We start from the raw sequence: 250,923 nt of genomic DNA, 5'->3' as shown, positions 1-250,923 counted from the left end.
TTACCCTAAGCCCATAACTGCAGTCAGCGCGCTGTCTGGCCTTCTCTTTCCCACATAGGTGAATGGCTACACTGAGGGAAAGCAGTGGCAGAAAGCGAGTAACTGGGCTTGCCAAATATCCCACGCTGAGTTGTATAACAAAACCATTTGTACAAATGCGATTGTACGACAGAAGATACTTGTTGCAACTGAAGGGAGCTTTTTTGACAGTTGGGCCCTGCGTTTCTCGCAGTGTAGGCTATTGCTCTCGCCAGCGATCTATGCCTGGCATACAAAATGCATCTAATTTTGGGCCTAACGACAACTTGTCGCTTGTCATGGCCTCCTGGCCCGAGTCGCGTTGTTGTAGTTGTCGTCGTTGCTGTGGCTGCAGTTGTTGCGGTGTTATTGTTGTTGATGCCGCTGCCTCATCATCATTTGCAACTGCTGGCCTGGCAGCCACGGAGTAGAAATCCGCAGCAGCTGCCTCACTTGGGGATCAACTTGAGCAGATCGCCGCGCTTTATTTGTGCAGCTTTTAGCTGCGCCTCGTAATCGCAGCTCATAGATCAAAACAGGCGAGCGAAACGCGTGCTAGCTGCCTCTCTTTCTGTCTGCACGGCGAGAAAACGCTGATCACTTCGCAAAACACTTACAACGCGCTTAGGATAGCATAAGTTCTGTGTCAACTTTTAACGGGTATATTTCGCATAAATCAAACACGTTTAAGCCGGTGTAAATATCAGTCTGCTAAGGGGAACTTTAGAACTTTTTCCATAGCGTATTCCAATAGCCAGTGGCATTCTTTCAAAAACCAGGCGAAATCTTAGGACATATTCCAAAAACGATGTATATTTTTGACAACCCATCCATCTTGTGCCCGACTATGTTTCATAAAACCTAGGATACTTTCATACACTGCACTAGATCTCTTTAAACTGAGGGGCAATTTTGCATGGCATGGTCAGCGACTTCTTTTGCTTATGTGAACCAAGTTCAGTTCCCATCGAGTTAGGATCAAGGAGGCGGGAAAGAGACGGGACGCATTCGGACGCACAGCTGCTGTCTCTGTCGCCCACCCACGCCAAAAAGTTTTCCCACTGACCGAAATGACAGGAACTGCAATTCCCACAGTCGGCATTTTCCATTTTCCAGCCAAATTCCGATTCCGGCACACTCAAATTAGCCATCTCATTTTCGCTCTGATTAAAGGTAATTTTCAAATTTTCCCAACAACCCTGCGACACCAGCAACAACAACTTGCCACCAGTGATGCGCAGGATTCAGGTACAAGTCGAAAGTTCGGTACCCAGGTATATTTTTTGGTCCCGCCATATAAATAAAGTAAAGTAATTGAAGAGTTAGCAAAAATCAGATCAATAATTCTATTCGTAGTTACCAGAACAAATACTTTTAATATACTTCAACTTAATGATACCCACTGCAGTGCACATTTTTCGTTATCCATCAATTAGCGGATAATTTATTATTATTTAAATGAGTTAGGCTGTATACAGTCTTGAAATATTTTCATACATTTTTATTGGCTAATTAGTATGCAAATTATGAAACATGTGTGTGCAACTTCTGAAATTGAGCATCTCAGGGCTGCAAAGCAGATACTAATGTGTAATAAAATTAAGTATTGAGAGGTTTTGTTTTAAAAGCTTGGACAATGAGCCCGATTCACATGCTAATATCAAATAAGTTTAGTAAAGTTATCTTCCCGTGTATTTGTACTACTTAAAGTAAGTACCTAGATAAGAAAAGTATCTTGGCATCTCTGTTTTCGGAAAACAGCAACTGGCGCAACAGCAGGCGGCAACTTTGGCACTGCAATTTCGATTTCGCCTGTCGTCTATTTAATGATTCCGAATCGGAGCAGACCCAACTACTTCCCCTCCAGCGTCCCCCTCCCTTGATGTTCCCACCAAGTTTCTTGACCATTTTCTGCAGCTGTGTCTGCGGGAAAAAAGGAGAAGAAAATTGCCGAATCTAAAACCAGAACGCGTGCGCATTGAATTATGCAGAAATTTAAACCATTTGCCGCCAATCAATTTGTTTTCCTTGCCATCTGGCTGGATATGCACTTCCGTAACTAAAACAATGCGCCGATGGAATGCAGATCGCATTAGCAATATGATTATATATAACACGAAAAATATGCAACTTTGTTGGAGCTCGTTAGCCATTCGTTACTTGGATTTTATACGAAAGTATTGTAGTTATGAAATTACTTGCCTACTGAAAACACATTCATGACTATGCATTCCTAAGTCAGTAAAATCATTAACATTCAAGCGAAAGCCAAATTCAAACCGAAACTTATATTTATTGTAAACCTAATCACATTTTATTTCGCTGCTGCATGATGTATTGTATATTACGCTAATATTATTTTATGATATTTTATGATATATGATATAACAAATTATTTTGAGAAATGTACATATATTAAGTAAAGTATTAGAGAAGTCGAATTTAGTACAGAATCTCGGCTAGCTTAATTCTGAATTTTAAAATATACATACTTTGCATATGTTAATCTTATAGACAGGAATTTAATTAAAATTGTTAATCTTATAGACAGGAACTTCTACAGCCTAAAATTTAGGATGTGTCTTTCTTTCCAAAATGCGTGCCCTCTGCTATGTTGAAATTGGTGAATATTATTTTCCCGCACTTAAAAAATAGTTTTAATCATAAGTGAATAATTGCGCCAAGTATCGTCTACTTGACGAATTCGCGGAATTCCTTCCCAACCGCTGATCAAAGAAAAGCCGATTCGCCGTGCCAGACTTAATTAAGTACAAATTTCAATTGAAGCTTCGCCTGGGACTTATCAGCGCTCAAGGTGTCTCATAAGTATATGTGTGGCCGGCAAACAGGAAGCGTCATCATTAAAAATACCCCTTTTCCGCACATACATGTATTATGTACTCGAGCGGAACTTGGGCAGCAGGGAAAAAGAGTTTTGTGCCGGAATTTATTTGATTCTCGCCTGCCAGCCTGGCGGAGTGCAGAAATTTCAGCAAACCTGCAAAATTTATGCATGACAAAGTCATTGAAGCGTTTAGCGGCGGAAAGAGACGGATAGCAGGGCGGCGAAAGAGATGGGTAGCGCCGACTCAAGGGAACTCTCTCACACTTGCCGAACCCCCATCCATTGTAATGTGTTGTAATTTCTTGCTGTTGCTGTTGTTAGTGCTTCCTCTTTGGCATACTTAGTGCTAAAAGAAAAAAGTTAATTATCTTTTTTTACCTCGCTTAGCCTTTATTTTTGTATCTGTATGTATCTTTTTCTTTTTTTTTTTTTTTTTTTCGTAGCGATGGCATGCCCAACAGCTCCATTGGGCTATTATCCATGGGCTTTGTGCTATTCTTCGGGAGATTGGTACTTTGTGAGTTCGTTTCTTCTTCCATCCGCTGGGCTGGAACTTCAAGGGACTGCCAAGAATCGGCGGCAACCTGGTTCATTGAACTGTTAATTGTGGGTAAAAAAAGACAAAAAAAAAAGAGTTTACAAAAAATAGGAGAACCGGGAACTCTGGGCGGTGTGAAAGGTGATTTTTCAAGGCTGCCACCATGTCCGGCCCCATAAACTCTCCATTGCCGCGATCGGCTCCACTCACTTCTCAGCTTTTTTTTACATTTTTGGAAAGGTTTTCCCTGCCTTTAGATTGGAAATTTATGAATTAGATTGTGAATTAGATTTGGGGCTGACTCTGCGCCTGGAGGTGCTAATTAGGCCGCTCTAATTATTAATTTACTTTCATAACAGAAAGAACTGATTTCTTTTGAGCTACCGCTTCAATGCAGTTCACATTAGCACATTTTTAACTTTGATTGCTTTGGATTTCGTTTCATTCGGATGTTTTATTCTCGCACCATAGATGCCACTAAGAGATCACGGGTTGTATCAAAAGTACCCCGTGAATTCTTCCAGTGCCATTAACTGTGCCGAGATCTATACACCATCAGATGGCATATTTACTTTTTTTGTTGTATCACTTTTAATTGGTAAACTCACCTGCATGCATGGGATGCCCTTCAAATCTTCAGTTTCCAAAATTCTAGAAACGAAATCAATAAAAAACGAGTTCATGGTTATATGAATCCGTCAGCAGCGCAGCATAATCTTCCATCAGCCTCCACTTCCGTCATTCTGAGTCTCTAAATTCTCATCAAGACTAGCTGTTCCCATAGAGCGAACCAAAACCTGAACACCCAGCAGATACTCTTCCTGATAAGATGGCTCGGATCTATCCCACGATTTAATCAAAAACGCAAATTTCGTTTCTTCTTTTTCTGCGGCAGGTTAAAGTCGCGGAAGTCGCTTCTGCGCTATAGATACATCTGTATATATGTAGGTATCTGTTGTAGATTCATTCATTGGGGGCATGCGTGGGAAATCCATGTTGCATGTTCCACGGCTACGACTGCGGTTGGCCGCATAATTTGCTGTGAAAATCACTTTGCGGCTGCGTGTTGCATAAAATTACAATTGAAATTTTCCCATTTTCCATCTTGTTTGCGGCGGCCAGAGTCAATTAAAAATTATAATGGTGTAAAAACTAATTAGTAGCGGGCAGATTAAGAGCATTTCCATGCTCTGCTTGGTAATTGGGCGTAGGTGTGTTTTAAAAAATGTTAATTCCATCATGCATGGAGATGGATGGGAAAGAAGTGAAGCCCAGTTTTAAAATATAAATTTCTTGAAACGCCTTGTAAGCTGGATGGCTGCTTGATTCTGCCGAGGGCGTGTAACCCCAAATTGACTTGTCGTTGGCCAAACAAATCGCAACATCCAATTGCTCTGGACATCTGTGACCCCTGGGTTCACTTCACTCATTATAGAGGACTTCTCGGCTGGCAGCGCTGGGAAAACGTCGCCAGTCACGAAGAAAGCTCCGATTTCAGCTCCGATTTGCCCCCTCTCGGTTCGTTTCATTTGGCTGATATTTACCCCCGATTTTGTCTGGGTTTTCGGTTTTTTTTGTTTTAGGCCAATTTATGCAAATGCCAAATGCTGCTCCACTTGAGGTAATTGCCACTCGTTTTTTGGGCTCTGTTAGTTGGCTTATCAGGCAACGGTAAATCAGTACGTCAGTTGGCATAGACATGCCGCGCATGCGCCGTGAGGCGACAGCCATCAATCAAATCGAGCGGTTGGCAATCAAAACACGAGAAACGCGCTCGAATCGAAATGAAACAGTTGAAAATCAGCAGCTGCCTGTGTTTGGAATTTTTTTGGAAATTGTGTTACCTCCTTTTCTCTTGTGCAATCGCGTGTGTCTCTGTGGCCGATCTCAAACATGATTTTTAACGACAAATTTACGCGCTTAATCTCGACAACAAAATATGCAAATGTAAGCGGGACGCGGCGGCAGAAGTGGCAGGTAAAAAAAGGAGCATCTCGGTGTTGGCCTTTACGATTGGCCATGTTCATTAGCGCCAACACTTGAGTGGCAAACGGCGGGCAACAAAACACTTTGCTGTTTAAGTGCGTTTCATTAATTGAAATGGTCAATTTGTTGCCAGCGATAAGAGAGGAAGTTACAGACGTTGTAAATGACAAAAACAAGAAGCTCTCCATCGCAGATTGCTCTTGCCAGATGCTACTTCATTGCCACTGGAGTCTGAGGTCCAGTCGATCAAGTTGCCCTACATGGCCAGCCATCCGCTGGAGTTTGATAGTTCTGCTGCTCCCGGTGGCTCCCGGTGGCGCCAGCAGACTCCATTCATCAGCCAACTGCGACAGCACGCCATCGAGTGACTTTACGACATGCATATTTATGGGGTGCCAGATAGCCGAATGGCAGACACTCTATAAAGCTGTACTTTCATCTGGGCTACGAAACACCACTAGCTATAATTACACATGTGTTTACGAATGAATATATTGAACTAAAATGCAGATGGTGTTAAATTTGATATCCGATTTATTGTTCGTTGAAACAGTACAAAGCACAATACCCCAATCAGCGGCAAGCTAGATAGTATCGAACTGAAGTGGGTAATGCGACTCCCGCTGCCGTTACGTTACGAATCCCGTCAAGAAATCGTGGTAGCCCTCGTCAGAGCGTGTGACCCACATACGGACACCACAAGTCATGGTCATGGCGACAAAACCTCTCCCAACGGTAAGTGGACAACGGAAACCCGACCGCCGCCGCCAGCCAGCCGCCCCTTTTGGCCATGGCTCTAACTGTTTATCTAGCGGATTGATTTTACCCTCTTCCTCTGAGATACTGGCCAAAGATCTGGCTGTCAGACGCCATCCTACATCCTCCCACTTTGCTGTTCTTGGTCGTAGGTTAGGTTAAGCTAGGTACCTCAAAAAGAAATGTATCTTTGGGATCTCTGCTGCTTCTAATTGTCCAAGATGACAATGCAGATTGGTTTGGTAACGGTAACAGCACGCACACTCCAACCAGAAACAGAGTGAGAGAAACGGAAAGCAGAGGAGCGAACCGCGTCCAACTGGAAACCAATTGGCATTTCAATCACGCATCAATCTGGCACGTTTTTATGATGCAGATCACAAGGCGAAGCGAACGAGGCTAAAACAGCAACATTGGCCACATCATGATCATGTTTCTGGCATTTTTCCCCTGTATTTTTGCTGATCTTTTTTTTCCAGCTTTTTGCAGAACGAGGATGACGAACTGCAGTCAGTTGAAGCTGAGTGCTCCCTTTTGAAAAATTAAATTCTCACTGGTCGGTTAAGTTTTCGTTACATTTCGTGGATTGTTATAAATTTCATTGATAATTGCCATATATTGATGGCATGATTATGTGCATGATTGTCTGATTGTTACTGTTTCGTTTGCTTTTGGTTTGGTTTCTACGTGCGTGGCATATGATGCACGGCGAAAATTTCTCATTTTCTGCGCTGATCTTTTCCCCCCGCCGTTTTCGTTACGTTTCGTTTCATGCTCTGAAAATTGTTTTCGACGAAAATTGTTGCACGAACCGAAATGCAGCAGTGGTGGAGATATCAATATGGATATCTGTAAATCTGTATGGGCTGCCACCAGCATTCCTACATACATTTGCTGCCATGTACGTTGGTTCTTATTAGCCATATATAGGTCAGCAGCCTCTGTTGCATGCCACTTGATTGAGTTGCAAGAAATGAATTTCATCTGGAGATAATTCGCATTTTTATGATGAAATTAAGTCCGCTCTTGCCATTGTTATTTCAATTGCAACTGCCAAACCATAAATAAGAAATATATCTTGTACTCCTATTTATTTATACTTCAATAGCTAGCTAAAGAGCTTTAAACATTTCGCTTCACCAATCCAAGGTTCCCATGCCTATCCACTTCATGTTAATCATTCCGTCGATCTTTCTGTGTCTCTTTGGCTCATAAATTCCGGCAGAAAAAAAGAAAATAATTCCCATAGGGAACAGCTGTCAGGGGACAGTGTTTGGAGAGTCGAGCTCCACAAAACTAGCCTCCGAAAATGGCTTAATAGTTAAATTTAATGCTCGGCCATAACTAAAAGCTCAGGCTCAAGACAAACTGCCGTTCAATATGCAAATTTGGCCAAAACGGAGAGAGGCAGTAGCTGGATCTACAGCCGAGATCCGATGCGGTCCTCTATTCCCCACCTTTTCAATGTACGGATTTCCTGGGATTGTTAAACAAGTCTGGTGCTAGTCGCAAGTTCTTATCAGCTGCCTCAGCTGGGGCTATCAAAAATAATTGACAACTAAATGGACCATACAAAAGTCAATGGATGGCGTGAAAAAGAGGCATTCAATGGGGCCGAGAAAATTGTCATTTGACAAAATCGTTAGCCCTGATAAGATACCACTCAACTGGCCTTTCTGTGTGGGTCTCTCTTCATTTATTTTTCAGTTTTTCTACCTTTCTGTGTGGGTTGCTGGTCTGCCTGATTTGGACATAAGTGCTCGCTGCTCGAATCTGGCCGAGTTGAGTTCGAGTTCGCGTTCGCGTTCGAGTTCGTTGCCTGAGTCTTTTGTTTCGACGCATTTCGTGTGCGCCGGGCCGTGATTCATTGACCGGGCTGAGAGAGGCGACTGGCACGACCACCGCAATTACATCCGGTAATTTAATGTAATTTTATATTTCGTTTCAATCGCATGCGAGGCACAGCGACTAAATATAAAAGCAAACCTGAATTAACTTGTTCGAGCAACTACTACAGGTTGTGAGATTTTTGTCAACATTCTCGACTAACGTGATTTCGTTAATTAGGCATTAGCATTTAAATAATGGCCGCGACGTGCATCATCAGTTGATAAGACTTGATTTGGATAACTAACTAAACAGACCTTTCGAAGGCCAATTCGTTTTGGCGGCTTCGTTTGATGGCCCATGATTGATTACTCAATTTTCCTGTCAATCTGCCGGCAACTCACAAATTTGTCAACACACTCAAGTTCACTTTGCCCAAAAATCTCCACCATCTGTGAGATCATGGGCTCTGGGGCTATGATTGATTACACTTTCGGCGGGTTGGAATGCCTAGACAGTGCAAGCAAAAGGCCGAAAATATTTCATTAATTAGAATTTCGTTTGTGAGACCATTAACGGAGCCGCGATTAATAAGCGGCAATTAACCAAAGGAAAAATTCAAAGTATACAAAACGCCAAGAAAACTCTCAACATAATTTAAAACTGTTAGAAATAGGCGTTGCGCAGCGGTTTAAAAACGCATTTGGGTATCTACCTGCTTAACTCTTTTCGCTTTTAGCTTGATTTAATTATGCGCAGAGTTATTTCAGTTTTTCTAGCCATTTTGATAAATTAGTCGCCGCCGTCAGCTTTGAGGTCACCACAGGTCGGGGTCGTGTGCTTTCGGTATTCAGTCTTCAGTCTTCAGTCTGTCGTGTGGCTAATTAAGTTAGAGCCTAGTCCGGGTATTAACTTACCAACTTACCCGAAACAGGAAACGCTCGCCGGTCATCCTTGGCCATTTCCAGTTCTTGGCCCCGACTCGATCCCAATTGATTGACAAGACGAGACCAAATTGTAACCGAGTCCATGGCATTTGTCTGCAAAGAGGCGAACGGAGAATGGTAATTGACATAAGTATCAATGGATGCGAAGCGAGGGCAGATTGGTTAGTATTGGACTTAAATTATAGCTCAACTATAAGTAAGCAGTATGGAAACCTATACTTTTCCTATGTTTCATTGATTACTATTGTAGTTAAAGCTTTCCAATGATAAAATGTGTTTCACATGATTTGACTGGTATAATATTGTGTGAATTTCTGAGCAACCCTCGCATCCTATCCGCTTACAACTTGCAGCTCCTATAACGACAGGATGCAGGAGCAACAAAAACTTGCCTCAATAAGTTGCAACAGTTGCGTTACCCCTTTTTGCCCCCAAGCTATGAGCTTTAAAACTTATAGCTGCGGCTGGAACCTGATATATCAACTAGCTGTACATTTAATTGAAATAAAAAAGGTTAATTGAACTACTCATACATAATGTTTATAGATTATGCTTTTTTAATTAGGTTTTAGTGAAGAATCCTTTTGGGAACCATTTAATTTCTCTGTACTTTACTATTAAACAAGTTGAAAATATAGAATTTCTTCCTGTGCATTTCTTGTAGGGTGGTGCAATTGACAATTGCTCTGCTACACTTCGCTTGGTTGGCTCAATGGAATGCAGTTTGTATGCAGTTTGCAGCTGCAGCGCTGTGGCAGCCACATGGCAGTAATGAAATGGCTGGCATTTAGTCCGTTTCCATCAGCTACAGCTACCCAACTGCCAACTCCAAGCCGCCAGCTCCCAATTGGTGGCAACTAAGTTGGCTACTTATTAAGTGTCATCTCCATGTCGCCAAAGGCGCCGCAATGCAAATGATAAACTGACAGCCTTATGACAGCATTAAGCAAATTGCTCACTGCTCGCCAGACGATCAGCAGACAGACATCCGCGGACTTGGGGATGCACATTTCGCGGGGACAGCGCTGAAGATGCAGATGAAGATGCAGATGCAGATGCAGATGCACCGCCAACTGGACCCAACGATTGGCTTAATAAAATGAAATATTAAATGCGATTAAAAACGCGACTGCGACGACAACAACGGCAGCTAACCAGAGCAGCCACGTCGCAGGCGACGAGGCAATAAATATATTGGAACAGGCCGGACAGCTACCGGGCTACACCGCCGATCCCCCAGATTCCTCGCGGATCGGCAATGCCCCTCCTCCAATTGGACATGATAAAAATGTGAAATGCATGCGTTCATTAAATTAATGCGCATGGGGCATGTGGAGACGGGCAGATAATTAAATGCGTGTTTGTGGCATGGGCGCTACGCGCTGGGCGCTCGTAAGAGGTGCCCGTAATGACATTAAATATGTTTAAACATGCATAAATAAAAACAGACTTTCATGGGATAAGCAGAGGAGTCGAGTGGCAGGGGCAGGGGCAGGGGCAGGGGCAGGGGTGCGACTGGCGGAACAACTTTACTCCCAGCTCGGCCTGATGTTTTAATCAGGGCGATTCTTAGAGAGCGCCTCGAACCTGACCCAATGGCTGAGCCAAGCTTGTTGCAACAACTGGTTAAATTAATGACGCAACATGAGCCGGGGCACCAGTTCTTAGCACACGGATAGCAGCCGCACCGAGATTTACGACGATTCAAATTGCTGGGCGATAAATTGTAAAGTTAATCGCTTGTCAAAGTTTTCGCGGTCGCATTTATCTTCGACTTCTGGCCGGTAGCAGCTGCATCGATGGCATTAGATAGCTGATAGCAGATAGCTGATAAAGATATGGCCACGATTTATGTTCCAGCAGGCATAGTAATGCTTAGGGTTACGATTTTGTTTTGATTAGGGCCAATGTAAAAGGTGCACGCTTCAGGAAGTCGTCGAACTATTTATTTATGAATTTAGCATAGATCAATTTGCCACATGCTGCTTAGCCTGAGTGCCTTCTACGCATGTAGATTGTAGGTAAATATATCTTGTTTGTCCAATATGGATTAATAGCAATATAGTTAAAGGTCAACTCGCTTGTAAGCCCAACTCTCCTGTATCAGAACTTTTTGAAAAATGCCTTTCATTAGCAAAAGGCTGAAAGTCACAGCAATTGACTCATCCAACTGCAATTTGCTGTCTGATAAGACCGACTTGTGCAACTCCAACTTCAACTTGGGCAGTCTTATCGCAGTCGGAGTAATTACAGTTGTCGACTGCTACCGTTGCCGCTGCTGATGGCCAATATTGTTACCTGTTTCTGTGGGCCCCGTGCAATTGAGTCAACGTAGCGAGACAACAATTGTCCATTTCATGAATTGAAAGCGTCCACTCAAGTGGTTCGCTGTTTGTCCATTGTTTGGATTTCATTTGGGTGGCATCCACTTTTGGTGGGGGGAAATTGGTTTGGAAAATGTCATTCAAGTTGCCAGGCAAGTTGACAAATTTGTCAACTGATATGGAAGCGCACCGGGCTCAGAAAACAGCCTCAAATCGAGTGGCTAAGCCCATGTAAACATGTGTAGATTTATGGGTTAAGCTGGGCGATTGTTGTGCCAGCGGCTTTTGTTGTGTCCTCTGTTTTTCTTAAATGTGTTTTTCTGTTTGTTGTCTGGCCCGGTTTGCATATGCATGAAAATGGGCTTCGTTTCTGGGAGACGAGCATGTGAGCTGCGTGAGTCATCTGATTTCTGGTCAAAAGCTTGGCTCAGTAAAGCAATTATATTTGGACTCTGTTTAAATCAAAGGTACGCAAGTTAAACCTGTTTATGGGCCAGCTCCAAAACTATTTTGAAGTGAATTGGTACTCCCAAGTCTTCAGTTTAGATAACCTGTTTATATTTCACTTCTTTGTGGTAGAATGCCAAACTATTTCTCGGCCCAACAATTTGTTCTCTCTACGTATTTGTCACTCGTTATCTATTGCTCCACTTGTTTCCCAGTGGAAAACCTCTTGTTTATTTGCGGTTTCAGTTTAATTTATATAGCTCGCCACTATTTGGTCTAGGCGGTATATCTTCGGCTGTGCCACGTCTCAAGTTCAGTTCACACGCTTTCACTGGTCGCCCCGCAACGCTTTGATAGATAAGGCTGCAAGTAAGACCCCGAGAAACCGAGAAACCCCATGAGCCCCTCCAGTACACATGCAAAATTAGCAGGGAACTGGAACTCCGGCTGAGACTCCGGTGCCAGCTTATCCACTGCCAGCTATTGGATACCGAGTATCGAATACTGAATAGTGGATAGTGGGTTATCTGGGGACCGCGTGGCTTCCGTGAAAAAGTCATCGATTTGACGGCGGCATGCCCAACAAATTGCCGCTAATGAGGCGCACCAATGTTGCCCCCGTTTAATTAAAACCATAAACAGCATCTCCCGGGCTGACTTACCTTGTGGCAGACTTCAGGCTTCAGCGGGGGGGCTTTGAATTTCTGTAATGATGTACTCAGTAGAGCGGTTCCGCTGAAAGGACTCCTGGGAACCGCAGGCGCGCTCCTTCCTTTGATGATGTTGTTATGGAGTGCCAGGAATTTTGCTGCAAGCGAAATGGAGTTTTTGTTTGAATACGGCGTGTAAAATTGGCTAAAGTAGCTAGATAACGTTTTAAATTAAAACAAATATTACAAAATCTCCTAAACTGTGTGCGCAAAATATATTGTCAAACAATTTTATGGAAAATGCGACATAGCATTCCCACAAAATGCCATATTTATGTGCACTCTGTCAACTTGACGCCCAATGAGTTGCCAAATATTTCGCCACTCAATCTTATCAAACAGCAATGGTCGGCAACAAATTCTCGTTGCATTTTGCCGCAGGTTCAGATAAATGTCATTCGCAGGCAAAATGCCAAAAGCAATCGCAGCATGGGCTTGTCAACAACTTTTTACTTAAGTTTTTCATTTTTTGCACATAGCCCACAATGAGTCGTAAATCAACGAAAGGTGTTTCCTTTTTTTCGCCCCCCTTTCCTTTCAGTGTGTTCTAGGCGGACGGCTGGCTGGCTCATAAAACATTGAAAATTATGATTTAACGCAAATTTTTGTAATTAATCTTGACAAATAAAGCGGCTTGCGGGCGGGCAGAGGCAAGGCTGAGCTTGTTGCAAGTGGCAAGTGGCAAGTGGCATCTTCATCTTCATCTGCAGCTTGTGCGGATGCCCGGCTCCTTTTGGCCCGGTCTGGGGCATAAATCTTTTCTCCACTTCCAGCTGGCACTGAGGCTTTGAATCTCGGATCTTGAAGATCTCGGCTGGACTGCGCATCGTCATCATCATCATCATTATCCTTCATTACGGCGACGTAACCGGTTTGAGGTTGCTTCTTTTTGGAGTTTTTGCAAAAATATTTCATAATTGTGCCAAGCTATGCTGTTTTATCTTCTCTTTCTCTTTTTGGTTAATATACGGCCTTTTAGGAGGCGAGTGGCAGCAAAACGAGCAGAGAGAGTGACCTTTTTGGAGACTTCAGCCTGAGACTCCAACGGGAATCCAGCTCAATCTTAATTATATGTTTGCGCTGAGCTCACGACAAGCCCGATGACGACCAGTAGCAATTATTGCCTGCAACTCAACACTCATCATTCACACAGGCAGCGCAACCACAACAACAAATGCGAATGATATACGAGCGTATTGCGTATACGCCACTTGGGACGGACACTGCGCGAGATCGGGGCAACTAATTGCAGCAGGGGCAGATACAAGTGCAGCCCGAAGCTGTCATTAAATCGAATGCAACATCATAATCCCGTAGCCACCCGAATAGCTGCCACTTCCTACTTGGCCCAGCCATCAGTCATACATGTATCTACTACTGCTTTTCCCTTCTAATCAGATCGGATTTTATGCCTCTTCACGTTGGCTACCATTTTTTACTGGTTGTTTTTTCGTGATATTTATGATTTGTTTGGTGGCACGATGCGTCAACTTTGGGCGCGAGCGCTGCCCGATTTTCGACTCTGTTGCCTTCTTTTTTGGCCAGTACTTTTCTTGTTTTGTCAGCAAAGTAAATAAATGAAATAAAAAACGTGACTGTTACGAAAAAGTCGTGTATGTGATTTTTGTTGGCCCTGTTATATGGTTTTTTTTCTTGATTTTTTTTTATTTTTTTTGCCTTTCTGGTTTCAAGTAGTTGACAGTGAGAGAGCAACCGAGGCACATTGTATAGTCATCCGAACAATGCGCACAATTTTCAATGCGTTGGCCAAGCAGCTTGGCACGGTTATAGCCATTGTCTGGCTGGCTCTAATTTTTTTCCAGCCCATCTAGCCGATTTTTTGTGTCCAGCTTTTCTGTATCTGTTTTGAGCGGCGCTGTGTCGTGTCGGATTTGTTGAAATTTTTATTAATTACCAAGGCACACAAGTCACAAAAACAGTCATCCCGCTTGTGGGCCATTCTGAACTTCATTAGCGACTGCGAATCAACAAAGCTGATGAGCAGCTTAGGGCCCACAGAGCGCCTATATGCTATATGGCAACTATACCATTATGGGCGAAAACAAAGACATTTCATAGTTACGTGGTGGCTGGCACGATCTTCACAAGTTAATCGAATCGAAACGGAACTTGCCACTCACCAGAGCGTTCTAAGTCGTATCTGTTCATTATGCCACTCTCATAAAACGCTGATGGCTTACATAGTTTAAGCCACTTTTATCTGCGAGATCTGCCATTCTGTGGCTCAATACATACATAGCACAATAGATCGATCAGCTAGTAACATTCTCTTTTTTCAAGCGCCTAGTTTTAGGGCTAGGTCTTAACTATTTCACCATCTGAGCTTTGCCCTCCGATTTTGGGATTGCCCTAAAATTTGGCAGCTTTAAGCTAGCAAATAATACTTTCTCAATGGCCAATTTAGAATTTAATTGACTGAATATGCATTATTTTCGATGTAATCCTTTTCACGACACACTCTCGATTTATGCTGCTTACAATCCCTCGCCTTATAGGGCTTCCCTACCATTAGCAACCAGTTTCTGGGCAAAAATCTATCCGAAAATAATATTTCACCGCCGAAGAGGAACAATCAGGCGGCTGAGGATCGGCGTCCGCTTCTGCTTTCTGCGCAGCTCACTGACTCCCCGAAAACCAGTGGACCAGTCCCATGCCTGGTTACTCCTCCACAGCGATCGCAATGACCAGGTTCGGTGTTGCGGCCCCTCGAAATTTCAGGCCGCCCATGTCCATATTTAGACAGCGCACAACCCAGCGATCTCGACTAGCCTGGATTGTGGTTTTTTTCGAAACGAAACGAAACTCTTGCGTGGGTGCAGCCGGCCCATGCTCCTCGGGAAAAAATGAAAAAAATGGTTAAAAAACATTGAAAATCCTAAAGAGTGAGGAGAGAGCAACAGAGCAATTTATATGCGCTGGCTTTTAAGGCAGGGCCTTTAAGCCAGGCCGACCGAGCAGATCGATCTTTGGCCGAACCTGTACCTGTGCCCCTCTTCAGTGGTCCGTTCGATAGTTAATCAATTAACTAACATAATTTCGTGCAAAACTAATTAACTACCACTGTGGCGGACAAATGTTTGCTGTCAAGAGCGTTTAGTGTCATTCATTTTGCGTCCAAGCGGCGCCCACTTGTGGCAAAACCCGTTTCCACGTTTCCACTTCCAACTCTTACACATCCATCGATAGACGTTCAATGGGCCGATTGCGACTAAGCCCCGGATTTTAATTTGTTTGAATTTAATAAGTTTTCGTGTACGGGGCGGGCACTGCAGCAGCAGCAAGAAAACAGCACTACAAAAAAAAATGCAGGAGAAGAAACTTCCGCTTTTAGGCAGAAATCAAAAATCAATACATAATTCTTTTGACATGCCAATCGCACATTTGTGGCATGCAACCAGCAACAACAACATGTTGTTCGCTCAACTCATTGAGATAAAACTGCAACGTGCAACGTGCAACGTGCAATGTGCAGAGATCCTGGAATGCGGGGAGGCATGGCTACAAAACGACGACAAGGCAGGCTCAGATGTTGCAACCGTTCGAGCTGCACCTTCCACACACACGCGGCCAACTAAGCAAAACGCGGAGAAGAGCTGCAAAAAAATAAAAAATAAGAAATAAAACCGAAAAAACTGACATCCCAACTTTGAGCCGGGCCAAGGAAAAAGTGAAATCTGCTAGAATTGATCTTGTGGGGAGTCGAAGTCATCGTCTTGGTCCTCGGCTGTGGTTGCGCCGCATCGCTCGATTCGAATGGGCAGCCAAAAAACTGGTTTGCCCATCTGGCAGGGAAGTTGGCCCAAAGGCAGAGCAGCTTGGCCAGGAACAGTGTCCTGGGGAAACGAAGCTATAAAATCACTGGACTGCAAGCCTAGAACATGCGAATATTAAAAAGCCAATTTCCAGCTCCATCAAATCCTATTTTATGAACTCTTTTTAGGAGCGTTTGCAGTGCTAACAAATATGCAGCAAATCTAGAATTTATTGGATGATAAATGGAACGAAGCGAGGCTTTTAATAAAATCTATTAAAGCTGTTAGATCGCGTGCCACATGGCTCAATAAGTAGGCCAATAAGCAGAAATACTCTAAAAAGTATTTATGTTCTCAAAACCAAAATTGTGGATTCTGATTCTAAATATGATTCTATAGATTAAGATCTAGATAAAATGCGGAAAAGCTGTCCATCAGATACTGGGATACTTTGAAGAATCCTATAGATAAACATGTGATTTCCCAATCGCTTTTCAACCACTGTGCCCAGGGCTGCACTGTTCTGGCCATGGTCCCAGTTGCAGACTCTCAGCCACAGCCTTTCATTCGCTGTCAGCATCAATTGAGCCAGCTCCACACCGCAAAAGCCGAGCCCCGATGGCTCCCAAGATCTGCGGGATCTGCGCTCCTCCGGTGAGCCATTCAGGCCCAAGATATATGAGCCAGTGCTATGTTGTGACTGCTGCCCGCTGTGCACCTGTGCACCCAGGGATGTGGATGTGGATGTGGATGTGGATGCGGATGTGGATGTGGATGTGAATGTGGACGAGGCTGCAGATGAGCCCGGCTGAAGCCGAGCAGATGAGCAGGCGAAATGGACTTTTAAATGTTGCCATTTGTTGCGTGAAAACGCAACCGGTAGCCAAAAAACGTTCAGCATTGCGATTCTTCGGCTGAGGAGGGTTTGCAATTGCTATGTTCCTGGGATTGGGTCTGTGGACTCCTCTCAGCTACTAGGAAACTCAGCCAGCTCATCCTGGTCGCATGCCCAAAGGCGATCATTAACGCCAACGGTTTCTGCGGCGCTTTGAACAACATTTTACAACTTCGCCCGAAAAGAGCAGCCGGCAACCGCAGCAGCTAAGAAACCTCTACAAAAAGGTCAGCTACCGTCAGCCCAAGAAAAACATATATTGTACATACATATATAGGGGGGGAAGGAAAAAAAAAAAAACATAAAATAAGACGGGGACTGGCGGAGAGATTGTCTGAGCTGGGGCCATTCCAGGAAACCCGACAACTTTTTTAGAAGTGCCCAACAAAACAGAAAACAGAACAACAAGTGACAAGCCACTTGAATGGGAACCTTTGGCCAGTCAGCCTAATAAAAATGTTGTAGCTGCTGTTGGTTGGGAACTCTTATATGATCTCCATATGGGGCGGGCAGCGATTTAAGCGGAAGCACAGCCACTATTCTGGTTTCTGCTGTTCATATTTTTTTTGTATTTCTCATTTCCCAAAATCTCCGACAGGCGATTAGCTTGAAAATAATGATGTAAGCGAATCAAAGCTCCAATCTTTCATTTGTCAACTGGGACACAAAAGATACTTCCAACAGGTTACACTCGAAAATAGTCACATACATGCGAAGACTCAAACTTTCAACTCTGAGGTCGTAGGGTCACTATTCAGCTTTTGTTTGATTAACAAGACAGTAAGTAGACCTATGCAACCTAATACAAAGCATTTCTAAAGTAATACTCGAAACTATTTAAGTTTTGACCTTATCTGGGCTGCTTAAGTGGAATCTATGTCAGCCACTTGGCACATTCTAATCTTCTCCAGGCCAGTACGCCTGTGAGTAGAATCTATGTCGGATTTGGGCACTGAAGGCTCGGCTAAGCGCTCTTCAGCAGCTCAAGTTATCTGTGGATGTTGCAGCAGTAAGTGTGGCTGCTGCTGCTGCTGCTGCTGCTGCCTGACCCCCTGGCAATTATCGCCGGCTGACAGGTGGCAAATTCTCACGGAGCCCGGGACGTGAACCCTGAAAGCCTCTCACTACCAACTTGACTGCAATTAGACATGCGCAACTGCTGTTGCCGGGCTAAGAGGAGCACTCAGGGGTCAACAGACCTCCGGCAAACTGTCGGCCCTGACTGCCCTGATGGATTGCCAGGGACTCGACTCGACTCGACTGACTGGAGAGCTGGGAGCTGGAGAGCTGGAAGCTGGAGGATCCGAGATCCGAGTCTTCTGCTCTCTGGTGGTTTGGCACATCACACAAATCACGCACTTTTTATTTGCCCGAGCGGATGAGGCGGCCTTTTAAGGCTGCATCATGAGTTTGCAAATTGTTGCTGCCGCTGCTGCCGCTGCTGCCGCTGCTGCCGGTTTAACTCGGTTTCCTGCTGCAGCTTTATGGCAATGGGTATTGGTTCTTATTTTAGCAGCGGTGCGGGCAGCACTGCTGGTACTGGTCGTGGCGATAGCTCTGGGTCATTTTCCGAGAGGATGCAGTCAAGGCAAATGCAACATGAAACCTCTGAGCACGAGGAGCACAAGGTGTCCCAGCGACAGCCACTGCCAAGTTGAGGGGCTAACTGGTCGACCTTCCGGTGCTCTAACAGCAAAGTGGAGGCTCAACCAGTTGGAGGGCTCTGTGACAGGATCACAGGAATGGAGATCAGTACAAGTGTTGTAAATTCATATGGGACAGCAGGGAATATGATTGATGGGCTTCATGTTTAATGGTGTTTGCCCATCCACCTCTAATGTGATTTAGCACAGAACCGTTGGCAGCCAAATAAGCAAGAAACTGGAACCAGAACCCAATAGATCCAGCCAACACTTCCGAGAAGTGTGTAATAAATTTAATCATATTCAGCAGCGCACAATTAGCCTTTCAATGTAGCCGATGTACCCTGGCATTATCTACCCTCACCAAAACCAGTTACTGCTCACTGCCTACTGCTCCTGTGGCATGCTGTAATTGATATTGCAACTGTGTGTGTGTGTGTGTGTCGGTGTGTGTGTGTGTGTGTGCGAGTGAGAAGGCAGAATGGCCACGATCGTGGGTTCTTTCGCTGGCCATTCTTCCAGCACTCGTCTTCTCCGGCGTCTTCGATCCGGCCGAGACACACACGTGTTGCTAATGAGACATAACTCAGGCATCAAGATCGACTTTAGCTGCTCGGTGGCTCTGATAACCTAATAAAGTCATAGCAATTAAAGCACTCGGAGATATATGTATACCATACACAATATACAATATACAATATACAGCGTACAACTTGTTTGGCAAGAGATATTGCCCGAAAGCCGCTCGCCGACACTCGAAATATTATGAAAAGCGAAATATAAAAGTTGCCCAAAAATGATGTCACTCGATGGCCCAAAAGTCGAGCTCGCAATTATAGCCAACACTCTGAGCACTGAGCTCACTGAGTTTGCCTTTTATTATATCGCTTGTGTTGGTTATAAACATTTTCGTGCCTTTTTCTTTTTTCGGACTGCTTTTGTAATGTACATACGCATGCATAGTCGAGTGTGTGTGTGTGTGTGTGTGTAGGGGGGTGGGGAGGGGGGATCTCGACTTCTTTTGGGGGGTTTTGAAAAATCATTATTTTAATCGTTTATTGACTTGTTTAAAGCGCCGCTAAATGTTTTCTATGCCATTCGAATGCTGTGCTACAAATTATGTGAAATGATTGAGCACAAAACCGACGGATTTTTTCCCTCCATTCCCATTTTTCGATTCTTCTGACAGCTCGAATTATGGCCCCAAAAATTATTAAGCTAAGCCATGGTTGTGAGTTTACAGCAGAATAAAATAGGTTCTCTATAAATGGAATTGGTTGCCCACAGATGTTGCTCGAGGAAGTTTATTTGTAAAGTAAAGTTTAAGCCCTCTTCAGTTTATGAATTTAAGTTCAGAAACCCTATAGGGCCACAACTCCCATTAGAAAGCCCTCTATTGCCCTGGAAACCATTCATCCAGACCCGGCCAATGAATGGAATCTACTGTGCTCAGGTCAATTAGTTTTCAATTTTTCTCAGCGAACAATCGCCATCAATAGATTTTCCTCGCTTGGACCCGAGATCCATTAGGTTTTCCAGCCCGGGGCCGATCCGCTCCATAGCGGTGATTAATGATGATGCACTCAATAATCATAAAAAGCAAAAAGTACACCACCTGGATATATAAAAATTTGTTAATTTTGAACTCACCTGCCCTTTTACAGGCCAAGGACATGTCTCGTCTGGGTTTTTGTGGCGTTTTTTCTGTATTTTTCAGTTTCAGATTTTCTCGGTTTTTTTTTTTTTTTGCTTTCTCGCTTCGAACATTTGTTGATGTGGTTTTTACGATCATGGCTTTTGGGTCTCGCCGAGGTGTATACGGGCATTTTGACTCGTATACACGCGCTTCTATTAGACCTTTTGACTGTTGGCCACGCTAATTTCTGTCTTTAGTCTCCTCTCTCTGTCTCTCGGGATTTGTTTTTTTTTTTTGGTTCGTTGAAATTTGCAAGTGCTTACTAATAGAACGTTTTGAGTTGTGTTAATGAATTCGAGAGTTTTATTGACACTTTGCCGCTGACTCGTTTTTGTTTTACTTGGTTTATTGTCTTTACTGTTGTTGTTTTTGCGCCAGCATTTTGGCCGTTTTTTGTGAGTGAGTGAGTGAGTGTTTTTTAGTTAATAGAGTTAACGCCACGTTAGTGCTTTTCTCGGCTCCGTAGTATTATCAGTTTATCTCTAACACTTCGCTTGATAGTAGACAGTGGTGCTCGTTTCCCATTCTGCTTGATTGTGTGTGGTGGTGCGGTGTGTGCGCGTCGCTGGCTGACGGTGCACTGATCGGATCGCCACAAACGTGGCCAACACGACAGGTAAGTTGGTCGGCTGGTCGGTTGGTTGCTTGTCGGTAGGTGGGTGAGTACAGGGCCCTCTCTCTATATGTGTGCAATGAAAAAAAGTGACTGGCACCGCGTTTCCACTGTTTTCCACTGACTTTCTTAGCTCGTTCGCCGCTGCGTTCCACTTTGCGACTTGCCAGCTATCGTCGATGGCACGGGGTTTTTGTAACCTCGCGGCGGTACGAACTCTCCAAAACTGCGCACAGCTGGCCGTCTCGCTCTGTCGCAGGCAAAGCAGCGAACCGTATTAGCACAGGTGTAATTACCAGGTGCGCGAGCTATAGCCGTCCCGCTCGTGCTCTCCCTCCCTCTCTCTCTCGCTCTCTCTCTCTCTCTCTCTCTCTCTCTCTCTCTCTCTCTCTCTCTGCGGCCCGCTCTCTTACCTGTCTTTCCTCTCGCTTGCACTGGCGCAAGAGAGCCGCGCTCTTCGGTCGCAATGATCATTAGGCACCTGAGTTCGGAATCAAGCCGTTCCTCAACGAACTCTTCCGATGTATCCGATCTCGGCACTGCGCACAGGAACGGAAAGATCTATTATAATATCACAATGATATACTTAAGTTTGCCTTATTAATGTAGCGTTTCTATGATTTAGGTTGAATTCTTAAGATCCAAGTCTCGGTTTGTAGCTGTAAGATATTTCCATTGCACGCAGTTCTTATCTACATTGCACAGTTTCAAAGTTCGTCTTCAATATGTAATATACGTTTCAAACTATTTAAAGATTATTAGTAGCAAGATTATTAGACTGTGAGATAGTAGGAACTCTAACGAAAAGCATTTACTACTGTTGATTACTCATTGGTAAAGTTAAACACATTTAGGTTACAAGTTCATAGCTATAAAACATACGTTTTCGAGTCTGTATAAGAATTTCTCGCCGTGTGCTGCGTCGATGACATTTTCGCTGGCCAAGACTTCCGCTGGACGATCAAACATAATTTGTTTGGCCATTACCAAACCGTTTAGAGCAATCTTCTTAGCAGCCTCCACACGCACTCCTTATCATTATGGGCCATACCGAGCGGAACTAGCTTCCTTTGGGCGCATCGGAAGTCGCAGCACGCGGCCTTAATCGATCCCTATTACCATTAAGGAAGGTTCGAGCCGAGGTTGTTACATTGTAATAAGTTCACGCTTCCGCTCGCAACTGCATGGAAAACCCTAAGGCAACAAAAATAGAGACTTGCTGCACAAAATGTATTAAAAATATTATAAATTTACGCAGATGAGTGTTATTTGTAGCATATAAACAGTTGAAACCGCAAAGAGCTATTTACTGTGTAACAATTTATCCTAAGACTGACAGATATTTACCATAAACATTATATAACCTTCCGCTCAGTAAAGTAAATCAAGTTGGAGGATGTAGAAAAGGAAAATGGTTAAATCGCAGCTCCAATCACTGGTAACTTTTGGTGATTTATTTATTTTGTGCGCACTGGAGTGGAGATTTTGGCGCTACTGTTAGTTCTTAACGGGTAGTTCGACGCCTTGATTTCGTAGCAAATAACAGAACAACAGCGTCGGAAAGTGCAGAGAAATAAAGAAAAACTTCATTTGTCGTTTTTCATGCTGCTTAACGGAAGCGGTCGCCACCGTTAGACGCTGGATCCAAAGCTATATGCAGCTATATGCAGCTATAGCTGCATCTGAATCCCAGCTCTGGCCGGCGATCCCGGCCAAATGCAATTAGTTGCAGCAACAAACTGCAGCTGCTGCTCTGGCTGCTGCTGCTGCTGCTGCTGCAGTTGCCGCGGATCGAGGATGCAACATTTGCCAGAAGCCCGGCGGTCCGCTTTCCATTTGGCTAAGCAGCAGCCCAAATACAAGCGTTCTGCAAATGATCTGTGGCAAAATATAATAAAGGAAGTTGGCGAAACACATTTATCCATCTAATGATGTGATTCCACCCAGCTGTCGGCAAAAAATGGGATTAAGTGCATCTGTGATTTATATATGTATGAGCTAGAACGACTTCTTGGAAAATTGCTTTAATTTGTCATTAAATTGGTAAAGTATCTGTTTATACCTATCAGTTTCTTTGTAAATGGATATAAAATAGATCACAGACGATCTCAGCGACTGCAGTGACTTCTATGCTCTACTAAAAACTATATAGTAAATAGCACACCCATGAGGCCTATTGCGATTATTTTTCTGGAACCCATTTATAGTTATTTCTAGAAACACGTTAAATAGACAGCTAGCGTGGTGAACGAACGCAGCTATCATTTCGGCCAGAAAACAGCCCACAAAACTCGGGCCGTTCATGTGTTTCATTTGAAATGCTCTTTTTTTATTATTTTCCTTACTTTTTTTACATTGTCATCGAACCGTGACGATGCGTTGCCGCTGTTGTTGTTGCGATGTACCTGTACCTACATACGAATACTATATACGTATGCCATATAGACAGGCAGTATAACCCCGCAGAAGCCGATGATGATCTAAGTGTAGAACATGCGATAATGTTTATGGCCGTCGGTGCTCGGTTCGCATTTGGTACCAAGACCCGATTATATGGGGGTGAACCATCGGAACCCTCGATGCCAACTGGTAACTGGTGGATATGAGCGCCTGCATGACATCGAGGTTGTATCGGAACGGTAGCCCCGAAAAGCAGGGATAATTAATTATGCCGGCAGTCGGCTGCTGCTGGTGACATTATTCTTTTCACCTAGCGATAAGGAAATGACGAGGCGCAAAAAACGCAGAAAATTTTCATGGGTTCCTTCATACAAACTAACACTTTATACCTTAAACGGAGGTAGTATCTCGCCTGCGGAAGTTCCAGTTTAGAAAAGAACAAAATTTCCGCTTATGATATTGTTTTCCCATTTCTGTTGTCTAAGCATATATGTATGTATATACGGGGTGTCTGTGCCGCAGATGATATAGTTTTTCCATGAAAATGAGTCAGCTGAGCTCGATTGCTTTCGGCCAATTGTGCAATTTTTGTGATTTCGTTATTGTTTTTGGCTGGCTTTCGTTGCCGCTTGTGTTGCAATCATTGGCAAAGACATTTGGCAAATTGCATTTGGTTTCCCAAATGCTTTTTTTGTGTACCGTGTACATACAATATCGGCAAACTTTCACCTCATGGAGCCCAATCAGTCAATCCTGCAATGCAGTTCTCTGCGCGCCATCACTCCTCACTGCTGCAATTAACAGTCTTATGAACTTTCACCGAAATTTACCAAACAGGAAAATTCATTTCCAGAACCTAACGGATGTGCAAAGTGGGGGAAACTGGGGTCCGGGTCAAAAGCAATTGGCCGCCCAGCGAGAACGGCCAACACGAGAAAAGGGCCAAGTGCTTAATTCCATATCAACACGGCACTGAAAAGAACAGCAGTCGGGTTAAGGTTCCACTGACCAGTTGAGGGGTCAACAAGAGTCAGGTTTGGACTTGGCCATACCCTGTTGGGCCTGGCAATATTATGCGCTTATAAAATGGTAGAACACAATGAAGAACTGCGTTGTAGTTGTCAAACTTCCAATATACTTAAGTATTTTACTAAGCTATTTTGTTAAATCAAGCACATCTGCTATCGAAAACAACCCTTTAAGCCCATCTTTGTTGGGTAACACGCCGCCCTGTAGAACCTTCATTTATTTTCGTAGGGCAAAACAGCCTACTTGTGTTACCAAAATGCTAGAAACAATAATAATAACCCACATGTACCGGTATGTAACTCCATTTGACTGTAAGTGAAGTCATCAAAATTCTGTGAAACTTTTGCCACAGCCCCGGACATAAAACCCAAAAACCCAAAAAAAAAAAAAAAAAAATAATAAAATAAAAAATATATTACGGAAAGAGGGAGAGAAACTGAACCGTAAAGAGGATTTCTTAATTACTCTAAAAAAGAAAAAGGGGGCGGAGAAGCGGCGGGGAGACAACAACAATCGCCGAGTTTAGGGTCGTTTCTTGTATTGGCCTCATCATAATTACAGAGCACTTCTTCTGTTTCTGTTTCGGTTTCAGTTGCCGATCCCAGGTCCAAGTCCACATCCACGTCCATGTCCACGTCCGCGTCCAAGTCCAACTCCAAGTCCGTTCATCGGGCAATGATATGTGTCGCGCTCTATCGCAGCTCTACTAGTCGCTAATTATTTCACGACCTATGTAACTGAACCCAGAATAACCAGCTCAAAAACCATTCAGGGTTCTCTTTCAAACGGACACGCAGAAAAATTCCAGCCAGCAAATAAGTAAGGCTTATGAAATCGACTGAGGAAGTAGCATTACTTTCTACCAAAACCTTTTTATTAAAAGCCAAGAATTATTGGTATACGAAACTACAATCATTGCACTGCTGCAATGTACTCATAATTCATAGAAAACCTATCCAAAAATCCCATCTAGTGTCATTAAATTTAGGGGCACTAAAATATCAATATCAAAAACCCCCTAATTTCCACTATTTCCAACCGTTCACTTTCACATGAAATTCTGGTTACGGACGGCTGCCTTTGACAGATCTACGATAGCGAAATGAGAAAAGAGCATTTTTCGACCATTTTCAGGCCGAGCCAAGTGTCGCACGTGTTTTCCTTCAGGGTGTTTGCCGCAAGCACTCGCAAGTCGTTATAGTTTTCCACATTTTCATGGGGGACCCAGCCACTGGCCAACCTCGGGGGGTACAGTTGAGTTTGGCGGAGGATGCAAGCGGTGCCACCGAATGTGCCGTGCAACATATCAAGCCCAGCGGAGCAGAAAATCAAAAAAGTGCAAAAGGCAGAACACATCAACAGGTTGCCAAAGTCGGAGTGGGTGCAAGCGAGATGGCCGCACCGAGCGAAAGAGGCCACAAGATAGTGCTGGCGACCCTACGAGTATGATAATAATTTAGACTGTTATCTCCGGCTGAAGCCATCCAACATGCAATGTGGCACGGATCTAGGTACAACTTGGTTGTAAAATGCAAACAGTTTTCCGCTGCTGTGAGTGGAAAGCCGAGCAAAAATGATGCGCTAAACACGCAGGCTGAGTGAGTACAGTTAGCACAAGCTATAAAGCACATTCCCGTCTACACTGTGCAACAAAATGCCTATCAAATGCCGATAGGTTAACTTAATAAACCAAGTATAAATCTTAGAAATCTGCACAATTAAGTTTAATCAACCTACTGCCCAAAAGTCATTGTAATTTTTTAGCTCTACCAACTTGGCAAACCACACCACACATTTATATAAAAATAGCCAACGTTTAAGCTACTAACCTTTAGCATATGTTTATTAATTTAACCCCGCTTAAGTTGCTTGCAAATTATTCTATATACTTACATAAGTAATTTGTTTTAACAATGTTTGAGAGTATTACAAACCCAACTCGGCTTATATACAATCAACAATTGGGCATAGGTAGGTATTTCAATCAAATATTACCCATTCCCCCGGAATTTGCGAGACTTGCAGCCAGGTGTTAGGACCTGCCGATGGCGCCACAGACATAACTTCAATTAAAGTGCAATAACAACTCTATTATTGGCCAATGGTCGTATCAATAAGCGAGTATCCACTCCCCGCGATGACGTGAGATATGAAGCGCTCTGAAACAATAAAAATCTGAAATCAATTTCCACAAAGTCCGACTCTCCTCGAGATGCGGCATTGATGCGTAAACGTGCTGAGGTGGATGCCAATGGAGGGACCTGGGCTACCGGTTGATGCTGAAGTTGAAGTTAAAGAACCCAAGTCGCAGTAGATGTCGATGTGGATGTCGATGTGGCTGTGGATTCATGCCCCATCCTAGCCCGATCACACCTTAAATGGCGACTGGTAACTCGAGAGCCTGTGATTACCTGAGAAAGAAGCGAGAAATATTTATGAACCGATGGCCCCAGCTCAGATCCTCATCAATGGAAGCTGCTGGCTGGCTGGCCAGCTGAATGGACTATCGCGGGGCCATCTAGGGGAGTTCCTCTCACTCTATCGGCACTCCATCTCCGAAAGGCCACGGAGCAGCACTGATGTGCATTGCACTCAAAAAAGCAGCTTTAAATTCGGGATGACAGAGTGCTAAAACTGAACCTATGAGTTATGTAAAAAGATATATATCTAAAAATACATTTATTTTGACAGTTATATATGTAGTTCAATAAAGTCTTTTATTATTTTTCATCCATTAAGGAACGATTTTCCTGAGTACATCATTGCGTAGCAGGAAGCACGCTCCAAGTAACTTATGAAAATGTAAAAAAGAAATGAAAAAAGCGGGCAGAGTTATAAAGCCAAGAAGTTGGAAATCTTGGGAGGGGTGTTCGGTGACCGAGCAGCAACAGGTGTAATAATTGAAATCTGTTTTTCCACAAAACCCTAATCACGCTGAGTGAGCGCGCGAGCCAAGAAATATATATTCTTCCTCGGATTCTTCAGGTTTTTGGCCTGCGGTTACGGTTGGCCGCTGTCTAAGCATTAAACCAACCAGCAGCTGTAAAATTACGGCAAATGTTTAACCAACCCCGCTGCGGGCCAAAAATTGGGGAGGTGGGGCGAACCCCACTCTCGCGAGCATTGCGCATACGCCACTTGGTCAGTGGTGTCCTCCAGGCAACAGGAATGCCCTGCGAGACCTTTCCCACGATCCTGACCTGCCTTAATTAGGCGGCCAGCCAAGCGTCACCACATGTCGCACCCATTTGAAGTTGCAGTTGCATTTGCAGCTCTTCTCGCTTTTTGTGCATTTTTGTCCACTTTGGTGGATGACTTACGCATTGCAAATGAAGCAACTGAACATTTACATATCAATCCCCGAAACCTGCGCCTCATGCTGATAATTATCTTCGCACACCATGGTGCCCTCTCTCTCGCATTTCTCCACCTGTCTCTCTCTGTTCCCCCGGCGGCTTGTAATTGAATTGGAGTGCAGCCGCGAAAAGGTCACACACACTGCACATGGCAGGCGCATCCAGCGAAAATGCAACACCCAGCTGCAAAATATGCACAAAGAGTCGTTTTTTTTGTTCAAAAATATTAACATTAATATTAATAATAATTTTAATATTTCTAAAAAATATTAAAACATTAAGTTATGATTGATAATCTAAGTATAAAATCTTATTATACAATCTCAAATAAAAAAATTATAGTTTACAGTATGATAATATCATGTTCAGTTCTTCAACTATCTGTCTAAAGTTAGTTTTTTGTGGGTCCCAAAACCAACCAAATGCTGTAACATTTTATTATTATTATTATACCACACAAATGTTATCTATAACATATTCCGAACATGTCCCTTCTGTTTAGTGTAATTAAATCGAGTGCCCAACGCGTGAGATCATCCATGAATGAGGCAGAACCCACAGCCATAGCCATGGATGTTGGACCTCCACCTCGGATGCGGGGAACAGCCACCTGGGCGCACAAAATAATGCAAATTATCAGCTAGAAATTGCAGCAGTGGTCAGGTGCATAATGAAGCACCAGAAGCACCAGAAGCGGCAGAAGCAGCTGGTGAGGATGAGCCAGAAGTCGCTGCTCGTCCATAATTGAGTTGCAAATGCTCGGTGGGGTTGGCTGTTGGCTGTTGGCTGCGAGGTCTTTTGGGCCACGGGTTCCCAGGCCGGTGGAAAACGTTTTAAACACTCCGTTTCATAGATAATCATCATAATTATCTGGCAAACAATAAATATAATATCTAGCCAAATTACAACAATTAGGCAGCTCCCGGCTCACAGTTGGAAAACACCCAAAAACCCAACAAAAACAATTGGGCTCAAAAACCAGAAGAAAACCAAAAAACAAAACCATGCCAGGGGAAAGCACATGATTGCTGGCTGCCTGTAGTAATGTGTCCCTCCGCTTGCCACATTGTACATTGTATTTGTGTGGAACACAATGGCTGGGTGGCCGCACAATAAACATGATTTTCACACGCGTTTCATTTTTAGGTGGGGGGGAGCACCCCATCCCACCTGCTCACAAATTAGGCAGAAAAACATTTGGGCCCTAAAAACATATAAAAAGCCACCAATAGTTTGGGTCACCGCGGGCTGGCGAGGGGTGGGGGCAGAAACATTTGAAAAGTTCAAAATTATTTCGTAATTCTGCTGCGATTAGAAAGCGGTGTGAAGAATTAGCCGGGTAGTTCACAAATATATAGTTTAATACCTTTCAAAACTCAGGAAAATGTATGCATGCCCATCAAAAGAATTATTACACTGTTAGTTTGGGCAAAGAATTAAATATCTAACTAAAATACTTGTATAAATTAAAATACCGTCTTAAGATATTTGGGTAATTGCTCTTTGGGTCTTATTCCAACAGCCCATTACTTTATTCTACTATTATTTATTTATTATTATCTATTCTATTTACTTTATTCTTTATTATCTACATATTTTTGTGCTTCATAACCCTAATGTCATAAATAATGTGGAATATTACTTTCATCTGCGAGCCAGGCCCTTTCCAATATATCGCCCCATTTATAAACCAAATCGAGTTGGCTAACTACACTGTACATTGTTTTTGCTACTTTTGGGCATCGCATGGCATTTTAGCCATTGGATGGCGACCACTAAGCCCAATGCCTCCAAAAGCGGAAACTCATTGGCAACGCTTCGTTGCGTAAAATTCTCGACTCGACTCTTTGGCCAACAGGTTGGCAAAAAAAAAAAAAAGCAAAAACTACGGGAGAACAACAAATAACACTTCAAATAAAACAAGAAGAAAGAAAACAAAAATCTGACGCCAAACCAAACCAAAACCGCCAGCAAAATGGCCGACAGTAACAAAAGGAAATCAACAACATAACTAAAACTAAACTAAACTAAAAAAAAGCGGAAAAATTTGTTTTAATATTTCAGTATTTCAGTTACGCTCCGGCAAGCGACAACATCGCGATAGAGCCGCGACTTTGACTTCTTGAAAAGTACCATATGCACATACTCGTATGTATCTACGTACGTACGTAGATACATATATGTAGATACATACGTGGCGGGGGATGATACAGTGAAATGGGGTACATCACTGGGGGGCAGCCCCACACACTCGCCGATGGGGATCTCGTGCCAACCCAAACCACAGCCGTGGAAGACTCCGCCAAGTGAGCCAACTGGCTGGGGAACGAACACCTGAGCATTTCTTTATGCATCTTGAGCAGAAAACCTACGCGGCGTAACGCCATTAAAATTAGTGCCGAGCTCGGCTGAGCCGAACTTCAAGTTTCGGAGAGAGAACTGTAGCACGGCAAGATTCAGATAAAGGCACAGATACGGGTGCACTTCAGAAAAATGCCGACATGCCGTATAAGCCAATAATGTTATTGTGCATTGGAGGAGCAAAATCAATAGAATTTGCATGATATGATACCTAAGTATAAGTATACAAAATGGATATCTACTAAGCACTAAATAGTTGATCAAATAGAAAAGATCTTATAGAAAAGTTTTTGAAATACGAGGCGCAACGTAATTATTTCCAGTGTGCGAATGAAGACATATCTGTACACGTATGCACCTAGGGGTAGAGCCATCACATGGGGTTCCAGTCACGAACGCATATCGGTTATAGGCAGTCTGTTCCTGGCCTGGTTACGCTTCGTTGTCAGATATCTAAGATGGCGTTGAACACATCGGATCTATATGGATCCATCCAACCAGATGTAAAGCTCTGCAAGGGAGCACAGCCCACTTCCGATGTGGGAAAGGGCAGACGTTGACTCCCAGGTAATTAGAGTCGACAACAAAGACCATAATTACCTTGTAACCAGGAATTATGAAAATATCATAAAAAGAACGAGACAGAAAAGATGGTGAAAAAAATGTAGTCTAGGGCCACCCAGCAGCCACCGAGTTCAGACCTTAGCCACCTGACAGTAGTCAATCTTTAATGACTTTTATTCCCATTTGGTGTTTGAGTTTTTCCTATGCATTAGACATGAGATTTCCCATGATTGTCCTCCTCTCAGCACTCGCAGCTTCTCTTTGGGTCAGGTCTAATCTGCGTCTTGATAATCTCGGATGCCCATCCAAGTCGATTTCTGGTCTTGAATCTACCCATTCAGATCTCCAAGTGCGATGCGACAAAAAGGCAGGTTCTTTAATGTACAGCTCTGTCCGTATTTTAGTTTTTTATTATCGTCAAGTGCTTGGGAAGAATGCCAATTGCCTTTGGACATGGAACACTATTATGGGAATTGCGGCAAAAGATATTCAGATCAATGCCGAAGGGCAACCTTCTTAATATATTATATTTGCTGCATTTCATGAGCACTTTTCCTATCAGTTTTCCTATTTCTTAGTCACAGCTAATAAGGCAGTTGAACGTAATGGGTTCATCAACAGAAGTTTAATGTATTGTTTATTGAACTTATCAGTAAGAAACACTATTTATTGCTGAAGTAGAAATGAACTAGAAGAATTTGGATAAAACTATAAAATGTAAATGAAGGTTTAGTTCCCAAGGTACCTTTTTTTGCACCCATTTTACTATGGGTAATATTCCTTTGTAATATTTTATTAATCACATATTTAAGTGGATTTCGATTGCAATATATGAGCTGATAAGAGTAGGGAAAGCACCGATAGTGCTCATTAATAGGAAAAGTGACTTCAATTCAGACGATTGTAGAAATCAGCTCATGCCACCCCGCAAAGATTAAATCTAATACATATATTATCAGCGTTCTTATCGAATTCATGGAAACTGCAACCAGCTGAGGAAAGAAACGAATTCAGTATAGTTAGGAACTCCCTGCTAAGTAGATCGCGAAAACATGCTGAGGAGTATTGCTTTTATCGGTTTAATAGCGCTTCTGCAAAGTTGCTGGGCGGAAACGCCGGAATCGTATCTTCTGAAAACCCATAGGTAATATTGAAAATCTAAGGAAAATGGTACTATAGCAATATAATATAATATTAGTATGTAAAATTAATAAGTGACTAGTTAGCTCTTGTCAAAATAAGTATGACTTTATGAGGAATACCACTTTTATCTGTTATCTGCATATATTTGAGCAGTTAAGACCAAGAATATGTAGTTTATACAGTCAAAAACAATTGCCTAAACGTAATATAATATATAATAATAAATTATCATTGCCCTGCAGTCCGCCCTCGGACCTGAATTTTATGCCCACCCTGGGCAATGGCCACGTGGGATACACGGTCTTCGGAGATGCGATCTTCATGAACGGAGTCTACAACGGAGCCGGCGGAAACAGCAAGCGGGCTCGCATTCCCAACTGGATGAATATCAGCACGGAAGCTTGTGATCGCTTCGGTTGTGCCACTGGCAGCGATGTGGTAAATGGAACCAGCTACGAGATGGATCTCCGAGATGGCTGCTTCCGCGTTCTCACAACGTACAGAAGTCTAGGGATTTCCGTGGAACAGAGAACCTATCCGCACAAGTTCTACAATCGTGCGCTGGTCTATGAAGTGGTGGCTAATAGACTTGCCAACCGAAACTCAAGGATTAACTGTAAGCTTAGTTATATGATTTTTTTATAATAATTACAATTGTCCATATGTGCAGCTCCGAAGTACCTGAGGCTCACCCAGTTCGCCGGTAACTCCAGTGATGCTTTTGACTTCGTCGTTGTCAACAATGGCAGTTCATCCAGCGGGGATTACCGCACACTGCGAGGACGAACAAAGGTGGTCGAGAACGAGAAGTTCCAACCAGATCCTCAGGAGATCTTTGTTCTATTCAGTGAATCCTTGGAGCAACCCCTCGAACTGCAGTGGCCCACCTGGCAGGATCAATTGAGCCATAGAGTTATCCTTACCATAGACAGAGATGAAAGTGTAGCACGAAAGGAACTGCAGGATGTGCTTCAGCTGAGCTCCAGAAATCTTCTCCAGAATCACACCCAGGCGTGGAACAGTTTTTGGGACAATGAATTTTCCATTGAAATCAAGGGTGATGCTCTGGAACTGTCGCAGATTGTGAATGCTGGTATATTCTATATCGTAAGTTCGCTTCCGTCACTCAAAAGCAACCAGAAAAACGAACCCTTCTTTGGACTAAGTCCTACTGGCTTGGGGCGTGGTGATCTGGAGTCGGATTACCAGGGGCACAACTTCTGGGACACGGAGATCTGGATGCTGCCCGTAGTCACTCTATTCGGCTTGGATTATGCAAAGGAGCTGCTGGGCTATCGCAGCAGAAAGCTGGAGGCGGCTAAGTACCATGCCAATGCCACTGGTTACAAGGGAGCTAGGTGAGCCATTCAGTGGATGCCATTCAGATAATTAGCTGAACACATCTTGAACATTGAAGATTTCCCTGGGAGAGTGCGTACACTGGAGCAGAGGTCACCAATCCCTGTTGTCCCGAGGTGGCCGAGCAGGAGATTCATATATCCCCCGATATATCCTTTGCCCTGCAGAGATTTTTCGCCCAATCAAACGATAGCGAGTGGACCTGTGAGACGGCATGGCCCATAACCGCTGAAGTGGCCGATTTCCTGGTGAGCCGGGCCACCTGCGATGATTCCTCAAGCACATGCCACTTGCTGAACGTAATGGGGCCCGATGAGGATCATCCGAATGTTAACGATAATGTGTACACCAATGCGGTGGCAAAAATAGCACTGAATTTCGCCGAGTGGTTGGCCAAACATTGTGGTAATGCCAGCACCGAGCGCACTGAAAAATGGCGCGTAGTCAGCGATGGTTTGGTGATTCTACACGATGAGGGCCTAAACTATCATCCCGAGTATGAGGGCTATGTGCGGAACACTATTATCAAGCAGGCAGACGCCATTCTACTCGGATATCCTTTGAACTTCGATACAAGGTGAGGCTTAGAGTTGATGCCTGATATAGAAAGTATCCATTTAATAACCGCACTCCTTCTTGCTAAAGCTCCGCACACATTAATGATCTTCGGTTTTACGCAAACGTGACCCGTGAATCAGGTCCTGCAATGACGTGGTCCATGTTCGCAGCCAATTATATCCGAAACTACCAGCTTACCCTGGCGAATGAGTATTTCGAGCGTGGCTACAGGAGCTACGTTCGACCCGAGTTTAAGGTGTGGAGTGAAACCCCCATGGGTTACGATGGGTCGGCGAACTTCCTCACCGGCATTGGTGGTTTCCTGCAAGCTCTGATCTTCGGCTACGGTGGCGTGGATTTCGGGCGAACTGGCGACGACCAGTTTTTGATGATTTTGGGTGTATCTCTGACGCCGCCAAATGTTGAGGAAGTCTTTATCAACTCTATTCCATACGGGAAAGCAAAGTGTACCCTTAGATTCAAAAGCAGGTCCTCTGAAATTGGGTGTTATGACAGGATTGGTAAGGGCTTTCAGATGGCTCAAGGCCCGAAGAGGACAATTCTTGGCAGATCCTTTAACTGTAAGTACACATTGTGACACTGCTGCATACCTGTTCTATTTTTTTTTACTTCTCAGTGACCCGTCGGAATGAAGATCCTCCCATCGAGATCAGCCTTTTAAGATGAATCCAAAGTGTATTTGAATAAATATGAAGAGAATTACATATTTGGGCCGGATACATATGTGGGAGTAGTAAACTTAAGTATTTAGTACGCGGATTAGGAAGTGTCTATTGCATTTGGTTATGGATACTTGGTAATTAAATCGCTTGCCTTTCCTGCACCCTTCTCTACTTGAATTTGGCTATTGCGGAGCCACTGACACCTGGCACGTTTTTGTTGCTGCCACTGAGCACCACGTAAGCGGTCTTCGTCTCCTTCTGCTTCTGCTGCAACATGGTCAGAGTTCCCAAGGGTGTATCTGTCGAACTCATGGTTTTCATTAGCTGCAAGAAACAAATTTACCACTTTATTTATACCCATAATCTTTGATTAATGATAAACTTACCCCATCCTGCTCCATTTTCTTGAGACGCTTCTCAATCTTGTTCTTGCCCGGTCCCTTGCCATGGAACTTGTGTGACAAGTACCGGAAAGCCTCTTTGAGGTTCAATATGCGGCCGTTGTCATCGATATAATCCAACTTGACATTGGGCTTGAAGGTCTCCTTGTCCTTAAAGTCAGTAATCGGTCCAAAGTGGAAGCGATCACGACGGCCAACCTTGTCGTCCTCACTGAAAAGATATCACATTAACATAAGATGGCTTGTTTAGGATGTATAACCACTAACCCAGCCGCTTTATCCTCAATGGAATAGTTCTTGGCCTGCAGATGGGCCATTTTTGTGTTGCTAGGTCTGTTCTTTTCCTCCTTTTCAAGGTATCCCTTAGACAGCGCCAGTCGCAAAGCATTCGCTACACCTGCTCCCACGTCGGGTTCCTCGTCTAGAATGGCACGATCTTCCAGGTCTTCACCCAGATTATCCAAATCGGCGGGTTGCATAATTTCATCGGGATTGACCGAATTCCAGGTGCCGTGACTTAGGGCAGGCTCATCGGTATGTGTTTCCGTGTGCTCCTCCGGCTGTTCGGTCTTGTCAAAGTCCATCATGTCGTTGGAGTCCTCATTACGGTTACCCGCCATACCGTACGTGGGTATGTCGCCCAGAGTGCGGCAAAACTCAGCTGTGGCGTTCAATACAATGTTGCCATCGACGCCGGTAAGGACCACACCTGAAGCGGTGTCCTCCACAGGTTCGGGTTTTATCTCCCGCTGAATACTTTCGAAGTCAACGGGCAAAGGCTTCTTGATGATATTCTCCTTTTGTTTTAGTTTGCGAGCCTTGGCAAGAACGCGTTCCAAATCATCATCCTCTACTTCTATTTTAACTTGAGGTTTACTCTCTTCCATTTCCACATCCTCGTGATCGCGATAACGTCCTCCTCGACTACCAAAGTTTGAAGAACCTGATGTACCGCCTTCCGCCAAAGGCTCAAGATCCTCGGCTTTTAGTTTCTGTCGAAGTTTCTTAACCTTCTTCTTTGGCTTCTTAAATCTGGAAATAAATAAAAGTATTTGCATTAAAACTATACTTCATTGTGCGATTTAAAACATACTTGGCCAACTCTTCTGCACTGTAGGTGTCCGATGCCAGCTGCAGATTGGTGTCCTCCAAGGTTTCCAAACGCTTGCCGGCTAATTTCGTCTTGATCTCCAGGAGCTTGCGCCTGTGCTCTCGCTCCTCATCCATATTCTCACCAATAACAAAGTTCTTGCGCTTTTTCGGCTGGCCCTCCATTTCATCATCGTACTTTTCCAGCACCGACCGCTCAATGGGATTGCCCAATTCATCATATTGCTCCTCGTATACGTTATAACCATAACTGAGCGGATTCTGCTTCTTGTTGGCCACATTCTTCTTGTAGCGCTCCTCGTCGACCATGTTAACATTGACTAGAGTGTCGCCTTCCTCCTCGTTGAGCACATCTTGATCCTTAAGAGTTAGAATAACAGTGCGCCCTTCGCCGAAATCATCCATATCATGATCCACACGCAGGCCCTTTAGATTGCTATCGCCATATGCTCGCTGACGGGCTTTGGTTTTCTCTTTCTCGAGCATCTCCGAAACACCAAAGGCCTCATCTAATTCCTCCAACTCTTTGGCCTAGGAATGGAAAGGTTTATTACAACAACTTCAAAGGTGGAATACTAATTACATACCTTACGCTTCGCCTCTTCGCGTTCGTTGACGACCCGCTTGTTCTTGTCCACCCACTTGGACACATTGTCAGTTTCCTCATCAGACTCTCCCAGTGTCTTAATGCGAGCCAGGCGCTCCTCTAAGAAACGCTTCTCCTTGCGCTGTTTGAGTTTCTCGCGCAGCTTCTCTGCTTCCTTTTTTTCCTTCAGGTTGTCGGCCGGCTTGTGCAAGAACTCGCCCCACTCATCCTTGTACGAGGATAGATCGGCCTCGCCAGGCGGTTTCTTGCTTTCCCCTTTACTACTGCTTCCAGCAGGAGGCCCTACCTTACTCGGACCACTATCAACTTCGAGTGGTTTCAGACCCAGCTTGGCGCGAAGCTTGTTTGTCTCCGTAATGGACAGGACATCGCCGGCACCGTTTTCCGGTATGGGCGAGAAGGAACGAGAGGAGGGCTCGCGTTCCCTGGTGGCTGGCTTACGCGACGCCGAGGGTGGCGACTGGGATCGGGAGCGTTCACGATTGCGTTCACGTTCACGTTCTCTGCCTGATCGCTTGCGGGCGTCCCGCTCCCGTTCGATCTCGCGCTCTCGCCTAGACTCATATTCGGCATGCTTGGAGATTTGGGGTGGTGGTGGAGCTGTGAGCTCCCGTTCTCGTTCCCGTTCCCTTTCACGCTCCCTAAGGCGTTCTTTCTCGCGTTCTTTGAGACGTTCCTTCTCACGCTCTCTTTCGCGTTCCTCCCGCTCTCTAAGACGCTCCTTCTCGCGTTCCCTTTCGCGCTCCTTTTCCCGATCCCTATCCCGTTCGCGCTCACGATCCCGCTCACGTTCCCGCTCACGTTCTCGCTCCTTTTCTCTAAGGAGTTCACGCTCGCGTCCAGAATCCCGCTCCTTGTCACGATTGGATGATTCTCTGGCGTCCCTCACCTTGGCCTGCTCCTGCGCCTGCACCGGCACCTCCACGCAATCGGAACCTGGAAATAGGGAACACCGGTTAGAACTGTCTAATCATCACAGCAGGCGAAACGTTTCAACCACATCCGCTTTCCCACTCACAATCTGCTCCAGCAGCGGGACACCTGCAAGAAAAGGAGAAACGTGGAGAAACGCAACGATGGGTTTAGTACGTTCGGAAAAGGAAAAGTGCAGCACCAAGACAATTGCCGGGCAATGGGTGGTCCGTCAATCAGAATATCGCTTTTCCGTCGGATCCCCCGCCTACGGCAATCGCCCTTGAGCCTGGCCTGCACTTTGTGTGAAATAGCGGGCAAACACTTACTATCCGAGTCCGATTCCTCCAGCGAGATGACCTCGTTCGGACGCTCCCGCTCCTTCTGTTTGTGGTGCTTGTGGCGATGCTCTTTGTGCTTCTTGTGCTTGTGGTGTCTGTGCCGCGACGAGGAGTCGTCGGTGAGGTCCAGAGTAACATCCTCGTCCTCTGTTGCGCGCCGCTGACGCTCCGACGATCGCGAGCGATGGCGATTTTTCTTATCCTTCTTGTGCTTCTTTCCAGACGACGAAGAACCCATACTTTATATTATTTTTTCAACAAAATACAGAAAATTTCACAAGTAAACGACGCCGGTGTGACCGCAATCAGCAGGCGGAAATATACCAAGTGTGCCTAAAATACCGAGTGAAATTGAATACCACTCTCCAGACTGTCATTTACAGTTATGTGCGCACATTAGCACCGAAAAATGTATAAAATATTAAAATCTAATGTAATTATTAATTTGGCATGAAACATTTCAAAATAAAATGTATTATTTCGAATTTCTCATGTACAAAATTTTTATTATTTTTTACGTTTTTAAGTGCTACAGTTTTTACCGCCACAACTCTTCCCCTGCCATTTTTTGCCATTCACCACGCACATAATAACAAACTAACACGCGGAGCTCTCGACATAAGCAATGGAAATTAAAGTAGGTAAACAAAATTATTTACTAACTAAAACTCATTTCATCCTGAGCTCCATAGAAGTCCAAGAAATCGAAGCACGACAAGAAGTCCAAGGCGCCCAAGGAATCGTCTGTTTCGCTTAAACTGACCGCTTTGCATAGGAAGCAAAAGGAAGTCTCCCGCGTGCTCACCCTAAAACAGGATATATTGGTTAAATCGGCAGTATCCTATCTGGAATATCAGGAGATTCGGGCTGAAATCGAGCGACTCAACGGCTTAAAGGAGTTGTTCTCGCGTCGCGCTGATAAACTGAAACAGCAGGACAAATAGCTTAGTCGATTTACTTAAGGGGATATTTAAGTGTAATGAAGTCTTTCATAAAATGTGGCAGTCATACCATTATTGAAAATGTTTTGTGCATTCATACATTTTTTGTATGAATATATCATACATTAACTTTTATTGATTTATGAATATAGTCTAATCTGATCCATAACTAAATGCACCTTGAAGTCATTTCATTTTGCAAAATTAGTCAACACATTCAATGTGATGTTAAATTTCACAATATTATACTGATAATAGAACAACTTATTTTGGTACTGCGTTTTTGCGTGAAGATCATAATTGCCTTACAGAGTATTAGTTTAATAGGAGGCACTTACAAAATAAAAACTAACTATTTGGTATATTGAGAAACTTACAGGTAGTTTGGCACAAAGTTGCTGTCATACTTTAAAACTATTGATTTCTATTTGTGCTGTATTAGGCTCTCCCCGGTCTTCTCAAAAGCCTTCCACATCCGATTGAATTCCGCCTGAAACATGGCTGTAAGCTTCTCGTCCGCGGTGATAATGCAGTTCTCCCAATTGCCTCCCAGGCCCTGACGCGTCCAGTTGACGGAGCCGCTGACTACGATGCTATAGCACGGACGCATCCACTTGCGCTTCCTAAGCAGACGGATTTCCTCAACGCGCTCCACACCGTCGATTACGCAGAACTTGTTGTGCATCATGTACGTGGTAATGGGCACTCGGACCGGAACTCCCAAGCGCGCCAGCACAGTAGTTTGAGAACCACTGGAGTAGACCATCTCACCGTCGCTGATGATTCGGATACTCACGTCGCGCTGCAGGGCCCGCTTAAGTGCGTCCGCCAAAAGAAACGAGGAGAAGGTGTAGATGGCCAGATCAATGGAGTACACAGCCCGGTCGATCTGCTCCGCAATCTTGCCCACGTTTCGCAGCGTGCAATGCGTGTTCCAGCAGTGGGACACCTTCGGCTCCTGGGATCCTGGCCTGGTGCTCCGCAGGTGCTGCGCCGCACATATTTCGCCCAGTTCATTGAAGACGACCACTTCGTGCACGCGGTTCGCGCGCTCTCGTTTGCTCCGAAAGTACTGGACCACCTTCCATATTACTTCGGATGCCAGGACAGTGCTGACTCCTATGCTAATAGTGGCCACGATGGGATGGTATCGCATCTGTTCCATAATTATTTGGGTATTCAACATTTTTAAGCTAAGATCGTTTTTCTAGCGCTACGCTTTGAATAATGATTTTAGGGTGACCATTATGAGAATATTATATCGTTAGTGGCTATTGGTCACACTTTTTCTCAGTTGCGTTGCCGTATCGCAGCCATGTGCGCTTGCCCATTCGAATTTAACTATCAATTTTCGGGTCAATTTAAGCATTTTGCCTCCTAAATGGATGATCCATCCGCCACTCTTTTGCCCGGAGAACCGAAAGATTTGTTGGAGACGCGCGATGCGGAGCTGAAGAGGGTGCTCAAGCTTAAGCTAATGCTGGCCGAGCTGCGACGCCTGGATGTGGGGCCAAATCCGAGTGCTGAAATCAAAAGGGCCCTCAAATCGGTTTCCATTGGAAGCTATGTGCGACTGGGCGAAACCGAGGTAGCTGGTCAGGAGCAAGTGCTTGGTAGGAGATCTCCAGTTTTATCCCAAAAGCGTTGAATAATCTTTAGTAATCCAAAAGGCCTTCAGAGCGGCAGCAGTTATCCGCCCTTGAATTATACGGATCACAAGATGTTGCGCACCAAATTATCCGCTCAGTTACGTGCAAATCTGCAACCCATTGCCGAATTGTGCGACAGGATACGCGAGGAGTTTCCGGATGCCCTCGGCCAGGAGGCGGACCTAAGCTGCGAGCAAAAGGAGATCCTGCGCCTGGAGGAAGAGCATCGCAGCGCCGTGGAGAAATTGGTTGGGCTCCTCACCCGTAAGTGCACCCTTCTCAAGGAGACCGCCGAAATGAAATTGGGACCGCAATTGGCCAATGAACTGAAATTGCAACAGGCGCAGGCGCAACTCGTTCAAACAAAAGCAGAACTACTGCGAAATTTTTTTGTACATGAGGCGGCCTCTCGCACCGAAAATAGTGTTAAGGCACACAAGGAGGTGGAGGCGCACCTGGACGAGCTGCTCGCCGCCAAGAAGTAGATTAATCAAACTATAACTATGTAAATTAGATTTAAATACATTACAATTGTAATTTAAACGGGGTTGTTTTGGTGTTTTGCGCCAGAATGGCAACGCTGTTTTACATGGTAGTATTTGTAAACGGTCACTCTAGTGGAAAACCAATTTGTAAACAAAAGAAGCTTTAAAGTTTGCCGGAGTAAACCAGACATGACAGAAACGAGTCCCTGTGAAATAGTTTCCCCTAGCGAAGAGCCACCCACGGAGGTGGACGAATTTACTAACCAATCGCCGCCTGAGGCAGTGCTGAGCAATAATTCCTCGAGTGTCTGCAATGTTGTTGAGCCGGATGATGAGCACGAAGTCAATTCCGTGGATCGGGAGGACACCGCCAGTTTGTTCAGCACCACTACAACCACCACCAGGAGCAAATCGCCGAACACACGGAAATTGAACCGCCTGTGTCGGCGGGTTAAAGCGCCAAAAATGGTTCAGCCTTTGTACAAATATAGGTGCGTTTTACTATGCACCGCATAATGCACATAGATTATTACCCGGATGCATTGCAGCTCCCATGTCCGCGAGGACCACAACCACCAGATCTTTGGGGTGCAGTTCAATCCGTACCTGGACAGAAGCCAGCCGCAGGTGTTCGCCACCGTTGGAAAGGATCGCGTTTCCATTTATGAGTGCGAGAGGAGCACCGGCCAGGAGTCCTGCGAAGGCATTCGACTGCTGCAGGTCTACGCAGACCCAGATGTAAGTACTCATCATACACTTTTACTTACATACAAATGTACATCATTTGCCTCGTTAGACCGATGAAAGTTTCTACACATGCGCTTGGTCCTACGACTCTGTGACCGGCGATCCTGTCCTGGCCGCGGCTGGTTACCGCGGCGTCATTCGCATTTTCAACCCGGTGAAGCACCAGTGCAGCAAAAACTACATTGGTCACGGGCACGCCATTAATGAGCTAAAGTTTCATCCAACTAGGCCGCAGTTACTTCTGTCCGGCAGCAAGGATCACTCCCTGCGCCTTTGGAACATTCAGTCGGACGTATGTGTGGCAGTTTTCGGCGGCGTGGAAGGACACCGCGACGAAGTGTTGTCAGTTGACTTCGATTTGCGCGGTGATCGCATCATGTCCAGTGGAATGGATCATTCATTGAAGCTCTGGCGACTGGATAAGCCGGATATAAAAGAGGCCATCGAGCTGAGCTCTGGTTTTAGTCCCAACAAGAATACGGGTCCGTTTCCCACAATCAAGGAGCACTTTCCTGACTTCTCTACGAGGGACATACACCGTAATTATGTGGATTGCGTTCAGTGGTTTGGCGACTTTGTCTTTTCGAAATCCTGCGAGAACTCAATTGTGTGTTGGAAGCCGGGCAAACTTTCTGTCCCATGGCACGAGATTAAGCCACAGGAGTCGGCCACCACGGTGCTGCATCACTTTGACTATAAGATGTGCGAGATCTGGTTCGTCCGATTCGCCTTCAACGCCTGGCAAAAGATTCTAGCCTTGGGCAACCAACTGGGCACAACCTTCGTTTGGGAACTGGACTGTAATGATCCCAATTTGACAAAATGTAGCCAGCTGGTTCATCCCAAGAGCAACTCCACCATCCGACAGACTTCCTTCTCCAAAGACGGTTCCATTTTGGTATGCGTGTGCGACGACAGCACAGTGTGGCGATGGGATCGCGCTAATTAACTTTAGGCTAAAAGATTTCCTTTAAAAGAAAATATTTAAATCAGCTACAATATTTATTGAACCAAGAGTTCTCCTCAGTGTAATGTTTACCTTCAATATTATTAGCTTATGCTAATATCATCTATGTGTAGCATTAATATACAATACTCATTGTATTGACAATTTTTGTTAAATTTAAATTAAGTACTTTCATTTATGAGTTATATAATTTAACATTAACCAAGAGATGTATTCTATTCTATTTTTTTATATAGTTCTATCTTTAAATTGTGTGAATGGTGTGGGCTGAATTATTTATTTTTATATTTTAATTATGTAACTTATACACAATAAAAAATTTGTAAACAAATAAAATTAAATTTGTTTCCTTTCAAGAGCCCATCAAAAATAGCGGTTTACTTATACCAAATGGTTCTGGTATTTTCAGCAGTGTCCTGTACGGTCACTCGAAACAGCTGCATCCATTTGTTTTCATTGCAAACATTTGTATATTCCTGTTTAATAGATATTGCCAATCCCAAAATGCTTACCGACAGAGTTCTTGCCACCAAGGAGGCGCTAGTGGTGGCTCTGGGCGACAACTGGGAGCGTTATCGGGCCAATATGAAGAACTGGTTCCGCAGCCGTTGGTCCAAGGAGGAATTCGATGCGGAGTCGCGAAAAATCCTAACACCGGACAAACTGCACCTGCACAATCAGTTCCTGCTTGCGCTGCTCAACAAGATCGACGCATTCGCTCCGCTGGAGAATCCTCCTGCTGTCCAAACCAGCAGCAGTAGTGGAAACCGAAGCAAACGGCGCAAGAAAAGTTCCCGCACCTTCGCCGAGCGCCTTAACTTTGAGCTCTGCGACGTCCTGGAGTTTGTCGCCGAGGACAATATGCAAATCATCCGTCCGCCGTCCACAATCGGGGCACCATCGGACCAGCAGCAGCAGCTCCAGTCGCAGCGCTACTGCGCCCAAGAACTTTTCCTGCCCGACGCGGGATTCATTATGGGACGATTTCTGATCGGCGCCTGGGAAATCGGACTAGTCTCCGTGGACGACAATGTCGCCGAGTACGTTGCCATGGCCGTGCAAGTTCTGCTAAAAGATCTGCTATCGGCCATCATCAAGAAGCGAAAGCACTACAAGACCAGCGGCGAGGGAAACTTTTACTACGATGTAGGTGCGCAACTCCGTGATCCTTCGCTACGCAACACCGTCACCCGTCAGAAGGTGGACGATACGCCGCTGGAACTGGACAAGGAACTAAATACGGCCAACTTTATGCGGCGACAGAACGACGATGTCACCTTCCTCTCCGCCTGCGAAGAAGTGTAAGCATTTAATTCATGATGAAGAATGCCGTCGTGCTTAAGTTATGTTTCTTTCAGTCAACCCACCGAACGCACAGTAATCACTCTCAAGGACTGCCAACTGGCCTTCCGGGATCGCAACCTGATCGGCTCCCATGCCGTCTACTCTATTAACATGGAACGACTCAATATGATGATGCATTAGTATTTTAGTTGTAACTATTTTATATCAGCCCCTGTTAAAATATATACATTATAGGCCAATTTGCCATAAAGTTTTTGGTTCAGCAAAGATCCCGTGGCGGTGGTTTGAATGGCAAGGCACATGGTAGAAATTGATCCGCCTTGAATGCTTCTATTTCCTGTTCGTTGAGATCTTCCATTCGACTGTAAACTGACAATTGGATTTCCTTAGTCGCTTGAGCTTGCTGTTGCTGCTGCAACATTTGTTGTTGCTGCATCATTTGCTGTTGCTGTTGCATTTGAAACTGTTGCTGCTGCTGTTGCTGTTGTTGCATTTGTTGTTGCTGCTGCTGCATTTGTTGCTGTTGCATCTGTTGCTGCTGCTGCATTTGTTGCTGCATCTGTTGTTGATTCGGGAATGCGGATGCTGCTGCTTGAGCAAATAATCCGGAGGGAGGTGGCTGCGGCTGCTGTTGTTGTTGTTGTTGTTGAGCTGCCTGAGCAAACATTCCGCCCATATTGGTATTTGTGGCTTGGCCAAAGATTCCCGCTGCCTGCGGTTGCTGCTGCTGTTGGAAGCCACCGAACGGATTGGGATTCACTGCCTGAGCTTGCACCTGCACCTGCGCCTGGCCGAATATATTGCCCCCTTGGAAGGCTGGAGCAGCAGGTTGCTGCTGTTGCTGCTGTGGCTGTCCAAAGACACTTGTTGCTGCTGTTGCCGCAGCTCCTCCACCAAAAATGCTATTCCCTGCATTGGCATTAGCCATAGTTCCGCCGAAAATGCTGGTGGTGTTGCTGGCTTGGCTTGTGGAATTTCCAAATATATTTCCCGCACTCAGCGTGGGCTTTCCAAAAATGGATGCGGATGTATTGGATGCCGGAGCGGCTGCAGCGAAGGGATTACTGGGCTGCTGAGGGGCAGCCGACACAGTGCCGCCCTCCGGCGTCTCGTGGATCTTGATCATCGTGTCCAGGACCTGTGGCGACATCTGAAGCATGGTCTTCATCTTGTTGGTAGCCTCTAGGACCTCGCGGTTAAACTGTTGGCTGAATTGTTCGAATTGGTTTTGTCGCTTGGCCTCGTAGCACATGAATCGGACCTCCTCGAAGGATTGATCCTCGATGAAGTTGGGAAAATTCGCCTTGTCTTTGAAGGGTCCGTAGACGGAGAAAGGCCACATCTTGCCATTGAGGCTGGACTCCATGTCGGCTTTGAGATATTGTCTAAAATATGTGCATATATAAAAAAATGATTTCATCATGAGTTAGTTTTAATATCTATGCGCTCACTTGACATCGAAGTGCTCGTTGTTGCACTTTGTGCCATAGCGGCAGGATCCTTGTTGAAAGAACCGGCAGACAACCATATCCGGATTTATTTTCTATCTTTTGGATTTATTTTCTATCTGAATGCTTTAAAAACAACAGGCGCACTGTGCCGGTAAAATATCAAAAGTAAGTATAGGGTATTTTATACTTTACTTGCAAAAATATACCGTGCCTATGCAGGCAATTTCACGAACTCCGCGCTTTAGTTCGTGATATGACTGAAATAAAATGTTGAGGTAGTATATTTAAAAATGTATCTTTATTAGTTCTTTGTAAATTTTACTTTGAATGCAAATAATTTGTCGAAATATCGGTTTCTTGCAATAAGAGTATTAATCTATACAAATTTATAAACTTGCTTCTGCATAATCGAACCAAATGATTTTAAAGTGTATACCCGAGTCCTTTGGTATATTTTGAGCCGCTCAGTACGGTCCCACTGATTGTGAAATCCGCTTTGATAACGAATTTTAACACCAGAATTTCTAGGATTCCATCACAATGCAAAAAGTGCTGGGACGTATCCAGACGCAGGTCATCCGCTCCCGGGCGACGAATGCGGTGGCCAATGTAGTGAGACACGAGGCCACCTCGGCAAAACCAGCCGCCACATCCAAAGGTAAGCGGTTCCACCAACATGCACAATAGCCGCTTACCAACATCGGATTTCCACAGAATTTAGGGAGAGACAGGTGCGATTCAACATAAAGAACGAACAGACCGAGGGTAGACCACTTTACCTGGATGCCCAGGCCACCACTCCAATGGACCCACGTGTATTGGACGCCATGCTCCCCTATCTGACCAACTTCTACGGAAATCCCCACTCCCGTACCCACGCATACGGCTGGGAAACAGAAACGGCGGTAGAGAAAGCTCGCGAGCAGGTGGCCACCTTGATTGGCGCCGATCCCAAGGAGATCATCTTCACATCCGGCGCCACTGAATCGAATAATATAGCAGTAAAAGGGGTTGCCCGTTTCTACGGCACTAAGAAGCGGCACGTGATCACCACCCAGACGGAGCACAAGTGCGTGCTAGACTCTTGCCGTGCTTTGGAAAACGAGGGCTTTAAAGTCACCTACTTGCCAGTGCTGGCCAACGGACTCATCGACCTCCAGCAACTGGAGGAAACCATCACAACGGAAACCTCGCTGGTTTCCATTATGACGGTTAACAACGAAATCGGAGTCCGGCAGCCAATCGATGAGATTGGCAAACTGTGCCGGTCTCGCCGAGTATTCTTTCACACGGATGCCGCCCAGGCGGTGGGAAAGATCCCGCTGGACGTTAACGCCATGAACATTGATCTAATGTCCATATCGGGCCACAAAATCTACGGCCCGAAGGGTGTAGGAGCCCTTTATGTTCGACGAAGGCCGAGGGTTCGTCTGGAGCCCATCCAAAGTGGAGGCGGTCAGGAGCGTGGCTTAAGGAGTGGAACGGTTCCAGCCCCGCTGGCGGTGGGATTGGGAGCTGCTGCAGAACTGGCCCTGCGGGAGATGGACTACGACAAGAACTGGGTGGACTTTTTATCCAATCGCCTGCTGGACAGGATTTCAAGTGCCTTGCCGCATGTCATTAGGAATGGTGATGCCAAAGCCACATACAATGGATGCCTGAACTTGTCTTTTGCCTATGTCGAGGGCGAGTCCCTTCTGATGGCCCTTAAGGATGTGGCCCTCAGCAGTGGTTCCGCCTGCACCTCCGCCTCCCTGGAGCCATCATACGTTCTGCGTGCTATCGGCACCGACGAGGATCTCGCCCATAGCTCCATACGCTTTGGCATCGGACGCTTCACCACCGTCGAGGAGGTGGACTACACCGCCGACAAGTGCATCAAGCATGTGGAGCGACTGCGCGAGATGTCGCCGCTGTGGGAGATGGTCCAGGAGGGCATCGACCTAAAGACCATCCAATGGTCGCAGCATTAATGTACTAATATTTAAGCCGTTACTGTTACACCACACGTTAAAAGCGGAGGGAAAATAAATTAGTTGGAAAGAGTATCTAGGTTTATTTGTACACAAAACCACTTATAACTAAGCTTAGTCCGAACGAATGTGCTTGTGTAAGAGGTGAGGCAAGAGAGACCCCAAAAAGCGAAAACGACTCCAAAGTGCGACGGCCAAAGATATGCAAATGATGCAATATTTTGCATTCGCCGCTGGTCAAGGTTCAGTTGGCCTTCTTCTGGGTCGCACCACTGGCTCCACCGCCCAGGATCTTGCGGCGCTGGGCGAACATGTGCAGATAGAGTTGCGGGAAGATGGGGATGTAGCCTAGCATGACGATCCACAGGAATCCGAAGTATGAGAAGGTGGCGTTCCACTTGTTGGGCATCACCACACTCCAAACGCTGTTTTCACTGGCATAGCTCTGGGCCCACCAGAAGCACAGCAGCTCCCCGGTCACGCCGATGGGATACAGGGCAATGAAGGTAGTGTACCGCAGGAACACCACGAAATGGGGCACAACCTTGACGATGTTCAGGGCGTAGTATCCATACCGGATGATCTCAGTGATGGCCCAGGCCAGCAGGGCGATGGGTAGACCGGGTGAAACCTTTCCAGTTGGCGTGGCCATCACCACGCCGACGACCACCATCATGCGGCTGAACACCTGGAAGCCAGTGACCACAGGGTTCGATTTGACCAAGCCAAAAGAAGCATTGAGGATCTCCACGAATGCGGCGTTCTGAAAGATGATCACGGCCAGCCGTGTGTACTCCCATAGCGTGACTTTCGCACGGAACTCTGGACCCTGCAATAGGTAGTAGTTGACCAGCTGCCACAGGATGTAGCTCCATCCGACCACCTGACCGGCGTTATACGCAAACAGGTACAACTTAGTGACCGCTGACGGCTCCTTGGAGGCGCCTGGTTTGCTGGACTTGACTGCTTTTGCTGACATCTTGGAGCGGAGCTGTGTGAACTTTCACCTCGACGATCGCCGCTGGTTAACTAATCAGTCGTCAGACTTATCGCCCTGTAGCGCGATAATTCCGAAGTCGCTTTCACCTGATTGGGTCAGTATGACCGCACGGCGAACACACAAAAAATACCAAGGTTTTAAAGGGCTTGAAATGAAACGAGCATCAAATACCCTCGCCCATATAAAACATATTCATAAATAAAATAAATACAACATTTTCCTATTGTTATAATTGTATAATCCGCTATTTAAATTTTTCAAATACACTTATAAGTCGCCTTGAAAGATGAATTAAAAAAAAAAAAATATATATTATATAATAATTTATAAAATATATTATTACTATCCTAATATGTTTTGGCTCATCTATTAAATTCAGTCAAGATTCATAAGATTTTTACCATACATTTTCGAATGAGCTATAAACCAAGATTTGGGAACATATAAAACATGAACTTATTTTTTGTTGGTAGTCCATTAGTTTTCCCTTTCAAAGTCCTCGGGTACAAAAATCCACAGATCGCAAGTCAAACTAAGTATATGCACCTAATACTACAACAATTAGGTATGCCTTTTTATGTACAAAAGTTATTTCACCTTTTAAAGCGCCTAAGTTAAATTGAGCAAGGTAACAACATTAAATGATAATTAAATATAATTATATAATTAATTGACAATTAGACGCATGTACATTTACGCGTACCATTTTGAACTACATTTCCCCTGCAGCAGCCCACTGTAGGCGGCAGCTGATGTTTCCCAGCGAACGTCGGCCGTTTGAGCGATGAGCCAGCATGGCAGCTAGATTTGCTGATCGCCTGGTGGAAACCGAACCGAAAACCGAACGTGTCTGAAAAAGTCCGCCACCACCACGGACCGGTGCACGTCCCCACCTGCCAAGTCGCGTGTGTGTGGTGTTGTCTGTGGGGCGATGCCATGCGATGCCAAGCGATTCCGTTCCCCAGCTATCCATTGCATGGGCAGCCGCCAGCCGGAGCGAATCGCTTGTCGCCGTTGTCGAATTTCGCAGCTCGTTGTTCGGTGACTGCGATTCGCAATCGGAATTGGAACTTTTGTTCCGAAAGCAAAAGGCCGCTGGGCCGGAGGACGGCACGTGCTGCACACAGTTTGTTGTATGTGGGCGGGCGGAGGCCCGCAACCACGCCTACCGTGCGAATTAATTTGCTGCTGCTTCTGCTGTTGCTGCCCATTTAACGCAAATTGCTAACTACTCCCCTAAAAAAGCCGACGCCTTATCATCAACAGCAATAGCCAACATGCCCGCCCGCCTTATCAGCCATCATCCGCCTGTGTACGGGACTCATTCCGTTCAACGGGCGGAGCGGCAATTCCGACAGAGCAGCGCCCACAAAGGCCGATTGGACAAAATTGGAAAAACGAGAACCCCGCCAAAAGTGAATTCCCTCTTTTTCACCAGGCGCCCAGAACGAGCGGGGCAACGAAATGCCACCAAATGTGTGTAAAACGGCATTTGGCCGGGTGCAAGCGAGACGACGATAGTGTCGCAATGGCAGGGGTTTTCAATGTGACTGGTCGCCGGTGTGTGCGTTTGTGTGTGTGGGCAATGAAATTGCCAAAGCTGACAAATTGCGGCAGTTTAAGGCAAATGCTAGTGATAATCGAAACTCTTTAAGCCGAGCAAACAAATTCATCGCTCTCTTTCGCTCCAAAGTGCACGTTTACTTTCTTGTTTCAAGCAAGGGTAATCAAAGCAAATTGACTGGTTCGCCGAGCGGCCAACAGAGGGCGCCACCTACCTGGTGAGGGGTTCATATAAAAACCCAGGGCGAAAATGTCATGAAAACCCATTGCTCTGCTCTATACACGCCCACAAATGCGAGCTCTGCGCGCCCCTCTTGCCATCTCGCTCTCGTTTCTACTGTGCAACAAGCCAGGCAATTGAAGAAGAACAAGAAAAACAAAAACAAGAAAAAAATACAAGTAAATATTGTTTGTTTGAACACCGCAATTTCTAATGCAAACACTCGCGCCCCTGCAAACGCTTGAACATTTTGCTCAATTTTGAGCAGTCATTTTGTTTGCTCACATCACAGGCCAACAGAAAACGGAAAATTGCCCCCAAACGCTACGCCTTGTGTTCTACGACTATGCCACTATGTATGCCATGGGGTACATGGTATGGCATGGTATAGTTTGGTATGGTATGGTATGGTATGGTATGGTATGGCACATACGCGATAAGATGGCGATGTCGATGTCGATGCCGCTGGTGCGGTAATAGAGAACTGCATGATGGCGCCCGCGGCGGAAGTTGCGGGCGCCCACTCCGGCCGGACATTTTGTTTTGTGCCCGTCATTTTGCTTATTGCACAAATTTCTACTCGGCCCGCAGCAAAAATCACAGCTTGCCATTTATGCGCCAAAAAACTATCGCCTAACACCGCCACGCCGTCGACTAACTAACAGCCGCGCCAAAGAAGCGGCGACTAAAAGCGTCCATTATTGTGGGCGTTCAACGTTTTCCCACATGAATCATAACAGGCAAGCAGCAGCCACAAGCCACAAAAAGAGCGTATCCCCCCAACTGAACAAAAAAAGGGGGGCAAAAAGCGAAGCCAACTATTTGCCTCGCGTGTGTGAGTGCGCCCCCAAGGCAAAATACAAAAAGAAGAAGCAGCATTCGATTCGACGGGGGAAACCAGTTTGTTGGCGCTGCTCCAAGAGTCCGCCGGCTATTCTGCCGGCGTTGGCCCCAAATGGCCAGTGGAGCTGTTGACCAGCGTATGGTCAGCCATTGATGTTTGCCCTGGCCTTCTTCACCGCCAGCAACCCTACTGCTCCAATCGGGAGCTGCTTAACAGGCGCAGATTAAGTGCTCCACCAATTAGCGCGATGAATGTGTACATTTTATACGAGTGGTGCTACAAAGTATTGGGGTGTTCAATTAAAATAAACTAATTCATTATTAATTTCAGCTGCTCTTATTATAGTATTAACTGTTTTAGTACCAATTTCACATTCATCTGCCTGTTTTAACGTTTTAAAACAACAGTTTCTAAAATATAACAATTTAACAAAGTGCAGCGGAACATTGCTCTCAGTTTACCCATACATAGACTTGTGTAATTAACATTTTTCCAAGTTTAATACCTTGAACTTGATGGAGCTCATGGCTGCGGGCCATGAGAACAGCCTTGAACCAAATACGCTCCAAGCGAAAGGGCCAGTTAAGGTCAAAGTGACCCTGGCACTGGCTACGCTCTAAAATACTTCATGCCCGGCATTTCTGGACGAGTGCCAAGTTGAGTTAACGACTTGGGGCAGCCCCCTACCCCTGGCTTGCCCCCCATAGTACGGCCCCATCACAGCCCATTCCCCTGTGGAGAGCCACTGGCCAGTCGACTGGCAGACCACGCCCTGGCCAAGCACAAATGGGGGAACTTGGGGAACTTGGCGTGAATGTGATTTGCGCCGCTGCCGCCCATCCACTTGTTGCGCGATCGTGTGCGCCTGTTACCCAAACTGGATTTTGGGGCCTGACTGACCGCACTATCGAATACCGGGACGGACAAGCGAGGCGTTGACACTTGCCAACGTACCAATCAACCATCGAACCGGCCGGGAACCACCGAACCGCACCATCGCACCATCGCACCAACGTACCATTGCACCACCGCACAACCACCGACCGCGCTACAGCGGGCCACACCCATTCGGGTGGGTGGGCTGTGGTTGACTGTGGGGCAATTAGCGAGTAACCTTAACCTTAGCTTCCAAAAAAGCTCAAATCGAAACCTGTGCTATGAGGCGCCCAAAAGTGTTTAGCTGGTGGCCGGGCCACCCGAAAAACCAGCGTCGAGGAAAACCCGGCGAGAGTTCATTTAACTCGCCACGCATCGAGTGAATATATTTGAGCCCCCATCCCCCCTCACCAAATCCATACAGAAAAAAAAAAAAAACTCGGAACTTGTTTCGACGCATCTCAATGCCACTTGGAGATTACATATATGAGCTGCTTATGTCATCGACAGTCGAGCAAAAACCCCCAATATATTTATGTGCCCCCCACATTGCCCTGCTCGTCCCCAAAAGTTTGCCAAAATTCGCTTTGACCTACTGATTGCCGAAAAAGTTTGCGAAATTTCGCAAAACTCGCAAAATCCTTGAGTTTCAAGGTGCGTCCTTCACTTGGCAATGGGAACGGCCCCCAAATTCCGGTCAAGGCGAGTGCTCCACCAGCCGAAGGTTAATGCTAGCGGGCGAGGCCAGCGAGAACGAGAATGAGAATGCCAGAGCGGGATGGCGGCTGTGTCAGCAGGGGTCTCGCTCACGCAATGCCCTGCAATTTGAGGCGTATTAGTATAACGATATTAAGGGAGAATGATAACTACATGAAAAGAATTAGTAAGTAAAAACTTCTTGTCGGTAACTGCCTACTCCGAGTCTTATGTATGAAGAGGAATTTCATAAATTCATAAATTTCATAAAATTTCATAAAATTTCATAAAATCAATTTAATCGGATGGGGAAATTTCCCTGTTAAAAAGGGATTAGTTGTATGACTCAATATAACTCATATTGTACAAATAAAATAATGAAGTATAAAATATAAAAATTTAAAGGACTTAACTAATTTATTTTTAATGTAGAGCATTAATGTAAAGCACGCTCAATCAACATTATTGTCAATATTTTTAGATGAATACTGTAAAACATTTTTATTTCAGAAAATGGAAACCATATCCAGAGAATGTTTACAAGAGCAGGGTGCACAGAGAGCCGCCTATTCGCGAACTGTTCTCGCTGCATGAGGGGTACCGTACAATGAACACGATATCCGCCTCGCAACAAAGGCGGAGCGAATCAAGTGTGGCCCTTTGTTGTTGCTATTGCTCCTTGTTTTTGTTGCCAGTGTTTAGCGGAGGATTTCGAGTTGCCGTGTTGTTTCTGGCGGCGATGTGATGTTGTTGCTGAGCTGTCGGCTGTGTTCTTGTCGTCATGTGTACGATATTTTCTGGCCGCCTAATGAAAATGTTGCTGTTTTTGTTTTTTGTTGTTGATATAATAAAACACGGCCGACGTTGCCGTGCCGGTGGTGCTGTTCAAACAAACATTGACTCAGGCGTCCGCAGGCAGCCCAGCCGCCGCCCCAAGCCGCAAGAACAGCAAACCGCACAAATCGCGCGAGGCGAAGCGACGTGTCGCGACGCGTTTTTTGCCGTCGCTGTCAGTCGTGAAGGTGGGTCATTGTGAAATGACAGCGCCGAACCAACCAGGCGCGCAGAATGCGCCCAACAGCATGCTCTCTCTGTGGCCGCCAGAGCGAGATAGCTCTCTGCTCGGTTGCTGCAAGGCAGCACCGTAGTGCCATCCCTGTTTGACGGCCGTCTCTGCATGCTGGGCGCCGGTGCTCATTTTTGCGTCTGAAAGAAACAGGTCGAAGTCGGGCCAAAACCCGCGGAAACGGAGATTAATGCGAATGTCGCTGCTCGAGGCGAATGCCGCATGCGGTCGGCTGGTCAATTCTGTGCTCCTGCTCCTCGATGTCGGAAAATGTCGTGCAAGTGTTCGCTCGCACTCGCATTTGTCGCTGCAAGCGCCAGAAAGAGACGTTACATTTCGAATTTGACTTGTTTCCGCCTGCGGTGGTCGTACCGCTAAGCGGGAATTCGAATCGTGCAGTCGCATGTGAGTTGATTGTTTAGTTGAATGTTGAGTTGAATGCGTTGAAATCTGACTGGGGGAAATTTATCCGTTGGAGCAGCCCTTATGGGCCATTAGTGAGCACCTCTTTTTACTGGTGCTGAAATATTAGTTAGTATACAAAATGGGAACAATGAGAAAATAAGATTGAAATTCCCTTAAGTAAATGTTCGCTTAGGTAATTTAACTATTTAATTGAATGCTTAAAATTAAATTTATTGATTTTTTATATTGTTAGAGCCCCAAAAAATAGTTATATTTTTAGTAATTACATATGTAGTAATGTATATAAAATGTATCTTAATGTATCTAAATGAACTTATTTATCTATTTACTTAGCTAACAATTTTTGTGTATCAAATTTCTGTGTTCTTGTACCGTTTAAAATAAGCAATAAAATGAAAAAATCTGTGAAATATATAAAATAAAAACGTATGTTTCTATCGAATGTATCTTTACTTTACTTCACGCTGACAGTCGTAACTTGACCGCCTCAAGAATGCTAAGCTGCGGCTAAGACGTTGGGATTATCCTTGCAGGTATGCACACGCACCCCAAGGTCGAATGGGCACCTCTTAATCCGCCTTAATTAGATTCTTTGGCGGGCTATAAAAGCGTTTTGACGGCACTTGCCCCAGGCCAAAGGTGACTCAAGTCGGAGGCCGGAATGTCGGGCTGCAAAGGAAACTAGATTTTGGAGCGGATCAAGCAGTATGCACCTCAACGGCCCAAGTGGGCCGCAGGCCTATGTGAACGATAGCTCCGGAGATGGCGGCGTCTTCCCCATGGGGCATGGATATCCGGCGGAGTACCAGCACATGGTGCACGCCCACTGGCGGGGATTCCGAGAGGCTCCCATTTACTACCACGCCGCCATCTACATCGCCTTTATCGCCCTCATGCTGTCGAATATCTTCGGAAATGGATTGGTCATCTGGATATTCTCCACGTAAGTAGAACATGCTAACACAAAAATCCACCTTTTACCCACCAAAATCCATCTTCTTTCAGCTCGAAGTCCCTGCGAACTCCCTCTAACCTATTGATCCTCAACCTGGCCGTTTTCGATCTGTTCATGTGCACCAACATGCCGCATTATCTCCTTAACGCCACAGTTGGCTACATAGTGGGCGGAGATCTGGGCTGCGATATATACGCTTTGAACGGAGGCATCTCCGGGATGGGAGCCTCCATAACGAATGCCTTCATTGCATTCGATCGGTACAAGACCATATCCAATCCGATTGACGGACGATTGAGCTACGGACAAATTGTGCTGCTAATACTCTTCACCTGGCTGTGGGCCGCTCCGTTCTCCGTGCTGCCATTGTTCCAGATCTGGGGACGTTACCAGCCGGGTAAGAAGTGGATACATCAGGATTCCATTGGTTTGCTGAACTGACTAAACATTCTTTGCAGAGGGCTTCCTGACCACCTGCTCCTTTGATTACCTGACCAACACGGAAGAAAATCGTCTGTTTGTGCGCACGATCTTCGTGTGGTCCTACGTGATACCGATGGCCATGATCCTGGTGTCCTACTACAAGCTCTTCACCCACGTACGCGTTCACGAGAAGATGCTGGCGGAGCAGGCCAAGAAGATGAACGTGAAGTCGCTGTCGGCCAATGCCAATGCGGATAACATGAGTGTGGAGCTCCGGATCGCCAAGGCGGCCCTCATAATATACATGCTGTTTATCCTGGCCTGGACACCCTACTCGGTGGTGTCCCTCATCGGATGCTTCGGGGAGCAGCAGCTAATCACGCCCTTTGTCTCGATGCTTCCGTGCCTGGCCTGCAAGTCGGTGTCCTGTCTGGATCCCTGGGTCTATGCCACCAGTCATCCCAAGTACCGGCTGGAGCTGGAGCGCCGCCTGCCGTGGCTGGGCATCCGCGAGAAGCATGCCACATCCGCAACCTCCGGCGGCCCGGAGAGTGTGGCCAGTGTCAGCGGCGATACCTTGGCACTCAGCGTGCAAAACTAATGGTGCAACTGTCTGATTAACGAGCTGAAATCTTGCTGAAGAACATATTAAGCTAATTAGTTAATAGTTGTAAGGCGTGCAATGAACTGAAAGAGTTCCAAAAAATACAAACCAAAAAAAGTTGGCATTGAAAAACTAGTGTTTCTTGTTAAATGATTAAAGAATTGAGTTAAGTCCTGGCATTTGCAGCTTTGATGAAAATTAACAAGTAACAAGTGGCATTCTTAAACACTTCATTTTTCTGTGACCGTTTAGGTCATTAAATCTATTTAGTTATTTTACTAACTGAACATTAAACAGTTTTGGCATTTATTCCTATTGAGTATATCGCTTTAAATTTACCATATCTGAACCGCTTGCTTACATGCAGAAATGTCTTTAAAAAACGTAAAATAATGAGAATTATAATTTAAAACTTCTACAGTTTGTTCTCAACATCTAATCATGTGAGAAGCGTTTAGACTTTGGGTATATTTTCCTTCCATATTCAGGGATCATATCCTCCTAGTAATAGGAAGATTAAAGATTCGATTATATCCCATTTTTAAGAGCATTTCAATCGCATCCTATCTAAAACGGCAAAAGTTAATCGAAACACTTTCGCTCGACTGGCGCCTCGTAGGGCGCACACTCGGAAACAGAAACTGAAACGGGGAACCGTAAAATGAAAGCGGCGGCGGCGGCGGCAACGGCGATTTCAATAGGTGGTGGCGGTCCGGGCGGGCAGTCCAACCACCGGCGAGGTTGAAGAAGTTGTGCTTCTTTGTTGCTTGCGCACATCCAACCAATCCGAATACGAAAAGCGGCGTTTCAATTCAGCGAATGTTCCACACGATACCAGGTGAACAGAGCCGCTAGCGACGGTTTACAACATTTGGACGCGCTCGTTGGAAGCGTGATTGGCTGGCCGAGTGGGTGTGGTGGTGGGCAGATCGAGACCGGATACCTCCGGAGCGAGGAGCATGGCAACAATGTTGCAGTTGTTCGTGCTGGTGCTGGGTGCTTGTGCTCGCACTCCAGTGCAATGGAAGCATGTGGATGCGTGTGTGCACATAGGTATAGGTACAGATACACATATGGCATGGCATATAGACCAGTCGAGTCAGTCGGATGTGCGAGCGAGTGGCGCAAAGTGGGGCTTCTTCTTGCTCTTTAAGAAACAACAAACATTTTTACTAGGTATGCAGCAGATTTAGCAGCATGCCGCCCGGCTAGCGAGCGATTAGATTTCCAATGGAAACTCAATAGAAACGCCGTTAGAAGCCGCGCACGCAGGTGCGAGCGAGACGAGCGTAGGGATTAGAGAGATGCACAGATGTGCTAGTGCACTCATCAGCATCTGAATGCTAAACGGTAAGTGGCAAATGGCTTGGGGTGGGGTATTGGGGTACTCTATAGCCCACTCGATTCAATTCTCCGGATAATCCAATTTGTCGATTCAATTCGCTTGCCTCTTCAGCGGCCCAACTTTTTCTTTCCGCTGTGCGCGGTGTGGTGTGTCGTTTTCGACATTCCTCTTATTGTGTGTGCCCGCCCGACTTGTTGCATGTAATAATAATAATAACGAACGAAACGGTATCGTAGCTGTTTAGTGGATGATTAAACTGAATTTAATCGTTTGCGAACAGGCGCTCAGCGTCGCACAGGCGGTCGTTCGGCCATTATGGCCGCTGCGTTTCTCGCATTGAAATTCATACACCGAGTTTAAATTGCCCACCGAATGGGCGGCGCTCTACGGTCGTCTCGCTCCCACACTCGTTCGGCGAGCACCTTGAGCCCCAGTGGCGAATTTGCTGCCTAGAACCGTTCTGACTCAATTATTCGGTGAAACACATTGCTGTAATCAAAGTGCATACGCAATTAATAAGTGCTCACGCTAGATAAATAAAGAATAATAAAAATGGCTGGGTGAATAAAATAAAGGAAATAAAAAATACAAAATAATAAATACAATAAAAAATTATGCATCACAATATTTAGTAAATAAAGATTGCTGATGACAACTCCATTAGTTACTTATTCTGTAAATATAAGTTATGAATTGGTGTATTCTAAAGGAAATTATTTATTATGGAACTGCATTGCCGGGTAAGCATCGGATTTTCCACAGGGCACTCACATTACCCGTTTGCCATCTCGCTTGCTCCCGCAGCACACAGGGCACTTCCGAGAGTCGACCATATGCCATCTCCGTCGCGCGACATTAATCGTCTTTCTATGATTTTGGCAATCCTAATAATGCCAATTCATGGGGTGGGCGCCTGTTAACTAGCAGCAGGCTTACAGCATTAACATGACGGAAATCGATAGCAGATGATGATGGCACTTCGGCTTCTGGATGGCACCCACTGGCCATCCTATCCTGCGGCTCTGTTAACATTTCAACGTTAAAAATTCGATTTTATAGAATTCCAGCAACGCCCCGAAGAGCGAGAAAAGAGTTCGCCCAGATACATGTACATATGTATATGTACATATAATCGTAATTACAGAGTCGAGACCAAACAAAAGGCCCCCTTGGCATTGGAAACGCTCTAACAGCCAAGAAGCCACTTTCTACGCATTCTGCGCGCCTCTTAGTTATTATGTCAGATCTGCAATGTGCGACTATAAAATACGTATGCGGCCGGCGAGAATTTATTGACTCGACGCCCCCAGTTGGGGGTGTGAGTTATAAAATTGATGGCATAAACTGTCTGGTGAATTTATAAACCACACACCACCCATTTCACATTTGCATTTCCTGCCCTCCCAGGCGTTTTTTCGAGTGTATGGTAACATTTAGTAGCCATTTTATGCGCCACCGCGTGAGCAATGAACTTTTCAGCCTGCCAACCACGAGCTGCCCACTTCTGGGGGCCTGGTAAAAATTTTCGGTTGTATGTTGGTAACATTTTGTGGTCCCAAAAAATGTTTGAGCCCGCCAGCGGAAGCGGCGGCAGCTCTGGCAACGCTTCTTGCCTTAAATCCCCCATCCCGCCTGCTCGGTTCCTGCATCGTTGGAATTTTTTGGGGCGGCATTCCATTCCCCCGAACGACCGCATACCTTGAATCGCGTCGAGAGCCAGGGTAGCCAGGCCAGCGCACGGGATCGAGGCGCAACAGGTGGCCGCCGCACCGACGGCCGCACGGCAACCCTGGTCGGGCGTTCCACGGCCCAATGGCATTCCTAACATAACGAGCCGTCTGCTTTTTGCGCTGCTTGCCTGTTCGGGCAGCTGAGTGAAATTTCATGCAGCGCGATTCTCACAAATTTCGAATTCCCCACATAGTTTCGTGGCGTGCCGCTGGCATTTGTGTTACTTTTGCCTCCGTTCTCCTCTACTCGTGATTATGACGTTATGGCTGGTGGCTTATGTTATGGTCATATGTATGGTGTATGGCTTATAAGCAGGGTGGCTGGCTTTCCGCTCGCAGTGTTTTTTTTGTACATACATATGGCGCATCGCGACCTTCAGTGGGCGGGTCAATGGACTAGCTGAATGGCAATTGTTTATACTTTATTTATAAGTTAGAGGACACAACGACTGAGTTTGATATTCGAGACCTTGAGTGGCCTCTAAATGACCCACATAGAACCATTAATTGAAAATCATTATCTACGCATATAAGAATAAATACTTCTATGTACCATATGTAACATGAGGTATACATTAAAACTTGGCCAATAAACAAAGAGTAAAAAATAGTATTTTATATTCATAATCTTTATCTAGTTGTCATTGTATCAATCAACTGGGCAGAAACAAAATATTATTACTAAGTATCAAAGTTATACCTAATATAAAAAAGTATTACTTATTACTAAGTGTATACATATGTATCTAGATACCTTGATGAGGTAAAATCTGAGTACGAAATGGGCAAGGACTGTGGGTATACGCACACTGAAAATAATTTCTTAGTAGCTTGCCAACCTAAAGTGCATTACTTGAGCACAGTCTTGCAGTGAGAAAGACCTGCTGGGCAACATATGGCGAACCACTACCAACTGCCCAACTAGTTGGTTCCATCGAGTGCAGGAGTGAAGGAGATGCTTTGGTGGGGAGGAGGGCTCAATAACCCCTCTCCAGATTACGCACTCCATCGATGCGACTCCTTAAATTCAAGGTTACACCGCTCGACTGGAAGACCCCAATCTCGTCCAGCTTCGTAAGACGGAGCCAACTTGCCGTGAGTGTTCCACTCCCACTGGCCGAAAGTGGGTGGCAGTGGAGCTGCTGGAGTTAGACGCACTATTGTCCTCTGTAAATCCTCATTGTAACAAGCGCCCAGAATCATTGCCTCACGCACAAGTCGCCCTGACTCCAGACTTCGCAAAAGTGCAGCGACAACAGCAGCAGCACAACAGAATGCCAATGCAAAAAAGTTGCCATAAAGAGACGTCGACGACGACGACGTCCCCATCTCCGCATCACCATCGCCATCGCCGTCGCCCAAAAATAAATGCAACGCCTTCGAATGGACGATCTCCCAGATACTCCCGCTGGCCCTCCATCCCGTCCAGGCCCTGGAGATCTCAACCCGTCGGATGCAATGTCCGCTGTTGCTGGGATGTTGCTGCGTTTGCTGCTGCTCCCAGCAGGTTCATTGGCCCAGCTCAAGGCGATGCGAAGGCAAGGAAATCGAGTGGAGAAGCACAGCGAAAATTGAACGAGCAAATCATTCAGATTGCGTCCCGCAAACTGGTTTCAGGGTTACGACTGCGAAGTACGGTCGTTATCGGCTATAAACTCTTCCCGATGCATTCAATCATCTTGGCATTCTTGGCAAAGTGCTTCCGTTCAGTAATACTTAAACTTGGGAAGGTCCTATGCTCTGCAGAGATATAATATAATATTTGACTTATGAAATACGAAATAACGTATCCTAAAACTACGAAATACTAATGAACCCATTTGGCTTTTACATTTTTATTGTTTTCCTGTATCTCTATATAAATATTTTACCTCTTTCCGCTTAAGTAGTTACTTGTAAATACAATTTTGTCTTCTATTGTATGGGCATAGATATAAATATATATAAACTGTGGACCTGGAATGCTTTTACACGGCATAATTTCAGCTTTGAGTATGAGAAGAAAGTAGCTACTGCCTGTGCGATCGTTAGTATAATAAATATATAGCAATGCAAACGCTACCTCGATACATAAATTCATTGGCTTAGGCGGGGTAGGTTTCTTAGCGACGTCCAACCGCGTTAGTTGCATTAAAATAATATTTGGTGCCGTGGAATATAAAATAAACTAGACTAAAATATCAAAGTATGGTACAATGGTATGATGCCAACATTCTAGCAGAGCAGGGCAATGTTTCCGCTCTCGTTGCCAGCGAGGAAGGCTCGGTTCAGGGGCAACACGGCCAGCGAGGTGAGCACACCGCGGAATGTCTCCGAGCGAAGCTTGGTGATGGTGCTGAAGGCGTGGGAGTGGGCCACATCTGCATAGACGCCCACACGGTTGCCAGTGGTGGCATAGACCAACGACGGGCCAACACTCTGCAGGAAATGGGCGGGTTCCGGGGGAGGTCTAAAAGGAACCATGATATTAGTAACTTAATATGATTGATACGTCTCTGTGCATCACTCACTTGAGTTGGTAGTGCATGATGCCATCCAGGGCATGCCAGACGGCCAGGCTATGATCCAAGGCGGAGCTCACCAGGAACTGATCACTCGGAGCGGCCAGCTGCAGCAGATCACATTCCATTGGTCGCCACGAGTTCAGCACCATGCCAGTGCGCGTGTCCAGCTGGACGATGCATCCGGACGAGAGTCCTGCTGCCAGCCAGTTGCCGGAAGGGGCCACAGCCAGGCATCGGACGGTAGCATTGGGCAGAGAAGCATTGCACACCCGCCACTCGTTCACGTACTCACAGCTGCGGGCATCCACCATCTTGACAGTGGACTCCGCTGTTCCGGCAATGACCAGCGGTGAATGGGAGGGCAAACACTTGACTACTGTGACAGCACTATGACGAGGAGCATCCAGAATGCCAAGCGGTCTTCCTATAAACGGATCCCACAGGTGAATGCCCGAATCACAGGACACCACATATCGCAAGGACTCCAGGAAGCCAAGTGAGTTAATGGACTTCTTGTGCGCCGTGTAAGTGAACTGGCAGGCGCTCGTCTTGCGGCCATCTCCTTCGCTGCGAAGGGACCACAGCTTCACCGTCTTGTCCTTGGAGGCGGAAATGAAACTGTTCTCATTGTCCAGGGCATATATAGCTCTCACAGAGTTGGTGTGTCCTACAAACGACTGCAGGCGTATTTGCTTGAGATTAAGAGTCTGATTGTCCTTCTCATTGCGCGTCGTCTCGTTGCGCCAGTAGGCCAACCAGTTGCCTTTTAGGTGACGAGTCTTGGGCATCTGGTCCAGTTTGTACGCAACCATGTCGATGAGTTCCACATTGTTTCTGGCCACTTGCAGGCGGTTTCCCACGATCTGAGTGCCAAAGCTGTTGGCGGCCAGTTCGCAGGTGGCATCTACTGAGTCCACATCTTGTCCAGAACTCACACTGGTCGCTAGTTGAGTTTTGCTTTGTCCATTGGGCTGCTCGTGCTCGTGGCACAAGGTCAGCACGAAATCCAGGTTGCTCAGCGTCCTCTTCATGTTGGCCTCGCCCAGGAAGCGCAGGAATGTTAGATAAGCGGTATGTGCCAGCTCCGGTCCAAAGACATCCCTCAACTCCTCCAGCGCACGCTCCGGCTGCGATGCGCCACCAACGAGCGAAAGATTAGCGAGATCGCAGGCAAAGTCATTTGGCAATCCAAAGGCCTTGTTGAAGATCAGGAAAAAGGGATTGAGCAGCGGCTGACAAAGGTGTTCCCGGGTCATATCCGAGCCCAAGCGAACGCTCAAAGAGTAGATCGCATCCAGAAACTTCCGCGCCAACAGCGAGCGTCCCAGATAACCGCTGGGCATCACAAGGTTTGTGGAGCTCAAAAGACGCAGAATGGGCAGAAGGATTGCATCTAGCATTATGTGCTGAAGGTGCTCCATGATACTGGCATCGGTTAGACATGGAACCATGTACTTAAGCAGCTGTAGGGAACTGATTATGGCTCCCTCGAGGCTGCCAGTTATTCGCTTGGAGCACAGACTAATGAGTTCGCTGATGTGGGGGAAGTACTGCAGCAGCAAAAAGTTTTCCCCATAGAGAGCTATAAAGGACACGGACAAATGATGATTTTTCAATGTGATTAGAAGATCTATAGCTTAGCTCACCCGCAATGGACATGAGGCACTCCAGGACTCGAGCTGCACTTCGGTCGCCCACGACCCTCGCGTTGGCAATGCTGAAGTAATTGAGGTTGGCTGCATCGGGACTGGAACTGAAACTGGAACCACCATCGTCCACCTCCGGAAGCAGGTTCTCTTGACCCACGTAGCACAGGGAGAGCAGTTTCAGAAGGTTCCTGGTGATGAACCGAGAGGTGAGCACCGGACCCAGCCGATGCGACAGCCACACCAAACTCTCGGCACTCATCTCACTGATGCGGTTGTTCTGCACGGCCTTGGCTTCCGATAAGCGAGAGATGACCGATGCCTGCAGGGAGTCCGATGCCTCCGCTTCCGTCTCCTCCGCCGGTGGAGGCAGCTGCTCCGCCGCCTGGCTGATCAGCTCAAAGCTGTCCACACTCTTTCGGGAACCAATATCGCAGTCGATGGCGCTCAGCTGAAAACTACGACGAATGCCGCCGGCAGTGGGACACATGGGAATCTCAATGGTGGGCGATCGCGGTCCTAGGGGAGGTGGAACCAATACAGGCGGCGTTTGACCCTCTCTTAAAGACAGTTTATCTGGCGAAATTCTTTCTCCATAGATGAGTTCGTTGATCACCAGTTTATCCGGGGAACCATCCGATTCTCGGGCTTCCTCCGCACTGGCAGCACTGGTGCTGGGACGCATGTCAAAGGAGTCAATCGACTTGCTGTCCTGAGTGGACGCCCTGTCCTGGTCGTCCTCGAAGGTGAACAGCTCCTCAATGTCAGGTTTCACTTCTGGTGCAACTGTCTGATGAGTTTCGTTTTCTGAGGCGTAGTTGAGATTTTTACTCGTCCTTCTGCTTCCGCCACTGTGATAGTGGTAGCCATTGCCCTGCTCCGGTTCCTTGTAGCCGCCAACTGCTTCAATGAGCGGCGCTATGAAGTGATGAAGAAAACAGCGGAGTCCGAAACGAACAATTAGTCGAAGCAGGAAACTGTGGTGATAAAGCTTCACCGATTTCCGGGACTTGAACGAACTGCTGGCCGAGAAGCGGAGATGGCCACCACTGTTTGTGGAGCCATTGGAGCCGCCGTCGTCCGGGGAACTAACGCTCTCCACATCGTACAGCTTGAGCAGTGGTTGCAGCAGATGCTGTTGGGTTTGGGACACTCCCAGTGCCTGTGCAATCGGATCGAACAAGTTCCAGGCAGTCAAAATCGATGTGCGTTCATCTCTTAAAAGGTCTATAATGTGCGGAAGCAGCAACTCAACCGGAGTAAATTGCTCATAGGCAAAGGCCATGGGCTCAAGAAGCCTCTTTACATGTGCACAGCATGACATCACCTTGCACTCGGCGATCTTACGTTCAAACAGCACTCTCTGACGATCCATCTCCGTGTATCTGTCACATTCCCTGCCTCCTTTGCAACTGAAGTGAGTGTGCAGCTCCAGTAGCACTGCATTAGCCTCAAATGCATGTAGAGATCTGACAAGTGCATAGACGGCCATGTAGTGGCTAGGAAATGGAAGCAACAAGTTGCTGAACATGGGCTCCAACAGCTGGGCAGGATTTGGCGGCTGTGGCAAGCCTTGATCCTCCTCTCCGGGCTCCTCCAATTGAAGCAGCAGGCGCACTACGCGGCGCACTGGCTTTGGAAGTTCCTGACGATGCAGCTGTGCCACCGTCCGGCAGGCGGAGAGTCGAGCCTCAAAGGTTGCAGCCAAACCATTTCCCATCAGAAGTGGTCGCAAACGTTGCATGGCGAAGAGTTCAATGATGAGACATCCCAAGACGTGCAAATCCCGCTCTTTCCTGGCATTCAACAGATGCTGCAGACAATTCCTTTTTTCTCTCAAGAGATTCTTAGACTTTGGGGGCATCTCACCACCACTGGCAAACAGTTGATTCGTGAACGAATGTTCCGCTGAGTTCTGCTCGAACATCAGATCACTGCTGATCATCTTCTCTTCGGGATTGGCAGATGCCCGTTGTTGTGGGAAAGTGCGTGCGTAAAACGCCTCAAGAGCTTCCAGATTGTGTAGCAAAAGCGCTGGATTATAGTTTTCCGGCAGTTCAATGAAATTTGTGATTGCATAGAAATTGGAAGCTGATGCGGATGCAGAGCTGCTGTGAACAGAGCCGTTTGAACCATCGTCACCAAGACGCAGAGATAGGTGGGATGATCCGGTTCCACTCTCAGCATGCAGGTTTTCCGTACTTTTGGCTAGGCGCTTCGAGGGACTGGCGTACAGCTGGCTTAGCCTGGGTGCAGTTTTACTAAACCAGGGCGTCGCATATCGACGTGGAGGATGTGCGCTTGCAAAGAGCTGGACGATGCCGCGCTGGCTGAGATTCCTGTGCTGGTCCACAAGGGTAAGACAAACATTCTTTGATTTGACAGCCGCTTTGCCACTCAGTTTGTATCTAGCATGGAATAACAAAATTAATAAGGATCAATTAAGTGAACTTAGTTCAAAGAAAATTCACCCGAAGTTGAGATCAATCCAGTGATGCAGTCGTTCGCTTACGTACTGCGACTCCAAGGCCTCGCGGTGCTTGCAGATGAAATCCTCCGGACAGGTGGCCCAAGCAGGCAGCTCGAGATCCGGCAGGTCTTCGTGAATGCTCTTGAATATCATGGGATCTGAGTAGAACTCGGGGATGCACTCGTCCGGCGTCCATTCCTGGAGTCGCTGTATGGACACAGGATACTCGGCGGGCACCCAGATGGGACGCACATGTGCGCAGAGGATGGCCTGGGGCGTTCTCCTCGCCATATATACAAAGTAGGTGATCTCGGAAAGAAAGTCGGAGACGTGGTGAGGCGCCTGATCGCCGATTGCTTGATAACTACCGTCTGCGCTTCCATGCTGGCTTGCATGGGCGTACATGAGATCCAAATGGACATCGCCCTTGTTCAGACGATACTTGCTTTTCGTCAAATCCCGCCATGCGCCTCCTCCGCGTCCACTAAAGTCAGTGACCCAGGGCATAATGTGGTGATAGGCGGCATTGGTCAGACTCCTGCCACACGCATTGTTCAGGATAGTAAGATAGTCAAAATTGGACAACTGGCCATTGCACCACATCTCGGCATACTCGCGCAAGTTGAAGTGGGCGGGATCGTAGGCGAATCGCAGGTCGAACATGGTGCTGCTGGGTGGAATCGGTTGCTGCGACTCCCTCGCCTCTCCCAAATCCTCGCTGGCCAGTGGCGTAAGGGGCGACATGTCCTCCCCAGCCAGATCGCCGTCCAGCAGATTATACTGCAGACGAGGAAGGACTTGCAGCCACAGATTCTCCCGCAGCACAATATCCTGCAGACGCAGATCGCCCAGAAAAAGTCCCTGTCCTTGGAGATGCTTCGCTAGCTGCACGATCTGGTAGATCACAAAAAGTGTCTTGTTGTAGTTCTTTCCCAACAGAGCCGGACTGAAGGTGATGCAGTCAAACAGGCTGCATTCCAAAGCTGGAGGATAAAAGAAGACGCTGATGTGCGTGGAGGACTCAATGGCCACCAGAGCAGGCAAAACGTTGGCATGACAGCTGCCAGGGGCACACGAAGTAGCATTGGATGAGTCACTACCTCCGTCACGATCTAGCTGACAGTGTAGCACGGGACATTGATACACCCGCTGGATGAGCTCTTTGAGCACTACATCGTGCGGTTGTAGCTGGCCCTGGCCACTTGGTGGCTTCGACGAGGGAGCTGCAGGGCTTGATCGGCACATTTTAACATGGGCGCCATTGTACTTCCTGTAAGCCTCCTCCCAAAGCTGCTTGAAGTTGCTATGGGCCACAAAGGATACTGCCTGCGAGTAGGAGAGCGGCAGTTCGGATGAAGGGGCATCTCCAGAGATTCTAGGCAGCGGGTACACCCTTGACTGCGGCTGCTTCCTATAGGTTTGCACCAAAATCCTTGTCCACGGGTGCTCCAACGGCCCAGCGGGATAGGACCTGCGATCCAGCAGTGGCCAACTGGGAAATTGAGTCAATCGCCTGTTCCGCTCCAGCGACTGCAGCCACGCCTTGTCGCAGATCAATTGGAATCTACCATCGCCGCCCGCCTCGCAAACATGTTGCGGATCCACTCCGATTTCTGGCCAAATCTGCTCACTGTCGCTCATTTTCATAGGGTGGGTGCTCCAATTGCCAATCCTGCGATTTCAATTCGCTGCTGCCTGCCACCGCGGTTCGATCACATTTTTCGACTGGGCGAGGTTCGATCTAGTTCCGCCATAGACTTTTTGCCTTAAGCTCTTCGATTTGTTGGGTGTTTCGAGGATTTTCTGTTATCTTATCAAAGAACGCTGCTATTTTTTTTCGCGAACTTAGGAAGTCAGCTGTTCATCAATGTGACCAGTCGCAGCGCCCAGCACTTGGAAATTGTACAAAAAATACCGAGTGGTATTTTAGATCCGTTTACTTTTAGAACACTAGGCGCGAAAATTTAAATTTGGCTATAACCGAAATTAATTCGGTTTCATAAGCACGAAAACTATGAAGCACTAAGAAAAAGAGCTATTCATTTGCTTATTGGTGAATTATTATGAATAGACAGGAAAAATGCGACGATTCGTTTGAACGACGAACAGATAAATCTTGCTATAAAGTGCGATTTTGTATGTTGCGCAAATAAATGTAAGAAAATTAAATAAACCTTAATTTCAATCGCTTACAGTACTCACATCTTTGAATACTTATTTCTTAGTATTAGAATAATATTCAAATATTGTTAAGAAAACATTCGAGCAATACGCCAAGTCCACAGAAACTCGTATTTGTGTTCGGCCTGCTGATCACACATGTTCATTTTCAGCCGAAGTCAACAACTTCCATGTAAGCTCGGCATGCGACGCATGTGGGAAGCACTTCACCGATAATAAACGCAAAGTAATCAAAGGACGTGCTATCAGCAGTCAACTTTTGGAATCCGAAGAGCCAAATATGCACAAATATATTGATTAAGTCGGCACGGAACGAACTGCTAAACAAACTTTCAGCGCCTGATTATTTTCATCGGTGTCAAAAAAAATATTTTTTTTTTTCGTTTTAATTATCTTGAGGCACCAATTTATTTTTTAAGGCGTCAACTAAGGGCTTACACCTAGTTATTAGCTGTAGGCAAGCGAATAACAAAGGTAATTTGCCTAAAGCTCATTGGTTAATCTTTGGTGTTTGCTGCCCTCGTGGAAATTCCCACGCTCCCCTAGCCAAATACACCGCATTCTCATCCGAAATTCTAATCTTATCAGTTGGTCGGTTTCGTATGTTGCCGCCCTCTGCAGACCGACTTTCCCCATCTCGCGCTGCTCTTCCTGTTTGCGAACGGCACTTGAAAGAGCAAGTTTAAGGTCAAAATGCTTGGTTTTCACATGCATATATTTTAGATTACCCTGTTGACTCGCAAGCGGCATACAGCAGCAGTTTCATGTTGTCTGCCCCCAAAAAATTCACCATGCGTTGCACGGACTCACTTCCGTTTCGCACAAACTGGAGGTCATAAACATGGCATATAAATATCCGAATCACGTGTTAAAGGCTTGTCTTCGGTTCCAGCTGTCCAGATGTGGTTAGGAAGCTCAGTGGAGCTGGGTACTTGCAAAGTGCCACAATTAAATGATGTGCATGTGTTTGCCTGCTAAAAGTTCTGACCACTTTTCACACTTCAAACGAGTTGTGCAAACAAGTAAAAGGTTACTTTTTACAGGGGCTGCATCTTGACTGTATATTAAATCATGTATCAGGGCAGAATGCCAGTCAGTCCCCCGTTTGGGGAAAAACGGAATTTTAGCAGTACGAAAATAACCCGTATACGACACGAGTGCTGCAATTGCTTTTGGCTTATAAACTTTCCCTTAGCTTATAAAGCGGCGCACACGACAGGCGATCAAAGTGAGATATGGCCAATTAAGTTATTAAGCCCCTTGAGAATGACGCACCCATGCGATTTGCAGCTCTCGAAGTCGTGCTCCACTCCAGCCCACAAATCGGTATCAATGGGAGCCGCAGGTGGGGGATGCATCATATATGTCACATGCGCAGATTTGGGAGCTATGTGAACCATGTGTCCCTGGCTGAGGCGCGGAGATTCCCGCCTGCGCTCTCGCGACCAATCTTATCTTTTGCCTGAAGCCTTGGTACAAAAGTCGCACTATAAAGTCACTGTCGGCTATAAAGATTGGTGCCGATATTATGGTTAGTAGCATTGTAAAAGGCACCTTTAAGATAGCCAACTCTGGCCGACCCGTTACGCCCGTTCCTTTATAGTTTTTATGATCGCCTCGAATATGGCCATATTAGAACAGTACGAAACGTACCCAGAACTTACTGGCCCATGGTCCATAGCCGTAGCCCCATGACCCCGTGACCCCATGGACTTCAGCCTTCGAGCAGTTAACCCCACACCACTCTGCCCGATCTACAATCGACTCCATGCAATCCAATCCATTCCACTCCAATTTGGCCAAGTAATTCGAGTCTCGTGACGTTTTGCGGTCTGGGCTTTATTTCAGTGAGCTCGAGTGTTTTCTCAGCATCGCCGATGACCCTCGAAATGTCAATAGAGCGGCCATTTGCTTGACTCGACTATTTGTTGGCTGTTTTAATTACTTAAGTGCTTACTTGCTGCATTTTACTCGAACGATTCCCACTATTCCGGCCAACCGATGTCGATCACCCGTTGAGATTTCGCTCGAATGATTTATGTTGTTACAAACTCGTTAGAGGCATGTGTCTAAAAGTGCTCTCATTCGATGACTGGCTAACACGAATATAGTTGCGGAAATACAATTGTCCTTTTAGGACTAGAAAACACTTCATTCTATATCATGAGCTTGGCATTTTAAGCACAGTTTAGGCAGCGTGATCAGCTGCAGATAAAGGATATCTTATCGCGACGGATATAACTTGATATACTCTTAGATTATATCATCATTACCGCTGATCCCTGCCATAAAGATAGCATATGCTGATGCTGCTATCTGTTGCCAAAGAAATTCTCTAGAGCACTATTATTCGTTCAACCAGCTTCAATTGCCTGCCACTCAAGTGGCCGTTCATAAAGGCAGCTAAAAATATTTGCGCAACTATTAGTTTTCTCCCCCTTTATATGGTGATGATGATTGATACCTCCTCACCACTCAGAGTTCCTGACTTATGTCCTTATACCCTCTGCAATCTGGAGGTCTGTTTCTGTCTGGAATTCATAGATGAAATTTTCACTTGATTTGCAGGCTTTAATTGGCACAGACATGACCGATCAAGTTGACTAGAAAATTCTGGAGCATTTCAAGGCGCACTCGCAAATTTCCTTGAAGCGTTGAAAATACGATCCTTATCTGTTAAACGCATCGTTTCATCGTGTTTTTCACGTTGTTTCTGTGAAATCTCTGGATCAATCCGATTCTATTTACCGCTTAGTTAATACGTAATAAAACACATATTTTGAGATTCCCCTGCTATCATGTCACTCGAAAAGAGTGTGTAATTTTGCGTTGATATATGTACATAATGTTTGGCGGCGCCCGTCGCATTCCATTAAACGACTTTCTGGCCGCTTCAATTCATTCGCAGTATAGTATAGTATACATATAACGCAAAATATTTGGTATGCGAGTTAAATATTGAGTGCTATATTGGTCGTCTGCGGCGAAGTCGGTCCATCCGTCCAACCGTCCAACCGTCCAAACTACCAGTTCAAGCTGGTTGGGTTTTCGGTCATGGACGTTTGGAGCCAGTTTAAGCTGGATTCTAGAGTCCGTCGAACATGTATTACCATCCATTACCATATCGACGGCTACATTCAGAATATTCGTATAATTTATGTGGACAAACATCTCAATTGCAGAGTAGCATCATTTTGCGCAGCATGCTTCGCTGACTTAATAAAGCCAACACGAGATGATCGAGTTTGAAGATCAGCATATCGCATATCAGATATCGTGGATCATGGATCATGGATGGTGGATGGTGGATGGTGGATGGTTCCAAGCGGATCGGATGCGATGTGCGTGCGGCTAATTGATGGGGTGCACATCAATTGAAGTTTGTCACTTTTCATTAAAAAGCCAAAGGCGGAATATTCCCAGTCCATGTTCATGTCCAAGTCCATGTCGCTGTCAAGCTGGAATTCACAGCGAACGCCGCTTATCTAGCCCAGTTGTCACCTGGATGATCTCGAGTCTGGACAAAGTGTGCCATCGATAAGGCCGGCAAAGTTTAACTGATAAACATGGGGTACACTTCGCTCTGGCTTTACATGGAGAGCACTCGGCAATGGATTATATTTCCGGCGATAATGACGGAGACAATGCATGTGCCAAACCTTAGCGGACGCACAATAATCCCGCCCTAAGTACAATTCATTGAGACACCTTTTCGAGTACTTCCTCGGGACACCGAAACGGATCGCAAAATATTCCACAAGTCACAAGGCAAACCCATGAAATGTATACGAGTATATCGGCAGATATATGCGAATATATAAGCGAAACAACGAATGCTTATTAATAACCCAGCTAAGCTGCATTGAACCGCATCTGTAACTGGTTAAGCCTTCAGTTTGCGAGTGCGCTCCGACTTATGCAGATACAGATACACCCGTATAGTATAGCAATTCATCCGAATTCGACTGAAATCGAAACTGAGCCCGTAATGAATTCGGAATAGCGAGCGTACCATTGAGGTGTCAGGGGCGGTTTGAGGTGGTTCACCCGGCTAGAAGCCCATTCTCGCGACCACCCACCGCCCACCGCCCACTACCACCCCCTCTTTTCCAGCTAGTTGCATTGCATAAAGTCGCAACCCGCCTCTAACCGGTGAAAGCAGCCGACTAACTAATACAGCCAAACTGCATCTAAACTAATTCCAAACTAAAGCAATACCCTACGCTGCAGCCAGCCGGGTAGCTAGGCTGTGGCATAAGGAATTGTGCTTCCGCTATCACTCTGCGGCCATCGATGTCCCATTTTATACATGTTCATTTAATATGTGGCTCGGTTGGATGGCTGAACAAAGAAATGTGCTGCTGCTGTGACATACTTGTGGGATTTAAAGTATATATAGGCATATAGTTTTATATCCAGACGAGATACCTTGCCGCGTGTATAAAAAATGTAAATGTTCTTGAAATGTTATTTTTAAAAAATGTGTGCAAAGCGAGAATAGTTTATTACCGCACGTTTTACTGGGCTCCTATTGTTATGCCGAACTTTAATCGGGGTTGTGTCTTGTATCTTTGAACTGATTACTTAGTTATAAGTACGATTAATCAGTGGGAATACGATTATTCAGTTCTATAAATAAGATAATATCAATGGCAAGATAAGCCTCTTCCGTAGGACTAAGTGCTTTCATTTTCAACACTCAACACCCCATTCTATGGAAATTCTATATTAAGACAAGGCAATAATTCCCAACTCGCATTTTGTGAATACATATGTAACTACTTGCAAGGGTAGGGTATGCTTGGGGGAAAGTTCTGGGTAAGAAGCCCGTGGACCACGATAGTTTCATTGGGGAAATCGGCAATGGACAGACGCGTATTTCGCTGGGTGCATCTGGGTGCAGCTACCTTCCAGTCTGGGCCATTCTTTTGGCCAATGTTTCGGTTTCGGGCATTCCGGTTCCGCGAGTTCTGAACTGAAACTGGCTGCACACATGCATGTACATACATAGTAAGGTGCGTTTTTCGATTCGCGATCCAATAGCTTATAGAGCGACACAAAGAGAGCGCGTGCAGGTGAGGAAACCCGTTGAGGTATTCAGCGCAGAATCGATTGCCCGCTGATACCAACTGAAATCGAAATCGAAATCGGGCTTCAATTGGCCAATAGCTGTGCGTAGTTGTGGCATGTGGCGGCCCGATGGCTGATAGAATGCGATTGGATCGCCGATCGACCCTGCCAAGATAGCGACTGCGTTTATGAGGTGCTACAAGGCATGCACAGAGAGAAAAGCCGTCAGCTTTTCAACTAGCAAGATTTTAAAATATTTTCAAAAGCCAAATTTATACAGTCATCTGTAATGATAGTTATACGCTCCTTGCATTCCTAACCACAGATTACAAAGAATAATTTCATTTTGTTTTACTACGTATAAAGAAAAGAAGTAATAGAGTAAGTGTTGGTGAGCTTAAAAGTTAGAAAGCAATCAGATTAAAATAATATTCCACACAGTGTTTTGCATTTCGAGCTTAAACTAGTTATAGTTATAAAATATTTACACAAATTTTAGTTGTAATATTTCACTATGGATATTAAGATTTGTATATATTATGCAAACTTTGTATATCAAATGGATAGGTAAGTAAATAAAGTGATGCATTGGGTTTTGTGACTAAATATTTACGTACAAGCTATTTTTTGAGATAAAAATACTTACTGCTTGGCATCCCCAAAAGTGAAATTCATGATCAAACTGTATTGGTGCACGTATTTGTTCGCAGTGCTCAATTGTGGCAGCATGTACAGCAAGTCTTACGAGTCAACTCCTTGTCAATGTAGCGATACACGTTCGTTGGCCGGCAACCAATAAAACCAACAACAGCGAGCGAAAAAAAGAGAAAAACATAAAATAAAATAATATGAAAAAACTCCCGCTGCCGCAGAGACGCCGGCTGCGCAGCAGCAGCGGAGCGACGCTTATCTGCTCTCATATAAATATAAACTAAAGTCAGCGGGAATAATTTCTCATTTGTAATTTGGCTGGCGGCGTGCGCGGATCGGTTTGGAATTCGAGTTCGAATTCGTTTAGGATTTCGATTTGGAGACTTAGAACCCAGCCCAGTTTGCGAGTTCGACTTCGAGTGCGAGATCGAGTTCGAAAATCACTACTGACCCAACAGTAACAGTAAACCAACCAATTCACATTCCCCTCTGCATCTTCGCCTTCGCAATTGCGCGTGCGCCAAGGAAAACTGCAGAGCCGATACAGAAACCGCCGATAGCCGAAAGAGCGGTAAAAAGCGTAGAGCCGAGTGCGCGTTTGTTGGTATTAAGGATCCGCCGTTGTCCTTAAACCCGTAACCGTGGCGAAGGAACTGGCCAGCTTGTTGACGCAGCCACAAAACAGTCCCGAGATGACGCAACAGCCGCAGTGGGGCATAAGCCTCTCGAGGTGTAAGTGTGCCACATCCCAGTGCTATCACCCCACCACCATCGTCACTCCATCATCATCGCCATCATCATCACCATCACGATCACCATCATCATCAAATGGCCATAAGGAAGTGCCGCGTGCGCCGCGTGCGGAGTATTCAGAATGCGGATTGTGTGGATCGTTGAACCTGCGATCGTGAGGGGCCTTTTCGAGTGGTAGTGCTCGCCTAAAGTTAACCGACATTGACCAAACAAACAGATATAAAAAACAGACATAAAACCCATATGAATTGTGCATAAATGAAAACAATGACAAACGCCTCTGCCACTTCCGATTTGTTTCAAATCTTCTGCGCCTCGCGTCTCGCATTTCACGTTTGTTTGGGTGTCTACAAATTGAAATTCCCGGCATGCGTTCACATAATATTGGTAAATATTTTGCATACGATTTGCATGTGACTTGCTGCTTACCAGCCAACCAGCGCAGCGCCAAAGTAAAGGGTATCATCTCGCACGGCAGGTGGTACCTTCGCGTAGGATTATGGTTCTCGAGCGGCTCGATTACGACCATTGAAGGGCTAACAGTTATTAGGGGCTTGTGGAACCGATTATGGACCTGCCCATGCCCATAGACATATATGTATACCCTCCCACACCATTTCCTCGCCCCATCTTTCTTTCTGTTCTGTTCTTTTTTGGGCAAGGTCAATGCAATAAAGAATTCTTTCGTCCGATTGGGCAACCACTACATACAGACATACGAGTATGTCAGCCGTAAGAGCTTTACGAAAATAAAATGTTGTGGTAGAAATCACGTAAGCCGACGAAGATATTCGTATCATGGTATCTGCATTAAGCCTAAACCGCAACAAAAGCAATTATTGAACTAATTAGCTTTTGGGCAGTACTAGCTCTACCTAACAAGATATGATATATGGCTCGGTTTCCCAACGAGTTATATGGCTCCGTTGTGAATGTTTCCCAACAAAGGGCTGAAATGTTAAATGATGCCTAACTGCTTTTTTGCCACAAGTTCTAGCCTAATGAACTAACAAATTTACAATTTTGCCATAAATTAGCCGATTGGCATTGGGGCAGCATGGGGCATTAGTTTTGAGCTACGGCAATCAGCCCGACTAATCGCTTGTGGCCCGTCCCAGTTACACCAAGACTCATTATCATATGGAAAGGGTCCGGCATGGGTAGCAGTACTATCTGCTATATACATATGCTCTTATGCGGCAATCGGACTCCAGAGACGACCCTCTGGCCCCCAGGCCCATTGACATAATTTTCGCAAGACCGCGGAAATGCAAGCAAAAGAAATGAGGGTTATTCATTCGAGGCTATCTCTTAGACATTCTCGATCGCCGGACAAAGAGCCACGGACCCAGAAATGTCAGCAGAATCTGAGTACGGACGGACAGATGGAATTGTTTTCGTTTTCTCATTAATGCAACGGATACGAGTGACCATCGCCATCACATTAAAAAACCAAAAGTCATTTTCCTCATATAGAATTAACTATTAGCCGAGCTTTAAGGTAATAAAGTGAGCTATTACTGAGCTGGAAGGGAATCACATTCGCTATTGAGGGAATTAGTTTGATGAGATGTGCATTTAATTGTTATTAACATATTTGTTATTTAAAATAGACATATGTACTTAGTTTTTTTGGAATTCCAACAGAGCTCCCACGATTGAAACTAGTTCAATTGTATTGCCTGGCTAATTGGAAAGTTTCTCTGAGCTTCAGAGATAATTTATTCTTGTGATTGTGAAACCTATTTCTAATCAGTAGAGTAATCAGTGTAGCAAGGGTCAGCTTTACAAGCTCGTTGTATTTGCAAGAAGTGAGTGTATGTAGAAGGGGTTAGCTAATGCGATTAAATCTAGTTAGAAGTGAGTGCCCGCTCTCCCACTCACATGCGCGATAAGGTCGCGTTACTAAACTCTGATTAAATCTGAACTCTTAACTGGCTTATCGTGGGTGGTGGTTCTTAGATGGAGAGGGGTCATATATTAACGCCATCATCAAGTGGATTGGTGGGCTGAAAATATTGGCATACTTGACGGGCGGCGATATGATTAGCACCCATTTACATACACGGCCTTATCAACTTATCACTTGGTAATCATATTTTATTTCTTGATTTTATTTTTCATTTGACACTCGTGGAGTGAGCGCCAATAAATGTTTGTGTCGAATTTGGTTAAGTAACCTGTCAAATACAGACACATTGTTAATTTGACCAGTTACGGTGGCTTAATGCAATTTGCGGCCAGCAAAGATATATTGATGTTAATTTATAGGCAAAATAAACTTGTTAGTGGGTGACGTCGATGGGCTTTTTTGCGAAACAATTTCTCATAAACTAAGGGAGTTTTGAATGCCATTAAAAAGGCAAACATGAATGTTTAACTTTTACTGGCGGGCGGCTTTCTTGACAATATGTATAAAGATTTCTGACGTAGGTGGGGAATCGTGGCTCACAAAAGTGTCAACAAAACAACAGAAGTCGGCGGCTGTGGGGGTGATCTAATAATATTGTCATGAATTGGATTCTGATTGTGTTTACCCAAGAGGCCAGCCTGTTTGTTTACTCGCAATCCAGAGATCCAAGTGCTTTGCGTGCTGTTCTTGTTAGATCGCAGATCGTTTATTTCTATGCCATCTGAATGGAATTGGTCAATGTTAACCAAGCGTGTCCAGGAACTTAATCAATTCAACCTTCGACATCCATTATTGAAGCCCATCTATTATTGAAGCCGCATGAATTTATGCCCAAAATTACTTAATTGGCACCGCCATTGGTTTATGGTTATGGTCATTGTGCTCGGTTAGCGATTTCGCATACTTCACGGTGTACTCCAAATGTTTATCGCAGATCTACCGCACTCCGCCTTATCAGGGCGTAATTCCGCTTAACAATTTGATTGCGATATGGCCATCGCATAAACTACGTCTGTTGGTGATTAAAATAGAGGGACACGAGTGCCTAGCGCCGTTTATATAGACCCCAATCTTTCAAGCCATATACCTCACGAGACAGGAAGTTCCTCAAATTCCTTTGAATAACTACATGAACAATAAAGCAACTCGTGCTGGAAGTCTATAAATAAGAGCATAAAAATTAGGAGTATACGAACCCCGTATATCAGCAAGTGATTTATTGAATATTTAATCGTAATAAGTTCTTTATTGCCGCCTATGAAGAGTATTTATTTATTGAGTTTGATTATTTGGCTGGTTTATCGTAGATCACTTGATGATACTTTTGGAATCGGAGTTTTGGGAGTTCTTAAATTAAAATGTTTAAATATAATATATACCATTTCACATCAATTCATGTCTAGTGAAAGCACAAATGGGGTTAAAAATCGGAACAGGCCTAGTATATTCTATAATTTTATACGATTATTTCTCTGAGTCGCAGTTGCTTACGCATAATTTCTCTATCTTTCAAATTGTAAACTGGTTTCAAATGTATCTCTCGTGAGCATTAAAAAATACACTTTGGTGTCATCATGCTTGTTTAAATATCTACTTAGTATCTGCGCGGCCAATAATTTGTTTAAGCTTTAAAAACTGAAACTCTTGGTCAATTCATTAACTTACCTAGTTTTCCGCATTGAACAACTAGCTCTTTATGTATTATATTTAATTTAGTAAGCTTTTTTCAAACCTTTCCCAATCGCTTGTATTGAAAAGTTACTCAAATCGCCAGTTCAGCAGTTCCGCCAATTGATATAGTGCCACAGCAATCAAGTGCAATTTGAAGTTTATCAGCGCAAATTGATTTGTACCCAATTGAGTCACCCGTCAAACTATTTATTCGCACGCTAACCGAATTAAATAAGTTAATTGCTTGAACAATATATGTGCATATACATATGGGAGACGCAAATCCGTTTGGCTCGTAAAATGTTTGACGCAGTGTTTGGTCAAATGTTGCCCAGCAGGTTAATTAGTGTACGCTGTACACCAAGACATCCACTGACGTCAATACCGATCTCCATTCTCTCGCCCGCAGATTTCGTGATACCCCAGCGAGTGATCCTGGCCATCATGGGCTTCCTGGCCATCCTGAATGCCTACACGATGCGCGTCTGTCTTTCGCAGGCCATCACCGTACTGGTGGTCAAGAAGAACTCCTCGGACGACGATTCTGAAGCGATCTGCCCAGCCGATGACCTCGACGTGGGATCCGCTGTGAGTAGCGCCGAAGACCATTATCAGAATGGATCCTATTACGTAAATATATTACCTAAAACGTAAATCATTTATTTTCCAGCCTGGTGGCAACTTTGAATGGTCCGAGGAGCTGCAAGGCTTGATCCTGTCCTCCTTCTACATCGGTTACATTGTCACCCACATTCCCGGCGGCCTGCTGGCCGAGAAGTTCGGTGGCAAATGGACTCTGGGTCTTGGCATTCTGTCCACCGCCGTGTTCACCCTCCTGACGCCCTTGGCCATCCACAAGGGTGATTCCGACTGGCTGATTGTGACCCGAGTTCTGATGGGTCTGGGCGAGGGAACCACCTTTCCCGCTTTGAGTGTCCTGCTGGCTGCTTGGGTTCCGGCCAACGAACGTGGAAAGCTGGGTGCTCTGGTGCTGGGTGGTGGTCAAGTGGGCACTATCATGGGCAACATGTTGTCGGGAGTCTTTATAGACGCCTATGGTTGGGAGTTTGTGTTCTACTTCTTCGGCGGCCTAGGTGTTGTCTGGTTTGCCATCTTTGTAAGTAAAGCTTAAAAGCACTTCCCCACTCAATAATTGTACTAAACCCAACTATTGTTGCTCGTAGATCTTCCTCTGCTACAGCGATCCCACTTCGCATCCCTTCATCAAGCCCAGCGAGCGCGAGTATCTGGTCAAGGAGATCGGCACCATTAGCCGCAACGAGGACCTGCCCCCCACTCCCTGGAAGGCGATCCTCACCAACCTGCCCATGTTTGCCCTGGTGGCAGCCCAGATTGGTCACGATTGGGGCTTCTACATCATGGTGACGGATCTGCCCAAGTACATGGCCGACGTGCTCCAGTTCTCGATCAAGGCCAACGGTCTGTACTCCTCGCTGCCCTACATCATGATGTGGATCGTGTCCGTGGGCAGTGGCTTTGTGGCCGATTGGATGATCCGCTCTGGCCTGATGAGCACCACGAACACTCGCAAGGTGATGACGGGTCTGGCCGCCTTCGGACCCGCCATCTTCATGGTGGGCGCCTCCTACGCCGGCTGCGATCGAGTCCTCGTCGTGGTGCTCTTCACCATCTGCATGGGCCTGATGGGCGCCTACTATGCGGGCATGAAGCTGAGTCCCCTGGACATGAGTCCGAACTACGCCGGAACGCTCATGGCCATCACAAACGGAATTGGAGCAATCACCGGAGTGATTACGCCGTACCTGGTGGGCGTGATGACACCAAATGTGAGTATCAGTAGGAAGTAGGAGGAATAGATCAATGACCTTTGCTTTGATTACCTAAACCTGATCTGAAGAGTGAAAAGTGATGTTGTGGACCTCTAGCTAATCAGTTGGTTCTTCCCTTACAGGCCTCGTTGCTGGAGTGGCGTCTTGTGTTCTGGGTGGCCTTCGGTGTGCTGTGCATCACTGCCGTGATCTACTGCATCTGGGCATCCGGAGAGGTGCAGCCGTTCAACAACGCCCCCATCCAGCCGCGTTCCGTGGACTTTGAGGCACAGGAGCGCAAGGTGGATGGTGAAAAGTCGAAGGGTCTGGAGCAGAGCTCCTAAGGCGGATCGCCCAAACAAGTGCCATACATATATGTATACATTGTAATCTAGTTAAAGCGCTGTCTACGCGGACTCGTGACTCGTGTTTCGTGATCCGTGAGCTGGGAACCACTCGGAGTTCCCAAGAGCAGTGTCATGCCGTACACGCAGTGGCTGTTGTTCAAATTGCTAGTTTTATAGTATTCCCGATCTGGCCGATCCCTGGCCCAAGCGCCAACTAACTAATTTAAGCGAATTTACTTACACTCCCGAACGTGCGCAGTGTACCATGTGTATCCCTTTCTTTTAGCTAGGATAGCCCTTAGCCTAATCCATATCCCAATCCTAATTCAAGACTATCCCCCTTCGCCGCGCACGCAACGTACTCTCTTAATTATTATTTAGTTTTTAAATAAACAGCGATTTCACATTAAGGATTTCGTGTAACAGAGCTCGTATTGCCGTATTGTAAATCAAATGATGAAATTTGTACATTTTATATTGTTGATCAATGTGTAAAGTGAAGCGTGTTTTTAGCTGTTCTGTTAAGACATTACTGTTTTTATGATGTTAGTCAAATAAAGTGTATAAAGCAAATTAAAACTATAATCCTGAAAAGTATGAGTATGAAATATAATGGGTATAAAATAGTCTGGGGAACATCTTTCAGTAGGCTTGTCCAATTCCTATAAAACATAAAGTTACCGAAATGCTGCCCGTCGTTGAGCAAAAGTTAAGCGATTTCTTTATATGTATGTGAGCATAATCCAGGGAACTCACGTGGCATCCATTATCTAACCCATTCCACAGATCTGGAGGTGCGACAGCGCTTGGTGCTCTGCTGCTTCACATTTTTGGCGATCATCAATGCCTACACAATGCGCTTGTGCTTGGACTTTTCGCTTAACCGGATCGTCTTGGAATGTGGTGGCCATAGGGTGGACCACGGTCCTCAGGTACTGAATCCGAAGGCGCTGCCCAACTGGCGCTTTGAACTGGCCATGGCACTGAATCAGACGGAATATCAACTGAGAAGCAGGCTGAGAGCGGGAAAGGAGCAGCCAGATCCCAACCAGAAGGGCCACAAGGGACCGCAGAGTGGAGGGCCTGTGCGCAGGAATCATCCTGTTCAAGAGGACCCTCAAGAACGAATAAGCTGCTCCCAGCTGTGGCCTCGTCAAACCCAATCCCTTGTTGTGATGGCCTTCTACGCCGGCTACGTGCTCACCCATGTTCCGGGCGGACGTCTGGCGGAGAGGTATGGCGGAAAGTGGGTCCTCGGTGTGGCCATACTCACATCGGCGGTGCTGACCCTGCTAACTCCCACTGCAGTGCGCCAGGGCGGTCCGTATGCCCTTGTTGCTGTCCGTCTGTTGATCGGAATTTGTGAAGGCCCCTGCTTTCCGGCCGTGTGTGCACTCCTGGCTCAGTGGGTGCCCGAACAAGAGCGCGGAATGCTGGCCGGCTGCGTCCTCAGTGCCGGTGAGATCGGCATCTCGATGGTCCAGTTGGTCAGCGGCTTGGTTATGGCGCAGCAGGACTGGCCCGTGTTCTTCTATCTGGTTGGGGGAGGCGCCGTGGCCTGGTTCCTGGGATTCGTAAGTCTATACCAAGGCCAAATTCAAGTTAATCTAGTTAACCAATTTGGTCAATTTGTTTCCTAGACCCTCGTTTGCTATAGTACTCCGGACCATTGTCCGTTCATTCAGAACGAAGAAAGGGAATATATAAGGTGCAATACCAGCACCACCCTTTTGTTGACCACCAGCGGAGGCAGAGATGACATGGAAGGGGAAGATGGATACGAAGGTGAGGACTGGGAGCACCGCAGAGGAGTAGAAGCAACGTGTAACAACACTGCTCCTTGGAGGAGCATGCTTACCAGCACCCCGCTCTGGGCACTGGTCTCCACCTCCATGCAACAAGAATTCCAACAGAAATTGCCACAGGAGCTGCAAGCTGCGCTGGAGGAAGTACGAGCCCGTGGCAGCAGTTTGTCGGAGCTGGTCACCATCATCGAAACGATAGCTCCTTACCTTGGAAACTGGGTGGCGTCGCTGACCACAGGGCGACTGAGCGATGTGCTGATCGAGCAGCAGATACTCACTCGCACTCAGACGCGCCGCCTCATGTCCTGGTTGGTCTTCTTATGCGGCTCCATGTACATGCTGCAGATCAAGACGAGCGGAGCACGTATCTGGAGTGTTCTGGGCATGGGTGCCTACTATGCGAGCATCAAGCTGCTACCGCTGGATATGAGTCCCAACTATGCTGGCACTCTGATGGGCATTTCGGGCGGATTGGGCGCCCTTCCGGCACTTCTGATGCCCTATCTGGAACAACTGGAGAGCGACTACAAGCTGGTGAGCAGTGTGAGGACTGCCATGTGGGTAATCGGCGCTAGCTACATATCCGGCGATGTACAGGCGTTCAACCAACCGGAACTGGAGCCACAATGAGCAGACTTGCTTGTTGTTAGTTTAATATTACGCTTAAACATAAGCTACTGGATTTGTCTTAGTGGATTCCTTAGGCAACAGATTCTAGATTACATATGTACCATAATACATGACAATTTCTATGCTAAAGCTAGGAGCATAAACGTAAACAAGCTTTATATATATATAAATAACAGGTATGGTCGATATTAACTTAATTAGTGTAGGACTGCTGGTGGTCGTCTCTCTAAATGCTCCGCACTCGCTCTCCTATTCCTCGGGCTATCAATCCCAACACACCGGTTCTATACTCTATGCAACGCCTTGGGGCATTAAACCGGATTGGGCCATTGCCGACACCGAGTTCATGTCGATACCCAGCTTTTTGGTGACGTTGATTTGGGCCACTGCCGCGTTGCGCAGCGAGTAGACGTGCACCAACTCCGCCTGGCTCTTGGCATAAAGCAGTGCCTTTTCAAACAGCTCGACGGCCCGCTGAAGTTGCGCTCGCTGCACTTCGACGGTTCCGAGTGTCTCGTAGGCCAGCTCGCATTTGGGATCTACTTCGATCGCCTTGTTGAGCAGCTGGACAGCCACCTCAATGTCTCCGCGCCACTGAAGCACCATGATGGCTTGGTGAACGATAAGTGCGGGATTCGTCGGCGCCAATTTCATGGCCTTCGTGTAGTATTCCTGCGCCTGGGAAAACTGTTGCTGGTCGGCCAACATCTGAGCCATTAAACTGTAACACTCAACGCAGCTCGGGAACCGCTCGATGGCATTTTGGAAGTTGTGCATTACGCTCTCCAAGCGCCGTTCATCGCCGGCCAGAAGGGATAGTCGGTACTCGGCATAGCACTTCTGGACGAGGGCGATGGCGTGGTTGGGTGCAATGCGCACTGCCTTTTCGAACTCAGCCAAGGCGGGTCCAATCTGCTCCAGCAGCAGAAGTATCTGAGCGCGCTGGTGGTACACATCTGGGTTCTCTGGGTTCAGGCGTTCCGCCTCATCAAAATCGGCTAGACACTTATCGCGCTGATCCAGCTGGATGAAGAGAGCTGCTCGCTTTATGTAGGCATAAGCGCGCAAATTTGGATCAGCATCGGCTGCAATAAAGTAAAGTAAATAGAATTTTAATTAAAAAAAATCGAAACAAAAATTTAATTTTAATAATATTGAAAAAATTCGTACCATTTGCCAAAATGGCATCAAAGTCCTGCTGGCTTTCTGTGTAGGAGCCGCAGAGAAGGTGGAAAGTTCCCCGCAAAAGCAGAGCCTCTACTTTGTACTGCGCTTCGGCCTCGGAGGATTCGATCTCTTCGGTGCAGGCGGGAATGATTTCCTCGTACTTCTCCTCGAGGAAAGCACGGTGGGCGCGCAGGAAACCCTTTGGGGGTGCGTCCGACTTAGAGGACACCGGGACTTCCATGGTCTGCAGCGGATCCGCGATGAAGGAACGCGTATAGGTGTTTACGAAGCAAGCAGACGGCACAACAGGCACCCGATCGCGCATACCCTTCTCGGCGTCCACTCGGCCGGTCTCCTTGAGCACACGGTCAGCAAACATGATTGTTTGATTGTTCTGGAACATCTCCAGGATACAGGTGGCTGTGACATCGTCCAGGCAATCGTTCATATCCTTGGTGGCCTCATGAGCCCGGGCACGACGATAATATGCCTTGGCGTAGCGAGGGTTGAACTCCAGCGAGGCTGTGCAGTCCTCCTTGACCTTGGACCACTTCTTGAGCATCTCGTAAGAAGCGGCGCGATTCTGGTAGAAGATGGCCATGTCAGTGCGGTGCTCCTTGGGACACTTGTCGATGGCCTTGTCGTAGAATATGATGGCCTCGTCATACTTTCCATTCCGGTAGCAGTTGTTGCCCTCCGTCTTGTAGTTGTTGGCCTCCTTCAGAGGCGACAGCTTCTCGCCCAGCTCGGCGGACTTCTGATTGCGCTCCAGCTCCTTGTCCGGGGCGGTGCCGTCTAGGGAGATGGCCTGCTTCTCGATCTTGGCCTTTCGTCGCTTATTCTCCCCGTCAACCTCCTTGGGCCCAGCCGTCCAGCGCTGCACAGCGTAGGTGCCCAGTCCGATAGCTAAGGGAGTTCCAATGATGAGCGCCAGCTGCCACTTAGTCAGCTTCACCGAGCCAATGTTCAGAGTCATCGCCATCGTGCCGGTCTCCTTATGGATGTGTGTATTGTGTGATGAACTGCAAGAGGAGAGTTCAATCAGTTTGGGTGCCGCCACAAATTGTGTAATACTCCGCTGGCTTATCGCTCGGAGCCTTTTGAGCCCGCTAAATGCCGGGCGGGGGGCACGTTTCTGCGGTGCCTAACCCCCAACCCAATTGATTTTTCACACCCCCAACTGGCCGGCAAGTGACGCACTGCATCCAGCGAACGGAACTTACACTTTTTCAAAACTTAACAATGCTGTGAATTTGGCAAATATGAAACGTTGTTTGTTCTATTCTCAGTTAGAACTCGAGAAACTTAGATTCTATTGTACATCAGCCTGCTGAGCGCACACGACATCGAAAAACGATAGGTATGGAGTAATACTGCGCTGGGAATGCTCATCGCAGAAGAAGAAGAGCAGTTGGTAGAGCTGTATGTGAATAGTGTTAAAAGTTGATTTAACTTAATTCCGAAATTATTCTCTTGATTTAGCAAAACTAAGCAAAAACTTAAATTAAATTTGTTTGGGGTAAGGCCGGGCTTAAAAAATGCATTTTGATGAGCAATTTGGGAGAAACCATGTTCACAAATCTAGTACAAGTCTTGAATAGTCATGAATTTAAACTTTGGTTTAAATTTATTAAGCTAATTATTCTAGTCAATCTATCAGTGAGCTTGGGTTCTTAAATTTTAAGATCGGTTTCATTTGCACGAGTCTTTTTTAATTTCTCTTTTAAGAGCGCGGTACTATAATTTCATCCGCTGCTATATGCACTTGCTAACAGCTGTAGCTTGCCAGTTACACAAAAACGTATGCACCTGCGAAATCAAGCCCCTTAAATATTTGAAACACAAGCAAGTTTGTAAAATTACAATCAATACATTTAAAAGTAATTCACTAGAATACACGCACAGCCTAAGAGCGGATTTCCTCCTCTGGGTTGGAAGTAGGAGCGGGAACAGGAGCGGGAGCAGGAGCAGAAGCAGAATCCGATTTAGTTGTCGATTTATCGGTTTCCGTATCCAAGATCTTGTCCAGATTCTCTAGCTTCACCAGGCCCTGGGAATCAGCATAGTGCATGAGATCACATATTGTGGGCGACTCCACGACCAGGATGTACTGGCACGTCTTCGGCTCAAGAAGGTACATGGATACAGCGGTGCCGCTGTTGGTCACAGGTGTGCAGGTCAACTTCACGTCCACTTCGCGGGGCATTCCAATCTGCTCGCAGTGGGTTCCCTTTTCATAATGGTGCCAGACGGAAGTCGTGAAGCCGGGACGGCGCGCTCCCTTATCCGGGTTGGCGTTGGACCAAGCGCGATGCGCTTCCTCTGAGAAGTAGCCAAGAAAGAGCTCCACTTCACTAGTCTTGTCCTTGTGGAACTGGCGTACATGTCGCCCGTAGCAGAACTCGTACTTCCACCAGCCATTGCCCTAAAACAGAGTATTATTGAACCAAAATCATTGGTTAGCTGAATGATATTCTTACCCCAATAAGGCAGTTCTTGCCAGAAATAAAGTCCTTTATGGGCGTTAGATCAGCAATGGGAGTGGGTCCTGTTCCAGAGACCGCTCCAGACAGCAGGAGTTGCTGATAGTCTCCGTCTACCTCCAGGTCACCATTACTGAACAGCTCGAGTATGAGTTTGTCCATAACCCTGCCGTACTGCAAGGTGACTAAATCGCCATCCGACTGGGGCCACAGGTTGGCTTTGGCCTTTTCCTTGGATACCAGTAAGTTCGCCTCGGATTCAGCCCATTCCCTCAGCTCCGATCGCAGCATGCTCAGTGGCCTGTGCGGCTCCGATTCGGAGTTGAAACATTGTATGGACAGTTCCTTGGTCTCTTCGGCATGAAAGCCGCGAATGGCGCACAGTGTCGAGGAAAGGATAATGGCCTCGTAATTGCACGAGGATGTCTCCTTGAAGGAGTAGATGTCGTCCTTGCCATGGGGATAGCACACATAGCGCACCATTGTGGTTCGGGGAGCGTTAATTATGTCGCACATGGTGCCATTGCTGTATTCCATCTCAAAGTATGGATACTTAATGTTGTCGATCTTCAGGCTCTTGTATTTCGGCTTAACGCCCGCCTTGACGTCCGCTTTCCAGGCTTTGGTCAGTATTTCCATATTGTCATCGGTCCACTTGCCCAGGTAGTACTCCTGGAACTTGACGTTCTTTCCCTCGCGCTCCTCGTGATACTGGCGCACATGGTGGCCATGGCAGATCTCGTACGACCAGTAGGCCTCGATGCGGTACGTGCAGGTGAGGGCGGAGAAAATGGGCTGCAGCAGTGTAATCGGAGCTATGTAAATTCAAAATTTGGGATTAAAGGAATATACATATGTATGTTGCAAAGCCAATTTCTTACACAACTCTGACTTGTCGGACTTTTCCTCCTCCTTCTGGTGCTCCAAAGTGGGAATCAGGCACTCGTACTTCTCTTTATCCGCTGTGTAGAATGTTCTTAGCTGATTTCTCAAGTCCTAAACACCAGTTTTTGAAGACATTTGCTTATGTTTGCATTCATAAATTTGTACTCACTGGCTGGCCCATTAACTCCGGCAGTTCGAAATCAATTTTATACAAAATTGAATCGTCAAAATCTTTGGCTTCGTGGGACGCCGCTGCAATTATCAAATTCAGCAGCAATGCTGTTCTCGCAACTATCACGTAGGACTTTGCCATTTTCGTGCTTAAAGTAGCGATTTCTTTACATGAGTATTTTCGTGACAATATAATAATAATTGCAAATGCTACGTGTTGTTTTTCTCAAAAAATAAGAAACAGATGTTGACTGTCGCCGCTGCACTGTGAATGGTGACTGCGAAAGAAGAAGAGTATTTCAGCTTGAAAATAGCTAAAAATTGAAAAATACCGTTGCAGCCGACAGCACTGGCAATTTTTTGAATTTAGATTATTTGTGATCTCATTTTCGAATTTAAAACTAGCTTTTTCATATTTATAAATAAATTACTAAAATAAATTCTTCAAACTTAAATTATCAAAACAAATTTATACGTGCTTAGTGTAGATTTAATAGTTTTTAAGTAGATTTAGTAGATGTAGATTTAATGGTCTTTCACGGCTATGAGTACAGTCAATAAAAAATCTGTATAAAGATCCAAAAAAGAAGAGTACTTTGTGACTAAGTAACTATTTTAAAGTCCCGTGCTCCAACAAATTAAACTCATCTTCCAGCTTATCTTCAACATTATTATATTAACAAATATCGCATATGGTAGTCAGTTCCCTATCTCATTCCCACCGCCGGAGTGTCCGTTTTGGCCGCGGACCATCCGAGCTCCTTGTCCTTGTCATGATCCACTGGCACCTTGTCGATGGCATCCAGTATAAACTGGATGGAGTGCGCCGTCCGTGGCAGCCACTCCATGATGCGGGAGGTGGTCGAAACGGGCGGAGTCGCTGCATCGCCGTCGTCCACGAAATCCGCATCTCCGCCGGACAAGGAACGAACTCCGCCCAGGTAATCCGTGTAATCGTAGTCACTGGTCAGCGGATTCACCTTGGAGTAGTAAATGGCAGCGAACGTCGAGTAGATGATCAGCAGTGCTGTGCCCACCTGCAGGTTATACATTTAAAGCATTTATGTTATACTACACATTACACTTGTGTTTCGTCCGCTCCTTATGACCACTCACCTGAAAGACGGCCCAGAACTTGTAGGAGCCCTCCGTAATGACGAAATCGTAGTAGCCCTTGAGAGGATCACCCTTGATATAGCGGCCCTCGCCCACATCCGTGTCGGCCTTCTCCTCCGCCTCGGCATCGCGTCTTTGGCGCAGTCCACGCACAGATCTCAGGTTTCCCTTTTCCCCCTTGAGTGCCGAGACTTTGGTGTCTGTAGCCGATGGCGTGACTGTCTCAACTTTCTCCACTGTCTTCTGCGGTTGCTCCTTAGCATCCTCCTCCTCATCAGAGACCTCTGGGGCAGCTGTCGTCGTAGACTTGGTGCTTGACTTAGTTGTCGTCGTGGGCGGCTTCTTGTTCTGGTTCTTTTTGTTGCCCTCCATACGCGGTGGTTTCTTGGAGTTTATCCTGGTCTTCTGCTGCTGCTGACGCAGTTGCTCCTTCTCCGCCTTCTTTGCCGCCTGCTCCTGGCGGAACTTCTCAGTGCTTTCCTGATGGCGTTCGCTGACCGCGTTCCAGGCACTCATCAGTGCCTGATATAGATCCCAGATCTGCTTGAGGCTCTTCAGCACGGTGACCAGGGTGGATTCACTTTGCACTTGAATTACTGCATTGTCGGAGGCGGGCTGAGATTGTTTGGCTAACTCTGTTTTCGGGTGAGGGCGCGGCTGGAAGCCCATGGGATAATCGTACACCTCATCGTAGGCGGGATAGGGTGATCTGTAGAAATGAACGAACTTAGTGGCTTAAAAAGAAAAACTCATATCCATTGGAAGTGTATTTCCCCATCTTATCCAACACCAATGACCCAGATCTAGTTTGATGAAGTATCTCTCACCTATTGGGAGCTGAAGGCGCCTGGAGCTTCCGATTGTTGCCCTCAGCCGCGGGATGAGTAGCCACTGGAGCTGGCTGCTGTGTGTGTGACCAGGGAGCGTAGAAGGAGTCGTAGGGACGTGCCTGATGGGCCCTGCCCTCACCCGTGTCTTCCTTATCATAGAAGTGTTCCTCCTCTTCGGACTCTGGCCTGGACTCTGCACTTGGATAGCGTCCAGGTCCGTAGTCATCGGCCACATCGTAGTACGGATCCTGCTCGTAGGAATCCTCGCGACTCTGCGGCGGACCGTAGGCGTCTTGGCGTTGTCCCATCACGGGAGAATCCATGCTCTCCGCATTCACCACCACCGCCTGCTGCTCCTCGTAGAAGTTTCTGCCCTGCTGCGCTGCGGATGCACTCGGATTGGTTGCATTTCCAGCATCCCTAGCAATTCGCTCCACCGTGGCAGTTTCCGTATCATTTTCAGCACCGGCCCTAAAGTGATTCCACATGCGTGTGAGGATTAGGAGATCGCTTTCTCCGCCAGCGTGGCTCTGTGCCCGTCCAGCTTCGATCACAGCCAGCGCCGTTAAGGTGGTGGCAAAGAGTAGGAACGTGATCACCAGAAACCAAATGGGTGAGAGGCGTTGTGGCGCCTTCGCCGGAATTTCCTTGTATGCAGACATTATCCGTTTGGCACTCTTGTTTCTATTGTTCCGAATCCTGTTCAGCACACACCGCACGGCCAGTTGGCTTGGAGTTAAGTCGACAACTAACCGAAGATCCCCAAATGCTGCTCCAGAAAAACTACGCCCGGCGATGGTGCTAATGGCGGCATTTGGGTATCTAGAACATCCATCTGTAGTGGCTCGTTGGAAGGTGCTAATCCGCGGGCCGCGTGCATCATCGTTATTGGGCCAGTGCTCCAGTTTCGATTTAACGGTTCATCCGCCACCCTGTGCCGCGGCAATTAGCACCATCCATATCTCCATGTAGCCAGTACTACGATCCCATCCGATGCTGGCTGGGTTCCATCTCCATTCAGTTATGCATAATCCCCGATTCTGTTGTTTACCACAAATTCGTTTTTTTCGCGGTGAAAGTGTGCAATATGATTCTCTTCCCAGAAGATGAACTGTGGAATTTAGGAAGTCGTAATTGGAATGGCTCCGTGTCGCTGGAGCATAGTGCTCCGCCATCGAGGTCCATCGTCTGTCGTGTGCCAGGCGAAGATCACGATCTAGGAAGCTGCATACATGACCATAGTTGGATAGTTGGATCGTGGCAAGCGTGCCACTTTCATTATGGGCTCGGAAAGAAATCCATTTCCCCAATTAAGATACGTTTGGTCAACATCAATGGGGTATTTGTACATTGGTGAGATCTAAACGATATGTAATCTGTAGATAACACTTTTTTGAAAATTTTTAACAACCAGTTCTATTTAAGATTGAGTTTGTGACTAACAATTTGTGTCACAGAATGGCCAAAACCAGAGAAAATCATTTTGGAATCTCTTATGTACTTACTAATTAGTTGTATTACTTACACTTTTTAGTTTAATGTTCTCTCTCTAAAAAAAAAAAAATAATAACTAAATACCAACCAATTAAAACTACATTATTTCTTTTTAAAGCTATTTGGAGTCATATCTCAGGAAAGTAAGCCAATATTCTCAGTTTTATACTTTAATTTGAAAGCAAATGAAGTATTTCATGCTAAGCGCACAACTAAGTTAATGCAATCGTCCTCGAATTCGCATAATTACTGAACCTATTTATTAGTTCTAAATATATATATTCCATGAACAAGTTACCTTCTAATCTTCCATTTATATACATTTACAATGTATTTAAATATGTATGTAAATATACAATACGGTATGTATATATGTATAAATGATTTCTAGATCTTACTGAACTACTAATGCGTCATTTGTTTACCGGCGAAACGCAGCGTGGCAAACTAGTTTCGTTACCCCCAAAATTGTTTACTCATTTTTAAGACTTACTGTCTCCTATAAAAAGCTCTGATTGTAAATGTTCTGTTGATATTGCTTTGTTTTAAACCGACGCGATAATGTTAATCGCTCGATTTTGTTTAATTTTTGTAATGTTAGATTTATGATCAAGTATTTTTATTTTAGAAACCTATTTAATAACACTACCAGCAGATGAAAACGATTCTAAGACACTTTTAACGCACAATATACTTGCAATGTTTAATAATTTTATAAAAAAAAAGAACAGATATTTCATAAAAAAAATGCAATTTTAATTAAGATAAGGAATATTTATGACTTTCCAAATGCGAAATTAAACATCTTGGAATTTCGGTTGCCGAAGTGTTTGAAATTTTTCATTAATATTCAGTATAGCAAAACCACCTGATCGCGTCTGTTTTATTGTTTACCAAATATCCACAACGCAATTCAAAAAGCCGGCAAATGGCGTAAATAGAGAGAGAGACAGAGAGGGAGAGAGAAAAGAGAATTCCATTAGAGTGGACCTTTCTGGAAAAGTTTGTTCGTTTTATTTTTGTAAGTGTGCTTGTTTCTGCGTTTGTGGTTGTTTGTTTGTGAGTGGAAAATAACACAGCTTTTGTAATTTTGAACACCCAATGTAAAAATACCTTTTAGTTTGAAAAGTCAATAAAAAGCTGCCCAATATTCATGAATGCAACCTCACACGCAAAATGGAAACCGGAAGAAATGTTGCTTGCATATGTGTGTGCGTGCTTATTTACCTGTGTAACTGGTGAACTTTCAATGGAAGGTCTCGGGAATATTTCCGTTTGGAAACTAGGTATGTAAATGTCAAGCGGCATGTACATACAAATATTTATGTACATACATACATGTTTTCTTTTTTGTTGATCGCTATAAACAAAGAAAAAAGTGGCCTGCAACTGCATTCGCGATAATCGCGGAGCTGAGTGCAAATGAGTTCAACTAAAAGGCTATAAATATGCGCGCCAGCACACCAACGGCATTGGAAATTATTGGAAGAGCTCTCTCTCTCTCGCTTGGAAAGGTGAGCTGCAAATGCAAATGAAAATAAAAATAAGAAGACGCACCATGGGATTCAGTTTTGGTTTTCTCTTTATTTTAAAAGTAATGCCTAAATCAAACTTCATAATTTGAAACGCTCTAAGGCTTAGCAACTAAAACTTGCAAGTCTGAATTAGTTTAGGAATATATTAGAAGCTAAGTGTAGTATGTGCCTTTCTTTTTTTTTGTGTTTGTGAAATTATAAGCGAAATAAAATTATTATAATGTTCACAAAGTTTAGCGCCGCATGAAAAGCCAATGCACAATACAAATGCAATGTGTATTTCCAGCTGGCTTTTGTTTTTCTCTCTTTCCTTTCAGCAAAACTGCTGCCGTTTGCTTTTTCTTATCCTTCTTCTCTCCTTTGCTCTTGCTTTCCTTTTAAATTCGAAGATTTCTTTTCTCCTTTCAACGTGTCCCCGTTACTTCGTTCTCTCCTGCTCCACCGCCTCCGTGGATGCCCTGCATCAGTTCTTGCAGGCGGCGGCCTTCTTGTTGTTGTTGGTGTTCATCAGCTTGGTCAAAATCTTGCGGGAGTGACCAGAGGGATCGAAGTGGTTGGTGTGCTCATTGGCCTCCCTCTTGTTGCGCTGCTTGCCGCTGTGTCCGGAGAAGATGTGCTTGTCATGGTCGAAGTTGTAGTGCTCGTACTCATCGAAGTGGGCCTCGGACATAATGGCGATTTGAGGTTGCAAAACTAACTGCGTTCTTGGCTGATTCTCTGCTTTTTGTTTCTCTGCAAATTTGCAGGCTGCTTTCTAGATTTCTTTGCTGCGCTTTTTTTGGTTCACTTTTCGCTGAGCTGCGAACGGAATTGAAGTTTTTTCGGCCGAGCATCGGCTTTTATAGGCGGTAAAGCTTTTTCTTACGCACCAAAAGCTCGCTCTCCGCCAGAGTTGCCGGATTTTGCTTTAGAAACTACTAGAAAGGCATTCAATTGTTGTTAACCTATAGTTACTAAGCATATTTAATTTTGTCAATACTTTCTACTGAACTTTTAACAAATAGGCTAATCCATTTATATATAAAAGTCTTTTTTGTGATTAAAATTCATAGTTACTCACCCTGACAACCCTTTGCGCTTGTGAGAGCGCATTTTCAACAATTTTTGCTGCGCAATTTAATTTTTTGCTGTTTACAAAGTGCGCGCTAAACAAAAAAAGAACAGAAATCGGCAAACATATTATTTCGCCTCGTCCATTAATTTTAATATTTAAAGAAAATTTCAGAATACACACGTTATGTAACACCCGCCCACCTTGGCCCTCAAAAAACGACCCCCAAAGTGCAGTTACCCTGCATTTGTTTCTCCACTTAATATAGAATTAAATGCAGTAAATTAGTTCTGGATCAATACACTGCTCAAAATAAGTTTTCTTTGAGAACTCAAAAATATTTTTTAATAAAACGTGAGGAAACCGGAAACCATTTGCTATATTATTATAACAAAGGAAATAGTTTTGAAATGATGTCGACCATATTTACTAACTGCCAATAATGGACATTTATTTTGGTGCATTAGAACCTGATCGGTTGACCCAGTTCTCCCTCCCACCAGCAACGCATTTGTTTATTTTTGAAAGGCGAAAAGCTTTCAGTTTGTTTTGGTTTAATGGGTTTTATATAAACAAATGTTACGCAGCCTTCTGGCGTTGATAAGATGCTAACTATCGCTTTTGTTAGTATAGGCAGGTATTCGTTCTGGAAGTTTGTCTGGAAACGACGCAATAGATCGTAGTCACCTTCTTAGATAAGATAGAACGGCCTCAACAATGTTGTATTAAGAACCTTCCACAATATACATACATACCACCTTGCTCATTGGTAGCAAATCAATTTTTAAATTTCTCGATGGTTCTTTTTTTACGGCTTCAAAAAAAAATTGGGTTGCCGTGAATATTCTAGATAACACTTTGTTGTATTATAGCTCAGAACATGAGATCCCTCTACTCATTTTGAAATTATACACATTTTTCTTGTTAACCAAGTTATCATAACTATTTACAATTCGTATATGTCTTACAATGTCTTTTTCTGTAGCTAATATATATGTATGAATGTTGGTTTTCACAAATCTCTTTTTAGAAGGTTGCAATAGTAACCTTCCATATTATTCCTATTCAACAGTCTTCTTGGGCAGTAATGTTTTCAGTCGCTTGTCAGGATTCACATCCCTTTTAGTCTTGCTCTTAACATCCTTTGCTTTCTTCTTGGGTGACGTGTCGATCACGGGAAGATCAAAGTCATCGGGAAAGCTGCTATCCACAGTCTCCGAGAGCTCCAATTGCACCGCTTTCTCCGTGTGAACCCGCTGCACGTGCTCTTTCATTTTGTCGGAGCGATGACTACTGAATCCACACAGCTGGCACTTGTAGCGGTTCGGACCATTCTCCGTGTGCTTCAAGGCGTGACGCTTGAGGTTTTTGCTCTGGCTGAACTTGCAGCCGCAGATCTCGCAGATAAAGTCACGACCCTGCTTGTGCGTTTCAATGTGCAGCTTGAGGTTCTCCTTGCGATTGGCCCGATGCTTGCAGCCTGAAACTGTGCACGCAAAGAATTCGCCGGTGTGAAGCAGTTTGTGGGACTTGAGGGCCTTCATATGCGTGGTGCTGTAGCCGCAGACGTCACAGAGCATTTGCTTCTCGGGATTGTGGACCAGGATGTGGTTGCTCAGGCCCTGCTTCCACTTGAAGCCCTTGCCGCAATGTGGACAAATGTGCGGCGTTTCCGTGGAATGCTTGGGCTGATGGACGAGCAGGGCAGCGCGGGTGTTGAAGCGGATGCCGCACTGCAAGCAAAAGAAGGGCTTACGCAGATCACCAGAGTGCCGGCGAAGGTGAGTGTCGTATTCCCTCCAGTCCAGGAAGCCCACTTCGCACAGCGAGCAGGTCAAATGGGAGGGCTCACAGATGCCCATGTGCTCGATCATTTTCTGCACCTGGTAGCACTTGTAGTCGCAGCCTATGCAGTAGTTCACTTTGCTGCTGGACTTCACTGCCCGTGGATTCTTAAGCTTTAAGGAAAAGGCGAATATAAGTTACAGGAGTGGCTCTATGACATATTATCCACCTTGAAGTAACTTTGTCGATTTTCAAACACAGCCTCCGCTTTCTTAGCCAGCTCGGGATTTGTTTGCGTCTCTCCAAGGGCCGAGATCTCTGTTGTTTCCTTGACCTCGCCCAAGGGCTGCAATTGGTAGAGATTCAGTAGTTCGGTGACAGCCAGGATTTGCGCCAGCTCCCGAAAGTGCAGCTCGTGCTCCTTGGACACGGACACCAAATCCTCGTAGAAGAAGTCCACAATTGTGTGCAGGCATTGGGTGCAGCTGAAATTCCGGATGGTGATCTTCAGCGGGTTGTGAATGGAGAACTGCTGCTGCTTCTGGTTGGTGTTTATGAACTGGCTCTGCGCAGCCAACACGCAGAAATGGACGCTCAAACTGAGGGAATCATCCGAATCCAGTTCCAGGAGCAGGTCACAGAATTGTCCGGTTCTTCGCTGGTTGTTCAGATAATTCGATACCTTGGAGTGCAGCGGCTGGTGCAGAGTGGGTATCGATGGCATTGCCTGTGAGTGCAGCATTTCTGCAGCTTAGATAATACAAACACTCGATATAAACAAAATTATTAAATGTTTTGCAATAGAACGCCAGAACAGCTGTTCAGCAGTGTGACCAACAAGCGGTTCGGTGTATTAAAATACTGACTAGTATTTTCGCCCGTTACTTTAAAAATGGGAATTTGAAAGAGTTTTTACGTTTGGTTGCAATAATTAATTATTAAAGTGAATTTAAGACTAGATAGTTTAAAAACTTATTTTCTAGCTTCTAAAAAACTATATTTCAAAAAAGTGCACTATACAAAAAGTGTTAGATTTACAAATTTTACCTAAAATAAGCCAATGCACTTTACAGAACATGAAGCAACCCTCACAGGAATTGGTTTGTTTTGACACTCAAATATCAGCGCTTTACAGGGAAATTGAAAGAGTTAAACAAATTATAGAGCCAATTTAATAAGCTCTGCTCGGTTCTGTCCGCGCATTTGAGCTTCAGTTGAGAGGCGACGTTGGATTCGGAATGTCAGTAACGTACAGATCGGTCGCTTTTGCATTAATTTATTAGTCGGCGCGGAGTTAAATCAAATCAAAACGCATCTATTGTTTAACTCCCTAGTACGCTTACTCAACCTCCGTGAATCTACATATTTGTGTTCAGAGTTACCAAAGGCCAACGAACATTACACTGCCAATTAAAGTCGAGTGCGAATAAATAAGTTTCTATAATTGGCACATTACTGTGGATCTGCCCACCCACTATTGTTCAAAATCTTATCGGTTCCGGATCGCAGTCAAGTGTTCTGTTTACGCAGTCACTGTAAATGTTGAAACCTAATCCTCCGGTTAGCATAAGCACTAATTACTGGGAACCCCGAAGTAAATAGAAATTAAGCTTAATTTACACAGACCCTTGCTTAGCTCCCCCGTGCCGGGTTCCCATTTTCCTTTACAACTGGAGCCCCCTAATAAGCATATACATAGATAAGATCTACCTGGGCCAACGTTATTTGGGGCCTGGGTCGCAGCTCATTGAGTGTGGAGCTCTCGGCGCGAACGGTTGATCTGATCTGTTCTGATCTCTCGGGGTGTCGTGTTTATATTACCGCTCTGATTCAGAAACGCCGATTAGCGTCAGTTGCAATCACCGCAAATCAGCCCGGGTAATTCAATCAGTGCGATATGGTGGGAAAAGTTGTACGCCTTGCACTGGCGATGCTCCTGGTCGCCTTCTGGTCGGAGGAGGGCCAGGCACTGACCGAATCCTACGAGGATCCCAACAAGCTCAAGGTGTGGCTGACCATCAGTGCCCGCAAGCGGTTCGTGGAGGTCTCGTGGAGCAATGCACCGGCGAACCAGGGTGACCAGCTGCTGGTGACGAGGGAGGATGCACTCAGCTTCCAAACCCAACTCCTGCCCAAACACACTCCGCTGGCGGCCTTTCGCAACGAGGAGGGCAGTGGCCAGGACGATGGCTCCCCCAGCTACATGCCCATCAGTGGGTTCACCGCAAGGCCGGAGACCAAATCGGACACCAGTGAGGTGGAGCAGAAGTACTGGGTGGCCAATGGAGGAGCCACCGAGGTTGTGGCTGCCATTGAGCCACGAAAGGGTCTGAATACCCAGTGGTTCACCACAGGATTACCATTTGATTATGCCTTGTCCCAGAATGTGACGGTACAAACTGGCTGCTACGGCTTTTGGGCCAGCTACATCAATGCGCAGGGCAATATCCTGGCCAAAACCTGCCTCAGAGCATTCCCCCGTTGGATGAACAATCTGAAGTCCAAGATAGGAGAGATGCGCCTGCGAGATCTCTTCATTCCTGGCAGCCACGACTCCGGCTCATATCGGCCCAACTTCGATCCGCTGGTTCGAGAGAGTCTGGTGACCAAGTATGCTCTCACACAGGACGACGACATCCGGGGACAGTTGATGCATGGAGTCCGCTACTTGGACATACGCGTGGGCTACTACCGCAGCTCGCACGATCGGTTCTTCATCTATCACGGGATCACAAAGCAACGTCCCCTGCAGGAAGTTATCAACCAGGTTCGGGACTTCATCTACGAAACCAACGAGATTGTCATTTTTGGACTCAAGGAGTTCCCAGTGGGTAAGGATTGCGCTTACCCTTGGATATGTGCATGCAGCCCACATATTTGAGCGTTATATATTTCATTTTTCTTTAGGTTTTGGGAAGGGACTTGCTGTTCACCGCCTGCTGATCAGCTATTTGCGGGATCAGTTCCAGGATCTGATAGCCCATCCTTCGCTCACTTGGCGCGCATCCCTGAGGGACATTTGGGCCCGGCGGCAGAACGTCTTCCTCGCCTACGACCATGAGGCCATGGTGGAGGAGTTTCCAGATATCCTGTTCGGGTCCGTGGAGCAGCGCTGGGGAAACAAGCAGACGTGGGCCCAACTGGAGACCTATTTGCGCAACATAAATGACTTCGATGTGTCGTAAGTGGAGATACACCTTAATGATTAGATAAGATGGAACATCTATCGTTTCTTACTCCCGCAGTCGGTTCTCCAGTCGGCCGGTGTCCGATATGGCGGAGCTGACCCCGGAGACCTGGGACGTCATTTTGGACAAGACCGGTGGACTGCGCAAGATGGCCGATAACGTGAATTGGCGGATCTCTCAGCTATACCGGAATGAACTGGGCACGAATGCGAATATAGTATCGGCGGATTTCATAAGGGGCACTACCCTTGTGGAAACTGCTATTGAATATAATGCCCGTAAAATTTATATGTAGATGGGGATCCTTTCAAAACCCCTCAAGATCTTAGAAGAGTCCTTTTTTGCAGTCCTTTTGAAATTTCAAAGTAACGAGATTGCATTAATACATTTATTTGCTAAGCGGTTAAGTTAAACATATTAATGTTATATGTTCCTTATTGTACTGCTGTGTAGCTTCCCTAAACATGTCACATTTTGTAGTTTTTGTTCCCATATAAGCGCTTTCAATGACTTCCTGATTGTGTAAAATAGGAATTCGGATTGCTGCACCTGACCATAGAGTCGGAAGTAAACTGTAGTGGGAAGTAGGCCAAAAAGGCTGGGGTTTTGTAAAACCTGTTAACTAAGGGGCTTGCTCAAATAAATACGTACGTACGATAAAACTAAATTCTAATATATGCCAATTTGGTGGTGAGGAATGCTAAAATATCATACAAACGGGACAGGGGCTTACTCAAAACTGTTTAAAATTTAACAAGCTTTCCGTGTTTTCGAGTATCAATTACGACGGTTTTTGAACTAAATGCTCGAGTTCTACGTGTGTGGTACATATGTATGTAGGCCTAGTTAATTGCCTCATTCGATTCGATAATGGTGGTATTGAAGATGGCCCGGCAAATCTCCACTACGGAGTTGGACAATCGTCCGTAGCATTTGGGCTTATTTTTCCAGGCGATGAAGGCGTAGTAGAACGGAATGCCGGCCAATGTTATGCCGATGCCAATCAGCAGATTTTGCGGCTCCTCCAGATTCGGCAGGAGTACCAGTGTCACGCAGCTCACCATGAAGATAATGGGCAGCGCAATATGGACTTTAATGGGTCTGGGCAAGTCGGGCCTGGAAGGAATACACATTGGGTCACTCAATCCTATTTAACAACAGGTAACTTGTATCACCCACCTCTTATGCCGGAGCCACAACATTCCTGCTATGCTGGCCACCACTGAGAGCCAGAGCACCGAGCTGAAGTAGTTGATCAACTGGTAGACGTTATCCGTGAGCAGCATGAGCAGAGACATCAGACACTGTGGGAAAATGCGGTAATATCAATGCACGACTTTAGATGCTAGTGCCAACTCACTGTGAAAATCAGGGAGGGAATGGGAGTCTGTTGCTTCACGTGGAACAGCTGGAAAAACTTGGGCAAATGCCCCTCCTGAGCTCCAGTGGCAAACAGGCGGGCCGAGGTGAAGAGCACTCCGTTGACGCCTCCAAATGTGCTCAGTGCAACGAAAATGGGCACCATGAAGGCCAGCGGTCCGAACACACGGTTCCCAAAGGTCACCGCCACGGCCAATGAACTGAGCATCTCCGGTTTGTTCACCACCGCGAAGTAGGCCAAATTAACCAGAACATAGATGCCCGTGACCAGGGGCATGGCTATCCAAATAGCGCGCGGCAGGTTCCTGCCGAATGAGAAAAGATAGAGGGAGATCTATAATAGCATAGCAAAGTAAATCATTTGTTAACTACTACGAAATGCATTTGGTATTCTTCGTTGTTAGAAGTTATCCCTTTAAGAAACTCCTAAACTTTTGCCCATTAGCATAGGAAATACTTTTAGTGTTCAGATCCCTACCTGGCGAACAGCTTACGTTAATTCAGTGTGAAGCGGACCTGTTGAATATCTCAGTCGTATGCCATCCCAGCTCCTTGCCCGACGAGTACTTGGTAATCAGGTGCATCTCGCGATGCTTGACCACCAGAGGTTTCCATTGTAGAAACGCCAAGCGAGTATCCATTTCAGATTAATAACTGCTTGTATCGACATGATTTATTCATCATGGAATTCTGTTTAAAAACTGCTGTCTTTACCATCGGTAGTGAGTAATAAGCTACGACTGCATAAAGTGTGAATCACTATTACAGATTCCATGTTACGAAACTATTCCATTCGAAACTAATCCATTAAAAGCTCTTAGAAAAAGTTTACTAATCTAATGGCTATACTGGAAATTAGAATTAAGATTTCACATGGCGTTTACTTGTAATTTTTTTCTGTGTAAGGAAGAACGTGCTGTTCAGCGAAAAAAGCCACTTGGCAGAGCACTTAAATTGATTGCAAATTGAATTCGTTAGGGATGAGGCAGCATCCCACCCACCGGGTAGTATTCTGGGAGCCATGACATCAAGGACGCTCAACAAGTTTTCACTTGTTGCTGCCTGCGCATGACGCAAAAGGAATGAATGGGGCTAACAAGACCCACCCACTCCACTCTGGCAGCCATTTGTCTTTGTCAGCACTGCTCACTTGTATGGATCCTGCAGCTCCTCCGTCACAAAGTTCAAGTAATTCCAGCCGCCGAAGGCAAACAGACCGGAGTAGAAGGCGTAGCCAATGTTGCGGGTAGTGTAGATGCCCTCCCACGGATTGCTGAAGTTGTCCAACTCGCCGGTGGCCATGTAGTACAGTCCGGCCAGGATAATCATGATGAGGGCCAGCAGCTTGCCGACCGTGAACACATCCTGCACCTTCATGGACACCTTCACAGACAGGCAGTTGATTGTGGTCAGCAGAGCTGGGAATAATTTGAATTAATAATGGCGATTGCATTGTTTAACTGACTTACTTAGACATATGGCAGCCAGCAGTTTTACCGCATTCTGTGGGGGATCGCATTCCGGAAAGAACGGTTTGACCGCATAATGGGCAAAAGTTAGAGCCACAATGGTCTGAAAATAAAGTACTCAAACTATAAGTGCTATTCTATTTGTTTCTAGTGGAGCAAGTTGGTCTCCTCGTAATTGAATTCAATTCCGGTCGAAGGTAGCCGCCCCTTAATAAATTTCTATTTATTTGCATCAACAACCCATCCATCAATCAAGGCAATCAAAACATTCCGTAATTCAATTGCCTTCATGTGCCTTAGGAACTGACCTGCGTGGTTGGCCGGATGATGAGCAGTGCGATCCAGAGCCGTAGGAATCCCACCAGCGGCCCAAAGGACACCAGCAGATACGCGTAATCCCCGCCAGATCTCGTGATGCATGTTCCCAGTTCTGCGTAGCAAAGAGCTCCGATTGTCGACAAAATGCCACAGGTCAGCCAAATCAAGAGGGAGCTTCCCACGGATCTGAAATAATTCATTGAAGTCAAAATGGGTAAATAAACAATTTCAGTAAAAATATACATATAAACAAATATGACCAAGAACTACATACATATATGTAAATATTTGCTTTAGTATTGCTATCAAAATGTTTATATAAAAATATACACTATAAATTAGGATATATTACCATCTTAGTATATGCAAGTACCAATTTACAATACAACCATTAGAGACTAAGATATATAATATTAACTTAGCTATATTCATAAGTCATTGAAAATAAACAAGATATGAATAAAAACCATGTGCGTGAATTAACTTCCTGGAACTTTTCCAGTTGGCTTAAGCTTATGACGCATACCTTATTCCTGGTTCTTATCAATAATTTAAATGTTTGGCGCGCCTTATTGACGTTTTTCTTGTAACTGAAGACGATTCGCTTAAAAACACTCAAAAGCTGACGCAATATGTGCGCAGAATTTCAAGGGCGAATCTTTGAGGGAACATCGAGAACTAATAAATGTATCTTAATTGGTGCTAAAGGAATGTTTGCGACAATCTATCCATTAATTAACAGTTAAATTGACCTTTTTGTGAATAAATTGAATTAAGGAGCACACTATGTACAGTACATATGCATTTGTGGGCAAAGGCCCCACTCACTCAGTGTAAAAAAAGACTCCCGTGGGAGCGATGAAGATGCCCGATCCGATGATGGTGCCCACTATAATGGCCACTCCATTGATGAGTGTTAGCTTCCGTTTGAGGACAATCTTCTCCTCTCCATCGCCGGCCTTTTCCGAGGCAGCGCATCCATTAGTGGGCTCGACCAGGCTAGTGGTCACTCCATTGGCATATCTGTCCGTCATGATGGCTGGACTGTGGGATTCTGCTTATCCTCTACTGCTGAGTACCGCACATTGCCACTGGAATGAAAAGTAAAAGTTTAAATGTGTTAACCCTTACTATCACCAAATGAGACTTCAACACGTGTTGCGCAAATTGTAAACAAATGCTAGTGTCTTTTCTTGTTGCTAGTCACTAATTGCTATTTGAAGACCCGATTTTTGCTTCGCTGGCACCAAACTAATCTTCCACCGTTAGACATAAACTTTAATTGTGCTTCCTGACACCACTATCTTTGATTCACAACATTGAGCTTTAAAGTGGGGGGACTTGGGCTGGACGTGACGTGTGTAGCTTCCTAATAGGGAACACAATTTTTATAGTGACGCCTTGACGCGTGCCAATTTTCACGACTTCGTCATCAACTCACGACGCGTGGCAATGAAATACGCAGTTGCAGAGTTGCAGTTTTTCTGGAAATTGTACCAATGCTTTTTCTCGTTTTGGAAAGCAAGGTTGGGAATGCAGTTTGGATGATTAATTCGGTTTATCTAGTCTCACCGCCTTTGCACGTAAAACACGATTTATTTTACCTCGAGAGCGCGACACAACAAAACGGCTTTGACTGCGAACAGCGACTGTGCGTTGGCATCGAGACCGGCATTTTCGTACTAAAATTAACGCAATTTCCACCCTAAAAAAGCAGTGAGAGTAAGAATTGGAGAGAGTAAGAGAGAAAGAGAGTGGAGAGAGTGTGCGTCATATGTGTGCGTGTATGTTGCGTGTCTACCTGTGTTTGTGAGTAATTCCTCTGGCAGTTCCAGTTCTTCGTTAACGAAGCTAGCTGTTTTAATTTTTTTTTTCAAATCTCCCGCCGTTATCGTTCACGTGAAGGTTCTTGCTTCAACGCCGTTATTCATCATCCATTCCGTACTTTCCTTTCTTTCTCCATCTCGATCGATTGTTGCCAACTGTCGATATCTTATCCACTTGATGGTCCTGGCATTTCTGCGTGAGCCGATAGTTCCTGTATTTTGCCCATCGATCGACACTATCGTCCAGTGCCAATGGACTTTTAAAGCTCTTAAGAACACTGCTGTTAACTGTGTTAATCATATGTTAGGTTTCTAAGATTACACATTTTTTAAGCAATCAAATTTTTAAAGAAACATTGAAATTTATATAAAATGAATTTGTATGTATGTATTAAATGGGACAACTAATAAGTTTAGTTTTCAGTTAAATAATAATATTTTGAAAACGAATATATTATCCCGCCTGAATTTCAAATTATTAGCTATTCACCACGCAAGCCGCTCAGCTGTTGCACCCAGCACATATCGATAGCAGAGCACTTATCGCTGGGCGCTCACCTCCATCCTTTTTAGTTATTGTTTTGGTGCTTGCACGTGTTTTCTTTTACTGCGTTTAAAAAGCCAAATACTAGCAATGTCAGACAAGTGAGTGATTGAAAAGCGATACAAATTTGTTGATCTTAAACTTGAACCTATAACTTGACCCCCTAGATACGCAGTGCCCAACAAATTGCCCGGCAAAACAGTATCGGTGCTGAAGCATCGCAAGAGGAGAATTCTCCAGGATGAATCTGTTGTGACGCAGAAAAGAAATGACCGCATCAAGAAGAGGACCGCCACCAAGAATCACCACAAGTTCCGCCGTGCCGAATCCTTCGTAATGGGCTACCTGAAAGCAGAGCGCACGGCCAAGCGGATCAAACAAACCATTTTGCGCACCAATGTCACCGAGCAAAGTGCCAAATCTGCCGACGATTCCAATCCCAAACTGCTCTTCGTAATGCGCCATGCGGGCAAGAAGATCTTCGACAAGACCACCGCGGAAATATTCCGAACCCTGCGCATGGGCTCACGCCACAACGCCGTATTCCTGGAGAACACCAAGGAGAACCAGTTGCTGCTGCGCGTTATCGAACCCTTTGTGGTCTACGGCAACCCCTCGCTGAGCTCCATTCGCGAGCTGGTCTTCAAGAAGGGTTTCGCCCGCATTGACGGCAAGAAGACTGCCATCCAGTCGAACACCATGGTGGAGGAACAGCTGGGCGCCAAGGGTGTTATCTGTCTGGAGGATATAATCCATGAAATCTGCACAGTGGGTCCTAATTTCTCCGCTGTCAATGAGTTCCTGTGCGCCTTCACGGTTGGTTTACTTTTCTCATGGGATTCTTACAACTATCCTAATGCTGTCATTTGGTTCTTTGCAGTTGTCCAGTCCCAGCAATGGTTGGCAAAAAAAGGTATCCGTCTCGTACAAACGCGGTGGCGAATACGGCGATCGTGGCAATGCCATCAACGAATTGATTGCCCGCTGCCTGTAGAGACCCTAGCCTAGTAAACCTTTAAGTGATTGTTCAACCTCTATAACCCATTCTGTAGCTAAGCCCAATACACATTTATATACATACATGTTCTTTTTGATTGTACTTATTTAAAGAAGCCAATGGACGGCCAGTTAGGCTGTATCGTGAGTTTACTGTATGCCTATAAAAGCAATCCTGCGACTATTAAGGAACCACATGAAACTGTCTCTAACGACATTCCTCATTATCCTACATGTTTATCAACATGATAAACTTCACCCACGAAACAAGTTCCTTGCTTCTTGGCCTTGCGTGTCCCAGCCGAGTTCCCAAATTGAACAAACCAGAGAATCAGATTTTTGCCTCGAATAATAAATAAGTCATAACCGAGCAGGAGGAGCAGTGGAGGGCGGTAACGAAAGGTATGCCAAACTGAGCTACTTGTTGCCATGAAGGAGGGAAAGTTGTTTTTCGATTAGTCGGAGTCAGTGCCACTAACCTAGTGCAACTCGGGACGTCGTATCCTTTGTTCGGAAAAATTCTAGTCACTACACCTTTGAATTCAACATTTCTACGTTCGATTAATTCTTAATGAATTCAAGTTTCAAGACCGAGCAGTGGGAGACTGACCGCAATGGATTACAAAACCTTCTGGCCCGATCTCTCAAGGAACCCATTCTTGGTAAGCACTTTGCCCTGCCCGGCCGCATAGGGCAGAGTCCACCCATCGAACTGGACACCAGTCAGAGCTACATTGCCGTGTACACTCATCTCAAAGTGCACGCCACCAGGATGCCGGAAAGATTGCCCACGCCAGAGGCCATTGGGCGAGTACAGGCGGAGAACTTGGAGGCGGCGCCTAAGACTCGAACTTCAAGGTCCCGTTTGGATCCCTGCTTAAATATAAATTGAATTCAAAATTGAATAACGCTGGGCATCAATGAAGAATATATTGCTCTACTATCTGAATACCATAAGTTATCCCAAAAGTCTAAAACAATATTGAAATAAATATATGTGTTCATAGGCATTGAAGGCTTGTATGAGTTTGCTTTATATGCCTTTTAATACTCTTGATAATTAACAATTCAAAGAGTAAGCTTCACATCAAATTCGTGTTGGATATATCCTATCGGTGTCGATCCTTGTTTCCTTTTGTCTTGGTAGTAGTAAACGTGATGCTTTCCGTAAGTTGATTGAACATGTTCATGAGACGATGCGGACTTTGTGATTATTGGCTACAAAACGATATAGTGCTTTACCATTGAACATTGGGTTTGTTCTTAAACCCATCCAAATCATGCGATAAACGTAAAATACAATAAGTGTTTTCGTGTCATCCTCACTCCTATTTCTGCAGGATACGCACGGCGTTGTACATCTGGGCAATGATGGGCAGCTGCTTGGACTCGCGCCGACAGAGGCATTTGTAGGCGTGGGACAACAGCCTGTCCAGGGCGGCCACATCGATCTCGTCGGGCTTGGTGGCCGCAATCTGGATGCTGTTCTCCGTCATCGGCTCCTTCTGCGGGAGCGATGTGAGGAGTGAGCGTGGATCAGTACTGCGGATGGTATACGCTGGTAGCACTTACCAGGTTGTCCAGGTAGGCCAGCAACTGGTGGCCAACAGAGGCAATCTTCAGGAACGTGGACTGCGAGCTCTCTGCATAGAGGTTGAGTCTACGTCCAGCGATCTCTAGCAGCAGTCGTCCCAGCTCCTCGTCATCGCTGATGTCATGGAGCAACATTTGAGCCTCAGCATCATACCCAAAAGCGTACAGCTCAACCACCTGGAGGAGGGAAAAATATTTGAAATATTTTGTATTCCAAAGTGTTTCCTCTGTTGTGCTCCCTACTGAACACAAAAACAAACTGAAGTTATAAGCCGAAAGGCATCGTAAGCGCCATTTGAATGTTCATGGGTTGCTAGATTAGAAATTCTAGGATCACTATATCCTAGTGATCCCAACACAAAGGCAAATTCTCACCTGCCGTCGTAGGATAGGTAATTTGTCGACCTCCCAACTGTCGGCCAAAGCACAGATCTTGGACATGTAGAAGACATGATCGAGAATGTACAGGTGCTGCAAATCCTCCCTAATCAGGTCCATGGTTGCGGCTACAAGGCGACATAGGAAATCAGTGCGTTGCTGTTGCAGGACAAGATCTGGTGCAGGCAAAACATAAGGCAGTTCCTTATTGATGTCCGCCAACAGAGCTTTGTTGCTCATCGAGTCAAAAAGCGTGGTCAGTGGTTTCGGAATGCGCAGCTGGAAGAAGGACACGAAGTGCAGCACGCTACACAGTTCTGTTTGAAGGCGGAGCAGCTGCGGCATGGCATGGTGCTGCTGGAGAGCTAGAAACTGCAATGGCAGGGCTCCTTCACTAAGTGACTGCTCAAAGTGGAGTTCCCGCTTATCGTGCTCCATAGAGGCGGTGAAATGCTGCAGGAATTCGAGGCTGAGTTCCAGAAACTCTGGCACTTTTCCCGCCGACATCTCCAGATCCTGCTGGCACATTTTGTCCACTGGCAGGCGTCCCACTTTCTGAATAAGCTTTGCCGCCGCCTGGAGAGGAAACTTCAGGGTGGCATTCCACAGCATGCAACATATTCCATGCTTTAGAGCCCAGTCAGGTGTCCGGAATTGGTTTAAGCAAAGCAAAGCAGCCTTTAGATGATCTAGCGATGAGAGCTGCTTGCTCCACTGGACCATGTACTGCCACGACATGAGACTTAAGAGGACGCCCGACTCCAAGCTAAAGGGAAAGTGGGCACGCAGCAGAGCCAATCGTTCAAGAATAGGTTCGTGGGCGTCTTTATTCGGCGCGTGCGCTTCCTTTGCCATTTCCAAATCCTCTTCTGACTCTGCATCCTCATTGGCTGGCTCCTTAGTTGGCCTATCCTTTATCTTAACTTTGCTTTCATCGTCGAACTCGTTTTCGGGAGGCGAGATCTCCAGAACTTTACTGGGATGTAATTGTGCACTTATCAGCCACTTGGCTGTCAGTTCGGTGACGATGCCTTTGCCACTGCTCACAATGCTTTTGAGACTGCAGTCCGGTGGCTCGTAGGACATCTCTGGACCTACAGGATCCCGGCATTTGAGAGGCTTACTGCGAAGGGAGCAGCAGTTAATTAAGAACTGAGCGGAAAGATTGATTCGGCACTTACCTGAGTATGGCTCCTAGCACGGCCACATCCTCCAGCTTGCCAGTGAGCAATCCCCACTGAGCCTCATCGTGGGAGATACGTTCCCAGCGCTCCTCATCCTCGTTCTGCGAGGATTCATCACAAGATCCCTAATGAAAACATGTTTTTGCAATAGAGTTTTTGGGTTTTATAAACAGCAGACCTACCTCTTTTCTGTTTCGCCACAAATTACTCGCCACCGTTTTGCACACAATGGCAACCAGCAAGCCTGAAAATTGTTTACTCTCCAAGAGAAGTTCCCGAACTTCTTGCCACCACGGTGAAATGGCATTGTAGGCATAGTCGTGGATGTGGTCACCGGCCAGATCGCAAATGGTCTGGACCATAGCAGCGATTCTGGACATGTCTTCCACTACTTCATCACTAAGGCAAGAAAAGAGGTTCTACATAAGTCACGATTGGAATTTACAAACTGTTTTCCTTACCAGTTGTTGTACTTAAAGGGCTTCTCAAGCCAAAACCAAATAATCAACTTAAGCAAATCTCTGCTGGGCAGACACGCCTGGTTGATCCACTGCTTGAATTGACCAAAGCATAGACCCTGGGCAAAGAACTGACTAAAGAGATCGATGCTTACGGCGCCAAACTTATCCGACTTCTCTGGAAGTAGACTTATGCCATCCGGACTATCGATGTTAAAAATGCTCAGGTAATCGACAAACTCTTCGATCTTGTGCTCCGCCTGAAACTGGAAGCTGACTTCGCGGGTGGCGGCGGGTTTATTCTTTTCAGTGCCGTCGTCCAGGAGCAAAACCAACTTGTTTATGGTGACAAGATCAGCATCAGAGAGCTCCAAGTATTCTACGGGTGGCTCGTTGTCTTCCCGCTGCTTGGCTTGGCTTAGGGACAAGTAGAGATCAGTCAAGCGTTTATAGTTCTCGATTTGGTTGACAAATTCCTCGGAACCCGTTGTCTCCGAAAGAGGTTTCTTGATGAAGGCATTAATGAGGCATTGAAAAACCTGTGGCTGTAGCTTCTTGCTCTTTAGCAACATCTCCAGGCACTGTTGTCGCACCTCCAACGTCTGTAGTTCACTTGCCAGTTCGGCAATCTCCCCCAACGCTTCATCTTTGGCTTGCCCATGGTTTATGGTCCTTAACTGATTTCTAAGGCGCCTCAGCATATGGATATCCCGGGATGTCTGAGAGCTGGTCTCGCTGAGCGCGTAGTGAAAGGGAATGTGTATCTCCTTTAGGCTGCCATCGCTGGGGTCCAGAAACAAGCAATGATTGATGGCTAAAGCTTTTCTTGACTGGCTGCCACTATTACCAGATCCACTGCTACCGCCGGAGCCTAGGGCATTGTGATTGTTGTATATCAGCTGCCCGCTCTTCGAAACATTGAATGCAGCCACCTTTGGTCCGTTTTGCAGAGCCCAGATGTCCAGACAGCCCATTCGAGGAGCGTAGATCACCAGGAACAAAGACTTTCGCTTGTGCGTTTTGATTCCGCGAACAGATTTTTCCTTTACTGGAACGAATGCGCACTGGGCATCGCGATAGCCCTTCCAAACTCGCAAGATAATGGCCTGGTGCGTGTCCACCAACATCACACGATCCAGATTATCGGTGACGAAAGCCAGGCGTCCACCTGGTGCCACAGCCAAGGTCAGACCGTCTCTCTTTCCGTCGTATAGACGGCAGCGAATCCGCATAGGTGCTTCTTTTGTGGGCACGGGCAGTGGGGATTCCTCGGGCGATGGCAGGGGCTCTGGAGCTCGTCGAAAGATTCCGCCCAGCAGGTTCTTGTACGCTATTCCGATAACATCTTTGGCAACCTCACCCAGCGACATCGTTTTATAACCCTCCTCCGCATGAAAGAAGCCCAAATAAGGCTCTGCTCCGGCGGCCAGAACCTGTGAGCTCCTCGGCGGAGTGGCATGCACCTTGGCGAAGTAGCCGAGACCGATGCTCTGCTGTACAATGTAGTCGTATGTGGGAGGTCGTTGGGTGGTAGAGATTGCAGCATCGTTGATGACGGCCTCTCGCTCTTGCTTGAACTTATACTTTTGGAATGGCACCACATCTGCCGTGGGATACGAACCACGCTCCAAGGCACTTCTTTGCACATTGTGCCGGCAGTTGGCCAGCGTGGGCAAAATATGTTGTCCCTGGATGAAGCACAGGCAGCGTGGATAAACGATATAGAGCAGGGAATCGGCCTCAGAGTGGCGCGGAGCGGAGTGCAACTTAACTCCAATGACTGGATCCTCTTGGCAGCTGGAAATTATAGTTGGTTAATAACGTAGATACGTTGAATTCCCCAACTAACCATTGAGAGAAGAGCTTGACGCCCGAGTCCGTGTAGAAGATAACCATGCCAGAGCACAGCCCAATTGCCACGCAAGTCCATTCGATGGCTCCGTCGGTGCTTTTGTTCTGAGTCATCGGCAAACAGGTAAGGCTGGTCACGATTTGGTTGCGATCCTCCAGTTCGCCGCACCAGCCAAGAACGTAGGTGTTGCCATTGCCATGGCTGCTCCAGCAGGTGCTGAGAAAGGCCAACTTTTCACCCTGGGCCATGGCAATCAGTTCCCCAGTGGGTGATATGGCATAGTTTACCGCATTTAACCAGTTATCATCTGTTCCGAGCGGACTGCTTATGAATACATGCTGCAGAGGCTTGTGGCAAAGCTATCTTACCATGTCCGAGTCCAAAGTATTCCTGAACTTTCCTAAAATTACGGATTTCTCCGTAGTGTTTTACTTCGCAAGCCATCGTCTTTTGTTTTCATCACACAGCTGATTTGCAGTGAAGTTGACAGTGCAGCTGGATTTAGCTATAAATAGCCAGATTGGCCGATAATCGATTGTTGGTGTTATCGCAATCGATAGCAGCGCAACAGGTATCGCAAATAATAACGAAATTAAGATCTAAGAAATTCATTGTTGGAGTCATATTCTTTGTTTCAAGCCATTTTAAAACACAGCTCACAATGTAATTTGCACAGTAACATTTTAAAGGATAATTCATAATACAAAATGTCCTTAATATTTGAATAGTTATCGAGTAACTTGAGCTTAAAGTTTGAATTTAAAGTTTTGTATGATAATTTTACTTCTTACTTGGAAAATCCGGAAATATTTTGTTCCTCCAAAAATCAAAGCTGAATATCCAGATGGTATTATTTTAGTACATACTCCCATAGTAAGTTTATTGTACTGCAACACATTGTAGCTCGATCTATAAACTAATATATAAAAGGAAAACTAAATCAAATCCGACTCCACTCCGCTGTCGATAAAGTCCTTGAGCATCAGGCCGCAATGGTCGGGCAGAAGTCGCGTCCAATTGTTGATGTGGAGGAGGCAGCTCGGGATGGTTACCTCCATGAGGTCGGTGCGGTGCGCCTCCACGATCCTTTTGGCCACCTGCTTGGGATCGAGCAGGCCCAGGATCGATGGGAACTTCACCTTGGGATGTTTGCAGAGGCCCGTGTTGGTCATATAGGGGAAGATGGTGGTGGTTCGAATCTGGAAATGGCCAAGTCTCACACGTTGTTCACATAGTTAAGCTGTTTGTTGGTTATCCTACCAGATCCCTGTAGGGTCCTTCTCGTAGTTCGGCATGCAGTGCCTCCATCAGGCCGCGAACTGCGAATTTGGTGGCGCAATAGGGAACCAGGTTGGAGATGCCCACCAAGCCGGCAATCGAGGACATGCAGATGATGTGGCCACGACCCTTCTCCTGCATGTGCGGCAAAAAGGCCTGGATGGTCCAGAATTGCGAGAACACGTTCACGTCGAAGACCCGCTGGATTTCCTCGGCCGATTGCTGCAGGATGGGATGGGTTGGCATTATGCCAACATTATTCACCAGCACCGATATGCATCCAACCTCCGACTTGACCCGATCTGCCAGTGCCATAACCTCATCGCGCTTGGAAACATCGCAGCTGCCAAATGGATTGCAATGTAATCTCCTTATCAGTTCAATTAGTTAGGGTAATACCTATAGCTGTACACCTCGCCGAGTTGGAGCCGTTTGGCCTTCTCCACCGTCTGCAGATTATTCTTTCCATCGATGTCCACACAAAGCACAGTGCTGCCCAAGGAAGCATAGTGAAGGGCCAACTCCTGACCAATTCCGTGGCCAGTTCCGGTTATCTGCGGGTATGTATGATAAGTTATTAAAGGTAAAAGCACAAATGAAACAAAAAAATAATTATCATATTTCTTACCAGAACTATCTCCCCGCTGACATCCTTCTGCTTTTTGGGCAGCACAATCTGCACCAGGGTAACAAACAGCTCCAGCAGGATTCGCACATAGAGCTCGGCAAATTGCAGGACATCCTTGAGGACGTCAAAGATGCGCTTGGAGGCAGGTGTCGTGCTGAAATAAAGAACAAATATAGTGCGCGGATCGCAGCAAAATTTCCAACAGCTAGAAGCGTTTGCTGCCCACTCCGAGTTGGCAAATATTGAAACGAAGTCAAGTCTCGGGCAACACCGAAATGATTTAATTTATCTATTTGTATGCGACCGCTGCATGTGCAATGTTCAAGCGCTCGGACTTTGCCAAGTACCCATAATATAGTACAACATAAGATACTGAAGCCGCCTCGAGGTATTGACACTGGGTCTTGGCCCCTTTTCGGGTGCTCGAGGGGCCCAGCGCATGACAGTCAAGGCTCCCTGGGTTGGAAAATAGCGATTGATGGAGGCTTCTATTGGTGGATTCCACCTAAGTTACTAGAAAATAGTAAATGTGCTAAAATCAACATATTTAGAGCTGTAGGTTTGACATTAAAACAAAATACGACAAAGTGAAATCTGTCTACCATGTATTGTTTATGCTGCAGCATTTCATCTGTGCCATATACTCGTACGGTCAAACAACCGATAAGCAGTAACACTTACTGGATAATTTCTCGTTCTATCATGGTGAGGGTTTCTTATCGGGTATACGGGTTCCCTGGCTTTCGAAATCCGGTGCCCTTTGACAGCTTAATCGGGCAGAACCAAGTGCGATGCAATGGCTATAATGAGAAATAATGGTTTTGAGTCACGGATCGTTTGACTGACTGGACTGGTGTGGACTGGACTGGACTGGCACTTCCGCTATTGCGGATTTCCTTTTCACAAGTTTTTGGCTTTTGAGTTTGCGTTTCTTCACTTTAGTTTCTTCCTCGACTTTACAACCGGCTGGCCAAGAGCGAGCGGCGTGGGCGAGCGAGGAGGTGATGGAGCCACCAGCGACAGTGCAACATTTCCACTTTCGTTTTCGATTCGCCTGCCACTAAATGGAAAATTACGTGCACTCCCATGTGGCACACAGAAAAGAGACAAACGCACACGAAGAAAACGGGGGGCAGGAGCGTAGGAAGGGGGCTTTATTTCGAAAATGATACTTAACATTTTTAAGTTTTTAATCACCTACAATATCAACCCTACATTGTTGTATAGTTTTTGTACGTGTAAATACTTCAACTGGAAAAACAGTTCAATATTATCAAATATCCAAAATTTTCTATTCGAGCAACAAAAATGTTTAAGCCCCCCTTACAAATTTCTCCGCACTCTACTTCCCAAAAAGCGCAAGTGCCTCTTTATTCTCTTTTTGCAGTTCTCTTGCACCATCGGCCTCTTTGAATTTCTTGGCAAGGGGCAGACACATGGCCTGCTGCAATGGGGAAGCCAAATGTTTGTTGCAGCAACCGTAAGCCATAACCATAAAATGCAACGAGGGTGGCAACAATACTTTTCCCTGTTATTTTATGTTGTCTAATCGCAAATTACGTAATTACGTATTAGGCGTAAATTAATTTATGGCATTAATTTTGGTTTAGGATTCATCGCTATTATTACTCTTTGAATTCATTTTTAAATGTTATACATTTTCCTTTTCGCAAAGGTGAATAATAGTGATCAGTTACAGCATAATTATGTACTTTTACCAACGTATTTTAAGCTCAACAATTAAACTATAGATACTAATAGGTATGGCATTTAAAATGCATAGTCCTTAATTGATTTGACTAGCTATCACATCATTGGTTTTTGCTAATAGGTGTGAATTGATAAAATCGATTGGATTGCTATTTAATATCCTGCAATAAAAAACTTGTTTTCAGTTAACTTTTAAGCAACATATCTGCAAGCCACTCAAATCACTTTCACAAATCACACAGTTTACACTATATTTAAATGTTTTCAACTCTAATTCGGCAATACAATTTTAAATGAATAATGTGCATTATTTACACAGTATGATTATTCCCAATGGATTGTTATCTTTGGTTTTGCAGAAGATCCGAAACCAAAGTCGAGACTGGAACGACCGATATGTCTGGCTGCTCGGCGCCAAATGATTCCAGTTTCAGGCCTTCCAACCCAATGAAGCCTACGCTGCAAAGTCGGGAATAGTGGAAGCTCCGAGAGAGGCTTAAGAGAGCGGATAGATTGGAAGAGCGCTGGAACGCGATCCTTGGAGCCACAGCCATTGAAAACTGAAAAAATTATGTTCACTTTGTTTCCCTTTCCATCACATAAATAAGAAAAACAACTTAAGTGACCTTCATTGCAGTCCAGACGAAAACAAAAGACCGGGAAGCAAAAACGTGGCTTAAACCAACTTGGCTAAGCATGATTTACAGTTTTCAGGCTCTGTTTTTGCTTATTTTCAAGATGAGTAAGCCGAAGTTCGCTGACAAGTTCAAGTTCAACGATCATAAAAAGTGAAAAGAGAGCAGGGAAGTGTTTCGTAGATAATGTGTCTATCCAGTTTGTTCACTGCTGATCATCAAAAAACATTCAAGTATGTATTATATATGCATTTTCGATTCGAAAATCACTTTTACTCGAACGAATTTTATTATGCTCTTTTGTTCTCATTCGCTGTTACACCTTTTACTCGTGCGGCATGTTAGTATATTAATATTAAAAACATGCGAAATAAAAAATGACGGCAAGACATATATATTATATTATAACTCTTCAACCTATTCTACACTGTCGTCTTTTAAAATAATTCAAAAGAGAGTACATTATTCGTGTTATGTAATAGGTATCTTACAGCTCAGCAACTCGAAAATATTGAGTTTTTCTGGTTTTATTATCAGTTTGTTGGAAGGTCATTTAAGGGCTGTTCGCGCATTTGCCGTTCAATTTCATGCGATCGACGACCCGTTTACATAATTGGTGTCAATTTCGAGTGCAATAAGCATCCCAACTAAACAGTAGTGGCCATAGTAACATATAATATAGAAAAGAGTTTCTTGCCTATCTGATACCCTTTTGAATGTGGGACATATGCCAGGATGTTTAATATAAATTAACTTATTCAATAAAATGTATGTGTACATCGTGTTTACCTAAAGTAATATATATGAGACCGCCCTCATGTTTTTCTAACCTTGTTTAATTTCAGAAAATGTCCCAAAGTCGGAATCAAAGAATTCTCACATATTCGATGGGCATGACCCTTAAGTTACTTTTTGAGAAGCCTAGTATACCCACTTGCATTAGAAGTAAGAGGTATGAAAGCAACAACAGTGACGAGCATTGTACTTTTGCAGACTGTTAGTTAACATTGTAACTTTGGTGTGCATAGGCAACCAAATGTTAAAATTTATTAAAAGGTTTCTAAGTACATAAAGAATACCTATAATGAATGTACGTTCCCCATTCGCAACAGAGAACAAACGCAACTTTAACGCATAGCCTTTTGCTCAAATAATCACGACCACAAACCAAAGTAAACAAAGAATTTCTGCCTATTATGTACTTCCCATGATTAATGGGTGGGGCTATTCGTCTTGGGGCAGCTTGTTGCTTAATGTTTAGTCTTTATGGCTCCATTCCAATATTCTCCCCTATTCCACCCTCTGCTTTTCTGCTTTCATTTGACTTATCGATGTGGCGTGCATTAACAATCAATACGCCATGTCAGGCACCTGAATTAGTTGGGAAATAAGATTGGAATCGACGAGCCCAAACAGCGTAATAGATCTATAGACCTATAGCATAGACCAGGAATATATCTAATTCCATCATGTCAAAAATAGCCACTAATGCGCCATGTTTACGCGTGTTACTTTGGCCCATAAAAACCTGTATCATTTTCTGTTAGTAAAAATATATACTTTAAAGATAATTGTATTGGAATATAAGCCAATAAAGAAAGAATCACTTTTATTAATGCTCACGCTTCTATAAGCTATTTCAGTGCTCAACACAACCAAAATAATAAACAAAATAATAAAAGATTAGGAAGAAAATGGGAAAAACTAAACATATGTAACCTTGACATTGGATAGCACTTTTTGTTATGTACCTTTATTCCATTAATGTAACAAGTTCTTTTTTTGAGTATTAAAAAACATTGCACTTGGTATGTTTTGCTAATTGTCAACCATCAATTCGTCTAAACGTCCTTCCATTAACATGCTAAACAAAAAGTGAAAGCTAACGACGAATGCAATACCGAAGCATACATACTCTATACCAGTTTTAATGTGCAATTTCAGCTTGCTGTTTATAAGTTATGTAAGTTGTGTTAAAGAAGGAATGGTTAGATGCTAAAGATAATCTGTATATCTCAAGCAAACTCTATCCCTATAAATCTATCCCTAGCACCTTCTTCTATCCTAAAAATCAAACGTTTGTTTCAGGACTTATTGCCTATGCACTTCAGCTAGGCAAAATGCACGCAGGTTTCATGCTGCCTCATTGCGAAAGGGTATTTAATTGGCCACGCATGTGGCTGCGCTGCATTCAACGGCGGCCTGAAAGGCGGCTTCAGTTGCCGTTGGTGAGCCGAGCGGCAAACAACGCCCAATTGGCAGCGGAAAGGAAAGCGGAAACCGGAAGCAAGAAGCAAGAAGAAGACCGCACAGGGCAGGGTAGCGTCAAAATGTGAGTGTCTCCTTGCCTGCATTTCGTTGTTTTCCCCACCGCCTGTGTGTCTGTGTGAGTGCGGTGAGCTCGTGATTTGTTTACCTGTCAAAATAATAAATATAACTTTTGTTTTCGTGGGGCATAAAATACAGCCAGTTGTTGCTGTTGCTGTTGGCATTGGTAGCAAATTCGAGGAACCAGCCGGCGAAGGACTCGACGCCTGTCTGCCGCTTCCTTTCCTCCTCCGTTTCTTGGCCAAGTGCAGTGTCAAAAGTCAAGCGAAGGATAATGTGCTTGTCCGACAGGAAAAACGCCAGTCAATTTTGTGTAACCTATATCCAAAAGCAAATCTAAACTTGGCCCACTTAAAAAGCAAGAGATCTGAGACGGATGTGAAATTGTTTAACAAAGTTTTGCTACGTCAAATAGTTATTGAATTTTTCAATTATCCTTCAGAAGTGAACATTTAAAATGTTAATTCTAAATGTTTTTTTGTTTTAAAGTAAGAGATTCGGTTGCATTTTAACAACAGCCTGAAAGTATGCTACCATATTTAGCCTTATCGCACTCCTTTCATTCAACGCTATTAACTTCTTGAAATGACTTACTTTCATCCCAACTTTTGGCAGGCCTGCTTGTATAAAATTCAATCAGGATGTTCTTCAACCATCGCCTTCATGGTCCTATCCTCGCTAGGATCCTCTTGTTGCACCGCAGCCTCATGAACCAGTCCTCCGAAAGGATTGTCTGGACGCCGCCTCATCCTGTCCAGACTATCGGAACATGCCGCAAGTCCAGCCTTTTGAAACAGGAGCTGGAGCAGTCGAATCGTCTTGGAGCGGATTACCGCATATACCAGCAGAACGTCGACTTGGACGCCTTCTTCGGCGAAGAGCCGAGGTACGAGAAGGTGTCGGATGTCTGTCTGCTGAATGACCACTTTATCCTGGTTAAAATGCCGCCACCGGATCCTTCTCCGCCACCTTCAAAGTCCAGGATTTTACGTTGCTTCAAATGTAACCGTGGCAGTCGCGTTTCCCCCATTCCGGAGGTATCGGATGAAAAGTCCCCTCCACCACAATCCAGCTGCCTACAGCCCTGGTCGACACGAAATCAGGACGAGATGGAGGTCTTCGATTGCAGTACCAGGCTAACTACTAACAATACGCCAAGCCGAAGTCCTCAGCCAGCTACCGTGATAGTGGAGCAGCCGCATCCCACGCTGCAGCTGGAGGCGATCCAATCATTGGCTTCCGGACAGCTGCCTCCCACAAGTCGAGGACCACTCCACTGGTTCCTCTGGCCCTTCCGCCGGCGCTTGGACACCAGGAGCAAGTCCAAGTCCCAGTCGGTCGCCGTACATAAAACATATTTTGTGCGGTGGAGCAAACCGCCGGATACATTGTGGCATGGATTCGGCGTGGACACGCTGGAGGAGAAGAAGTCAGAACTTCGTCGATGCCGTTCGGCGGTTTTCTAAACGACTAAATACTTTGTATGTGCATCTTACTATCTTAAGGGTCCACTACTTGAAGAATACTAAGGGTTTCAATAGAGATTTTCAAATGCTAAATGGATTTATATTCATGCTTGCAGCATGTGTAGCGAATCCAAGCTGCTTAATAGAAATATAAGTAATAATATTAATATATTTCTCATTTACCGAAATTGTACAGCAACTTGAAACTATGACGAGCTTCTTTAAACGTTTAACGATAGTTTGGCTGTAATTTACATACCACACTCCCCGTGCATATATATCTAAAGCCCTCATGGGCACATGTCAAACTCCAATTTCCGCATGCAACATTAGTGGCTGCCGCGGCAACTTCAGCTTGCCACATTGTGTGTGGAGCCGCGACTCGAGGAAACTCAGCGGAACTGCAAAACAATACAAAGAAGTCAAGTAACAAAATACGAACCACGTAAATTGCCGGGCCAATGCAGATAAAGCCAGGAGGTCGAGGAATATAAGCGGAGTTAAACTTCTTTTTCAATGGAATTTGCACGCGTCCATGAAGCCCCAAAGTCTGAGGCATCTAGGGGGGCATAGGTGGGCTCCGGGCTGTTGCTTCATTAGCTTTGGGGCCTGAAAATGTCGGGCAATGTCGTTCGTTACTCCCGCCACGGCCGCTAGGTGGCGCTGCCGCAGGAGCACCACAACTAATTACGAGGCAGCTCGCCAAGACCCGGCCATAAAAACAAGTTCATGATAAAATGCCCAACTAGTGGCGGGAAAAGCGGGGCAAGGCGGGTGAATCGGGGGCTCTGGACTGCCATAGACTGCAAGCACCCTGCGCCACCATATACATAATAATAAAATAAAATTAAAACCGTCACGCCAGGCGTCAGTGCAAGTCCCCACAGTACCGAGCCCACAGTCGCGGCACAAAACAAAGCCATCGAAACCCCAAGCGAACCGCGTCCACAAGGAGCTACCACTGAGGCTGCTAGCTGTGCGGTGCACCCAAGTCCATATCCACGTCCACCTCCGTGTCCATGTGCAGACCGGGTCGAGAGCGGATCGGGCCAGCGGGTCACCGTAATGAACCATTAATATGCCAGTTCCCCGCGAGAAACGCGGCGATAAGACCACAGCGCTTTCCCACATAGAAAATCGAAATCGAACTGCGAGCATGGGCACCGAAAAAATGCTCAGAGTGCCAAGAATGGCTTTTCAGACCCATTATTAAATAAGATTTTTAATTTATAGTTTATAGTTTTATAAAATGATTTAGATACAAAATGTATCATATATCATTGGTGAGGTAGTAGGTAATATTTTTCTCTCAGTGCCTAAGAGCCCTCCATTGTTGCCCCGCCGCCGCAAAAAGGGCGACTTGTGCTTATCATTAATAATAATGTCGGCATGAGGCGAGCGCATTACCATTTGGATTGGGCCAAATGCTGAATTGGATGGCTCATATTGCTCGAATTGTTCATGAAATTGGCTTTGAGCTATTGTGTGTGAGCAGGAAATTTGGCGGTTGGGGCTGTGGAGTCACCTGTTCAGGTGGAGAGGTAAGTGCAACTAGCTCAGATCGAGCTTCAAGATAGTATTTATTTCAAATGGGAAGTGATTAAAGCCAGAACATTGCACTTAGAAAGACATTTATAAAGCTTAAGTGAGCACATAGGCACTTGTAGGCTAGAGCACCTAGAGTACCTATTATTGTTACAAAAACTCTAAGAAATATTCTATTCAGTTTAGTACTCTATTTTGAAATTACTTTCCACACAAAATATTCAAGGTTACCGAATGCCAACAAAGGCAGTTACCTTTGCCGCACCTTAATAACCCCCTACCAGCCGATCAGCTTTTGCATATCTGATTCCCAATACAACCTACATTAGCCAGCCAATCCGACTGGCAGCTCCGCTTAATTGGTGGAAAGTAGCGTAACCGTTCCGGCCACGTTAACTTTGGCACTCCGATCCGAGGGCGATGGAACCGCTCAGCAGCCGGCCGACTTGGCCAGAAACAGAAGACACTTGCTGGGCAGGGATGCCAAAAGGAAGCTGACAAGTTGCCAGCCAAGGAGCAGCAGATCCCGCCAAGCATTCCAAATCGATTACGACTGTTTTTCCAGAGATCAAAGAGCGAGTGCAAAGAGACCATCCCGTGCAGCCATCCCGTTTTCTCCGCTAGCAAGGTGTTTATTAATAAAACTCCAACCATTTCGCATCGAAAGAGACGCCTATACGGCGGACGAAAGAGACGGCGCGAAACAGCAACAGCAACAGAAACAGAAACAGTTGGTGGTACGCAAAGTGTTGACAATGCCCAAAGTTGGCACCGACTGCGCAACGACCTTCGCCGGATACGGATACGGCTCCTAGGGTCCGGGTCCTCAAGCAATCATCGTTAATGATGGCAATGTCCTTGTGCGCCCCGACTCGACAAATCAATTTGTGCGCTAACAGCATGCGCTCGACTCCCAGTCCGCTGCAAGTCAGTGGGATAGCTCGAGGACGAGCCAAGGACTCACCCAATATGCACGCATTACAGCCAGTTCGATCTCCTCCTACATCGGCGATGACAGCCATCACAGCGATCACAGTACGAGTAGTTGGCCCAACAGACCAAACCAAATGTTTGCCAATACGGCTGGAAACTGTTTGGACGGATCGTGGTGTGCAAGTGTAGCTGCTGTCAAAAGGTCTCAGGGTTGTAGATACTATACGATCCCAATGTCTCAATCAATCTGCTTGATGGGTTGCTTTAAGGGTCTGCTCTACTACAATGTGCTCTTCTATGAATAAGTATTATATGTAAATCTTAGCACTTTCCTTAGCACTTGGTTTGAAATTAATACGAATTTGTTGCTACAACTTTATCATTACCCTTTAAGTTGTATTTGATTTTCCCAAATTCGTGTCCAAATCGTTTGACTAAGTTTTAGAACAATTCGATTTTTTCACATTTGCTGCCCTTTAAATTGATATTAACAATTAGGATTATCAAAAATCAAATCCATAAACATTTTCTTATATAGTTTAACTTGTATAATTACATACAAGCAATGCAAAAGGTATAGTCTTAAATAGGATTATCTTTCACATTAAAAATGTTTTTATTAAATGTATCAAATTGATAGTTTTCTTTGTGCATATCTAAATATAATTTTACGGTGTTAAGACCTCTGCATTAATGATGGCATGATTGCTTCATTCACTTGGAGCGCTTCGTTACAATCCCCGTAATCCGCCTACATTCCATTATTATCCTTGACTTATAGACTTTCATCCGCCTCGCAGATCGCGATGCGCACAGCTCTGCTTTGCACAGGACACCTCATTAGCAGGGATTATCGCAGCAGTTCGAGACTCGGGGGAAAGGACTCTGCCTAGCACGAAGCACATCCTCTACCTGACTTTGACTCGGTTGGACTGGACTGGTGGACTGACTGACTGACTGCCCGAGTGAAAGCTAAGCCTTTGCTGCGCGGCTGGCTTAACTCTTGCCTGCGAAAGGACGCATTATCCTGCGAGGAAAGGGGTTTGCGTCCCGGCTGAGCGATGAGCACCGCGCACGAGGACGAAGAATGACAGCAAATAAAAGTTTATGGCACCATCGTAAACGGCCGAAAACGAGTTGACCTGGTCCGAAGGGCTGTGCGCCGTTTACTGCATTCTTCCTGGCAGCAAAGGATTATTTCCGAAACGGCCTAATCCTGGCTGCGAGAAAGGGAGTGCGAGTGCGAGTGCGAGCAGGACAGCCAGCCACTGACGCTACAAATCCTTTCGCAACCCTAAGGCCACCTCCTGGAACTGGGAATTTTGATTCGCAAATCGCTCGCAAATCCCCATTTTGGGTTAGTCCACCTTGCAGTCGAGTAAATATTTTGAGGTTTTGCGCTGCTTATGTGCCAGGCAACGCCTGGGTTTATTGGTTCATCATCGGATCAGCAGGTAGATTTCGATCTCGATCTCAATCTCAATCTCGATCGGGTTCTGCCTGCCCCAGATGCTCGGAAACAATTAATAAAAAATTAAATTAAATTTCATCTCGAGTCGCGTTGCGTCGTTGTAAATTACTGTTTTCCCTGCCTTTGATGTTCAACACTTTGTCAGCTCATTAATCACGGCCTCTTGGGGAGGGTATGGTGCCAGTGCCCATGATCTCCGGGTAACCATAGTTTCCATTATCGCCACAGAAGCCCCTCAGTTTTTGGAGGTTACATCGTCGAGCTTTTCCTCTCGCAGCTTTGCTGGGTAATTCTATATCGCTACCGAAAATTAATGCGTAATATTTTGAATTTAATGATTCGCCGATCGCAGCTTTCTTCTCAGCTACTGTGGCTGAGAATTTTCACCCCATCGCAGTGGGCAGCGAATTAAAATCGTAATTGGTTTATTAACCCAGTTGGCCAAGATGGGCGCTATTAAATTGGCATTCGATTCTGTGTCTAAGGATGGACAAGGTCTCAAGTCAGCAGATTAGAGTTTCAAAAAGAAAGAGAAGATCTTAGATCTAAATGGGCTTTGTGCAATCTGTGCGATCTTGCAAATCTTTCAGTCTACCTGGAAAGCCCTTTGCCGCATCCTAAGTCGATTGTAAAGTCAATATTTACTTTTCACTTCGATGGCACTGAAATTCCACTGCCTGAAAACAAACAGCGATTAGGAGTTCTTTCTAGATTAAAATAATAGAGCCAGTGCCTTAGGCTGTCTGAGCTGTCTGGAGGCGAGGATTCAAGGATAATGACTTCATTAATTGCCATCGCTCGGACACGTAGCATGGATGGGCAGATCCCCGAGGATGAGGTGTGAATTTGAGGTAAGTCCGAACGAGGGCAATTACTCCACAGAGCAACACTCTGTTCGATGGAATCAAGGGGGCAATTAACACCTCGGTTGGAGTTGTCTTCGCTAGTTTGGCTATTTTGATGGAACGTCTTGCGTTTCGGGAGTTTTCTCTTTTTCCGGAAAGTGAGCGACCCGCTCACAGCTGGATCAGGAGTTCCGAGAGCGGTAATCTCGCCCGGGGCGACTGTCGAGGTCTCCAGCCAGGTCCGTGGAATGCGCAGCTACTTAAAGGCTCTAATGGCCCACAGGATTTCCCATTTCCCGCTGCGTACGGAAGCGTGTCAAGGCTGCTGAATGGCCAGCGCTTCGAGTGAAAGACCATGGAGTACGGTGTAAATTAGCTTAGTTATTTTATTTAAAGGCACTTGCTACTTAGGCTACTCATCCTAAACTCTAATCTTAGTGGTGCTATTCTCTAGGCTTAGGTCTACGAATTGGAACTATATGGTTTGGGAGCGAGTCTGTCAGCGGTTTTCCCCAGCGGAAAATGTCTGTACTGCTCCACACAAGAAGTGTTATTTTTACTTTCGTCCCCTGCTCCATATGTACATCTTTGGCGACTTGTCCCAGGGATCTGGTGACACCTGCTCCTGCTCGCGGAGGAGGAGGTGCAGGATCCGAGTTTCTCCGATTCTAGTACCAGTGGTAGAACGGCTGTGGCGGCATCGTTGTGTAGTTGACCTTCGAGGGCGAAGGAAAGGCGGCGGCATTGAAGTTCTGCGGCATGAAGTGCGCCGACGAACTGGGCGGCGGATAGTGCGGATGTGCGCCCGCGTACTGCGGATGCGGATGTGCGTGCGGATGGGGCGCATGGGGATGTCCGTGATGCGAATGGGCGTGCCCGGGTGCCGGATAGGAGGCATACTGCGGCGTATGCTGATACGGATGGAACATCTGGTGGGCGGTGACATCCAGAGCCTGGCTGGTCGAACTGGTGGAGTTCAGCGAGTCCTCCGGCGAAAGTGGCGCATTGGGGCGCAGTGCCTGCATGGAGCTCCAGCCGCCGTACAACTGGGACTGACTGGCCGCTACCAGGTCCACCGATTCCACCTTCAGGGCAGACGATAGCTCCTCACTTCCAGCACTGGCATTGGCCAGCGACTGCGAGGGATCGGCTCCCGAGTTGACCCCACTGGAGCTCACCGCAGCTCCACTCACCACAGCGGAAAGGCTGTTGGGTGTGGGTGGCAGTTGTCCGAAGGCGGAGGAGACGGACTCGTTGGGGCTCTCGTTACGTGGCATCGTCTGGTGGGCTTCCGTTTCGGTTCCGTAAACAGAACCCAACTGCGTCTCATAGCTGGAGACGATGATGTTTCCGGTGGGAGTGGTGTTGCCGTTCTCTCCCGGCATTATGTAGCTGGCTGTGTTGGCGCTGGGATTGTAGAACTGATGGTGGTGTGGTGGAGTGGTGGTGATTCCGGGCGACAGATCGCTGCTGGCCATTGGAGCCATTGGAGCTGCGGCGGATACGGAAATGTTGGCATGGCTGCCGTAGAAATCGTACTGCTGCTGGTACACAGTGGCTGGATCCAGGGATCCCGGCATCATGGCCAGCGGAGCCATGCTGGGCACGCTTGATACCACACTGGGCAGCGAGCTGGATGTGGCCACATGGCTCACAGAGGTAGCTGCTCCGCCAGCAGCTCCGCCCGAGACCGAGGTGTGCTGCTTGCGGAGGCGAGCACGCCGATTGCTGAACCACACCTGGATGCGTGCCTCCGTGAGATTGGTGCGCTGGGCCAGCTCCTCACGGGTGTAGATATCCGGATACTGGGTGCGCTCGAAGGCGCGCTCCAGTTCGTCCAACTGGGAGGCGGAAAAGGTGGTCCTGCAGCGGCGTTGCTTGCGCTTCAAGGCGATTCCCGGCTCACTCTCACAGTCGGAGATGTCCTCATCGGAGGGCTTGCCGTTGTTGTGATGGCCGCCGGAAACATCCGAGCCGCAGGAACTGGATGCCTTGGTGCCATCACCCGCCGGCGATCCAGAGGCCGAGGACAAATCGTTATCCAGTGGAGCATCTCGGCCGCGCACCAGGCGCGATATGGCGGAGACAGAGGGCGCTGTGCTCCTGTCGCAGACTCCCTCGCGGATCAGCTTCTCCCTGATCTCCCACGAGAACATGCCCGGGCTACTGCGCTTGTACTCCTCGATCCGGTTCTCGATCTCGGGCGTGGCAATCCTCGGCTTGGAGCCACCGATCACTCCTGGCCTGATGGAGCCGGTCTCCTGGTAGCGATTCAGGATCTTCGATACGCATCCGTGGGACACACGCAGCTGTCTGGAGATCACACAGGGCCGAATGCCATCGGCGGCCATCTCGACGATTTTGAGACGGATGTTGTTGGGCAAAGGACGACCGTTGATGAAAACTCCACCCAGTTGATTGACGCGCCCCTGGCCGCTGTTCATGTCTGGAATGGAAGATGAGGAAATGGAAATTTTAGAGGCTTTTCCAATTTGCTAGGTAGCGCGGAGCGCGTGTCACTTGATTTACGACACCTTCGACCGGAGTTGACTTCCCGGGAAGAGGGAAACTCGGAGCTAAGGTCGAAGGTCAGAGGCGCGCGACTCTCCCGCCGGGCAACTAATGGCCATTAGAGAGCAGCCGACGGCCTTGGTCCAAACTGAGATCTTAGCGGGACTTGGGCAGTCAATTTAGAAAGGAACATAAACCTAGTCATTGCAAATTTATAAGAAAAACTTTAGAAGAAAGGGAGCTTTAAGGTTTAGATTGTCATGAGATCGTTAACAAAAGAGCTTTGTAAGTCAGTAATATTTAAATACGAGAAAAAAAAAACAAAAAGAATATATTCTTCATAAAAGTAGGGAAGTCTTAAAGAAATCAAGGATGTGGCTAAGTTAATTTGATCACCCTAAGATACTAAGATACTGATACTGATCTCAAATGGGGAGACACTCACCTTGCATGGTAGAATATCCATTGAAGAAGGGTCTGTGCATTGCGGCAGCAAAGGCGGTTACGGTCATAGTTCCTGGAGCTCCAAGATGCGTAAAGCTGTCCCGGCACAAAACCGGCGTTAACTCAGTCTTGAAGTTCGTATATCACTTGATAATCACTTTAGTTCTGGACAATGGCTCCGCACTTTGTCAAAGTCATAAGTAAGCGTTGCGAGGTGTTGATTAACCGATTAGTTGCAGTTCTCGATGTATGTATCTTGTATCTCAGTTCGCAATCTCGATAAGAAAGATGAAACGGAGGCGAGGGCGAACGCAAGACGAGATGCGGTGTGGCTCGTTGCGCAGTCTGTGCCTGACTGACTTCACCATCCGAACGCCGGCCAAGATCGTTGCCTTTCTGTGAAGCCCCGGCCCAGACGTCGGCCATATCCCACTGCCACTTGGCAGGTAACCACCACGCGGACCAATCGCAGCGCTCTCCACGACTGCCTCTCGCTCTGGCTCACTCGGCCCGCCATCGTTCCGTTTGGCCACATAGCACCCATCTCGCTCGCCACCGGAGGCGTCTCAGCTCGGCGGGCAGCGTGGAATGGATGGTCGACCGAGAACTTTGGAGGGGTGTACGGGAACAGGGCAACCCCAATGCTGCTCAGGATCCTGGGCTGCCCATTCAAATCCTATGCATAGTGGGGGGTTCCCCTGGCTTCCGGAAATTAATTACCGCATCAAGTGGTGGACCTAATAGCATCATAGACTACGCGTAGCATATCCTTTAGCGATACCTCGTTATAAGGATAAGGGAGTACTGACTTGAGTGATCTAGCCTGGAGGCTTGGGGCTACACTCATTTGGGGTTCCACTTGACCCCGGAAATCAAATTAGATATTCACTGGAACCCGTAATGCAATCGAGTACGCGTTTAACACTCTTTACAAGCGTAATATATCCTTTATTGATACCTAATTATGGCTTTCATTTATATTGGCACGCGAGTAGCCCCTTTCTCTCAGTTATTTATAGCTTTCGGAAGCGGTAAACAAGGGTTTCCATTTCAAACTGCGTTTTCAGACTATCAGTATATTATTTATGAAACAGTGCTTATCAATCGGTTATTAAAATTGTGTTTGTGTTCATTTTCGACAAATCGAGATCACAAATAAAATATTTTCATTTCAAAATATGATATAAGATATGATACTATACGTTAAAAAACGAAAAGGAACTGACATTTTGGATGAACAGAAACAATCGAAGATTCGTACTCAGTTGAAAAAAACTCGGAAATATTATAATATTTTAACAACGGCTCTATTTCCAATTTAACATTGAACAAAGTGGCTTCATCCCCACCATGACCACATCCTTGTCATGCATAGGGCACCATTATGCTCCGCTGCTCAGGCTTATAACATCGTTTCGACCCTTTGCTATGGGCCGTCGTGGGTTTGATTAATTATGGAATTTCACGCAACAGAGGCCCTCGAGAAGAAGTTAAATAAAACCGCTGGAGAAGAAAAGAAAGCGCCGAGCGGGATAACAACGGAAAACCTGAAAGCCGCAAACAATAGAGAACAGAGCGCCAAGTGTTGCAAGAATTAATGATGGACCCCACCCCAGTGCGGCTGAAACGCCAGCGAGCAAATTGGCCCACAGAGACGTGACAAATGCGCATCCTCCTGGCCAGGATCCGTATCCAAGCCGAGTGCCAGATCCAGACGCGGATGCAGATGCTGATCAAGGACAACGGAGGCCGCAAGGCAACAAAGGTTGGGTTTCTACTGCTCGGTGCGGCTGCCCGTTGGGCGTTTGGTTAAGCAAACCCAACGGGAGGAGTTCGTAGTACGAGGCACCCAGTATGGAATCCCTGCATTTTCGCCTGGCAGGATAGCAAAAATCCCCGATGACCTTGAGCCCATGGCCACCATGGCATATCCTGTGATAGTTCAATCATCGCAGGCCTATGCAAGTCGAATCAAATGGAATGGCGCCTCCATCCGCGATCGATACCCTCTATCCGATCTGATCCTCGTTGATTTCACAATTTGGCAGGACAATGAGCGCTGAATAGGCAACTCATATAACGCTAATTTCGCGCTATCAACGCTTGGAAGAGACGATCCTGCAATGCCATCGGTACGTTGGGTAGAGAAAGGTCCTGGCCGAAGTGCAGGAAGCAGTAGGAGGCATCGGTGCCATAAACGCAGCGAGTCAGCTTCGCTCGCATTTCCACGAATCAGCCAGCGGGAAAATGAAGACACATCCGTGCAATGAATAAGGATGCTAAGAGACTTTTTATGATGCCACCCAGGGTGCTATGAATGAAAATCCTCCTCGCGATCGTCAACTTTCGCCAGCGGATCCTTCGTACCTGCGAGACTACTACACATCTCCAAGACTACAACACTTGAGTCCCATCTGATTTGGGATTTGGAGGACCTGCTTCCAGAGGCTCGTGCGCTCAATCGATGCAGACAAATAGCTATATAATCGATGAAACAATGCACATATTGTGCGTGTTATACGATCATACGCGTTGTACTCGTTTTATTCGAGTGATAAACATTTTGGTATCGCAGTTGCTCTTGTAGAAAAAATATGTAATAGTACTTGCTTTAATCCCGAACCCAAAATCCTTAAAGATTATATACGTGCTATTACAGACCTGGAAAATTTATGATCCTAATTAAGGCAACAAATTTAATTGTTATATACGCCAAGATTATATAGTGCTGAAAATGAGATCCTATTTAAGTTAAGATTTAATCATTTTAAACATTCATTTTAGTAAATATTTTTCATCTTAAGCAGTTTTATAAAGGGTGTTTAACTTTTGCGGTGTTCATTTGACCTTTCCCTAAGATTGAAACCCCAGACGAAAGTTGCGCAACACTTCGCATGCAATTTCTTTTATTGCCAGGCTATAAACTTTAGTATACCATGCCATTGTAGTGCCATAAAGTGTAGTTATAGAAACCCATCATTAAGTGAATATTTGAATCAGATGTAATTTATATTACCGTGCCACTCATTATGCACATTTGATGGCGCAGTATCGAGTCACCATCGAATATGTATGCAGTAGTAATAGGTATGGCACAGTCCTCAGAATCCCAGGGTACTTTTCCAGCCTATCCTCTCGCAGATTCTGCTGCTGTTTGTGTTTGGCAATCGATTCGCTTTGGCCGGACGTAATGTGGTCTGTTGTCACACATTGGAACGGCCTTGATTGTTTCACGTTCCCTGGGCCTAATGTCTTTATCAGGCCCTTTGGCATAGTGGTTCCTTCCTCTTCGTAGGATGCTGTGCATCGAATCTCCATGTCCACAGCCCACAGAAGGCTCTTCCCGTTGAACGCACTACGGGATGCTTAGATAATGAACTGTTTAGAGCCATGATTTCCAGAAATTAGGGAATTCTGGCAGGAATATCTTAACACACCGTGGCATGCCACATCTTAGGGCATCGTACATATATTATCCTCAGTTAGCAAGTCTAAGAAAACCAATGCAAGAATAAATGGCGTATTTTAAAGGCATTTTAGAGAAAAGACAAAATTACTATTTTATTTGGCTATGTTTTTATAAATGTTTAAAAGACTTGTAGTACTACACTCTATATTCTATTAAATTGTTTTAAATTGCATCGTTAATCTATGTTTCTTGCTGGAATCTTAAGCCCTCAGTTGATCCTCCGTTTCGGCGCTGATCCTCAAATATTTCCACTCGCTCGACAGACTGACAGGCGGCGATTGACTTTTTCCTAATCCGCAGTAAGTTTTAGTAAATACGAGTCGCAAAGAGTGCCCCTGGTCACGGCCCATCCCATCCCGAGGCCATCCCTCTGAATCTCCCAGAGCGACTTTTCGCCAGAGTCCTGTGCCCGGAGCGATCGTAAATCGCAATCCCCGCTAAAGCATGCAAACAAATAGCGGCAAAGTGCGAGATTAGAGGGAAAGTCGCACCAGCTTAGGCCCTGGATCCTGGCCATCGCTGGCCATCCTTGGCCAGCCCGCGTCCTGGATCCCGCCGATCGCCAGTTGACTTTTTCAAATATTTTGGAAAAGTTCTCGAGTGTTGATCGCCCGATTATAGCGGATAATCGCATTACAGTCCGACGTTTTATTGATCAACATTTGTAAACGATTTGCCATGCCATTCGGGGTGGGACTGGTCGATCCGGGCCAAGGTGGACTCCTTGTCCAGGTAGTCATTGAAAAAATGCTGCGGCTTAACGCAACCCACGCCCACTCTAAAAAAAAAGGTGGGCGCAAAGCTGAGGGCCTTTCCCGATCTTCGATCTCCGATCTGCGACCTCCGGGCGATTAACCCTTGCTCTTGGTAGCAGTTTAGCCCGGCTAATTGAAGGCATTAGTTGTTTGTGGGTCGCGAGCTGGCTTCCGCAGAACTCCTTTGTCCTCAAATTAGCATCTCTCATGGCGTATTTCCATCGATCGCAATCGGAGGGCACTTCGCGCCTCTGCCCACAATCGTTTGGTTTTGGCACTGCGACCACATGACATTCGTCATGCACTCAGGGAAAACACTCGGCAGAAAGGGTTCACCTTCAGCAAAATGTGCAATTTTTTGATTGTTCAGAAACATATTTTATCTTGGTATCTTAAAAATAAAATAAGAATTAAGAATGAAGGCTTTGCATCCTGTGTATTTTGATATTTATATGCCCTTAGTTTCAATGGGCTTCTCTTGCTGTGTATTTCGACGTCGCAGAGTCTGGCTGACTTTTCGCCGATCATGCAGCAAGTGTCCCAGGGCAAAAAGGGGAGCCCCTGCCACATACACCCACTTTCGAGAAACTCATTAGCCTGGGGCACAACAAACGCAGCTCGGGGCACAAACAAACCAATCCCGGCCCAATCGACTGCTAAACGCTGTCGGCACACATCTGAGACGGAGGCCAACAAATTGATCATTAAACAGAAGGCGCAAAGGTAGGCGCAACCCATCTTTGTCCAACAGAAGATCGGGGCATCCGAGCATCCGAGCATCGGAGCATCAGGTCGAGATCAAACACCTGGTCCCTCGACCTGGCGAAGAAAGTGACGAGGCCGCGACGTCAACAAGATTAATTTGTTTTCCGGCCAGGTTCGTCGAGTGGTTCCATCTCCATCCACAGTCACAGTGACTGCCACAGCCGCATCCACATCCACATTTCCCATCTCCAGCAGCCAGCAACCTGTTGTCCAGTTCCCCGATTTGTAATTGCCCTGCTTTGTAGTCGATCAGCTTGAATCGCGGATCGATCATATACATCATTAGTTTTCTCGGCGTAGAGTCCACAAAGTAGGTGGCGTTTTTCTCACATCTCGAGTCTTTCTATGGAATCTCGATTTGGAGATCTTGGATCTTCTCTTCGGCGGCGTTTGTCCATTAGCCACGGTTCGCATCGGATGTATGCGAATTTAAATAATATTATTCAATTGTTTCATTAATCACTGGCTCTGGGCTGCGTTTTCTATTAAAAAATGCATGCCAATGGAAAATGGACTCCAGAGCCCGTGATTATTTATACATTAGTACGAACGAATCTTCGGCTTCATAATATGGAGGATGTGAATCGAAATCGAAGTGCTGATACAAGTCCTGAACAGAAGATGTTTTAGCTTTTAGCTACGTGCATCTTTAATTCCTACTGAACTTAATTGGGCGTAGTAGCTAACCACTTTATTGAAGAAGAAAAAGCAAACAGCAGCGTTGCCCAAAATTGTGAGACTCCAAATCGATTGGGAAACACAAAAAAATGTGCTGCAGCTCACGATAAAAAGTCAGGGCATGGCGAATTGGGAGGCTGCAACCGAAACGCACACTTAATTTCCGCTTAATCAAACAGAACAGCGACTGGGGCAGCCACCCCAGTCCACGTCATCTGGAGCAGGCGACCCTCCGACCCAATCCCCTGGAGCAAAACGTATGGCAGACGCAAGGGCTCATTTGCATGGCCACTTTGATGGAGAGCGATGGGTGTCGGTGCATGAAGAGCTCGCCCCATTGCGCAATGGTGGATGGTGGATGGTGGCAGTGGTATCTTGTCTTTCGGGAAGCGGCAGTTGTCTTCTCCAGCTTTTTTGGGGCAGGATTTCAAAGGAAAACTGAGAGTTTTCCAGGAACGACTGTCGGCCTTGTAATCGCAATTATCATGGCCAAAATATCAAAAGATAACGCAATCCTGGCCAGACAAAAACATGCCGAAACATATATACACATCTTATACTCCGCTTTTGAGATCCCCAATGTGATACTTAAATTAATGTAATGTAATTTAGGTTTGTTTTCAATATGAGCTGTTTATTTAGTTCCTTGTTCTATTTAAACCTTTATATTTATTCACTTTATTTCCATTTATTGCCATGAATATTTGATGCAGCCACACGACAGCAGCCACAATATAAATAATGTGCATATAAAACCGCAATCATCGTCATTACCGAACAATCGCGAAATCCATTATCTCCTGATCAGTGGATCGTAAAATCGGGCATCTTTCGCTGGAAGGATACGGAAATGTGGAAAAAAAGCGCTGCGATCAGCGAGCGTGAAATCGCAGCCAGCATATGAAAAGGATATACAGGCGATCCTGGCAAAGTTCCCGAAAAAATGTGTGCGTGCGGAAAGGAAGTGAAGATGCTGGCGAAGATGCTGATGGGCTGATTTTATGACGGTTAGCATCCTGGGTTCCATTGCAGCTCTCTTCTGGGGAAGTAGAGCTGGAGTTGCAGGTAAATGAAAAAGTCTAGCAACCGATTATATCCGAATAAACAAGTTTATGGCGAGCCTTTTGGTGCCTTAAAAATGATGTCAAAAAAGAGCGAGTTACTGGGTTTATTGGGATCGGGTGTGAGTATGGCCCAGATCCATTGTTTTGGCCAGCGAAGGGGTTTTTACGTATTCGACTTTTGTTTTGACTTTTTGACGGTTGTCTTGACTTTTTGAACTGCTTGGATTCCTAGAATTATAGAAGCTGAACTAAATACGAGGATATAGAATGAAAATGTGTGTTGTTTTATGAATAACTAATTTTTCCCTAAAAAGAGGGTTATGGTTTTTAGGGGAAAATTGATGCTATAGTCATATTAAAATATGTGTGTATAATTTGTAGAGTACAACGGATTACACCCCATAAAAGTAAAACTACCTAATTTGTATAGGGAATGCAAGAGTTTCAGGCGGCTTGTTCCACCCTAAGCCGCAAATAAAACACCAAATTATGCATTATTTCAGGCGAAGCTCCGCCCATGCTGACATTTTCAGAGAACCGAGTACCCGAAGAAAACTCCGCCCCAATAGTGAGGAAAAAACACAAATTTACCACAATACTTCGCTGCGTGGGCGTACCGAATCGAAGATTCGTCTTGCTCTTCTGGTAAACCGTGCGGTTAAAGTCGCAAAGAGCCGAGCCCAGCCCAGCCATTTGACCATATGAGAGGAATCGAGGAAACCAAGCGGGGTTCCTCCGGCGCGGTGACCTTCAGCCGGGAGTGGACCTACACCGGGACGCCCTACTGCAAAATCCATGTGTCCCGTCCATGGGTGTGACGTTCTGGTTTCGGAATTGGTCGCGCATCAGCGTCGCGCCGTGACCTTGATGGATTTGCGACCCCTCACCACTCAGTATGTGCGGTTTGGGCTCTGGTCGCAGTTTGGTCGCCGATCTCCGTCCGCGCACAGCAAGGTGCCATTCCCGGGGAGATCGGCTGAGAGTTTCGCAGAAGATGCGTAAATATTTTGGGTGATTATTTTAGATAATCTTCGCCTAATGTCCTTGGTTTGTCTCAATTTGCGAGACAGGAGGGATATTTAATGCTTCGCGAAGTGCTTCGGCAGTTTATTAGTTGAGTTTCGGCCTAGATTTGTGCGGACATGGTGAAACATATATTTTTCCAAATTAAAATGTGACATTTTCATAGTCAATATATATTCTATTCTATATAAGATATTTTCTATATATTATAAGTAACTAGATATATTCATACATACTCGTATGTATAGCTCACAACAATAATGCATTTCACATTATTTCGAAATATTAATATATTTATATAAAATGAAAAAAAAATTTTTAATTTTTTAAAAGTTTGGGCGTGGCAAAAAGGTTTTTGCAAATCTATAGAAATGTACAAGATATTTAAAAAAGTGAAAAAATACTAAAACAAAAGTGTGGGCGTGACAGTTTTGGGCGGTTTGTGGGCGTGGGAGTGGTTGTGGCACCATTTGGAAATAAACTTGCGTTGCGTCTACGTCTCTGGAAGCTGCATGCTTAATCTCAACATTCCAGCTTTTGTAGCTCCTGAGATTGAGGTTTTCATACGGACAGACGGACATGGCCAGATCGACTCGGCTATTGATTCTGATAAAGAATATATATAAACTAAATTTGAATGCAGATTTTTAGAGAATTGCGCCAGAAACATTTAGAGGTATGCCACTTCAAAGTCCGATTGAGATAAGTGGAGTTATGGAGTTTAGAATTTCAGACTTAGGACATTTCTTAATTTTTTTGAATTTCTTCAATATCAAACCATCAAAAATTTACAAAAATATTAAAAAAAAAATAAATTTCTAAATTTGAATGCAGATTTTTAAAGGATTGTGCCAGAAACATTTAGAGGTACGCCACTTCAAAATCCGATTAAGATAAGTGGAGTTATGGAGTTTAGAACTTTAGCCTTGGGGCATTTTTTAACTTTTGGAATTTCTACATCATACATCAGAAAAATGACAAAAAATTGAAAAAAAAATAAATTTCTAAATTTGAATGCAGATTTTTAGAGAATTGCGCCAGAAACATTTAGAGGTATGCCATTTCAAAATCCGATTAAGATAAGCTGAGTTATGGAGCTTAGAAATTCAGCCTAAGGACATTTCTTAATATTTTTGAATTTCTACATTATCATAACATCAAAAAAATAACAAAAAAATTATAAAAAAATTAATTTTTAAATTTGAATGCAACTTTTTAGAGAATTGCGCCACAAACATTTAGAGGTATGCCACTTCAAAATCCGATTAAGATAAGCTGAGTTATGGAGTTTAGAACTTTAGCCTTGGGGCATTTTTTAACTTTTGGAATTTCTACATCATACATCAGAAAAATGACAAAAAATTGAAAAAAAAATAAATTTCTAAATTTGAATGCAGATTTTTAAAGAATTGCGCCAGAAACATTTAGAGGTACGCCACTTCAAAATCCGATTAAGATAAGCTGAGTTATGGAGCTTCGAAATTCAGCCTAAGGACATTTCCTAATATTTTTGAATTTCTACATTATAACATCAAAAAAATAACAAAAAAATTATAAAAAAATTAATTTTTAAATTTTAATGCAACTTTTTAGAGAATTGCGCCACAAACATTTAGAGGTATGCCACTTCAAAATCCGATTAAGATAAGTTGAGTTATGGACCTTAGAAATTCAGCCTAAGGACATTTCTTAATATTTTTGAATTTCTACATTATACATCAGAAAAATGACAAAAAATTGAAAAAAAAATAAATTTCTAAATTTGAATGCAGATTTTTAGAGAATTGCGCCAGAAACATTTAGAGGTACGCCACTTCAAAATCCGATTAAGATAAGCTGAGTTATGGAGCTTAGAAATTCAGCCTAAGGACATTTCTTAATATTTTTGAATTTCTACATTATCATAACATCAAAAAAATAACAAAAAAATTATAAAAAAATTAATTTTTAAATTTGAATGCAACTTTTTAGAGAATTGCGCCACAAACATTTAGAGGTATGCCACTTCAAAATCCGATTAAGATAAGCTGAGTTATGGAGTTTAGAACTTTAGCCTTGGGGCATTTTTTAACTTTTGGAATTTCTACATCATACATCAGAAAAATGACAAAAAATTGAAAAAAAAATAAATTTCTAAATTTGAATGCAGATTTTTAGAGAATTGCGCCAGAAACATTTAGAGGTACGCCACTTCAAAATCCGACTAAGATAAGTGGAGTTATGGAGTTTAGAACTTTAGCCTTGGGGCATTTTTTAATTTTTTTGAATTTCTACATCATACATCAGAAAAATTACAGAAAATTGAAAAAAAAATAAATTTCTAAATTTGAATGCAGATTTTTAGAGAATTGCGCCACAAACATTTAGAGGTATGCCACTTCAAAATCCGATTAAGATAAGCTGAGTTATGGAGCTTCGAAATTCAGCCTAAGGACATTTCCTAATATTTTTGAATTTCTACATTATAACATCAAAAAAATAACAAAAAAATTATAAAAAAATTAATTTTTAAATTTTAATGCAACTTTTTAGAGAATTGCGCCACAAACATTTAGAGGTATGCCACTTCAAAATCCGATTAAGATAAGTTGAGTTATGGACCTTAGAAATTCAGCCTAAGGACATTTCTTAATATTTTTGAATTTCTACATTATACATCAGAAAAATGACAAAAAATTGAAAAAAAAATAAATTTCTAAATTTGAATGCAGATTTTTAGAGAATTGCGCCAGAAACATTTAGAGGTACGCCACTTCAAAATCCGATTAAGATAAGCTGAGTTATGGAGCTTAGAAATTCAGCCTAAGGACATTTCTTAATATTTTTGAATTTCTACATTATCATAACATCAAAAAAATAACAAAAAAATTATAAAAAAATTAATTTTTAAATTTGAATGCAACTTTTTAGAGAATTGCGCCACAAACATTTAGAGGTATGCCACTTCAAAATCCGATTAAGATAAGCTGAGTTATGGAGTTTAGAACTTTAGCCTTGGGGCATTTTTTAACTTTTGGAATTTCTACATCATACATCAGAAAAATGACAAAAAATTGAAAAAAAAATAAATTTCTAAATTTGAATGCAGATTTTTAGAGAATTGCGCCAGAAACATTTAGAGGTACGCCACTTCAAAATCCGACTAAGATAAGTGGAGTTATGGAGTTTAGAACTTTAGCCTTGGGGCATTTTTTAATTTTTTTGAATTTCTACATCATACATCAGAAAAATTACAGAAAATTGAAAAAAAAATAAATTTCTAAATTTGAATGCAGATTTTTAGAGAATTGCGCCACAAACATTTAGAGGTATGCCACTTCAAAATCCGATTAAGATAAGCTGAGTTATGGAGCTTCGAAATTCAGCCTAAGGACATTTCCTAATATTTTTGAATTTCTACATTATAACATCAAAAAAATAACAAAAAAATTATAAAAAAATTAATTTTTAAATTTTAATGCAACTTTTTAGAGAATTGCGCCACAAACATTTAGAGGTATGCCACTTCAAAATCCGATTAAGATAAGTTGAGTTATGGACCTTAGAAATTCAGCCTAAGGACATTTCTTAATATTTTTGAATTTCTACATTATAACATCAAAAAAATAAAAAAAAATTATAAAAAAATTAATTTTTAAATTTGAATGCAACTTTTTAGAGAATTGCGCCACAAACATTTAGAGGTATGCCACTTCAAAATCCGATTAAGATAAGCTGAGTTATGGAGCTTAGAAATTCAGCCTAAGGACATTTCTTAATATTTTTGAGTTTCTACATTATCATAACATCAAGAAAATAACAAAAAAATTATACAAAAATTAATTTTTAAATTTGAATGCAACTTTTTAGAGAATTGCGCCACAAACATGGGGCATTTTTTAACTTTTGGAATTTCTACATCATACATCAGAAAAATGACAAAAAATTGAAAAAAAAATAAATTTCTAAATTTGAATGCAGATTTTTAGAGAATTGCGCCAGAAACATTTAGAGGTACGCCACTTCAAAATCCGACTAAGATAAGTGGAGTTATGGAGTTTAGAACTTTAGCCTTGGGGCATTTTTTAATTTTTTTGAATTTCTACATCATACATCAGAAAAATGACAAAAAATTGAAAAAAAAATAAATTTCTAAATTTGAATGCAGATTTTTAGAGAATTGCGCCACAAACATTTAGAGGTATGCCACTTCAAAATCCGATTAAGATAAGCTGAGTTATGGAGCTTAAAAATTCAGCCTGAGGACATTTCTTAATATTTTTGAATTTCTACATTATCATAACATCAAAAAAATAACAAAAAAATTATAAAAAAATTAATTTTTAAATTTGAATGCAACTTTTTAGAGAATTGCGCCACAAACATTTAGAGGTATGCCACTTCAAAATCCGATTAAGATAAGCTGAGTTATGGAGCTTAGAAATTCAGCAGAACATTTCTTATTTTTTTTGAATTTCTACAATATCAAACCATCAAAAATTTACAAAAATATTAAAAAAAAAATAAATTTCTAAATTTGAATGCAGATTTTTAAAGGATTGTGCCAGAAACATTTAGAGGTACGCCACTTCAAAATCCGATTAAGTTAAGTGGAGTTATGGAGTTTAGAACTTTAGCCTTGGGGCATTTTTTAACTTTTGGAATTTCTACATCATACATCAGAAAAATGACAAAAAATTGAAAAAAAAATAAATTTCTAAATTTGAATGCAGATTTTTAGAGAATTGCGCCAGAAACATTTAGAGGTACGCCACTTCAAAATCCGATTAAGATGAGTGGAGTTATGGAGTTTAGAACTTTAGCCTTGGGGCATTTTTTAATTTTTTTGAATTTCTACATCATACATCAGAAAAATTACAAAAAATTGAAAAAAAAATAAATTTCTAAATTTGAATGCAGATTTTTAGAGAATTGCGCCACAAACATTTAGAGGTATGCCACTTCAAAATCCGATTAAGATAAGCTGAGTTATGGAGCTTAAAAATTCAGCCTGAGGACATTTCTTAATATTTTTGAATTTCTACATTATCATAACATGAAAAAAATAACAAAAAAATTATAAAAAAATTAATTTTTAAATTTGAATGCAACTTTTTAGAGAATTGCGCCACAAACATTTAGAGGTATGCCACTTCAAAATCCGATTAAGATAAGCTGAGTTATGGAGCTTAGAAATTCAGCCTAAGGACATTTCTTAATATTTTTGAATTTCTACATTATCATAACATCAAAAAAATAACAAAAAAATTATAAAAAAATTAATTTTTAGTTTAGAACTTTAGCCTTGGGGCATTTTTTAACTTTTGGAATTTCTACATCATACATCAGAAAAATGACAAAAAATTGAAAAAAAAATAAATTTCTAAATTTGAATGCAGATTTTTAAAGAATTGCGCCAGAAACATTTAGAGGTACGCCACTTCAAAATCCGATTAAGATAAGCTGAGTTATGGAGCTTCGAAATTCAGCCTAAGGACATTTCCTAATATTTTTGAATTTCTACATTATAACATCAAAAAAATAACAAAAAAATTATAAAAAAATTAATTTTTAAATTTTAATGCAACTTTTTAGAGAATTGCGCCACAAACATTTAGAGGTATGCCACTTCAAAATCCGATTAAGATAAGTTGAGTTATGGACCTTAGAAATTCAGCCTAAGGACATTTCTTAATATTTTTGAATTTCTACATTATACATCAGAAAAATGACAAAAAATTGAAAAAAAAATAAATTTCTAAATTTGAATGCAGATTTTTAGAGAATTGCGCCAGAAACATTTAGAGGTACGCCACTTCAAAATCCGATTAAGATAAGCTGAGTTATGGAGCTTAGAAATTCAGCCTAAGGACATTTCTTAATATTTTTGAATTTCTACATTATCATAACATCAAAAAAATAACAAAAAAATTATAAAAAAATTAATTTTTAAATTTGAATGCAACTTTTTAGAGAATTGCGCCACAAACATTTAGAGGTATGCCACTTCAAAATCCGATTAAGATAAGCTGAGTTATGGAGTTTAGAACTTTAGCCTTGGGGCATTTTTTAACTTTTGGAATTTCTACATCATACATCAGAAAAATGACAAAAAATTGAAAAAAAAATAAATTTCTAAATTTGAATGCAGATTTTTAGAGAATTGCGCCAGAAACATTTAGAGGTACGCCACTTCAAAATCCGACTAAGATAAGTGGAGTTATGGAGTTTAGAACTTTAGCCTTGGGGCATTTTTTAATTTTTTTGAATTTCTACATCATACATCAGAAAAATTACAGAAAATTGAAAAAAAAATAAATTTCTAAATTTGAATGCAGATTTTTAGAGAATTGCGCCACAAACATTTAGAGGTATGCCACTTCAAAATCCGATTAAGATAAGCTGAGTTATGGAGCTTCGAAATTCAGCCTAAGGACATTTCCTAATATTTTTGAATTTCTACATTATAACATCAAAAAAATAACAAAAAAATTATAAAAAAATTAATTTTTAAATTTTAATGCAACTTTTTAGAGAATTGCGCCACAAACATTTAGAGGTATGCCACTTCAAAATCCGATTAAGATAAGTTGAGTTATGGACCTTAGAAATTCAGCCTAAGGACATTTCTTAATATTTTTGAATTTCTACATTATAACATCAAAAAAATAAAAAAAAATTATAAAAAAATTAATTTTTAAATTTGAATGCAACTTTTTAGAGAATTGCGCCACAAACATTTAGAGGTATGCCACTTCAAAATCCGATTAAGATAAGCTGAGTTATGGAGCTTAGAAATTCAGCCTAAGGACATTTCTTAATATTTTTGAGTTTCTACATTATCATAACATCAAGAAAATAACAAAAAAATTATACAAAAATTAATTTTTAAATTTGAATGCAACTTTTTAGAGAATTGCGCCACAAACATGGGGCATTTTTTAACTTTTGGAATTTCTACATCATACATCAGAAAAATGACAAAAAATTGAAAAAAAAATAAATTTCTAAATTTGAATGCAGATTTTTAGAGAATTGCGCCAGAAACATTTAGAGGTACGCCACTTCAAAATCCGACTAAGATAAGTGGAGTTATGGAGTTTAGAACTTTAGCCTTGGGGCATTTTTTAATTTTTTTGAATTTCTACATCATACATCAGAAAAATGACAAAAAATTGAAAAAAAAATAAATTTCTAAATTTGAATGCAGATTTTTAGAGAATTGCGCCACAAACATTTAGAGGTATGCCACTTCAAAATCCGATTAAGATAAGCTGAGTTATGGAGCTTAAAAATTCAGCCTGAGGACATTTCTTAATATTTTTGAATTTCTACATTATCATAACATCAAAAAAATAACAAAAAAATTATAAAAAAATTAATTTTTAAATTTGAATGCAACTTTTTAGAGAATTGCGCCACAAACATTTAGAGGTATGCCACTTCAAAATCCGATTAAGATAAGCTGAGTTATGGAGCTTAGAAATTCAGCAGAACATTTCTTATTTTTTTTGAATTTCTACAATATCAAACCATCAAAAATTTACAAAAATATTAAAAAAAAAATAAATTTCTAAATTTGAATGCAGATTTTTAAAGGATTGTGCCAGAAACATTTAGAGGTACGCCACTTCAAAATCCGATTAAGTTAAGTGGAGTTATGGAGTTTAGAACTTTAGCCTTGGGGCATTTTTTAACTTTTGGAATTTCTACATCATACATCAGAAAAATGACAAAAAATTGAAAAAAAAATAAATTTCTAAATTTGAATGCAGATTTTTAGAGAATTGCGCCAGAAACATTTAGAGGTACGCCACTTCAAAATCCGATTAAGATGAGTGGAGTTATGGAGTTTAGAACTTTAGCCTTGGGGCATTTTTTAATTTTTTTGAATTTCTACATCATACATCAGAAAAATTACAAAAAATTGAAAAAAAAATAAATTTCTAAATTTGAATGCAGATTTTTAGAGAATTGCGCCACAAACATTTAGAGGTATGCCACTTCAAAATCCGATTAAGATAAGCTGAGTTATGGAGCTTAAAAATTCAGCCTGAGGACATTTCTTAATATTTTTGAATTTCTACATTATCATAACATGAAAAAAAATAACAAAAAAATTATAAAAAAATTAATTTTTAAATTTGAATGCAACTTTTTAGAGAATTGCGCCACAAACATTTAGAGGTATGCCACTTCAAAATCCGATTAAGATAAGCTGAGTTATGGAGCTTAGAAATTCAGCCTAAGGACATTTCTTAATATTTTTGAATTTCTACATTATCATAACATCAAAAAAATAACAAAAAAATTATAAAAAAATTAATTTTTAAATTTGAATGCAACTTTTTAGAGAATTGCGCCACAAACATTTAGAGGTATGCCACTTCAAAATCCGATTAAGATAAGCTGAGTTATGGAGCTTAGAAATTCAGCCTAAGGACATTTCTTAATATTTTTGAATTTCTACATTATCATAACATCAAAAAAATAACAAAAAAATTATAAAAAAATTAATTTTTAAATTTGAATGCAACTTTTTAGAGAATTGCGCCACAAACATTTAGAGGTATGCCACTTCAAAATCCGATTAAGATAAGCTGAGTTATGGAGCTTAGAAATTCAGCCTAAGGACATTTCTTATTTTTTTTGAATTTCTACAATATCAAACCATCAAAAATTTACAAAAATATTAAAAAAAAATAAATTTCTAAATTTGAATGCAGATTTTTAAAGGATTGTGCCAGAAACATTTAGAGGTACGCCACTTCAAAATCCGATTAAGATAAGTGGAGTTATGGAGTTTAGAACTTTAGCCTTGGGGCATTTTTTAACTTTTGGAATTTCTACATCATACATCAGAAAAATGACAAAAAATTGAAAAAAAAATAAATTTCTAAATTTGAATGCAGATTTTTAGAGAATTGCGCCAGAAACATTTAGAGGTACGCCACTTCAAAATCCGATTAAGATAAGTGGAGTTATGGAGTTTAGGACTTTAGCCTTGGGGCATTTTTTAATTTTTTGTAATTTTTACTTCGTACATCAGAAAAATGACAAAAAAATTGAAAAAAAAAATAAATTTCTAAATTTGAATGCAGATTTTTAGAGAATTGTGCCACAAACATTTAGAGGTATGCCACTTCAAAATCCGATTAAGATAAGCTGAGTTATGGAGCTTAGAAATTCAGCCTAAGGACATTTCTTAATATTTTTGAATTTCTACATTATCATAACATCAAAAAAATAACAAAAAAATTGAAAAAAAAAATAAATTTCTAAATTTGAATGCAGATTTTTAGAGAATTGTGCCAGAAACATTTAGAGGTACGCCACTTCAAAATCCGATTGAGATAAGTGGAGTTATGGAGTTTAGAATTTCAGCCTTAGGACATTTCTTAATTTTTTTGAATTTCTACAATATCATAACATCAAAAAATTACAAAAAAATTAAAAAAATATGAATTTCTAAATTTAAATGCAGATTTTTAGAGGATTGCGCCAGAAACATTTAGAGGTATGCCACTTCAAAATCCGATTGAGATAAGTTGAGTTATGGAGTTTAGAACTTCTGCCTTGGGACATTTTTTAATTTTTTTGAATTTCTTCAACATCATACATCAGAAAAATAAAAAAGAGACTTTAAAAAAAAAGATAGAATGCTACAGTCTAGTTCCCCGACTATCAGATACCCGTAACTCAGATAGTGGAAGTGCGAAGGAGAAATTTCATAATTTTTTGGAATATCGGCACAAATTTTTTTGACAAAGCCGTTACCAATACGGTCGCACTAAGATGCGAGCCAGTGTAGCCACACCTGTTCAGCGGACTTCGGTATTCACCAGCAGCAGATGAACGGTCCCACTGATTGGTTAGTCGGTCTTTATTTTCTATCATTTCCCACCCACCTCGAAATAAAGGAAAAGCAGACCGAAATTACACAATGTCCGAAGAAAAGAAGAATGGCGATGAATTAAACGACCTGCTGGACAGTGAGTACAACTCGGAAATGCGTTTGGCGATCTCTTCTCGATCCCTTACATAATGCACACTGCGTCCTCCACTTTCCGCACAGGTGCTCTCCAGGATTTCGATAAAAGTGGTGCAGGAGACCAAAAGGAGCAGTCCTCGTCTTCGGATGTGGCGGGCACCGAAGGAGCTGAGGGCTCCGAGGATCCAGATGCGTTTTTCATGTGAGTCACTGCGCCATTGCAACGCGGCACTTGAACTTTGTATTCTGACCTGTAAACCGCTTGTAGTGAGCAGGCCAAGGTGCTGGCCGATCGCATGAACACGCTCTTCGGAGGTCCAAACACGCCCAGTGGCGATATCCCGCCGCTGCCCCAGGATCCCGACCAGATCATGGCCGGGTTCAAGAAGATGGCCGAGGCAGCCGCGCTCACCTTGAGCGGCGAGAATTCGGCCACCGACGAGGATGTCTCCAAGTATTCTGACAGCATTTCACAGGCTCTCAAGGGCCTGCAAGAGGGCTCCGAGAACCTGGCTGCTCCCGCCTCGGAGAACGACATAGCCAGCATGTTTGGCTCACTAAATCTTGATGGGGTATGCTTGCCATGAAATATTCCTCCTTGCTCAATCCTAATGCAATCCGCATTTGACAGGCTGCCGAGGGCGATGGAAACATGTTCCTACCCTTCATGGAAGGTATGATGCAGAGCTTGCTTTCGGCGGAGATTCTGCTGCCCAGCATCCGGGAGCTGCTGGAGAAGTACCCCAAGTACCTCGAGGACAACGACGCCAAGCTCTCCGCTGAGGACAAGGATAGGTATGCTCCAAGCCAACACCCAAAGAAATACATTTACTGGAAGCCCAATATTTTTAGGTACCAGAAGCAGATGGAGCTGTACAAGGTGATTGAGGAGCATTTACAAAGCGAGAAGGCCGAAGACTCGGCCGCCGTGAAGCGAGAGAAGTTTCGCGTCGTGCTGGACGACATGCGCAAACTGCAAGACTACGGCCAGCCGCCACCAGAGATTCTGGCCGAGACGGGCGGCGACCTGCCTTTCGGGGATCCCGTGGCCGGCGTAGCTGCCGGCGGACCCGGTCCCCAGTGCCCCACCATGTAAAGGGTGGCGGAGCACGGTAGTCTCGTGGTGTGCCAATTGGTTAACTGTTGAGTGTTGCACATTTTTAGGCTAAGTCAAATTTGTATTTTATTTTATCCCCGACAAAACAATGCGGCGGTCGCCTTTGTTTATCACCTCTCTTCAATCAAGCAATTATTTTCGTATAACCTGTTGGTTTATTAAATTGTCTATACCTAAAGCAATACCTCCAAATACAACTAGAGGAAGAAGCGGCGTCGGGACTCCATGGCGTGCCGTTTGTTGCTGATAATCCAGGCATAGTCGCCCGTCTTGCTGTCGAATGTTCCCTCCTGCAGGGATCGTAGCTTCAGGGTGAACCGCGGCCCCAGTTCGCGGAGCTTTACGCGTTTTCCCTCTTTGGTGAACTCATAGCGATGGTGGCGGAAGAAGATGTAATCTCGCTGGTTGTGAAACGTCACCGCCCTGCGGCCACGGAACTCGGGATCATGGTGAAAGAGGGCACCGAGCATGCGGCCAACGGTCAGACCCAAGCGGGTGGTGAAATTGGTCAGGATCACTTCCGGCCTGTGCTTGGTTATCTCCTTGTGATCGCGCTTTATGTCTGATGTGAGCTTCACGTTGGACAGCTTGAAGTGGGCTGTGGGACCATTGGGCAGGTGAATGACCAGCAGCCCATTGGGTTTTCTACGATCTTCGTTAACGATCACGACGTCTGTAAACTCCTCGCGCTCGGCGCTTTTACATATCTTCTTTACCGACGACTTGTTGCGGATCTTAACCAGGGCGTTCGGGAATATGCGCGAAAGTTCCAGTCCGAACTTACGGGTCTTGGTCACCGGATTGTCGGCAAAGGTAATCAGGACCTTGGGCTCGTAGGAACGTTCAAAGTATGAGCTGAAATCGTCTAGCTGCAGTTCCTTTTGCAGCTCCTCGTTATCGGAATCGTTCAGATTGGCGACCTCTGTCTGGTCCTTCTCTCGCAGGCTCTCTATGGTGTGACCAGGATTAGCGGGTACACCAGCCTTGCGTCTGGCACGGCGCTCCTGCATCTTTTTCTTGTGCTTCTCCTTCTTCATCTTTTTGTACAACGCCAAACGCTGCTCCTTGTTGCGCATCAAGCTAAGGGGATTCAAGACAGGAATGCGTGTCTTCTTGTCGTCGTCGTCGTCATCATCCTCCTCTTCGTCGTCTTCATCCTCCTCATCATCGTCATCTTCCTCGTCCTCGCCCTTCAAATCCCTACCAGCTTCCCCTTTCTTGGGAAGTTTTTTGCTGCTGGAGGCGGCTTCATCATCGCTGCTATCAGTGACTGGCCCCTCCTGAATATCCAAATCCTGTGGCTCCTCATCGTCAAAGCTGGAGTCGCTGTCCGAGTCTTGTTCCACGGGCGGAGGGGCTGTTTTTCGCTTAATTTTTATCATTTTTCCCGGACAATCAAGACGAGTTCACAAAAATGCAAGCGGCACGTGTTGATATTCTTCTTCTTCTCTTGTCGGGCTCTACCAATCACAAGGAAACGTAGACAACCTGCTGGTTGAGGTAGTGTTGGAAAACGTGCCACTCACAACGTGTAGTTTGTAAACAAAAATATTTAATTAAAATGGGATTTCGAGTGTTAGAACTATTTAGTGGCATTGGCGGCATGCATTATGCCTTCAAATGTGAGTTCTTCGATCATGATAAATGCAGAACTAACACTTATTTTTGAAGATGCCCAACTGGATGGGGAAATAGTTGCCGCCTTGGATGTCAACACCGTGGCCAATGCCGTTTATGCGCACAATTACGGCAATAATTTGGTGAAAACAAGAAATATTCAAAGCCTGAGTGCAAAGGAGGTGAATAAGCTTCAGGCCAACGTGCTGCTGATGTCCCCGCCATGTCAGCCCTATACTCGCCAAGGTCTGCAAAGGGACACGGAGGACAAGCGATCGGACGCACTTACTCATCTTTGTGGTCTGATCCCAGAGTGCCAGAACCTGCAGTACATTCTCATGGAGAACGTCAAGGGATTCGAGAGCTCACAGGCGCGGAATCAGTTCATTGAGGCTCTGGAGCGGTCGGGATTCCATTGGCGTGAGTTTATACTTACGCCCACGCAATTCAATGTGCCGAACACTCGATATCGCTACTATTGTATTGCCCGCAAGGGTGCAGACTTTCCATTCGCTGGTGGCAAAATCTGGGAAGCAATGCCGGGAGGTATAGCCCAGAATCCGGCGCTTTCGCAAATCTCCGAGATTGTGGAGGAAAATGTATCTTCCGATTTCCTGGTGCCCGACGATGTCTTAACCAAAAGAGTGCTGGTCATGGACATAATCCATCCTGCCCAAAGTAGATCCATGTGCTTCACAAAGGGCTATACGCATTACACCGAGGGAACGGGCTCTGCATATACACCTCTTGCGGAGGAGGAGTCCCATCGCATCTTCGAATTAGTCAAGGAAATTGACACAAATTATCAGGATGCCGTGAAGTCAGAGAAGATTTTGCAGCAACGCTTGGACCTGTTGCACCAGGTGAAACTGCGCTATTTTACGCCCCGGGAAGTTGCTCGTCTTATGAGTTTCCCGGAGGATTTTGAATTTTCGCCAGAAACGACGAATCGACAAAAGTATCGACTGCTGGGCAATAGTATTAATGTCAAGGTTGTAGGCGAACTTATTAAATTGTTGACGATAAAATAAAAACCATAACAAACACATTTAATTGAATTATTTTCGTTAAAATATATTATAATAGCTAGAAAATTACTCCAAGTTGTCATTAAAATATTAATTTCAAAACCAAAAGGTTTTCCCGCCCAGTGCTGCCTATGCCCAAAACGCGACGGCACTGTGCGTAAGTTTTTAGACATTTCCTTGTAACTGGCAACTGGTCACTCTGCATTCAATTATAAAAAAGAAGATACGTTTAAGCAGGAAAACAATAATAATTGCCATTATCGCTAATTAAAGACGGGCCAAAATGATACCAAAAAAGACGACGGTTAAGGATTCACACATTGTGAAGATAGCCGTGGAGCGGGAGAACCATATGCCTCAGCTGATAAATCTGGATCAGAGGCATCCGCTGGCAAGTGAGTAAATAGCGGATAAAAACACAGATTTTATAAAAACTGGTCACAAATTTAAAAAAAAAATTTGTTCCAATAATGTACAACAAAGTTCCCAAAAGTTTTTACACATAAATTATGCTAAAAGTTGCAAAAGAGCCATCATAAACAGAGATTTCCAACCAACGCCCTTCGCTTTATGTTTAAGTGTTATCGTGATGTCAGCGCACTCATTTCCCCTTCTTCATTTGTATGCAAATCATACATTTAGCCAGGAAGTTGCTTTAACAGCGTATTAATCTCGTCTTCGCTTTCAGGTAAAATCCAGGACATTTGCAATGGTTGGTCCATCAGCGATCACCAGAACTACGCCCTCCAGTTCTGCGAGTCCAATAACCAGAAGTACGTGACCGAAAAGAATCGCAATGAGATCAAGAATGGCTCCGTTCTGCGACTGCAGTACTCGCCCTCCAAGACAGCCTGCGATGCCATGGAGGTCCTGCTCAATGGCAGTCCCCAGGAGAAGAAGCTGCGTCTCCAGGAGCTCACTTCCCTAAGCACCGATCATACCTTTGCCCTGGAGTTCATCAAGGAAAAGGGCCTCGACACACTCATTAAGATGGTCGAGGATGGCGGCCAGACCAACGTAGACATTCTCCAATACAGCCTGGCCAGCTTTGTGGAGCTGATGGAGCACGGTACAGTGTCCTGGGAAGTGCCGGAGAACTCCTTCGTGGCACGGAACATCGAGATCGTGCGAAACTTCCAGAATTATCCTCCGAATTGTGGGGAGAGCGCCCTTTCCAACTTGGAAAACATTGTTATGTCCAGCAATAAACATGTCCTGGTTGCCGAGGACATCAAACTGCAGGATATTCTTCGATTGCTTCAGGACATCAATTCGCCGGTGATGCGACAAAATGCCATAGCCCTGCTTAACGCTCTGTTCGTCAAAGCAGACGAGGGCCGCCGTCGGACCATCGCCCAAACTATCAGTGCCAAGCAGTTCCGCCTGGCCCTTATCGGCAATGGACTGGGCACGGAGATGACCCACCAGCTGTACGTGCTGCAAACGTTGACTCTCGGCCTTTTGGAGAAGCGAATGCGAAATAAGATGAATGCACAGGACCAGGATGCACATGAAAAGATCAAGGAGCTGCGACGCATAGCCTTCGACGATCATACGAACGCTTTGAATCAAAATGACGATCACAATCGCCGGGGCGGTGGCTCTGCAGCTGGCAACGCCAACTTCTCGCAGTACTACAAAAAGCTGGGCTTCAAGTGCGACATTAATCCTGCCCAGGATTTCATTGAGACGCCGCCAGGTAAGAAGTGGTTAATTGATGTATTGAAGTGTTTGTATATCCCAGTCAAAAACATATCTATTAGGTATATTAGCGTTGGATTGTATGGTGTATTTTGCTCGCAACTACACCCAACAGTATGTGAAGATTGTCAGGGAGAACTCCTGCCGTGCGGATGAGCACGAGTGTCCCTTCGGACGCACCTCCATCGAACTTGTGAAGGTACTATGCGACATCCTGCGCATTGGCGAGCCGCCTGCCGAGCAATCCGGAGACTTCCAGCCCATGTTCTTTACCCACGACTCGCCGTTCGAAGAATTCTTTTGTATCTGCGTCATTACGCTGAATCGCACATGGAAGGACATGCGTGCTACTGCCGAGGACTTCAGCACAACCTTCAGCGTGGTGCGGGAGCAGATCCAACGCACTCTCAAGGGCAGACCCGAGAACCTGGAAGATTTCCGAAACAAGATCGCTTTGCTTACCTATCAGCAGATCACAACACTGCGTCAGCAGGAACGCACTTCGAAGGAGGAGTGTGACTCCACAGCTTCGGCGATTGTAAAGCTTAAAGAGAAGATATCGCCGCACATTCTTGAGCTAATCAAGCAGCAGCGGCTCTCTTTTCTGGTGGAAGGTAAAGATCGACTGATAAATAACTCTTTTGGGCAATATAAACATTGTTAAATCTTGTAATTATAGGTACCCATTTTGCAAAATACTTGCGAGGCACTCGAACTAAGGACAAGTTCTGGTATGCCCGCCTTTCGCCGAATCACAAGGTGATTCATTACGGTGACTGCGATGAGAAGACAATACCCACCATGGAGGAGCTGCCCAAGAAACTGCCCATCTGCGAGATTAAGCAGTTGCTAGAGGGCAAGGAATGTCCGCATATGAAAGAAACTCGCATTAGGAAGTCCGCGGTAAACCTGGCCTTTTCCATAACGTTCGAAAACATGGAGCACTCTACGTTGGACTTTGTGGCACCCGATGAAAGCATATTCAACTACTGGACGGACGGAATAAACGCTCTGCTGGGTCAACCGATGGTCAGCAAGCAAAAGAACGAGGACTTCGACACGCTGCTGTCCATGGAGATCAAATTGCGCCTGCTGGACACTGAAGGCGTGGACATCAGCAAGGACCCACCGCCAATACCTGAGGATCCCGAGAACTATGACTTCTGCTTTGAGAGCTAAGCATAACACGCACATTTGCATACTTCACGAAATATCGATTCATTCTAGACTCCCATCACCCAAGATACATGCCAAAGTGTACCCACAACATAATCGTATTCTCCGATCTGATCTTCTACTAGTATTACTTGTGCAATTCCCAAACACAAAATGAACAAACCGGTGCGGACACTTCCAAGTGACTTACCGCTGCCTAGCCATTTAGTGAACTTTACACCATTTATGATTATAATAGGTATATAATATATAGAGATCATTAAATAACACATTTTATACATAACAATTTTGTACAAAAACTAACGAGAGAAGCGTATTCTTATCCAAGCCTATATGGTAGTTAGTTAAAAAAGCAAAAAGCACGGCGGGCCGACGCTTGAACACCATTGCGGAAGGAATTCATTCGGAGGCGTAAACAATAATGGCATTTCAGCAATGTAACTTATTAATGCTCTTAATGGCGGTTTAAATTTGCTGTTTATTGAAGTCTTTCGATTTGTCCTTCCGCAATGATATGTAGATTGCAATTGTAAATGATAAAACACGCACTTGATGGCCTTAGGTTCGAACTTTAAAGCATTCGAGTAAGCAGAAAGCCTGCGGAGCAAAACCAAACTGGCAGCCTACCCGAGTGGGTCTCTGGCTGCCTCCTCGCAATATTATCCACGCACGGGCAGCTTTCGCCGGCGAGCAGGGGCTCGATCCTAGATCCTTAATCAAATGTTATCCTCCAGCAGGAGATCGTTGTCATCGCCCCGATCCGGCAAGCAGACGAAGAATTCGAGCAAATTCAGGATGGGACCACGCGAGAAGGGATTCTGGTAGCGTCCGCGCTTGTCCCGCAAGTAAGGATATCGCTTGTAGTTAAACATCTCGTTTGTGGTGAGGTTCATGCACGCGTGCAGGATCTGCCGGTGTAAATGGTGTCACAACAAATAATTTCTTGGGGAGAGAAGCACTTACCGAAGTACAAGTGAGTATCCAACCCAAGCCGCAGAACACAACCGCCTCGATGAGCCCAAGCACATAGAGCATCGTGAAGCCCTCGATCATCACGCAGTAGCAGGCAAAGTAGATGGTGAAGGAGCAGTTGACGGCCACCGAGAGGACGAATAGGAAGAACCACATCCTGTTCCGCAGTCCCACGCAGTTGTAGATAAAGGGACAGTGGTGGTCAAAGTACGAGACACACCGGTTGCACACGCGACAGTGTTTGGCCCGCAGCGGACGTAGGCATCTGCAGCTGTGACACAGCCTGGTTAACATCACATTCCGCTTCTTCAGCTTGTCGAAGTACGGAATCTGCTTGATGGCCCGGTAGTAGGCATCCGAACTGAGTGGTATGTACCCCGGATCCCGGCGATTGGCAATTGCCCAGCTTATCCACATCACGGCGTTCCAATATATGAAGCAATAGTGCGAGCGCCTCAATATGTTCCACGTGATGGGAATCGCACGAATCATGTACATTGGATAGCCCCAAAGCAGCACCGAGAAAAGAAACAGAAAGAGCGGGCCCTTTGAGTCTCCGGCTCCACCAAACAGCCAGCCCCAACTTTCCGAGACCGAGGGAATCCATCGGGACTTCTTCTTCACCTCGCCGTACAGCAGACGCACCACATCCTGGTGCTGATGCGCCTGTGCCAACATGATCGGCGTCTTTCCATTCTTGTCCCTCGGTTCCAGATCCAGCTGGGACTTCTCACACAGCAGGCGAACGCACGTCATGTTGCCAGAGAGACAAGCCAGATGCAGCGGTGTGGATCCAAAGTTGTCCGTCTTTTGAAGCTCCACGCCGGAGTACATGAGCAGTCGCATAAGATCCGCATGTCCCTTGTAGGCCGCCCAGTGGAGCGCCGTATCACCGTTTATGTCAGTTAGGTTGTTCAGCGCTCCCATTCCCAGAAGATAGGCCGCCGTGGCAGTACGGCCGTACATGCAGGCCAGATGGAGCGGCGTCAGCCCCTTGAAGTCCGCCGCATTGACGGCAACTCCCGCCTGGAGAAGAACCTGCACCACAGAGGCATGGCCCTTCCTGCACGCCCAGTGAATGGGCCGTGGACCCTGCGTACCCAAGCATGGCAGATCGATCGGAGCCGTGCGTTCGATGAGGTACCGCATCAGCTGGACATTGCCGTTCAGAGCTATCCAGTGGGCTGGCGTGTAGCCATGACGATCTCTGGCCGACAGACACTCCATGCCGAACTTGTCCACGAGGTTCTCCACCTCGCTGACCTCTCCGTTCTTGATAATATCGAAGATGTCGTCCAGACTCACGGTGGTGGCCCCATCCAACCCCTCAAAGAGGAGCACATTTTCGTGGTCCTCTACGCCTCCGCTGCCGTGACCACCGTCTGTGCCACGACCCGTCAATGGTGGCGAGTGTGGTCGGTGATCCAAATGGATGTCGTCGGCGTGGGCATGGCCATCCTCCTCCGCGACGACCATGTTGCAGGAGGAGGAGGCGGTTAGGGGCAACGCCCACACACTACGCGCCGCCCCCGGACTTGGATGCACCTTCGAGGCCATGTAGAACTCGAAGTCCACGCCCAGACGGTCCGCCGTTCCACCGTTGCCTTGATGCAGGGGGTTTTCCAGTAGGTGTGCAATCTTGTCGCCTTTTTCCGTTACCCTCCGACCGAAATTTGTACTCCGTTTGGCCAATTTTGAGCGTAGCACGCTAGGTAAACACGTCTGCAGTCGATGGCGAGGAAATTATGTCAGCACTGTGAGAAAATCAATAGTTAGCCCGAATCGCAGGAGTCGAATTGGGGGCACTTTCGAACTCGACTTGGCGCCAAACAATCAACAGCTGACCGTTATTTTCGCTGTTGTGCGCGCGGTGTGGCCAAAACACACTGAAAATCCAGAGTCTTTCCATTCGAGGGGTGGTCTAAGAATTCAAAAAGTATAAATTGCTAAACTATATTAGTTGGAAAGATCGAGTTTTAAGAATGGGTAGCAAATGGCTTATTATTTAAATTGATCTAAATATATTTGAAATCTCTTGAATCTAAATCATTAAAGAATAGTTTAAACAATTGAAGGTAAAACTGACTTTCGTATTCGCCTTTACGTCTAGAGACCTTGAAGAAGAATATTTATTTAAAACTTGTCCTTTGCTTGGTGAGAATGTTGTATTTCTAACAAATGCTTGAGTAGCTTAGTGCTAGCTTTCCGTATCACTGTTATTTTGTCACCTGGTAACACTGTGCCTGCTTTTGATAAATTTGTTTCGTAAAAAATGGGCGACAACGTGGTGACGGAACTAAATAACTTGGATTTGAACAAGCAAAAGGCATGTTAAACTCCTTTCGAACTGCATTCGAGTGTATGAAAAGTGCTAGTTAGCCGAATTATGTTGAAGTTGGCACCGCAGGGCGGCAGATATTATAGCCAAATAAGCCGCATTTGCCAGCGGATTTTGCCGAAAGTTCAGACGCAGTCGAAATCACCAAAACCACAACAACAGCAACAACTATTGAAAGAACAACAACAACACAGCTACGCAACTTTGGTTGGTGTTTTAAGCTAAAAAGAATTTAACTAAACTTCAAGTTAAACGCCTGTTTCTGCTGGCACGTGTAAATGTAATGTTTGTCTGTGTGAGTGTGTGCGATTCTCCAATGAATCAGTGCCGCCGGCTGTGACGTCACTAACAACCAACCAAATTCAGTGTTTTTTTGCTACTCTATTGCATCAGCCATAAAATGAAGATACGTTCAAAACATACTCGATAAAACAGAGATAGGAGTACTGTTAAAAAAGAGTCGAAAACGTCTTGTTATTCTCATTGCCGTGTCCCCAATTGTTTAAACAGTAAGAAAACATCAGTCGAAAGTTGAAACCTGAGAAGAGCGTTTGCCTAATTGCATACGTAGCACACTTTGGCCAATTGAAAATTTTCGTTTTTTTTTTATTGATTTTTAACCTTTTTCTGATGGATTTGCAGGCTGCCAAGATGAAGAAGGAGAAAAAGGAGAAGCCATCCGGCGGCGGAGATACTCGCAAGGGTAAGGAATCCTGACTTAGGATTAAATTAATAGAACATAACATTACGACTGTCAGATACCCTACGTGCTGTCCTGTTTAAAAACATGTAGCATATATTTAAGATTAGCTGTTACAAGTTTTCCTATTTCAAAAACAATTTAGTTAAATCAATAACGTTAAATCAATGGTAAGGATTTTCAATGTATTGTCGAAAAATACGCTTTCAAAAGATTCCTCCTCTCCAATACCCTTATATTGATCTGCAACATTTATTGCCCATTCTCAAAGTAACTAAATCCCTTAAATTCTATTGATCCCTTCTATATTGATTGCAGAACTCAGTCCGTTGCCCAAGTACATCGAGGAGCGCAATGTCTTCTGGGAGAAGTGCAAAGCGGAGTACGAGGCCGAACTGGCGGCCAAGCCGCGTGAGGCCATCAAGGTGACACTGCCCGATGGCAAGCAGGTGGACGCCACCTCCTGGGAGACCACCCCGTACGAGGTGGCCCGCGGCATTAGTCAGGGTCTCGCAGACAACACTGTCATCTCCAAGGTGAACGGCGAGGTGTGGGATTTGGACCGCGTGCTCGAGGGAAACTGCACACTGCAGCTTCTCAAGTTCGACGACCCGGAGGCGCAGGCCGTCTTCTGGCACAGCTCAGCCCACATCATGGGTGAGGCCATGGAGCGCATCTATGGTGGACATCTGTGCTACGGACCGCCCATTGAAAATGGCTTCTACTACGACATGCATCTGGAGGGCGAGGGCGTAAGTAATTAGTGATTTTCAGAAAGAATGAAATTAAATGGATTGCCCAAATAGATCTCAACCAATGACTACGGCGCAATGGAGGGCCTGGTGAAGCAAATTGTCAAGGAGAAGCAAAACTTCGAACGTCTGGAGATGAAAAAGTCCGACCTGCTGGAGATGTTCAAGTACAACGAGTTCAAGGTGCGCATTCTCAACGAGAAGGTGACCACCGATCGCACCACTGTCTACAAGTGCGGTTCCTTGATCGATCTCTGCCGCGGACCCCATGTTCGTCACACCGGCAAGGTGAAGGCTCTGAAGATCACCAAGAACTCCTCTACCTACTGGGAGGGCAAGGCCGACGCTGAGACACTGCAGCGCGTCTACGGCATCTCGTTCCCCGATCCCAAGCAACTGAAGGAGTGGGAGAAACTTCAGGAGGAGGCAGCGAAGCGGGATCACCGTAAAATCGGTCGCGAGCAGGAGCTGTTCTTCTTCCATGAGCTTTCTCCTGGCTCATGCTTTTTCCAGCCGCGAGGAGCGCACATCTACAACACCCTGATGGGCTTCATTAAGTCGGAATATAGAAAGCGGGGTTTCCAAGAAGTTATTTCGCCCAACATCTACAACGCCAAGTTGTGGATGACTTCCGGCCACTGGCAGCACTATGCCGAGAACATGTTCTCCTTCGAAGCCGAGAAGGAGACGTTCGCCCTCAAGCCCATGAATTGTCCAGGACATTGTCTTATCTTCGATAACCGCAATCGATCCTGGCGAGAGCTGCCACTGCGAATGGCCGACTTCGGTGTGCTCCACCGCAACGAGCTCTCCGGTGCTTTAACCGGACTTACTCGAGTGCGTCGCTTCCAGCAGGACGATGCGCACATCTTCTGTGCCCCCGAACAGATTAAAAGCGAGATGAAGGGCTGCCTTGAGTTCCTGAAGTACGTGTATACCATTTTCGGATTCTCCTTCCAACTAGTTTTGTCCACTCGCCCGGATAATTATCTAGGCGAGTTGGAACAGTGGAACGATGCGGAAAAGGCGCTAGCTGAATCGCTCAACGAGTTCGGAATGCCATGGAAGGAGAACCCTGGCGATGGTGCCTTCTACGGACCCAAGATTGATATTACCATTATGGATGCACTGAAGCGTGCCCATCAGTGCGCCACAATTCAGCTGGACTTCCAGCTGCCTATTCGCTTCAATCTCAGCTACATTGCCGACGATGGCGAGAAGAAGAGGCCGGTGATCATACATCGCGCTATTCTTGGCTCAGTGGAGCGGATGATTGCCATTCTTACGGAGAACTTTGCTGGAAAGTGGCCCTTCTGGCTGTCACCGCGCCAGGTGATGGTGGTTCCAGTGGGTCCTGCATACGATCAGTACGCCCAGTCCGTGCGGGACCAGCTACATGATGCTGGATTCATGAGCGAGGCGGATTGCGATGCCGGCGACACGATGAACAAGAAGATACGCAATGCTCAATTGGCTCAGTTCAACTTCATCCTGGTGGTGGGCGACAAGGAGCGCTCCTCAAACACCGTTAATGTGCGCACTCGGGACAACAAGGTGCACGGCGAGGTCTCCGTGGCCGAACTCATCACAAAGCTGCAAAAGATTCGCGACGAATTCATCGCCAACGAGGACAGCTTCTAAGACTCTATTTCGAACTATTTATCAAAAGTATACTTAACATTTGCATGGCAAAGCAAGTACGCATTTTTGTTCTTTCTATGTAATTACGCTTACGAAACCGGAATTCACAAATAAAAACCAAATCCGAACACATTTTATCCTGAATTCCTGTGTACTACTGTTAAATAGTTAGCTCATAAAATGAGTATTACATCAGATTATGTCGGATTATAAAATATACAACTAATTCTGCGAACAGAGGCAGGCCAAAAAGAACAATTCCAGTTCATTATACGATTATGAAGCTGCCCCAACTAGGAATCGTATCTTTTGAATCCACCTTAAGCCTATTACACTCCAGTTTCTTGACGAATCAGTGGAAGTTGTCAGAAATTTAGGACTAGTCATGCCGACACAGGTGCGCCATCCATTCAGGAACGATTTTAAATGATAAGATAAGCCGCCCCACATATTTCGGAGCCCTTTTGGGGAAGGTGTGTGTGCACCTGCAGAGTATGAGTCATGTTTTGAATGTTTTTTTTTTTTATTATTAATTTATTGCTAGTATCTTGTATACTTTTCATTTTCATAATTTGATTTATTAAAAATTGCATCCATAGTTTATGTTTTTATTCAATTATCAATTTTGTAAGCTTTTGCTTTTCGCGTAAAAAATGCACAAAGTTCTCTCGCTAATCGAAGCAAAAATTGTTAATAATATTGTTAAGTGTTTGCTCTGCTCGTGCTGCTTATCTGTTTCAGTTTTAGTCATAAAAATACATATTTTATATTTGTGTATATTTATTCATAAGATGCACGTGGCCAAGTCCTATGCCATCCAAAGTTCCAGTTAGCAGTCGCGTTCGCTGTGCTAAAATTAAAACCGAAAACCTAACCAAAACTGGCGAAACAAAAGCCGCAAACAGAACAGAACGGGGGCTAAAATTGGAAACAAAATGCCTGGCTGGTGGAATCATTGAACACAGGCTGGCTGCGTGGTATCTACGACTGTTGGAGATGCCGAGAGCTGGAATGTCGGAGGATTCTGGACCGCCTGGCCTGCCATAAGTACATGGTTTTGGGTTTGTTTTAAGGGTATCGGAAATGCACAACACTATATTCTTGCCTGGTAGCTAACTCGCAAATATTACTCTGATCTTGATCCCTGATCTCGTGTCAATAAGTTAGCATTCGCCTACGCTCGGGATTATCTCGTCTGAACTGCTCAATTAACAGTAATTAGTTAGCCGATTTCGTTAATTGTTGTTTAGTCTATTTGCCTTTGCTATCATTTGTTACTTTATAAATAAACTTAAACGTAAAGTGTGTATGTGTGTATAGATGTTGAGGAATCCGCCGCAGATCCGGCCAGTACATACACTTGACACCTGTGTACACCAGTGTTGCTGGCCGATCTCCTGCATCTGCTCCTGCTGTTGAAAGGGGAGAGGATAGTCGGATCGTCGGCTCAACCGGTTCTAGCAGGCGCAGCCGCCCTCGGGATCCTTTGTCTCGTTGGGTGAGTCCTTCAGCACAACCTCCTGCATATCCTCGGAGGGCTTGTTCTCCGTCGAATCCATGCCGGGCAGTGCCGCGGCCACCCTTCGGAACAACTGCTTCACATTGTAGCCGGCCTTGGCGCTTGTCTCGATGAACATCACGTTAAGCTCCTTCGCCTTGCGCTCCCCCTCCTCGGTGGAAACCTGACGCTTGTCGGAGAGATCCGTCTTGTTGCCCACCAGCATGATGATGACGTCGCTGCCCCGCTCCGTACGCACGTCATCGATCCACTTGGAGGTCTGGTGGAACGAGTTGGTGTTGGTGATGTCGTACACGACGACAGCCACCGTGGAGTCGCGTATGTACGAGGGTATCAGCGAGCGGAATCGCTCCTGTCCCGCCGTATCCCACAACTGCAGGCGCACGGTTCGATCCTCCAGGTACATGGTCTTCGATAGGAAATCAATCCCGATCGTCGCCTGGTACGTGTTGTCGAAGCTGTCGTACATGAAGCGCGTAATCAGCGAGGTCTTGCCCACACTCTGCTCGCCCAGGAAGACGAGCTTGAACTTCCGCAGCGGATTGCCAAAATCTCCGGATGACATCTTCCACAACGTACGTGTCTACTTTTTCTTAATTACGGGTTTGCTGACCTCTCTTCTCGCTCCGCTCTCTCCAATCTCCACACTCCTCGGCTGCGCACTCTCCACTCTCCACCCCTCCTCTCTGTTTATAATGGGGCTGGGCCAGCGGTTTTCGGGGCCCTTTCGCACTGCGATTTCTAGGGATGCACCGCTTCCAAGTTGCCGCACTCTGCTGAACACGCTCTAAATGATTCCGGCTGGCTAGAGGCCCGATTGCGGCTCGAATGGCTCGGTAAATCGCTAGGTTGAGTCGTGGAAAAATTACGGTCTCTGCTTCTTCTTCAACTTCTGAGTCAGTTGCTGTGTGACCAGAGAGGCAACGAAAATCGATTTCTCACGATGTAATCGATAAGTGCACACTTGCGAAATCGATGTTTTATTTGCAAATATCGAATATTGGGACCCGTTATTGAAACCCTTTAAAAATATTTAATCTACAAATGAATTTCTTAAAATTGTTTAAAAAACGATGTAGTACCAGCTACTTGCGTACAATTTTTGTAATACTAAACAGTGAATACCAACAGTAAGAAATACTAAAAGGTGATTTTCAAATGTTAATACTTGTCTGTGCAAATCCGAAAGCTCCTTAAGGTGAATTGGCATTCTTGAGATAAACGAACGTAGTTATTTGTCCATCCTATCGCTGTTGTAACCTGACGTACTTCTGTCAAAGAGTCACTATTCAGACGTCGCTTAATCTCAAATTATAATAAGTGGTTATCTGGAGAACACGCAGTCCTTAATTGAAAGTCTTATCTGCTGGCGCTGGCAAAATTTTGGAATGGCGAATTAATTTAAACAGCTCGCGATAAAGGTCGCTGTAAGCAGTTCCGCGAATACTATGATAGCGAACGGACAGCAAACAAAGTCGTTGGCCAGAGTGCTCCTCCTGATATTGGGCATATGCCAAATATCCGGAGTGGCTATCGGTGCACCAGAGGGGCGAGTGGTGGGCGGAGGTCCGGCGGCGGTGAATAGTGCTCCCTATGCGGTGTCCATGCAGTACGGAGGCACCCACTACTGTGCGGCCAGCATCCTGAATGCCAACTGGCTGGTCACCGCTGCCCACTGCCTCACCAACAGTAACCAGGTGCTGGGCAGCACCCTGGTGGCCGGAAGTATCCAGGTGGCCGGAACTGCCAGCACTACGCAGACGCGCAGTATCACGTATTTCGTGATCAATGACTTGTACACCGGTGGAACAGTTCCCTACGACATCGGATTGATCTACACGCCCACCGCCTTCGTTTGGAGCGCCGCCGTGGCTCCAGTCACACTTCCATCCTCCGGAGTTGTGCCCACTGGCACCGCCAATCTGTACGGATGGGGCAGCACCAGCACCACGAATACCGCCTCCTATCCATCCACCCTACAGGTGGCCACCAATGTGCCCATCATCTCGCTGAGCTCCTGCGAGAGCGCCCTGGGCACCAAGGGCAGCGATGTCCATTCGACCAATCTGTGCACTGGTCCTCTGACCGGCGGCGTTAGCATTTGCACCTCGGATTCGGGAGGACCACTGGTCCAGGGCAATGTTCTCATTGGCATCGTGTCCTGGGGCAAGCTACCTTGTGGTCAGGCCAACTCACCCTCGGTTTACGTGCAGGTCTCGTCGTTTATTTCCTGGATATCGGCTAACCAGCAGGTGCCCTAGAATGCCGAGTTTTCCCACATTTTTTCAATAAAAGCAATCAAAGTTGTGCTCTTAGTGGCTGGTCACTTAAGTGCGGCACTTTCCATCGCACTGTAGCGACTATACAAAACAACAAGCTGTTTTTAAAGTTTATCTTATCTTGAAGTGTGAGAAACACAGTGAGCAAGGGACCAACTGAGCAGAAATATATACTTCACATATTTTCGGGCTGCCAATAACAAGTTCTTTGCCGCTAATAAAACAACAGAAAAATTCGCCAAATTATTGTCTGTGAGCAGATCATGTAATATTTCAATTTCTCCCATTAGTTAATATCTTTTACATTATTTTCCTAATCAGTGGGCGGGGAACCCCTCGAAAACACAGAATGACAAGCTTGAGATATTGCAGTTCCCTTGTTGACAAAGTCTATCATAGCAAGAGAACAATATATATTATATAAAAAAACGTATAATCTTGAATTATATTTGGTTCTTATCTGAAAGACAAGGGCTCTAATTGAAAGTTCTTATCATATTCTTGGCTGTATCACGAAATAATTTAAAAAGCCACCGATACTGCCAATGTAAATAGTTCTTCGAAAACCATGATTGCGAATGGACAAACCAAGTGGCGCCATCGCTCCCTGTTCACTTTCCTCCTGCTGGCGATGTGCCTTTGCCAAGGATCTGGATTAGCCTTTGCCCAACTCGAAGGACGCGTGGTGGGAGGAAAAGCGGCGGCGGCCAATAGTGCTCCGTTTATAGTGTCAATGCAGTACGGAGGAACCCACTATTGCGCAGCTAACATTGTGAATTCCAACTGGTTGGTAACGGCTGCTCACTGCCTGGCCAACAAGAATCAAGTACTTGGAAGCACCTTGGTGGCAGGAAGCATTGCGGTGGCCGGAACAGCGAGCACCACCCAGAAGAGGCAAGTCACCCACTATGTGGTCAATGATCTGTACACCGGTGGAACTGTGCCCTATGACATTGGATTGATTTACACGCCCACCGCCTTCACTTGGACCGCTGCCGTGGCTCCTGTGAAGCTGCCATCGTCCGGAGTGAGGCCAACTGGAAACGCTGACCTCTTCGGCTGGGGCAGCACCAGCAAAACGAATAGCCCCTCCTATCCAAAGACCCTCCAGGAGGCCAAGAAACATACCCATCATCAGCCTCGACTCCTGTGCTGCGGCACTGGGCACTAAGGGTCGGGATGTGCACACCACAAATCTCTGCACAGGTCCCCTCACCGGCGGCACCAGCTTTTGCACCTCGGACTCCGGTGGTCCGCTGGTCCAGGGAAATGTCCTAATCGGCATCGTGTCTTGGGGAAAACTACCATGCGGTCAGCCCAACTCTCCGTCTGTTTATGTCCAGGTGTCCTCGTTCATATCCTGGATAGCAGCCAACCAAAAGATATGATTTTGCAGTTTTAGATAGTGTCTAAATAAAGAGATACTTGTAAGATTGCAGTATCACGTGCTTGTTATGAAATGCAGGTTAAGAATGCAACTTTAAAACTTTTATCAGATACGAATTTTAATGTTAAGATAGCAAAATTATATTTGTAAAAAAATATAAAATAGATAAAGGTTTCCAAGAAGCAGCACATGTTAAGTATTATAAAAAATCTTAATCTTTTTTATTATAACACACTTAAAGTGAATATAAATAGAAATTTCTGCCCAGGCATACCAAAAAACGGAGATCTTATCTTTACCAAGAAATACCCGGATTAACTTTCCATTTTTCTATTGTACAACCATTCGGAGAACAATTCTCCCCAAAGAACTCATGGAATGAGTTTTGTTATTAAATCCGTTTCATTTTTGGTGTCAGCACGTCCAGATTTCATTTCAACCCAGACACTCCTCTTTAACCGCCGTTTTTATCAATCATATTGATGGGAAAGGTCTCATTGGGAAACTAATTGGTCAGTAAGTTGCTGGACACGATCGCAATCAGTTTATTGACACGACCAGCACATAATTGAATGGACATATCAATTTCCCATCACAATCACACCAGAAAAGCTTATTAAGTGCCTCCAAAACAGCTTCGCAACCAAGAGCACCAAGGCGGCCAACAGCGAGGAACGTGGCCCAAAGAACGATGACCAGAACACGCCCGCAGCTAATCAGGCTCTAATGGCGATAAATATTTCATTCTATATTATTCTGTTTTTATTCCCCCAGCCAAACACGCCTCCGAGCCGCAGCGAAGCTGCCTGCCAAAGGAGTCAAGACAAAGCGACGACTCAACGGGAACGGACAGGGAGATCCACAGATCCGCAGATCCAGTGGAACACGCCCCAGAACAAGAGTCCACTACAACAGACCCACCGACGGACCCCCGACCCAATCAGACAGACAAAATCTCCGACGCGATCGATGAAGACAAGGCTGATAAAGGAGTCACAATGGGGGAACCAGAGATGGCACTGTGAGTCCACCCGAATATCTAAAAAGTAAAAGGTACAATTGCACATAGAGAGTGTATAATATCCATTACAGTATTCAAAAGTTGAGTATTTGGGAACAGATTTCCATTCCTTTTCAGACCGCACTTACAATAAGAGTATTAAGAAACTATTAAATGTTAATGATAATATATTAGTACTATTATTAATATTATTGTAATTTAGATATACAACATTTTTGTTAAAAGCTGTTACTCTAACAAAATCAAATAATTAGTTCATTTCTCATTTAAAAAGTAAATACAAACCTATGTTGCCTGCACGATTGCATCTCCGTCACCTGAGCAAAGCCAAGGCAAGGCCAGATCCCAGTGCTTCCTTCGCAATCTTCGTGTTATGAATCGAACAGATTTATGCAACCTGGCGAACGACATGGGCGGGTGCTGCTCCGTCTCCAGACTCCAGATCCCTGCTCCGACAATCGGTTTCTACGTTTCGCCGCTCAAGAGCATGAGGATGCGACCGCGACCGCGACATTTGGCTGCGCCATTATGAGTAATGGAGTAATGCCTGGAATTGTTTACTTGGGGGCTTTATTGGCGTCGGCATTTGGCATCGGAATGAATGTCTGTGCCTTATGGTCTTTTGTGTGTATACACACACGTATTTATTATTATATTTTTTCTTGTCTGAATTTCGTGGTCGGGGGGACTGGGAATGGTTTTATAATTGGTAAAGGGAAGTACGGATTATTGAAATGAGTTAGATATGAGTGGGCCATAAATAAGAGGATCTAGATTGCATTGTTGATTGAAATAAAATGACTAATGTATTCGAAAAAATAGTTTCATTTGAAAATTACGCTTAATGCTTATTGCTTATTGATTATTACCTAAGTTAGTTAGGTTTCGTGAATATTATCAAAAAAGTTGTGTGTTGTTTTAAAATTTAACTTTATACTTTTGTATAAGTTCAATAAATGAAAACGTTTTAAACTGAGTATTGCTTGGCATAATTTGGTGCACATAAAGTTAAAACTAAATCGAAGCACCACAAAAGTTACACCATTACTTTCATCACATTTCACGGACAATTATGTGTGATATCAATAAAGGCAGCTCTTCACTTTCTAGTTCATTCAACCCTTTCAACACACTACTGAGGGTTTTTATTTTTCGAAAAATAACCCATCAGACATTTATCTTTGCAATCGTTCCGCGAGCTTTGGCCAATCTCATGGGCAAAATCTGAAGCGAAATCTAATTTTTAATTGGCCAACAAACTGCGGACAAGGGACATTTCATGCTTATCTGCAGTACAACCAGCAATTAATCTATCTTCGGTAGAGAAGACTCTCTTAGCGGATTCTCTCTTTCTCTTGGGAGAATATATCTCTTTCGCTGCAGCTTTCGAACGAGAATCTTTGGCGCGCTCGAACAGAAACAGAATTCAGTATGCAGACAACTTTCTTCCGAATGCTTTTCTTAAAAGCAACTCGAACTTGTTGCTGAGCCTCAGTTTGAAAACAGCACGCGACGCGTTCAGAACGAGGAAACCAATCGGACCGTGGATACTGTAGTAAAAAATAAAAAGAAAACACACACATTAAAAGACTCTTCTTCGGAGACTCAAAGACTAGAAGACACTTTTTGTGGTCAAGGATGATCGAACCCTTGAGTGGCAGCGGTGAAGTGCAAGCATAAACAAACAAACAAATCTGTGGAGTTGTATTCAGTTCTTTTTTGTTTTTGTGCCCCACAGTAATAGTGGATATAAGGAAACCACAACCTAGACAGGTATGTGAACTTGCGGAAAACTCCAGGAATGCATCACTGGGAATTCTTGGTTCGTTCTTGGGGTCGTTGTTGCGGTTCTTTGTGGCCTCCCCGCTTGCTCTTTCCACACTTTGGGCATGCTAAAATTTAATAAGTGTTTTCCTCAAACCGTTTTCCTGTCGCCTCTTTTTCACGCTTTTTTTTATGTAGCTGTTCTCGTTGTTCAATTCTTTGATGCATTACCAAGGGGGGCGAATATGCAGTTGGCAAGTCGACGTTTCCCTTCTTTGCCCACAAACTTGGCAAATTCTTGCGGCACATTTCATTTATCTATTTCGCTCCCGCTGCCAAAAGCTTTTTTTCTAACGTGTCGTGTCGTGTTAACGGTATTGTTTACATGGTTAATAGAACCCACCGACTTGGTGGCCAGATAAATAAATAATAGTAGACTCACACAAAAACCTGCAGTCGGAGCCAAAAGTCCATGCTTCAGTGCACTCGTTCTTGCGGACACAGAGACAAAAGCAAAATCACACACAATCGAAAGACTCAGGCAACGAACTGGCCCCACAGGCAATGATTCCTGTGTGTTTATCTAAGTGTAATGACTGCGGTAAAACAACATATACATTTTAATTCATTTCTTGGAAGACATAATAATGCCGTGGTTTATTTATCAAATATTTCTGCACTTGCTCGCGTATTTATCAAAGCGTAAATGAAAACATGGAAATGTATATTTTATTTAACACAAACGGAAGACTGAGTCAACGAACTTTCTGGTTATTAAATAGCAAGGGTATTTAAATTATTATTATTTTATTCACTTTTATTTAATTGAATCCGAAATTAAATTCCCAACTGTATAATGGTAATCAAGTGATTCCAATTCCCTGCACATCTATGCTAATTAAATAATGCTTACCAGCTTGCGCAGGCCAATTAAAGAAGTATTCGATGACAGCAGAAGAAGCAGCTACTAAATTGCTTATTTATTAGCCAAAAGAAAATGAAATATCTGGAAACGGCATGCTAATGATGTAAACTAAGCATTTAACTGTTAAGATGCCAGCAGCGGCAAGCAAACAAAAAGAAGTCGCATCACTAGGGCACACTGTGAGAAAGGGGGGTCGGTCGGTGGCAGATGAACCCAAGGCAACGCCGACAAAAACTTAGGCGACTTCCTAAGACGAATCAAAGCCGTTACAATAGTCGCACAGCCGCAAAAAACGCACTCGGAGTTTGAAAACCGGGGAAACCAGAAGGGAGAGGACCGAGAGTGTGGAGATCAAGGGAGGGAATATAGGTTGCATTGGCTTTAATTACACTGCACAAACGGAAGGTCAAAAAATAGGTGGCAAATACAGCTTAGATTTAAAATCTGCATGGTACCAAATATATATAAATGTATAAATTTCTAAAATAATGAATTCAGAAGAATAACATTAAACAAGAAATTAAATAATATATAAAAAAAATGTTAATTTTTTGGATAAAATACTTAAACGTAATATTTAGTAACATAAATAGTACCGTTTGGCTTAATGCAGAATAGTCATTTAAAAAACATTAGCTTAGCGAGCAATTTTGATTTCTAAGAACTGCCTTGTACTTTTTCGACTCGTTCTTTGTTTCCGGTGTAAAAAAGTTCAGAGTAATCTTTTGCTACTCAGTTGTTTCTACTTTTTTGTTTAAGAAATTACCGTTTTATGTTGACAAAAAGCAAGAAGAAGCAGGCGCGGAAGAACAGGAAGAAGAAGAAGGGGAACTGGCTTAAGATTCAGCTGGGAGTTTGAGTTTGGCTTCTGTGTGATTACAGTACCGCTCCTAATGATCATCATTAGATTGCCAAGGGTTTTTTCATCCAGATGCTGCGCCGATTCTTCTGCTTCTTCTTGCCACTTCTTAGAGCTTGACGTGACGACATGCAATCGCAAAGAAGGTAAGAAGGTAGGAAGAAGAAGATGAAGCGGGCTATAACAAGCGGTAGAACAACACCAATAATATTTGATAATGCAAAGCGGAAGCTATAAAACTCGAATGTAAGACGACATTTTACGTTAGAATGCCATTAAAGCGAGCCCGAGCAGAAATTGCTAATTGCCTGCAATTGAAAATGTTAGGAAAAGAACTCAGGGAGATGAAGGAAATCTACGAGTTTGAGTCCGAAGACGGGAAGAAAGCTTCATTAGGCGATTACATATGTATGTAATAAGTCTTTAACTCGATGTCGGAATACTGCAGTTATGCGATTCAATAATTAACTTTATAAGGCGTAAACCATTTTCTAGAGCGCTTAGATCGATTTTATGCATCGATCTTAGTTTCTAATCTTAACTTCGTAAAAACTAAAGATAATTCTAATAATGTTTCTCAAATATCTTCAAAATACAATATGTGTAATCTTACCAGAAATGATCTTACAAAGTTACTCGATATTGTAAAGGTATCAAATGAACTTCCTGAATGCCCTTTGGTCATCTCGATAATCTTGCCAAAGTGTGGTGTGCCACAAATTCGATTATCAGGGCCGGGAGCTGAGCTTCGACCGCCATCTCAAGGTCGGAAAAAGTATCTTGTGTCTTGTATCTTGTATCTGGTTCTAAGCTCTCCTTTCAAGTGGAGCGCTAGAGCCCGGCCCACAGTTAGCGCAGCCACATTAGCAACATCTGATATGCCAAAAAGCACTGGGCACTTAAGGAGAGGCCCCAGTTCCCGGCCAACAACAAAAGCTGGCCCGCACGTAATCTGATATTGCAACGGTGAGGCAACCAGCAACCAGCTGAAAAAGAGTGCGCGTATCTTTAGAAGGCAGCGAAAAACTAAACCAACCTAGCCTGGCCATATGAGGAGAATCTCTTTCTTTTGTGTCGCCACTATCCGAATAACATCAGCGAAATACACGGAAAATAAACAAACTTATGGAAATTAGATATAGCTACCCCTATATAGGGGTGTTGGTCGTCCATATATGAGGCTTATATTATGTATTACGGCGACAATGAAAAATATGTGCTTCGTAATTAATCCTTTAGATTCTTGTTTATTTAACAAAACATTTAATTCGGTAAAGATTGCATATAAATGTATCAATGTTATATGATCAATGTATAAATGATATCAATGTTATTTAAAAGGACGAAATATGTGTTTGTGCTCTTTGCTCCATTCTTTAATAAAACGTAAGTCCATGTGCTTCCTTGGCTTCTGTCGGCACACTTTTTGTAACGCACTGCCAGATTAATTACCAAAGGAGAAGGAATTTCAAAAGCCATTTATTCCCTGCTAATTAACTCCGGGCTCCTCACGACGACGTGCTGCAAGAAAAAAGTCAAAGATAAAAAATTTTATGGCTCTCTTAGGTGAATTCCCCACCTGCAACACGCCCCATCCACCAGTCAAAAGACAAAATCCAAACAACAGGCCACTACTCTAAGCCAAAGTCGGGCCTTGGGTTATTTATCAGAGCTGTCAGCGGGCCATAAATTCCGACTTTTGTCACTACCATTTATGGCCTAAAGAGGTAACCAATAAAAAGTACAATTGGCTGGCGCAATGCGTTATATAAGCCCAATGTCTGCATCTGATCTAACGGTGCTTGCCTCTGGGTTCTTTCGAGGTTCTTTGGGTTCTTTGGGTTCTTTTGGGATCTTTTGGGCTTCATGGGTTTCTTGGGCTGCTTGGGTGCCTTGTTTACAAGACACCTTGACAAATGTGCCCGGAAAGAGGAAAACATTCGAGACGGAAAAACAACACGAGTCAGAAATTTGCATGGCAACTGAAATGGAAATGGGTGGAGTGAGAAGCAGCAGCGATCACAGCTCCATTGCAGTTTTATGGTGCATTGTCTTACAGCGCTAGAAAGCAGAATAAAAAAGAAAGGAATCGCCAATTGTAACAAAAGTCAGAACAAGTTTGCCACAAACTCTGTCCGGTCGTTGGCTTTGGCCTATAGAGATGCGCCTGTGATGGAATTATGATCATGTTTCGCGGCGGCTATGGACTCTACTGAACTTCACAGCAGAATTACTTGCTATGACTCAAGAAACTGGGACACATTTAAGACGGGCTCTTTAGGTATTTGAGGCACACAAAAGTGAACTGAAATCAAAACGTTGATTAAGAAAAAAAAATACATTTGACTGGAAGCCCAACAAAGGCCCATCTCTAGCAGAATGCATTCAGAATTCGCCCAAGGAGTCGCATCTTTGAATTGTGGGAAAAGTAATGCAAGGCATTGGAGCAATGGAGCACGTTCCATCTGCTGCATGATTTATGCATTATAAATCTGAACTCTATATTAATCGCGGCCTGTCATGTTGACAATTTTATTACGCTGTTCTGGCTGCATCACGAATCGATAATTTACCCGCCAATAGAAACTTTGTGCCTACAGAACCAAGCAGGGCGACATCGATTTGCCAATGGGTACTTAGGGGTATTAAGAACTATCAGTTGATTGTTTGGAGCAGTTTCGTTGTGGGTCCGCTGATGGTTTCGGCTTTTGTGAAAGGTGCTAGCTGGACGACACAAAAACCTTTCCCAGTTCTGCAGCTTTTCCTCTCTTATCCATTTGCCACAATCGTGCAGTTTGTTCTAGTTTCATTACAGTGAAGGAGAAGCTCGCAAACGACGACTTGACTTGACTTTCACCCGATCCACGTTTAGTTATCTGTCTTGCGGGCTGAGGGCTTGGCCTGCATGTAATAGCCCGATTCTGGACATTTCTAATTAACAAGTCAGCTATTACTACATTCAACTGACCGAAAGATGTTCAATTACATTTCCTGACTAATGGTACAAGCCCAGTTAGTGAATGGGTTATTCCATTATGGTTCTAGGAAGAAGACGGTGTTGGGGTGTAGATATTCTCCATTCTTCAAAAATAGGTGCAATTAGAATGAGATTTGCTGTATTTATGTAAGCCATTTATAGCCACTCAAATTTAATTATTTATTGGTACTTCTTGTAGTAGAGGCTTTATAAAGAAAGTAACAAATTCCTGTATATTTTAGTAATTATTTTGTACAATGCTACGTTCAGCTTGCGGTCCATCAGCTCTTTAGTTATTCGGAATGCTCACATTCCGACTTTGCTTTAGCACCAGCATGCGAATCGCAGCTTCCAGGAATCTGGAATTAACATGACCACTCCACGGAGGACATGGCCATCCGAAGGACCCTTCCCTAAGATCATTTGCTCCTCGTTCCGCGCCGCAAACGGCGACACCTCTTCCCCTTTTTGGCTCGTTTCTGCCTTTTCATTTAACCACTTCCGCTTGGCCAAACAGCGCGCATAAAAAAGCAAAAACACGGAGCTGCGATCTGTGCAATCGCCGATGACGAGGTGCATAAACGACGCCCATTTATTGAGCCCTCGCGGCTCTAATAACTTTGGATGGGGTGCGGGATGGGGAGTCCCCGGCTCCAGATCGTCGATCGCCGATCGTCGATCGCCGGCTGGAAATGGAGGTGGAAATCGAGGTGGAGCAGGGCCACAGGTGCTCAAGGGGCTAGGTCGAACATGTTTGACGTCCACTAAATGACAGGTATTTGTCTGCAGCCGAGGGGAACTTCGGATGGGTACACCTGGCGAAAGAGGTGCGCACAATCTTGACCTAAGACCTTTGCGATGAATTCTGAAACATTACTAATATTACGCATAAAATGGACATTTATTACCCCTTGTATGTACCAATTGCTTAAGTGGTTTCTACCAAACTTAGGCTATTAGGCTTATTGCTCTTGCACTATCAAACAACTTGCTGGCCAATTTTTTTCGTGTGCACCGCCGATGTTGAAGTAGTCGCATCAATAGAGTTGGACAGGAAAATTGTTTAAACTCCTTGGTTCTCGACTGCTTTTCTTGTACTTGCTGTGTGTTCGCAGCATATTTAATGAGCCACACATGTTGATGGCTCTGACAGCTTGTAAGCCGGGTTTTTATTTTTTGTTCAGCTACCTCAATGGCTCGAGTATTGCCGAATTTACTTTTTTGCTGTGAAGCTGAAGCGTGTTGGCATTTCTTCTATTATGATGACACGAATTTCACTCTATGATGAAGCCGCGCACACGAGCTCATATGCAAATGTGCTTATTAAAAGCATAGCAAATTGTTGAGAAAGGAAAGAGAATAACACTTCAATTCAAGAAATTACATCTACTTGCGGTGGGAAAGGTCTTGCCTACAGCTTCTTTTGTTGAAATTGATTTTGGTCTGGAATTTTATCCCAATTGATAATTTGGCTATTTGAGTACCTAGCAATAACATCCCAAGAACCTTTATGCTATTACACATAACTGACATCTTTGAAGTACACATAACCAAAGTGATATTTATTTAGTCGTGCATTAAGAACATAAAGAATGAATAAAACGTGAAGTTTTAGTTTGGCGTATTGATAGACACAATCAGCGATCTCAACTTTGCTAACTAGTGTAGTCATGCTCACGTTTCAATTCTCAATGATCGCTTATTGACTCGCACTGACTTCGATTTCTATTCGCGTTCCGTGTTCTAAGACAATTTGCAAAAGTGAAAATAGGCCCAGATCTGAATCTCGGGCGCGGTATTTCGCTTTCCATTCAGTCGACTCTTTCCGGAGCTATCCATTGTTATTAGATACTTTGCCTGGCCGAGATTTACATAATCCTAAGTGCTAGTTGAGCTTCTTTGAGCCACGATCGTTCGGTGAAAGTTGTTACAAATTATAAGTTTAGAATGCGCCCAAAAATATGCCCAGTAGTCACAAAACAAAGGCCAGATCCACAGATCTGGAGTGGAAAACAACGCAAAATGCTGCACTCGACTTGGCGTTGGCTTTTCGCCTTTCACAAATCAACGTCCAAATATGGCGGGAGTGCTCTCCATCGCCTTCCCGAAAAGACAGATAAATAAATCTGTCAGTGGGGCGTTGCTACTGTGTCAAATGGTCAGACGGGCCAACAAAGTATCTATCAGATACGAATGCTCAATACCCAATTTTATTGTTGTCGAATCGATGTCACGGCTACAGTGCCACTTGGAGCTCTTTTCTGGCTCAAATAGAGAATTTATTGTCGACCAAGTGGTTTTGTGGCGTTTCGATACAGTCGAACTAGTCAATTGGGTTGATTTCTTGTGTCTTCACTTTTGCTAAATACTGATGTTACACTCGGCTGAGAAGCTGACTGTGCTCTTAATGACTAAATTACACACTTCATTTATTTTCAAGTTTAAGGTGGAATATATTTTAGAGCTTCTAATGAGTTAACCGTTTCTATTCCTTTACCATGGAATTATGGAATATTATTTTTAAAAATGTTTTGAGTATATTTAATTCATACCTAACAGGTAAACTGCTATATAATACCCATGTTTAACAGTCAGAAAACTTTTTAACTTTCGAAGGGAAAATTCTTGAATTCTGGAACAGAATGCCACTTCTTTATTGATCACACTTTTATTTTGATCATTTACAGTTCCTTGCTAGATTCAGCTTTCAAAAGCATTGTAAAATGCCTTCTTTACAAACCCATCCAACTAGGTTAGTGAAACCGAAACCCTAAAGACTTTTAATTTCTTCGAAATTCGAGTAAACTGGGTTGATGAAGCCGAGCGAAACTCTTCACTGTGATTAACTAATCGAGCAATCAGGGTCTTTTAATCTCAACACTTTCGCTCAAAGCCCGGTGGCAGTCTATAAATGACTTGATTAATTTGGCGCAGTGTATGCTCGGGCCAAAATAAAAAATAAAGAGAGTAAATAAATAAAGCTGTCCGGGCGTAATTACTTGGCCCCATTAAAGAGGTTCTTCTGCTGGACACCTGAGTGGCATTTGCTCCCACAGCCTCGCTTTCTTTCGGTTCTGTTCTCCTTGGTTTGGTTTGGTTCGGTTTGGCTTGGTTTGGTATTGTCTTTGGCCATGTAATTACCGTAATTTATTTATGAGGCGACTGGGCTTACACACGTTCTGAATATGGCTGAATCACCATAGAATTTCTAGATAGTATCTGCGAGTGCGTGGAAAAATATGGAATTATGTTGGCCCCAGGGCAAATTGCTTTTGGAAAATGTGTAATTAAGCAGGCGATTTTCACCAACTGCAGTTTCTTTTGCAGGTCCTAGGGCAATCTCCGCGAAAGAGAGATTTCGCCTCGATCCAGCCAGCAATTTCAGTGTTCTAAGCCTCCATTTTCATGGCCAAGTACACGACACTGGCATGCAAATGAGCCGCAGCCACAAGTGGCTCTCAATTAAAAGCAGAGTCAAGCGCAACAAAATAAAAGTCAACTGCAGCTGATTTATTGTGTGAAACTGAAATTCTCTGGGTCTGATTCGGTGACTTCTGCTCGTTTCGTGCCTCGTGAAAGTTTCTCTAGCATAGATCTCCTGTGGCCCGGCATTCAGATAATGACTTGATTAAAAGTTGTCATGAGAACCAACTGCCACTAAATTGTGCAAGGCCAAAAGCAGACCCACCAGTCCGGTATGCAAAGAGAGCTCCAATTAAGCGAAGAAGCTCTTCTCCACATGGCAGAGTGGGTTCCTGCTGCGATCACTGGGGGTATGGCCCCTGGATGGCTTTTTCCGACTCCACTACATATTTCAAATGAATCGTTCAATCTAGTTGCCTGAAAACCTCAAATGAAAATATTTTATGCATCTCATATAGGGAATTCAGTCAAAACAGAAATAGGTTAGGTGTCATTGAGGTTTCAAGTCACAGTTTCTATTATTGAATCAGTTTTAGGAACAGTTTCTATTAATTAAATCAGTTTTAGGAACAGTTTCTATTAATTAAATCAGTTTTTGGGAACAGTTTCTATTAGTTAAATCCATTTTTGGGAACAGTTTCTTTAGTTAAATCCATTTTTGGGAACATTTTCTAATAACTAAACCAATTTTTAGGAACAGTTTCTAATAATTGAACCAGTTTTTAGGAACAGTTTCTAATAATTAAATCAAATGAAATAAATTTTCTATAAGTTTAATAATTATATGTACATTTAGACGCATATTCCTATTAGCATTCCTACTTTAATTCATATGAATTATCGTAACTTCCTTGAAAAAACATTTTAAATATTTTACTTCATCATTAATTTATCATTACGAATTTTGTCAGGGTATCAAATCCTTCTCCATCCCACAAGCGGAAAATCCCCCGGTTCTTTCCAGACTTTTCGTTTCCATTTGCATGCCAGTGAGTTTTCGCTGCTAATCACGTTCCTAATGAAAGTGGCTGCAGTGGCCAGTTCGGAGTGCTCCGCTCCGTCCAACGATTCTGTGGCTTGTTGTTAGTTGCATGTTGTGTGTTGTGTGTTGTGTGTTTCTGTGTTGTTAGTTAGCTTTTGGCTGCTGACCGCTGGACTGGGGAGTTGGTTCTGGGAGAACTCGGTGGCCAGAAGTCTGGCAGTCGGTGGATCTTGTGCTGGCAATGACCGCCATTCGCCGGGCTTTATTTGATTTTCATGTTTGTTTGGCTGTTTTCCAGTTGTTGCGTTTGCATGCAACTCGCGTCTGGCTTTCTGGACTTGGAGGAGTGTGAAGTGGAGGCTTCTTCAGACCAGTTTTCTTGTGTCCCTCTTGTTTTGAGTGTTGCTATTTATGACTGCGACTTGGTATCGCTGCCCCCCTCGTTTTGTGTATTTATTGATGGATTTTGGCAGCATTTGCGTTTGGCCCATTTCCGTGCGCCAATTTATGCCAAACTCTCGAAGTGCAGTGGATAAACAAAGCGATAAAGTTGTGTGAAATTATTGCGGAATTAAGTTGGTTACTCTGAGAAATCTGTTTTGTGTTCAGCTGTTTTTTGTTGAAAGTTTATAGTCTTAGGGTGAAAGATTTATATGCATTGATCTTAGCAAGGGCTCAACATCAAGGGATATTAAACTTATGTTTTATTACCGGTAAGCTTAAGTAGTGTTATTAATAATCCAAAAGAAGCTTATTTGATTAAGACCCGAACACGAAATGGCTTGCCTGTATTTGAAACTAGAAATTAGCTCCGACTTTTTCATGAGTACACATATAAATATCTCCATTTCCCGAGTTAGACTGTCATAACTTCAGTTTCTACCTGAGTGCCGTCTTACTTAATCTGAATCTTCACAATCCCTCGCACATCGCGTACTTGTAGTACGCATGTGGCTTTGGCTCAGTGGAAAGGTTTATGCAAATAAAGTTGTTTGCCCCGGCAACCTGTTGCATAGTTTCGCTAACATTATTCAACATCGCACTACCCACTAATGACCAGCACTTACCCACATCTCGTCTTTCTCCGTATCTTTGCAGCTGCGAAGCGAACAAATTTTCCTTCCTTGCCGCCGTATATAAATATATGGTTCATTAAAAGTGTGGCAGAACTTTGGCACTGGCGACAGGTAACGAGCGACGACCTGTGGCAATGCTCGAGCAAATTGTGCGGGTAATTTCCAGCTCGGTTTAATTTGGTCTAAGTCGCAGCCAAATGGGCATGCGCACCGTTGGCCGCCGCTGTCATTCGAAAGTTGCCTCTGCGTGACACACATTTCGGAGCATTAGAAGCATTCGACTGGCAGACAAGTTGGAGCTCTGCCCTGCCGCATCTGCTGGGAGATATACGCATCTGTAGAGGAGCATATACATACGTGGGCATACCCAAGGGGTACCTCGGCAACCTCAACAACCAGGGGACTCTGCGCGGGCCGGCCCAAGTCCAAAGTCGCCACTGTTGCATTATTCATGCTCTGCGGCGGCATCCACGTCCACTGCTACGCAACGGGAACGGGATCGGGATCGGGAACGGAATCCACGAACGAAGATGACGCTGCGCTTAGTCAGCATTTTGTCGGCGGCATTACTGCTCCTATGGCCCGCACAGCTGGATGCATTTATCACACCGAATACAGGTGAGTTCGGGGCTAGCGGATAATGTCTGTGAAATGTGTGGCATTGGGTGAGATGGTTGCATCTCTGCGGCGGATGATAGCTGATAAAGTGGAAAATTTCCTATGCAACGATGATTTCAGACTTATTAGTCTAGCTATAGAAACCATTTCAAAACATAGTTTAGCATCTATATACGTATACTAATTTCAAATTTGCTGCATTCATGTCAGGCTGCCATCACAATGGCACTTGGTTCGCGGACAAATCGGTGGTGCCCAGCATGGAGAAGTGTCTGAATTGCCAGTGCAACCGTAGGACGCTAGTGTGTCGTCTGAAGGTGTGTCCCGAAATGCCAATGCCACCGCCCAGGGGCTGTGTGGTGGTCCAGAAGAAGAGCTCCTGCTGCCCGTATCTTTCCTGCGCTAGACTGGATGCGTTCTACAAGATACCCACCAAGCGCCGCATCATCGCCTATCTGGATCACTACGAGAGGGAGTCCATCGACCGGGTGGTCAACGATAACATGCTGCAGAGACGATCCGATGATTCTGACACGGATATGTTTGGTATGCACTATATACAAGTAGTATTTTATATCGCAAGGTTCCTAAAGTTAATTTCCTGTTTTACAGTTTGTGTGAAGAATGGCACTGTCTACAAGTCGGGATCTGCCATGTCATCTTCAAACTTGTGCAGCTACTGCTATTGCATAGGTAAAAGATATAGTTATAACATCATTAATTAAATTACTAGTTTTCTTTTTTGCCCAATAGGTGGCACCGAGAAGTGTGTGAAGCCCAAGTGCATGCTGCCCGTGGAGGGTTGCAAGCCCATATTTGTGGACTCCACCTGCTGTCCCGTGAGATACGATTGCAGCAGCAAGACGTCGGGCAAATCCTCCCAAGAGGTGCGCTACAGGAAGACCTCGAACAAGCACTTTCTGCGCATGTCCCAGCGCCTGCAGCGCAATCGAGGCTGCACTGTAGGTGCCCAGTTCTACGCAGAGGGTCAGAAGATGCGATCGGATGCGGACAGGCCCTGCGACATATGCTTCTGTATCCGGGGCACCAGGCGATGTGCTCCCAAGAAGTGCTCGCCGGCTCTGAAGAACTGCATTCCGGTGGTGCCGAAGGGTCAGTGCTGTCCATCGAGTTACGATTGTGGCAGTCAGCGGGATTATCGTCGGTCGCACAACTCCCGGCAGTTTAATCTGTATAATATGCTGTTTGGCAAGGAGGAACCGGAGCAGCAGGAGACAGCCTTAATACCCCAGAATTCCATGGCCGAGAGGTATCCACACGATCGTCATCCCACGAGGGCAGCTCTGGGGAATCCCCTGGAGGTCAGTAGCGAAAAGAGCATTATGGACACACTTCGCGAAGGCCTGGAGTTCATAGATGGCAATAACAACAAAATGTTGGCCAATAACTTGGACCTTGTGGGCATAAGAACCACCCAGTCACCGCCTCTGATGAGAACGGAATCCAGTGAGGAGGTGAGCAGTACTACGGCACTAAGCTTCCTGGACCTGCTCCTGGGTCCCAATGCGGAATCCACGAGCCACGATGAACTACGGCAACCAGAATCCACTACGCCCAAAAACACACTCTCCTGGATGGATATACTCTTGGGACCGGATGAAGAGGAGCTCGGCCCCAAAACAGAAGCCTATTTGGAGACTAGTACCACTCTAAACCAACCAGATGGGTTCAGTCCTTCAACGAACAGCATAAAACGTATTGCAGAAGACTTTGACGAGCAATTGGACAATGGAGAAATGGCTGTGGGTGAACTGCCGGCGGAGGCCCAACAAATTGGCATCGCGAATGCTGGAATATGGCCAACACCAGCTACGGAAGTAATGCCCCCTCCAAAAGAGGAACCGAGTCTATTCAATGTCTTAATTGATGGCTTGTCTGGAATACTCGAAGAACCACTCAATCAAACCTCCAGCTCCACAAGTACCACAACTACCACTGAGAAACCAACCACTCTGCCTGCACCACCCATGTTTCGACCATTGCCAAGTGGCAAGCCCGTTCACACACGAATCAACTCCAAGCTGGCAAACCTCACAGTGACACCGCCCATGTTGGTGGTGACTAGCAAATATGGTCAGCCGGTGACCCATCGGACGTCAAATAAGAGGGTCAATGCAACCACTAGTGCTACGATAGCCAAAAGCACAGAAACACCAAGTACAAGCACCACCCAGCGAACCAAAGTAGATGCCACCATTAAAACCACAGCTAAGCCGAGTTCTACGGTGAAACCCAAGTCGAAGACCACTAGAAAAACCACTACTACTCCAAAACCTACAACTGCAAGACCTACAACTCCGAAACCTACTACTCCAAAACCTACTACTCCAAAACCTACAGCGCCAAAACCTTCCACAACAAAGCCCACTACTCCAAAGCCAACTTCTGCAAAACCCGCACCGCCACCGAAACCCCCAACTCAAAGACCCACAACTCCGATACCTTCCACTGCGAAACCCACTACAACCACAAGCACCACCAGCACCACAACAAAAGCCATCATTCGCACCACCAGCAAGCCAAAATTCAAGCCAAAACCCAAGCCCTATGTTACTAGTACTCCGAAACCGCTGGTGATCGAAACCAATCCGAGTATCCTGGAGGCTGAGCCACTGGACACCAATGGTGAGCCCACACTGCCTCCCAGTCTGCCCAACCTGAAGATTATACCATTCCTCCCAACCGATGCTGTGGATACGGCTCCCAAGGAGCAGTATCCCACCAACTTCTATCAGCAGAAGGTGGCTTCGGATAAGATGGACGTGGTTGGCTATGATACCATGGAGGACACGGTGGCTCTATACTCGCAGTCCCAGCCGGATCAGGCTGCCTACAAGTACAAGTTCAACGTGGAAGTGCCAGCCGCGGAAGCTGCTCCAGAGCCAGTGGTTCATGTGGGTGGGAAATACGAAGGAAGTGCGGCCTACGTTAACTTCGACTTCGAAAGTCCTGTGGTGCCACCTCCTCACAGCGGATTCTCGCCGCCCACCGAAACGGAGGGCGGATTCATGCCCAAGGAACCGCTGGTTATCGATGGCGAAGTCCTGCAGGAGCACGTCACCTCGAGTGGAATCAGCGGCCCCCTTGATAACTTCCATGTGACACAGCACATTATCGACATCACAGGTTCGGGAGCTCATGAAAATGATACTGCTTCTATAGGTGAGTGGATCATCATATCTTTTATGGTTGCATTTAAAGCTTTTAAAAGGTTTGCTGTTCGCGCTTTCCGCTGAAATGAATTGCAATTATTTAAAATATGAAACTAAACTAGCACATCAAACTATTAATTAATGAAAGAATTGCCTCCATCCAGATTTAACTGAAGATGTCCACTGGTTTTCCCCCTTTTTCAGAAATCACCACTCCCGACCCCTTCAAAGATGTCATACACACAGAGCCGTCGCCCAATCTCGATGAACTAATCGTTGACAAGGCGAACAAAAAGCCGATTGAAGAGCACATTGAGACCGTCACCTACAGTGTAAGCAATTCAACAGCCTCCTCCCAATCCTCACCTGCAACTGGCACAACCAGCACCTCCGGCACATCCACAACAACGACAACGACAACGACAACGGAAAAGGAAGCCCCCGTGATAGATAAATATGAAATCAATAAATTGGATAAGCTCTTGGATGAGCTGCTCGGTTTGGAGTTGTCCAAAGAGGATGCGGCGAGCAGCACAGTGCCTGCATTTAAGCAACTGCCTACGGCAGCGCCAACGACGGCAAAGTCAACAGCAGCAACAGCAACTGCAGCAACAGCAACAGCAGCAACAGCAACAGCAACAGCAACTGCATCAAGCACGGCAGCAACATCAACAACAGGTCGACCAACAGTGATGACACGTGCTCCGGCCAAAAAGGGAAACGGCAAGACGAAAAACAAACAGACCACCGGCAATAGACGCAAAGTCCAGAGTGGCACGCGACGCCAAAGTACACCGGCAACCACTCGATCCCCGCCAGCAGCGACATCAGCGGCATCAGCGACATCAGCGGCATCAACAGCGTCAACAGCCGCGGGGCAGGCCACAACAACGGGCAGCACTCTGCATCCATTTTTAAACTCACCGTTCGACAAATTACCCTTCATGGACGCCAGCTATGAGGTAAAACCGCACAGATTGCAACCACAGCAGCAGCAGCAGCAGCAACATGAGCAGCCACCGCAGCAGCAATTCCACCATTACCAACATGCAACACGACCGTCGACAGCAGCCCCACCAGCTGCACCATCCTCCCCGGAGGATGTGCCCCAGGATGCGGGTTCGGGTTCGGGTTCCAGTTCGGGCGGAGTGGGCGGACTTCCGGGTGGCGATGATCCGCTCGGCCAGCTGAAGCTGGCGGGCTGCAACATATACGGACGCATGTATCGGGTGGGTCGCATTATCGTGGAGTTATCCAGCCAGTGCCTGGAATGCAAGTGCACCGAGGTGGGCGTCAAGTGCGGCCCATTAGACTGTTAATTTAGATATTCCCCCATGATTGTAGTCCCCATGAAGTCTGTAGAGGTTAAGTGTCAGTTTGTAGCAGTAGCTTTTAGTTCGCATGCTAATCCCTAGCTGTATCGTACTACAGGGTAGCTTAGGCCTCCTCCACACCCTAAGTTGTATTATAGAAAAGAGATCACATTCACATATTTAAGATAGATACTTAGCATGGCATTTATAACATACACATAATTATTAGGCTATAAATAGATAAGTACACGAAATATATTTAATAAAATGAACAAATTAATCAACAAAACTAAATATTTCTTTGAAAAGGGGCTGATTAAAAGTCAACAGCATCTTTTCTGCCAAGCCAACAAATTGGGCTAAAAAAAAAAGTTTGATCGCATTTCAACCTTGTGACTAATAAAAAATTGCTAGTTTGGGGAAATGATTTTACGAATTGTGTTGAATTTAATTGCCCATCAAGATTATTATGGAGTCCATGACTTTAAATTCAACATTCCTGTCTCTGTCAGCAATAATTGGCCACAACCCCTCGATGAGTAATTAATTACATCTATAGAAACTTATTCAGTTAGCAAGTATAGGCCAATTAAATGTGTGGCAAGTGAAGAGCACATAAAAACAAGCCATAAAACACAGACCACCCTTTATGAGGTGTAAAATTAATGTTTATGCATAACACCAAAATTAAACATGACCATCGATGAAAGAATAATAAGTTTTCAACGGATTTTGCGACCAAATAAAAGAGACAGTCCATAACAGTAGCAAACTGAAAAAATTGGCTATTCAGTTAAGGACTGTTGGATTGCCAGAATATTAAATAGTCAAATGAGTTGTGGAGCTTATTCGCATTGCTTAATGAGTTCATCAAATTTTAATTGCACTAAATTATTGATCTAATCAAAGACAAGATAAGATAAGATTAAAGTAACTGCCTTCAAGTTGCTTTAAATCAGCTTTTTGCTATACATTAAATGTAAATTAAATTAAATATTATTTGTATGTGAAATGAACTATCTTAATTGAGACTAAGAGTAAATGGCCTTTTGATTTGATGGCTGCAGGCGTCGGTAGATGATAAAACCGCACACAAGTCCGGCCACGCCCCCTCCAATATGGGCCTCCAGACTGGTCCGCGGATTGCGATTGTGATTGTGGCAGAAGTGGTAAGTTGTGAAGCCCACATCGCTGAGGAGCAGAATCAAGAGGGAGGCGACGCGGGCGAAGCGCTGCGACAATTGCGAAAAGTTCTGTTCGACAAAGTAGGGATCGTGTAAACATTAAATCAAAATTAAATTGCGGTTTCCAGCTGACTGACCAGAACCAGGTGCGGCACATGACTTCCCAGCATGGCATAGACCCCGGCGGAGGCCCCCACCAGCTGGAGATGGGGCTGCAGCCAGGCATTGGCCAACGAACCGGCAACGCCACCCATCATATAGACCACGGCCAGGCGACAGTGACCCTGCTCCACTTCCAGGCAGATACCTATAAAGCACTGGCAGAGACATTAACCTTCTTAGTAACACAATGCAACAACAGGTGGCTCGCGGCAGGATGTGAGTTCACTTTTACTATCGAACTGCTGCCAACTAGGTGCTTTATGTCATTTTAAGCTGTAGACAGCTGCTGATGATCGTTTCAATAATTTAAAAAACAAGCAAATCCACAAATTTAATAAAATTATACTTAAATATTGTGTGAAGTTCAGTAGGTCAAAGCTGCGTACTCACCTGAAAGCAAATGTTGAGAGTCAGGTGCCAGTAATCGGAATGGAGCAGCATGTAGGTCAGTAGTCGCCAGTACTCGCCGCTCCACTCCGGCTTGAAGATCAGTAGTTTTTGCACACACTCTCCAGCTAGCCAGTGCAATGATATCTGGTAATGAGCAACGAAGAAATAGCTTTACTTGACTACTTGAAAAGATTATGTGCTTGGTGCAGGGAAGCCTGAATTTAACATAAATAGTAGCGAAATTATTTGGAGCTTGCCCTGATAAGCAGCAGTGAATAAGCGCGGCATCGCTTTGTTTTCAACTTTAAAATTGCTTACTCACAAGCAAAGCAAGAATTCAAAATTCATATTTTGATAAGTAACACATTTCAGCATAACTTCTTCGTAAGAACGAAACTTTGGCATATTGCAGGAAATACGATTTTCAATTGAAGTCGTGCAAAGTAAGCCCCAACTTTGCTGAACAGTGTCACGGTGACTGGCTGTCACTTTCGCTCAATCGATCGACACTTGGCCAACTGAGAAGTGCGAGTGTTGAGTTGAGATGCCGCACAATGCGCGCCGCATGAGTTGACAGCAGCCACAGAAACACGGCGGCGACACCAAATCGGTGCAGCATGCATCCAGATCCCACCAAATATGACAAATGCCAGAGCTCCAAGTTGCCTCAAGTTGCTACACTCGATCAATCCGATGACTAAAATGGCAATATTGCTAAGTCGGACGACTAAGCGACGCGTTCGATTGTGCAATCATTGGCGATTTCTGGGTTGGGCCAAACAATAAAACCTTTCCAATCACCGATCTGCATTACTATGTGTGCAGAGTGTGTACTTGAGGTATCAATTAATGAGTTGCGAATTAAATGGGCCACACTTGTGGGACTTTGTTTCGAAGCGAATTTCCCAACATCCAATTGGCAATACAGCGGTTGAGCACTTGCTAACAGAAATAACAAAGAACTAACTTAACAGGGCTAATTTGCCTTAAGCATGTTGCCCAAACAATTTCGATTCACTGTGAATAATCAAAAATAAAAATAAATTGTAATAAAGCGCCTAATTTTACTGCGGTGACTAATTAAAAACCATAATTGTTTGAAAATCCATCAGAGGTAAGTAAAACCCTTAGAAGTAAATGTTGCAGTTGCTTGCTGTTTGGGATGTATCGGTGTAATCCATCACTTATTTTCCGCTTAGTTAAAACCGCAATAAATCCACATACATAAACTATTGAACAAATTTTCCAGTGAATGAAAATTCATATGAATTGAAAAGCAATTATTTATGAAGCACTCTCACTATAGCACCATGCACGGGTAAACAAAACAAGAGCAAACGAATTTTTTTGTTTAAAACAAATTAGCAAAAAAGATTCATAGATGCGGGATTATAAACAGAGCATTTCTATTCGGTTTTTTAGCACAATATGGAAAAAATTAGGAGCTTATCAGTTGAAAGTTCGTCTTTGGTGAATATTATATTTTCAAAAGCGCTTGTTATATTTCAGATGGCATTGAAATTTCGCTTCACATCCAGGAACTCATAACTCAATTAATTTAACATTGATAATCATCTTCACAGGTAATTTATTGGCATGCGTTATTCTTATTTGCTGAAAGCTTTTCATCGCTTCTAAATGATTTCTGAATGCAACACACGCATTACTCATACGCCACGTTGACGGGCAGACAAAATAAAAAAAAAAAAAACAAAAAAAAAACACAAATAATAGACAATCGAACAAGTGGAGCAACTGCATAAAATCGAACCTGCATAAAACTCATCAGCAAAATAAACCAGGGCACCCGCCACAATCGCTTCCTCCTCACATGGCCCACGCCAATGGTTTGTGTCAGGTCATCAATGGATTTCTTGTGCGATTCCGCGCTGGAAACGACACTCGCCGGATTGCCATCCGAATCCGAAGAGTTCTCTGGCAGCAGCAGGAGCCTGACATCCTTGACGCAATTGTTATTACTTTCACTGCCACCATGGCTCTCCAGTTGGGCACACATAATGCGATTGGAAGGCGGCGACAACCGATGCGCGGAACGTTGAACGCGCGACTAGGCCGAGTGGGTGATTGTTCTTTCAAAAGCCCCACGATCCATTCCGATCCGACCGAATCGCGCCGGCTGCCTACAACATCATTTTGATTATGGCGCTCATACGCCGATTTTGCGATTTTTAGAAGCATGCTTTTAGGCGAGCGAGGGTTCTTGTCTCGACTGCTTTTCAGTTCTTATTACATTGAAGGAAAATCTTCAGCTTTACACTATCACTTGATATGAGATATTGGTTTCTTCGTTAGTAAGTGCACTTCGTTTTCAGTTCTATTATTTGAAAATATATTTTTTAACTTTCTTATTGAAAGACACACAGGGAATGAGATTAAAAAGCTGTCTGTTTTAAATACCCGTCAGAAGATTGCAATATTTCTACTCAAGGCATTTTATTCAAGGCTTAAAGTAGAAAAACATTTGTACCATTCAATAATAACCTTTACAAATTTAAGTGGCATTTTGAAATGAACGAGAGAAAAAGGAATCCCTATTAAGGTTTTATGTATGTTGTGTATCTTTAGAGCTGCACTCTTTATGCATTAAATCAGCACATTAATCAGTTGCAGTGGATGCTAGTTCTAGAAAAGAGTTAGATGATATAAAGGCGATTCGCTCCTGAATTTCAAAGGCTTATGCTCATTTGCCTGCGGCCAGCCGCTAAACGCTTTAATATTCCAGCCAACTTGTAGCTCGAATTTAATTTGGCCCAGCCCCATCCTTGGCATTTGACATTTTAGTGCGAGCCATGTTGCACGGAGCAACAAATTGCAGCAACAATTCCAACACGCCAGCGACTTGTTTACACAGAAATGTGGTGAAAAGCTTGCGCTCTCTCTTTCCTCGAGCTCTCCCCCTCTCTTTCGTTTGCCAGCAGCCGTCTCTTTCTACGCTGCGCTCTGGCTGGACACGTGGTGGGCGTTGATGGTGGGAGGCAACTGTCAACACCGAATGCCTGGTTATGAATGGCTTTTAATGAAATATTTATGTAACAGGCAATAAGGAGCACTTTTGGCTTCTCGGCGGAGGCGAAAGAGATAGCAGCATTGCGAAATAGAAGTGCAGAAAGAGAGGGGGAGCACAGGAGTGTTGGCAATAATTGTTTGGCTAGTTAAGTTTGACGGTACGTTGAACTAAGATAAAGCAAAACACATAAACGAGGAAACACACACTTGTCACAACTTGCCACAAACACACTAATAGAAGTTTATAGTTCATTTTTGCTGGTAAAATGCAACTTGATATATATTATAAATGTAACTGCATGTTACAATTTTTGTTTACTAATTTACGTCTTGTATAAACAAGAAATTATCCTAATAAGCTGTTAGTTATAACAATTATAGTTCGCTCAATATATAAATATTTTGCCATATTTTGGTCGCTTTTCACCCTTTTTATACTTAACCGCAACAGAACTTAATTGAATTTTTTTGAGTGCTTGTCGAAAACTTCCTTTGCTGTTTGTATTGCCAAAAGTCATCAACAGTCAACCGCTACGTGCCACAGAAGTGGCAGTTTCGCCCAAAAAACCACAAACTGACAAATGCGACGAGGCCAAAGGAAAGCGAGAAAGTTGGCTAAGCCAGACATAGAACATATCTCGGCTGATGTGTCTGATGTGTCTGTGCGGCTTTATTTGTTGGCTCCCGGCTTACATGAGACTCACCCAAAGACGCAAGGAGCGGATCACGTGGCTAGAAAACGTGGGATACGAAGTCTCGTCTCTAGATTAATGATATTAATTGTGAAACACTTTGCTCACTGCACAACAATTTTATTAGTAATATTTTAATCAGCACTTAGGCCTTATCAAATGACCAAACTCGTATATTGCCAGCGAAACACTTCAGCCGGCCAGTGAGGCCCCAAGGGAGCTGCATAATTTGGGGGGCCAGACCACTTGGCCCGTTTTCCCTCGAACAGGGCCAAGATGTTCCACTTTAGCAGCACCCAAATCCTAAAGGCCAAGATTCCGCACAGCTAACTTACGGAAGCGAAAACGTTTAGGCAAATCTTTCGGCCAAAATCTTGGGCAAACAAGCTCATTACAGAGCGGCAAAATACAAAAATAAAATGGAAGCCAAAATAAGTCGGGGGAAAAGTGTGCCACATGATTGAGTGACTTGCCTGCCAGCCCCCAAAAAAGGGGCTAAAGGGGGCGTGGCACATTTTGAAGAACATTACGGTCGCAGTTTATGACCGCAATTTTATTGATACCGCCAAGGGGAGCGAATACAAAATAAAATAAAGCCACCCAAATCGGGTAAATCCGAGAAGCCCCAAGGAATCTCAATGGATTGCCGGCTATAAAGCGCAGTGGGAACAACTTGTCGAGAGTTCGCCTGCGATGCTGGGCGGGTTTATTACGTACACCCAAACACACAAAGGCAATAACAATCACCACCGAGCACTACAATAAACTAATCTAATGTGCGCATCAAATTTGCATGCTTCAACTCAGCGGCGTTTTAAAAGACTTTTCCGGAAAAGCCCCCATGACGAGGAGCGAGTAACGACATTCAGGGACAATATTCTGCATAGGCAAATATTAACCAGCTTCATTTCATTGGCATAGCATGTGTGCGCAAGATAGAGATGGGTTCCTAAAGGATTGTTCCATAATATATACATTGGAAAGTACAAAGTGTAAAAGTTTATATCTGTAAAAATAATAATCTTAATACTATGAAAACATTCGTACAAAGATATAATTTACGGACATCGGGTCGAATGAGTACAGATATTACTCGTTGAAAAGGAAGGCGTTATATGTCCATAAATTATTGAAAAAAGAATATATGGTTATAAATAAATTATTATTATTATGGTTTTAATAAATTCATGGTTTTAATACACCCGAATCGTGTGTTTATTTTCTTAAATTTAATTTGAAAGTGTAACGTAGTTTTTTGTTCTGGCTAACTTGTCGTATACGTGATATTTTTCTACAAAACTGTTTATTTTATTGGGCACTTATTATTATATGCATAAAAGCAATAGCTATATATATTTAAGGGACTTAAATTAAAGGTGTTTTGGTTTATAATAAACAAAGACGAGTGAAAACGTTCAGGTCGAGCTCCTCGACTATTAGATACCAGTTACTCAGCTAGCGGAAGAGAAATTAACGAGAGAAATTAGCGAGAGAGAAATTAAAAAAATTAATAATTTTTGAAAAATCGTGAGGAAGTCGGATTCTTGCAAATCGAAAGAAATCGGCTATTGATCCTGAAGAATATATATGGTCGGAAACGCTTTCCGACCTGTTGTATACTTTTCAACGAATATAGTATACCCCTTTACTCTACGAGTAACGGGTATAATAATTTATTGATTAGTAGTGCCTTCAGTCGCGTGCCCATAATTGGCCATCTCTACGACATGAAGAACCGAAGATTTTGCGGTCTATTGGACGTGTATGAGCATAAGTAAGATGCACAGGATGTTTGTCCGTCCCTTTTCACGAAAGTCCTTTCTCGCCCCCGCAGGATCCCTTTGCTGAATATGTGTGAGTGCGTGTGCATGAAAGTTGGTTGGTGCGTGCCTCCGATGCAAACTCAATTATTTACTAAGTGGGCCAAAAGGCATTCAGCAGGCGGGAAAATCCCCTTACCACTCCTCCATTGCCGTCTTGTTTTAGTTGTAACTGTTGTAAGTCCCTTTTCCACCATCTTCCAACTCTGGGGAAATTTGCATTTTATCATCTCATGGTTTTGGCCCACTTTCCACTACCTCCAGCGTCCCTTGTCGTCAGTTATTGCTGCTAGGAAGGGCTTTGCTTTTAATTGGTTTTCTTAGGCGAGAAGCGTCTTAGCTAGTTGGCAACACGAAGGGGAAATCTTATTGCCGGTGTTGTCTAACATAGTTGTTAATTTACTGTTAGGCGGCACTAACTTATAATTGTTTAATTAGCAAGTAAAATACGGGGAAAATATGTGGAAATTATTAGATTTCAAGGACGCTACACAAAGGATGTGGGCGTAAGAGCATGGTTGTTTGCATGTCCTGGGAATCCGCACATGGCATTTCAATATGAGATTAATATTGAAGCTACGGAAGCAATTTAAATTGTTAATTAGGTAAGCAAAATCTCGCATATGCTTTTTTAGAAATATATTTTTTTTTCTTTACTAATTAAAACTGTATTTTTAGGAGTTATTGCAAATAATTTTGTTTTAAAAGTTCTATATATCCATATATATATAATTCTACTTTATTTAATATCCTTCGACTGAAGCCAATAGATTTCAGTGTCGACTGACCAATAATATTATTAATCAATACATTTGCGGATCAAAGGATAAAGCACTAAAAAAAAAATGTAATCCTTTTTGTTTTTTTATTAAATGAATATATAATGCCTGATAAAAAATTTTGAATCTGCCCTAAAGGATTTTTTTTCATACATATGTTTATTAAGCACATTTTGTGAGTGAGTTTTTTTTTTTTATATTGGCTTCCTCGCCTTTTATTCATCGCTCACTTATTTCTCGGGGTGCACAGTTCACATTTAATAAGCTAAAAGCATTTTAGGCTCCCCTCCGAAGATATTTATCTTAACCATATGCGCATTATTTTCCCCCGCCACTGCGTATAAGCGTTTTCATTATGCCAACAATCGAGTGAGTACATAGGGAAAGTGGAAACCCTTTCGGAATTCTAATCCACCAGCCAGCGGCAGTACAAAGAGAATAGTTATATAGAAAAGTTCCCAAGTCGGAGAAGCAAGCAAATTCCATAAAATGATTCAAATAATGAATTGGTTTTCAATGGTGACAATAAATCAAATATGCATAATTGCGGTGCATCCTAACCAGATATTTCCAAAAACCAGGTCATAGGCCTCATTCCACTGAACCGCCAGCAATCGGAAACTAATTTCATACTCGACTACGCCATGATGTGCATTGTGCCCGTCTTCTATGTGGCCTGCTACCTTCTGATAAATCTTAGCCACCTTATTGGCCTCTGTTTTCTGGACTCCTGCAACAGTGTGTGCAAGCTGAGCAGCCACCTCTTCATGCATTTGGGCGCTTTTCTATATCTGACCATCACCCTGCTGAGTCTCTATCGTCGCAAGGAGTTTTTCCTGCAGTTTGATGCGAGACTGGGTGACATTGATGCCGTTATCCAGAAATGCCAGCGGGTGGCGGAAATGGACAAGGTGAAGGTAACCGCGGTGAGGCACAGTGTCGCCTACCACTTCACCTGGCTTTTCCTGTTCTGCGTTTTCACCTTTGCCCTGTACTATGACGTCAGAGCGTTGTACTTGTGAGTATTCCGGTTGACCAGTTGGAATTTCATTGATGCAGGAACTATAAACTCACTAAATTTTGAGTGGAATTTTAAAAGGAGTGGCGCAATTGTTTAAAGCCATATGTGACATTTTTAAAGAAAAAAAACCAACTAATGAAGTAGGTAAAAAATAAAAACAAATTACTGGTTTTTTTGTTTGGTCCAATTAACACAATTGGATAACTTGTAGTTTATAAATAATTATTCGAATATAGCACAGCAAATTTGTGCAAAATCCTAACCATCGCCAGTTAAACTTTAAAACCCACTAAAGCTAGCCAAATTGTCTCGGTTAGGACCTTCGGCAATCTCGCCTTCATCCCGTTCATGGTGTCCAGTTTCCCGTACTTGGCCGGCAGCATCATTCAGGGCGAGTTCATCTATCACGTGTCGGTCATCTCGCAGCGCTTCGAGCAGATTAACATGCTGCTGGAGAAGATTAACCAGGAGGCGCGCCACCGCCACGCCCCCCTCACCGTGTTCGATATCGAGAGCGAGGGTAAAAAGGAGCGGAAGACCGTTACACCGATTACGGTTACGGCCATGGACGGCAGGACGACATTTGGCAATGAGCACAAGTTGGCCGGCGAAATGAAACGCCAGGGGGGCCAGCAAAAGAACGATGAGGACGATTTGGACACCAGCAACGATGAGGACGAGGATGACTATGATTATGACAACGCCACCATCGCGGAAAATACCGGGTAAGGGGAAAGCAACGATTTGGCAGCCATGGTTTTAGCCAACCAAAAAAAGGTTTGATTAATGGCTAAGTTTGTTGTTTGGCTACCTTAATTTATGCATTTCGATTTGTGCTAAGCAGACATTTATTTCCTCTGCATTTATTTGTCAGCAGGCAAATCAGAATGTGTCAACATAAAATAATGAAAATTGCTATGCCAAAGTCAACCTCGAAATGTTTATCATGACTTTTTGTTTAACTCGTTTATTTACTAAATTTAATTAATTTGGAAAGCCAAGCCATATGCAAACTTTTCGGTTGTCCGTGGCTTCAGCACACAAAAAAGGTTTAATTAACTTATGACTATTCAATTTGCACTTATCTGCCGACACATTATTAAATGGGGGTTTTAGGCGAATCAAAAATGTGTTTAAATTAAATAATGAATTGGTTTTCAAATAATAAACCATAAAGCAGTTTCTCTACTTGGTTACAATATTTAATTAGCTTGTAAACTTGTATATTGACCACATTCGAAAGGGAATTTCGCCTAATATTTTGAAACAATTACAATTGAAATCTAGAAACACATCGGAAGCCAATTTACCAGATCTCTTCAAGCTGCATGATAAAATCCTGGCGCTCAGCGTGATCACAAACGGCGAGTTTGGACCACAGTGTGTACCCTATATGGCGGCCTGCTTTGTGGTGAGCATCTTTGGCATTTTCCTGGAGACCAAGGTCAACTTCATAGTGGGCGGCAAGAGTCGTCTGCTGGATTACATGACCTATCTGTATGTGATTTGGAGCTTCACCACCATGGTAGTCGCTTACATAGTGCTCCGACTTTGCTGCAATGCCAATAATCACTCCAAGCAATCCGCGATGATAGTCCACGAGATTATGCAGAAGAAACCGGCATTCATGTTGAGCAACGATCTCTTCTACAACAAAATGAAGTCTTTTACACTGCAATTTCTGCACTGGGAGGGTTTCTTTCAATTTAACGGCGTCGGCTTGTTTGCCCTGGACTACACATTCATTTTCTCGGTACGTTTTCACATTACTTAATTTAGTTTTTTTTTAAATAATTGGTAGCCTCCATTTTCAGACTGTAAGTGCAGCCACATCCTATTTAATTGTCTTGCTTCAGTTTGACATGACTGCAATTTTGCGCAACGAGGGGCTAATGTCATAAAAGGTCCAGTCGAACTCAATTAAATTGAGCTTTTTACAAAAAGTGCACTTGAAAAGGTCGGCATGGAAACACTCTTATTTATTTGGCTTAAAAATTAACCACTTATTTCTTTGACTATAAATGTTATCATTATGTGTAAATAAAATAAAGCGTGACATTGAAAAACGAAGCCATTTGTTTAACAATTATCAGCTAGCGCTTCAAAAATTTATTGATCAATAAAAGCATTGTTTACACTTCAACAAGCGTAAATCAAATAGCCAATATAATTAAATGGACAATTTGCAGCACGTTCTTGGCGATTATCAGTCAGTCGATTATCAATAGCTCATAAATCACTCATCCATCGACATTTTCCGAGAGTAACCAAAACGAGATGCGGAAAATCCAGGGGCACGGTGGCTCCTGTCGAGCCCCGCGGTAATCAGATCAGCCGAAACTCCACGAAGGATGCGAAGGGCAGGAGTAGAGGACGGCTACAGAGGTTTCTAATGCAATTTCTATCAAATGTCAATTGAAACCCGATTTGCCAGTCATCAGTCAGGGCCTCTATTCCACAGGCAGTCCACAGTTTGCGACCATCGAACGGAAGTCGAGATTCGTGGAAAAGTGAAAACGGGGACGAGGAAGGATGTTCGGCGGCAGAAAAAGAAGGACATGAAGCAATTTCCGCTTTCAATCACGTTTAGTGCAGCGGAAATGTGTGCAGAAATATGTTTCTTCTCCCCCTTTTCCTATGCAAATTTTTCAACCGGAATGAGGTTAGATTGAAAATTACATTTGGGTGCGGTTCAATCTATTTTCACGGAAAAGAGGGCCAATCGAGCATCATTGAGTGTCGAGGGAAACTCAATTAATTGCACATTATGCGCAAGACTCCTTGCAATTCGATTCAATTGATTTTTTGTCACACTTGCTGTCCCTTTTTGATACACACACTGCGTGCTTCACATTACACACTTTATCAATGCACTGAAAACGATTTACTGATCTTAAAGAAATAAATTGTATTAAAAATGTAAGAAAAAAAAGTAACATCACGCAATTAAGTCAGATGATTATGAATAAAAAAATATATTTATATCTACATATTAAAAAACTTTTTTTTAAAAAAAAAAATATTCACGTATTGAAGTTTTATAGAATGTACAAACACATCGGTACTCAAATTAATTATACAGTATACAAATATCAATGAATCTGTCAATCAGGGAAAGTGGACACCCTAATTGAAAACTTTGCGCTCTATGCAATTTTTCTGTGTGGCTGGCTTGACTGACTACTAGAACACATCCCGAACACGTAAATCAATATATGGCTGGATTGGCTCGTTTGCACACGAATCCTCCTCCCCTGAAGGAGAAATAAATAAAGAGCCACAGGGGCCTGGGGAGAAAGCGGATGAAATGTGGCTGTCCTGGTCAGTAAAGTGGCTGGAAACAGAAGCAACAGGCAACACACACATTACCTGCAAATTACGTCAACTGTTACTGGGTCGTTCATGAGGGCCAGGTTAAAAGAGGGCGGACCCGGAGTGGCTTCAACTCAAAATGGTCTGTTCTTCAACGGAAAAAAATAAGCAGCTACAAAAAGTTCACCGTAAAAAAAGAAGGCAGGATATGAAGCAATTTCCTTTCAACTTGGTGCTCAACATGTAGTTTACTTTGAGTAAACCAAAAAAAAATTTGACATATTTATTATATTTATTTTTCACCTTACACAACAATTAAGATACATCTTTTTTATATCGATTTTTTCGTTTTCACAGTAGACTATTCCAACTTTCAATTAATTTAATTAATTGACTTTTTAAATGAAGTGGATTTCTTTTCAGTGAAAAGCTTGGCATGAGCCACGTGACCCCTGCAAGGCAATGTGAAATGTCAGAGCACTTTCAAGAGTTCATTTGGACTCTAGCTAATTTTATACCGAACCGTTTTATGCGGTGGATGTGCATGGAAAGTACAGGTTCTGAAAAAGCGGTAAACACAAGCAGACAAATGTCAACAGGTTGTTTCTGCTGCATCAGTAATTGAGGATTAAAATGTAATGGTTTTTCGGGGAAAGCAGTTCTCGGGACACGGTATTTCACAGTATTTCAGTGAGTTCAACGATGGCATGACTTATTTATAACCCATTTGGGGTAAGCTTGTCCCTGTTCAGTTTCTAAATATACATGAATGTCCTTGATTGAGAGCTTTAAATGCAGAACGAAATTAAATGAATAAATTCTGCCCTGCTTAAAATTACTCATTATATTAAGAGCTTAATTAAAATAGTAATAAATATTACCCATTAGCAAATGCATAACTATCTTATATCTTATCTTATGAGCAATAATATTTAAATAAAATTACGCAATTTATGAATTGAAATGTACATTCGAGGATGTAAATTGATGTAAGCTAATTGTTTACTTTGGCTTGACAACACTGGCACAAAACGAAAGCTTTCACACTACAGGTGTCCTAGCGAGCGGGACGCCACCATTCGGTGGGAAGAGAGCGAAAGAGAGCGCGCCGAGCGACAAGTGTGGTGAGTTCGCCAACATCCTTGGAGACGCAGCCACCCTTGGACAAGCGAAGGCAGATTGTGCGAGGACCCAGGGCGAAATCAAAGCAAGTTGATAACGGATGGAAAGAGAAGGCACGCACACGACTGCGGGAGAGCGGAAAAGCACGAAGCCAGGCGAACTTTTCTTGCAGCAGAAGCCACGGATAACTGGACAGTTCGTCGCGGAGTTTCGAGTGTGTCGGTTGTGCCAAGGCGGAATAACGGTACATCCTTCAAAGGAAGCCTGTGTGTGTGTGTGGGTGTCTCAGTGTTGTTGCCAAAAACTATAAAATGATATCTGCCGAAATTTAAGATTATTATTATAAAACCATCCAAGAAAATACCTAACATAAAAAAGAAGTACATAGACATAGACTATGTTAATTCAGCAATTGATGCTTTGTATAAGTACTATATATATTAAACAGCAAAACTAATCAACTAAATTCAAAATAATGACTTCAATTAAATAACAAAAATGTGCTTTGACAAGAGCTCTGTTGAATAATCAAGCAGAGCAGACTGCGCAGTTTGGCGCCGCGTGGGCGTTTGCCCAAAAATACAAGAAGTAAAACCGAAGACGAACAGAAAAGAACATAAAAAATACATAAATCTCTCCTAGACAGAAAACGGTGTGTCTGCCCCTGATTTTTACTTACAAGTTGCCTTTGGAGTCTTATGCAAACGCAAGATCCTTGCACCGAAGCTATGAATCATATACAAGAAATAGCACCCCTACTTACCATAACGTATTTACTTTCTTAATGTCTAATCTGAGGTAATTCCAGTGCATAGGAACTTTGGCTTTGCAAGAATAATCAATTCCATGTTTATTGGTTTATATGTACCTCAAAAGAACTCCTTTACTCTGTTACCCTTGTGCCTGTTTGGAAAAAATATAATTATAAAGAAGCGTATTTTGTTATCAATGTTGACCAAACCCGAATTTATTTAACAAACTTTCCCTTTTAGTTATATTTTGGATCATTAAAAAGTATAGATCTTCAGCTATATACGAGCTATTGGACTAACTTTTATACCCATTATTCTGAGCGCTGCCAAGTTCCTGCAAGTTTCACATTTTCAAAACGTTGGTGTGCTAAGAGCATTCAACCTTCTGTCTGAAAAAGAAAAGACAACTTTCCACTGCTTTCTCCAGCACTTCGGCGTCTTCTTCTTGGCGTCTCGCTTTCACTTGGTCATGAAAATCAAAGTCCCCCGTGTGCCCAATGTCAATGTATTGGCCCCATCTGTGCGGATTGCCTCGGTGTGAGTGCCCGCACACACACACTCACACACACACACACACACACTTACGCAGAAGGGTACATGTAGGTGTGTATTATACGGGTGTTTGTTGTGGGGGCGTGAAAAGTTCCTTCCTGTTTGAGTTGCGTATTTGCCCGCCATTTCAGCATTCCGCTTTTTATTTACTACAAATTGCTTTGCATTTTGGACCAGTTCTCGTCGGCGTAATTTTGCTTTCGTTTTTTGTACTTTTGTGTTTAATGCGCTGTTGGCAATTTGTTGGATATAAAAGTTACGCCCCACCCCCACCAGCCTTTGAACAATGAAATATTGTAATTAACTTTGCTGCCAACGGGCAAACCGATGGAAATTTCTGCCTTCATGAGGCGGCAACAGGTTCCACGGCAGCATCAATTAAGTTTTTTAATAACCGACAGTTAACGCCTAATAAATATTCATAAATCTATCAGCTCGGCTGTGGGAAAATTACGAAGGACTAACCAGCAAATGAACTCCTCCCATCTGCCTTCAGCAAATTTTAAGAGTATTTAAAAGTTTTATATGTTTTTGCCCCATCAGAAAGTTTGTGCACCAACTTTCCCCCGTTGTCCTTGTGGGCTGTACGAAACTTTTAGTTCCATTAATTATTAACGATAATGTGTGCTCAGCTCCATGGATGCCAAGTTGGAAATTGCCAGAGAGCTGGCATAAAGTTTGCAATTAATTGCAAGCTACCGAAGGAAGTGAAGGAATTTTAATGCAAATATCTGGGATATTTGACACAGGTATTTTATGTAAAAGTGCGCCCTTTAATTACAAGTACCCAAATGTTTAGACATGAATTATTACTTAAGACTGAAATGTTAGTTCTCTAAAAATGGCACTTGTGAATCAGAAAGATTCAACGTAAGCACCTTAAGGTTTAGGGGTAATCTTAGCACTCGAGAAACAAAAAGAGCATTTAAAAATATATGCTACATTTCTTAATATTAAGTCAATAATACAATAATTACAATTTACGCATAAACTCATTGAGAAAACATTGCATAACTTAAAATAAAGCCAATTTCAATAATAACGAGACAAAAGAAGTTTACAAATATTCAAAAGCTGGCAAAACCCAATAGCATTTCTAAAACATTTGTGTAATGTATTGTATTTGAAATATTTGTGCGCACACAGATAAAGCAGCTCCACACAAAATAGAATAAAACGAAACAATAAAAGACACATTAAAGTGGAGGGAGGATGATGAAGTGAAAATAACAAAAACAGTTGAAAATCAGACGTCTTTGACTTTGCAGACGGCAAGAAAAGTGCGAGTCATGATTTGAGTTTCAGGAAACGGAGGTAAGTGTATGGATGTAAGAAAAGTGATGAGTAAGTGTTATTCTAGGCAATGCATAAATTAAGCAGAATCATATTCTGGTTTGGTATTGCTGTAGCTGCACTCCTATATTAAAGTTATTCTTTCACATTATATTTTTGAAGCGTACACACCCTTTTCTCATATTCGCTGAATAGAACGCAACTAACCCAATTTTCATAATTCATTCAACATCATCAAGCAGCTCCCCAAAGTACGGCATAGATATTCCATTTCAGCAAATGTATTAGCAAAATGCGACCCGAAACCACCACTCTAGAGATTTAAATTTAGCCCAGACCTCCGAGAACCTGTGTGTGTACATACATTTTATGTGGAGCATATACCAAATTATTGTACATAATTGAATCCCCTGAATTATTAACTCGTTGAGCTTTTAGGGTTGTTGAAAGAGGCAACATTTAACCGCCGTTTGCCTCTTAAAGTCCGCCAAGTGTAATAAAATTGAATGGCTTTAAGGCTCAAACTCGGCTGGCGCTGGAAAGTATGCTACAAATTCTGGACAGACATGGTGATGTATCTTATCGGTTTGTGTGTGTGCGTTTGGCTGTTCGTTCACCTTCTTTTTTGTCTCCTGAGACCGAAATAAAAAGTGTACCCATGTCTACTCAGTAAATATTCAGGACTCTGAACCTGAAGAAGGCATTGAACCATCAAACCCAGCCTGTAGTATAAATTTGCATACTAATGCGGTGTATAATCGCTTTTGAAATCCCTTGTGATATTAAATTTATTGCATTCCATATCATCTTAGAACAAATAAGCATAATATATGGTAAGATTTAATTTCAGTAAGTCGCATTTAATTGGAAAATCCTATAAACTGATTGCTAGTCACATAATTATTAGCCCAAATAACATAATTTTCATTTTAATCTAATTAAAGACATTTTGCCTGCAAGCAAACATAAACAATGACTCAATTTTAATGGCAAAGACAAGCTTTTGCACGACGGACTAATTACTTAAATGGAAAACATGGCAGATTTAATTGAAAATGATTGTTTAGTGGAAGCTAACAAATAGGCTTAGCACACAAGTAATAGCATTTTTGCTGGTTGAACTCAAAACGTTGTACGACTATTAAAGAACTTATAAATGCAAGTTAATGTAACACCCTTTCATTTGTTTTAATCAAACAAAGCCCTGCTTGCATGGATAAGGCATTTGCTTTTCCACATCAATCATAGCACTCAATGTCATACGATAATGCTCCACCAGCAGCTTTCAAAACAGATCCTGGGAAATAATAGACCTCACAAAAGCCCCAAGTGTAAGCGAACTTATGGGTGGCAGTGTGTAAGCATTTGAGCCGCTAGTCTGCTTATGTTCTTGGGGCTTATTAGCTGCTTATTCATTTCCAGGCCGAGTTTACTTCCAACGTAATCACACTCGACGGCGAAAAAACACGAAATAAAAAGGAGCCACATGGTGTCTGTTGCCAATGACAATAAATAGTAATGAGCAACAAAATTAATAGATATTTAAACAAATGGAACTCACTGCTGAAGCCATTTACTTGGTATTAACTTGCCAGAACCAGGACACAAAATCTTCAACTCATAGTAGCCCTCTTTATTGGCTGCTGATTGTTTTGGCCTAATGAAAGCGGGGAATTCCATTATTATTGATCTGCCACGAGCCACAATAAAAATTAAATAATCAGCATGGTCAAACGGTGATAGCTATTACTATTATTATTATTATTTCGCAACGTAAATAACATTACGCAATTGATTGGAATAATAAGAAACGCTTTAGTCGAGTGACGCGACTATAAGATACCCATTGATCCGCTACTGACGCACGAGAGGCATATGTGAAGATTCATATATTAAATTTTATACCCACTTCTTGAAGTTAACAATTCTTAAGCTTTATTTTAATACAGGTATACATTAAACATGCTTTGCCAAAAAAATGTAAGTTCAGAAATTTACGATGCAAGGCAGCAAAGCAAAAATAAAAAATGAAGTAGTAGTAAATAAGCTTAAAACCGAGCAAAAACCACTGCTAATGAATAATCCGCACTGCCCCCAATCGCAACTTTTCTCATTACTCAAATCTATATGTATATATCTGCATAATTCCCTACACAGGGAAAATAACTAAATGCCAGCAAAGTGAACAGAAATGGTTTGTCCAAAAGCGAGCCGAAAGGGGCGTGACATCCTGGAGGGCGTGCATTTTTTTATAAACTGAGTGGGCAGATTCATTTGCATCTCCCAGTGGGCAGCCATGGGCGTGGCCCAAAAGTCAAACGCCAAAGAGTTGCCTTCACAACAGAAACAAATTTGCACTTCCATTTTAATTTCGCCTGCCTTCTACCCAGTGACTCTGGCAAATCCTTTAAAAGCGCCAAGAAACTGGTGCAAACAATTCAGGATTCTTCCTCTAAAGTGAACTTTCGCACTTGGTGGTCGCCAAAGTGCGAAAAAGTGGCGAATTGAATACATGGCATGAAAGTGGAAATGTGTCTTTAGAGTGATGAATTTGTGACAAGGATAATATTTAAATGTCAGAGGTGATGGATATTGATACCCAGTAGTGGCATACAACTATATTATCTATAAGCACACGCTCGAACTAGATTAAGCCACCTATCAAACTGTATAGCTACTTCCAAGCCATAAAAAACACAATTAGGAGCCGTTTTGTTGCTGCAATTTTATAGCACTTGTTCGACATTTAATTACGCTAATTTGTATGCAAACTGCAATTGACACGGCGACAGTGAGGATGGCGACATAGAATGTGTCCTCTAACGAGCTCCTTTTTACCCTTATCCAATCTAACACATGCTTCGTCCTGTGACTCATTTATCACATATGGACGTAGACTTTATACTAGAATTAAGTATTTGAGCATGGATCAAAACATTTAAATATAAAGATTTCTTTAGATTACATTTTATTTGTTTTAGTTATTTATTAAAAGATCTAAGTGCTTTAATAGGCTTAAAAATGTACTAAATAACCAACTGAATCGTTTTGTTCGAGCAGTTTTCAGTTATTATTCTAAATATATGAAAGTTCCATATCATCATTCAGAAGCTCAAGATCACAATTTAAGTATCCCAGAAGTAAACAAGTGAGAACGCTGCAGTCGAGCTCCTCGACTATCTGATACCCGTTCTACCTGTTACATACTTTTCAACGAATCTAGTATACACTTTTGCACTACGAGTAAATGGTATAAAAATGTTCAGTATTTGTACTTTGGTGGCCTCCGTTCCTTTTTCGCCTAAAAGAAGAATACTATATAGAATATCTTTGCCGTTGGGGCAATGCAATGCCGCCCAGCTCCACCCACATCCTGGGTAAAGACATCAAACGCAGCTGCTCCTGAACTCTGTGCTATTCCAGCTGCTCGTACTAAGTCTTTTTAGTGGGGCTCCTCTTGGGGCAACCGACTATTACTTTTTGTCGCATTCCTTCAGCTTCCGCCGGCTTCAAGTTGTGTCCTCCAGCGCATTTTTCCACATGACATGCGTTTAACAGGGACGAGTTGGAGAAACGAGGAGGAAAAACAATAAGGACCGAGTAAAAGGGGCAGAGACAAAATTTGTCAACATGTTTATAAGTTTACTTTAAATTTGGCACTACTGTTTCTGTTCCTTTGACTTTGGCTCTTACTTTGCCCTTGTCAATTTTCATGGTTTTTCATGGTTTTTCATAATTGCACTGCTAGTCCTCTCGCATTTATTAAACCTGAAAGTTTTCACAAGACAGTCAAGGAATTTATTTATTTAAATTGCGAATAACTAAACTGCAATTTTTTTTGCATCACTAAACTGTGGAATAAAATTATTAATATTTATAATAACGCATTTTCAGGAGAGAAAGAGGATTGAAAAATATTTTTGTATTATTTTAAGTCAGTCTAAGAATTTATTTATTTAAATTGCTGAACTGCATCGTTAAAGTTTATGATAAAATTAAAAATATTAAAACAAGCGCATTTTCATGAGAGAAAGAGGGTGGAAAAATACATTTTTATTATTTTTTGTAAAGATACTTTTGTGCATCTGCTTCTAATGTGGCTCTTAGAGCCGGGAGCAAAATGACTTTTCCCAGCTGTGGCCGCTATCTCATTTGATGTCGTTGCAGTTTCTACGACACTTTTTGTCGCCTTTCGACTTTTCCGCCTTTAAGGCCACCGGAAAAACACTTGCACCTGTCCAAAGTTGCGGACATGAAAGTAAACTTTTATTTATGGAAATGGGTTAAAGCTAAATTGCTTCCTCGTTTTGAGGCAAAAAGGCGAACAAACTTTGAGCTGTTTGGCAGGAGCAGGGGCTGTCCCCATCTTTGGCTCCTCGACCAGCGGCTTTATTTTGGGTTCCATGCCTGCTGCCTTTCATCGCATAAACTATATCTATGGCTCCAGGGACCTTTTCATAAGCACGTTTTTATCTGCTTTACACATTTGTGCGTCTCTTCAAATGGGAACGTGGCTTGGGGGAGGGTCAAGCGTGGGAGGTCCTTTTAGCCCCATTTAGAGTTCGCCAGTAAAAGCTTCTCACATTCACTCCCAATCCAGTGCCCCAAACAGCAATTGTGCGTTTTAGCCACATTCTGCTGATTTTGTCTCTTTTCTCTGTCATTGATTTTCGATCATAATAATTTCATGTGCTTTATGTGCCGGAAAGTGCCCGCTAAGAAGGACGAAAGCCATCTGCCAATCCATTGCAATGCATTTATCCTGCTCATATGCTAGGATTTCAGCTGTGCAATGATTTCATTTTTATGATATTCCGTTTGCCTCCCCATTTCCGTTTCCTGTCTTTTTACCAAGACATTCCATAAGCTCATTGTGTGCTTTCTTTTTATGACTTTATAATGTGGACAATATCATTGTACAAATGTTTTCGGTCTGATTTGGTAAATGGCAATTTGGTTAGGTAAGACTTCGATAAGAAGGACAATAGTATACATTTGTTCCGACCCTAAATTATTCAGTAATTAAACTCTTTCACGTAGAAGTATATATAAATAGATTTCACAAAATACGTGCACTTCTAACAAGGAAGGCTTATATTGTATTTTACCTGAGAAATACATTCTTGAAGACCACGCGGAGAAAAGGGTACTGCTAACCCTAATCTTCTACCCAATTTCTACAACCTAATTTCGCCGCAGACAGGGGAAACTAGATCCATGTCGAATCAGATGTTCAATCAAGTCCAGAGCATTATGAAAAACGCATGACAACCGAAACAACTTAAGGAATCCCAGGAACAACAACTAAAACAGCCAACTGACAACTTCACTTATTCCAGTTGAGTTGTGACATCCTGACCGCAGGCAGTTGGCAAATGAATTCAATGGGAGGGGAAAAGGAAAGCCGGCAAGAAAATCCAGTGAAAAGGCGTTGGAACGTTTCATTTCCTTCAACGTCTGTCGGCACTCAAGCCGAAAAAATGATGGGATGGCCGAAAAAAATTAACCGCAGGCAAATCAAAGGCAGAAGAAACCTCATTAAATTAATGCAAGCCTCAGGAGTTTTTCTCCAGCCCAAAAAAAAAAAAAAGCCGGCAGGAAGGACCTTGGTTAATTCAAGAAAATCTGGTTCGGCGGGTGTTGCCAAATTGTCCCAAAGATATGAAATGCCTGATAGGCGTGGCCAAAATAATTGGCAGGACTCCTCAAGGACCACAGTTAGCATAAGCCACTGGATCAGTTGTGATTGTAAGGGGAGAAGTTTTGTTAGATTATATTATATAGTTTATATACATAACATGCAAAATGGAAACGGATTTTCACTCTAGATGGTGGCTTCAATTAAAATGACAGTCTACACCTTTGATATTTTTCTGTAAATGAAGCTTTATCAACATACTTAAGCCCACAAAGAGAATGGCGTACAAAATGAACTGAAAATCTATCATGTTCTAAACCCTATAGCACACGATTTCCAATCTCAGACAATTGGAATAGTATAGGTTTACTATCTATCAAAGGGCCACCGAAACATTTATAAAGCGGTTTTCCATCAGGGAAGCCAAATCCGAAAACATTTTTAATGCATGAAGAGGTTAGCAGAAAATAAAACAACCAAAAGCCCTCAAAAATGCGACAGGCTGAAGGGTTCAAAAGAACTTTTTACATTTTTTTCACTGGCTACACGACATTTCTTCACCAAATTTTAAACAATAACATAAGAAATCCATGAGATGTTTTACATACAACCCCAAAATATGGCTAAGGTGTATAAAAAACAATAATTTTCGGGCATATTTTTTAATAAACCAGATTATAGCTATTATTTTGCTGTTCAGTGTAGTCTTTCATACATATTCCCAATGTGACCGACACAGATTTAGAGGGACTTTCGTTTTTGTCCCCGCTCATGTTTATTTTAGCCAGCAAATAAAAAGGATAAACAACAACTGGCAGCCATGTTCAACAGCATTTTTGCTTATAAGTCTCTTTTTTTCGGTTTTTGATGTACTGGTGTGTGTGTGTGTGTGCCTTGAACCCTTTCGGCACATTTGGCTACGAGCTACTGGTGGCAAAGCCAGTCAAAAGCTATCCACTCAATCCTTTGCATATTGCTCATATTTCTTCAGCATCGCTGGCTGTCTGCAGTTTTTGCCATGTTGTGTGTGCGGTCCTTTTTCCTGGCTCGCTGCTTAGTCATGCTCATGAAACGCGAAAAACGCCAGCATGGAGATGGAGAAGAAGGAATTTTCCAACTGTAAACAATAAATATAAACATGGAGCGCTGTGGGCGGAATCATAATAATCCCATACCATCGCCATCATCGTCATTATCCACATGCTGTCGTCAGTCAAGTTCAAATGGCTGGCAAATTTTTTTATAAACATTTACCATATACCAACAAATGGCTAATGCATATAGGGTTGGGGCCAAGAGGTGGTTACAGCTTTAGAAAGTGGATACGAGGTGAGGGAAGGGGTTCCGGCCAAACAAGGGAGCAGTTATCCATAATGCAAGATAACACTGAAAATTGCAACTTCTATTCTTTGCTCCCTTCAATAATTTTTCTTCAGCATTTGGGCAAGTTGGTAGCTTTTAGTGTAAAACATTACAATAGCTCAAAGGTCATAATAAATCATGCTGCGAAATAAAGTATTTGAGTACAAAGCTCATTAGTAAAGCCGTTAATCTGATTCAAATCAAACAAAGAGACAAAATAGAATCCTTAAAAGACACATTTTCCCCAAGATGGCTGCATATTAGCTTATGAAAAACTAAGAGTATTTGTTTGCTTTCTCAACGTGCTCAATTATTCGTCGTCACTTTCACTTTCGCACCTACCACATGCAAAAAATATTAGGCCCACACACAAATAAATTGATCAAATATTTATTTATGGCCAGGGAGAGTGTAAGCGAACCGAAAGAAACTCGAAAAAGCCAGGAACGAGAAACTAGAGAATGCGATGACAGCAAAGTGATAGCCATTTGCTTACCTTAAACGCCTACAACTCTGATCGGAATGAAACGAACTCGTAAATAAATACTGAAAGCATAAATAAAACAAGAGTGAATGGGTGGAAAACACTTGCAGAAGCGACCCATTTCCACGTCAGCGCAGTGAAAGCGAGCGAAATGTAAATATCAAATGCTACACATTTGCGTTTGAGCTGAGCTGAAAGGCATGGAAGTAAGTTTTGGACTTGATTTCCACGCCACTTCTGTCTGCGAAAGTTGTCATAATAATGGCTTTTCCAAGCCCACATCTTACTCTCTTTTTATTTGCAGTGCTTTCAAACTCAGAAAATGGCAGCCATTTGTAAGAAAGTGTAACAAGAACCTGGCTGAAAAAACGTACATATATCCTTATCGATTGCAGTCCTTTACCGCTCACCGGCAAAAGCCTTTTAAAGTAAAGCGTTTTGGTTGGCATAATATGGCATTGATTTAAGTTCTCCTTCAGTATGTTTTAAATGATCCACGATTCCGTTGTGGGACATCAGTTCACTGCGAAAAAAGTTTCCATACTCAGGAACCCTTACCTTTTGCATTATCGCGCTGCTACGGGCTCAATTCGCGCTTAATGGGTACTATTGTCCGCCACTAATCCACGTTCCGTGTCCTTTCCTTGCAGTTGCAAATGCGAAAACAACAATGAGATGCTGGCACAATGCGGTGAGGCGCAGAAAGAAGAAGCCGGAGGCGGCGGCGCCAGCGGCGGCGGGATCAAAGGGGGCGCACGGAGGCGTGGCAGGTCCGCGAGATGCAGATGCCAGCTGCCAGGGGCAGCAACAAGTGGCCCTCGACACTTGGCTAACAACGCAAGCTGTCCCTCTGCTGTGGCTGCACTTGTTGCTCCTGGTCGCATTTGCCAAACATGCGGCTGCAGCCACCACAATTGCCACAAATCCCGAGGCCAGCACAACAACAGTGGGCAACTACACGACGACGACCACAGCACTGTCCTCGTCCACGGCAGCCACTGCAACGGGTTCAGCTTCTGGTTCCGCACCAGCGGGCGATAAGTTCTCCGGCAATTGGGCCAACCTGGAGGATTCATTCAGGAATGTCGTGCGCATCGGCGATGGCAACACGGTCACACGGGTAAGTCCAACAATTCCACTTCCAAAACCGATCTATAAGGAAGAGTGTGGGGTTTTTAATTGCTTTAACTCATATAAAATGGGTTTTCCTATATCTATTTCTTTGGCTATATTTTCACATGTCTCCACACAATTACGTTGTGTTGTTTGCATTACTTTTCTTAAAAGTTGTGTGTGTTTCAAAAGTGGATCTTCTCGATTACCTTCCGGCATTTGCACCTTTAGAAAGGTGTATTCCGCGCTGGCAGCACTTCATGTTGCCTAGTGCAAACCCATTTAAGCCGCAATTACACAGGAGTGCAATTGAAGTAATGAGAATAAGTGTTGCCCAAGAGTGGAAATGAGGGGCTTTAAGTGTGGAGCCGAGTTCAAGGTGCGTTCTGCAGCTTGGGGCACGCGGCTGAATTTAATTGAATTGCGATTGCAGGCGGGGCCCACTTGAGCCCCATTTCCCACTTCCACTCCACAATTAATAAAGTGGCCATTTAGGGTGCACTTAATAATGCTCAATGGGCACGATAAGAGCTGTCGAATGCAGTACGCTAGGCAAAATATTATAGGGTCTCAGGATATTACACCATACAACGAAATAGTTTTTAATCGCCTTCAACAGAAAGTTGCAATTCCTAACACACCATATTTAAATATGCCCTGCAAATACCCATAAAAACATTTAATTATGGCATATTCCTTTAGTTAAATACCACAACTCACACAAGTTGACTTCGGAAAAAGTTTTGGCGTATTTTCTTTCGGCTTAGTGAGCATAATGAGCCCAGTTAATTAAGTTAAATGGTTAGCAGTTGAGACACGCGAATTTTGATGTAGACACTTGCCGAGGAAAATTCGTTGGAAAAAGCTTTAGTGTAACTTAACTTCCGCATTTGTGCTCCATTTCTCTTGACCAAAATCTTATTGTCTTGGCTTGTCAAGCAAAACACAAAACACTTGCCTAACAATGGAAGCTTGGAGTGAAAATTCTCAAGAAAGTTTTCAATGCAATTTAAAGTCAAAACAAAACACAAAAATTTCAAAAATAAAAAGAAAAGTCAATAACGTAATTTTCCAATCAAACGATAAAAGGGTCTTAACAAATGATGGTGCCCATGAATTTTTTTCCCACCTATATATATATATATATATATATATATATATATATATATATATATATATATATATATATTTGTAATGCCTTTGCCAGCGAAACAGTCCCTTGAATAGACAACAAAAGGTGATTTGGGTAGCCCAAAAATATGAGTATGCACTCGGAAAAACGCAGTTGGAAAGTCATAGGGCAAACAAATTCAAAAACACATAATGAAATATACGTATACGTATACGTATGTATATATATAATATTTAATTTTGAATTGTAAGGAGATTTAAAAATGTTTAGATTCAAAAACTGTTTAAAAATATGTACATATATGGGATTCAATCTAACAAATAATTTAATTTTGAATTGTGAGGAAGTCATAAAATTTTTATATTTTTTGGCAGATTTTTTCCGCCGTTAACTTGGACTTGAATATATTTTTTAGTATAGTACTTGGGCTATTTCCACCCTCTTTTAAGCCGACTTAAATAATAACAATGACCCACTCCCCAACCACTTGCAGACCGCCATTGAACAATCGCTGGTGACGATACATGACATTGCCACCGAGAACTTGGGGACATTGTGCATCTCGACCCTATATCGCCCCCTACAAGTGCCCATCAACTCGGAACGATATGAGAGCTCCAGGCAGAAAACCGATTTGGCCGCCTCGATACTCCAGGAAGTGGGCATCATTCGGCACGGCGGTGAGTTTGGACCGAAAATAATTCCACCTACCTTCAGCCAGCATATATGTATGTACATATAGCCATATTTTGTATCCCATCATCGATTATTGATTTTGTTTTTGTTTGCGTGTGGGCAATGTTTGGTCTGTTATCGCAGCACGATGACATTTTCCTGCTGTGAAAATTCATATACCCAAGTCAATACGCGTGGCCCACATGCGGCCGATTAAAATATAGTATGTGTGCGTGGGCTTAACTGTAGCGATATGGTCTCAGTTCCACAACTTTTTATTGAATGGCGGCCATTTAAAGTTATTTTGTTGGGAAGGCCACACTGAAGTTGATTTTGGGATCTCGGTGCTCTGAAATTTCCAGCTTTTACCAGAACACTTTTTACTGCAACTCATTTGGGGATGACACATTCGGTTGATGGTTAACTTTATTAAATATTAAAAACATCAAGGAATCAGAGTTTTTTGCTCAAATACCATTACTTTTTAATGCAAAATACTTGGAGCTTTCATCGCTATTTATATATTAATTAAGAGTTTTTCATGAAAAATTGCAAAATAAACAATGACATGTTTTTCAATAATGCTTCAGAATTAAAGGAATTTTTTCACAATATCGTTGGTCCTACCCAGTTCAAACACGATCCTTCTGTTCCCCAAGTGGAAATCTAAAGCCCTTGTGCTGTGTAAAGATTTCCTTTGGCTCTCGAACCTTGTAAAATGCTGTGCATATATGTACTTATTGCCATGCATGTCCTTGCTTAATTTTACAAAATCTGCTCCTCTTGGACGCCCCCATCCATTTGTTCTCGTTGAGGATGTTCCCGTAAAAGGTTCGTGGGTAAATCACAGTTGAATACAAGAACGAATGCGACGGGCGACACAACGCACAATGTGAACTTTAAATTAAATCTACAGCAACAACGTTCACATTGGGTCGAACAACGGCAAAAGGACACTGAGTGGGAGTCGGTGCGTGGTGGGTCTGCAGGCGAAGCAAAAAAGGACGAGGCGTCGGCATCGCTTGATGCGCCACAAGTGCGTCGTTCCTTGTCAACCCCAATGCTGCAGCACGGCTGTCAGGACAAGACTTTCATTCTGATCCAGTTGCCAGTCGCCAGTCGCGCGACAGCAGCCTTGACAATGCCCAACAAAGTGATGGACTGAAAGAAAATATGAATGGAACATAAGGTGACCTTACACTTAAACATTTGCTTATGAACCGCAAAGCAAAGGTCAACCTTCTAGCTTTTACAGATCCCGAGATCCCGTCGTTCATACGGACGGACATACGGACAAACTTACGGACAGATGGGCTTGATTAGATGCTGATGAAGAATATATATATTTATTGGCTTCCTTCTAACTGTAACGAATATACCCTTACACGCTACCCTTTACCCTTTGCACTTTAAAGGGTTTGCCATAAGTCGCCAAGCAATTGAAACAGGACTAGGGACATCATGTTATTTGCGAAGTGTAGGAATCGTGCAATAAAACGCTATCAGTGTGTCATGCAGAGTCAAGGACAACCAGAGCAGCGAACGCACAATGAACTCATCGCCAGGACTCCGGTTCTCGGGCTTGGCATCGGATTGGGATTGTAAGGGTAGCTCGGACGTGTTGGGGCGCACAAGTTGCCATTATGGTCATGATTTCCACAGCGTCTTGAAACAGGCTGACAGCTATATCAGACTTTCCTTTCGTGCTCAAAAAGGTGAGAGGTGTCAGCGAAAATCGCAAAAGACGAAGGCAAATTGCTGCCTTTTGTTGCCGTTGTGTTTCACCTACCATCATCATGTTGAACGAAGGAGCGCAACAGGAGGCGGCCAATTGTATAACATTTTGGCACTTGCCTCCATTTTGGCCTCGTCCGACCATGTTGACTCTTGAAATTTTGATGCCGCGCATAAATTATTCGTATAGAGTGCCCTCGCAAATCGAATAAATTTAAGCCAATTTAAAAGGGCCAACATCGGTAGCCACTCAAAGGATATCTGGCGAATGTGAGAGCTGCCAGCCTTTGGGCTTAAGGAAAAGGGTTACGCATGGAAGGCCCGTTTTATTTAGGGACAAGGAAAAACGGTTTGATTGGACTTCCTTTATGTTTTAAAAACAATTTCCTAGATTATAGAACAAGAAACGCCTGGAAACCTCAATATTTACATTTAAAATTTACATCTACATTTATAAATTTAAATAAAGTTGTGGTTCACTTGTGCCATGTTAAATTTTTAATTGGGAATATATATCACAAAACGTTTAAGGGATTTCCTTGAATTATTCAGTCGCCTTTCCCACCTGAGTGTTCCACTTGCGGCCCTACAATATTGGACCCAAATGTCCAGTTTCAGGCAAACCGAATCTCGGGTAAATTTAATTATTCCTGAAACACCTGGCATGTGCAAAAAGAAACCCACATGAGACAGCAAAAACATGTCCGACTGTAGTTTGAATAATTGCCAATTTTACACACCCTGCAAGTTTTGTTGGTCCGGACAGCCAAGAAAAAATGGGAAACACAAATTGTTGCCATTGTTGTTATGTTGTCTGCAACACCTTTCCTGCGCATAAAACAAAAACAGGCCCAAGAGCCAGTAAATCCACCCACTATCCAAAAAGTGGCAAAAAGATTGATGACGGAATACGAACGAGTGCGGAACAAAATGGCTGAGCGGATGATGAATGAGCCCGTGACCCATAAGCACATCATTCACGTTATTCATGTTATTCACGTTATTCACCTTCTCAGGTGAAAACCAGCTGACAGCCACTGCGAAATGTTGTTTGCCATAAGCGTTCTGTCGCGGCCACAATTTTCACAGTAGCAAACGGATAAGAAGTACGCACAGATGTGTACACCGTAAAAAAATTGTTGTGTACACTTCCCACAAAGAAAGTGTTGAATACTAGTGCTCAAAGAAATATTACAAGTTCCTAACAGCTACATAAATTTATTTATATATTTAAAATATATAAGTTAATATAAATTATTAACAAAAGGTATATATGCCATAATATTTTGAAATATAAAATTTTTGTGACTCGAACTTGAGACTAGGTTTAAAATTTTAGGAAATATACGAGAAATTCACTACATCCGGCCTAATTTACTTTTTTAAGAGTCGATGATATAATTTACCTTGCTGTTCTACTTTATTATCTTAAATGAAGTTCCATAATCTAGTGCACACACATTTAAAAACCCATAGAGCGACAGCACAAGGATGTATTTACTCGACTGGAATATGTAAACATAGAGCGCCGTTTTCCCACATATAGTGCCATATCACAGATCCTTTGTTTCAGTTTCACTCCCTCGACACGGATTAAAAAAAGTTAGCCAACTAAAAATCGCACGTACTCGGTTTATGTTGCTTTCTCCAGGAAAAGAGGAAAACTTTCCGAGTTGTTGGGCGTACCTTGTGCAGTAGCAACAGCAGCAAACAGGAAAAGGAAAATAAGCAAACCCTATACATACTAAAACATAAAAATAAAGAAAGTGCCACGGAAGTTGCGGTAATCGAATTTAAATAAGTTTACTTTGTAAACAATTCTCGTTTCGCTTTGGCTTCCTCCCCCTTTTTTCCATCGCTGAAAGTTAAACAACAGTGATATCCTTTTGGGCGTTTTCCCGCTAATCTAGCTGGTTTTTTCTTTTGCCCTAAATTTATTGTTAAATTGTAAAGCACTTAACAGCCTTAAAAAAATAAAATATTTTCGGTACAACTTCTAGCTAAAATATTTTAAAATATAAAAGGAACTGGTTTGCGATTTCTGCAAATCGTATTCTTATTTGCTATCTAAGAACATGTTAATGGCACCTGAATATCTTTGAAAGCTATGAGTGTTTATGAGTATTTAGCTATTTTTGGGATTCGTTTCTGATATCCTGTCAGCACAGGAAGTGGCGAAGTGCGGACGAGTGTTGCAAAAATATTAGCTTTTGACAGGCACCGCCCACACACTTGCACGCACTCGCGAGGGAGGGAGCGAGAGGGAAGGAGGAGGAGAAGAAGAGGGAAAGAGAAGGCCTCTGATGTCCTGCCGCGCATATTAATCATTGTTGTTGGCTTGACACTTCCGCCAAGGCCGAAAGCACAACTGCAACAAGGGCGGCGAATTTTAATGACTGTTTCAAGGTCGCAACAACAGAAACAGATGTGGCAAGTTAAGCACTTAAAGTTTTGCAGAATGCCACTCAATTGGGTAAACAATCGAAAGTCTCGTGGCGCGATTAAAACATTTAACTGCACATGTATAATTCATGTGACTGCATATCATCGTTTAATTAAAAGCCGCGCTTTAATTAACAAAACAGAAGCCATTGTTGCTGAAGAGAATGTGTTATAAACATGTGTTAAGTACTTGGAAAACGCTTGAATTGAAAACAGATCTTTGCAAAATATTTATAGAAGTTATTGCAAACTTTATCATTTCATATTAGCCTGAGGAAAATGTAGTTACTGTTGCAATGCAATAAGTAGGAATAAATAAATATGGAATTATCCTTCAATGGTTAACAACATCGGTAGTTCGGTAGTTTAATAATTCTGCATGCGAACATCAGAATTATTGCAATCGCTCAATAATGTTGAAATTGCAAAAATATTTATGTAAATCACGGAGAATGCAATCAAACGAAGCACGTCGCTGGGCTGGGAAATCAACAATGGAAATGCATTTCCCTCTGGGAAATCGAAACGATGGCGGGCCGAAAATGAAAGCCGCAGACCTCGCAACATAAATAATTAAAGTTGGGCAATTTGTGCTCTGTAATCAGCAATTACGGGCAGTCAAGTGACACGACCAATTGCAAGTACGTTGTGTAATTACTTTGTGCGCACTTTCATTTCATTTCCGCCACCAATTATTGAAATAACACTTTGGCCATCTCACCCAGAATACTAACGATGGCCGCCGCTCTTCATCAACAGGACTCTCGGATGCTTTGGCCAAGGGCCTGCTCACCGATGACTTTATAACCGGAGCCCGCATTTTGGCCCTGAATCTGACGAACGGAGCGGTCCAGTCCTACGTCTGGTGGGTCAAGGGGGCAGCGGCGGAGACCCAGCGGTACGACGAGGACGGACTGCAGATTGGCAAAAAGCCCGCAGGCAGTTATCCCTGGTAGGTGGAACGGGCAGTTTGTAGATTGGATCAGCAGGTGTGGGATACGTAACTGACAGCCACTTTTATTGCATTTTAATTTAATATCTTGTAGAGCAGCTTAGTGCTGCGATTAGGATTTTTATCAGAGAATTACAAAGGAAATTAATATTTAATTATATTCAAATTTAATAAATATTTAATATTTATTAAAATTTTTGCATATTTGCATGTACTTTACCTTTCAATTAAAAGCTTTCGCAAATCAGAAGTAATGCCAAAGACTTATTATTATTTGAAGTCATTATTCTCTTTGTAAAAAGTGTATGTGTGGGAATGGTACATTTTGGTAACTATTTGTTGAAGATAAAAGCCAAAGTGGCATCCCTTGCCCTGGAAAACTCATCTGGAAACTCCTCCGCAGGTTCGACGACGAGACCTCCTCACCCACGCTGCGTTCGCCCAAATTCGCGCCCAGTCCGCCCAACAACTACTACAAGGGCTGGTGGACCTTTCCCTACTTCTCGTGCTCCCAGAGCCGCTGGCTGGTTTCCTACAGCATCGCAATCCCGCCGATTGGGCGCCACGGGCTAAGGGGCTTCATCAGCATCGACATCGACGTGTCCACGCTGCGGGTCAACCAGTGCGAGGCGGAGCCCTATCCATTTGGGAGTCGCCGCCAGAAAGTGCAGCAGATGCAGCCGCACAATCGCCTCGGGGCGCGGAGATCCCCCTTTTTGGGCGCCAGGATGGCCCCCATGGCCATCGATGAGGGCACCATCAACGATCTGCAGGCCTTCCACAGCTCCCACAAGTGTCATCGCACCTCCATGGTGGTGAGTAAATGTTTAAGCTGATTAGTATAGTAGTCCTTATTATAGATTCGGCTTAGGTTATGATAAAGCTTTTTAGGCAGGCTTCTTGATTTATAAACAGACTAACGAACTAGTTACCCTTGACTTTACATTTGCCCAGTTTATACATTCCATTTCAACTAAAGGTAAATAGCTTTGCTGGAGAACCGACCTCCGGGAGCCACTTACTTAAGACCAACCACAAAGGTTATATTTATGAAACCAGTAGAGAATGGGAAAGAAGTGCAATCCATTGCCCGTAAAGCGTCTCAATGGAAAACTGAAAGGATCTGTGAACCCAAACGGATCTGGCACCAGGCGATATAATCTGCGATCTAATACTCCGCATGCCGTTTATCGCCGTCCATCCGTGCTAAGGCGTCGAGGTCGTAGCTATTCGTCATTTAAGAATTTTATTAACAAATTCAGGAGAGCGAATCCAGGAAGTCTGCTTGCGGAGGGCGTCTCCATTTGGCGCAAAATGAGCCGTCAGGAAAAGCGACCCTTTCAAAGGAGCAGCGCTGCTCGATTGCATGAAAATCCTTCTACACATACGCAGGTTCAGGATGAGCAACTTTCACTCATTGCCAATGATGAGGAACTTTCACTCATTGCCAATGATGCTATAGTTCTAGTGCCATCAATTGAAGTCAACCAATCGAGAACGGACAGTACGCCTTCTATTTTTAACAACTTTTTAAAAGCGATTTATAGGGCCATGCACTTATTTTACTAATTTTTGATTGCTTTCCAAATTGCTTATGTATATAGTTGAATAACCGCCAAAAATATATTATATATGTATTAATAAAAAAATTAATTTAAAAAAATTAATACAAATCCCATTTATACCCATTACTCGTAGAGTATAAGGGTATACTACACAGACATAGACGCAGCGCCCACAAACCGACCAAAAAAAATGTGGTATTTCTTCACTTTTTTATATATTTTGTAAATTTCTATAGATTTGCAAAAAAAATTTTTACCACGCCCGAACTTTTAAAAATGTTTTAAGTTAAAAAATAGCTGTCTACTGACTCCGATTTAAATTTAAAAGTAAATATGATTTGGGTGCCACAAAAACTTGTTGTGCGGGATCAAAGTGTTGTGCTAGTACAAGTTTTTGTCCAATTTGTAAGGATTCCACCTGCGGCAGCCTAATCCTAATGCATTTGTTTGCCTCCTTGCAGTGTGACTACCGTCAGCCGAGTGCGGAGACACCGAGCGTAACTGGTGGAAAACTGCTGACCACGCTGACCGGAAGCAGCAGCTGGACCCGTGGATCCTACCAGTGCCTGTGCCGCGGGGGTTTCTACTCGCTGCGGCATCCGGACGGTTTCAACGGCACCATCATGGAGATTGCCTGGCAGGAGCAGCAGGACAACATAAGCAATTACTATTCCGAGGTCTTCAAGTGTTTGCCCTGCGCCCCCGGCTGCGACACGTGCACGGGTCCGGAGCCATGTTTGGCCAACTACCACTGGCCATTCAGGTGGGTATCCGTGTGCATTTTATTGGCCAGTGATGGGAGCAATGATACCTACGTGTGTTGCCACGCTGGCTGACTTGCTCAGTTGGCAAATAAAAATGGGCGGATGAAGACATTGCATTTACAGTAAATATTACTGCACGAAGGTCTTCATTTTCCGCGCATTTAAGTCACAAAACAAAAAATTACTTTTTAAACCAAAAAGTCCGCCATGTGAATGACTGTCCTCTCGCTCCCTTAGAATATCCCTGCTGACCATATCCATTGGCTGTGCCTGCGGCACCTTCGTCCTCGCCGGCTACCTCTTCCGGCATCGTCGCGTGAAGGTCTTCAAGGTGGCCAGCCCCATCTTCCTGATGATCACGCTCATCGGCTGCGCCATCATGTATCTGGAGGTGAGTACTTGAGTACTTGGGCCATTGGGGACAACACTCTTAACCCATTAAAGGGGCAGAAGGGGCAGAAACACACAAAGGCCATTTGAAAACAATGTTGCTAATGCGACAAAAGGCCCAAAGTGGTCGGCACGCGCGCATTCATAATTAACCCACATGTGTGTACCCGTTTTGGCCCTTATCCCACTCCCATTTCAGACGGTAAAGGGATTTGCGAACAAACCACCACATAAAAGTCCCACTTATGGGTTTTTAAATGCGCCTTTTAAGCACTTACGCGTCGAAAGGGTATGGCAGATTTTCCAGATTACTTCGTGACGAAAATAGTAAGGAAGTCAAATATCTTGGCTCAAAATATATTAAAATAAATATTTTAGAGTATAACGTGATAGAGTTCATTTTACTCAATCTACAGCGAGATCCTTAGTATTACACTATATCATTTAGTTTGCAATATGAAATGTTACAAGTGTAAGGTATACCACACATTCACCAGACAAAGACGTTTAGTTTGCTTTTCCGAGTTCACTGGCGGGCAATTATGTTGTCCACATTAGCAAACCTACAATGCTGAACCCCCCGGTGGAGACATAAAACCACCTTTCAGCCATAAAAATAGCACACAATGGCAACACACGAGTTTAGAACAAAAAACAAATGGGTTAAGAGGTGGAACAGAAGAAGGAACTAAAAGAACAAAATTGTGTCGATTTTCCAATCAAAATGAACACATATAAACTACAAAAATTGTTTGTAAAGAATTATGAGTAAGAAGTCGCTTAAAAGACAAGATGAGCACGCAAAAGATACAGATTCTGAGGAAGAAGATGAGGAGGACTTACAGGCAGCAATTAGGGAAATGGTCAAGACCCCTGACATAGATATAAGTCCAAGTATAAGTGGACGGCTTTCTCAGGGTGTAATCGAAGAAGAGTGGACACGAAATGTGCTTCGAACAAATCAATCTGAGCGTGGATCGCAAACGGGCGATGGAAAAGATACAACTTCAAGCACAAAGCTAAAAAAGATAGAAAGCGACGATAGTTGGCAAGCAATTCTCAGTAAAAGGTTTGCTTGGACAAATAGCAACAGAACTGATGCCAAAGCTGATCCATTGGAAGAAAGCCAACATAAACCGAATACCAAGGAATCCGTAAAGGATTTCACGGAAACTACAAAAAATGCAAACAAACCTTCTACAGACACCTCTAACGAATGTCTAATACGAACAGAATACTATGAGAATTCTAAAATAAAAGGCAAAGCAGCCAAATCAAATAAAAATAAGTTAAGTGATGAGGAATCGGGCGAGGAATCCCCGGAGTTTCTTGATAAGTTGAGAAGAATTGAGGAGGCCTCGAAGCCCAAAACTTGGAAGAGACCAACACCAATAGTCACATGGCCAAATCAGAATAGTTCCGCCACCAAAAAGCCTGAAAATGCGGTGGAGACCAAGCCACAAACAGATACTGAAGCAGCGCATGGGTATATAAATATCTTGAAGATACCATTCCATCGTAGCTTATATTATGCTCCAGAAGATCCATCTAGTCCAGATAAGGGTGCAGCAACATCAGATTCTCAACCAGAAACTGTCGATGGCTCCGCAGTGGATTCTGCGCAAAAGGATGACAAAATGTCGCCTGAAAATGTTGAAAATTTGGAGGAAAGCAGAAGTGGTAAGTCCGATTCGCAAAGGACTGTCACAATCACAGGACACTCGCACATAACCGCCAAGTGGGATGCCCACTGCCATTTCAAGGATAAGGAAACTGGAGTGGACAAGGACGCTAGGCGGGTGTTGATAATCGCCTGTTTCCTATGCGGGCTCTTCCTGATACTCGAAGTTGTTGGAGGCGTCTTATCCAATAGCCTGGCCATTGCCACGGATGCTGCTCACTTGCTAACGGATCTGGCCTCATTTCTTATTTCAATTTCTGCACTGCATTTGGCTGGCAGACCCTCATCGGAGCGCCTCAACTTCGGATGGCATCGTGCTGAAGTCATCGGGGCCATGGTATCCGTATTCTTCATCTGGATAGTCACAGGTGAACGGTAATTATTCGTCCTGGTAGTTGAACTTTGGTCTTTCAAAGAACTGCGTTAACATATTGCCATGCCAATTAATCATTCGGTCAGCAGATTGATGCCTTTTTAAGTCCTTATAATATATCGATTTAAGAACAGCCATCTGTAAGCCCGAATTTGAAATGGTGGCCAAACATGTTAACTGCTTCAAATTAAAACAAGCTGTCTTGTGTGATTCTGAAAATGAATCTACGATTCCATCCCAGGCATCCTTGTGTACATGGCTATAATGCGTTGGGTTAACGAGGATTTCGAACTGGACGCCATAATAATGCTGATCACATCGGCTCTGGCCATATTATTCAATGTGATAATGGCCCTTCAGTTGCAACACGGCCACTCGCACTCCCTTCCAGGACAAAAGGTGAGGAGGCCAAAGGACACGGGTTCGCCGCAAGGAAATAAGATGATCTCTGGGTTCCAGGACAATCGCCTACTGTTGGGAAAGTCCGTTTCCACCCAGTACGCGGCGAAGGGACATGAAAACATCAATGTGCGAGCTGCCATCATTCACGTGGTTGGGGATATCATCCAGAGTTTTGGCGTTTTCGTGGCCGCCCTGATAATATACTTTAGGCCGGAATGGGCCTTCATGGACTCGGTTTGCACGTTTGTCTTTTCGGTGCTGGTTCTTGTGGTTACGTTCAAAATCTTAAGGGACGTCCTCATGGTCCTGATGGAGGCCACGCCGGATTACATGGACTACGAGGAGGTGAAACGCACCTTTCTCTCTATTCCGGGTGTGGAGCACGTCCATAACCTGAGGATATGGGCCCTGTCCATCAATAAGGTGGCTTTATCCGCCCACTTGGCCATTTCCAAGGAAGCCGATCCCCAGCTGATCCTCGAGGAGGCCACCGCACTGATCCACAAGCGATTCAAATTCTTCGAGACAACCATACAAATCGAGGAGTATTCGCCGGATATGGAGAACTGCGGACAATGCTTAAGTCCTTTGGACAAAAATGCCAAACGCAAGTTCTCGGACCCGGAAAAGGGCGATGGCAGGGCTGGGCGCAAAAGCGGATCGGATCTGCAGCGAAATAGCAAAGCCTCGGGTTCTGAATGAATCTTATAACTTGTTCATGTTGCTTACTATTTGTCAATGTACTCAATAAATATTTTTGCGAACATATTTAAATTGAAGTAATTATGCAGCACAGTTTTAAAGTCCACACATCTTATTTTTTCAGATGGTAGCTATCTTTCCCTATCTGGACACCACTTGGTGTATTGCTACTAAATGGACGCGGCACATGGGCTTTTGCATCACCTACACTTCGCTGCTGATGAAAACCTGGCGGTAGTTGTATAATAAACTATATATGTTGTGTATATATAAAGTAATGCTTTCATTTAAAGGGTGTCCTTAACTTATCGTGTCAAGTCGGCCCACAAAATAAAACTGAACGATCAGCAACTCTTGCAGTGGATGGTGCCCATTCTGTTGGTCATGCTCATCTACTTGGGCACATGGACGATTTCGGCAACGCCCACAGCAGAAGTGGTAAGTATATTTCCTAAAAATTATATGAGATTCTAGGGAATCCGCTTTAAATGCGTGTATCTTACAGATCCTAGACCAGAGCCACTTGAAGTTCAAGCAGTGCTCGTACAACTGGTGGGATCACAGCCTGGCCATCGGAGAAGTATTCTTCCTGGCCTGGGGCATCCGGGTGTGCTACAATGTGCGGAATGCGGAGAGTCTGTACAACGAGGCTCGGCTCATCTCCTACGCCATCTACAACATAGCCCTCGTCAATATCGCCATGGTGGTGTTCCAGTAAGTGTAGTATTAACTAATATATATACAATATAATATATAAAATATATATAATCCAGTAATATTTGCAGCTTTTTAGTATTCCATAAAAACTATGTGTAAACCTGCCTTAGAGCTTGATATAAATTAATTAAATAATGTATTTGTTCCTTGCGAAGTTCCAACCTCTAAATAATATGTTGCATTCCCTTAGTCAACTTCTCGTAGTTTAAATCATACATTGCTTTACCGATCCAACTTACCGGAGTAATATTATTTATACATAGAGTGAAAGTGGCATAAATTCGCATGAATATGTTCACTTAGACATAGTGGAATCCCCAGCTGAGGAAGCTCCCACCTGCACTAAACTGAATTACACAGTTGACACATGTTGGGTAATCCAGAATGCTGGGGAACGCATCTCGTCCATTGGGGGAAACGAAAAGCTGCCCGTCTTACGCGGCCCGGTTTTAATTAAATTCCTTTGCTTTGTGCGCACTCGTGCTCGCGCGTAATCCTTTTTGTTGGTCACAAGGACTCGCATCCCTTCTCCATGCTCCATTTATACGGGCTGCCATCCGGGTGTCGCTTTGTTTACACGGACATTCCTGGGCATTCAGCCTGGCTTCCAGTTGTCTGTTAACCTGATGGAGTCCTAATAATTAATGCAATTTGTGGGAATGCGGGCTTCCCACGCACCTGACGCCATTACAATTGGGTTAGCCTAATAAGCCTAATTGGCTGCCACACGAAGTAGCCAGCATATTTGATGGCAAGATCCCTCCTTCTTCCTTGATTTGTTGATTTACTACTTACTACCGATGTTTCCTTGCAGCGTAATGCTCTTCCCGAATGCCGGACCCGATTACAAATACATGCTGGGATTTGTGCGCACCCAGCTTTCGACGACCACCACCATTGCTTTGGTGTTTGGGCCCAAGATTCTGCGTGTTTTCAAGGGACAGGGCGACAAGTGGGATCAGAAGGCCAAGGTGAGGAGCATAACAGCTTCATTCTCGCTAAATGGAGTGGGTCTGGTGCCGGAGGAGTCGCCGGATCTCTACCAGGAGAATGAAGAGCTCAAGGTAAGGCAACAGAGAGATGTTCAATTGGGCAGCTAATGATGTGGTATATGTCCGCACAGGAACAAGTCCAGAAGTTGGCCCACCAAATCGAGTTCATGAAGACTGTGCACATGCAGATGAACAACAGGCATCTGAAGCCAAAGCCGGGCGGATATTTCACCATAACTTCAACCTCGTTTCAAGCGCCATATAGCAAAAACACGGTTTCCACTGCGCAGACGCAAACTGGCAAAGATGAGAACAGGTGAGCCATACACATCCTTTTAAAAGGATATCATTTAATATATCTGATCCTATTTTCCTCCATTAGCACGCCAACGAAACTAAAATCGCCCAAAGGCAAAGTCTGACGAGGTCAACGAAGTGTTAAAGATTGCTCAATAGAAGTCGATGGGGGGCAGGGCACCACCACGCCGGTGGAGGATGCCATTGAGTTTAATTTCCACCTAGCGGATTCGGAGGAGGGTATGATTATCCAGGAAGGTGAGCGGCCAGGAGCGGAGGAGGAGGCGGCCTTGATCGCACAGTTTCGCCGCCTCTTTGCGCCCATTTTGGATGACAGTTTGAATCTGTACTACCAACTCAACGATTTGGACGACACGGAGCACGTGAGGATCCATCAAACGGTGGCCCAGATGAACGACCTGACCAGCAGCGAGGAGGAGACGATGGTTACCCAGGTGAACAGTCCATCGCCACCTCCGGTGGAGGTGGAGCTGCTGCTCCCACTATCCAGCGACAGTTCCACGGCCAGTAGTTCTCTGTACGCCATTCACACGCCGTCTCCGGCTCATCCCAATGGTGTGCTCCTGGTGCCCCAGCATTTGGAGTCACCGATGCTGTCCGGCAGTGATAGCATTACAATCACCGAGCAGGTGCAGCTGCATAATCCACCACACCATCTGCAGCTCCTCGAGGACGGGAACAACACGTCCTGTTCGCTGTCATCGAATCTGACGGATAGCAAAACCCTGGATGGTCGCACCCCTATCGTGGTCTGATGGATACTCCAATCCCGATCTGCTTAACTTGTGATTATGTTTACACAGTCTTAGAGCTACAACAAACAGTTAGCGAGAAATAAGCCGCTTAATGTTTAATATAGTCTTAAATAATGTTTGTGTGTATGTGTCTGTCAAAGTTGTTTAAATATTAAAGGCGTTTATGCGGAATAACTTGTATTTCTGCTTCGAGTCATTAGAATCATTTCATTGCTTAAACTATTTGAAGTGAATCTTCCAGTACTCATAGAAACCCCGAAATGTAGGAAATATCCCACCAAATATATTTTAAAGCGTAAACATGACTTCCTAACTTTTACGTATCATCTCTTCAACTTTAAGAGCTTTCCATCATCTTAAATTCTCCAGCCGCATAAACGCAGTCTTCATGTGTAACGTTTTATTTTCGCTTTTTAGCCATACACCCAATCATTAACCCATCATCCGTGACCTTCATCGTTTTCAAAACCGCAGAAAAGTATCAACACTGAGCAAATTTTTCTCACTTCGTTCGGATCGACAAAAGGAAGTTGTATAGAAGAACGTAGGCGCCAGTTGGTCTGTTGGGTCTCATAGAGTCCATCGGAGCCCCTAGGGACTTGGCATTAATAAATCTCATTTATCTCTCATGCACCTAGCGAAATGAATTGTATTTTCCTTGTTCTCGTTGCACTCATTCATAGAAAAATTTTTATTTGCCTAGTAGTTAAATTTACATGATTTTCTTGGTCATAATCTATAGAAGCCTACAAATAGGCTTAGCGCAGAGTCGATTTTAGTGTATACTGATATTATAAATGAGTAAATTGAACATTTTAGCGTACTAGTTTAAGCTGAGAAAGTGTTAACAGACGCGCAATTCTTCTTCGTAAAGTTGGGCAATACGTATAATATAAAAAAGTATTTAAAAACAGCAAGCAAGAATACAAATAAAATATAACTGAGTACGAAACATTCAACGTTTATCAAGTAAGTTACAGTTAAATTAATATATTGTAATGGAAACAATATGGCAAAATCAAAAACATCAAGAATAAATGTTATACAAATGAATCAAATTGGTTTTATTCATTACTTTTTATTTGATTACTAAATGGTCAAGTAATGCATTTTCGCTATATATTTTTTGAAGTAAGAATTGTGCTCCATTTTCCTAAACTACAAGCACGCCCAGTCATTTTCACTCTGATTTGGAAATACTTTTGTAAGTCTAAACAAATCCACAAAATTTCTCATTATGAGGCAGCAGCTGCTGGACGAGGAGTTCGAGAATCTGCGACGCGTAGCCTTGGCCATTTGCGAAAATCTAGGAAGGCCAAAAGATCGGGAGATATGTAGAAGCACCCTGGAGGATCTCGTCAAGTTCCACCAGGCTTCGTCGATCAGGATTAAGGAAAATGTGCATATTTTCCTGATGTTCTATCTGAAAGTTCTAAGATGGACGCACAAGAATCAGCCTTCGGATTTGTATCGCAAATGGGTAAGTTCAGTCTTGCAGTTCAGCAGCGGTTCCATGGGCTCAATTATTTATTTTTCAGTATGGTCAAGACTTTGGCAATTCGGCCGCCAACTCTGTCGATGAAATGCGCGTTTGGTTAGAGGAGGGAAAGTCCTTCTACGCCACGAAGACGTTTGAAGACGGTTCCATCACCATTTACTCAGCGGTGGTCAAAGATCCGAAAGCTGGTTGGTCACAAAACGGTCTGAAAACTCTAATGGAAACGCAAGCCGGCTGCGTTTTAGATCGAAATGAAATTTGAATGGTTTAATATTCTTAATATAGTATATATTTCCACTTTAGGTGCTTAACTCGAGATTCCGTGTGTACAATTTACTGGTGTTTCGATATGCGGAGGGTATTCTGGTATGGCAGGTAAATTGTACTAATATGGGCAAAACTTTCAATTGTCAAACGTTTGCATTTTCGGAATGGTCTATTTTGGTATATCAAACTATCTATAAATATAGTAAAATCATTACTGAAACGCATGTACATTAAGTTAACTTTTCAAATAGGGAAGGCGAAAAACGAAATTTACAATTGAATACGTTTCATTTTAAACATTTTATCTAGTTAAGGGCTTCTTAAATTTACCTGCCAGATAACTAGTATACCTTTGTTTTCAACTTTTCGACTTAATTCTAGGCAGGAAAAGATTGGACGGAATGTGATCCTGATATCAAAAGTCAATCCTAGCTTAAATTTCATGTAGAGTGGCGAAAGGCACTTTTTTGTGTTTTGTTTGTGGTTAGGGTAAGCCCGGTTTTCCTATTAACTTCTAAAAGTTCTGGAGGCAACGCCAATTAGCAGAAGGCCCAACAGAAGCTGCAGGGATCCATGCATTTGAGCTAAGCTGGAGCCATTGCAGCTGTCGCTGGAGCAATAGCACTCCTCCCAGTACACTCCGTTGTCGTAGACTCCCCAGTTGCAGACGCCAACCACTCCGGTATCGGAAACGGATGCACATCGCCGAATCACCTGACGCCAGCGACCGTCCCCTGGAAAATATAATGTAATTGTTAATTTGTACAAAAATATTTGCCATAAAAGAGAGATAAGCCTTTACAAAACTATATTTCACCCAATGGGCTCCATTAGGCATTTCAACGAACTAACAGCTATATTCTTCATGTTGAACGATGAGAAGATTAACCTACATCGGCAAACTGCAAAGCTACTAGACTCGTGAGTTTAAAGAACCAAATCTTAAAGGGAGCTCTTTTCCCGGATCATGGTGACCGTGGGAAAATACAGAGAGCCTGGCAGATTACTTGTTGTCCTGGGGACTAGCTAGAGTCCCTTGTGGGGCGTGTGCGCCACCTACTCACAGATGAATCCGCGGGGTCCTTGCTGCACCACCTTCATGCAGAAGGATCCTGGCATGTGGCTCTCGTCGCTGTTGCACTCAATAGAAATGTGCTCGGTGCGGTTGAACCTCTTGTAGGCGCCACAGCTGTCGTGCCCCTTGCGATCCTGGTCGGAGGAGCACTGGTAGCATCGAATGGCCCAGCTGCCTGTAATAAGTCACCAATTAGTTTAAATTACCCAAACACTTGCCAAAGCCACACCCAAAAGCCGAGATTAGAAGGTGGCATATTGGGATTCCTGCGACGGTGTCTTTATGACCTACCGCAAACGGCCAGGGTGAGCAGCAGGAACGTGCAACGGAGCATGACATTCATCTTTCACTTAAAACTGTATTGTGCGCTTCGATTTACTTAAATAAAATGGGATTAAGCCAGGAATATAAATAACGCAAGCCCCAGTGTGACCATATGGTAAGCAGCGCTAGAATACCAAGTAAGAAAAATACCAACTTGTCTGAATTTCTGATTCTCTTTAGTATTTTTTTATTTTAAATATTATTTGCATGTTTTTATATGTATACATATATGTTTTTACATATGTTCGTTTCGTTATTCGCTCGTTAAATGAGATGGCATCTGTTTCTCTTTCTCTTTTCCACCATCCACGCTTGCTATATAAGTAGGTAGTAAATGCTCTGATCGTTTATTGTGTTTTGAAACGTGAAGAAGTGAACGTGAACTGTGGTAAAACTCAAATCGGAAATGGCCCGTACGACGCAAACTGCACGCAAATCGACTGGTGGAAAAGCCCCACGCAAACAACTGGCCATCGCTATCGCCCTGGAACAGGTGAGATCCGTCGGTACCAAAAGAGCACTGAGCTTTTGATCCGCAAACTGCCTTTTCAGCGTCTGGTGCATGAAATCGCTCAGGATTTTAAGACTGATTTGCGATTATATGTTTTTACGTATATGTATATCATTTTTCGATATAAAAAGTTTTGCATAGAGGGGGTATTTTTAAAATTCCCAACGGTGCTTTCGGGCTTGAACAGTATTGCCCCACGGTTTCGTTTTTTTCCCTGGTTTGTGTCAATGATAATGCATGTTAGAGGATTATCCGAACGCTGCGCAGACGGTCACACTACTATTTACACGCCCAAAAAATTATTCAATTGAAACGCGAAGAAAAACACAAATATTACGATGAACACGCTGGAGAAATGCGTGCTGTCCGCCATTGTGCTCTTCTGCCTGCTGCAAATGGGTGAGTTCTTGAAGCAAAAACCGCGCCTGCGCAACCGACAGTGAGAACAACCTGCGTAACTTCCTTTCCAGGCCAGGCGATCAAATGCTGGGATTGTCGCAGCGATAACGACCCCAAATGCGGGGACCCCTTCGACAACAGCACCCTGGCGATCACCGACTGCCAGCAGGTGCCGGATCTGGACCACCTGCAGGGCGTGCGGCCGACGATGTGCCGCAAGATCCGGCAAAAGGTGCACGGGGAGTGGCGCTACTTCCGCAGCTGCGCCTTCATGGGCGAGCCGGGCATCGAGGGCGACGAACGCTTCTGCCTGATGCGAACTGGCAGCTACAACATCTTCATGGAGTTCTGCACGTGCAACAGCAAGGACGGCTGCAACTCTGCGGGCATCCATCGGCTTGGACTTATGGGCGTCCTCTCTGGCACACTGCTCTCGGCAATTGTGGCCCATCTGCTGCGGCAATAGGTGGATACGCCAGCTCCAGTTGTAGCCAATGCCACGCCTCATCCGCCACAAGACTGTCCAGGAACAGGAAAACATCCAAAACAGCATTATTCGCAAACAGTTTAGCATGTTTGCTTGTGTGTTCGACTTAGATAGAAACTGGAAAGGTGTATAATTGTAACCGAGATATGTACCTAATATTTGTAACATTTGTAAACTACTTCCTTGAAAGCCGCTTAACTGGCGTACGGACAGTCTTGCGGAAAATGAGCGATGTGTAATCAAGTGCCTTTCTTTAGACGACTCGAATTGTAACTTAAGACTAAAATATTGTTTCCGTCCAAAAAGTATCTTACGCATATGACATTCCATCTCGTGAACAGAATCTTGTAATACTTTCTATTTTCTACATGTATTTTGTAATGTTTTTACAAACGCCTAGATTTAGTCGCCAAATGTCTTACAAGTTTTTATTGTAATGCAAAGACAAATATGACAATTTTGTAATTGAAATAAACGGTTATACACCAGGCGCCCATTGCTTCTTACCATTCATAACGTTATGGAATCCTTTCTCCGAAATGAAACCATCAAACTTCTTACATAAAGTACACTTCTAAATCTAGCCCTTGACATCTAGCTTGGAAGTTTCTGTCAAAAGGACTAATATGCAGCTAAATATCAGGATCTAGAATCTCTCAGCTCCTTTTGTACTGTTTTAAAATGTGGACCTCCTTGAAACGATTCCATTAGGAGGAGGAGTAATAGAAATGGGGCAATCGAACTCCATGTCCTGGTACACAATCTCACTTGGAGAGGAAATTTCCGTACAATCTAGGTACAAGTACGCAATTTCATTTCGATTCTCACAATGATTGCTTGGATTTACTTGAAAATATCCGCCAGCTTCCAAGAAGTCGTCGTATTTATTACGTTTGTAGACTGGACCTTCGGAATCCTCCAGATATTGGTAATAAAATTCCAATTTGTGTTTCACGCCACAGTTCGGAGGCTTTTCCATATTTTGGCGAGCAGTAACGCAGGTTTTCATCTGGAAGAGCATGTAATTATTCAAACAAAAACCCTTTGCTAGCCTTAAATAAATTACTTTCTAATTCGCAAAGCTTTATTGCTTTATATGGCATGAAGTTTTCACTGTTTTGAATCGGCAAAGATTCGATTCAAGGAGTTTATATTTGACCTAATTTCATTGTTCTCAAATTGGAACCGTTGGGAAAGTTTGATATTCGTAGTAAATACGGAAAACTTACATACATATATTTCTATAGTTTCTATTACGAGCGCATAGCTGTGTGATCAGCATAATGATTTTAAGTGCAATCTAATATATTCAATGGAATTTATAAAAAAAGTTATATTATAAATAGGTTATGTAAATAGCGCCGGGCTCCATTATCGATAATCGGCTTCTTCGCGCCACTAAATCTGCCATCTCTAATTCCTTCCTCCTTTCGTTTTTGTTCGTATTGTGCGGTTTCGGGCTTTTTAACGTGTTTATTGTCTTTCGATAGAAACGTAAATAAAATGTGGCTTTTATATACGTAAGGAAGTGAATTTGTGAATTAAATTGTGTGTGGCCGTCTTGTTTCGATCCTAATTGTGTTTTTTATCCGCCGATTGCGTTATCGCCATTTTCTTTTCTTTTTCCGCGTACTTTGTCCACCGTATTCTTATTGTTATTGTGCCGAGTAGTGTGCCGTTTAATTTAACTAATCCTTAGTAACTGATGGATTCGGGCCTCGACCTTGATGTTGCTTCCACTTCTGACGATTTCCCCAGCGAAATATTACTAAGCTTTAATCAGATGCGACTGGAGCTCATGGACTATCACAGGTACGCAAATAGTTCCTCTAATTGTATGTATGTATGTATGTAATGTATGTATGTGTGTTTGTTGCTAGAACTTGAGTTGCTATTTGTGACAGACGTCCTCCAAAGATTTGCCTTATAAACAAATGCCGGGATGACTTACCCCGTACAAATTAAGTTTGTTTTTTATTTTAGTTTACTTTATTTTGATCCATATTAATAGTTAACATTTACATTTCTCCTTTGTACAGGTATGTTATTCACACTTATTTCACGAGCTTCGGCACCGCACCGAACTTGGAGTCGGCTCACAAGCTCATGTGCAGGGCGAGGATCGCCAGGAGAGCCGTTGCACTGACAGCCAGGAGGCCACCTGCTCCGGATGCGTTGCACAGGTCACCCTTGCAGGTGTAGCAGCTCTCCACCTGCCGGCTGTGGGTCACCGTGCACTCGTCTTTCTTCTGCCCGATGGACTCAAAGTGGCAGTCGCGGGATACGATCGTTCCAGCACGGTCTGTGGAGTGGAATTCAAAACTGATAAGAGGACTTAAGACCTAAAAAGTCAAAATAATGCTCGACAGCTACTTGCGGCGCTTAAAACTAAGTCACCACGATGATTTTACACTAAATCATAAGATAATCTCAAGATCATAAGATAACCTAAATCGTGCATCGCACATACTAACGATGTTTTGAATTTGTGGCAAAAATTACTTCATTGCCTAAAACAGAAAATTTGTATGCTTTCTATCTTTGCAATCGATTTTCAGTTAGCTGCAGAAATATTTGCATACAAGAAAGCTATAACTATCAATAATGCAAGTGACTTATACGCAAAGTATAACATTTAGTAGCATTGTGGAAAAGCCACAATAATCAACTGCAGCTGAACAAACACAAATGTTAAAAATTACATCTTTTACAAAATGCCGCCTTTGGTAAATTTGCCACTATTATGCCCCTGTAAAAAGCGCGGAAAAATACTCCACTTTGTTTTCTTTGAATGAGTCACAGACTCACTCTAAAATTAATTCACCAGGGCTTCCTAATTGTACACTTAAATTTAATCAATTCTGGCTTTATTTTAAATATTGTTATTGTTAGCTTTATGTATAAACAACTTAGTTTGAATATTTCTTAGCTGGCGTTTGCCTACTTCCTATTTACTAAGTTATTTTGATTTCCCGTAGAGAATTAGGACCTACGGTACTACGACTGCGAAACGCACTGTATCTGCTTTGCATACGAATTCTGACTTTGTATTTCGTTTGCCATATGTTAATTGGAACTCGTACCCAGGTGACATCACGTCTTATTAATTTATTTTGTTGCGTTCAAGGTGCGTGCGCCTCTAATAGTAAAATTGGTATGCAAGAGGGCATCTCCGTGGGATTTCACTCACCGCTGGTGACCACCTTGTTGCACCTGGTCACTGGCTGCAGTTGGTCCATGATGTTCGGCTTGGGCACGCTGTCGCAGTCCACGGAGCGGATGTTGGAGGAGGAGTCGATCTTGTCCTTGGCGCAGTTGGGATCCGTGAGGGATTTGCACTGATAGCACTTGATGGCCGAGGCTGAAGTGGGCAGATTAGACGGAATAATTAATACCAATTCATATGCAATGGCTTGGTCAAGGACAGCCATTTGAATGTGATAGCTTGTAACCAGTTTGAGATCTCCATTTCGCTCGCAATCTCACTCGTTCGCCTTATGTAACGCCCTCAGCCGGAATAAACAATAACTCTAAGCTCGTAAACTTCTCAAGACCTCTGCTGTTTAACGACTATGAAGTCATTTCTATATCCGATTCGAAAACGTACGGAAAAATACGTGAATATTTCTGTATTTTATTTATTTACCTATCATTCGGTGCTGCTTCGGTATTTGAAATAATTGTGGGCGCTATTCATATACTTTTTCGGTGAACGTGATGACTTAATGCTGGTTATTTGCTCCATTTGCTTATGTCTATTTACATTTTAGAAATTCTTCTATTTTAAAACGTATATGTGCATTCATTTACCCAGAATCGTAATTGGTTTTCTAACACACCCTACGTTTTCACTCAAAACTGGTTATAGTTTGGCACCGATTTTTAATTTCTTTCCGGTGAAAAGTCACCCAAAGAAAAGTCACTTACCACTGTGCATCATGCACAAGGCGACGAGGAGCAGGGTAATCACTTGTTTCAGCATTTTGGGGCTGTTTTTAAAAATCTTGAATGTTTGTAAAATGTATTCGAATCACTTTCGGTTCGAACCGTTTGCCAGCCGCTGAACAACTGAAATTAGTTTTGGGTTTGTTTTAAGCACGCTCCACATTTGCAACTTGTTTTCGAGTGCGATAGGCTTGAAAAGCTTTGCTCATTCACTCAAGAAGCTGGCATTTGTCGAGTGAAACTCGGAACGAGTTATGTGTTTGTTATGTCAATCCAGCGATCCACGCATTGGGGTCACTACAAAATACAACTATTTTGTTTTGATCAGCAGCTTCGTAGGCGGTCACATAGTATATTGTATCTTTACTACTGTTGTGGGTACAATTGTTGTTAGCGGTGTGAATTGACTGCGGTTGAACTGTGGGCTTATACTCAATTAAACTCAGTGCGAATAATGGAATTTAATTGCACACTGACACAGTTCTCTGATTTGGGCTATCGAACTTTTCTCGGAAAGGTGATTGGCGGAATGAGTTCAATTGTAAGCCACTTTACTTGAGTGAAGTAATGGATGTACAGTTTGGCTAGATCTTTGTATAGGTAGGAGCTACTGTAAACTCAGTTGCTTGCACTTAAAAATTCTATACTTTTAGTTACTACTGAAGCCTGGCTATCTTAGGAAAAGAGAACTTTTCCTCAGTTCAGCGACCTTCAGCTCGTTTAATCCTTTACGTATTATCTTTGAACAGCTGAAGGAAAAAAGGACCTTGCAAGTGTACGCTTTTTGGGCACTGATTGCTTATTTTGTTGCATGTTATTTGAGCAATCGACTCATTGAATCTGCCTTCTTTGTCTGTTACCATGGCAATTTTGCTGTAAGAGGAAAATTCTTTGATAAGAACAGCCGTCTGGGGGGCAACAAATTCTATTCGAGAAGGAAAAGCTGGAGTTTGTCTATGGAAGTCGCAAAATTGCAATACGAAAGTACGTACATATCTATAAATCAGATTCATTTTACTACGAAAGCTGGCTTTCCCCTAGAAAATTGTCGCATTAAAGAAGCTCTTCATGGAAAATTAACTTTTCACGTCTTGAAGCTTTTTGAGCCACATTTCGTTGAGCGCAAAAATTTGTTTGTGTAGCGAAACTTGTTTCAATTGCGCCGCGAAAACAAAACAACATTTTTACTCAACGAGTATGTCAATTAGCATGGAATATCAAATATTAGGATCCACTCAGTATATGACTTGTACTTAAATGATTTTACTAACCACATAGCTATATAGATATATAGCAACAAATCTTAAAAATATTCCACTTGTATTTTACTAAATATTTTTACAGTTCGTAAACTTTGTGTTAAATGTAAATTATTTGAAACATGGATTCTTTTTTAAATTTGTATTTGTTAGTTTTCGTCATCCAAATTGCCCAAAATGTATTCAACTCATTTTGGTTTCGCGTAATTAGCGATGTGTCATTGGATCGATGCAATAGCAACATAATGAAAAACTTGAATGATAAAGGGTTCGGATTTGGGGGTCGACATAGGACAATTTCAATTTCCGGCCTCTCGGCGGGTTTTCGCCGTTTATTGTTCAAATATTTTGCATTCAATTGCATTGTCATGCCGCCAATTTGCCACATAATTGCAAATGGTGAAAAGGGGGAAATGGGGGAGTTGGGGGCAGGGAGTCGAATGTTGTGGCTCATGATTTATACAATACCTTAAGCGGATTTGCTTTTCCCATTTTGGCCACATCTCCATCTAACTTCGCTCGGCTTTCCTTTGTGGTGGGTGGTCAGCTGCAGCAGAAAATTCTGATTGAATTTCTTTTATCTTTTTTTTGCGCCACCGCATAGAGGAGCATAGAATTTTTTCTATTATATTTTTGATGAGGAGGGGGCATGGAAGCTGCAGTTGCATTCTTTGTCGACTTATTTCTCTGGAGATGTTTGCGTTGGTTTAGAATTCAATTATATATTGGGGAAAAGCTTGGCTAAAAATGAATGGAAATATCAGACAGTCATCCATTTCGTAGAATACTCTTTTTTAAATTTAGCTTGAAAGCTGCTATGTTCTTAAAAATTATGCTTATGTATAAGATAAAATAAAAACAGTAAGTTCCTTGCTGATACTTTTTCTTTTGAATACAAAGTACTGCACTTGCAGAGCAATTAAATGTCGGCTATGATTACAAACTCGTTCAGCTTGTCTGCGGCGTTATTGGGTGTTATCAATATTATCATCATGCTGTGGTTGATGCTCTCACCCCTTTTCATTTCATATTTCTACTGCCCAATGGGGACCAGTTGGTCCAGGTTGTATCTGGTGTCCAGTTGCCTGTTGCTGACCATTTCGCAATATGATATTTATAGCTATTTCATACTTATTATATTCAATCTGCTTTTCGTTGCACACGGACTGCAACAAATTGGAGAAAATCCGTCCAGGAAATTTGACTTGCTGTGCACAATTTTAATAAGTTCGGAGCGGGGGCATCTATTTGGTCTTCCCAATGTAATACGGCTCCGTTCGCCGTTCCTTTCCGTTCAGTTCTGGTCTGGCCAATTGTCATTTCATTTGGAAAACTTGCTCTACCAGAAACGAGCTGAAAATGTTCAATTTCGTCTCAGGACTTTCCTGCATTTAATGGCGGGTAAGCAGGATCGAGGAAGCAAAGTCCATTACCAAAAAACATAAACAAATTGTTTGGCACTTTGCAGGGAAACTAAGGCACGCCCATCTAATCTGCTCAATAACTTGGAAAATCATTGCCAATAAATCAAAATGACGTTGCAGGATGTGTGTATCCGAACCTAGAGGCTTCCAGGCCAACGATAAGAAATCAATGTCTGGCCATTGTTGGCTGAACTTGAAGGTCCTTTCACCTCCTCGCACTTGGTGGCAAATTTAAAATTCAACACTTCGGGGGCGGCATAAATTGCACATTTTACGCAACATCAGCAGAAAAGCGATAGAGTGAACTGGCACCCTCACTGTACTCAATTTCACCCCCGGGGCTATTTAAGGTTAACGCTCGCTGCTTTGCTTATTTTTCTAGATATTTAACGCTGCAGTTAACACATCATTTTTCGGGGCATTGTTTCGGTCGCCTTCCATTATCTTCCACTTGCGATCTAATGAAGTGTGCAAAGTGTTGTCTGCCCAACCCCAAAGCCCCACCTCTGTGTCCATTCTCGTATGCAGTGCGGTGGAGTCCCAGTGCCATCGCCAGATGCGTAGATGTGCCTGTTACCAGGATGGCGAATCGGAAAGTGTAATAAATGCATTTGAGCAGCACACAACATGTTTTTGTGTGCTGAATGAAATGAATAATTAACTAATTCTTCTACTCTTAATAAGTACTAGACTCATCATTAGTATTAAGTTACGTTAGTTTTGAGCGAGCGAGATGCTTATTTTTGTGTGGCTTGGTGCATTCGGTTCGGTGAGCCCCCTTGCAGCTGCCCCTGTTCTTTTGCGAAATGAGCCCCTGACCACTTCGCATTTATGCAGCGCTCCATCCGAAGCCAGCCCATCCCATTCCAGATGCCCCAAACTTGGAGCTGCTGAACTGCTGCTGCTGTCCACGTTTAATGTCACTGGCAAAGTCGCAAATTGCTGTGCATGAGCTTTTTATGTTCATGCAAATGTCACCAACTGCACCACTTTCTGATGGAGCTTCGCCAGTGCCAGTCCGCCTCTTTTGGCGCCGCTCCTTGCCCCTGCCCCTTGACTGAGGCTCAGGCATGAAGACTCAACTTTTGGCAGCACTGGAAGAATCGCAAGTTTCTTACTTGTTTGCTAGACGTGCAAAAGTTGGGCTAAACTTGTGTTTATAAGCGGCGATCCATAACTACTGAATATATATTAATTTGTCAAATAAAATCGTTTTCTACAATCATAGCAAACACAATATAATCAAATTTATTCTAATCCGTAAAATACTAAATATTTAAAATAATATAAATATAGGCACGGTTATTAGTATGAAATTACCAGTGTTTAGCTGAAGAATTCGCGTAGGTTTTATAATTATCTACAGCTGTGTGAATTAAATACAAATAGCTAATAGACTGGATCATCTTTAGTTCAAATCCTGTCATAGCAAACACAATATAATCAAATTTTTTCTAATTCGTTAAATACTAAATATTGAAAAATAATATGAATATAGGCACGGTTATTAGTATGAGATTACCGGTGTTTAGCTGAAGAATTCGCGTAGGTTTTATAATTTTCTGCAGCTGTGTGAGTTAAATACAAAGAACTAATAGACTGGATCATCTCTAGTTCAAATCTGCTTCGATAAATCACATATTTGTAATAATCCCATAGTTACCCTTAGTTGTGAGAATTTCTGCCAGTGCAGCTGGCAGAACTAACGTTCCATAATGTGCCGTTTGCCGGGCATCCCAGTCCATCGCTGCTCCCCGGTCTTTTGTTTGGACTGCAGCGAAAAATGCACTCAAAAGTTTACACAGGAAGGCCATAAGTGGCCCCCGAAAAGCTCAGCTATAGCCGAATCGAGCATGGAGGATGGCGACTGGAGTCCTGTCCCTCTGTCCGCTTGGCCTTCTCGGCTGTTGTCCTTTTTGGCCAGTAATTTTGCGCTTAGACCCAAAGAGAGTGAACGAGAAAATCCCTTGGCCCGCTTCCCTCGCCCATCTACGTTTTCTATCTCTTGTTTTCCGCTTAAAATCAGATGTCGAAATAATTTGCAACACGTCGCTTGGCACGTGGGCATAAAAGCAGTGGCTCTGGGGAATGGGGTGAGGAATACTGGATCTGGCCGGGCTTAAATGGCAGAGGAGATGTCTCCAAAGTGGCACGTGTTTATGGACTTTTGGGGAGCAAAATGATAGTGCACTTTTGTTTTGGCAGCAGCAGTAGAAGCAGCTCACTTGGCTAAATCTGAAAATGCAGTTTTGATGGAATTGAGTATAACCGAGATTCAATCTAAGTCAATACTGGCCAATACTGGCACGTTTCTAAGGGAAGCGTTTATGGTCTGTATAAAAAGTAATTAAAAAACAATGTTGACTTAATTACATGGCTATTATAGTACTAGTTCAATTTTAAATTAATTCCCTTTCAATATGATCGGGCTTACAAGATAAAGCCGAATCTATTCTTAAACCAAAAGCACACACTTCGCTTGTTTTCTTTGTGCCGAATGCAATTGAAGGTAATTTCGATGCACTGTCCATGTAAATATAACAAAATGAACGGGCATTTAACCAGATTGTGACATCGACATTCCCCTCACATCTAAACTAAAACAATCAACCGAGAAGAGCAACAGCAGTGCAATCCAATTGATAGGAGGCACATCTGCTGAAAGTTAATTAAATTGTACAGGCTCCAGCCTAGATAATGGAATCTATATCCTGGAGTGCCGGGCAGATTTTAGACCTTTCCCAAAAGGGTGAAACAGGCCATTGTGTTTACATGATGCACATAATACGAAAATAACAATAAATCTGGATAAAGCAGGCAAGTGGAGATTTACCACACCAGATATAACTAAACAGTTGACGAAAATGCTGACTATTCAAGACTTGAAAGACTTTAAATATTTATTTTAGATTTCATGAATATTTTTCAAAATACTTCCAATGCATATGGTATTTTTACTTTCATTATTATATTCATATATTAAACTATTACTCTGGCAATAGAAAACCCTCAGTATGGAGTCACATCTGTGACGATACCAAAAGTGCCATAAATTAAAAGAAAGTTGAGGAATAAATTCGATATTAATGTATCGTCTAAAAGTGTCACAGAGCATTACCCTCAAAATACGGGCCGTCCGAGCACCCAAAAAGGGGGCGTGGCATCCATTGTAAATTTGCAAAGGCAAAGGGGCGTATTGGCAGTCTGAGCTTGGTAACAGCTGAGCAATCGGGGCAATAAACCACAATCGAATGAATTCGCTCCTCAATGGGCTACTTCTCTTCCGCTTTTCCTTCGCAGTCGGATCGTCCTCCGCATCCTGGCCAGAAACACGGATATAAATTTCAATTTCCGACACTCTAAGTGGCGGCCAAATGAAATAACATTTTCATTTAACCTGCATTCGATTCCCAAGCACCAAGAGAATCCGACAGACAGAGAAGGAATCGGAGAAATGAAGGGATATGCTGCTACCCACAGATAGTGACTGCATATGTGCGTACATGTGTGCACTGAGAACAACTTCCATCATTATACCTTAGAGTAAAAGGTATACTAGAGTCTTTGGAAAGTATGTAAAAGAGGAAAAGCATTTCTGACCCTGTAAAGTATATACGTTCTTGATCAGCCGAGTTAGCCTCGCCATGTCCGTATGTCTGTCCGTATAAACGCTGCGATCTTTGGAACTATAAAAGCAAGAAAGTTGTGATTAAGCAAGATTATGTGCAATTTTGTTTCAAAATGCTGACTTGCCCACAAAACTCGCCATTCTTTTTAATACATTTTTGTATACCATTTGCATTTTCAAGTTCTATAAATATGCTAAAAATGTTTGATTTTAATATTTCTCTTGCCAATTTCTGCGATACTTGCAAAGCATTTTGAAATTTCTCCCTCGCACTTCCAAAGCTGAGTAAAGGGTATCAGATAGTTTGATCAGTTTGATTACCAAGTAGTAGCATTTACTTGATTTATTTTTTTCAAGTGTATGTGTCCATTAACGACTGCCGGTTTAAGTGCTAGAGATGACTTTGATTGTTAGTTGAAAATAAAATTGAACTTACCAAATTAATTATTTAATTTAATTATAAATTATTTTAACGAAAATAATACTAAAAGCAAACCATGATTTTCTGCCAATTTAAAATGAATACTTAAGTTCAATGAGTGTTTTTCGCCGTAACGAACAAGTATATTAAAATGTTCAGTTTTTATTAATTGGTTCAGTTTAATTTTACTATTTCTGAGAAAAGCCTATCCTTCCAGATACTAGAAATTAAAGATATGTTTCGAATCGGCTTGAAAGAAGCTAAACGGACAGCACTGTTGCTGGCGCTGGCTCAGCAAAATACGTTTGATTCGCCTTTTGCATTACAGATTGCATTCCTCGTCGATGTGGAGCCTTCAAATACGCACGCATTCTGGTAGAATCCTTCGTGGTGATCCGGAGGGAGATGCCTCCGCTCCCCTTCTGGCCAAGAGCTATCCGCTGCAGCTGCCAGGACATGGGCAACATGGGCAACATGAGCAATATGAGCAACAGGAGGAGCTGCACTTTCCGCAGGAGCTGCAGGAGGAACAGCATCAGACACTCGTGAAATTGGCCATAAATAACATTTTCTTTACATTTCATTTGGGAGAGCCGTCTACCTCCGGCATCTGTTACTTAATAGTGTTTGGCTCGGCTGAGTTGGGCGTTCTGCTTAACCAACTGGGCGTGGCTAAGTTGCAATTATCCGGCATCAGGAATGAGGGATCAAAGTCCTGTGAGGTTGATTTAAAAGTCCATTTTACTTGTGCACTTACATGCATTTCCGCCCTGCTATTTCAGAAGCTAATTAAAGTTGATTTCGTATTTTTGAAGCCCAAGCTGATGTCGGATTTATTGAGGTGGAATGTTCTGAAATGGTTTACTAATTTTTAATTGAAGGTTTGCCAGAACTAGTATAAAGTTTTATTGCAAGCCCAAATATACAATTTTGAAAGGATATACGTACCTAATTTGAACGCAAACAAAAATCTGTTTCATTCACAATTGCCTTAAACTGCGATATAAACTCAATAAACTAAAGCAAATCAAGCTGCTCAAAAAGGCAGTGCAGGGAGCCGATTGGAAGGCACAAAAACAAAAATATCTAGCTGAACAAGAAACTTGCCCAGCGTATCCTTATGATTTCCCCATGGAAATCAGTTTAGCCACTACGAGCAAGTGAGGAAAAATCATAAAAATGTGTGCTACAAATAAACAAACCAATAAAAGTGACGTCGTTCGGTTGACGTTCCATTCTTATATCCCTGTTGTTGTCGACTCAATGAAATCAGAATGGTGTGTCGTCTAAAACGGCATTTAAAGGTCGATGGAGTTGGAAAGCGGTAGGACTGCGAATGCGTTACGCATACGCCATGTTGAACGCTTGAAAACAATTTCTATGAAATTTGCAATTCATTGCCAGGAAGACAGACTCGTTGTGAGTTCACTTCCTGTCTGTGGCTTTTGTGCTGCTCCTTAAGCTGGCTCCTCTCATCCTCCCAGATATTTACTACTCTTTGGGCATTTAAGGATTTCTGTGTCCCCTTTCCTGTTGCTGCTATTTTCGTGGCTGTGGCCTGGAACAACTTTCGCAATTGTTTATAGACTTTGTGTGTTCGTAACTCCTCGGTATCCTTGTGGTTCATGCGTTGCTTGTGGGGGAAGTTATTTTTCTGGTTTGGATAAATTCTTTTTTGATCTCTTGGAAAATTTCATTGTTTTTGCCACATAAGAAACTAGTTGTGTTGAATGTTTTATAGTACATGCAGTGCTGAGTTCTTGCACTCTCAATTTAATTTAGTTTATAATATATTTTAAGGAACGCTATACAAATCAGTGGATACCATTCAACAGCTGCATATTGCAGAACTTTCTAATTCTTACAATTATTTGCCACATAATGCGTTGGCCTCCAGTCAGGGAACTCGCTTCAATTTATAGCCCCATTGGTGGCGCACAAACAGAGCAATAAATTGCAGCGCCACTAAACAATTGTTATAGAGCCATGGCCAGCTAGATGGATGCATAGATAGATAAAGGCCCCGTAAAAATAATAATGAAAATTTCGATGGCATGGGTAGAGCAGAACATAGTGGAGCAGAGCACTTATCCTTCTTAGTTACACGCCAGCTGATGTTGCCGTTGGACTTATTGATACTTATAGCGCCACACACCAACAAACTCATCGAGTGGATCCTCCCTCTGGCATACACCGAAAGAAAATTCGGCCATGAAGGTCTGATCACCGTAAAAAGAATAACTCTTTTAAAGGAAGAGAGTTGAGCTTTACGAAATGATATATATGAGGCCCTTTTTTTCCTTGTCAAAAAAATTTGAAAAATAGGTTTTGGAAACTTGGCTAGTATTGTTCTCAGTGCAGGTCCCCTTGGCTGGGGCTGCTGCAGCGCAGGCGAAATAAATTCAATTTTGCAAAACTGATTCCCCACACAATTTTCAAACCGTAGCACACTGTTCCTCACTCACTCGCTCGCTCGCACGGTCTCTCTCTCTCGCTCACTCCGCAGGACAACTGCATATGTGCGAAAATTTTGCAACAAAATGAATATGTATTGGCATTTAGCCTGAAGTAGCTACCAGCTAGCAGGACTAGCCGGGCTTCCAAAGGTGGCAGGAGCATCAGAGCAACAGGGAACATCATGTGGAGTAGATAACAATTTATTGCCATCCAGCGGGCCAAAATGCTATAGTAAAAGTTAATGAAACCAATTTGTTTCGGCTGCATCGCGTGAGCCAAACACAATGTGTTACCCCCGCAAAAACAGGGAAATCGAGGTGCAAATAAATAGATCGAGGTTGGGGATTTCGAATGAGGTCAGTTACTGAGCCAAATCTGGGAGTGTACACCGTATTTGATTGCCAAAATGTAAAACAGTCCAATGAGCTGCGAATATTGTGATTAAATGGATGAATCTCAGTTGCTGCTTGGTTTCAATTACACAGTTTCTCTATGTTCAATTGAATTTTATTATATATACTCGTATATGAAAATATATGTAATTACAAATTCGTATATTTTTCCAAAACCCTCCTTAGATAATTTGATTTTCTGCGTCGTGCATCTTATAAATTGCCCCTCATTCCCTAAATGCAATTCATGATTTATGCAAGCCGATTCGAGTACTTTAAATAAAATTTCACAACCCAACGCAACTGCCTAATGAACATTAATTTTGCAATAAATTTCCGTGCTCACTACCGCCTAAATGCCCTTCGGCACGCCCTGACCTGGTTACATATTCATAATCAACAAATAATTTAACAATTCGCCAGGAGAGGCGGGAAAAATCTTTCACATCCAGCGGCATTTATTATCGTTTTTAGTATGCAGTACTAAATTTAGTGTCGTTAAATTTGAGTGCCTCAGGGCAGAGCAGTGCGAATATGATATCCTTTTTTCTGAAGGAAGCGGCTGGGCGAGCAAATGCAATCAAATCTCCAACTGATGACGATTCCCCCCATTCCTTTGCTTTTCGGGGTCGCAGACTTTTTCAATCAAATGTTGATGGCTCGCCAGCCGCTGGGTTAAGGCATTTTTATGATTGTTTTGGCTCGGCTCCTCCACTCACGCACATACGCACAGCAGCGGTCAAGTTATTAGCATAGTTTCGTTAAAGTTCCAATAAAAGCTAATTTTTTTAGTAATAGTTACGTTACTAGAAAACGTTCCTAATGCTAGTAAGCAAAAGATTTCAACTAATAAAATATTTTCTCCAAAGGTATCTCTGAGAATGTACTTTTAAATATATTTTGTATTTTTACTTTAACTTCTTCTTCATGAGAAGCACTAGTACTTCGTCCGCTATTGTGGGCTTATATCTGTGTAAGGTGAGCCATAACCCTTTTTGACCGACATCCCGCAGGACCAAAAACGGAGAGGCCAGCAAATGTTGCCAATTCGACAACGGCACTCAAATGAATTGGCGGTTATTGCGGGGGAGCCGCTGGGCCGCCTGCCACTCCCCCCGCCCACAATGCGTTTGCTTAACGGTTCATTGGATGGCGGACTTCCTGTCCCTGGGTCCTGCCAATCTTCTGGGCATTGGGCGAGGAGTAATCACATTTAATATGAAACGCAATGCAGCAAAAATGCCGGAAACTTGCACGAGTGATATTATGAGTGTGCATGGCTGTATCCTTGTTGTCTGTCCGTTTTTCTTTCCTTTTTTTTGGGGCGTGTGTTTGGACGGCGGAAAGCAGTGTCCGTAACTAACTGACCACTAATTGAGCCAACGGAAGTCTAGAAACCGCACGACATAATTTAAATAAACACATGCACACACCACATACGCACACAACTAAAGAGGGGAAGTATAACACACCAGCGAATAGGAACAAGTAAACTAAAATGCCACTAACTGAAGTTTTTGACCGCAAACAGGACGCCAACCAGACGGATGGTGGGGCAGAAAAGGACTCGCTTCGGTTCGTGCTGCATGCTCGAGTACTGCACTTCCGCTTGTGGATGAGGCTGCGTGCAACTCGAGGGGGAGGGATCTCCAATGGAACTGGTTCAGATTTTTAGCCCAGCGGGGGTAAGCATTATTAAAATATATTAGTTAATTGTATGTGCTGAAAGGTGCGAAGATGGCACAATCCTTATGACTCAATATTTTAGTTTAGGCAGTGCATATGAACTATTTTAAGTTACAGGAAACTTTTAAGATGGGAATACTTATCTTTCAAATATTTGGCATCATTTGTACATTTTCTGGAAATCATTTGGAACCAGTCCTCAGAAGTAGTTGCTCTTCTATGCATTCGGTGCAAGTTTTCTCTTCATCTTTTGTCACACACTAAACACATTTTTCAAAAAGCTTCCGTTTGTTGGCCAACGGCCTTCCATTTTGCAACTTCCACCCCATCTGCCACCCAGCCCCAATTACCCATCCTTTGGTGGGGCATTATGTGAAAATGAGTGTGTTGTCATGTCGTGTACTGAATGCTGCCCCAGAAGTGAGGGCCGGACGAGGAGTTGAAGTTGCTAATGCAATCACATAGCATTCATATTCATCATAACCACAAAAGGCACTCCACATGGGAAATTCGCAGCGGTGACGGGGGGCTGGGAGCTGGGGGCATTTCCACTTCCGCCTGGCAGCTGAGCGCCATTTTGCACGTGGCTGCTTTGCATGGATCCTCGGACCCAGTCACATCTATATCTACACTTCCGCTCCCAATTTTCTTTCCTCCGTGCGACTTATGCACCAATGCGTTTATTTTGCCATTTTGGTTTGCCGTATTTACTTATCTTCAATTGTTTTTGGGGGAAAGCGCTTTGCACAAACATTTGCCATTTTTGGGCTGTAAGCTGGATTTTCTTGCAGAATTGTTCGCATTCTGTAAAGGTCGACTATAATATAAATGATTTTTAATTAAATATTCAGCAGAATAATGTAAACTCTGATGTAAACTTATTCTATTTTTCAAGGTTTTTTTCTATTGGCTTACTAGCCGTTTACAGCCGTTTACGTCACACATTAATCAAAATGTAAAATTTAACAGCTTTGCAAACACTTGATTCGTTAACATTACAGCGCCTCTCTCTGCGCTTCTCATAAACTCAAATAGGAGTCCGCCCCTTCGTTCGTTTCAGCTGCTTTCATGCCCTGTTTTTTAATCATAGCTCACCTGGATCGCACTGCTCTCTTGTGCTCGACATAATTGCAATGTTTACCCCGACGCTGGGAGCCAAGTTAAGTGAAGCGTTAAGGCGGCATCAGGAGGCAAATGACGAGGAGGGCATCTCTCCTCTTGATTAAAATTTCTGATTACTACACTGATACCGCCGCGCAAACAGAATGCAAAAAGGAAGAAAAAATGCATCCACCTGAACATAAAAAAAAAAAAAAATAATAGAACAACGGAACAAAAAGTGAAGCAAAGGTAAAGGCACCACAAAATGCAGCGACAGCGTTTTGTGCTCCACCTTCATCTGCACCTGCTCCTCTTTCTAATAACATACATATCAACATCACCTGCTGTGTTTGGTTTTCATTAGTTACTTTCATCTTTTCTGACTTTCAGCAGCATGATTGATGGTTTCAATTAGAATTTTCATGTCAAGTGGTGATGCATAAACGGCAAAAAAGCCTCATATTACCATCCAACTTAATTTAACTTTTTGTAACTCTGCGTTTTTCTCTGCTTATCGCCAGCTTGTTTATGTTAACGCTACTGTACTTCCGGTTTGAGCTAATGTATCTCTTTTCCGTTTTTTCCTTTTTGGGTGCGAGGTGAGCGTGGAGCTCTAATTAATGATGCCCATGACAGAAATTTATGTGCTACAGCAAAAACTTTTGCAATATTTGTTCGCATTTAGTTTGCCTATCACTCCGTCTATTCCCTTCTCCCTCATACACATCTCCTCTCACTGTTTGTTTACTGTTGCTCATATGTGTGTGTGTTTGCCGGCACTTCCGTTTCCTGTATTAGGCCGGAATATTTTGCTCAGCCCACTTCATATTTGTTTATAATACACTTACCATAAGCCAATCAGGCGATGTTGTTTTGCTTGTTCTGGTAGAAATTCGGGGATTGGCCTATGATCTATTCTCCATAATCACGGCTGTTAATATTGTTCAAGCTGAGTTTTGTTTGGTTTAGGCTGCATTTGTATTTGAAGCTACCGATTAACGGAAGTTTAAAATTAATAGTTGTGTTGAAGTTTCTTCTCTACGAGTTTAGTTGCAAGGCACAAACTAAGCATACATCGAAAAACAAGTTCGATATATAATACACCAGATAGTACAATACATAGAACTAGAGCTACACTTCTTTTTTTCATACACTATTATCTGAAATTCAAAAAATAAAAGAAATAAACAAAATGCGGGTAATCAGCAGTTCTTAAACCTATTTAGTATTTTACATTAAAAGTTTTTTTTCGAAATCTTCTCGAAAACTCTGTGATCATGTTCTGGTAATGGTGGCAAAGTGTATTTGCACTTCAGCTATATTTTATGGTCGTATTGCAACCTTGCTTATTAATAACTCGTTTTGCCTTATTGTCCATCCCATGACCAGGACACTCCGCCAGACAAACTTGGCCCCCGGCAAGTGGGCATGGTCCTGGGCCCCATCTAATGGTCATTGGCTGTTCCAGACTCCATTATGCAGCCATATCTACCCCGACCCATGGGCTTGCATCGTTAATGCCGGCGGAAGTGAGCTTAGTCCTGGTCCTGGTCGTTGTTGTCTGCCTGCTCGTGTTTCGAACATAAAACTTTTGCCATTGCATTTAGGTGAGCGGCATCAAATGCAACATGAGCATCAGCTGCTGCTGCTTTGTCCTTTTGTCTATGTCCTAGTCCCTCTCAGTGGGCATTGAGTAGCGGCTTTCCGGTGCTTGAGGTGTCCCGAGGAATACACTTCGCAAAATTCTAAAGTCTGTGAAATATTAGGAAGTGCCTCAGCCAGTGTCTTAAAACCATCAAACCATTGTACAATCAACTGGATAACAAAACTTACAATTTTGTTAAACAGTCTCACATATTACCAGTGCATTTTCCCCGTCATGATGCCCAGATTCATCACATAACAGAGGTCTTCACACTTCGTGTGGGTAACCAAGCTTGAAGTGAAGTTCAATAGAGTTTGAGCCCTAGGCTTATATTGTTTTGTGTTCGGCTCTATTTATTTGTTTCGCTTCGAGGGCATATGAACAAGTTTCATGTTGCAAGGCACTTTTAATAAGCCAAAGGAGAACTGCAAAGTGTTTGCATAGAATAGAATAGTGACGAATATTAATAATACCTTAATACCTTATACCTAACATACAGGAGGTTTCTGAAAAATATTGGGCATTATTGCCTGATGTTCTCTGCTTAAGTTTCTATATTAAATATGTGCATAAACAAAATTTATATTGCGCTTAGCGAATGCATGGCAAACATGAGAACTCGACATACGACAGGAAACAGCGAGCAAACAAACTAATATTCATAAAAAGAGCAACAAGGAGCGGCAAGTAGCAAGGCGAAAATAACGCTTAGTACACAACGATGACGTCGTGCGGGAAAATAAGCTGGGTGGGAGTGGCAGCCGGGGGGCCGGGAGCCGGGAGGGGCAGCAGCCAACGACAATGACGACTTGTCAAATATTGACGTATCTCTTGAAAATTGTGCTCCAGCGCGGCTCATCCAATGTAAGCAGCCCAATGGGCTATACCCACTCCAGTTCCTCCAGGCCCAACCCCCAACCGCCCACCGCTCGAGTCCTGACCTATCCTCTCCTGGCCACGTCAGCAACATCATCAACTAGTGTGCAACACATACGACACTGCTGCCAACTAAACTTTCTCCCGAACCCACACACGGCAGCATGGCTACAGTGAGGACTCGCGGTAAGTTATGCCAGAAAATTCTTTTGTATTTTATTTTTCCAAATATCGGATGCCAACAACATGCAACTAATACACACTAATCAGAACAAACTATTTACGAAAGTATTTTTTCTAGTGACTGTTAATACCTGTGTTAAAAAGCTGTTATGTTTGCAACTCGTTTGCAATTCTCAAACTAAAGAAATGTGAAATATTTATTAAATGAAATTTTACGCCTTGGGCTTTATATATTTTTAAAACATACAAACGCCATTATTATATTTCCAGCTCTACATTTTACAGCTGAATATAGCAGGTGAAATAAACTGACGTCGATGTGTCTAAAAGTACCTCGCAAAGGTTTTTCACTGTACCTCGCTTGTATCATTTGTATGGCTAACATCGACGTTTTGTGTGCATTTGCTTCCTTTTTCCATTTTTTGTCTTTGTATCATGTGCTCTTTTTCGCTTTCGTTGCACTTTTACTGTCCGATCCTGCTGCTGTTGCTCCTTGTACCCGATTACCCCCCGCTTGAACTGCTTCCCCCCGCATATCCTGCCAACCAACTATGGCACTTCATTTGCAGCGCTCAAGTGGATCCACTTTCATTTGTTTGCCTTGGCAAAAAAAGAGTAAAATAGAAGTGCTGGGCTGACCCTCGTACCACGCCAATGAATATTTCCCCTTCGAACCCCGCCGCTTGCTTTTGTCACCCAAAGTGCCCCGCGTTTCCCATTGTCTCCCCGTACAGTGGAGAGTGCCTGCTGACAGACAGTAGTCGCCTCTGCCCTGCTGATTCAGCTTTGTTTGCCTTAAGCCTTTGTGCAAACATTTTGCGCCTCCAAAACGCAGGGCTCAGACTTCGACGCCCCTGGAATCAGACAGCCAACTGCATAACGAAAAGAATGGCAAAAAATGCACTAAACTTCGACTGCACTGGGAGAAACCAGAGTGCGCAAGTGGGATATCTAAAAACGGAAAGCAATCATAAAGTAGTCAGTTTAGTTTATAGCTTTTTATAGACCTGAAGTAAATCAATATCTGTCTACTTAACTGATAGTTTTTCCACTTCTGATAATTTATACAAATTTCAATTGATTAGCTGGATAGAAAAGCACGAGGTTACATATGTATTTTTAGTCATGACCAGTATTTTTGTCAAGTGTAGCTGGTATGCAACAGCAGAAGCGAAAAAAGGGAATCGGGCACCGCTTGCGGCTTCATGGGGCAACCTTTGTGCAGTGGCCGCAGCAAGTGCATCATCAATATGGTTGCTCCGCTCCTGGTCCTGGTCCTGGTCCTGGTCCATATGCGTATGACTGACGCCTTGGGGCAGAAAGAATTTCCCTGGCAGAGCTATCCGCACACATAATGCTGCCCAGTGATCCTTCGCCTCTTCTTGCCTTTGCATTCGCCGGGGGGCGTGGCATGGTCCAGAAGGCCTTTGGGTCTCGTCATACTTGGTTTTGTGTCGCAAACTGTTTGCCACATGATTTTCCATTTGCCTCGGTTTTCCGACCCCGGCTGCTGCATGGTGCTCATCTTCAGTCGTTGGCAGAGCAACATCCGCCACATGCAGAACTCATCGCAATTCCGTTGGCACCATGACAGCCTTTGGCCAAAGTTATTGGCGTTGATATTTTACGATTCTTGTCTACAAGTCATCGGCCAAATGGTCCATCCACTGCAATGGATGCTGTTTGTGGATATGAAATTCTTGAGTTAGCACTCGCTCGTAAAAAGTTAGAACCGTTTACAGAAGGGAGAGTAAGTGGGGAAGTTGAGATATGGTGCTTTGGTAGCGATATGTATCTTAGAGTGCTATACCAATTTATTTCAAGTATATCTAAGTGAGATTTTAACCTTTCATCTGCAAACACTCTAGCTTTGACCTCTGAAATTTAAAAGTATTAGGCAAACTGGCGCAAAGCATTGCTAAGTAATATAATAACACTAACAAGAACTGAAACAAAAACAAGCAAGCCAAAAGGCAAACTTTCGCCCAAATCCTTACAAATGTTTATCTTTTCTTAATCCCGCACTTAACTGTTAGACCGAAATTGGCCAAAAGGCCAAGAGCCGTCCAAAAATACAAAGATGTAAGAGGGTTAGTTGGGGAAATGTGAATGAAACTGGCAAATTGCTTAACGCTTCAAAGCGCCGCTTGAACTCCTTTTGCCTTGTTTTCTTAACGCAGTTGTTAAAACTTTTTTGCGCTAAAAATTTGTGCTTTCCAAAAATCCAAAGAAATTCCGGCGATTGAGGTGGAGCGCCGGAGTTTCGAGTAGTTTTGCAAACATTTTTGCAGCGACAAGTTCTACAAACGATTGGTGGAAGGAAGGTGAACGGGTTGTAATGACCACTTTTTCCGTTGAGCTTCATTTGCACATCGACCGCAAATATAGAGAAAGTTTCCACTCACCGACGCATTTTCTTTGCCAAAGTACCGACGTCTGCTCATAACGTTAAATTAGTGCCCGATTTTCTTACCTTTTAAAGTGCTTAAGCACTTCCTAAATTACTTAAAAACCGCCACAAACTAATTGCATTATGCCATTTAAAGAAATGTATGGATTTGCCTAAGTGCTTTATAAATAGGAACATTTCGCCATAGATATAGAGACAATTAAATCCAATACTTTACATATATTTAGTAAAAAATAATAAGTTTTAAAATTAGCCACTCTATATTTCTCAATTATATTTAAGTTTAGTACTCGTTTTGAATTTAGCCGGCAGAAAAACTGCTGCAACAGCGAAGCAGACGAGATGTTTGCAATTGTCGCTGCTTTTCACTCTTGGCTGTTTATGTTTTTCTTGGCTTATTTATTTTGGTTTATTTCCCCTGTGTGGCGGGGAGGGGAAATGGGGGCTGGGCTGTGAGTGGGCGTGGGGCGTTGGGCGATTAAAGGCGGATCCCCGAGCGCGTCTTAATCTTTTGTTGATGCTTGTTTATTCTGCAATTACTTAGGCGTTCTGTTTGCGTCGTCTGCACTGCGGCTGCGACGTCTTCAGATTTTCATTGCCCCCACGACTGTTGCCACCCCATTCTGCACCCATTGGCCGTTTTGGCCACAACTGAAAGAAACAGGTGATAGTTTCTGAATTGCTACAATTGAATTCTGTTTGCAACTACACTGATTTCCTGGGAGAAGCTTTCAAACTAACGAGGTTTTTTACGCCTATAAATACAAAGGGGCAATTTTGGGGCAATTGGCTTGAGCATCAAAAATGGCTCCAATTATCCAAGTGCTTGGTGTTTTTGTCAGTGCACGACTTCTACTCGATGCTGCTTGCGTTTTAAGTGCTCCAGTGCGTTTCGTTTTGTTTGCGCTTTTCTCAGTCTGCCACTGTCTTTATTTCCTTGGCATTTTCTTTTTATTTTCCTTATTTTTGCAGCTTAGGCGCGACGCTTTTCCTTCTGTGTTTTTGCTGTTGTTTGGCTGGGTAAAGTTGTTTGCCTAATTTCATGCTTTGCTTGCTCCCAAAAGGTGTCGCCCAATGTATAAGTGATGCCCTGCGACTCTGATTTTCCCAGTGTAATTTGCATGCGGCCCTTGCAGAGGGAAGGCGATTCGGTCCTTTGGCGTTGGAGTTTCAAAGAAACTATTTTGATCAAAGCATTTTAATTGTTTTACCCCTTCAAACTTCTTTAGGGTGCTTTAAATGCATTCGATTATTTTGTTCTAACCACTATCCAGGCATGGCCAGTAGTTGCTTGCTTTTTCAATAAATCAACATTAACAATAGTGCCCCCAAAAAAAGCAAAGAATTTGCGATAGCTCCTCCTATAAAGCCAACAATTAACCGGTCATTAATCAAGCGATTGATGATGGTGGGGCATCGGCAACAATTGCAGAAACCATTTCAAATGAAACCTTTCGCCACCACAACGATAAGGGCCTGAATCGCTGGCAGGACTTTCAAAACTATTTGCCAAAGCTTTAATCGGATACGGAAACAGGCTGTGACAGTTAGGCAGGCAGTCAACCAGTTGACATTCGATCGATGGATGAGGTTTATGGCAGGGTGGCAAGGGAGGCAATGCGGCACACAATCAAAGCGGAAGTCATTTTCGTACGTTAATTGACAACAGCCGAGGGAAGTGAGGGGGAGGGGCAGGGGGAGAAGATGGTGGCGCCACTGCTCAAAAGACCGGGATAGAGTGGAGCCATGGACCCATAGACGTCGATGGTGTCGGTGACTGTCTCCTTGTCTATCAATCAGCCAACCAACTTTCACATCCCCAACTCTTCCCCCAAGAGGCAGCCCACTTTCGGTTCGCATTTGTTATGGGGAATAGTTTTAGCATTGTTCCACGGCATTTTCTCCTTGATTTTGCCAGCAAATGGAAGGCTTAATAGAGAGGGGCGGGCTGGCTTAACCTCAGCGCCGACCTTCCCTTAGTCTGGGTGTAATAATTGTGACTGATTTTCGGGATTTGCGGCCCTGCGCTGCATTGAAGTTTTGCAAGGGGAAATGGAGCACGGAAAGCATTTGATGTGGTTGATGGAAAACCAGAGATAATCTTTCGAAAGGGTGAAGAACAGCCACGAAATTGAATAAAGTTGTTAGCGAATTCGAGCTAAGGACAAAGTTCTGTGAGTTTATAAGAAGGCCAGAAGGTTTTACGTATTTTATCTGGTTTCTTTTTGATGCATCTATATGTCTTTTTCAATTTTTAACCATTTAAAAATAGGGTATTAAATTTACAAAATTTGGTATTAGGAACTCGTCATGTCCGTCTATCCGTCCGTCCGTCTGTCTGTCTGTCTGTCTGTCTGATGTAGAAATTCCAAAAAATAAAAAAATTTCTCAAAGCTGAAGTTCTATACTCCATAAGTTGAGTTATCCTAATTAGATTTTGAAGTGGCATACCTCTAAATATTTCTGGTGCAATTCTCTAAAAATCTACATTCAAATTTAGAAATCTATTTTTTTTTTTACATTTTTTGCAATTTTTCTGATGTTGTAGATGTTGCAGAAATGCAAAGAAATTAAAAATGTAGCACGGCTGAAGTTCTAAACCCCATATGTCAACTTATCTTAATCGGATTTTTAAGTGGAATACCTCTAAATTGTTCTGGCGCCATTTTCTAAAAATCTGAAATAAATTTTAGAAATTTTTTTTAATATAATTTTTTTTGTTATTTTTTTGATGTATGATGTAGAAATTCAGAAAATTATATTCCAGTACCTCGGACTATAGCTTTCTGTCTCGTTTTAAATTAAGACGATTGTGTATTTAAGAGCCGACATAATTTTCCAAAAATACATTTTTAAACCGTTCGGAAAAGCAGTATACCCTTTACTCACAGAGTAGATACGTAGTAAATTATTTAAGATGTATGGGGAACTACATAATTATGCAAATGTTCTCAATTGGCATCACTACTCAAGTCGATCTTATCATGTCCGTCTATCTGTCCTTTCGACTGTCTGTATGTGTATTACTAAAAACGACGGTAGCGGGTATCTGTTAGTCGAGTCACTCGCCTACAGCGTTCTCTTCTGTTGTTTTAGTTTTCACTGCAGATCCTGTTATTTCTTACACAAACAAGAAAAAAACACAAACATTAGTTGAAAAAGGTCAGATAAGATAATGTAATGTAATAACACGAGCAAATGTAATTCTAGCTGGCTTCAACAATCCAAAATGTTGGGAAAAAGAAGGATTATGTTCGGTAAAAAACTAGTCATTGTAGGAAATATAGAATTCTAATTTTTTCCCTGTGCATCTGTCTCAATTTGTTTGTGATGTTTTGTCCATGTGTGGCAGTGCCGAATCCGTCAGCATTTTGTTGCAATCACCGAGGGGCATTTGGGGTGCAAGGAACGTGCCATGTTAAAAACTGCAGTCAAACCGAAATCATCATCAGCAAGTATCAGCACTAGCGCTTCCTAAAGTCATCAATGGACTTCGAGTTGAATGGGATGAGTGTTTGGCTTGGAAGTCACATGTTTACTTTGGTAAGGCTCATCAATAAAAATAAAAACCTTAAAGAAAAACTCTTACCTAAAGTTTAAGAAGCAGTCTATTATTTCCCCACTATTATTTAGTATTAAACCTGTGGTTAATAGCTGTAGGACATACAAACTTCGGCTAGATATGTGGCGACTTGCTGTTGATTTTACTGCTACTGTTCAGCACAATTGAATCCCCATTCGATGATGCCCCAGTTCGGTTTCAGTTCCTGCTGATGAAGCTGACATAAAACAATGCGATGGACGATTTTACGAATGCGCTCCGCAAATGAATGATTCTGGTGTAAAATGGGTTTTATTTTATCTGCCATTTCTGTCTGGCTCATACTGCTTTTTCGTTTCTTGTTAAACCAAACTGACAGCTAACCATCTCCATTTCCTGCTCGAATCCATTGAATACGCAAAATGTCAACTAATTTAGCGAAAATTATTTAAGCCCGTGCCACGCGTTGACATTTAATTGTAGCCTTTGTTCGTTGATTTCAAAATTTCGCTACGGAAATTGATTTGGCGTTATTCACATTTTCCATTATATTTTAATTTCCCCGACTTAGTTAAATGTCAATTATTTATTATTTTTTGAAGCATTTCTATGTATTTTCTGAGCCAGGTTGAAATTCACTTAAAATTGGTTATTTGCTCGTTTTAAAAATAACTAAAAATATGCTGGCCAAGTAATCTAATTAATGTTACGGGTACGGCTAAAATCCTTGATGAATGGCCACATGAGCTAAAGCAGCAATTTTAGCACTTTATTGCGGCGTAAATATGTATTAGGCTTTAATTTATATGTTAATTACATGCCATTTGTGGTTATACATTTGTGTGGAGGTCGGCAAAAGAAACTGCCGCTGTTGGGCGGATTTTTGTTAATTATTTTTCCGCACAGACATAGCCATTTTGGTATGTGCTTGCTTTGCTGTTATTGGTTTCCTTGTAATTATTCTTTATTAAATTTGTTAG

General features: G+C 43.7%; 45 protein-coding genes across 58 annotated transcripts; 25 read left to right on the top strand and 20 right to left on the bottom strand.

The window, feature by feature from the left end:
* Positions 1-31,746: 31,746 nt before the first annotated feature.
* Positions 31,747-34,514, top strand: LOC6541527 (protein-glucosylgalactosylhydroxylysine glucosidase). Its single transcript, XM_001969758.3, has 6 exons — positions 31,747-31,872; positions 32,114-32,487; positions 32,542-33,229; positions 33,289-33,807; positions 33,876-34,369; positions 34,426-34,514. The coding sequence occupies exons 1-6, from the start codon at positions 31,781-31,783 to the stop codon at positions 34,473-34,475; spliced, it is 2,217 nt and encodes a 738-aa protein (XP_001969794.2). The 5' UTR covers positions 31,747-31,780; the 3' UTR covers positions 34,476-34,514.
* LOC6542502 (U4/U6.U5 tri-snRNP-associated protein 1) lies at positions 34,465-38,196 on the bottom strand. Of its 2 annotated transcripts, XM_001969757.3 has the most exons (6): positions 37,831-38,196; positions 36,570-37,525; positions 35,966-36,513; positions 35,140-35,904; positions 34,858-35,083; positions 34,465-34,795 (listed from the first exon to the last, which is right to left on the bottom strand). In XM_001969757.3, the coding sequence occupies exons 1-6, from the start codon at positions 38,078-38,080 to the stop codon at positions 34,640-34,642; spliced, it is 2,901 nt and encodes a 966-aa protein (XP_001969793.3). In that variant the 5' UTR covers positions 38,081-38,196; the 3' UTR covers positions 34,465-34,639. The 2 variants fall into 2 exon arrangements, with proteins under 2 accessions (XP_001969793.3, XP_026834048.1); XM_026978247.1 differs by lacking the exons at positions 34,465-34,795; positions 34,858-35,083; positions 35,140-35,904; positions 35,966-36,513 and adding an exon at positions 37,608-37,630 and having other exon boundaries at positions 37,435-37,525; positions 37,831-38,191.
* On the top strand, positions 38,196-38,961 carry LOC6542700. Of its 2 annotated transcripts, XM_026978248.1 has the most exons (3): positions 38,196-38,275; positions 38,370-38,479; positions 38,538-38,957. In XM_026978248.1, the coding sequence occupies exons 2-3, from the start codon at positions 38,468-38,470 to the stop codon at positions 38,784-38,786; spliced, it is 261 nt and encodes an 86-aa protein (XP_026834049.1). In that variant the 5' UTR covers positions 38,196-38,275; positions 38,370-38,467; the 3' UTR covers positions 38,787-38,957. The 2 variants fall into 2 exon arrangements, with proteins under 2 accessions (XP_026834049.1, XP_001969792.1); XM_001969756.3 differs by lacking the exon at positions 38,196-38,275 and having other exon boundaries at positions 38,379-38,479; positions 38,535-38,961.
* A 100-nt stretch (positions 38,962-39,061) lies between these two features.
* Positions 39,062-40,059, bottom strand: LOC6542904 (mitochondrial cardiolipin hydrolase). Its single transcript, XM_001969755.3, has one exon. The coding sequence runs from the start codon at positions 39,967-39,969 to the stop codon at positions 39,208-39,210; it is 762 nt and encodes a 253-aa protein (XP_001969791.1). The 5' UTR covers positions 39,970-40,059; the 3' UTR covers positions 39,062-39,207.
* LOC6542660 (augmin complex subunit dgt2) lies at positions 40,044-41,106 on the top strand. The gene is made up of 2 exons (XM_001969754.3): positions 40,044-40,396; positions 40,454-41,106. Exons 1-2 carry the CDS (start codon positions 40,165-40,167, stop codon positions 40,915-40,917), a joined length of 696 nt encoding a protein of 231 aa, XP_001969790.1. The 5' UTR covers positions 40,044-40,164; the 3' UTR covers positions 40,918-41,106.
* On the top strand, positions 41,067-42,954 carry LOC6541581 (polycomb protein esc). Its single transcript, XM_001969753.3, has 3 exons — positions 41,067-41,408; positions 41,466-41,655; positions 41,714-42,954. Exons 1-3 carry the CDS (start codon positions 41,107-41,109, stop codon positions 42,611-42,613), a joined length of 1,392 nt encoding a protein of 463 aa, XP_001969789.1. The 5' UTR covers positions 41,067-41,106; the 3' UTR covers positions 42,614-42,954.
* An 89-nt stretch (positions 42,955-43,043) lies between these two features.
* LOC6543171 (transcriptional adapter 1) lies at positions 43,044-44,175 on the top strand. The gene is made up of 2 exons (XM_001969752.3): positions 43,044-43,932; positions 43,990-44,175. The coding sequence occupies exons 1-2, from the start codon at positions 43,136-43,138 to the stop codon at positions 44,114-44,116; spliced, it is 924 nt and encodes a 307-aa protein (XP_001969788.1). The 5' UTR covers positions 43,044-43,135; the 3' UTR covers positions 44,117-44,175.
* Positions 44,101-45,617, bottom strand: LOC6543304 (ras-interacting protein RIP3). The gene is made up of 2 exons (XM_001969751.3): positions 45,388-45,617; positions 44,101-45,321 (listed from the first exon to the last, which is right to left on the bottom strand). Exons 1-2 carry the CDS (start codon positions 45,462-45,464, stop codon positions 44,196-44,198), a joined length of 1,203 nt encoding a protein of 400 aa, XP_001969787.1. The 5' UTR covers positions 45,465-45,617; the 3' UTR covers positions 44,101-44,195.
* A 205-nt stretch (positions 45,618-45,822) lies between these two features.
* LOC6541538 (probable cysteine desulfurase, mitochondrial) lies at positions 45,823-47,433 on the top strand. Its single transcript, XM_001969750.3, has 2 exons — positions 45,823-46,045; positions 46,102-47,433. The coding sequence occupies exons 1-2, from the start codon at positions 45,928-45,930 to the stop codon at positions 47,358-47,360; spliced, it is 1,377 nt and encodes a 458-aa protein (XP_001969786.1). The 5' UTR covers positions 45,823-45,927; the 3' UTR covers positions 47,361-47,433.
* On the bottom strand, positions 47,420-48,485 carry LOC6542114 (very-long-chain (3R)-3-hydroxyacyl-CoA dehydratase hpo-8). The gene has a single exon (XM_001969749.3). The coding sequence runs from the start codon at positions 48,337-48,339 to the stop codon at positions 47,605-47,607; it is 735 nt and encodes a 244-aa protein (XP_001969785.1). The 5' UTR covers positions 48,340-48,485; the 3' UTR covers positions 47,420-47,604.
* A 5,976-nt stretch (positions 48,486-54,461) lies between these two features.
* LOC6542315 (opsin Rh5) lies at positions 54,462-56,204 on the top strand. The gene is made up of 3 exons (XM_001969748.3): positions 54,462-54,994; positions 55,057-55,403; positions 55,465-56,204. The coding sequence occupies exons 1-3, from the start codon at positions 54,759-54,761 to the stop codon at positions 56,028-56,030; spliced, it is 1,149 nt and encodes a 382-aa protein (XP_001969784.1). The 5' UTR covers positions 54,462-54,758; the 3' UTR covers positions 56,031-56,204.
* A 4,727-nt stretch (positions 56,205-60,931) lies between these two features.
* On the bottom strand, positions 60,932-67,606 carry LOC6541115 (WD repeat-containing protein 81). The gene is made up of 4 exons (XM_001969747.3): positions 65,730-67,606; positions 63,259-65,666; positions 61,619-63,194; positions 60,932-61,557 (listed from the first exon to the last, which is right to left on the bottom strand). Exons 1-4 carry the CDS (start codon positions 67,373-67,375, stop codon positions 61,323-61,325), a joined length of 5,865 nt encoding a protein of 1,954 aa, XP_001969783.2. The 5' UTR covers positions 67,376-67,606; the 3' UTR covers positions 60,932-61,322.
* Positions 67,607-73,924: 6,318 nt separating this feature from the next.
* Positions 73,925-80,688, top strand: LOC6541140 (putative inorganic phosphate cotransporter). 3 transcript variants are annotated; one of them, XM_026979022.1, is made up of 5 exons: positions 73,925-74,362; positions 78,376-78,554; positions 78,637-79,083; positions 79,151-79,774; positions 79,900-80,688. In XM_026979022.1, the coding sequence occupies exons 1-5, from the start codon at positions 74,323-74,325 to the stop codon at positions 80,098-80,100; spliced, it is 1,491 nt and encodes a 496-aa protein (XP_026834823.1). In that variant the 5' UTR covers positions 73,925-74,322; the 3' UTR covers positions 80,101-80,688. The 3 variants fall into 3 exon arrangements, with proteins under 3 accessions (XP_026834823.1, XP_026834824.1, XP_026834825.1); XM_026979023.1 differs by having other exon boundaries at positions 73,925-74,770; XM_026979024.1 differs by lacking the exon at positions 73,925-74,362 and adding an exon at positions 78,231-78,304.
* Positions 80,689-80,745: 57 nt separating this feature from the next.
* LOC6542059 (putative inorganic phosphate cotransporter) lies at positions 80,746-82,684 on the top strand. Its single transcript, XM_001969745.3, has 3 exons — positions 80,746-80,831; positions 80,890-81,677; positions 81,744-82,684. The coding sequence occupies exons 1-3, from the start codon at positions 80,789-80,791 to the stop codon at positions 82,536-82,538; spliced, it is 1,626 nt and encodes a 541-aa protein (XP_001969781.1). The 5' UTR covers positions 80,746-80,788; the 3' UTR covers positions 82,539-82,684.
* On the bottom strand, positions 82,544-85,116 carry LOC6541813 (mitochondrial import receptor subunit TOM70). The gene is made up of 3 exons (XM_001969744.3): positions 84,929-85,116; positions 83,709-84,727; positions 82,544-83,623 (listed from the first exon to the last, which is right to left on the bottom strand). Exons 2-3 carry the CDS (start codon positions 84,685-84,687, stop codon positions 82,830-82,832), a joined length of 1,773 nt encoding a protein of 590 aa, XP_001969780.1. The 5' UTR covers positions 84,688-84,727; positions 84,929-85,116; the 3' UTR covers positions 82,544-82,829.
* Positions 85,117-85,555: 439 nt separating this feature from the next.
* LOC6541328 (endoplasmic reticulum lectin 1) lies at positions 85,556-87,521 on the bottom strand. The gene is made up of 4 exons (XM_001969743.3): positions 87,243-87,521; positions 87,070-87,184; positions 86,186-87,003; positions 85,556-86,130 (listed from the first exon to the last, which is right to left on the bottom strand). The coding sequence occupies exons 1-4, from the start codon at positions 87,384-87,386 to the stop codon at positions 85,612-85,614; spliced, it is 1,596 nt and encodes a 531-aa protein (XP_001969779.1). The 5' UTR covers positions 87,387-87,521; the 3' UTR covers positions 85,556-85,611.
* A 379-nt stretch (positions 87,522-87,900) lies between these two features.
* LOC6542783 lies at positions 87,901-90,414 on the bottom strand. The gene is made up of 3 exons (XM_001969742.3): positions 89,188-90,414; positions 88,361-89,069; positions 87,901-88,281 (listed from the first exon to the last, which is right to left on the bottom strand). The coding sequence occupies exons 1-3, from the start codon at positions 89,850-89,852 to the stop codon at positions 87,952-87,954; spliced, it is 1,704 nt and encodes a 567-aa protein (XP_001969778.1). The 5' UTR covers positions 89,853-90,414; the 3' UTR covers positions 87,901-87,951.
* A 1,834-nt stretch (positions 90,415-92,248) lies between these two features.
* Positions 92,249-93,067, bottom strand: LOC6542763 (nuclear protein 1). The gene has a single exon (XM_001969741.3). It carries the CDS (start codon positions 92,887-92,889, stop codon positions 92,683-92,685), a length of 207 nt encoding a protein of 68 aa, XP_001969777.1. The 5' UTR covers positions 92,890-93,067; the 3' UTR covers positions 92,249-92,682.
* Positions 93,068-94,061: 994 nt separating this feature from the next.
* On the bottom strand, positions 94,062-95,962 carry LOC6543203 (gastrula zinc finger protein XlCGF46.1). Its single transcript, XM_001969740.3, has 2 exons — positions 95,285-95,962; positions 94,062-95,228 (listed from the first exon to the last, which is right to left on the bottom strand). Exons 1-2 carry the CDS (start codon positions 95,795-95,797, stop codon positions 94,332-94,334), a joined length of 1,410 nt encoding a protein of 469 aa, XP_001969776.1. The 5' UTR covers positions 95,798-95,962; the 3' UTR covers positions 94,062-94,331.
* A 136-nt stretch (positions 95,963-96,098) lies between these two features.
* LOC6543159 (PI-PLC X domain-containing protein 1) lies at positions 96,099-98,910 on the top strand. The gene is made up of 3 exons (XM_001969739.3): positions 96,099-97,886; positions 97,963-98,236; positions 98,301-98,910. Exons 1-3 carry the CDS (start codon positions 96,953-96,955, stop codon positions 98,536-98,538), a joined length of 1,446 nt encoding a protein of 481 aa, XP_001969775.1. The 5' UTR covers positions 96,099-96,952; the 3' UTR covers positions 98,539-98,910.
* On the bottom strand, positions 98,618-103,438 carry LOC6543010 (large neutral amino acids transporter small subunit 1). Of its 4 annotated transcripts, none has more exons than XM_026979769.1 (8): positions 103,212-103,438; positions 102,239-102,501; positions 101,401-101,596; positions 101,093-101,195; positions 100,774-101,041; positions 99,604-99,928; positions 99,423-99,547; positions 98,618-99,359 (listed from the first exon to the last, which is right to left on the bottom strand). In XM_026979769.1, exons 2-8 carry the CDS (start codon positions 102,442-102,444, stop codon positions 99,086-99,088), a joined length of 1,497 nt encoding a protein of 498 aa, XP_026835570.1. In that variant the 5' UTR covers positions 102,445-102,501; positions 103,212-103,438; the 3' UTR covers positions 98,618-99,085. The 4 variants fall into 4 exon arrangements, with proteins under 4 accessions (XP_026835570.1, XP_001969774.1, XP_026835569.1 ...); XM_001969738.3 differs by lacking the exon at positions 103,212-103,438 and adding an exon at positions 103,015-103,128; XM_026979768.1 differs by lacking the exon at positions 103,212-103,438 and adding an exon at positions 102,707-103,109.
* A 337-nt stretch (positions 103,439-103,775) lies between these two features.
* On the top strand, positions 103,776-104,862 carry LOC6541591 (60S ribosomal protein L7-2). Its single transcript, XM_001969737.3, has 3 exons — positions 103,776-103,881; positions 103,948-104,596; positions 104,661-104,862. The coding sequence occupies exons 1-3, from the start codon at positions 103,871-103,873 to the stop codon at positions 104,772-104,774; spliced, it is 774 nt and encodes a 257-aa protein (XP_001969773.1). The 5' UTR covers positions 103,776-103,870; the 3' UTR covers positions 104,775-104,862.
* Positions 103,799-105,717, top strand: LOC6541496 (WD repeat-containing protein on Y chromosome). Its single transcript, XM_026979772.1, has 3 exons — positions 103,799-103,881; positions 103,948-104,596; positions 104,661-105,717. The coding sequence occupies exon 3, from the start codon at positions 105,348-105,350 to the stop codon at positions 105,666-105,668; it is 321 nt and encodes a 106-aa protein (XP_026835573.1). The 5' UTR covers positions 103,799-103,881; positions 103,948-104,596; positions 104,661-105,347; the 3' UTR covers positions 105,669-105,717.
* Positions 105,718-105,794: 77 nt separating this feature from the next.
* On the bottom strand, positions 105,795-110,732 carry LOC6541424 (rab3 GTPase-activating protein regulatory subunit). The gene is made up of 8 exons (XM_001969735.3): positions 110,610-110,732; positions 110,239-110,548; positions 108,393-110,186; positions 108,114-108,330; positions 107,929-108,056; positions 106,745-107,870; positions 106,349-106,546; positions 105,795-106,281 (listed from the first exon to the last, which is right to left on the bottom strand). The coding sequence occupies exons 1-8, from the start codon at positions 110,683-110,685 to the stop codon at positions 106,105-106,107; spliced, it is 4,026 nt and encodes a 1,341-aa protein (XP_001969771.1). The 5' UTR covers positions 110,686-110,732; the 3' UTR covers positions 105,795-106,104.
* Positions 110,733-111,091: 359 nt separating this feature from the next.
* Positions 111,092-114,303, bottom strand: LOC6541546 (short-chain dehydrogenase/reductase family 16C member 6). Its single transcript, XM_001969734.3, has 6 exons — positions 114,173-114,303; positions 112,829-112,947; positions 112,148-112,301; positions 111,919-112,073; positions 111,502-111,862; positions 111,092-111,440 (listed from the first exon to the last, which is right to left on the bottom strand). The coding sequence occupies exons 2-6, from the start codon at positions 112,849-112,851 to the stop codon at positions 111,177-111,179; spliced, it is 957 nt and encodes a 318-aa protein (XP_001969770.2). The 5' UTR covers positions 112,852-112,947; positions 114,173-114,303; the 3' UTR covers positions 111,092-111,176.
* Positions 114,304-114,675: 372 nt separating this feature from the next.
* Positions 114,676-118,388, top strand: LOC6542205. 3 transcript variants are annotated; one of them, XM_026979012.1, is made up of 2 exons: positions 114,676-114,725; positions 117,436-118,357. In XM_026979012.1, the coding sequence occupies exon 2, from the start codon at positions 117,462-117,464 to the stop codon at positions 118,284-118,286; it is 825 nt and encodes a 274-aa protein (XP_026834813.1). In that variant the 5' UTR covers positions 114,676-114,725; positions 117,436-117,461; the 3' UTR covers positions 118,287-118,357. The 3 variants fall into 3 exon arrangements, with proteins under 3 accessions (XP_026834813.1, XP_026834812.1, XP_001969769.1); XM_026979011.1 differs by lacking the exon at positions 114,676-114,725 and adding an exon at positions 116,715-116,824 and having other exon boundaries at positions 117,436-118,388; XM_001969733.2 differs by lacking the exon at positions 114,676-114,725 and adding an exon at positions 116,841-116,878.
* A 5,064-nt stretch (positions 118,389-123,452) lies between these two features.
* Positions 123,453-126,549, bottom strand: LOC6541120 (segmentation protein paired). The gene is made up of 2 exons (XM_001969732.3): positions 126,037-126,549; positions 123,453-125,526 (listed from the first exon to the last, which is right to left on the bottom strand). The coding sequence occupies exons 1-2, from the start codon at positions 126,101-126,103 to the stop codon at positions 123,749-123,751; spliced, it is 1,845 nt and encodes a 614-aa protein (XP_001969768.1). The 5' UTR covers positions 126,104-126,549; the 3' UTR covers positions 123,453-123,748.
* Positions 126,550-143,538: 16,989 nt separating this feature from the next.
* LOC6542873 (peroxisomal biogenesis factor 19) lies at positions 143,539-145,057 on the top strand. Its single transcript, XM_001969731.3, has 5 exons — positions 143,539-143,760; positions 143,844-143,961; positions 144,028-144,331; positions 144,391-144,554; positions 144,612-145,057. The coding sequence occupies exons 1-5, from the start codon at positions 143,712-143,714 to the stop codon at positions 144,853-144,855; spliced, it is 879 nt and encodes a 292-aa protein (XP_001969767.1). The 5' UTR covers positions 143,539-143,711; the 3' UTR covers positions 144,856-145,057.
* Positions 145,012-146,367, bottom strand: LOC6541461 (probable ribosome production factor 1). Its single transcript, XM_001969730.3, has one exon. It carries the CDS (start codon positions 146,256-146,258, stop codon positions 145,074-145,076), a length of 1,185 nt encoding a protein of 394 aa, XP_001969766.1. The 5' UTR covers positions 146,259-146,367; the 3' UTR covers positions 145,012-145,073.
* Positions 146,347-147,539, top strand: LOC6541112 (tRNA (cytosine(38)-C(5))-methyltransferase). Its single transcript, XM_001969729.3, has 2 exons — positions 146,347-146,498; positions 146,548-147,539. The coding sequence occupies exons 1-2, from the start codon at positions 146,438-146,440 to the stop codon at positions 147,522-147,524; spliced, it is 1,038 nt and encodes a 345-aa protein (XP_001969765.2). The 5' UTR covers positions 146,347-146,437; the 3' UTR covers positions 147,525-147,539.
* Positions 147,540-147,684: 145 nt separating this feature from the next.
* On the top strand, positions 147,685-150,684 carry LOC6541700 (engulfment and cell motility protein 1). Its single transcript, XM_001969728.3, has 4 exons — positions 147,685-147,916; positions 148,210-149,220; positions 149,285-149,836; positions 149,902-150,684. The coding sequence occupies exons 1-4, from the start codon at positions 147,805-147,807 to the stop codon at positions 150,399-150,401; spliced, it is 2,175 nt and encodes a 724-aa protein (XP_001969764.1). The 5' UTR covers positions 147,685-147,804; the 3' UTR covers positions 150,402-150,684.
* On the bottom strand, positions 150,624-153,252 carry LOC6541690 (probable protein S-acyltransferase 23). Its single transcript, XM_001969727.3, has 2 exons — positions 151,362-153,252; positions 150,624-151,306 (listed from the first exon to the last, which is right to left on the bottom strand). The coding sequence occupies exons 1-2, from the start codon at positions 152,925-152,927 to the stop codon at positions 151,115-151,117; spliced, it is 1,758 nt and encodes a 585-aa protein (XP_001969763.1). The 5' UTR covers positions 152,928-153,252; the 3' UTR covers positions 150,624-151,114.
* Positions 153,253-153,573: 321 nt separating this feature from the next.
* On the top strand, positions 153,574-156,945 carry LOC6542524 (threonine--tRNA ligase, cytoplasmic). Of its 3 annotated transcripts, none has more exons than XM_015159435.2 (4): positions 153,574-153,696; positions 154,351-154,411; positions 154,727-155,160; positions 155,215-156,945. In XM_015159435.2, the coding sequence occupies exons 1-4, from the start codon at positions 153,643-153,645 to the stop codon at positions 156,799-156,801; spliced, it is 2,136 nt and encodes a 711-aa protein (XP_015014921.1). In that variant the 5' UTR covers positions 153,574-153,642; the 3' UTR covers positions 156,802-156,945. The 3 variants fall into 3 exon arrangements, with proteins under 3 accessions (XP_015014921.1, XP_001969762.1, XP_026834939.1); XM_001969726.3 differs by having other exon boundaries at positions 153,593-153,915; XM_026979138.1 differs by lacking the exon at positions 153,574-153,696 and adding an exon at positions 153,997-154,217.
* A 1,086-nt stretch (positions 156,946-158,031) lies between these two features.
* Positions 158,032-159,254, bottom strand: LOC6541847 (ras-related protein Rab6). Its single transcript, XM_001969725.3, has one exon. It carries the CDS (start codon positions 158,883-158,885, stop codon positions 158,259-158,261), a length of 627 nt encoding a protein of 208 aa, XP_001969761.1. The 5' UTR covers positions 158,886-159,254; the 3' UTR covers positions 158,032-158,258.
* A 278-nt stretch (positions 159,255-159,532) lies between these two features.
* On the top strand, positions 159,533-160,836 carry LOC6541657 (trypsin delta/gamma-like protein CG30031). Its single transcript, XM_001969724.3, has one exon. The coding sequence runs from the start codon at positions 159,769-159,771 to the stop codon at positions 160,579-160,581; it is 813 nt and encodes a 270-aa protein (XP_001969760.1). The 5' UTR covers positions 159,533-159,768; the 3' UTR covers positions 160,582-160,836.
* Positions 160,837-161,156: 320 nt separating this feature from the next.
* On the top strand, positions 161,157-162,023 carry LOC6541175 (trypsin delta/gamma-like protein CG30031). Its single transcript, XM_001969723.3, is given in 2 exon segments — positions 161,157-161,719; positions 161,721-162,023. Coding segments are annotated over 2 exon segments (819 nt in total). The 5' UTR covers positions 161,157-161,167; the 3' UTR covers positions 161,988-162,023.
* Positions 162,024-164,501: 2,478 nt separating this feature from the next.
* On the top strand, positions 164,502-180,406 carry LOC6541463 (proteoglycan 4). Its single transcript, XM_001969722.3, has 6 exons — positions 164,502-164,780; positions 175,036-175,631; positions 175,842-176,177; positions 176,244-176,324; positions 176,385-178,814; positions 179,009-180,406. The coding sequence occupies exons 2-6, from the start codon at positions 175,544-175,546 to the stop codon at positions 180,121-180,123; spliced, it is 4,050 nt and encodes a 1,349-aa protein (XP_001969758.1). The 5' UTR covers positions 164,502-164,780; positions 175,036-175,543; the 3' UTR covers positions 180,124-180,406.
* A 622-nt stretch (positions 180,407-181,028) lies between these two features.
* LOC6541542 (protein rhomboid) lies at positions 181,029-183,939 on the bottom strand. Of its 2 annotated transcripts, XM_001969721.3 has the most exons (4): positions 183,625-183,939; positions 181,854-181,997; positions 181,439-181,618; positions 181,029-181,370 (listed from the first exon to the last, which is right to left on the bottom strand). In XM_001969721.3, the coding sequence occupies exons 1-4, from the start codon at positions 183,868-183,870 to the stop codon at positions 181,149-181,151; spliced, it is 792 nt and encodes a 263-aa protein (XP_001969757.1). In that variant the 5' UTR covers positions 183,871-183,939; the 3' UTR covers positions 181,029-181,148. The 2 variants fall into 2 exon arrangements, with proteins under 2 accessions (XP_001969757.1, XP_026834879.1); XM_026979078.1 differs by lacking the exon at positions 181,029-181,370 and having other exon boundaries at positions 181,508-181,608; positions 183,625-183,898.
* Positions 183,940-188,595: 4,656 nt separating this feature from the next.
* On the top strand, positions 188,596-191,243 carry LOC6541695 (gustatory and pheromone receptor 33a). Its single transcript, XM_001969720.3, has 5 exons — positions 188,596-188,690; positions 188,753-189,189; positions 189,510-189,917; positions 190,480-190,945; positions 191,007-191,243. Exons 1-5 carry the CDS (start codon positions 188,661-188,663, stop codon positions 191,091-191,093), a joined length of 1,428 nt encoding a protein of 475 aa, XP_001969756.1. The 5' UTR covers positions 188,596-188,660; the 3' UTR covers positions 191,094-191,243.
* A 2,571-nt stretch (positions 191,244-193,814) lies between these two features.
* Positions 193,815-220,549, top strand: LOC6541163 (probable G-protein coupled receptor CG31760). The gene is given in 14 exon segments (XM_001969719.3): positions 193,815-193,902; positions 196,077-196,244; positions 204,358-204,827; positions 206,446-206,632; positions 211,563-211,755; positions 212,159-212,570; positions 213,782-214,083; positions 214,322-214,475; positions 217,757-217,866; positions 217,926-218,070; positions 218,138-218,346; positions 219,164-219,413; positions 219,473-219,657; positions 219,724-220,549. Coding segments are annotated over 12 exon segments (3,288 nt in total). The 5' UTR covers positions 193,815-193,902; positions 196,077-196,244; positions 204,358-204,377; the 3' UTR covers positions 220,415-220,549.
* Positions 215,217-217,684, top strand: LOC26526275 (zinc transporter 8). Of its 2 annotated transcripts, none has more exons than XM_026979264.1 (2): positions 215,217-216,523; positions 216,770-217,684. In XM_026979264.1, the coding sequence occupies exons 1-2, from the start codon at positions 215,239-215,241 to the stop codon at positions 217,630-217,632; spliced, it is 2,148 nt and encodes a 715-aa protein (XP_026835065.1). In that variant the 5' UTR covers positions 215,217-215,238; the 3' UTR covers positions 217,633-217,684. The 2 variants fall into 2 exon arrangements, with proteins under 2 accessions (XP_026835065.1, XP_015015479.1); XM_015159993.2 differs by having other exon boundaries at positions 215,217-216,530; positions 216,770-216,822.
* A 978-nt stretch (positions 220,550-221,527) lies between the features above and the next one.
* LOC6541586 lies at positions 221,528-222,228 on the top strand. The gene is made up of 2 exons (XM_001969718.3): positions 221,528-221,894; positions 221,953-222,228. The coding sequence occupies exons 1-2, from the start codon at positions 221,652-221,654 to the stop codon at positions 222,172-222,174; spliced, it is 465 nt and encodes a 154-aa protein (XP_001969754.1). The 5' UTR covers positions 221,528-221,651; the 3' UTR covers positions 222,175-222,228.
* A 377-nt stretch (positions 222,229-222,605) lies between these two features.
* LOC6541804 lies at positions 222,606-223,710 on the bottom strand. The gene is made up of 3 exons (XM_001969717.3): positions 223,546-223,710; positions 223,244-223,429; positions 222,606-222,913 (listed from the first exon to the last, which is right to left on the bottom strand). The coding sequence occupies exons 1-3, from the start codon at positions 223,595-223,597 to the stop codon at positions 222,687-222,689; spliced, it is 465 nt and encodes a 154-aa protein (XP_001969753.1). The 5' UTR covers positions 223,598-223,710; the 3' UTR covers positions 222,606-222,686.
* Positions 223,711-223,902: 192 nt separating this feature from the next.
* On the top strand, positions 223,903-225,465 carry LOC6541240. Its single transcript, XM_001969716.3, has 2 exons — positions 223,903-224,488; positions 224,560-225,465. Exons 1-2 carry the CDS (start codon positions 224,428-224,430, stop codon positions 224,952-224,954), a joined length of 456 nt encoding a protein of 151 aa, XP_001969752.1. The 5' UTR covers positions 223,903-224,427; the 3' UTR covers positions 224,955-225,465.
* A 1,488-nt stretch (positions 225,466-226,953) lies between these two features.
* LOC6543295 lies at positions 226,954-229,245 on the bottom strand. The gene is made up of 3 exons (XM_001969715.3): positions 228,903-229,245; positions 228,166-228,336; positions 226,954-227,277 (listed from the first exon to the last, which is right to left on the bottom strand). The coding sequence occupies exons 1-3, from the start codon at positions 228,955-228,957 to the stop codon at positions 227,072-227,074; spliced, it is 432 nt and encodes a 143-aa protein (XP_001969751.3). The 5' UTR covers positions 228,958-229,245; the 3' UTR covers positions 226,954-227,071.
* Positions 229,246-250,923: the final 21,678 nt, after the last annotated feature.

The sequence above is a fragment of the Drosophila erecta genome, unplaced genomic scaffold, assembly GCF_003286155.1.
Source record: "Drosophila erecta strain 14021-0224.00,06,07 unplaced genomic scaffold, DereRS2 tig00000055-arrow-pilon, whole genome shotgun sequence".
In the NCBI taxonomy this organism is placed as follows: domain Eukaryota; kingdom Metazoa; phylum Arthropoda; class Insecta; order Diptera; family Drosophilidae; genus Drosophila; species Drosophila erecta.
The sequence above is the reverse complement of the archived record's forward strand: the minus strand, read 5'-3'. Positions and strand labels throughout refer to the sequence as shown.

Bases quoted from the DNA above. Each gene is read 5' to 3' on its own strand.
- LOC6541586 (XM_001969718.3), top strand. From the start codon at position 221,652: ATGAGGCAGCAGCTGCTGGACGAGGAGTTCGAGAATCTGCGACGCGTA. The intron at 221,895-221,952 runs GTAAGTTCAGTC...TTTATTTTTCAG, and splicing joins CGGATTTGTATCGCAAATGG to TATGGTCAAGACTTTGGCAA.
- LOC6541700 (XM_001969728.3), top strand. From the start codon at position 147,805: ATGATACCAAAAAAGACGACGGTTAAGGATTCACACATTGTGAAGATA. The intron at 147,917-148,209 runs GTGAGTAAATAG...CTTCGCTTTCAG, and splicing joins TCAGAGGCATCCGCTGGCAA to GTAAAATCCAGGACATTTGC. The intron at 149,837-149,901 runs GTAAAGATCGAC...TTGTAATTATAG, and splicing joins GCTCTCTTTTCTGGTGGAAG to GTACCCATTTTGCAAAATAC.
- LOC6541424 (XM_001969735.3), bottom strand. From the start codon at position 110,685: ATGGCTTGCGAAGTAAAACACTACGGAGAAATCCGTAATTTTAGGAAA. The intron at 110,187-110,238 runs GTTAGTTGGGGA...TATAATTTCCAG, and splicing joins GTCAAGCTCTTCTCTCAATG to CTGCCAAGAGGATCCAGTCA. The intron at 108,057-108,113 runs GTAGGTCTGCTG...TGTTTTCATTAG, and splicing joins TGTGGCGAAACAGAAAAGAG to GGATCTTGTGATGAATCCTC.
- LOC6541120 (XM_001969732.3), bottom strand. From the start codon at position 126,103: ATGACCGTAACCGCCTTTGCTGCCGCAATGCACAGACCCTTCTTCAAT. The intron at 125,527-126,036 runs GTGAGTGTCTCC...CTTCCATTCCAG, and splicing joins TGGATATTCTACCATGCAAG to ACATGAACAGCGGCCAGGGG.
- LOC6543295 (XM_001969715.3), bottom strand. From the start codon at position 228,957: ATGCTGAAACAAGTGATTACCCTGCTCCTCGTCGCCTTGTGCATGATG. The intron at 228,337-228,902 runs GTAAGTGACTTT...TGCCCACTTCAG, and splicing joins CTTGTGCATGATGCACAGTG to CCTCGGCCATCAAGTGCTAT. The intron at 227,278-228,165 runs GTGAGTGAAATC...TCCACTCCACAG, and splicing joins CAACAAGGTGGTCACCAGCG to ACCGTGCTGGAACGATCGTA.
- LOC6542763 (XM_001969741.3), bottom strand. From the start codon at position 92,889: ATGTCCGAGGCCCACTTCGATGAGTACGAGCACTACAACTTCGACCAT.
- LOC6542059 (XM_001969745.3), top strand. From the start codon at position 80,789: ATGCTGCCCGTCGTTGAGCAAAAGTTAAGCGATTTCTTTATAT. The intron at 80,832-80,889 runs GTATGTGAGCAT...CCCATTCCACAG, and splicing joins GTTAAGCGATTTCTTTATAT to ATCTGGAGGTGCGACAGCGC. The intron at 81,678-81,743 runs GTAAGTCTATAC...TTTGTTTCCTAG, and splicing joins TGGCCTGGTTCCTGGGATTC to ACCCTCGTTTGCTATAGTAC.
- LOC6541690 (XM_001969727.3), bottom strand. From the start codon at position 152,927: ATGGCCTCGAAGGTGCATCCAAGTCCGGGGGCGGCGCGTAGTGTGTGG. The intron at 151,307-151,361 runs GTAAGTGCTTCT...TTACACCGGCAG, and splicing joins GGATACTCACTTGTACTTCG to ATCCTGCACGCGTGCATGAA.
- LOC6543304 (XM_001969751.3), bottom strand. From the start codon at position 45,464: ATGGTTGTCTGCCGGTTCTTTCAACAAGGATCCTGCCGCTATGGCACA. The intron at 45,322-45,387 runs GTGAGCGCATAG...CACATATTTTAG, and splicing joins AACGAGCACTTCGATGTCAA to ACAATATCTCAAAGCCGACA.
- LOC6543159 (XM_001969739.3), top strand. From the start codon at position 96,953: ATGGTGGGAAAAGTTGTACGCCTTGCACTGGCGATGCTCCTGGTCGCC. The intron at 97,887-97,962 runs GTAAGGATTGCG...ATTTTTCTTTAG, and splicing joins ACTCAAGGAGTTCCCAGTGG to GTTTTGGGAAGGGACTTGCT. The intron at 98,237-98,300 runs GTAAGTGGAGAT...TTACTCCCGCAG, and splicing joins ATAAATGACTTCGATGTGTC to TCGGTTCTCCAGTCGGCCGG.
- LOC6542114 (XM_001969749.3), bottom strand. From the start codon at position 48,339: ATGTCAGCAAAAGCAGTCAAGTCCAGCAAACCAGGCGCCTCCAAGGAG.
- LOC6541463 (XM_001969722.3), top strand. From the start codon at position 175,544: ATGACGCTGCGCTTAGTCAGCATTTTGTCGGCGGCATTACTGCTCCTA. The intron at 175,632-175,841 runs GTGAGTTCGGGG...CATTCATGTCAG, and splicing joins ATTTATCACACCGAATACAG to GCTGCCATCACAATGGCACT. The intron at 178,815-179,008 runs GTGAGTGGATCA...CCCCTTTTTCAG, and splicing joins AAATGATACTGCTTCTATAG to AAATCACCACTCCCGACCCC.
- LOC6543203 (XM_001969740.3), bottom strand. From the start codon at position 95,797: ATGCTGCACTCACAGGCAATGCCATCGATACCCACTCTGCACCAGCCG. The intron at 95,229-95,284 runs GTGGATAATATG...TTTTCCTTAAAG, and splicing joins ATCGACAAAGTTACTTCAAG to CTTAAGAATCCACGGGCAGT.
- LOC6541657 (XM_001969724.3), top strand. From the start codon at position 159,769: ATGATAGCGAACGGACAGCAAACAAAGTCGTTGGCCAGAGTGCTCCTC.
- LOC6543010 (XM_026979769.1), bottom strand. From the start codon at position 102,444: ATGACGGACAGATATGCCAATGGAGTGACCACTAGCCTGGTCGAGCCC. The intron at 101,196-101,400 runs GTCAGTTCCTAA...CTTTATTTTCAG, and splicing joins TCATCCGGCCAACCACGCAG to ACCATTGTGGCTCTAACTTT. The intron at 99,360-99,422 runs GTGGGTGATACA...TATTCCTTCCAG, and splicing joins TTGTGGCTCCGGCATAAGAG to GCCCGACTTGCCCAGACCCA.
- LOC6542904 (XM_001969755.3), bottom strand. From the start codon at position 39,969: ATGTTGAATACCCAAATAATTATGGAACAGATGCGATACCATCCCATC.
- LOC6542502 (XM_001969757.3), bottom strand. From the start codon at position 38,080: ATGGGTTCTTCGTCGTCTGGAAAGAAGCACAAGAAGGATAAGAAAAAT. The intron at 37,526-37,830 runs GTAAGTGTTTGC...CCCTATTTCCAG, and splicing joins GGAGGAATCGGACTCGGATA to GTTCCGATTGCGTGGAGGTG. The intron at 34,796-34,857 runs GTAAGTTTATCA...TGTTTCTTGCAG, and splicing joins AGAAAATGGAGCAGGATGGG to CTAATGAAAACCATGAGTTC.
- LOC6541847 (XM_001969725.3), bottom strand. From the start codon at position 158,885: ATGTCATCCGGAGATTTTGGCAATCCGCTGCGGAAGTTCAAGCTCGTC.
- LOC6541581 (XM_001969753.3), top strand. From the start codon at position 41,107: ATGACAGAAACGAGTCCCTGTGAAATAGTTTCCCCTAGCGAAGAGCCA. The intron at 41,409-41,465 runs GTGCGTTTTACT...GATGCATTGCAG, and splicing joins CAGCCTTTGTACAAATATAG to CTCCCATGTCCGCGAGGACC. The intron at 41,656-41,713 runs GTAAGTACTCAT...TTGCCTCGTTAG, and splicing joins AGGTCTACGCAGACCCAGAT to ACCGATGAAAGTTTCTACAC.
- LOC6542315 (XM_001969748.3), top strand. From the start codon at position 54,759: ATGCACCTCAACGGCCCAAGTGGGCCGCAGGCCTATGTGAACGATAGC. The intron at 54,995-55,056 runs GTAAGTAGAACA...ATCTTCTTTCAG, and splicing joins GTCATCTGGATATTCTCCAC to CTCGAAGTCCCTGCGAACTC. The intron at 55,404-55,464 runs GTAAGAAGTGGA...CATTCTTTGCAG, and splicing joins CTGGGGACGTTACCAGCCGG to AGGGCTTCCTGACCACCTGC.
- LOC6541112 (XM_001969729.3), top strand. From the start codon at position 146,438: ATGGGATTTCGAGTGTTAGAACTATTTAGTGGCATTGGCGGCATGCAT. The intron at 146,499-146,547 runs GTGAGTTCTTCG...TTATTTTTGAAG, and splicing joins CATGCATTATGCCTTCAAAT to ATGCCCAACTGGATGGGGAA.
- LOC6541527 (XM_001969758.3), top strand. From the start codon at position 31,781: ATGCTGAGGAGTATTGCTTTTATCGGTTTAATAGCGCTTCTGCAAAGT. The intron at 31,873-32,113 runs GTAATATTGAAA...ATTGCCCTGCAG, and splicing joins TATCTTCTGAAAACCCATAG to TCCGCCCTCGGACCTGAATT. The intron at 34,370-34,425 runs GTAAGTACACAT...TTTACTTCTCAG, and splicing joins TCTTGGCAGATCCTTTAACT to TGACCCGTCGGAATGAAGAT.
- LOC6541804 (XM_001969717.3), bottom strand. From the start codon at position 223,597: ATGAATGTCATGCTCCGTTGCACGTTCCTGCTGCTCACCCTGGCCGTT. The intron at 223,430-223,545 runs GTAGGTCATAAA...GACTTATTACAG, and splicing joins GCTCACCCTGGCCGTTTGCG to GCAGCTGGGCCATTCGATGC. The intron at 222,914-223,243 runs GTGAGTAGGTGG...TATATTTTCCAG, and splicing joins AGGACCCCGCGGATTCATCT to GGGACGGTCGCTGGCGTCAG.
- LOC6542205 (XM_026979011.1), top strand. From the start codon at position 117,462: ATGTTCTTCAACCATCGCCTTCATGGTCCTATCCTCGCTAGGATCCTC.
- LOC6542660 (XM_001969754.3), top strand. From the start codon at position 40,165: ATGGATGATCCATCCGCCACTCTTTTGCCCGGAGAACCGAAAGATTTG. The intron at 40,397-40,453 runs GTAGGAGATCTC...GTAATCCAAAAG, and splicing joins TGGTCAGGAGCAAGTGCTTG to GCCTTCAGAGCGGCAGCAGT.
- LOC6542783 (XM_001969742.3), bottom strand. From the start codon at position 89,852: ATGTCTGCATACAAGGAAATTCCGGCGAAGGCGCCACAACGCCTCTCA. The intron at 89,070-89,187 runs GTGAGAGATACT...TCATTTCTACAG, and splicing joins GCGCCTTCAGCTCCCAATAG to ATCACCCTATCCCGCCTACG. The intron at 88,282-88,360 runs GTGAGTGGTCAT...TATAACCTGCAG, and splicing joins AGTTCTGGGCCGTCTTTCAG to GTGGGCACAGCACTGCTGAT.
- LOC6543171 (XM_001969752.3), top strand. From the start codon at position 43,136: ATGCTTACCGACAGAGTTCTTGCCACCAAGGAGGCGCTAGTGGTGGCT. The intron at 43,933-43,989 runs GTAAGCATTTAA...TGTTTCTTTCAG, and splicing joins CTCTCCGCCTGCGAAGAAGT to TCAACCCACCGAACGCACAG.
- LOC6541115 (XM_001969747.3), bottom strand. From the start codon at position 67,375: ATGAAAATGAGCGACAGTGAGCAGATTTGGCCAGAAATCGGAGTGGAT. The intron at 65,667-65,729 runs GTGAATTTTCTT...ATTCCATGCTAG, and splicing joins TGGATTGATCTCAACTTCGG to ATACAAACTGAGTGGCAAAG. The intron at 63,195-63,258 runs GTGAGCTAAGCT...TGTCCTTTATAG, and splicing joins GTGCCTCATGTCCATTGCGG to CTCTCTATGGGGAAAACTTT.
- LOC6541496 (XM_026979772.1), top strand. From the start codon at position 105,348: ATGAATTCAAGTTTCAAGACCGAGCAGTGGGAGACTGACCGCAATGGA.
- LOC6541461 (XM_001969730.3), bottom strand. From the start codon at position 146,258: ATGATAAAAATTAAGCGAAAAACAGCCCCTCCGCCCGTGGAACAAGAC.
- LOC6541542 (XM_001969721.3), bottom strand. From the start codon at position 183,870: ATGTGTGCCCAACTGGAGAGCCATGGTGGCAGTGAAAGTAATAACAAT. The intron at 181,619-181,853 runs GTGAGTACGCAG...TGTCTCTGCCAG, and splicing joins CTCTCAACATTTGCTTTCAG to TGCTTTATAGGTATCTGCCT. The intron at 181,371-181,438 runs GTCAGTCAGCTG...TTTGTCGAACAG, and splicing joins ATGTGCCGCACCTGGTTCTG to AACTTTTCGCAATTGTCGCA.
- LOC6542524 (XM_001969726.3), top strand. From the start codon at position 153,757: ATGTTGAAGTTGGCACCGCAGGGCGGCAGATATTATAGCCAAATAAGC. The intron at 153,916-154,350 runs GTTGGTGTTTTA...ATGGATTTGCAG, and splicing joins AACACAGCTACGCAACTTTG to GCTGCCAAGATGAAGAAGGA. The intron at 155,161-155,214 runs GTAAGTAATTAG...TTGCCCAAATAG, and splicing joins TGCATCTGGAGGGCGAGGGC to ATCTCAACCAATGACTACGG.
- LOC6541546 (XM_001969734.3), bottom strand. From the start codon at position 112,851: ATGATAGAACGAGAAATTATCCA. The intron at 111,863-111,918 runs GTATTACCCTAA...TCCATTTGGCAG, and splicing joins GGCGAGGTGTACAGCTATAG to CTGCGATGTTTCCAAGCGCG. The intron at 111,441-111,501 runs GTAGGATAACCA...GGCCATTTCCAG, and splicing joins AAGGACCCTACAGGGATCTG to ATTCGAACCACCACCATCTT.
- LOC26526275 (XM_026979264.1), top strand. From the start codon at position 215,239: ATGAGTAAGAAGTCGCTTAAAAGACAAGATGAGCACGCAAAAGATACA. The intron at 216,524-216,769 runs GTGAACGGTAAT...ATTCCATCCCAG, and splicing joins CTTCATCTGGATAGTCACAG to GCATCCTTGTGTACATGGCT.
- LOC6541240 (XM_001969716.3), top strand. From the start codon at position 224,428: ATGAACACGCTGGAGAAATGCGTGCTGTCCGCCATTGTGCTCTTCTGC. The intron at 224,489-224,559 runs GTGAGTTCTTGA...CTTCCTTTCCAG, and splicing joins CTTCTGCCTGCTGCAAATGG to GCCAGGCGATCAAATGCTGG.
- LOC6541140 (XM_026979022.1), top strand. From the start codon at position 74,323: ATGACGCAACAGCCGCAGTGGGGCATAAGCCTCTCGAGGT. The intron at 78,555-78,636 runs GTGAGTAGCGCC...TTTATTTTCCAG, and splicing joins ACCTCGACGTGGGATCCGCT to CCTGGTGGCAACTTTGAATG. The intron at 79,084-79,150 runs GTAAGTAAAGCT...TGTTGCTCGTAG, and splicing joins TTGTCTGGTTTGCCATCTTT to ATCTTCCTCTGCTACAGCGA.
- LOC6541591 (XM_001969737.3), top strand. The intron at 104,597-104,660 runs GTTGGTTTACTT...GGTTCTTTGCAG, and splicing joins AGTTCCTGTGCGCCTTCACG to TTGTCCAGTCCCAGCAATGG.
- LOC6541695 (XM_001969720.3), top strand. From the start codon at position 188,661: ATGATTCAAATAATGAATTGGTTTTCAATG. The intron at 188,691-188,752 runs GTGACAATAAAT...TCCAAAAACCAG, and splicing joins TAATGAATTGGTTTTCAATG to GTCATAGGCCTCATTCCACT. The intron at 189,918-190,479 runs GTAAGGGGAAAG...ATTGAAATCTAG, and splicing joins ACCATCGCGGAAAATACCGG to AAACACATCGGAAGCCAATT.
- LOC6541813 (XM_001969744.3), bottom strand. From the start codon at position 84,687: ATGGCGATGACTCTGAACATTGGCTCGGTGAAGCTGACTAAGTGGCAG. The intron at 83,624-83,708 runs GTACGAATTTTT...ACTTTATTGCAG, and splicing joins TGATGCCATTTTGGCAAATG to CCGATGCTGATCCAAATTTG.
- LOC6541328 (XM_001969743.3), bottom strand. From the start codon at position 87,386: ATGGCAAAGTCCTACGTGATAGTTGCGAGAACAGCATTGCTGCTGAAT. The intron at 87,185-87,242 runs GTGAGTACAAAT...ACTGGTGTTTAG, and splicing joins CGGAGTTAATGGGCCAGCCA to GACTTGAGAAATCAGCTAAG. The intron at 87,004-87,069 runs GTAAGAAATTGG...GAATTTACATAG, and splicing joins GTCCGACAAGTCAGAGTTGT to CTCCGATTACACTGCTGCAG.
- LOC6542873 (XM_001969731.3), top strand. From the start codon at position 143,712: ATGTCCGAAGAAAAGAAGAATGGCGATGAATTAAACGACCTGCTGGAC. The intron at 143,761-143,843 runs GTGAGTACAACT...CTTTCCGCACAG, and splicing joins ATTAAACGACCTGCTGGACA to GTGCTCTCCAGGATTTCGAT. The intron at 143,962-144,027 runs GTGAGTCACTGC...AACCGCTTGTAG, and splicing joins GATCCAGATGCGTTTTTCAT to TGAGCAGGCCAAGGTGCTGG.
- LOC6541538 (XM_001969750.3), top strand. From the start codon at position 45,928: ATGCAAAAAGTGCTGGGACGTATCCAGACGCAGGTCATCCGCTCCCGG. The intron at 46,046-46,101 runs GTAAGCGGTTCC...GGATTTCCACAG, and splicing joins ACCAGCCGCCACATCCAAAG to AATTTAGGGAGAGACAGGTG.